This window comes from Argiope bruennichi, chromosome 8, assembly GCF_947563725.1.
Source record: "Argiope bruennichi chromosome 8, qqArgBrue1.1, whole genome shotgun sequence".
Classification (NCBI taxonomy): Eukaryota; Metazoa; Arthropoda; class Arachnida; order Araneae; family Araneidae; genus Argiope; species Argiope bruennichi.
This window is the reverse complement of record NC_079158.1, coordinates 12,090,012-12,336,821: the sequence shown is the minus strand read 5'-3', so window position 1 is coordinate 12,336,821 and position 246,810 is coordinate 12,090,012. Positions and strand designations below refer to the sequence as shown.

Genomic DNA, 246,810 nt, shown 5'->3' with positions numbered 1-246,810 from the left:
TTCTTGAACTTTTTTAGAGCTACGTTAATTCAATGTTTCACTAATTAATGGAACAGTGAAATATTATTAGAAAAGTTCTGAAGAAGGTTTACCAAACATTATATTCACACAGAAAGACAAAGATGCAAAAAATAATAAAAAAGAAATAAGACGTAAAGCAAAGCTTAATCGGGCGCGAGAAAGGCTTACCCATTCCCAAATGAGTAATCGGTATGATTTACGTATGATAATGGATGACCGTATCTTCCAAAACTATTATCTCACAAAACGAATATTTTGCATTATGTAAGAATTCAAAACATTAATTTTTAAATGATATCAATTTCCTTTCTGTACAATGTTTTTTTTATTTATTTTTAATAATTTTTTAATATAATACACTATTTACAACATGGTTTTTTTAACATTATGAAACTCTAACTCGTAAGCAGTCAATCGCGTGCTTCTGCCAGTGTTAAAATTGAGATTTAAGAAATGCTTTCTTCGGACAATAATTCCCAAGTAGGATTTTCAATTCCGCTTTTATTTCGTAGTTTATGGATTTTTATAATTTGCTCGCGTTATAATTTGTTTTGACTTATTCAATTAAATTTCATATCAAGCAATTTCATATTCAATCGCCAAATTAGCCTAACCATCAAGATTCATTTTGCGTAATAGTCAAACGTGAAAATCTCTATATTTTACCTTAGAGAAACGCCTTTCGCCACTTGCTACACTTATTGATACAATAAGCAATATTCTTAAAGCAATACTGAAAATTGGAATAGAATTTAATAGATAAAACAGATTTTGGTTGCATAATAATCCTTCAAAATGCTTAAGTAATACACATTTACATAGAAGGTTCTTGTATATATACTTCTCCTGTAAAGATAGTTTTTCCCATATATCACAGAAGCATATATAGACTACAGTAATAAATGTTTTTACAAAAAAAAAAAATCCCTACAATCTTCCGTATACTTGGAATTTTTAAATATTGTGATACCACAATTACACAAAATTAATGCTGGAATTTTCAGTTCTCCTGTGGAACGTATATAACTGAACATGAATACATCATTTTTGGTTATTTAATGAAGCATGTCACTCTTTTATGGGTGTTTTCATTAGAATTTCATTCATTCTCTCTATAAATAGCAATTCTATATTTGGATTATCCATCTTAATTACAAAATTCGCCGTTCTCAATTCAGACACTAATACTTAAAATTAATTAATTAAACATTTTACCTCTTAAACTCTTCATCGACTTCAGCTTCCAGACAGCATAATCCGTTGTCGAAATGTTCTGCAAAAGCTTGAATATTTCTCAGAAACCAAAATTATTCTCGCTGCATTCAACAAATGCATAACCATGATTTTTTGAGTCGTCACACGCTTTAAGTAAAACACAAAACATAATCCGACCTTTCAAGCGCATTCTACAATAACCGGACGGTACAATCCAGTTCTGAAACAGACGATTTCTTTTCCCGATTAGGCGCGAATCAGCGAATGACTGAAATTCGAGTTGACATCTGCCTCCGTTTCATAGACCAAACATAGAAATGAAAGCTGTGAATAAATTAACAAAAGAAATTATTTGACGCATGTATTATCAAAGCCACTTCGCAATCTTACCAAACATATAGCTTAATGATGCGTTTTGATTCCCCCTTCCCTTCATCAGGAGGAGTAAAAAATTGTATTTTGTGACGTATAAATCTCAATGGCTCCGCACTATTTTTATTATTCTTTTCTATGCAGAACCGTTAACAAATGTTTTAATGAAGGAAATGGAATTTTAGTTGAGTCTTCCTGTGCAGCTGAAAAACAAATTCTTTCCAAAACTCAATTGGTTCAGTTCACTTATATCTAAAACCAATGAGAATGGTCTCTCTAAAACTTTCTCGCTTATTCTTTAATAAAGGCAAATTTGGGCTTTAGACACGATTTTTTTCTCAATCGATTGAAAACCAAAATTTGACATGGAATTACAATTACAATCACTAAATCACATACCAAATTTGATATATTTAAATCAATGTATTTTTTAACTATAGCGTTTACATGCTTCTGAAAGTACAGACCGACAGGCTTACAATTCCTTGTTGGATTTGGCTCAAAATTTAACAAGTATTTACAAATCTGTGTATACTGAATTTTATCGATCTAGCTCTCTTCATTTTGTAGTTAGCCAAACACGATAGATAACGTTGTAAGTCTTAAACCATTAGACTTCTTCGAAATAGAGTTTGCTTACAATTCTACAGAAATCCACAAATTTGGTGTAAAGAACATATACCAAATTTCATTCGTCTAGCTCAAAATATTTAATTATCTTTCCCACAGCGAGGCAGACATTTTCGAGAGAAATATGTTTTTCGAACACAGAGAGGTCTAAAAAGACTAGAAAACTAGAGCTACTAAACTTACCACGTAAATACTTTGAAATGTGGGAATGTACTACTTAATTAAAGATCGAGCGAAATTTTTGCGTTTTTCGGCAACAGCTTTCGAAAATATAATAGCACCAAAATGATTTTAACGTCATTTTGAAATTTAAAAAGTTATCTTTTCAACGATACCTATTATTTTGTTGTATAATTTATTTTTGAATTAAATTTTATTGCATTCTTATTTTGATCAATTCTAAAACCTTATTTAAGTATATTTTTTATGTTAAGTGACAATATTAATATTTTCAATTTGAACTAGAAAATCTAATTTTCAATTAACCTTCCAGCTGCGTATCCCGCGATTTCCGCGGCTTGGCAATCAGTCCATTTTCTGTCGCATCCTGTGTTTTTCGCAGTTTAGAGTGTTTATTTTTACGATTACAGACTTTTATTATATTATATTATTATCGTGTAACATACAGTATCAGTTCACTTTCTTTGAAAAATATTCGAACTTATTTGCAAACATCGCATCTAAATAGTGATTTTAAAGAATTACGCTGCCAGAAGGTTAACATGACAGCTTTTGGTTTCAAAAAATTTCGTTCAACTAAGTGCAGCACCTATTTATTTGTAAATCAAATAAAGGCAAATAATCTTTATCATAAGTAAGCTGACAGTATTTACTGACACACGATAAATTTCTCTTCTCATCTTTAAAAAAAATCGAAATATTTATGAAAAACAATAATTTTTCAATAACTTATTAATGCACTTTAAAATTATCAGTCTGGAAATAATTGACAAAATAAAAGCCTAACCATCAATTGATATCATGATATCTATTTTTTATCAAAACATTTTTTTAAAACAGACTTTTATTTTGTTCACATTAAATGTTAAGTGTAAGATATGCAATTCATGCGTTTATATGTATGCAAATAAATCAAACACAAACTTCTTTCTTCTCACTTTATTACAATCTTTCTCACTTCATAATTGCCATACAGAAAAGGATAAAAAATTCAATATCAAAACAACTTGCCCTTAAGCACCACGTCAAAACTGAGCAACAATCAGATCTGTCTTAAATAACATTAAAATTCAAACATAAAAATTCAATAAAACGAATTTTTAAAAAAGAATGTACAGTTTACATGTAAGCTTATAACAAACAATAATCCAAGGATGTCATGCAGAAAAGATAAAATCTTTAAATATTTTCTTTGCCAAATAACAAAACTCATTTTGTTAAACATGAATTCTTTTAAAACTGAATTTAAATAGAAAAACTTTAAATACTTCAATGCAGTTAATGTAAGCAATAATAGTGTAACAACTATACAGTTTAAACAAACAGATAAATCATATACCAATAAGTACAACTTAAAAGAATGGAATTAAAAATTATTTCTAAAAAAAATGAATCTTATGAATGAATGAATCCTGTGCAGTCAACATAGAGAAAATGTTAGATAAAAATTTTGATCTAAATTTAAAAACCTTAACTTGAACTAATTTAGATTTGTTGCATGGCTCTTTTATCACAATTTATAAAAGATTGATAGGCTTCAATGCACCATCATTTCAAATTATTACAGAGTCTTCAAATAATATATAGCTTTATCCTGATTTTCGCTTTACAATGAGTTTTTCTAAATTCATTAGAGGAGACTCAAATGTTAAGGAAAATAAAAAGGCGATTCCATATGACATAATCAAGAAACCCATAAAATTCGTTACCTATAAAAAGATAAGAAATTAAAATAAATAAAGTAATTAAACTTTAAATCAAACTTTTAATGCAAGAAAGTTTATTAAACAATATTCTGTATAAATATAATTTCACAAAAAAATTTCTTAATTAGAAAATATTTATTAAAAAATTATGTAAATATATAAAATATATATTTACTAAAAAAATAGCTGATCATTCATATCATTCAATTTTGGATACAATTTCAATAAAAAAATAAATGTCAAAGTCGTTAATGAATTTAAAAAATTGTTCACAAAAATTATGGAATACAATATGTATATTAAGTATACACATAAAAAAAATCTGAAAAAGTAATTCTGAGCATATGTTGAAGAAATGAGAAATATTTATCTTAAACAGATATAAAGAAACATAACTGAAAGATATTCAGAAAAGTAGGAAATTAATATTAACAGTATAACTCTAGATCTTTTTTCAAGATAAATTGCATAGCAACAGACAAAGGATTGGTTACATTAATTATGAAGTCTCATATCAAAAATTAGAAACTTTTGCAAAATTTAATTCATATACAACTAAACAAACACATCAAATATATATTTCATTAATCTCTTCATTTAAAGAGACTAGCAATTTCAAATGAACCCTACTGAATCAGATCTACAAATGTAATATTAATTGTTATATATATTAAATATCAAAAGTAGTAAAAATTGTAGTTAATTTATAAGAAATATACTTAATTTATAGCATCCTGCACTATAAAATCAAGCACAAAATTTCGTAACATCTAGAAGCAATAGAATAATATCAAACAAAGATTTTAAAAGATATCAAAAACCTGTGTGACAGCAACACTGCAGAACAAAATTAACTTCTTTCCAAGAAAGTAAAATTTCACTATGAAAGTTATGTCAGTTTAAAATGGTACTCAACATGTAACCTAAAAAATTCCCAAGAGTTCAGAGATATAATTTAATTTTAAAAACTGTGCCTCATTGGCTTTTGTTTTTGTCTACCCCAAAATTAAATTTTTAATCAAGATTAATAATTTCAAGACAATAAATGAAATAAAAAATGAAAAAGAAATAGCTTGAATGTTATAGAATTTGTATCTTGATTATTTAACTTAGTGAAAGTAAAAATATGTGAAATAGAAACCACAGTCAAAGATAACGTAATAAAAAAAAAAGATTTACGGCGACTCACAATCTGATATTTGAGACAAAGAAGTTATGAAATTTCACCTATTCTTTTAAACATAATAGCTATACAAGAACAGCAGTTAATCTATTATATACGATAATAATATATAGATTAAAACTAGGTACTGAACAATGAGAGATTTAATTTTTTTTTTAAATACAAAGAATAGGTATTTAATAATTTCTTTTTATTCTTAAAACGAATTTTTGTAATTTATAATTCATTTTTATTATTATCATTATTTATCTGATTTTAAAATATTTAAATTTTAAACACTGATACTTTAACTGTGAAAATAAATTGGAATAATTTTTTTTCAAATCAATTACAATTATTACATAAATCACGATCTACCATAAATTTTAAATATTAATACTTTCAACTTAATATTCCCAAGCTGCATTTTATAAGTTCCTTTTTTTTTTCATTCAATTTGATGTAATACTATGTGAATTTATAATCGTAAAACTATTAAACAAGAAAATTTATAAAATATGATGCTTTTATTATTTATTAAATTTAAAAATATGGGGATACATTAAAATGTTAAAATCCATAAAAATTACATAATTTCCACAACAATTAAAAAAATATTTCACAACCAAATATAGACCTTTCTAAAATAATTGAATCGATTATAGATGGCTTTAACTTCTTTCAAAGAGCAGTAGGAAGTAAAGATCTGAACATCAGACAGAAGGAACTTAAAAATTTTGTATGTATATGTAATAATTGTTAATTGTTTGGGGTCACTTTCCTTGGCCACACAGGCAATGAACATGCAATAATCTATTTTACTATCGTGTGAAGCATTCAATAAGAGTAATTTCAGTTTCGTTTAAGATACCTGCACAGGAACTGATGTGAAATGGATAATCATAGCATTACGAATCTGTAATGTTGCTTCCCTGCATAACTAGTTTCCTTGTAAGGAAACTAATAATGCAGGGAAGCAATATTGTGTTTTACAGATAGCTAGCTTTAACAAATGCTGAATGACTTGATATAAAAAATGAAGAATTCGAATAATTTAAGAATCTTGGCAGTATCTCCATTAGGACTCAAGTTCCAGCATTTGTTCTATACTATCTGAAGCTCGGCCAAGAGATTTATAAAAACAGAATCGCATAAACGAAGTTTGTTAATCAAAGTCAGTGAAGTGTCTCTTCGAAATGTTGATCCCCGGTGTGTTCTCTCTCAGCACTTTGTACTGTTATGATTATTTAATAATAATTTGTTGCTTATGTGTTGATAATTTCTGATTTTGAGCTTTCTTGCCAATTAAAGCATTATTATCTAATTACAGAGTTTGTTAAATTTTAAATTAGATAAATTTTTCATGACAACATGGATCACACTTCCTTCAGTATAATGTTCAGTTCTTTTTCATTCTATCACTTTTTAAAAGACACACAGACATTTACAATTACTTTTAATAATCCTGCATATTGCTAGTAATTGATTAAGTACATAAGATTATTAATGTTGGAAAAAATAAAAATAAATAAATTACTCACCATCAAGAGTTCAGTAAAATACAATGCTGTAGGATATGCTTGATAATAAGCATGAATTAGAATTGGGTGGACAAGATAGGCACAATAAGTAAGGCGGCTCAATGGAATGAAAAGTTTCCATGACAGAAATTTAGTAATAAAACCTACGAGTAAAAGTAATCAAATAAAATCCTTTGTTTAGGAATTAAGATGAAAATTTTAAACAGCTTTAACTCAAAATGTTAATTTTCAAATATTTAAAACAGAACAATAAAAAAAGACAGAAAATCGATTTTTTAATTATATATATATATCATAATTTTTATTATACAAACTTAAAAACTGGAATATTATAATTCTTCTTGATGCTACCTTTTTAATCATCCTCAGATGAAATTTAAAACTTATTCAAATTCATCAAAAAGTAAAATACAAGTCGGATATAGTTATGTTCTTAGTGTAGTTTTGATGAAGACAAAAAAAAATCTAGAGGCACTTTCAATTCATCTTTTAACAAATTTATGGATAAAGTCACAGATAATATGACTAATTAAAATTTTATAAACAATAAGGAAAAGATGCTTTTAAAAATTAATCAATAATAAAAATTGGTGTATTATTTTAGCATGCCTAACAATTAATTCAAGTAATCAAATAAAAGTAGAAAAAATATTTATAGTTTTTAAAATCAATGTCTTAAGATGATCAGTTGATGAAAAATTCCTTCTTTCAGTCAGTTTCAATTTCAAAATGAATTTCTAATATTTTAACAAATTTTTAATAAATGCAGTTATTCACTTAATAACAATAAAAAGATTTATATCTTTGTGAGTTTTTTTTTTTTCAAAATAATAATCTGCAATGTACACATTATTTATCATCATTTCATAAATTTAAGGTTATAATGAATACAAAAATTCAGAGTAAATAATAGTTATTTTTACATTGGTTTTCTTAGAGAATAAAAAATTTATAAAATGTAATGAAAGATATTCTATGCAGAAGAAAATAGAATTTATTTTCAATTTTTATAGTGGTAAATGTTTTGACTGTTTATTCATATAATGAAGTTTATAACTGTTTGTTCATAAGTTTGAAAGATATATATATATATATATATATATATATATATATATATATATATATACACACAATTGAAGCAGAAGCAGTTTGGACAGAAAAAAAATTTGCGAGAGTAATATTTTTACAAAATTAAATCAAAGAAAAAATAATTTTCAGACAATAGTTAAAAGTAACAAACTTTTATAAACTTTTAAAATATTATATATTATATTTGCATGAGGAAATTATAAACAGTTTTTTTATAAACTTGCAAATAGAATGAGATTCCTTCTTAATCTGTATATAATGAGCTTTATTCATGAATATCTGAAAAAATTATTCATTACATTACACAAAAAAAAGGTCTTTTTTTAATTTTAAAATACATATTAACAGTTTTAGATAGAATGTGTAAAAACTATAGATAGTTAAAAAAAATCATTAATAAACAATACTTAGGGATTGTAACTGATGGCAAGAATTAAAAGCAATAATTCATAAAATATCAATAAAAGCAAATTCATCATAACAGTATTAACAAACATGTTAAGTTTTAAAACATACCTCCATGACCTGTTTCACAAACAAATATAACCCATGCCAATCCAATAGTGAAGGAAGAACGGCACAATGCATTGTAGAATAATGAAGTTGTCCTACTCATTTCCACATGATATAAACCAAAAACGACACTTAGAGAGCAAAATGCAGCTAATGCCCATCCTAATGCTTGTTGCCACTAAAATAATACATATTTTATATTTTAGAACTTCATCAAAATGCATAATAATCATTAGATTAATATTATTTTGATAATTAATTACTTAATTATTGTTATATTAATTTGGAAATGATTTATCAAAATGTTGAAATAAGAGAAATTAAAGAAGAAATGTAAACATAACAATATTGAAAAATATAAAGGTAATGATGAACATAAAGGGAAAAAATTCAGTAAACATGTAAAAAAAAACCCATATGTAAATGTAAGATAAAATACAAAGGATACGGATCTGTAGAGTTATATACTATAATATGATGAGGAAATAAATGCAAAAAAATACTACACATGTGATACATTTAAGTATGCAAAAAGTGTTGGTACACGAAATAATGTAAAAAAGGCAAATGAAAAAGCATGCAAATATTAAATAAGAAAATACCAAAAGCAGTTAAAGAAAAAATTACACTTACCAAACATAGAAGAATTATATACAAAAAAAATGCAAAATTTTTATTACTTTCTTCTTAAATGATTAAAGAAAAGAAAATGTTAAATATGCATTCATGTACATAATGAGCTCAACATAACATCAAAAACTCCACACCAAATAAAGAAAAAAAGATGTAAAAAGAAATCATGAAATATGGCTTCAGTAAAATTTAAGATTTTTTGGCAGTTGTTGTCAAATTGTGGCAAATACGCCAAATATTAACTAAAAAATACAATTAGTTACCAGATTTAGCAATTTATCACCTATAAAAAATAATTTAATTGAGTGCGAAAATAGACTTAACAGTTGTTATATCGCTATGGTTTACAAATGGAAGTTGATGATCATATCTTCAAAAACTATTTATCTCAAAAAATGATTTTTGTATTACCTTAAAACTCAAAAACTAACTTTTTAATGATGTTGATTTCATTGCTGTACAATTTTTTTATTTTAATATTTTTTTTTAAATTTTAATACACATTCTATCACAATATTTTTAATTTCATAATGAATTTCACAATCATCTATCAAATAATTTAAACTTGTACTTAAGTCAGTAATAAAATTAAGATTTAAAGAAAAAATTGTTTTCTTTGAACATTAATTCAGAAATAGGATTTCACTTTCGCTTTTACATACATTTTTTACATACATTTTTACATACATGCATTTTTTTAAATTACATTCACAGTTATTTATAGCAGATTTTTTCAATATAAATTCGTTTTTTAGTTGTATCCAATTACAAGTAGAATTTTTTTTTAATGTATTCCGTATTAATCCTATAACTGGTTAAAAATCAATAAAAATGATATTATTTTTGTCTCGTAATATGTCTGAATTCAGGAATTTATTATTTATTCCACAATTTTAATGTATTTATAAGAAACGAGGAGCATAAATAACAAAAACACATTTTTGTATAATTTGATAACTTCAATGATATTTGCAACAAAATAATTTAGTAGTTTCATCACTGATTTTTACAAACAGATTTTTTTTTTTTAAGACAGCAGAATAAAGGTAAACATATTTTACTGATAGAAATAAAGAGAATAATATAATAGAAAAAGATATATCCTTACCCAATTCATGAAATTTTTCTTATCACTTAATTTATACAGCATGAAACCCAAAATCACTCCAATTATATAAGGAGCAATTCGGCAGTAGGGCTTATCATAGATAAGATCAAAGGAGTCCCACATTCTGTTTGAAGAAAAAAAAGGTACACAAAATAAATCAGCTTGTTTTATTTATTTTTATAATTGGCTTAAAAAAGAATATTAACAGATTTCATAATATTCAGAAGTACTGAAATATTTTTGCATTCAATTTATTCATTTTTTTTTCATAGTTTTCATTTATAAATATTGAAATGCCTGCAAAGATGCTAGCAACATTTCTTTGAGATCCTGTTTAAGGTCATTAAGAAGATGTTACAACTTGGAGTAAAAAACAAAAGGAATTTCAAGGAACACAAATTATTATCAAATACAGAATTAGAAGAAATAAGAATATGAAATACAATTCTAGTGACACATTTTATGAACTCAGAATAAATGTGAAAAGTTTGAATCCATGCAATTTCTTAAGAAAAGTCAATAAATACATTCACATTGGAAAGTGCCATATCGCACATACACCACATTTATACCATAAATTAATCCTTTTTCTTTCTAGAAACTGTAGTATACAAAGAAGAAGCAATGTGGTTATCTAAACAAAAAGATTAGGGGGGGGGAGGTTTAAAAAATTTTATAAACCTTCAAATTTTAGAATTTTTGGAATACCAACCCCCCCCCCCCTCCTTCTAAAAAAAGTTATTGGAAATATATCAGTTTAATCATATATTTATATGAACATAATAATGCACTAACCAAACTAGCCAAACCGAATGAAATTAAGAATGACATTTCAACATCAAAATTGCAAATTTATTTCAAATCCTGGATGAAATACAAGTGATAGAAGATATATTGCATCTGAAATCCATCAAATGGATCTATTTCTATCTGCCCAACAGTGTACAACACAATACTCTTTATTAATTAAAAACTTTATCCCTACATATTTAATGATTTCATTTTACAACTTCCAATGGATTCTTTTTTTCAATTAAATCATAATTGTCGAAGTATAAATAAAATATGCAATCTAGATAGATTGTTGAAATTTATTAAAAAAATTCTTTATTAGTATGAATAAAAAATTTGTGATTTCTTTATTAAAATTTATGTATTAAAAATTCTCTTCACCAAATCAAAAATCTCATAGGAATAGTTTATTAATTAATTATAAAGCTATTTGAAATTAAATAAAAGAGCTTAATTTGTAAAGAGATTATCATGTAGAAATTAAGTTATGGCTTTCCCAAGGTGGGATTGTATCTACCATCATTCCTAGGTGCAATTATAAATATGATAGTAAAGGAAAAAATGAATTGAAATTCTTATTTCTATGTACATTTTTTTTAAAACTTAAAATGGATCATGTTTCTCCACATACAAAAGTGTGTGTGTATATTGAAAATAAATTTATAATGAATTGGATGGTGAATATCAATATAAAAATTGCTCATCTAATTTCTTTTTAACTTGTGGAACAAGTTTCATGTTATAATTCTTTGAAATAAATTACTTTTTAAGTTATAAACTAAAACATGCCAATGGATACTCCTTTCAAAACCGAATATATATCTAGCAATTTCAAATCTGGTATAATTTAAAAGCAATATGAGTACGAGTTTATAAGCAATGCAAACTGCATATTGAAAGAAATAATCGTTTTAGATAGAATCATATTAGAACAAATCTCAGCAAAATGAATAAAAGATCATCTCATATGATGTTATGTTACATTAAATGAAACAATCTAATGGTCATCTTGCATTTATTCCAGAAACCCACTGCCACCAAAATGAAGTGTTCAGTATATTGCATCTGATAGGACTAACTTATCATTATAACCAGTTTAACAATATATATTTCACACACTTCAATGTGAATTCAGACAAACATTTATATTAGAAATATATATAAAAAAAATGAAAATCAAATACATAAAATAATTCAATAAAATGGGTTAAAAGTTACCTTTTCCCATAAGCATCCAAATCTTTTGCATTAACTGCTCCAACAAACATAGGAATAAGATCATATTTATAGCTCAAAACTCCAGTGGTAATCCATGTCCCAAGAAGAATTGGTGCAAGTATTCCAAACCCAATACGAGGCCATCTGCAGAGTGAGAATTTTGTACAAATATTATTTTATGAAGCAATAAATCAATATTGATGGGATAGTTAGAAAAATTGGTGAATAATAATTCCTCAATTATTTAATGTTATTATTAAGTATACAGAATTATATACAAATGTATATTGAAAGACATGAATTTTCCAAAAAGTAATAGATAATTATTCAGCAATAAGTTTTATAAATCGAAAAATCTTACCTCCACAAAGGATATAAAAAGAGAGGACTTATGAAATAAAACTGCATATCATTAGCAAGATACCATGACCATCCAATACACTGCAAATATGTTTGCAAGTTAATTAAATCAATAGATTCAAACAATATATATAAAAGCAAATATGTGATTAAATAAATATTACAAATATATTTATTGATAAAGTAGTAGCAAAAACAAAAATAATTTAAAAAATGGAAAAACAGATATAAGTATTATTAAATATTTTGGATTCAAGTCACCTTTGGTTTACAGCTGGTTTTGTAGATACATTGGTAGTAGATATATTCTTTCCAATTTCAATTAAATTTCTTATGCATAATGTTCACTATCCTCTCAACAAAATCTTTTTAAGTATCAAATTTTGATAAACATTAAAACTATACAATTTTAATAGAATAAGTTATTTATTTTCAACATGACCTTTCTATTAAATGAATCAAGTCTCATGTGACACCATACGTCCTTAAAGTCATAAAATGCCCGAGTAATTTACTTCATATTGCATGATTTCTTATGCATTAATATTATTTTAGTTTCAAATTACCCTTTACTCCAAAATATTTATTTTTTATCATTTTTATTAGTCTGCAAGACTTTTGTAATGTTTATTAAAATTTTGGAAACAATCAAATACAATGCTATGAAATATGAAATAAAATGTAAAATACTTTGATAATCGTATGTTTCAAAAACTTTATTATTTATAAAAATTCAGTCCCATAATAAGTTAATATTTATTAACTAATTTCGCAATTTAATAAAAAAAATATATGAGATAAAATGGAACATACTTATCTAACATCAAATACTTTAGCTTAGATATTAAATATATTACTTTCATAAATAGCATAGGGTATACATTTAAGTAAATTTGCTCTATTAATTACTTATAAAGCAAAATTAATTTATTAAGTACCGTCAAATTACTCTTTAAAAAAATTAGATAGAAAATATTTTCCTAGTTTTCTACATAATCAGAAATATGCCTTATAAACTTCAAATTTTTATTTACCATTTGATGGATAGGAATAAAATTATTGATGTACAGTAAGTATTTCCACCAAGAGCCATGATATGCATCACAATGATCATCTTCCCAAAATGGCCCAGAGCCCATATACTTAAAAACGAATATATAGAAAAAAACAACAACCATATATGCTGGAGTTAATCTGCAAAAAGAAAGATTGTTAGTAATATTAGCGCACCTTATTACAAATTCTAAAATTATTTAAAAAGAAAATTTTAAATCGAAACATATTTAAATTAGGTTAAGCTTAAAACGATTAATTCAAATAAATAATTTAAATAAACGAATTATTCAAAAACTTTTAATGGTATTATTCCTTTTAATTTGGTTTATATAGAAAGAAACTGATTATAAAGGAAAGAAACGTAAAAAACTAAATTCTCTCAGCAAAGTGGAAAGAGAGATCTTTCACTTTATCTTTAAATGTAGCTATTCTGCTCGTTCCATAAAATCGTGTCCCAAACCGTGGCCCTCGGGAGTTTTCTCCCGTAGGTCACGCCCAAACCAGCAATCTTTCTATTGTCGAAGCCGTGACTCTATCATAAGGTGGATGAACAATAGCAAAACGTAAAGATATATTGTAATGATTTTTTCTTAAATACACGAATAGAGTTACCTCCTCATAACTTTTAAGAGACAGCAGATGTCAAAAAAAAACTCTTTGTTACGAGCGCCTTTGGCTAAAAAACTAATTTTAACTTTAATCATACTAGAGTTATAACTTGCTTTTACAACTCTAAAATCAGAATTAACTGCGCGCGAAACCAATGTATGTTTTTGTATATGGCAACTAAAAAAGCAAGCATTTTAAAATTATATATAGCATGTAAATAGAATTGTATATAGATAGAGAGATAATAAAATGAAGTCAGATTAATAATGAGTGGATTATTTCACATTACGATCCCACATCTTTGAATCTTATTAGCGGAGAAACGACTGAATGAAATGAAATTCAGGTAGAGTCTCAACATTGTGGTGAACCCGGACGTGATTGCTAAAAATACGGTACGTCTGTTTTTATTTGCAATAAGAATTAAGTAGTGAAATAAAAATGGAGATGTCCGTTAAGAAGCGATCACCTATTAGATCTAACTTTACGAAAACGTATAATGTTTTAATTGAAAGATTAAAGGTCGATGAACCTAAGGAAAAAGAAATTAAATCACTTTTCGGCAATTTGGAACGAATTTATTCGGATTTGGCCAAATTAGATAATGAAATATGTAGTTTTCTTCTGGAAAATTCGGATACCGAAAAGTATGAAGATGAGTATATGAAAATCGAAGAATACAGCACAAAAATGATTGATGCGAAAGTAAATGTGGACATATATTTGACTAAACTCTCTTACGCTGAAAAGGAAAGCGTTGGTTCTGTTTCTCCTAGAATTAAACGAAAACTTAAGTTACCTAAAATAGAACTCGTTAAATTTAACGGTGAAATTAAGAATTGGCTGGCTTTCTGGAGTCAATTTAAGCGTATTCATGATGATGATGATAAATTAGAAAATGAAGACAAATTTCAATATTTGATCCAATGTGTAAGTGAAGGAACTAGAGCTCGGGAAATTATAGACAGTTATCCTCCAACAAATACGAATTATTGCAAGGCAATAGAAAGTTTAAAATCGCGTTTCGGAAAGGATGAGTTGCTTATTGAATACTACGTTCGTGAGCTACTAAAATTAGTTATAATAAATGCTTCAGAAGCTAAAAGAAAATTAAGCACGTCGCAAATTTATGATAAATTAGAAACTTACTTAAGAGCTCTAGAATCAATTGGTTTAACATCAGACAAGTATTCAGCAATGCTTTTCCCCCTGGTGGAATCCTGCATACCTGAAGATATTTTCAGGGTATGGCTGCGTAATCCAATGATAATAGCAAATCATGACCCGGAAAGCAATGCTTATTCAGAAAAACTGAAAAACTTATTACTCTTTCTGAAAACAGAAATAGAAGGTGAGGAAAGAATTCGCTTAGCGAAATCAGGATTTGCACCTAAGGTGTGTAATAGGAGGAATTCTGATTCTGTGGCTACTGCTACAGATTTGTTTTCAGGAGGTAGAGAAAAAAGAAAACATAATACCATATGCGTTTTTTGTGAAAAACCTCACGAAAGCAAAGAATGTTACTATGCCAAAAAATTTGATTTTGAAAAGAAACAAAAGATTTTGGAAAATAAAAAATGCTGCTTCACTTGTTTAAAGCCTGGCCATAGGTCAAGAATTTGCAAGTCAAATGTACAGTGCCTGCTTTGTAATAAGAGGCATTGGACTTTGATGTGTCCAGATTTGCCAACAAACAAACCAAAAGTCAAAACACATGAGGTGGAAGAGAATCTAAATGTCAATTTATCCAATCAGTGTGCTGCTGAAGAAGTTCTCCTTCAAACATTGCAAGTTAATATTAAAGCAGAAGGAAAAACACGCAGAGTACGAGCTCTTATTGACAGTGGTTCGCAGCGATCATACTTATTAGAGAAAACAATTAAAGAAATGAATCTGAGGCCCATTGAAGTTAAAAATATCATACATTCGGTATTTGGTGGATCTACGTTAGAAAAACAAGATCATGGACTATATGAAATAACCGTTCAGAATTTGAATACGGGATTCACTTACGATATGCAAGTCCTCGATCAACCAATTATATGCGGAAAAATACCTCGGATCCACAAAGGAAATTGGCAAAAGGAGTTGAAGAAAAAGAATATAATACTCTCTGATCAAGGCAATGATTGTCCTGACATTGAATTGCTGATAGGGGCTGACTTTTGCGGACAGTTATTCTCAGGAAATATATATGCTCTGAAATGTGGATTAGTAGCATATGAAACAAAATTAGGCTGGCTGATCATGGGTAAAGTTTTTGGAGGAAAAGAGGAAAATACTTCCGCTCAACTGGTGACTTCAATGCTAATACAAAATAGCTCTATCGCTGATCTTTGGAAATTAGAAACTTTAGGTATTATGGATCCAGTTGAAACTAAATCTAAAGAAGAAATGAAAAGAAACGCAATGGATCATTTTATGAAAACAGTGGATAGAGATGAAAAGGGCAGATACATAGTTAAGCTACCTTGGATAGAAGCAAAAGAAATTCGACAATAGATCCACAGCTGAACAACGTTGTATCCATACTTCACAAAAGTTAAAAGGTGAAAAGAAATATGCAGAATATGAAGCTGTTTTTGAAGAATGGCTTGAGGAAAATATAATAGAGAAAGTGCCCAAAATGGAGGAAGGAAATCCAAGTTATTATTTGCCGCACCGAGGTGTTTTTAAGGAAAACTCATCAACCAAAGTACGTCCAGTGTTTGACGCTTCTTGTCGAGTTAAGAAAGTTCCGTCCTTAAATGACTGTCTGGAAAAGGGACCAAATTTAATAGAGCAAATTCCACCCATTTTAAGAAAATTCAGACAAAATAACATTGGGGTAATTTCTGATATTAAAAAAAGCCTTTCTTCAAATCTCAATTGCAAAAGAGGATCAAGATGTTTTGCGATTTCTTTGGTGGAAAGATTACGAAACAAGAAAATTTGAGATACTTCGTCACCGCCGTCTTGTTTTTGGCCTCACTTGTAGTCCTTTCCTCTTGGCAGCGGTTTTGATGAATCATCTAGAGGAAAGTAAAGAGTGCTTTCCTGAAACCTCCGAAATATTGAAGAATTCCTTTTATGTAGATAACTGTGTGACATCCGTGCGCAATGAAGATGATCTTACCCGATTCATTCAAGAAGCAAAGCTGTTGCTTTCCAAGGCTTGTTTTGATCTTCGAGGTTGGGAATATACAAGGGACCTAAGTCGGGACGAGCCAACCGCTCCAACCTCAGTACTTGGACTGTTATGGAATACAAATGAAGATTTCCTTTTCTGTGATTTACAAAATACAGAATTTAATTTTGATGTTTGCAGTAAAAGAAATATTCTGTCAACGTCTCAAAAGATATTTGATCCACTTGGATTTTTATGTCCTGTGACAATATGTTTAAAACTCTTAGTGCAAAATATTTGGAAAAGAAACTTAGGGTGGGATGAAATTCTACCAGATGACATTCAGAAAAAATTCAAAACTTTGATTGTTGATTTGAAATTGCTGTCTGAAGTTAAGATCCCTAGATGTGTAAAGATCAATGGCTGCACCGAAGGATTAAGTCTTCATACCTTTTGTGATGCCAGCAAAGTTGCATACAGTTCTGTCGTATTTTTGAGAAATACCTTGGGAGAGGAAGTCAAAATATATTTTATAGAAGCAAAAAGTAGAGTAGCACCTTTAAAGGTTATTACAATACCTCGTCTAGAATTATTGGCATGCTGCATTGGAGCTAGGTTAACTTCAGACATTAAAAATTCTATGTCTTTGAGAGACGTACCTACTTTTTATTGGACAGATTCTTCTGTTGCTCTTTATTGGATTCAAAAAGAAGATCATTGGGGTACGTTCGTGAATAACAGAGTAGAAGAAATAAGAAGTCTTTCTTCAAAGGATGCTTGGAAGCATCTCCCAGGCACTTGCAATCCTGCTGATCTCCCTTCCCGTGGTTGCTCAATCCAAGGATTTTTGAAATCGAGATGGTGGGAGGGTCCACAGTGGTTGAAACTTCCAGAAGAATGGCCAGCGACAGACTCTGAATACAATTTTGAAGAGGTTTTCCGGGAAAGGAAAAAGAGGGTCGTAACTGTGGTCAACTCTACAGATCTGAATAAATCCTGGTACAAGTTCTCAAGATATTCCAAAATTGTGCGAATGATAGCATGAATGCTACGATTTGTACAAAATTGCCGAAATCCAATTAACAAGATGAAAGATCTTTTAACTGTTGCAGAACTAGATGCCGCCGAAAGAAAGGTGATACAAATCGTGCAACAAGAAACCTTTAATAACGAAGATGCAAGATCAAAACTGAAATCACTCTGTGTGTTAATGATTCTGATGGACTAATTAGATTGAAAACTAAAATTACTAGACGAGATGATGAAGAAAATTTTAGATACCCTCTAGTATTGCCTTGTAAGCACCCATTAGTGGAGAGATTGATTTTCGAACATCATTTGATCTCTTCCCATACTGGAGTTCAAGTTGTCCTAACAGATATCCGTCAAAAATTTTGGATTCTGCAGGGCCGAAAAACTGTCCAGAAAGTGCTCTCAAGGTGTATAAGATGCAAAAGATATACGAGCAAGAAAATTGAATCAATTCCTGCGCCACTACCGGAAGATCGTGTACGGGAAGCCTTGATATTCGAAGTCACTGGAGTGGATTTAGCAGGGCCGCTTCATTTAAAGGATGGGAAAAAGGCCTGGATCTTGCTTTTTACTTGCGCTGTATATAGGGCCATTCATTTGGAATTAATACAGAGTCTTTCAACTAATGGATTCCTTCTAGGTTTTAGAAGATTCGTCGCAAGACGAGGGCGACCTAGGACTATATACAGCGATAATGGAACAAATTTTACTGGAACAAATAATTTGATGGGTTCTCTTGATTGGTGTTGAAAATGTATTAATATTTTATTTTATTTATTTGTTTATTTTAGAATGGCAACGTTATTTAAGAAATATTTTTTGCTGTCTCATTTTGTAGATGGCAACTTGTAGATCAATCCCAAGATGGAATAAACAAAGTTTGAATTTTTTACCGGTGGGATATCGTTTTTCTATTTTAATATAAAAAGCGAAAGAAAACGGTGTTTTTTCTTAGGCAGCTTTAACATTTTTTGGCGTCCGCGACAGGACTTTCTCGAAACAAAATAAATCAAGATGTTTCAAGCAATAAAAGGTTTTAAAAAAGAAGATCTGAAATACGTTGCGTCTGAAATTGGAGAAGACGTATCAGAAAATATTACGATAGTTGGATTAAAAAATCTTATTTTAAAAAGTTGTGAATATAAGAATGATCCAGAATTCGTTCAAGAACTTTTAAGTAATGTTATTTCGGAAAGGAAATTAAAAGAAGAAACCGAAAAAGAAGATAAAAGATTGCAGCTTGAAGCTGAAAAGGAAGATAGAAGATTGCAGCTTGAAGCTGAAAAGGAAGATAGAAGATTGCAGCTTGAAGCTGAAAAGGAAGATAGAAGATTGCAGCTTGAAGCTGAAAAGGAAGATAGAAGATTGCAGCTTGAAGCTGAAAAGGAAGATAGAAGATTGCAGCTTGAAGCTGAAAAGGAAGATAGAAGATTGCAGCTTGAAGCTGAAAAGGAAGATAGAAGATTGCAGCTTGAAATTGAAAAAGAAATAGAATTGGCAAGAATACAATCTCAAAATAGAGGTCAGTCATTTTCTGCTAATTCTACTGCTGATTTAAATAATTATAAGAGAAAGTTTACACTGCCTAGATTAGAATTTAGACAATTTGGCGACGATATTAAAGATTGGCTCCCATTTTGGAGTCAATTTGAGCAAATACATAAAGATGAGGATATCGCACCAGAAGACAAATTTCAGTACCTAGTTCAAGCAACAATTTCTGGTTCTCGTGCTAGAGAGGTTGTTGAAAGTTTTCCGCCAACTGGCGCCAACTATCAAAAGGCTATTGATGGTTTAAAATCGCGTTTTGGTAGAGAAGATATTTTAGTGGAAGTATATGTGAGAGAATTATTAAAATTAATTATTTCTGTGCAAACAAAAGAAACATTTTCATTAACTTCTTTGTATGATAAGCTTGAATCATATTTACGAGCATTAGAAACATTAGGTGTAACCACAGATAAATGTGCATCCATTTTGTATCCTATGGTTGAATCGTGTTTCCCAGCTGAATTTTTAAAGGCTTGGAATCGTAGTAATATTTCCAGTATTAACTCTGACGCGAAAGGAAAATTGGATAATTTGATGCAATTTTTGAAAACGGAAGTTGAAGGAGAAGAAAGAATATGTTTGGCTGTAGCCGGTTTCGGTTTAGGAAAGGGCCAAGAATACAGACCTTTGAAAAAGAAACAATATAGCTCGGAGAATTTGAGAAATAAAGTACCTACAGCTATAGGTTTGTTAACGACTGCTGCAGATAAAGATGTAAAGAAATCTTGAGTTTTTTGCGGTGGTAAACATTCAAGTTCAGATTGCTTTACGGCTCAAAAAATGACTCTATCGGAAAGACAAAAAATAGTCAAGGAAAAACGATGCTGCTTTGCATGTTTATCGCCATTTCACGCAGTTAAAAGATGCCGAGCAGTTTTAAAATGCCTGATATGTTCTAAAAAACATTTTCCTATAATGTGTGATGTGCTTGATTCGCAAAAGATGTCTGTAGAGGGAAAAGAAGATAAACCCGCACTAGATGTTAATATGGCTAATTTTAATAAACACAGCCCTAAGATATTTCTTCAAACTCTCAAAGCTAAAGTGGTATCGGATAATAAACAGAAAATTGTGAGGTTACTTTTTGATTCTGCATCACACAAATCTTACATTTTGAAAAGTGTAGCTGAAGAAATGAATTATACACCCGTTCGATGTGAAAAATTGGTACATTCTCTTTTTGGTGGCGTTATCACTAATGAATTTAAACATAATTGTTATAAAGTAAAATTGAGAAATTTGATTGGAGATTTCGGCTGTAATTTTGAAGTTCTGGATCAATCTATCATTTGTGACAATATTAGACCGGTTTTTAAAGGTCCCTGGATAAAAGAATTAGAGGAAAATCAGATTAATCTAACTGATATTAGCGATACTTGTGAAGGCATTGATATTCTAATTGGAGCTGACGTTATGGGGAAAATGTTAACTGGCAAAAGAAAAGTCTTATCTTCAGGTCTTGTCGCTGTAGAAACTTTCTTAGGATGGACCGTAATGGGTAAGGTACCACAGGAAGAATCTTCGGAAGAAAACCTGGCTTTAACAGTGCTGTCCTTATTTGTAAATGAAGCTGAAATCACAAATTTATGGAAATTAGATTCAATCGGAATCAATGATCCTGTTGAGAAAAAATCTAAGAACGAGATTGATCTTCGGACCAAGGAGCATTTTCTAGAAACGGTAACAATTAATAAAGATGGTCGATATGAGGTTTGTTTACCATGGTCTGATGATAAGTCACCTTTGCCCGACAACTTGGATTTGGCGAGGAAAAGGCTCGACTACACTACCTCAAAACTTATAGCTATGAATATGTATGAGAAATATGAAAATATTCTTCTAAATTGGTTAGATGAAGACATAATCGAGGAAGTTCCTACCAACGAAATGAACTCTTATGGTAATTATTTACCTCACCGTGCAGTGATAAAACTAAGCAGCAGCACTACTCCAATTCGTCCGGTGTTTGACGCTTCAGCGAGATTAGCAAATTATCCATCTTTGAATCAGTGCTTGGAATGTGGTCCTAATCTCATTGAGCTTATTCCAAATATTCTTCTTCGATTCAGAGAGGGACAGCTTGGCGTTATAGCTGACATCAGGAAAGCTTTTCTGCAAATTAGTATTCGTAAAGAGGATAGAGACTTCCTTCGGTTTTTGTGGTGGGAAAATAGAGAAGAAAAGAAATTGAGAGTTTTTCGTCACACAAGAGTTGTTTTTGGGGTAAAATGTAGCCCTTTTCTTTTAGCTTCAGTAATTGAGTACCATATTCAAAAATGTGAAGGATTTGAAAAATCTTTGAAGAAAAGACTTTTGGAGAGTTTCTACATTGATAATGTCGTTACTAGTGTCGACAGTAAAGACCAATTAGATCGATTCATTGACAATTCTAAAACCTTGATGGCAAAAGGTGGTTTTGATCTTAGAGAATGGGAATGGTCTGGCGACTGTGAAACTAATTCAAAGGAAGAAACTCAGGTATTAGGTCTTATTTGGAATAAGAAATTAGACACTTTGAAAATTAACATGAAATGGCTGGATGGCATTAATGTGGAAAAAGTAACTAAAAGGAGTATGTTATCTACAGTACATAAAGTATTTGATCCTTTTGGATTCACTGCACCAGTGATGCTCTGTCCAAAAATAATGCTACAAAAGGCATGGACATTAGGTACAAGTTGGGATGAAGAAGTAACTGGTGAGCTTCGTAAAGAATTTCTACAGTGGTTTCAAGAACTTAAGCATTTGTCTGACATACAGATTCCTAGGTGTGTTCAAGCATCTTCAAAAGATATAAGCAACTGCACTATTCATACGTTTGTTGATGGGAGCAAAGATGCATATGCTGCTGTTACATTCCTTAGAATAGAAAATAATGGTCGAATCGAGCTATTTCTACTTGCAGCGAAATCTCGAGTGGCTCCTTTAAGAGGCACAACTATCCCAAGAATGGAACTTCTTGCGGCGGTGATTGGAGCGAGGCTAGCGAATTCAGTTGTTGAAGCTCTTGGTTGGAAAAATGTTACGATATATTACTGGAGTGATTCTACAACAGTGCTTGCATGGATATTACGAGAAGAAAATTGGTCTGTCTTCGTTAGGAACAGAGTCCAAGAGATAAGGAAGTTGAGTAATCCTACATCATGGAGACACATACCTGGTGATAAGAATCCGGCAGATTTACCTTCCAGGGGCTGCAAGGCAAAACATCTAGTCTCCCTAAGATGGTGGGAGGGTCCACAATGGATGAAAAATGCTTTTGAATTTCAAAACATTATGGGTTCCACCAACCATGATTGGAATGAAGAAGAGATTAGAAAGGAAAAGTCTAAGACGACTTTTATATTATCAAATAATGAAGCCCGTGGTGTTGCAAACTGGTACTACAGATATTTTTCGAACTATGATAGAATAGTTCGTCTTGTTGCATGGATCCTCCGCTTCATGAACAACTGCAAAAATATAACTGAGAAGAAGCATGGTGAATTAACCGCTACAGAATTTCAGGAAGCAGAAATGAAGGTTTTATTTATGATACAGAATGAGTCTTTTCTCCCAGAAGAAGAAAAGAGATTAAAAACCCTACAAGTATTTAAAGACGATCTTGGCATCATCCGTTTGAAAACTAAAATTATTTATCGCAAGGACAGTGAAGATTTTCTTAAACCTATTGTTCTTCCTCCGAAGCATGAAGTGGTAAAGCGGTTAATCTATAATGCTCACGTTAAGAACTGTCATGCTGGAGTCCAGATACTATTGAATGCACTTAGAGAAAAGTACTGGATCCTAAATGGAAGAAAAGCGGTGAAACATGTGGTGGCTAATTGCATTACGTGTAAAAGATATAGCTCAAAGAACATAGAAGTTATAAGTCCCCCCCTTCCAGAAAATAGAGTAAAGGATGCTGCGGTGTTTCAGATAACTGGCGTTGATATGGCTGGACCTTTATTCCTTAAAGACAAGAAGAGCTGGGTTCTAATTTTTACTTGTGCAGTGTACAGAGCAGTTCATTTCGAGCTTGTTACTGCTGCATCGACTGATGTTTTTTTAATGGCCTTTAGGAGATTTGTTTCTCGCAGGGGAAGATGCACAACAATATACTGCGATAATGGCTCCAATTTTGTTGGAGCAGCCAACTATTTAAAACAACTGGATTGGAACCGCATCCAAAAATATGGAGCAATAAACTCTATTGACTGGAAGTTTAATCCTCCAACTGCTGCCTGGTGGGGCGGATGGTGGGAGAGATTAATTAGAATTTTAAAAGATCTTTTGAAGAAAGTGTTAGGACATGCACGTCTCAATTATGAGGAGATGATAACGGTTTTGGCAGACTGCGAGCGTGTAATCAACTCAAGATCTCTAACTTACATTTGCGAAGAGGAAGCTATAAAACCAATTTCTCCATCGATGTTCATACAAGATGTGCATGAATGCAATCTTCCTGATATAGATGCTGTAGAGCAAAATTCTGTGAGCAATAGATTCAAATACAGACAAGCAGTGCTTAAAGACTTAAGAAATCGTTTCAGATCTGAGTATTTGGGTGCTCTCATACAGCGGAGAAATAAAAAATCAAGAAAATGTACAGTTACTGTTGGTGACATTGTTATGGTGGGAGCAGATAATAAAAAGAGACTTGTCTGGCCTTTAGGTCGTATCACAGAAATCATACCAGGTAAAGATGGACATGTACGACTTGTTCGAGTGCAAACTTCACAGCAGAATTTCCTGCGACCAATTCAAAGAATATATCCATTAGAGTTAACATCCTCTGATGACTTCTCCACTTCGATGACACCAGATGATTTGAATAAGTCAAATGACATCACCAAAACTTCTGACAGTACTTCTGGCAACGAGATGAAATTTAGTAGAGCCGCAAGAAGAATTAAATTGCCAGAGAGACTGAACTTGTGATTTATTTTGTTTTTTGATTGGACATTTTCACATTAATTTTCATTTTTATATTTAAATATTAATTGAAAATTTGTAAAACGTTGCCATTTATTGAATCTCTTAACTGTGTTTAACTAATAGTATTATATTTTGATTATTATTTATAATCAAAAGGTGGGAGGATGTTGAAAATGTATTAATATTTTATTTTATTTATTTGTTTATTTTAGAATGGCAACGTTATTTAAGAAATATTTTTTGCTGTCTCATTTTGTAGATGGCAACTTGTAGATCAATCCCAAGATGGAATAAACAAAGTTTGAATTTTTTACCGGTGGGATATCGTTTTTCTATTTTAATATAAAAAGCGAAAGAAAACGGTGTTTTTTCTTAGGCAGCTTTAACAATTGGGACAAGATTGTCAATGACGCCTCCGTCTTAAGAATTCAGTGGAAATTTAACCCCCCAACAGCTGCTTGGTGGGGCGGAGTTTTTGAGAGCATGATTAAGATGGTGAAGAAGCTTTTAAGAAGAGTTTTAGGAAAGGCATCGCTTCATTACGAAGAAATGTTCACTATTCTTTGTGACGTAGAAGCCAACATCAATTCTAGACCTCTGAATTATCTATCGGAAGATCCGAATGATTTAATTCCACTGACTCCCTCAATGTTCATTCAAGAGACTACAAAGGTAGGAGTTCCCGATTTGGATACTTTGGATAAAGTAAATATCTCCAAACGATATCAGTATCAACAAAAATTACGAGAGGACTTGAGGAAAAGATTTCGAAAAGAATATCTAAGCTTGTTAATCCAGAAGAAGCCAAAAGGAAAGAAATCTAGACAAGTGCAAGTTGGAGATATTGTTATAATTGAAAGTGATATCAAAAAGCGACTAGACTGGCCTTTGGGATTGGTAATCGAAGTGTTTCCTGGGAAAGATGGCTGCATCCGAGTAGTGAAGCTGAAAACAGCGAGTGGAGAACTTGTGCGTCCAGTGCAACGTTTATACCCCTTGGAATTAGACGATGACGATCCTGTGGTTGCGAGAAAAAACGAACCGGTTGCTTCGTATGAAGAAATCAAAATCCCGAGCTCGGAAAATAACGACTATGAAACAAAAACTAGAAGTGGAAGAAGAGTGGTTAAACCTTCACGTTTTAACTAACTTTTAAACTTTATTATGTACTTTTCAAATATGTGCATTTCATGTTTTGATTTCTAAATATTTTGAATGCAATATTTTGTTAATTTTGATTTTGTAACCTCCTAATTTAAAAATCAAAAGGTGGGAGGATGTTACGAGCGCCTTTGGCTAAAAAACTAATTTTAACTTTAATCATACTACAGTTATAACTTGCTTTTACAACTCTAAAATCAGAATTAACTGCGCGCGAAACCAATGTATGTTTTTGTATATGGCAACTAAAAAAGCAAGCATTTTAAAATTATATATAGCATGTAAATAGAATTGTATATAGATAGAGAGATAATAAAATGGAGTCAGATTAATAATGAGTGGATTATTTCACATTACGATCCCACATCTTTGAATCTTATTAGCGGAGAAACGACTGAATGAAATGAAATTCAGGTAGAGTCTCAACACTCTTAATACAAAATATTTTCATTCTAATCAGGCAATCATTCACCTAACTTGAATGATCCATCTAGTTAGGTATGATATATCAATTAAAATTCTACTTCCCTATACAAGGTTTTTGTTCTCCTTTGAGCTAGATGGCTCATCTATAAATGCCTGCTAAACAACATATCCCTTGCTAGTTCAAACACATATAATCAAAATAACATCATTTAATATTTCACAAGATAACATGGCAGAAATTTTCCCAACGTTGTGTCAAAAGTGCTTTTACAATAGGTAGATCTAATAGGATTCTACCGAAAACTTCACTTGAGCATTCATTAATACCAAATACTATTTTATGAAAATTTTATTTCAAAAATTTCTAAAAGTATAAAGATTGTAGTTCAGTTTTAGAAACATTCTATTTTGAAGCAGACCAAGGGTTACTCTGTGATGGACTACATAATTTTGAATCATAGTCGGATGACATCGCCTTTCTCCCACAACAACAGTAGAAAATTTGATGGATTTAATGTGCTCTGGCACTTCGAACACAACAAACCTTCAGAAAAACTGACCCTAAAGCTTAAATGTCGCTTCAGGCCCCCAATAAGAACGAGGAATTATAAGATTACAAAAAGGTGTTCAACAACAACAACAACAACAAGCAACAACAAATATTTAAATGTTTATATAAAAAAAATTAATTCGCTTTTTTCTTAATCACTAAGACTCTTCTACAATTCATTTTTATGTCTTAAGTTAAAGAGAAAGTTTAATATATCAGCAAAATGTACAAATTTTGCATATTTTAAAAAAATTGCTTAAATTACCCTTCCATCACTTCCTTTATGATGTCGGCTCATTTCATAAATAAAATAAAAGGTTTTTCTCTGAATAAAAATGAATTATCTATAAATGTTTCTAATCATCTAACAGCAAACAGTATATTTTAGAGTCTAAAATTTTACCTCCAAAATCTGTGGACATAAAAGTACAGCCAACTTATTTTTCCATTCTTCCGATCAGCTTCTTTCAAAAACAAATATGCCAACAGGAAACCACTGTTAAAAAGTCAAATCATGTAATCAATAAAACCTAAGAATTACCAATATGCTAAAAAAAAAACCTTTAGAATATTCTAAACAGACTTTAACCAAAAACAATGCAATATGTTTATCGAAAAACTATGCAATAAATTTATAAGTATAAAACAGAAAAGCAGAGAAATCCCTCAATAGCAAACACCCACCCTAACAAAATCAGTTGTCCAGAGATGGCCTAACTGAAAGGTTACATTTTTTGGAAAACAAACTGCCAATTAAAACAAACTGTAATTCATTATTTCTGACACAGTAAATTTACAAACTATTAAAGAAAAGGGTATTTTAACCGAAGATATCCACATTTTATTAAAAAGAGATATAATTTGCGTTTGCTTTCATCTTTAAAACTTTTGATATATCATAATTTTCAGATGCGTGACCGAAAGGAAGGCAAATTTGGAATAAATTATTTATTTTATCGCGTGAGAACATAATTTGTACACAGGGAAGAGTGATTAAGATGGTGCCTCTGTCTACACCGTGACACGTGGAAAGTGTGAAACTTTTCCTTAAGCTTTTACAAATAGAATCTGATAAGGATTTCTTTGACATATGTTGATTCAAGAAAAAGAATATTAGGTATCTTTAAAAAAATCTTAAGGATCTTTATCCTTAAATACAAGCCATAATAGTGGCGTGGGAAACAAGCTACAATACTCAGAAATTTTTTAGACCGCATGTTGGAAGTAATTAAATGAAAAAGTAGGATTTGGAAAAGGAAATAAGATAAAATTTTAGAATGAAATAATATGGGCAAATTTAAAATAAAAATTAGGAAATTAATTAAAATTTAAATTAAATGAAGAGATATCATCGCTTTTCCAATGAAGAGATATCAAAAAGCTTTTTTAATTAGTTTCTTTGTTGAATAAAATAAATCCTTCATCGATTCATCAGTAGCTGTAAAAAACGGGCAATTATATCATGAGTTTCTCTACATCGTTTGGAAGGTTGCTCATTAATGCCCCCCCTCCCCCCCCCCCGCCTCCGCACTGGTTCCCCATGTTTGAAGCAATCGGTTATTTTTCCTGCCGTTTCTCTGTTATCATACTGTTACAAATTTTCTGTTCACCTGCGGAAATTCAGAAAAATACAATTGAATAAATCAAAAGGCTTGCTTGAGACAAAAATGGCTTCTTGCTTTGTGTTAAGCAAACACGACCGTTTAAATCTCTCAACACAGAAGAATTCTAAATTCACTTCTCTCCACACATTGGGAAATGCAAGATTAAACTTCGATTTAATTTCAGGCATTGTTTCGGGTTATATATAATTTTTACACTTTCTTCTCTTAATAAAAGGTCTAAGACTTAGTCTATTGCAATTAAGTAAAATAAGAAAAAAAGATAAAGTTTTTAAATGTTGGACCTCCTGAAAATGAAAAACCAAAAAAATCCTCTCCTTTGAGAAAAAAAAATTTCCTTTCTCATTCTCAGAATTTGCGGTTGAGAGAGGATGAGAAGCTGTGTTTCACTTATTAAGCAAGATATAACCATATAATTATGCCTTTTTTAAATATAAGTAATTAAATTTTCTATAAATTATTAAATGTACTTAAAATTTGTATCTAACATAGCTTTCTGTAAAAACATATATTTTATCTATAAAAAATCGAAATGTCGGCAAAATATTTAATTTTTTTCAGGGAATTTTTATTTATAAACAACAAATACATGCTTTATTAAATTACTGGAGTTAACTGAACGAAAATCAAATTTAATATGCATGCTGTTTTATATTTTGATATAAATAATGCTAATTTAAAAGTCTATATGTTTTTATTGTAGCATCTATGTTTTAATTATCATCATTTCATCATTTTGGAACAAAAAATCTAACATTTTCTAAACACCAATCAAAACATAATCTTTCCTAAGTCAAAAATTAAAAGTCAATTCGCTAAAGTCAAAAATAACGAATAAAACAAAATTGTTAGTGCGAAAAATAATATTAAGCAACAAATCATCTTGTTCTACAAAATTTATGCTTATTAAAATAATTTTTGGTAATTCTCGTTCTATCTCTCTATTAACTCTTTCCTTTAGCTGACTGCTTTGGTATTAGTACAATTTTAGTTTCGAAAATTCTTGCAAAGAATAGTAAAATGCAAATTAGTTCTCACACAATCAATACTGTTTCTTTAAGAAATTAGAGATCTTAATTAGCGCCCATAAGTATTAATGACTTGTTCTGTAAATTACATTACCAGCTAGTAGTAATGACTACTTATGAATACACACACATTTGACAGAGACTATCGTTCATAACGTATTATGATCAGATCAATGGATCTTGATGATGTTTATCTACGGCACATTTTGCACCCCGAAATCTAAGACACATACAAAAGCAAACGACTGATATACTGAAAGTAATATAAAAATCAATGTTATAGAATGTCATATAAGTTTTGATGAAATATATATTTTATTGGGTGAAAAATAAATGTGTCACACTGAATTACATAAACAAATTTTAGCCAATCTTGCCAATAAGGAAATGTTTTGCAATTTAATGCTCACCTAGAGAGCTGCAGATGTATACAGCAAAGAATTTGCAAATAAGCATACTGCATTTATGAATTAAGATATGAGAATAATAAGGAACACGTTGTAGTACTTGATCAAGATATTGATCTTCTTGCTTTACTTACAGTCTTAAAATGATATTCTGATTTCGAAAGAGGATAAAGGTAACATTAAAAATAGATTACAGCTTTGAAGGTCTATGAGCTTCTAAATTGGGGCTGGTTGTGTAAAAAACTTTTTTGCAAGTGGTTGGTGCCTGTGATACAAGTTTTAGGTAATGAGCACAGAAAAGACGTATGATTGGTACCCTGTAGATAATTCAAGTGTTCATGAGTCATGCACATGCAATCAAAACATGCATGATACCCTAATTATACTTTTGATGATATCGAAACTGCAAGTGCAACAATATACAGTAAACAATTTGAAGGAGATGATGTGTGATTGTTTTAATAAACTAATAGATAAAATGAGACAAATGAGGTCTTCAACAAGTGACCTCTTACCATAGAAACTATGTCCCACATTAAAAAAAAAAAAATACATTATCCTGGTTATTTGAAAAACAAGGAATGAACTGAAGAAGAATTAAATTGTATCAGTCAACTACAAAATACGGAAGCTACAAATTAAAAAAAAAAGTATGTATTATGAAAAAAAAGAAGGGGCAAAAGTTTTATTTCCGAATTAATGATAAAAGTACGCAATTGACTCTTCTGATGGAAGAATAAGAATTTCGTTGTAAAAACATGTTTACAGTTTGCAATTCTTCTCTGACAAGCCATTAACAATCTTGAGGCAACGGAGTTTAAGATTTATTTGCCTTTGCAAAATAACTTTGACAAAACATACACTTGAATATAATTTCATTAATAAAACTAGGTTCCACAGATATCAAATATTCTTTATTCAACACTATTTAAATGTAATTAAAAAACAACCTAAGTATCTTATATTGAATGAAGAACTTTTAAATAAAATTTAACAGCATATTCAATTTAGAGGCAGGGTGCATATCTAATATAGATAAATATTTTATATTTTATGCATCTTTAGCACCATTGCTCGTTGATAAGTTGGGTAAACAAGGTAGGAACTGTTTCTGCCACATACTCCAATTTTTTTTCACTATTTATTTCATAATTTGAACATGATAGCAGACATCAAGAATTATTTGATAAAATATTCTTCATTTTTTTTTTCATTTTGAAAATGAAATTAGTTTATAGGATAATTATATAGATTTCTAAAATGTCTTCAAACAATTTTAAACTAAGAAAGCATTGAATCTCGATCACTACTTAAGCTCATGCCCTGAAAATATTAATTATTAATTTCAAACTGAATTACTCTAATATAAGTGGTGAAGTTTTCCGATTAGGCTACAATTAAAAATCTGAAGTTAAAAAGAATGTTTTCCCCTTAAATATTAATTTTATTAAATTAAAATCTTCAAATTTTTTATATCAAAAGCTACTGACCTCAACAAAAAGAATGAATCAACAGAAAAAGGTGCTTGCAAAAGTACTTGGAAAGGAACAGTATCAAGATCTTTTAATACATCAATTCTATTTCCTAAAATAAAAAATAAAATAAACCTTAGAGTAAATTAGAATCAAGCATTTAATAACAATTTACGCTATCCTAAATCAAGATAAAATGATTTATCAACTTTAAAGAAAATTTATTGATACTATTTAGACACTATACAGTATGAAAAATCATTTCTTCAAAGTTGATTACATTTAACGGAGAAAAGAAGAAAAAAACTATAATCAAAACCTTTTTAGATTTATTCAGACAAATAAACAGATATTTTAACATTTCGATTCATAATTATGGATTGCTGTCAGGCATAAATTTTAAACTGAGTCATCCAAAAACACAGCTTCTATTGACAATTTGTAAATTGCACATGTATGCACAACGCTTTTAAGAATTAAGAATTTTATTCATTACTGGTTTTATTTGAAAATCTGGAACACAAACACTGAACAGCATTTCCTAGCACAATTTAAAATTAAAATTATACTTTTATATTACTTTAAAATGGAATTACAGTTTAATGTAAAGGTTAAACAATTCAATGCTTCAATTTTTTTTAATATAAAATAACAGCCTTTAAAGAATTTATTCATATCAGTTTAATTGTGTAATAATTTAACTGTAGTCGTTCCTCGCAATTGAAACTTTGGAAATAGAACAGCAAACTCTGCATTCTCTTTTATTTACTTTTTTTTTAATCATGGAACATCTTCCGTCTATTACTCTCTTTTTATAAAATATCTGTTTAACTATTAACTCGTGTTTTCTTTTTGTAATTTGTGTTTAAAAAAAGTGTCAAATTTTGTGGCATAAAATGCAAATTCAAATGCTAAATATTTTACAAAAAACTGAAAAAAATCAGCATTACTTTTGGTTGGTACCATTTAAAATAATCAAATGATTCAGATTCAATATTGCTTTGTTACAAATCATTTGAGAGTAAAATGAATAAACGTTCTTTTATTCTTTCTTCCGAAATGATAAATTTTCAAAATACCAAAACTAATATTAAAATTCTTACCAATCATATTCATTGAAGAAATATACGTATGTCCAAGTATAACCCACGTCAAACTCAGAAATCGAATTCCATGAACACTTAGGAGTTGACCCTCTGAAATATTTGTGCTTAGAATTTTTTCACCATTTTCAACAGCAGAAAAACAAAGTAAGATCCTTTTTGCAATAGATTGATCTAAAAAATAATTTAATAAAATAATCTGAAATATTATTATTATTGGTTGTGATTAAATTTTTAATGTGCATAACTAAAACACAGGGTAAAAACAAACTCGTAGTTAAAAAATTCTATTATAGTTTAATAATTCCGACAGTGACAAATAATACGTTTAATCACAACATATAAATTAACTAGCTTGATAAAATGTTTAAAAAAATGGAAAAAGAAGTGTTATTCCCAGTACACCGTAGGAAAAGAATTGGCTTTTAATTGACAGATATCTTAATATAATCTTAATATAATTTTTTAAAAATTTATTGTGAACAAATACAAACCGTTAAAGGAATTGACAGAGAGTTTATTATTGCGTAGATTCAATTGAAAATCTGATATAAATCAAACATTTTAATATTAACATCATTCGCCAAATTTCACCCATTTAGCTGCTTGAGTTTTTGAATTTTTCAGATTCACACATGCATGGATATATAGAAAGACTCTTCTCCCATTGACAAATTTCATCCAAACTTTATGACAAATCTACATTTTTAGATCAAAAACCAAATCCCAAATTTCATTTATTTAGCTTACACAGCATTTTTTCAACTATCGTATTCAAATGTACATAAATAGACATACAGATATAATCCCAAAAATGGATTTCTTGGAATTAGGAAGATTTAAAACATGAAGATGAATCAACATTTTGAGATAGAATATGCTTTGACAATTATAGTTTCTCTTGTAGTGATCGTAGCGCCATCTTTTATTCATGTCATTCTAAAGCGCTACCTATCTACTTTCCCTAATACAATCTATGTTAATACTTCTCCCGGGGGAATCCCCGTTCTGTGTATACGTGCGCTAAGTAGTGATGTTCCGATAGTTGTTAGTGTAATAAAGAGTCTATTTTTCTAATAGCAATGAAATGCTTTATACAACACTCTACATGAACATCACCACACTCTTTATATATATTTGGCGCATTAAAAATAAAGAGAGAAATTTAAACTCAAGTTAACAATTATCTCTATTCTCTTACATAAGTAACTATGTAAGAGAATAACTAAGTAACTATAAGTAACTTCTTTCATATTAACACTTATACAATATTAAAAAAAGCACATCTACATTTTTAATTTAATATTCCAATAGTTTATTTCTCTGGATATATCCATTCTAGCGCAAACAAATGCAAAACTCTAATCCTACCAGTATTCTTTTGAGTTCCAGATGATGTCACTCCCACTTCTGGATTTTGTACCAATAAAGCACCGTAAACCTCGTAGGTTTTAGGCGTGCAATTAATTGCTGCTGCTTCAGACACTTCAGAATCCTGGACATTTTTTTGTTCTGAATAAGATATGCTGCGAAACTGCCGTCTTCTCCAATTATTCTTTATTGTCACAGCGCTTCCTAACAAAACCAAAAGTACGAAACAAGACACAAAAACCCTGCAAATAGTATAATTAGGTAAATAAAAAAGACTTGACATTTAAAATTCAATTAAAATAAATTAAAAGGAACTTCGAAAAACTTTTAATAAGCATTTCAAACTTTCAGAAAATAACAAATAATTACAATACTCGAATGCGCACAAATGACATTAACTACACACACCTAGGTAACTGTGGTATTGGCTTATTTTCGTTACAAAGGACGTTAATCTAACTAAATTATGGCTAGATTAACCTCCTGCGACGTAACAAAATAAAAACTTTAGCTACAAAGGAGTAGCGCTGAATTTCAAAATTCCGCCAGAAATATTTTAGATGAAATTAGTGATTCTGGACTATAGTCAGTTCAAGTACTCCCTCGCTGTTTTACACTTTATCAATTCCAAACCAGTATGTATGGACGATGTTCCATGAAGTCAATTTCGAAGACAAGATCCTCCGATTTCGAAATTTAAATTCTTGAACATTCGAAATGGAATGATAACAGTCTATAAATGGCAGTTAGTATTCTTGTAAAAAGCAGAAGTAATGCCAAAGCGCATGAATTGGCTGTATAGCTCATTCCCCATATTCTGAATGGGATTGTATTTTGAGAACAGCAGTAAAAACATGAAATTTACAGACGCTTTGCAAATGAATATGATGTTAGATGAGAACAAAAGTGTAGGAGAATCATATTAGAATATGTGATAATTCTTTTAAATGATTGAAACAAGAATATTAATGAAGTGGAAATTCGTTTTAAAAACATAGAAAGTAGCTTTTTCAGCACAGCGTTTAAAAATAACCGCTCCTATTTTTTATCATAATAATACTCCTGGGAGAATTAATACTTATAAGAAAATACAAGTTCTGATATATTAACTATGAAATAAGAAAATTTGCTAACAATCGAACAAAGAATACTCTTTGAGCAAAACGATTCATGCTCATGAAAAATAATAAAAATTCCTTTATCAAAAAATAATTTACTTACACATATATTGTGCTCCCAATATCAAAATGTTTCTCTTTCAATTTACAAGTGACATCTTTTAAGGTTAAAACTGAGGTATGATTTTTCAACATCGGTAGGCGCTCTAAAAAAACATTTAGGCAATTGCATTAAAACAAACAAAATCTTAATCAAAATACCAAATCAAATATAAAGTGGTGATGCATTTTTTTTTTTATAAAATAAAATTGTTAACATACCCAAAAGACGGATGACATTTTTACCGGCGTGTTTGAGTCCAGCTTCTGAACAGGAATCAGGAACACAGATTCCAACTTGTAATGGCAGTTTGGAATACTAAAAAGAATAATGCACTAATACATAGAAAATTCCAAAAATCCGTAACAAAATATTTTAATTAAATGAATATTTATGCTGTCAAAAGCTAAATTTCTTTTAATGAAGAAAATCCAATCACAAATTTTCTATCACTTTCAAAGCATATGCAGTGCATAAAGCGTTTAACGAAAAAAAAAAAAAAAACTGAATGTTTTTTAAAAAGTTTTCACAGTTTTTAAATGTTTTTTTTATGTAAAATCACATATTATTAACAAATTTTCATCTTATGTGATTTTCTGAGAAATAGATTACATGGTAAAAAAAAAAAAAAGCAAAATTAGCAATATTTATTCCCTTAAATTTTATGCCTGCGCTTCATACGTGTATAAGTTAACAATATTTTTAGGTTTATAAGCTAAAATAAAGTCATTCATGGACATTATAATTCGACAAAATTATTGACAATCTACAAAAGGAGGAAAATGAATTAAAACTTCACTGATGTTGTGTGACATGTTTTCCCTGGCATGATTGCATATGATTTAAAAATTTAAAATTACTGACCAAAATGAAAGCAAAAATTTCAGCAATGGTAGAATTTCGATTATCTAATATCGTATTCACTCAAAACAAGAGAAATAATTATACAGAACTGAAATGTCAAATGAATGAGAAAAAATTGAAGAAGTCCATTAAGAGGGAAAGAAACTTCACAGATTATACGCAGATCAAATGATATACATACATTAGAGCAATTCATTATAGGTATATTTTCTTGAAAGTCAAAAAGATATGCCTATAATAAATTGCCCTAATTTTTCATAACAGAAATGTGAAAAAATACCAACCTTTCCACCTAAATTCAAGGTCCAAGTAGTAACACAATATTTCCCATGAAATCCACCATGTCCTTCATCGTCTTCAGGAGCAAATACAGAGTTACATTCATCAAAATGACCAGGCCATATCAGTCCACCACGCATAATACCACTGTCAGGCTTTCCATCTGAATCCAGCACTGTCAATAAATAATATTCGAAGATTTTTTTTAATGCAATTGTATTACAATTTTCAAAAACAAAATGAAATTCTTGCATATAAATTTTTGTGCCAAAATAGTCAAAGCCGAACAAACAATTAGTACTCTACTTGTAATGCATTTTAATACGATTGTACTCCGGTTAAGAATTTTTGAAGATCCTTCTATTATTAAATCACGCAGTACATCCAAATTATAGTGTAGTGATAGATAGGCAAGGAGAGAGTACAGTTGCCTTGTGCCATCTAGGTGGTTGTAAAAAAGTTAATGCATTTATACCATTTTTAAACGCCAAATATGAAAGGACGAAAAAATAATGCCATGCCTCGGCCACTCATTAAGTAACTGATGATAATTACGGACGAAAAAAGACATTATATTCCGGGTGCCGTTTATCTTCGTTACATCCACAAAGCATTTTATGTTAATATCCGTTTCGAGTTTAGAAACATAATGCGATTAGTGTTTCGGGGAGAGGGGATGGAAAATGTGCTGAGTATCTTAGCTAATAATTTATAAAGAATGAACTAGAGACCGAGAAACCAGAATTCAATGAAGTAATCTGAGAGGCAACTATTTCTCATGCAAAGATGGCGGAAACGAGCGGAAGTGGTCTCTCCGAAACTTTCTTGTATAATTCTCTAATAAATGAACTTGTATATTATCAGCAATGTGCCACTGACGAACTATATTGCAGAAAGAGCCAGTAAGCGTGCGATCTTTCATATTTAATTGCTGAGATGCGGTTTATGCGCATGCCCAGAACACCGGATGTGTATTTTGCAACCGATTGAAACCAAAATTTGGCATACAAAAACAATTGTAATATGTTCTAAATAAATCGAAATTCATATATTTAAGTTAGAGTGTTTTTGAATCAGCGTGTTTACGTGTTTCTGAAAGCACAAACCGTCAGATAGTCAATCCCTTGATGAATTTGGATCTAAATTTGATCGCTTTAGATCATAAATCTGTGTATAAAATTTTATCGTGCAGCTCCCTTCTTTCTGTAGTTACTGCACTAACATATATTCGGAAAACCGGACAGACAGACGTCCTTTGAATGAATTTCCTTCAAAATGTGATAGAAAGCTACAAATTTGGTTTAGTAAGATTATGTATGATATTTCATCCGTCTAGCTCAAAACGTTTTTGAGCTATTACGTTCACGGATAGTTATAAATCCAAAAATGAGTTTTTCAGGTCCAAGGAGATCTGAAACGAGGAGATTTGTCAAAATCTCTAATTCAAATTCTTTGATGAAATTTTCCGAATTCAAATTGTGACAATACTTTTTCTTTGTATAGTTCGTACATAAGAAAGTAAAATGCTCCACTGGACAATTGTCTTTGATGCAACAATTGTACAGAGGAGAGTCATCTAACCATCATTATCCAGAGAGTTATTGCTTTAAGTTAATTATTTTCATAATTACTAATACTGGATACTTTTTTAAATCAGTGCTACGGTTTGTCAATTAAGATTATGGAACTTTTACTGCAAAACAATAGTTATTGCACTATTGTTTTTAATTTCGCAATGCATAAAGCAAACTAAGAGATAACTTAATTACTCCGTATCAATAATATCGATAAGAATATGTCATTTCACAATAGCTTTATTTTTTTGTCGGAAATTAGATATAATCACTTTTTTCCCCCTTAGAAAAAGTAATAAGCGAGTCCATCAATAAAATTCAATGAATAAAAATTTAAATAAAGGGAAAAAACGAACTTTATGCAACGAAAGGAAAAATAATAGATTCTATACTTTCAAGAAAATAAGACATACATTTCTCATAATACAATTTCTTCAAAGAATTTTGAGAAATATTGAGAAGTATAATAGTGAGCATTAAGAAGAGTTTGCATTTTAGAATAACTAAAATTCTTATCTTTTTATTTATCATTATTAGTGTTTTCAGTTTTTCTTTTATTAACATTTTTAATAATATATTTTTACAAATATATATATATATATTAGAGTATATATATATATATATACTCTAAAACAGATAACGTATCTTAACAAAAATGGGGATTTTTATTTAAAATAATAATTATCTTGATAATATACCAATTTAATTAATGTAAATACACTACGGATATTAAAAACAATAATACATAAATGCGTTGGTACAGTATTCATACATAAGCATTACTTCTTATTTCTAATTTGTTAAAATTGTTAATTTTGCTTTAATAGAAATTAAGTATGGAATAAGATAAAATACAGAACTTTGAGAAAACCAAATTTATCTTGTAAAAAAAAAAGTATGTCTTAGTAAGTAATAACGCAGATAAATAACTAAAACACAAAAAAGCAAATGTGACATTCAAAAAAAAAGTTTTTAACTTACTCTGAAGAGCCCATGCAGAATCCAAATGATATAAAATTTGAACTAAATCATCACTGCATCTTTTATTGTTTTCATCTGAAGTAGTGGCGCTACCATATTCACTTTTCGTCAACAAATCAGAAATGGTCACATTTGTGGATAAACCGTTTGTATAGTAACTGTATGGTGGATATCTCAACAATGCAGCTGTCTCTGGCACAAAATTTGCTAGTAACCATTTTTCATTTAGTTCACTTAATTTTTCAAACACTTTTAATTGGTTATCATCTGCCGTACACAGACAGAGAAGAGTTACAAATAAAATATATGTAAACATAGTTTGCATGAGTTACTTTTTAAATTATTTCGAATAAAAATCATGGCATGTAACTCTGTCAAATGTAAAAAAGGAACGGAAACGCTTCGAGCTACTATTTATAAGAACAATGTTATCTGTTACAGGAAATTGATAAAATAATAAAAATTTTACCCCGATTGCTGGTTTTGTAATCATATTTTATCGGAAATCAATTCCCTCTAGACAAAAGCATGTCTTCGAATCATTTTCCGTCACAGAAAAAAAGATCTTTAGCCTCCAGATAACAATATAAAAAATTTCACACAATTCATAGGTGATTGTATTCTTTTCTTTTTTTTACACCTGACATTGAATTTTTTTTTTCTTTTTTCTCGGATGCTGATTTCTTGATCTTTATGTTTATAACCCACGTCATAATGTTCATTTTAGCGTTTAGAAGAATCGTATAGTTTGTTACCTTCTAGTTTTAGAAACAATACTTTAATATGCTACATAAAAAATAAGATTACTCAAATAATATTAATGATAATAATAACATAAACTTCAGTAAAAACTCAGTGCCGAACATAATTTCAATATGAAAAGATTTGAGAAGTAAAATTTGAGATGCCTTTCAAACTTATAAAGAAAAAATATGTATCCAGTGATTTTTTGAAATGTATATCATCATGTTTGAAAGTTTTTCCTGAATGAAACAGAATTTTATCGAAACAAGACATTGTAATTTTAATTTTTAAAACCAAAATTAAAAAATTTTTTGAAAAGAATATTTTATTTTGATTTAGTTTTAGAAACATTTAAATCTATATAAATATTTTAAAAATACAATTCAACTTAATGAACTCACAAAAAAGGATTATATATATATATATATTGTTACTTTGACATCTAATGCCTAATAACCTAAAATAAGCTAATCTAAAATTTGTAAACAAAAAAAAAATCGAAGTAATAACTAAGATTTTTTTCTATTATTCGTAAACGTATCTTGCTGCCATTTATAGGGGAAACAAAAATATTTTTATAATTTGAAAATTTTAATAAATAATTTTAAAATGCAATAAAATTTTGAAATTCTTACATGTTGTGTAAAAGATGGATAAATATTCAAAAGAATTATACTGAACATATAAAGGCAAGTCCAATACAATAAATTTTATAAACATGTCATAGATACTGGCTTATATTCATACAAGATTTTTAAAAAGATGTTTATTAGAGTATAGAATGCCTGAACTTTTATTACATTTGTTCAAGCAACTATTCTTCCACGAATAGGAAGATAATAAATAAATAAAAAAAAATCATATGATTCATGTATGGCAATTCTGGGAGGGATAAAAACCTTTTTCGTTGCTTATTTTTTACAAGCAGATAAAATAGTCTGAAAAGAAGATAGCAGATAAAAATCTTAACTCTGAATCCCATAATCTTTAGCAGATGATGAAGAATGCTTCAAATAAATAGATAGCACCTTTTAGCAACTAAAGACATTTAACTACCAACTTTCATGAAAATTAGTTGCATAATATCAACAAATATCAAATTTCTGAAGTTAGAATTTTAAGCTCAAATTGCAGAGATCTCCTTTTATTACAGTTTTTCCACACCATAATCTACATAAAAGTTCCCTATAAGAGAAAAAAATATCCCAACATGTATTCGCTATAAAAATGGATTATAATTTCTAAATATTTATATTAGAACAAATATCGCGTTTTCAAAACTTAAAAAATATAACATTATGCACTACATTAATCCCTACACTTTTAAAACCGAGTTTCTTCTTCAAAATAAAAAAATCAATACAAGAAAACTGCTTTTGAAAGAAGACGAAAGAAATTATTTTAAAATACTTCATATATATCATAATGTTATTTACTAGAAAACATTTAAAACAATTTGTAAGTGAAATAAGATAAAATGTTAAATTTTAAAAACAGAAGTACCCAGATATTTTTGTACTTACTCATTTTTGTAGAATTTCTACGAAGAGGCTGGACTACCTGTCCTTGAACTTCCATTATATAAAGAGTACTCTTCAATGTCCGTTTTTCAGTGAAGATTCAATCATAAGGGCAGTTAGGGGATCGACAGAAAAATTGTTTGGGCTCATTCTATTTTTAAAAAAAAATTGAAACTGCAAAATTTTGATTAGTTTGCAACTTTCAACAAAATAGCATGCATATTCGGGAATATATTAATTGTTTTAAATCCTAATTCATTTAATTTAATCCTATTTATTATTAGGATTATTAAATTAATCCTAGTTTATTTTTATCTTAAATTAGACCATATTACTTTATTCTAAAATTCTATCCTTCTCCTGATCCAAATTCTATATTTTCATTTAATTATTTCTAACACGAGCTCTAAAAAATTGCAAATTCTGGAATACTCAAGCTACAAACGAATTCTTAACACCTACAGCATAGTTTCCAAGATACCTAAAATTCCCTTTCCTGAACAGGCACGTGTCAAAGAATTTCCTATAAAAGTCTCTTAGTACCAGCGGTAAGGGAAAAATTTCTCACACTTTTATTTTGTGGTCCGATGAAATCTGATGCGCTTCATCGGTTCCTCCGCATGCACAAATCAGGCCTTCCCATGGTAAAATAAATTGAACTCGCTATTTAGCTTCTTTTTCTGGCACTCATCTATATATATATATATATATATATATATATATATATATATATATATCTATATATATATATATATATCTATATATATATATATCTATATATATATCTATATATATATATATATATATATATATCTATATATATATCTATATATATATCTATATATATATCTATATATATATATATCTATATATATATCTATATATATATCTATATATATATCTATATATATATATATCTATATATATATCTATATATATATCTATATATATATATATATATATATATATATATATATATAAATTTGCAACCAAATTTTATGAAACTTGAACACTTGGAATTCATAGATTTCTTCAAACATCGAATTTGAACTAAACCAGACCACCCCACTTCAATAACAGGATGTTCGATCTTCTTTTACAAGAATGATGAGTAATTCCTGTAGAAACACGGAAAAAAATTAGTGAATAGCCTTTCTTGGAATAGAAATCATCATTGCAACAAAATCATCATCCCATCTCATATGAGTAACTGATACATCTGCAGGATAAGCAAAGCATAAAGGTATCGGCATATTTTCAATCAGGCAATATGCTTCAAGTTAAATAATATTACAATTTCAATATGATATAAATAATATAGTAATTTTTACTGTTATTTAAAATCTATAATTTACTGCTATTCAAATGATTTACTTAATTTATAAACATGCAGGAATATTTGGCATATTTTGATTTAAAATTCAATTCAATATAACTATCCACCGATTCAAGTTCAAAAATTTCTAACAGGGAAAATCTCACATTTAGGGCCTCTTAGAAGGCAAATGAAAATAATCTCGCTGCAATATCGATATATTTCGAAATTTTAGTGGTGTTCGGTTGGAATTGTTATTTAAGTTGCACTATAAATTTGGCTTTAAAATCAGGAGAGAAGAAATATGCGATATTTCGGATATGCACAATCAAAAATTATTTCAAATATTCATTTTTTTTCGAATATTCAAAGTATTGAATCCAAAATTTAATAAAATGCTACGTTGGTATATTGCCATACATTCTGTAAACGTTGAATAATTTGGTTCAAAACTCTGCATTTTTTTTTTTTTTTTAAAGCGAGTATAAAATTGATATTTTTTAAATAATATTTTCGCGAAAATGTATGCTACTTTTACGAAAACTTATTCAAGTATTGCACTCAGCAGATAAAATAGCCGAACTCAGCTTATTATTTAATTTCCTAATCAGAATAAAAATCAAATACCAGTAAGCAACTTTTTGTGCAGAAAATTATCATTCACTATATTGAACAGTCAAGTTCTTTTCAAATTAACGAATTAATCTGGAAAGAATTCTACTTTAATTTATTATTTTATTTTAATTTAAAATTGATTAATATTCGTTTAGTTTTAATATTTCACAAATCTAATCGCCAGCAAAATAAAAAGAGTTTCATATGCACTTACTTTCATTTTATTCATTGAATTATATGTTAAAATTGATATATATAATTTAAGAAAGATACAACAAAATTTCATTTGCAGAATTTCTTTTAACTGCAAGATTATGTCGTTTTTAGCACACATGTACATATAAAAACATCTGCAGGTTTCATACTATGAAAATTATTTTCAGATTTATTAATTTACCAGAAAAACACAAGTTATTAATTTGATATCAAAATGTGACATAACAATGGGACGTGGAATCCATAAATAAGCATTCAATAGACTCTCATTTCAGTCAAAACATGGTATTTCCAAACAGAAGCTGCCATCTATTAAACACAAGTGTAAACTCCATGAAGTGAAGAAAACTGAAGGTTAAATATTCAATATGAATTATTACTTACATTTTTTATTTAAAATTTATCATTTGATGCATTGCATTTCATATTTAACTGAGCAATAAAGTAATAAAAAAAATCAGAAAATAGCTTCAACTTCTTTGTTAAACAACACTAATTATATGGTTAATAAACAATCATTAAATAAAAAAAATTAAAACATGCCTATATATGGAATAAAAATAGATAAACAATTAGTTTAATTTAAGGAAAATTATAATTTCAAAATTCCTTTATAACCTTTTTTTTTATAAAATTTCAAGCTACAAAATTAATATGTTTTTGCAAATTCAATAAAAAAATGAATTTTACATAGAATGACAAATCAAACAACTGCAAAGATTGTACTATCATAATATATTATTGTAAAAATTATATATATTATTGATATATAGACAGATAGACACATACATTCATTGTTATCATAAAAGGGACTAGAGTTAAACAAGAGTTATAAACAAAAAAATTACCTGAATAATAAAAACTGATTTGATATATTTGACCAATGAATTAAAACCACCAAATCAAGAAAATATTTAATGTTTTAAATTTATTTTATTATGAAATTGAAATAAGAACTACATAATTTGTCTGTTCTTTTAAAAAATCATCAAAATCTTCAATTTTTTAAATGAAATCTGAACATATACATTAAAAAGGACATTTTTTCTAATGGCATGTTTATTTCATTTAAAGTATCATAAGAAAAATTTCAAAAAGTTTGTAAAATGATATGAAAAGGAAAGGGCATTCAATTCTGTCTCCAGTATTAAAAAATGTTGAATACTAACAGCTATATAATCTAGATACAATTCTTAGAGTTGAATCAGAAATACATTTCAAAAGTTCATTCTTTTGTCCTCAATGTCAAAAAATTCTCCTGAATTATTTCACTATTAACAGCAAATTGCTCACCACTGCTTCAATGTCTGCAAAAATATTTTTCTCTTCATGAATTGAATACAAGTCAAGAAAGAAATACAGAAGACAGAATCTTTTATTTAGCAATGCTTCACACTCATCTTTTCCACAACTGGAAAAGGTAAATGTGTCTAGATCTTTGCAATACATTCGAGAAAGATCATATTGATATAAAATTAACTCAGAAAATTAACTTTGTTTAAAAGTAGAATTCAAAATCTTAAGATATATATTAGGAAAGTTTTGCAATCACTCACTTTTTTACACTCATCATTAGAAGTTACAGTGCACTGATATTTTTAATAGTTGATTTTAATGAATGAAACAAAGCAGTATTACAAAGTGATAAACTAGGGTTAAGCTAGATTTAAAATATTTGTACTGTACAGTTTTAATACACGAAAAATAACAATATCTTCATTAGCTTTAAAATTACTCCTTAGACGTTTTTATATGCTTAATTACTTCAAATTATTGCTTACATAACAATATGATAAATTAATTTAGTTCCGATGTTTACACTGTAACAAGAAATAAAAAATATCATACTTTAAATTTCTTTCAAACAATAAAAATAATGGCAGTTTTATCAGTAATATAAGATGTTTATTTATAAAAGAAATTATTTTTTTAATATATAAAAAAACATCCTCTTAATACAAATAAAAGCTGTTGTAACTAATTATGTATACATTTCGCATGTCTTCCTCTATAAATGGTTTGAATTTATTTATATGCATATTTATTGTTTAAGAGAAAGAATACTGACAATGCTTCAAAATGTAATTGTAAATAAATATTCAATTACTTAAAATTGGAGATAAATTTGGATGATTTTTGGTATTAACTGCAAAGTAAATTATCCACAAGAAATGTTTTCATACCTTCTTGAAAAAATCAAAACTTTACTTTTTCATTTATTTCATTCATATTTTTTGCAATTTTTACTGTTCCTTCAAAATTAAACATATAATTGAACAAATGTATATGATTTTGAAATAAATAAATTAGGCACTTTATTGCTAGACAAAAATGAAACTTTGGTCCACTTTATCTTCACTTTTTGATATCTCTAATTTTTTTAATTATTGTTACACTTTTGTTTGTTGTTGTTTCTGTATAATTTATTTCCCTTCTTTTAATAAATTTTTAATTGATTTTATATACAATTTTAACATTATTATTATTAATTTTTAACTGAAGAAAACAAGAATACATAGATGAATTGTTTTCAGGACACATTAGCAGAATTCACTAAGAAAATTTGAAAGACAGATGATTAATAATTTATGTTAGGAACAACTATCAGTATGATTTATTTTTATACCTTTCAGTAATGAAAATTTAACTATTTAATTAACTGTCTTATAATATTCATTAAATTTATTTATACATCAGTATTTGTTCATAAAATTATGCTTATTCCAATGCTTAAATAACAAATAATAATAATTCATAAAATTAACTAATAGAATTTTTAAAAATTATTTGGATCAATTGATTCTCATTTCAACTAAAAAGCACTTATGATGATAAAAGAATTTTTTTTGTACTATAACATTTTATACAAAAGTAGATTTTACATTTAAAATATTTTGATTCTGAGAAACAGGATCCAGTTTGTTATAAAGACAATATTTTGCAGCTAAATATAGGTATTGATATTCTTTTGAAAAGGAACTTAATATCCTTTGGCAATATCTGTCTAAGCGTATTACTTAAAAATTTAAAAAAAGCAATTAAAGTCGTTTGAAGAACATTTAGTTATCCATAATTTTTTTTATTGTTTGGGGAATATTAAAGCGCTGTGAATTTGGAGTTGAAAAGAGCATCAGGATAATTTCAGAACTTCAAAACAAGAGATATCCTCATTTCAGAATGCATTGGATAAGAAATCAGAAATTTTGATGAAATCAAAATTTTTGATGAGGTTACAAACTTCATAGAAAGAGGTAACTTACTGAAGTAATAAAAGTTACTTATAATAATTATATTTTTAAATGTAAGGTTGGGAAAAAAATAAATTATGTAAAATATCGAGTTAGAAATCATAAAACTGTTTCAGTTTTTTAAAATTTATATGAATGTATTATGTTTATGACTAAAAGTATCTTTCGACATTAAAAGTATGATACAGTTTAAAAAAAGAACAAAGATAAGTAATGAGTTCATATTACACTATGAATGAGATTTAAAAGAGAGAAAAAAAAAGAATAGAAATGCTTTGTCACACAAAAATCTTTATTTGAAAGTAAGGTAAGAGAGTTACAATTTTCCAAGCTGAAAAAATTATATATATAACATTTTAATTTAAAATACAGGACAAATCTATCAAAGAATAGAAAAAAATTAAATATAATAGATAAGAAAAGATTGGAAATATGGATTAAACTCTTGTGTTTAATCTTAAAATAATTAATCAAACACATAAAAATACATGCAGAATCTAAAATGCCATTTATTTAAGTAAATTTTAATGAAATTATAGTTAAAGATAAAACCATAGTAACAAAAATTTTAGAGTTATTTTTTAAATTCAACACACAGGTGGTAAAAATATTTTAAAATCCAATGAGATGATTTAAAAACAATATAAAGAAGTCCAGAAAGGCAATTTTCAATTTAAAATATTTTCAGAACATTGAAGAATATTAAAATAAAATTTCACAATCTCAATTTAATCTTTATGTCACACCTATATTAATCCACATTCTTAAAATAAAATAACTGGTTAACTTAAAACACAAAGACAACATAAAATACAAAAAGATACTTTTGTAATGCTAAAATAAAATAAAAATTTTATTGGTTTCTTTCTTCTTCATATTATTTGAGAGTTATGTAGCATTGTATAAAGATAACCTTCTTAAACCTCCATATTAGTAATTCTGCAAAAATTAAAATAAAGTAATAAATATAGAAATTGTTATCCTGAAATCAATTAAACGCCTTAAAATATAATCATGAAAAAGTATACACATAATAATATTGATACAGTATATTTTTTCCCTTCAGTTCAATATATATCTATGATATATAAAAATAAAAGATATGACTATTATCTTAATCTCTAAAAGATATATATACTATATAAATAGCTTTTTTTAAAAGCCTTTCTTTTGTAATTGCCTTCAATGGAACCTTCATAAAGGCAGAAAAACTAATATCATGAACATAAAATAAATTTCTCGATTTGTCTCATGTCATTTACAATCTCATCTGAAGAAACAAATTTTAACTCATCATCATTTATGCTTGTCTTGGTAAATAATAATGAATTCCATCCTGCATCTTTAGCTGCTAAATAGTCTAATTTCACATTATCTCCAATATGCAAAGCTTGTGTTGCAGTGCAGTTACTTTGAAATAATGCAAGGTCAAATATCTTTTTGCTAGGTTTTGCTGCTTGAACAACATATGATGCCAAAACAAAATCAAAATATGACTTTAAACCATTGGATTTCAAAACACAATCTAACCGCTCATCAAAATTTGAAATAACTCCCAGAATTATCTGCTTTTCCTTCAAATTTTTCAAAAGATTTTCTGCACCAGATTCTACTTTCCAACATTCATCACTTTTATACAAATCATACAAATGACTAGAAATGGAATCTAATTGAACTGATGAAAGTTCAGTTGTACCATTAAAAAATGTTTTTCGAACAAGTTCTTTCCACCATTCTTTAGAAGACAACCCAGTATTTTTACCATAATTTGGATGGTTTAAATTCATTACCTTCCAAAGATGACGAAAAGATTTTGATATTTGCTCAGGATCTCTATCCACATCATACATTTTTCCAATCTTTGCATACTGCTCTCCAACAGAGGCTTGAAACCTCAGAAGAGTGTTTGTGACATCAAATGTGCAAAGTTTAAAGCGAGGATTAATTATCGACATCTTTATATATCATAGAATCCTGAAATGAAAACAAGTATTCTCCTATCATACATTCAAATTTCACTTCATAAAACAACTAAAATCATTTCAATATTATTTAAGATTAATTAATTCAAAAATAAGAAAAATATCCAGAAAAATAGTCTTAAAAAAACTCAATAATTCTCAAAACTATTTTTTAATTAGCTTAGTAACAAAAAGTTCAGCAAGATTCAATTCAAGTAACAGTAAATAAATCAGAATATATAAAGATCGTACATGGATTAGCAGCAAAATAGAACAGTAATGAAAGAAAAAATTAGAGAATTATAATTTGATAGAACTTGATAGTAAGTAGAAAATAAAAGTGAATAAATCTTAATTGAATGTCCTAGTATACATTTAAAAATATATAACAGTTACAAAAAAAATTCCATTAAATTAAGTACCTTTCATTTTATATACAAATCATAATATCAATAAAAAGTATTGAAAATAAAGTATGTAAAAATATGTTAGCCTTTTTTAGCAAAATAAAATCAGATCCAGAGCTACTTATTTAACTAGACATAATGATGTGCATTTGCCATTATGCCCACGAAAGTTGACACAGATTATATACTTACATATACAAAGACTGTAAAGCATGTAAAATACAATATTTTCCTAATTACAAATACATTTTTCAATAATATAACTTCGGAACTTTTTGCTTTGATTTTACTTAATTTTTACTGTAATTATTTTTAAGTATAGAAAGATAATTACCATTAATTTGAAATTCATACATTCAGTTCTGCAATAGTTTAATTTCTAACGACCATGTTCAAAAAAAGAATTGAAGAATGAATCTAAATATTTCATAACTATTTGATTTAACTATCAAATATTGGTGCAAATATTTAAGATTAGCATATAGAATATTTCTACATAACTATAATTTCATGATTAAAAGAATTACTTCAATGAGGATTATTATTCAGAAAGTGCTTTACTTAATCAAGCAATCATTTAACAAGGTTTCACCATTTCTAAATACAGTTCAGCTATTAATCAGTTCATGTACGAAAAATAATTTAACGATTTATAACTGTAATTCAGCATTGCAAATTAAAAGATAATCCTAAAACGTCACCCTCTACGAAAAATATTTAATTACCTCTCTAAAATTTAAAATAATCCTCAAGCAATAATTTAATCCACAATAATAATAAATTAATCCACAAGCAAATTAAGTTATGTCCAAGAAACTAAGCGATGCTGCAATTTATCTTTTTTTTTTTTTTTTACAGATGATAAAATAATCACGCTACCATCTGTACATGTTGCAAAAAATTAAGTTTCCCAGCAAAATAAATAAACAAAAATCTTGATGTTTATAGGTCGAAACGAAAACCGAAATATTACTCAATTCCTTTCTTTTCCTTTTTGTCTCTGTTTGCAATATTTCTTATTGTGGCTGAAAAAGTAGTTTCAATCCACTGATCTCCGAGACTTTTAATTAAAAAATTCAGAGTTAATGGTGTAATTCCTAAGTAAATTTATATTTAAAAATGTAAATATTTGTAAAGAAGTTTCTTTTTATCAGAGGTAAAATGAACATCTACATTTAATTTTGAATAAGCACTTTTATCTATTAATTATTATTAATTCGAGTGAAAATTGATCTTGAAATTAAAATGTGGAGCGAATTGCTGTCATAGTTCAGATGACACATCTAAGCATTTTATTGATATATTAATATAAAAACTATATCTTAAATTATAAAACTTTAAAAGAATATTTTTTTCTGTATGCATAATTTTTTTTTTAGATTTAGTTATGAATAATAAATTTGAATTTATCAAGTAATAAAATAAAGTGTTCGGTGAAGCACGGGTAGATTTTATTATTTTGCTTAGACAGATGCAATTTTGAGAATTAACATGCCCAAAATCTCCTCATTTGGGTTAATATTATATCATGTTCAGACGAACTGAAAATTTTCAACACATTGCAAGGATATTTTTTTCAGAAATTTATTTTTAACTGAAGATAGCAGGTAGCATCCGCAGGTGACAGTGTGTAGTGTAAATACACACTTTCGGAACGATGATTGAACTCAAGGTAGGAATTACTGCAATCAAAAATCAGTCTCAAACGCAATCACAAGCCGCAGATGCAATGAGGTGCAAGTACAAGATAGGAAGTGCAGTAATAATCCGTAGACTGTGTTCAGACTAAAGATAAGAAATAATGCAATCACTAGCCACTAGAGATGCATAATCTACGATTTTTTGAATAACAAATAATTTTGCTATTGTTATTTTTAAATATTGGTTCCAAATATCTGTCATTTCAATCATATTAATTAAAAATTGATTAGTATTAAAAAAAATTTTATAAATTGTAATTAATAGTTGATTTACTAATTTCAGTAACGTGTGATTGAATTAATTCATCTATTTCAGCTTACTTCTTAAATTTGCTATTTCCAAAACTATTTAATTTCTTTATTGGAGTAAACCCTTTTCTGAAAAATTTGAATTAAATATATATGTCATTTCTTTAAAATGTTTACTTTAGTTCTATATTCTACCAATAGATGGCGCTAGTAGCAAACAGAATATATGCAATCACAGTAGCAATTAAAAATGATCTTTATGGAATAGTGCATCGTGAAATGCGAATATCGGAAAGTCAAGGTCACTCCCATGAAGTGGAGCGGTAACTTCGCATTTTGCAGTGAAACCTCACACTTTCCAGTGAAGTCACCGCTCCGATATGTTTCAGTGATATGCAATTCAATGATACGATAATTCCAAGAATAACCGGTCCGTTCACTTCAGTGGGTAACGGACTTTCCCTATGCATGATTGAACTCTTGTTCGAGGGCTTCCATTGGACAGATCGTATCTATGTTACTTTCTATCGTGATCCAAGAATGTAATCTGAATATCGCCAGCAAGATCGTATCACGGATTTGAATCACAGCCCTCTCACTGGTATTTGACTTTTTGATATTGGTTACGTAAAAACCGCTCGTAAAATATTCATCCCTAAATTCAACTGAACTCGGCACTAGCTCTGATCTAATCACCAAACGCAGACATAACTCAGTCTCCCCTCAATAACATCTACTTCAGTGATGACTTAGCTTCCTGGATGCCATACCAGTGCAAGAGAAAAATTTTTATTTTTCTATTCAAATTAAAGCTATTTCCTAATCGAGACTCGCAAAAAATCTTTAAAAAGTTGCAAAAAGTGTGTTTTTATGAAAATTTAACGTCCTTGTGGCGCCACAAGATGTTCTCTAATGTCTTTTGGTATAAATAAGATAAATAAAAATCATCTTTTCCACGCTATTACAAATTAAAAATCAAAAGTTCGTTTTTTCGTTCCACCCTACAGTACAGTAGCAAGTACGTACTTGTCGAGAACAAGATCTTGTTTATACGCTGAAAGAACAGACAATAGCAATCTAATTTCTGCTGATGTGCGACTTACTGATATTTATGATTGGCCGAGTTTAATCCACCTTTATTTAAACGTTAATAAAGCCATTGACTTAAAATGTCATTCAACTAATTAGTTCCTTCATAAAGCAAAATTTTACTTAGAAGTGTTAGAATCGAATTTCAATCACAATAAAAATTTCATGATATAAAATTAGCTTGGGAGGGATAAACCACTGGCTGATTCTGAAAAATTTTGAGGTAATGAAGTCCCGAAATTTTTAAAAATATATTAATTGGAATTTGGAAACTAGTTTTAATCCAATGATCAGTCAGATTCAAGTTTAGTTAATTCTTTGGAATCCAAGTGAAATTAAAATTAATGCATTTATTTTGCTTTTAGCACTCGGATTTATTTAATATATCGCTCATAGTGGATTGCTTAAAACTACCCGAAAAGATCCAAAATTGATTATATCTCAAAATACGAATTTTGGAATGAAATTTGATTCACATAAAAAAACACTGGATCGAATGATCAAAATACCGGATTTTCGGAATGAAAAAATTCCGAAATTCTAATTCTGTGAAAGAATTTTTCTATCTAAATAAACTTATAGCAGATTGGCAGCAATAAAATTGAAGAATCGTTGTATTTTTATTTTAAGACATTTGTATTGTTAAGTGTGTAGTTTATGCTTAAACATAACTGATTAATATAGAACGTTTTACTTCTCCAGCTTCGCTTGCATTTTTCTTACGGACCGTGTTTTTCGACAATTGATTTAGAAATAGTTTGTTACAGTTAAGACGATGAGAAACTCAATTAAAATATGCTTTCTAAAACAAGTTAATTGCTTGTAATGAATTGGACATTTTTTAAGAAGCTAATGCCTACATTGAATACGGAGATCATAAAAACCGAAACTCCATAAACTTGTCTTGAGTAATTTCCATCGATATCAATTTTCAGTCGATGCAATAGCAACGAATTTACAAGGATTTTTTGCAATTATAATTTGATAATTTTTTTGAGAAATGTACACACATTAAATTTAACACTTGAGTAATTGGGGATTTCCGAGATTTATAGAGTACCTAGAATGTGATTATACTTATCAGCATTGTTAAATTCTCAGAAGTATCTTTAAATTTGACAATTTCAAAACTTGATACTCTTGCTGGTTAGAGATATTCATGACCGAATAAAAAGTCTTCCTAAAATATATTGTAAAGATTATTTCTTGCTCAGATTAGTAGAGGGTATTACATTCGTTCGAAATACTTATGTACAAAACATTTTTAGTTTAAGAATAGGTCTTCAAAACCTAAATATTTTTAAAATATAATAAATAAATTTACACGCGAAATTTGGTTCACAAGCTAATTTCAGATTTGGATGCAATTAAAATATATTGTCAGCACGTTAAAATCTTTAGTTCGAACTTTGTTTCCGTAATGACTTTATACTTAGCCGGCAAAGAATAGCGATCTTACCATTAATATAAATTAACAAAAGACAAATTTCATTAAACAAAATTTTATTACACACAGTCGAAAGCATTTACAGTCGGTCTTCTGTACTTTAGAATTATCTTAGAAAAATTACGTAGTATACAAGTATAAAGGATAATTAGAAATTGCATACAACCAATTGTAATCATAAAACTGAGATTACACACACATTTACAGATATATGCGCAAGAAAATATTTAGGAACGAAAATACACAAATAAAGCCTAAATTTCAATTTCATAAGATTTGATACATCTCATTTTAAATGGCGCCATTTACAACACTGTACGCGCACAAGAACTGGAGACACACTGTACGCGCACAAGAACTGGAGACACACTGTACGCGCACAAGAACTGGAGACACACTGTACGCGCACAAGAACTGGAGACACACTGTACGCGCACAAGAACTGGAGACACTTTACACACACATGAAACATATGCCATAAGAATAAATACAAAGGCTAAGTGAGAGAGTTCCCGATATTTTTTTTTACTTTTATAGCTGATTAGGGCATTTCCTAATTGAATAGATTATTTGATTCGTTTTTTTTTCTTTAGATATTTATATACAATTCAGTTACAATATTACACTTACTATATGAAAAGCTAGTAAGTTTGAAATTTGAAGCAATCTAAACAAAATAGAATTGTGATGGTTTAAATTTCAATATATCATCTATGACGAATTAGACTAAAGTAGTAGATAGAAGAGTTTAAAGTAATCACGTAATTGCTTTCATGCATGAATGCAAAGAGAAATTGAAGCGTTTTACGAAAAGAGAAAACTAGATAAGCCCCAAATAGATATTAAGATAAAAACATGGTATATAGAACTGAAGTTAGTAAACCATTGCTGCAATTGGAGACTGGCTAGAATTTCAGATTCTCGACCACTGGAGTCCTACAATGTTTTTTTGCAATCTAGTCAGCACAAGCGTATGCAGAGAAAACTGTGCGAAAAAATTTAGTCTTTAGGATTCCACTGATAATGTTACGAGGACATTGAATCTCGTGCATGCTTTAGGCTTAAATACAATTTATTCAAATATAGAAAGACTTGCTGAGATCAACTAATATTGGTTGTTAATTAGTTGGGTTGCCTTTTACGGAACTTCTTACTTGTTAAGACAGAAAGGAATTACAAGTCATTTAAAATAGTATTCAGATGGCAAAGAATCAAGTTTAAAACTGGCTTATAAAATTGCTTATGAACAAATCTAATCCGATATACAAATCTGTATAAAGAGCCTTAGAAATGGCATCTAATTCACCGAGAGATTTATGGACGAGAGCAAATGGAGACTGAGAAAGCCAGTTTCTTCACCTGTGGTCTTATGAAAGAAGAATCAAAGATCGGATTCTCTGTTTAAATATTTAGAAGGATTTGCCAAACCTCAAATATACAATAATTATCTCCATTACGAAACGGAATAAATCAGATTTCTAAGAGAGACTGTTCGAGTCTATCCAATGAGACAATTCTGGAGACGGATCACTTTCGACTTGGATTTCAGGCAGTTTTTGGATCAAAATGGCATTTGAGTTTTTTTTTTTATTTAGATGCTAAATACGATCATTAATAACCCAAAAAGGCACCTTGGCTGAATCAGTTAAGAGATTTCGCTAGAAAATATTTTTCTAACAGAAAGTAAAGCATTGTTTTAGCTGGGATTTATCAGTCTCGAGATAAATTTCTGAAGATCAAAATTAAGTAGCTTACCAGAAGGCAGTAAAAGTTTTCTACGAAGTCTCTTTTCACTCAGTCAAATTGAATTCCTAAATATTTAAGACAGAATAGGTTCAAAGAATTGATCAATATATGCCCATAATCATGGCTCTTATTGCTGAAGTCAAACAAGCCATTAACTTCTAGAATTTTCATTTGATATTTAAGTATAGTATACTTTTAAAGTTGAAATATTAAACTAGAAACTCAAAAGCAAGTACTGAAAGAATATATATTTTTAAAAAAGATGCAATTCCCTCCCACTTTCCCACAACAAATGACAATATGGTATCCAACATTAAAAAAATTGCGATAATACAGACAATTGGAAAGTAGCTGCCTTGGATATTGAAAAAAAAAAAATCACAGATGCAAGCCAATTGGAATACTTTTCATGCTAACCTTTTATTTTAACCTTCGCACTGCCTAGTAGTTAATCGGATGCACATTAAAATTGGCATGCAATCACATTGGTGACCAGAGACGTTATAGGACGTCAGAAAACCGAATATTGAATGCCTATTACAGAGTTGTTAGGCAGAATGCGAGTTGTCAGTTTGTGAATTGATGTCAAATGCACATTCTGTTTGCATATTCCAAGTAAGTTATATTCCACATATTTTAGGAATACTGGATGACATGGATTCAACATAAATCCTCAAGTACATATAAACAATTCTGAAGCCATTTTAAATTACTGGTTACTTACCGATTCCATACTCAATCGGAGAAGCTTTATCCAGACAGAATTAACCATCGAATAGGGAAGTGGAATAGATTTTCCTTTTTAGGGATTGCTGTCCAAGTCTCCAAAGATAAGTTTAAGTGCCATGAATCGTATTATGTTATTTGTTTCGTGAATTGCATTGTTGATAAAAAAAATTAAATTGCAATCTCAATTTTTTTTAAAAAGAAAGTTCTCACAAAATTTTGCTATAATTTATCTGAATGACCTCGTAATATCCATTAGTGATTCAAAAGTTCATAGTTTTAATAATAGAATTCCGATTCAGACGGCATGGTTATACAAAAATGAATTAAACGAAGAATCCCTTAACATTTCTTTCCGTTTTCATCCAAAAATAACCAACTTCATATGCCATATTTTCAACACAAGGAAAGAGTCGGCCAATATCTCAAAGCATCATAATATAATGATTAAGTCATGGTTATTGGAGTCAAGATCACAATACAAACTTATGTAAACGACTCGGCAAGACCAAACCCGTCTTGAAATGGAAAATCCAATAGTCGTCCAATCCATTAACTATATTACTGAAAATTAGTAAACAGTTTCTACCTAAAATCCTCTAGTAAACTCGATTTTATCAGTCACAGAATGTGTTTACAAGTAGCAGGATGTAAGCAACCAATCACCCGAGTGTCCATATAGATGGAAAAGATTCAATTGAGACATTATCTATACCACCAACGAATCAGTCATTTTTACATGATTATCAAGTGGGTCATCTCCATAAGGCAGGCGAAATTAATAAAACCGGATGGTTTCCCATGGCTTACAGGTATAATATTGAACCTAGCAGAGAGAAATGGCAGAAAATTCAGCAATTCAAGCGCTTGTAGGGCAACATCCGCGATTAGATTATAGACAGCACCATTTCATTTATAGGTTGACTAATCTCAAGACATGGAAAATAGACTGTTGACATAGTCTACATAATAAAAAGCTGCAAATTGGACAGAAAACTCCTTAAGATACCTCGGCCAAGAACAAACCTCACTTGGAGACTGGCATTCTGCAGTTTTACATTGACATGTACACAGAGATGACTCCAAGACCAAACTTGCAGTTTGTGCTATGTATTGCATCCGAGAGCAGATATTTCCCATATCAAATTGGGTTTTTGACGCAAAATTGGCAACTTTTAGACTTACAACGCACAAAAACAGTTTAATAGAAAAAGTATAACAGCATTGCTTCTGAAGCATTCCAGCATAAAGGTAATACGGACAAAAGCATATATCGAATAAAGAGTGAACAAAATAGCCGACAAGCTTTTTAATAAGCAACAAAGAAAGAGTGACACTATTAAAGTATAGGACTATAGCTGCACAAAAAGAATCTTTGGAACCTAATGATGGAAGCCTGACAAGTACAGGAGAACCATTTCATAGACAAAGAATCAAATTACGAACCATGATTGAGAATGAGAGTAATTTTCATGCATTTGTCCATTTAGAGCCCTTTTGTATTTGCAGGCAATTGAAAATCAACTGCAGCTGTGAGTTCAAAAAAGCATTTTGTTATTAATTATGTATTGACAGTCATATCTATGACAAAGTTAGAAATGAATATGGAGGCATTGTGTTAAGCATACAACTGACAACCTACTTTTCAGAAAAGTCGTTATCCAAGATTCCCAATCGAGAAATGCTTTTTGCTCTCATTTCAGTCAATGTTGAAATACTATAATTCAAATTTTCCTATATGCAGTTTTCTATAAGCTGAAGGGAATGTCCAATTTTTTTCTCTGAAGAATGCACGCATCCAACTAGCACGGATTATTTATTTTTAAGTTTTGCAGTAATTAGAATTTACTTTATTGGATTAAATAAGAAAAACTTATATAAGAATTCTTACTCTTAGTACAACAGAAAATTTTACTTCAAATATTTGTTGCATTTTCGAACTAGTATATACGAGAATTTTCCTTCGACGAAAACTCGCTTTTGAAGACTGATGCTTAAAATTAAGGTGTGTAAGAATAAGAAGCCGTTAGGAAAACAATGATTTCGAATTAATGGAAAAAAGCGCAAAAATCAATGTATTATATATCGCAACGAAAAATTAACATATCATGCAGTCGCATCTTTTATTTCTAATGGGGAATTTTGGATTAATACATTAGCTGGAAATTGGTTATATTAGCCGTTTGACGTCTAGTTTGATCTAAAAAAAACTAAATATATTTGAAAGTTCTTTTTATTTTATATCTGATCTATAATCTACATCCACATTTTGCAAATTACATTTTCTATTATACATTTAATTTTCAGAATTGTTTAGGATTTTTAACTAGACTGACAACAATTATAAACATTTCTAAAATACAGGCTAGAAATTTCTTTTAGAAGTAACCCGAAACAAACTTGATTCATATTCATTTCTGTTAATCGATTCCAACAATCTTAATTGATTAATATAGCTTTTCCAATCACAACGCTACTATGTAGATGACTTATTAAAACTCTGCATTCCATATCAAGACCCGGAAGAAATGGCAACATAAAATGAAGACGATACTTTTCGGTTTAATGTAACTTTCCTTTCTCTGCAAGATGCTTAATTCTCCATTCGTTCATAAATCCCTAAAACGAACCCATGAACCGCCCTCGAACTTCTGCTCTCTTCCATAACGGGTCTTCCTGTAGAAAGGTACAATAAAATCTCACAATATTAATACGTCTGAAATTAGAAAGCTCTTATCGGGGGGGGGGCAAAGACACAGACACACTCGGGGTGGCTAAGACACACTCGGGGTGGCTAAGACACACTCGGGGTGGCTAAGACACACTCGGGGTGGCTAAGACACACTCGGGGTGGCTAAGACACACTCGGGGTGGCTAAGACACACTCGGGGTGGCTAAGACACACTCGGGGTGGCTAAGACACACTCGGGGTGGCTAAGACACACTCGGGGTGGCTAAGACACACTCGGGGTGGCTAAGACACACTCGGGGTGGCTAAGACACACTCGGGGTGGCTAAGACACACTCGGGGTGGCTAAGACACACTCGGGGTGGCTAAGACACACTCGGGGTGGCTAAGACACACTCGGGGTGGCTAAGACACACTCGGGGTGGCTAAGACACAGACACACTCGGGGTGGCTAAGACACAGACACACTCGGGGTGGCTAAGACACAGACACACTCGGGGTGGCTAAGACACAGACACACTCGGGGTGGCTAAGACACAGACACACTCGGGGTGGCTAAGACACAGACACACTCGGGGTGGCTAAGACACAGACACACTCGGGGTGGCTAAGACACAGACACACTCGGGGTGGCTAAGACACAGACACACTCGGGGTGGCTAAGACACAGACACACTCGGGGTGGCTAAGACTTAGAATTTTACTTTGAATAAAAAGGTTATTCACAGTTAGAGAAAGATTTAAACGAGTTCTCAAATTAGGAATCGTTAACACCACAAAGTAATACGCTTAAGTTATTTTAACAGAAGGAATCTCCTCCCCAAGGGATCTTTGATAATATGGCTAATTCCCGGATGAATTGTGTTGAACAAATGCATATAAGCATTTTGTAGAGAAAGGAGAATTGCGTTAAGCAAAGAAGCATCGCTATTTCCTTTGTTAGCTATTCCTTGCCTTGACGTGGAATATAGAATTTGTATAAGATAGCCTAGATGGTAACGTTGCAATAGGAAATGTTATGCTAATGAGTTTGATTGTATTGACAACGAATAAAACTAACAGAAGTAAATACAATTCAGTTTTATTTCTGGTTGTCATGAAAAATGCAATTTCTAGCCCATATTTGAGAAATTGTTTACAAAAGTTGCCAAACTGTTCATGATCTTCCTACAATCACGTTTAAAAAATGACATTAGAATTTAGAAGAGATGCCTTGCGCTGTCACTTCTGGAGTACTTTCATAAAATATACATTTTCCGATGCAGAGAACCTTGTTCAAATTCGTGGATGCACTGTATTGCTGCAAGAAGCACTATAGGGAATAATCGCGCATGTTGATTATTGGTGACGATGATGACAGCCACTCGGGTAGTGCATGGTTATAGATTTCTCTCGCTTGAAGTGAGCAGACTGGTGGAGCACCAGTGCATCATCCATGACAGCCTGACTTGCGTAAAAGTTCTTCAGTTTCGGAGGATGGCCTCAAATTCTCTCAAGATCTATATCAGATTTAACTGCATCCCTACAAAGTTCGCTTTGATTGGCATTGCTGCTAAACATAGCTTTCCTTATAAAAGCTATCAGTATCTCCATACGATTTTCAACTCTACCGATGTACACTTTGGATTTTGAAGGTATTGACATGAAAACATGTAGACAAAATATCTTGACCACAGATATTGATCTCCCGGAATCAGAAATTTAATAATCGTAGTTGTTTTACCATATCCTATTTTTTCAAAAATAATTTTCACGACATCAGAATGTCACAGAAGTGAAAATTAATGTAATCTTTCATTTTTTTTTGCAACCTTCAGAAACTCCTAAACATAAAAAGGCAAGTAGAGGAATCGCACAGAACCGAAGTTAAACATTGAATTTATCCTAGATCTTTCTGGGATCGGTAAAATTAGTCTCATTTTCATGTTGCGAGAGGGGATATTGAAAGAAGTACCTAGTAATCTTTCATCCATGCCAGATGACGACAAATCCTCTTAAGTCAGCCCTTTCCCGACAATCTTATACCTTACTATGCATTACGTTTTCGATTCTTTAGCACTATAATTTTTGACGATTGAAAGGGGGAGAAACATGGCACCAAGTTATTTCTACCTATTGCGTTCTACAATACAAATTCCTCACTAGATTAAGATCTTTCGTCCTTATTCTTAAATCTAAAGAAATTTAAAGGGCTGGACAAATATTTTTAATTTATTAAAGTTTACTTAACTGAAGTAAAGAATGGATTATAAAAAATTAGTAATGTATTTCGGTATAATTTTCGAAGATCCTGAAGTAATTCGATTGTTTTACCAACGGAACAATATTTATTTCAGAGACTACCCTTGAATTTTCTGTTATAGAAATCTATTGAAAGAATCGACTCGCGTTTTAATAAACTGAAACTATTCTAACTTGTATATAACCAAGAAGCTATTTTTAAATTTAACCGATGGGCAATTTTAAAATGGACCATTTTGAATAGCGGAATGCTTTGTATGAATGAAAAAACGGGGATAGGTCAACTTAGAGAATTAAAATTTTCAAGAACGGAGATCCAAAAAGTGTTCCCTTGGTAATTGCAAGCTTTGTAAGAAAATTTATACAAAACTCTATGTTACGTCATGGCATGCAAGAGCGCCACCTACAAGAAATGTGATCTTGGACATTCGAATGCTGTAACCCGTTGAAAGCGGTTGCACAAAATAAAGCCTGAATAACTACATAACGTCATCCGTATTTTCTTCTAATACATCCATTTTTAATCGACGATAACATTGGTCCGTCGAGCCGGAGCAAATACCATGGATAAAAAAGTTGAAAAAAGCGATGACCGAGAAGCGGTTTCAGAAAAGAAACTAAATAAACTGAAAGGCTCGATAAAAACTACTTTGAAAAGAATCGAAAGTTTTAATGCCGAAAAGTCAGCTTCCAAGGACATTAACGCAATGGAATTAGAAGTGAAATTAAGGAAACTTGGACAATTGCAAGCACAGTTGGACAAGATATCCGAACAATATTGCGGTATTGAAACGTCGGAAGATATAGAAACCATCCTAGAAGATATTGATCAAATAAATACAAGGATTGAAGAAACAGAGGTAGGTCTGAAATTGCTATTAAATTCAATTAAAGATGAATTTAAAATTAACCCTGTTTCAAAGGATAATGCAGTAACTAAAATCCGACTACAGGAAATTCCATTACCAGAATTTTCTGGAAAAATAGCTGATTTTGCAAATTTTAAAAATTTATTTGTTAATTTAATTAGCAACAATGAGCAATTAAATGATTCTCAAAAGCTGTATTATCTCCGTGCATGCTTAAGAGGAGAAGCTAAATTATTAGAATCGTCTAGTGATAACTTTCAATCACTCTTTAAAGCATTATCAGATCGTTATGAAAATCAACGTCAATTGATAGAATCTCATATATTAGAAATAATAAATTTTGAGTAAATTCGTAGCGAATCTGCTGAAGAACTGTGTGCCTTAATAGACTGCGTTAATAAAAACATCAGAGCGTTAAAGGTTCTTACATTCGAACAAAATAAGCTATCTGATTTAATGCTTGTAAACATCATTCTACAGAAAGTAGATAAAGAGACAAGGAAGCAATTCGAGCTTTCTCTAAATACGGCAAAAATTCCTACATTTGAAAATTTGATGAAATTTCTAGAAAAGCGAAGTTCTTTGTTAGAAAGTATTAACCGTATTCCAAGTAAATACGAACGTCCACAAAATACGAGCATATTTAAAAGAGCGAAAACACTTATAGTTAATAATAAAAATTCCAATGCTAAAGCTTGTATTTTATGCAAAAACTATCACGCACTATTTAGATGCGTTACTTTTCAAAATATGTCTATCGATGACAGAAAGAACTTTGTTAGGAATAACAAATTATGCATTAACTGTCTTAAACCTCACCCGGGGATCTGCAAATCAAAATATTCTTGCAACATTCCAAGTTGCGGTAAAAGGCATAACTCGCTCATACATGATGAGTCAGCTGAAAATCGCGCTACCACTTCAGATTCAAGGGCACGGGCGAGCGAAAGCCAAACAGATGCAGAAACGAAACCGAAACTAAACGTACTAACCGAAGTATCTGCTTTGACGTTGAATCCGAGAGAGACTAAACAGGCGATAGAAGGGAATAAATCAGTTATATTAAACACTCTTCTTATTTATGTGAAAACTGCAGATGGTCGGAGAGTTCAATTAAGAGGGCTCTTAGACAATGCTTCGACTTTATGTATTCTTCGAGAAGATGTAGCTAGAAAATTGGGAATCAAACTAAAATCAATAAAACAAGGTATAACTGGTATAAATGGAATTACGCAGTTTATTAAACACGCTGCTAACATTGAAGTATCAAATCGAGATTATTCATTTTCACACATGGTGAAATGTTCTATTCTTCCTAAAATAACCGATGAGATTCCTGTATCGAAATTAAATATATCTGCATTAAATATTCCCTGTTCAATTGAACTAGCTGATTTCAATTTCCACACACCAGGTCAAATTGATATACTATTAGGAAGTGAGCTATTTTTTGAGATTTTAAAACCTGAGCAACTTCGTCTGCAAAATGGAGATGTAATATTACAAAATACTAAGTTTGGTTATTTAGTTACAGGCATTCTTCCCCAGTTACCTCAAAAAGCCAATTGTTATCTCGTAAGTGAACCAAATTTAAATGAGGCAGTTAAACAATTTTTTGAATTGGAATCATTGCCGGGTAATGTTAAAGAAATAACAAAGAGTGAAGAAGAAATTTATTGTGAGGACCATTTTGTTAAAACCTATAAAAGAGATAAAACGGGAAGATTTATAGTTCAGTTACCCATAAAGGAAAATGCCGAATCATTACTAGGAAATTTCAAAGAAAATGCAATCAAGCGCCTAAATGGTATCTGGAATAAATTAAACAAAAATAATACTATGGAAATCTTATATAAGGAATTTATGCGAGAATATGAGAGTTTAGAACACATGGAGGAGATTAAAATTGAAGCTGATAGCAATGTGAACTATTACATTCCCCACCATGCGATATATAAACCTGAGAAAACGTCAACTCCCTTAAGAGTGGTTTTTGATGCAAGTGCAAAAACAACAAGTGGATATTCTCTGAATTCCATTTTACTAAATGGAGGTATTATTCAGCAAGATCTTTTTTCCATAGTAAGTAGATTCAGAAAGCACAGATATGCATTTAGTGCAGATATTAAAAAATGTACAGACAAATACTGATCGATCCCTCTCAAAGAGACTTACAGCGTATTGTCTGGAAATCAAGTGCTGATGGTCCAGTGAAGATTTACAAACTGTCTACAGTAACCTATGGAACAGTTTCTGCGCCATTTTTGGCTACCAGGACCTTAAGAGCTTTAGCAGATGAGGGAAAAAAAGGACTTTCCTAAGGCTGCAGATGTGATTTGTTCTGATTTCTACATGGATGACATTCTGTCAGGTGATGCAACCCTAGAAGATACTAAAAATCTTCAAACCCAGATTTCTGAACTCCTCGGAAGAGCTGGATTTGAGCTTCACAAATGGGTCGCTAATAACTCTAATTTATTACAAAACCTGTCTACCACATCCTATTCATTTTCGAAAGAACAAGGTGTTAGTTCTGTAAAAACATTAGGTATGTTTTGGGATCCAAAAGAAGATTGCTTTACATATAAGGTAAAGATCAAGCCTAAGGACTCTTTTTCAAAAAGGGAAGTGCTGTCAGAAATAGCGAGTCTTTATGATCCACTTGGACTTTTAGGCCCTCTCATTACAAAGGCAAAAATATTTATCCAAGGACTTGAGTTGGCGGTAGACTTAAAAATTCTGACTTGCCATTTGAATCTAAACATCAAATAATTTTACCCAGTAAGCATACATTCACTAAGTTACTTTTTGAGCATGTACATAAAAAATGTCTACATATTGGTGCACAAGGTTTGTTGCATCAAATTAGACTACAATACTGGCCCTTAAATGGTAAAGGTATTGCAAGAAAAATTGTCCATGATTGTATTAGATGTTTTAGGCAAAGGCCTAGGGTGTTAGACCAGTTAATGGGAAATTTGCCTTCAGAAAGAGTAACTCCTAGTTCTCCATTTTTAAATTCTGGGGTAGATTTTTGTGGTCCTTTTCAAATAAAGTTTAAAAACCAAAGAAAGGGAATATATTCAAAAGTTTATGTAGCGATTTTTGTATGTTTGTCAACTAAAGCTATTCACCTAGAAACGGTAACAGATTTGACGACTGAAGCTTTCATTGCATCTTTAAAGAGACTCTGCGCCCGTAGAGGCCGCATTGCAACATTGATGTCGGATAATGCATCTAATTTCAAGGGTGCAGCTTCAGAATTAAATCGCTTAAAAAAACTAGTTTGTCAGACTAATGAGACTTTAGCCAATTACCTATCCACAGAATCAATCCAATGGAAATTTATACCCCCTTCTCCCAATTTCGAAGGCTTATGGGAAGCAGGAGTAAAATCATTCAAACACCATCTTTATAGAACTTTAGCTAACAGTAAAACAACTATTGAAGAATTTGAAACAATAGTAATTCAGATTGAAGGTATACTTAACTCACGTCCCTTAATTCCATTATCAGATAATATTAATGAATATGAAGTTTTAACTCCTGGACACTTTATCATTGGACGCCCAATAACTTCAATACCTGAACCGGAAATTGTAGACATTTCTGACAATAGGTTGTCGCGCTGGCAATATACTACCAAATGTGTACAAACAATTTGGAAACGCTGGAAAATTGACTATTTGAACCACTTACAGCAAAGAAATAAGTGGCAATTAAAAAAAAATAATGTTAAGATCGGATGTTTAGTATTGTTAAAGGAAAATGATTTGCCTCCTTGCAAATGGGCAATGGCTAGAATTTTAGAGATAATTTATGGAAATGAAGGCAGAGTAAGAGTTGTTAAATTAAAAACTAACACGGGTATTTTTACACGCCCTATTTCAAAAATTTGTCTCTTACCAATAAGGGATAACTTTGAAAATTAAAATAGTTAAGATAGTTGTATATATTGTATGTACATAATAATTGTATTTATATCATGTTTAATATATAAGTTTAATTAATATAAATTTAATATATATTTTGCAATTTTGATGTTCACTTGTAAATATTTCATCTGAATAGTTTATTTGGTTTTAGAAAATGTAAGCTAATTGTATAATTAAATGTGTTTTGAAATCTTGCATATTTCAACGCCGGGCGGAATGTTACGTCATGGCATGCAAGAGCGCCACCTACAAGAAATGTGATCTTGGACATTCGAATGCTGTAACCCGTTGAAAGCGGTTGCACAAAATAAAGCCTGAATAACTACATAACGTCATCCGTATTTTCTTCTAATACATCCATTTTTAATCGACGATAACACTCTAGAAGCTAATTTTAAAGTTAAACTCAGAGCGCGCTCTTCAGTTTTACTCCGAACATTGTTGTGTTCTTGACAGAGCGAGATGCCTTCTACTAATGCGTTAGTATCTACAAGTATCATTTATACTTTCAACTCGGCTATGTTAGCTGTATTCAGAGTTCCCCTGAAATATTCATAGAATAAAGTATCTTCTATTTCTCAGCATACTAAACTTATACTACATATCCACTGGTCTATTTCTGCAATAGAATTAAATATGAAATTCACCTAAAAGTGAACGGTTAAACATGCCAAAACCTCCCAAATCAGTCGCATCACTACCGATAAAGTAGACAATATAGGTTTCCCACACTGAGACTACAGAATGGCGACAATACATAGGATACTGCATTACAACAGCGAAATAGTAACAAAATTAGAGATAAAAGTTCCAAACTGAAAGTTGCCTCCATGATTTGGACAAAAGAACGAGACAAGCATGAGAAGCACTAAATCTTCACACAACTGAATAACCGCAATGATTTTCCCAATACTGTAACGAAATTTTAAGTTGGGAATTATTTAAATATTCGAATTTCCAGAAAACCTTTCATGAAATAAAAAAGAACTCACTGAATTTTAAAACCCAGACTCCAATCCAAAATAAAACACAAGGCAGCTACTATAATTAAACTAGATGGGCATACATTGTTAGGATTTCAGGTTGCATCAGGTTACATAATTATTGAAAAAATGACGAGACTCGCAGTTATTTTAAGCTTGAATATTCATGTTGCACTTCAATAACATTTAAAGTATTGTTAGAAACTCGATTAAAAGATAAAGTAAGAATTCCATTTCTAAAGATTCTTTGAATTTTGGATATCCAATTTCTACAAAGATTGCAGTTTTGTAAATAAGACCCAGGATTAGACAAACTACCTTATTTTCCTGACCTGGAATGAAGTTAAGTTAATTTCAACTTTGCATTACGCTTATAAAACCAGCAGGAGTGGTCTTTTCTAAACTTCCACATACTCTAATAAACTTGGGTCAGAAAAGGCCTTGCATGACATAATGCACAATAGTAAAGAAAAATTAACTTTTGGCTTGAGTTTGGCATCTACTGTATCGATCGTGTCATCCTTAGCGAGTTATTTGGCAATGAATCGTTGAAATGCGTTAATAGTCTCCAAAAAATTAGTTTAGCGCTTTAGACACTTCTCAACCGATTGAATGAAAACTGTTTGTAATCCTAAAATCAAAATCCTAAAATTTATTTGATATACTTACATCATTGTTTTTGAATTGTAGCAATTACATGCTTCTGAAAGTACAGACAGACATCCCTTTGTTGGATTTGGCTCGAAATTCCGCAATCTATATTAGAGATGTTAAATTTTTACCGAGTTTTATCTATCTAGCTCTTTTTTGTAAATGTCTTAACTTAAACAGAAAGGCAGACGGACTTGAAAGAATTTTCCTCATGAATAGATAGAAGACTGCAAATTTGGTGTGAAGACTTTATACAAATTCCAACAGCCTCACCCTAACTCATTGAGCCTCACCCTAACTCATTGAGCCTCACCCTAACTCATTGAGCCTCACCCTAACTCATTGAGCCTCACCCTAACTCATTGAGCCTCACCCTAACTCATTGAGCCTCACCCTAACTCATTGAGCCTCACCCTAACTCATTGAGCCTCACCCTAACTCATTGAGCCTCACCCTAACTCATTGAGCCTCACCCTAACTCATTGAGCCTCACCCTAACTCAATGAGCCTCACCCTAACTCAATGAGCCTCACCCTAACTCAATGAGCCTCACCCTAACTCAATGAGCCTCACCCTAACTCAATGAGCCTCACCCTAACTCAATGAGCCTCACCCTAACTCAATGAGCCTCACCCTAACTCAATGAGCCTCACCCTAACTCAATGAGCCTCACCCTAACTCAATGAGCCTCACCCTAACTCAATGAGCCTCACCCTAACTCAATGAGCCTCACCCTAACTCAATGAGCCTCACCCTAACTCAATGAGCCTCACCCTAACTCAATGAGCCTCACCCTAACTCAATGAGCCTCACCCTAACTCAATGAGCCTCACCCTAACTCAATGAGCCTCACCCTAACTCAATGAGCCTCACCCTAACTCAATGAGCCTCACCCTAACTCAATGAGCCTCACCCTAACTCAATGAGCCTCACCCTAACTCAATGAGCCTCACCCTAACTCAATGAGCCTCACCCTAACTCAATGAGCCTCACCCTAACTCAATGAGCCTCACCCTAACTCAATGAGCCTCACCCTAACTCAATGAGCCTCACCCTAACTCAATGAGCCTCACCCTAACTCAATGAGCCTCACCCTAACTCAATGAGCCTCACCCTAACTCAATGAGCCTCACCCTAACTCAATGAGCCTCACCCTAACTCAATGAGCCTCACCCTAACTCAATGAGCCTCACCCTAACTCAATGAGCCTCACCCTAACTCAATGAGCCTCACCCTAACTCAATGAGCCTCACCCTAACTCAATGAGCCTCACCCTAACTCAATGAGCCTCACCCTAACTCAATGAGCCTCACCCTAACTCAATGAGCCTCACCCTAACTCAATGAGCCTCACCCTAACTCAATGAGCCTCACCCTAACTCAATGAGCCTCACCCTAACTCAATGAGCCTCACCCTAACTCAATGAGCCTCACCCTAACTCAATGAGCCTCACCCTAACTCAATGAGCCTCACCCTAACTCAATGAGCCTCACCCTAACTCAATGAGCCTCACCCTAACTCAATGAGCCTCACCCTAACTCAATGAGCCTCACCCTAACTCAATGAGCCTCACCCTAACTCAATGAGCCTCACCCTAACTCAATGAGCCTCACCCTAACTCAATGAGCCTCACCCTAACTCAATGAGCCTCACCCTAACTCAATGAGCCTCACCCTAACTCAATGAGCCTCACCCTAACTCAATGAGCCTCACCCTAACTCAATGAGCCTCACCCTAACTCAATGAGCCTCACCCTAACTCAATGAGCCTCACCCTAACTCAATGAGCCTCACCCTAACTCAATGAGCCTCACCCTAACTCAATGAGCCTCACCCTAACTCAATGAGCCTCACCCTAACTCAATGAGCCTCACCCTAACTCAATGAGCCTCACCCTAACTCAATGAGCCTCACCCTAACTCAATGAGCCTCACCCTAACTCAATGAGCCTCACCCTAACTCAATGAGCCTCACCCTAACTCAATGAGCCTCACCCTAACTCAATGAGCCTCACCCTAACTCAATGAGCCTCACCCTAACTCAATGAGCCTCACCCTAACTCAATGAGCCTCACCCTAACTCAATGAGCCTCACCCTAACTCAATGAGCCTCACCCTAACTCAATGAGCCTCACCCTAACTCAATGAGCCTCACCCTAACTCGTGAAAGTGACTATTGAAATCCTATGTTTACTACATAAAAAAATAACGTGCATTGCCGTACTTCTGGTTTGCTTTTATAGCTAAGCATCAGAAAGATTGACATTATCGTTCGATATCTTTTTGTGGGAAATTTCAATTTTTTTCCACCACACTACCAAAACTGAAAGTATAAATTAGGCTTCTTTTGGTGGTAAAGGGAGAAATTGAATTTATAGTTATGAATATTTTCCCACCCTCTCACCAGCTGGCTGGTAGCTAGCCCGCCCTATTTTTAAGAAAAAGGGGGAGGGGAGGGTGCTATCCTAACCTTTTACCCCCAATTAATGTTAAATATATTAAGCCTTTCTATTAAATACCTAACCTTAATAGTGCGCGCGCACTTTCCCGTTATTTTTATCCGAATCTTTCTAAAATAAGAAGCCCATCTTTATACTTCAGAGTTGGAGCGAGGGAAAGAAATGAAATTTCTCCTTAACTTTCTGCAACTGAAATGGTGTCCAAGTACCTGCTGAGAAGTTACCGAGTTTCGATTTCATGACGCAAGGCTCAGATCTATGCCAAGATGCCCCAGTGCAAATTTATGCTGACAAGTTATGGTTTCATTCAAGAGCCAAATATGGCCAAACTGCCAATCAGGATTTGGAGTTGTAAGTGTAATATTAATGAAAGGTCAATGTAGTATTAATTTTCGCATTCAACAAATTAAAATGAATATGAAATTCGCTATACTTAAACTTAAGATCGAGTTTAAGAAATTTTCGAAGTGGCCTCCTCAAAACATTCTCTCCTACTCTAATAAAGGGGATATCCCAGAGAACGCCTTGTATGACATTGGCGTACAATAGACACGAAATATTACCTTTGGCGTGAATTTAGCCTTTACTGAATTTATCGTGTTATCCTTGGCGAGTGATTTGTCCATTCATTCCTGGCCTGAGGTTAATAGTATTCGAAAGTCGAATTTGTGTTTAGACGCATTTTCCCAGCCGATTGAAAAGAAAATTTGACACAGAATTACACTTGTAGTCTCAAAACCATAAACTAAATGATATTTAAATCGTCGCGTTTGAGTTATGGCACTTACAAGCACAGATAGAAGGTCAAGCCATTGTTAAATTTCGCTCAAAATTTGGAAGGTTTCTACTTCATAGAGGTTAAATCTCTGTACTGAATTTTAACCATCTAGTTCTGTAGATTTTTTTAGTTTCCGTTTTAACATGCTCGAACAGACTTCCTTTAAATGGATTTCTCCCAAACTTCGATAGAAATCTATATATCCCATATAAGGACATACCAAATTTCAACCACCTAGCTCAAAGACATTGAGTTTTGTCACAGACAGATGGAAGTTTCCCAAAAAGGTTTTTCGAATTCATGCAAGTCTGAAACGGGGAGGGGAGTCAAACTCGAGTTCGAATTTTTATCGATTGTTATACTTTATGCTACATATGCGAGAGCGTAAGAATGATTGGCGATTAAAATCGAGACCTTCGGATAAAAAAATTGAGTGAATCGACGTGGGTTGATGAACACCGATTACTAAAAAGTTAGTGAAACGGGTTTGGTTAATACAAAATCGATTCATTTAATTATTAATTGGCATTTTTATCTGTAGTAGACTAATGCCATGCAAGGCGTTTTCCGAGCTCGATTAGGATTAGTTTGGTTCAATGGTACAAAGACCGATTTGTCGTGCGTTATTTTTCAGGTTATATTTAATAAACATTGTTAAAAGCAAGTCATTTTAATTCGAATTTCACCAAGTAAAGCACTGCCGGCTCCAAGGGTGTCAATTGACATAACGATATGTGCTTCAAAGTGGCTCGTCTAAGTAAAAAGTTTTTGCATATACATAACGCATGCTTAATGCTTAAAATACAATTACACATGTTACATTTGAGGTTCTCTGAAATAACACTTATTGGAGAACATGCGAGAAAACTTCGTGAAACTACTCCCACTAATTGCTAACTGATTAAAACAAAAATTTGTCAGATATAAATATAATCTGAAATTAATGGAATTTTGTATATGATCTTAAATTGCATTTATATGCATGTAAAAGGACAGATCGATAAAACCCAAATTTGCAGACAAATTTGATTCCAAATTTGAACCGAATCCACATTTAGATGCTAAACTTGTATATCAAACTATACGTTGGCTGCACTTAACTATGCTTTGGTTCTATAAATTTTGTATTTACTGTGTTCGTTTTACTCGAATAGCTTCGACTAACTTTCGCCGATTAGAATTTTTTTTTTTTCTTCAAAATTTGACAGAACTATCAATTTAATATTAAGTCTCACACCAAAGTCATCTGTTTAGCTCAAGGCGTTTGAATTTATTTTCACAGAAAAACGGGAATAAATGGCAAAAATGCGATTTGGATCTAAAGATATCAGATAAGATTCGTGAAAAATCCCCAATTGAGTTTTTTTGCAAATTGCAATACTTTGCATGAGAAAGTAAAGTGATGAAATCGGCCTAATGGTTGGGGATTGAAGATTATGGCTTTCGTCAGAAAATCATGGCCCTGTTTTATATTCTATTCATGCTAATTTAATATATCTGCGCTCTACATACAAAACCGTTCGACCTAGAACTAGTAAACTTATCAGAAAAGGGTGGGAATTTCACTTCGGGAAAAGGTGCAAATTTCAATCAGAATTTTCATTAACTGAAAATGAAGCGAAATATCGGCATCTTTCCTCTATGACTTCCGAAAATGTAGCACAAATAGTTTTTGCATCATTTTAAAGTTCAAAAAATCTTAAATTATACCAATGCTAATTTATAAATTTTCTACTTTTAATGAATTTTAAGAAAATATTTTAACTATTTTCAAACAACTTATTTTACAAAGAAATGAAATGCGTAAAAAAAAAAAAATAGTTCTAATTATGTTGCATTTACGTTTTCAAAAACTCCAGTTAAAAGACTGAGCTAACTCGTTCTGAAATTTTAACCTAAAAATGCGATTTTTAGCATTTTTAGGTATTGCTATCTGTATAAAATAGACTATGAAATGCGATATTTTCTAAAAAAAGCAATACGAGAAAAAGTTCTACGATGTTTTAAAAGGGCTATCAGCTCAATAATTCAATCTTATTTAAGGCAAATACAACTCGATGCATAGGATAGCCACACTCATCAGGGACCAGCAGCCGATTTCTACAACTTTATCAGATACATACGCGAATTCGTCTAAATGAGACATTTTATATAGTTTGAATCAAATATTCCTATAAATTACGTTTACAGATTTTTTATACATTAAAATTTTTTATACGGATCCTATATTCTATAAGTCATTCAATATCAATGCCTCAAGCCTATTTTATTAAAAATTCCCCTCTTTTGCAATCAATTTAGGCATTCAAATTTTCATAACTTTTCTATAAAAAAAACCTCGATGAAAATGCGCTACTCAGGGATCGGATTTTCCAAGGCCGATTGTCTCAAATAATGCAATTGTTGATAATCTTAAAATAATATTCAAAGCATTATAATTAGATTAGGCTTGATCTCGGAAGACAACCGTTAGACGCAAGATAATTTTACTGACCATGATTTACAGGATCGAAGAAATGTACTTCAGAAATTTATGAATTCTACGTTATACATTTATTGATTGAAATAACATTTGCCGCATTCAAATCTTTTTGAAGACAAAACTGAATTTGACGAATCGGAAGTTCACTGAATTCTTCCAAATACTGAATTATAAAATATTCTGCTATATATGTAAGCTCACAATACTGAAAGATTCGATTTTCTGTAATTAAAAATGACTGGTTTCAGTAAAAAAATGTTTATTGAAGTTCTCTTTCATTTCAAATTCAAATTTAAATCTTACGGCAAATTGGAGACGAGCAAATTAGATATTACAATGAACAAAATGTCGTAAGGCTTCTATAATGTGAGCTATGGAACTGTAAATTTGAAGCTTAATATTTTGATTAAGCTATTAAAAGACCAATGCACATAAATATTAAACTGAATTTTGGTTTTACACCTGGTGACCCAGCTGGTCAACAAAGACGAATAATATTAAATAAGCCGCATCCTTTTTTAAAACTCATAATTTACGTATAAAAGAGCACATCACTGCGTGCAATTGAAGTGGAGTGCATGAGCAGTTTCATCGGCATTTAACTTAGATGGCGTAAATTTACTCCTGGATTCAATCGGTTAAAAACATTCTAGATGGCAACAGATCCATTAACCATTTTGAGCACATTTCGGATTTTAATTAACAGTTCTGAAACATTTAACTTTCATTTTATGAACAAATTGAAAAATGCTGAAAGGACGATTTTAAGTAGAGTTTATGACTGAAACACCCTGTTGCTAATTGGCTAGACTGCTTTAGTTGAGTAAAATTATTAGGAATATCGATAAATTTAAATATCTTACTCCACAATTTACAACTTTTATTTCAACACTGAAGAATAAAATATATTCTTAACCATACAAATAAGAACCAGTTGAAGTGGTCACCAAAACTATCACATACTCTAAAATGACGTTATTCCAGAGAACATGTTTCATGGCATTGGTGTACAATTATGAAATATTCATTTCAATAAAGAATTTATCATGAGATCCTAAATTCATAAGAATTTTACGGAGTCCTCATGAATACCTGGCATGCGGTTAATAGTACCCGAAAAACTAAAGCGTTTTAGACGCGTTTATCCCAACCGAATGAAATCGGTTTGACCCAAAACCACATTTTATATCGTGTTTACATGCTTTTGAAATTACAGACTGACCGACCGACGTGAACCCCTTGATAAATTTGATACAAAATTTAATGGACATCTATACTATAGATATTAAGCCTGTACCAAGTTTAGTTTAGCTGTATTAATGTCCCGTTTTAAAGCAACACTTGTCTATTAAAATATGTACCAAGTTTCATCTGAACTCTCGTAGTTAGTGCTAATTTGTATTTAAACAGCGGGGCAGATTTCTTTAGGACGGATTTTGCTTATAATCTGGCAAAAATTTAAAAATCTGATTTAAAAACTGTAGTTCAAATTCACCCGTCTGTATCAAAGTATTTTTGAATTGTCTTTCACAGACGAACAAACTTGGTGTTATTCATAATCGGGGTGGTCAAAATCTCGAATTTGAATTTTTCGACGATTACAGTACTTCATATGTTAGAACGCAAGAATGGACATGGAGTCGCAATTAAAAAAAAAATCAACACTTCTACCAAGCACATGCAGCAAACTCATTTAGTAATATACTTAGTATGATTTTGTCAATAAATAGCATTAGCAATTGAATATATTGTAATTTTAGGAGACAATTTTATGTAAGCTGCTTAAAATATAACATTCAGCATCTATGCTTACAAGTTGAGAGGAAGTATAAATTGTAAATTAAGAAAAATAATATTTCAGTTTACTTACATTTGTAAAAGTCCCGTATAGGCGTAACGCATCTCGGATCCAGCGTTACCCTTGTTGCAAATGAATAGAACCAGCAGATAACTACGGAAGTCGGCCTTCATTGCGTTTTGGCATTAGTCGATTCTTGCATAGCAAGTTTTCTAAAATCCCTGCCTTTGTTTTTGGATTTTCTCGACTCACCAAGTATCCAGGCAATAGCAGATGAGATGGCAGATTCAATAATCTGAAAAGAACGGAAATACATCAGTGAAACGCGTTTAAACTGTTCACAATTTAAAGACATAGAAAATGACACGATCCTTAAAGTGATCTCGGTTTATAAAACCATTCACAGTGATTTATTTTGCTAATCAGATGATGCAACTTATTTGGGGCATTTTAATTTCTATGAAAAGGGCATTTGGGTAGTGAAGCGTTTAAGTGATTTGCCTTTTAAGTTTATATTTTTACTTAATTGCAGATTAAAAATTAAAAGTTCAGTAATTCATGCACGAGTTAATCATCGTTTGCGACACTTTTAATAAAGAATTAAAAGACAGCATACTGGTGTTGAGCTGATTCTAAATCAGTCAGCTTTTTTTTATGGGGAACGAATGCTTGACGAAACATGCCGAAGAGTCTTCAAGAAATTCCCCAATATAGGTGTTAACCTCTTGCCCTAGCATTAAAATTATGAACAATTGTTAAGGCCATGACCACGAATTTTTAATTGAGGTCCGCATATGACCGTTTTGTACTTCAATATTATAGTGAACCGAGAATTTAAGGATTTTTTGACGATCAAAATTAAAATTGCTAGAAACTTTTTGTACGAAAATGACATGCCAGATTTCATCTTACTAAAATGTTGAGTTTTTATCGCATGCATAGAGGCAGATATACTAACTGACAGTCAACTCATTGACTGATTAGTCTCAAGATTTGGCACATATAATTTAGATGTTAAAATTGTACCAAATATCAAGCGTCTACTTTTTTTATGCTTCAAAGCTATTGTGTTGCACTCTGACAGATGTTCTGTGAATGGTTTTGATCCAAAATTTAATCGAGATCTTAAAACCTTGAGCGACGTTTCATTGTTGTAGCTCAACGCGTTTCGATTATGGCCAAATACAGACATCTCTAAAGACAGTTTCGAAACTCGGAGGACTGAAACATGACAATTCATCAAAAGCTCGAGTTCGAATTTTAGCGATTATAATAAGCTATTTGAAATGGCATGATAAATTAAAACCCATCAAAATGCAAAGCATAACTAATTAGATGCGACATAATACAATCATTCGACTCCCCTAGATGAAATTTCATTAAAGAATGAAATTTTTCAGGAACAAATAGCAACAGATAATTGCAACGTGTAAAATTTTGAAATGTGAACTCCACAAAAAATTTCTACATAAATAATTGAGTAATCAACTAAGTCAGCAGTATTTCCCCCTTGTAACCATACGTTGCATTTTCGACATCAGAGTGGCTCGTTTTGGTCCGTTTATCTTCAAAGAATAACACTAGGCTTGAATATATAATCTTTGAATTCAACGCATTAGAAAAGCTACTAAACTCGCATTATAGTCTTAGGCGAATTTTTAAAGTAAAAACAATATCTGCAGCATTCCAGCTTCGGATGCCTAAAGGATCGCGACTTGCAATGCAATTCTCAATGACGAATACAGGCGCTTTCAGGTTGGAGAGTATTGCAGACTAACCACCAATTTATTTGCTGGGAATATTGCTTTCGTTTTATGTTGAACCTCGTAAATACAACTTAACGCTCATGATTCTCTCCTCAACTGAAACATGTTCTTAATGAAGCATAATTCCATGACATCGTTTAAATGTTTATTAAGTTTCTCAAAATTAAGTTTCCGAGTATTCTATATCAAATTTCAAGTTATATTTTAAGGTAATGTAATTACAGTTTGTTTCAGGATTAGCAGAAGCGTTTTTCCTGAAGCTTTCAGAAATGGAAGGAAGTCATGCGATTTCTATTTGATGAAACAATACAAAGGGTTTGAATATCATTAAAATAATGTAATGCAAGAAAAATTAATAGTCGTTTTAAAAATTATCAAAATTCAGAAAAATTGTATAGCAATAAGATTTCCTTAGACGATTTTTTTAAATTTTAAAAAGACGCAGAAAATAAATTTTTGCTTCAATGTTTCAGGAAATAATGACCCAAGAAAATTCAAGTTCCATTTAGTATGCAATTAAAGTTTCATAAAATAGCTTAGAGATAAACATTGTCATCTTATAAAGTATACCTGTGAAGAAATTGATAGTTTTAATGGCTGTCCTGTAAATTTACGGCACAAATATGTACACTTCCTTTTTAAGTACAGATTTCAAAGTTCAAGAGAAAATCAGCCGAAATAGAAAAAAAAGTAACAAATAAACAGTTAGAATTGAAATATATTTTGAGAGATTAGAAGTTATTAAAAAATTGGTCTGAATATGTTTGAATTCGATTTTTCAAATTCTCGTAATTCTATAGATTCAGAATTCATAGTGTAGGGATAAAATGCAGTTAGAAAGTTACTGTTTTGCATTTGCGAACTAAATATTGCACATACTGATCTAGTCATAAATGTTTTAAACTTGAAGGTTGTAACCCAAATGGACAAGCAAATTGTTTGTCGGGATATGTCGTTGAAACTTTTAATTGATAAATTTCTTATTCGAATCTCAATTAAAAATTCTTTAACAATTAAACAATTGTTATAAGCCAATAATTGGAGCTTAATCCACATATTTCGCTTAAATAAGAAGAGTAAATCCTCAAAAGACGTCCAAAAAGTGTCGAAAAGGAGATTAAATTAATTTTCAGAACAATGGTTCACAATTACCAATTTGGCATTCAATAAAATTGCGTAATGAAACGTTACAAACTCGGATACATATTATACGCTGACTGAGAATGCATATTCCATAGATAACTAACTACAGAAACATCAAAAACTAGCGTCAAACATTATTCACTTTCATTTGTACCAAAATACTTGCAGGGTTATGAAAAAATTGACCTCTCAGAAAAATTAGGTTGCAAAAACATGAAAATTTTCAGAATGGCGATAATCTATAATTATCAGTTTATAACCTAAAGCAAAGTATCAGAAAACATCCGCAACATACTAAATATTTACTGAATATAATAAACAACTTATACAGAAGCACGAGAAAAATTACCTTATTCAGATTAACAGGAGTCTGTCTCAATCCTCAGGCAGTCGAGGTTGCCCTTCTCCGACTCAGAATTCCGAGGAAGTGAGATATCACTATACCAAAAATCTTTGCAAATTATAATCTACTTCACTTCAAATCAATGGACTAGAGCATAACTCCTTAAGCTATGGGTCCAGGTTCTAATCGTGATTGTTTGAAAACGTTTTATGCAATTCAAATTTATTCAGCCTTTGCAATATGGATTTTTTTTATTTATTAAGTTACAATAAATAACTCCATTTAATTCTAAGAATTTCATTCCAGTTTTACAAATAAGCACAATAAACTATATTTCTTTTTAAAGTCTTTTACTGCAGATCAGTTATTTGTTTTTGTTTTCAATTTCCTTGATTATGAATACACTTGAGGACGCCAATAATATGAACTCAAATGAGGCTACATTTGTAAAAGGTATTTGAAGCCCTGGTAAAGAACTCCAGGATAGAATAATATTCTATTATTATGTTAATGACTTTTTAGAATTTAAGAAAGAATTTTGAAATCAACAACAACAACAAAAAGATGAGTTAAATACTAAATTGTAATAACAAATAAATACTAAATACTTAATAACACAAATCGCAATCCAGATGGCAATTTTAAACAACTGAACTTGAGATTATGCACTCTCTACCAAAAAATATTTGGACACCAATGTAAATGAGATTATCTGCGGTCATGACGACGTCACATCTTCTGTACTTAAATATCGTGTAGGATCCAGCAATGGCATTAGCCACGAAGTTCAGCTCTCTCTGACTTTGAGAAAGGAGTAATTTTTGGATATCGTTGAAATAGTAGATCCTTAAAAGGCATATATAGTAAGTTAAACATTTCAAAATCGTCATTAGTTTTTGTGGTTTGGAAGTGGAAGTGGAAGTGGACGGTGAGTGGTGGTTGTCCGAATGCGTTTCCTCTTAATTGAGTGTTCTGATGGGTTGTAGATTGTGCCAAATCGATGGCGTACAGACTCGAGGAGTTCCAAAAAGTATCTGGGACTATTTATTTTATAAACAACAAACGCGAGGAAACTCATTTGCTTGGTTTCCATGGCCTGTTGCCACCCATAAGCTTTCGAATACAAAACCAAACCAACTCTGCTGCAAGGCACGTCAGAATTGTATCCTAGTTTAGTGGAACTAGTTAATGCCATGGCTTGGTATGATGAGATGAACCGATTGGACTAGCCAGATCAGAGTTGAATCCTATAGAAATTCTCTCGGAAGAGTTGGATCGCTGAATTAAGGAGTGCAGAAACCGTCTAAAATTGGTGAATGGACGCGCATATCTCCTCCGATCCGAGTGAAAGAAAATGCCCCTGCTTACTATGCGAATATTTGTGGAAAGCATACCCAAAAGTGTTGACCTATAATTGCTTCAGGTGGAGGCTATACCAACAATTGAATAAGAATAAATTGTTTTTATCACAAGTGTCCAGTTACTTATTGGTAGTGTATCTTAACGGAGAATTAAACTCTAATATTCTTTTGCGTCTCTTGTACTTTCCTGCTGGGAAACTGAGATTCTCTCCCCCAGTCCCACTACCATGCCATTATGGCACCTAAACTATTTTTATGGATGCCTGGTAATAGCGGCACCAATACTTAAAAAAAATTAGTTATTAACCATAGGTTAGTGGTAAATTCTCAAGTTGGGAATTGGAGTGGGTTATTCCCATGACATACGGTATCTAAATTATCTTATGGATTCTTAACAAATGTGGTACCAATAAAAAGAAATTGCTTATGAGCTATAGGTTAGTGGCAAAAATCCTCAATTAGAATTGGAGTGGACTAGTTAACATCAAATTAAAACGTTGAAATAACCTTGTTTAATGAAATTTGACTATGTCAAATTTAGTAGCCCTAGAATAAACAATCCATGCAGAATTATTGCATGATTTTTAATTCTGCGAATCGCATTTCCTAGTTGCTACTAGCAGATAGTATGCCAGTCTATAAACATCATCCAGTGGGAATAGTTACCCAAAACTGTTTGGCATATTCTGAAGCAGAGAATGCCTTGAATGGCATTGGATTGGTAATAATTGCACTTTTGAATTGCATAATTGCATTTTACTGAATCTATTGTGTGATCCTTGGTGATGAATCCCTGGCTTGGAGTTAATAGTACCCGAAAAGGGAATTTGTGTTTGGCGTCTCTATCCTAACCGATTCAAATCAAAATTTGACTTAGAAATATAATTATAGTCGTAAATTAACGAAATTTAGTACGTGGTCTTAAGTTATTGTGTCATTGGTTTACATACTTCAGAAAGCAGATCGGCAGGTTCTTTTTCTATTCCTGAGTCAAATATTATCTGTCTAGCTCTCTTCGGTTTGCAGTTAGCGGTCACTTTATATTCGAACACCCAGACGGATAGACTTCTTCTGAATGTACTTAAAATTTTAGAGGAATTTATAAATTTGGTATAAAGTCAATATACCAAATTTCGTCCATCTAGCTCAACTTGTTTTGGTTCTTTTTTAACAGAAAGGTGTTTTCGAAAAATTTATTTTTCGAACTTAGTGGAATATTGAGATAAAAACGTGCAATTTTTCGAAATTTCGAATCTTGTTTGAATTTTTTGACAGTTACAGTATGTTCCCTATAGTTCGTATACGAGCAAGTAAGAATATATTCTGTGCTTTGTAATTATCTTGTAACAATATTCAACTTTTTAAATTTAAATTTCATTTAATTAAATTAATAATCAAGGTCTAAAAATATTATAATATGGGGAATATGCAAAGAGGCCAAATTTATAACTCTATAGTATAAGAAAAATGAATTAAAATTCATTACAAATACGAAAAAAAGTTAAAAAATTTTAAACAAATACAAATAAGAAATTGTGTTTTAGAAAGTACTAACGGTAAAAGAAATGGCTCTAAACACGTTTAAGCTTGATTTTATTTTCGTTGGAAGTAAGAAATTTCAATCATGAACATTATTAATAAATTTTTTCGCATTGCAATAAGTGTTTTTTAATCACAATTAAAAAATCTTATAAAGTGAAATAGTCATATTGCAGAGCAACGAGAAAATAAAAATTGTACTTTATACAAACTTAAGTGTTTAACACTAGGCTTACGGAAGAGCGTCATTTTGACAAGTTTCAAATATTATAGGAAAAATTTCAAAGTTCGCATTTCTATTTTATCTCTTGCAGTAACTTTTATCTGTTGAACGAGGTAAATATACGTTGGTATCTATTTTCTTCAAACGTGTTGAAATATTATAATTCTTTATGGGTATACCGATATTTACGAATGTGTGTCAATTTGACGCGATCGTAAACCTAGTGTTAAAAGACAATAACAAGGAAACCGGGAAACAATATATTATAATGAGACAAAGTTGGGAGTCGACATAGTATACCAAATAGCGCGCAAATATACCATCAAGGTAGCATCTTTTGGATGGTCTCTCAAGCTGGCTTTCAACTTTTGAGATTTAGTGGCAATAAATGCATAGATCTCATAAAAGTATACTACATCAAAACTATTCTAAAGGATTTTCTATTTCAGTTGTCCAATTAACTTGCAGACGGAAATAAAAAAATATGAAAGTATAGATTATAATCTTCCTAGTATTTCGCAAGAAAGCAAGGGTAATCAAATTGGCTTTTGTAAAAGAAACAGAAGCAATAACGCTTATAAGATATGTGAAAAGATTGTTTGCGGAAAGTGTACAAACACAATTGAGTATTTTTGTAAAAGATGCGCGAAATGAATGTATAATATTAAAATAATGTGTGCTTAAATTTTTAAATAAAAATTTTCTATAAATCTCATATTTTTTATTTTATTTTTTGCTTAAATAAAGTAAAATTATATTGCCTTCTAAGTGGTTTTTTTCCTTTAAATATATGTAGTCATACACACATTTAATTGACGCATGTTGTAGAGATAGGTATATAAGAAATGTCCGCAAACATAGTGTTAAGGAATATTTCATTGAATTTTTTTTTTATTTTACAAAATTTTAGAATTCTAGCACATCAGGAAAAAAAATCTATTTTTAAATTTCATCCTTGTAAATATAAAACAAATCAAACTAAATTTTAAAAAAAAGTCCCTGGCCGCAGTTTCCAATATAATAACTCGAGGCAGATATGGAAGAGTGGTTTCTCTCGTACTGTCATCTATGCTCGGTAACAAAGGTATGTCCGTATCCATCTCTCATATAAAATTATGAACCTTGGACGGGCCAAAAGTGCGTATATTTTTTTATTTTAGTGTTCCGTATAAGAGTTTTGTACTTTTTACTTTCTCACAAAATAAAGTTTTATAATTGTCGAAAAAAAATTCAAACTCGGAATTTTTTTTGAATTTCCATGTTTCTAACCCCCGAGTACGAAAAACACATTTTTTTGGCACAATGTCTGTCTATCCACAAACACGATGATTTAAAAGCGCTCTGAGCTAGACGGCTGAAATTTGATATATGGAATTATGACTATGATATATGGTATTGTGATGTGAAGATTTCTATCAAATTTTGAACGACATCCATCAAATGGAAAGTCTGTCTAGCTGTAAGAGAATCAAGTGAACTCAATATCTACAAAACGCAAAGAACTATGTAAATAAAATTTGATATACAGATTTAGAATCTAAAATGCAGACAGATACTTATTATATTTTGAATTCAAACTGTCAGACCGTTGACTGCCCGTCTGTCTGTATTTTCGCGTACATGTAAATGCCATAACTCGCAAAGTTCAATGACTTAAATCCATGAAATTGGATATATTATCTTGTGACTACAACTTTGGTTTTGTGTCACACTTTGGAATCAATCGGCTGCCAAAGAGACGGCCAAAATACATGGTAAAAATGGAAATAAAATGAAAACTACATGACTAAATGAAATGGTCATAAAATGAAAACTACATGACTAAATGAAATGGTCATAAAATGAAAACTACATGACTAAATGAAATGGTCATAAAATGAAAACTACATGACTAAATGAAATGGTCATAAAATGAAAACTACATGACCAAATGTTATCAAACTTGGTAATACACTGCTCAAAACAATTAAAGGATATTGTAAGCCGTGTATAAAATAATGGTATAAGCAATTTTTTTAATAAAATGGAAGAAGAGAGTCACAAATGCAATTTTTTATTTTCAAACTTCGCAGTATGCAAATATTGAGTCTGACGTCGAAGACGACACTTTAGCGGCAGCGAATTTGATTTGGCTTTCAACTTAATGTAAGACAAAGCGGAAAAGAATGATCGACATTCGGTAAGCGCGTTGTTTCGATGAGTGCGATGTCTCAACGAAGCCATTTAACCGAATCAGAAGCTTAGAGAGTTGTTGGCCGGTTAGAGGGGGGGGGGAGGCAAACACAAGCCGAAGTAACAAAAGCCACTGGAGTTTCACGAAGTGTGATTTCCATGATCTGGAACCGCTTTTTGGAGACTGGAAATGCAGACCGAAGATCAGGACAAGAGCGTAGACGTTCAACAATGCCCAGAGAAGACCTTTATTTAATGCTAACGGCTCGGAGATACCGAAATATGAATGCCACCCTTGAACAACACCTTCGTTCGGCAACTGGTATCTCAGTTTTGGCACAAACTGTCCGAAACCGCCTTCACTCTGTAGATATGTATGCTCGCCGACCAATGGTGTGTGTCACGTTAACAGCAAGGCACCGTTGTGTCCGTAGGGAGTGGGCAACAGAGCATATGAGCTGAAGGAGAAATGAATGGCGCAATATTCTTTTCTCTGACGAGTCCTGTCGTTTTGTTTATCCTGATAATAGGCGTATTTTCATCTGGTGAGAACGTGGCATTAGAAACAATCCTGCGTTCGTGCACGATTTCTGAAACAAATAGTTTTAAAGGATGTTTTACTTTTCAAGCAAACAGCATGTTTTATACTCGGATTTTACATACCAATAAAATTTTGTTTGGTTTGACAGTATAATAAAATAGCTGCTGGAAGGTCAAAAAAGCGATACTCGCTTCTTTTACCTTTCAAGAACTGTTTTATTATACTCTCGAACCAAACGATGCTTAAAACGCCTTGTGACAGCAGCACATTAGTGTTTATATTTACATAAAATGATATCTTGCTATTATAACTTTGTATCTTCTTTTTTATAAAGATGGCGGATAAGATATAGTTTTCAACCCTAAAACATCCTATCATAATCAAAGTAGAATATTTTTGTGAAACATGCCATCGAGTTGCAAATATGACACAAATTAAACAAGGTAACAAATGATCAATGGTTTCAATATTTTACAGAAATATTCAAAAGTATTTCTCCCGTTCCGAAATTATGCAGATTGAAAAAAATAGAAAGATCAATGTCGGTGACATTTACTATTACGATTTGTTGATTCAATTACTCTAAAGAAATACACTAATCCTCTAAAACATAATCATTTAGAATACGTGTACTTCCATTCACATAAGATGATCTCTTCCAGGGAAAAGTGCAATTTGACTGAACTATTTAAACTGCAAATATTTATGAAGAATTTAATTCTTAAGTTTTAAAATACACTTTTAATTATTTTTAAGTAATCATACTTAATGCTAATAATGCTATTAATAATTCTTATTATATTATTATTTAAATAATTTCCATTTTTTTGAATTACATGTTTTAGGTTTTCACTGTGAAAAGATTATTCTTATACAAACAATTTTTATAAATATAGTTGTGTTTGATATCTTAAACAATCTAAATCTTATATATCTTAAATAGATAACTTAAATAATTTTGATTTCCTCAGTATATTTTATATAAAATTGAACCTGCAATAAAATCCTAAAATTTAATCACATTTTATTCACATTGCTTGGGATTTTTTTTTTTTTTTTTTTTTTTTTGTGTGGATTCCTAAATTTAATATTTTCAGAAGCGTTGCTTTCCTTTCGAAATCTTAACCAAACTTTAACCTTCTGGCTTCCAATTAGTCTCAAACGGCTCGCCATTCAAATATCAACATAGCGGCCGAAATGCCATTAGTGAATTTCCTTCCTCTTTCTAAAAAAGGGTCTTATCTTTTTGACAACTGTTACCTAGAGATGCATAATCCACGATTTTTTGAATAACAAATAATTTTGCTATTGCTGTTTTTAAATATTTGTTCCAAATATCTGTTATTTCAATCATATTATTAATTAAAAATTACTACTTAATATTAAATATAAAATTTATTAATTGTAATTAATACTTAATTTACTAATTTAAGTAACGTGTGATTGAATTAATTTATCTATTTCAGATTACTTCTTAAATTTAATATTTTTTCAAAACTATATAGTTAATTTCTTTATTGGAGTAAACCATTTTATGAAAAATTTGAATTAAATATATATGTCATTTCTTTAAATTGTTTACTTTAGTTCTATATTCTACCAATAGATGGCGCCAGCAGTAAACGGAATGTATGCAAAGTCAAGTCACGAGCAATTAAAAAGGATTTGTATGGAATAGTGCATCATCAAATGCAAATATTGGAAAGTCAAGGTTACTCTCATGAGGTAGAGCGGCGACTTCACACTCTCTAGTGAAGTCACCGCTCCGATAAATTTCAGTGATACGATAATTCCAATAACCGACCCGTTCATTTTTCAATCCATTCACAGATTTCTCCTTTTCTTTTTTGTTCGAGAGCTTCCAATGGACAGATCTCATCGATTGTTACTTTCCAGTGAAGTCACCGCTCTGATAAATTTCAGTGATAGATTGTTACTTTCTATCGTGATCCAAAACCTATAATCGAAATATCAACAGTAAGATCGTATCAAGGATTGGAATCACACCCCTCTTTGAAAAGTATTGATCACTGGTATTTGTGACTTTATGATATTGGTTACGTAATAACAGCTAGTAAAATATTCGTCATCCCTACTGTTACCTCCCAATCCTGTCACTGTTGATTGATTCTTTTAGAAATGTTCGAGGGCTAATGCTTAATTTACATTGCATAAGCAATCGAATGCTGGATTCTTGCTAACTATTAAAATCTTTTACTAAAATACATGGATATTAGAAAGTTTCAATTCAAGAAATAATTAATGCTTGTTGATACTGATGAATCCGATTTGGATTTTATAAATGGAGATAGTAGATGTGACACATCGAATTATTTTCCAGATGAAAATCCTTCTACTTTGCTAGAAAGAGATTCTGATATGGATGAAGATATTAAAATTTGCAGAAACAATGATAATTGAATGTAAATCAAATATGATAGAAAATCAAAACACATCTATTCCAAAATTTGATCAGTTCTCAGTCTCATTCCATAATTTCTCAATAGGTTCGTCAGCTCTCCGATGTTTAAAACTGTATTTGATTGAAAAATCTATGAATACAAGCGACTGAAAATGAGCAATTATGCAGAATAATGTGCGATGTTTCAAGGATCTAAAGATGTCTTGGAAATAAATACCGTGGATAAAAAGAATCCCAATCCTAGGATTTTATGATATAGAAAATACATATTTTGTTAACATTAAATATTTTGAAAGCATACCAAGAGCTGCCGCTTAAAAATATTTTTTTGGAGAAACTGTCAAGATAAACTTACATAAAATATTTAATAGCCAATTTTAGCAACTGTTAGTTTCGGTGAGCCAGCTGGTCGCCATAGGCGGCTAATATAAAAATATAATTGGCCCGAAAACCCTCGAGATACAATGCTTCATCGCAAACGAAAAGTTATTCATTGAAAATCAAACTAATTTTTTTCTGCTGATTCGATTGAATAACTGCTTATCTTAAAGATTGTTTTTCTGAATTAGTGATTAAAAATAAATCCATGAAGAAGTATTATGCTTCCTAAATTATCTCTCAGAAATTAATGCGCTGCAATTAATTTCGAAAAATTTATTATTAGTTCTTTGATGTTCAAATTTCTTTTCCCAGATGACGCTGTCATCACCAAAGATTTTACTCTTGTTCTCATTTGCAAAGGAACTGAAATGAAATAAATTAAACAACGTTGTGCGCATAAACGTTGCTCGGTTCTCGTGCGAGCAGCGCATTTTGTTGTGGCGGAAACTCGAAACAGACGCGCCGGCTTTGATCGCAAGTATGGCCGAAAACGGAGACATAGAAAATGATGTTGAGAAACAGAATGATAATTGGATTGAAATGGAACGGAAACCTTCCATTACAGATCCCAAACATTCTCGTTTTCAAGTAGCAAAAGTTGATTTTGCTTCTGATACTCCGAAATATAAATATGCGAATAATTCTGATGAGGCTGAAAGACAGCCTTTGACAGATATGTCAAATAATGTTGATTGTGATCGTTCATATGATACTCACAATGTTCGAAGTTTGAGACATTATACAAGAGAAGCTCTTCCTCGAGCTGACCATTACAGAAATGTCATGTCAGTTCACGGCCAACTTAATCGTCCAACCTTAGATGAACTTTTAGATCCGTCCGTCACCATGTCGCCTGATCACAAGGTAAGTTTTCGAATAATTTTTATTAAAATTGAAGAAAGTAAGCAAATTATACTCTAAGTATAATCGTAATGTTTTATTTACAGAACTAAATTTCTTAATTTTCGATTGAAAAGAACGCATGTAAAAGGAAAAACTTCAGAAAAGTTTTAAAACATAGTTAGAATAGTTTTTTTTAAAAATTAAAATTGACATGAGAGTCGTATGCAGCCCAAAACAATCTGATTTATTGAAACTTTTTTTTTTTAAAGAACTGTTAAAATTTTTGTGCTTTGTTTCTAAGATACTGGATTAAAAGAATTTTCTTTTTATTAAATGTTGAGTAAATGGTGTAATCATCCATGAGTACAAATTTACAAATGTAATGTGTTGATTTTTAATACAAAAATTAAAACAAAAAGCTTTAAAAGAAATTATAGCAATGATCATAAATGTAATTCTAGTAGATTAAAATAACAGATATTGCATTTTTTTTTGTTTATTATTTTAACAACATTGTTATTAAGAAGGATTTTCATATTAATGTAACATTAGTAATTATTAACAGTTACAAATAGAGAACTTTGAAAAATAAGTTGCTTCATTAAATTGAAAATTAAGGAAGCAGTGTTAAACTAAATATTAAAAATAATAGGCTTCATGATATGTAAGTAAGAGAAAGTTTTTTCAGGTAAATATTTAAAAGTTTATTAGTTGTTTACCATTACATTTTTTATTCAATTATTTTATATCATTTTACATATTTTTAATTCTTTCAAAGCGTATTTAAAAAAAATATTCTTATATTTTTGAATTTGTCAAATTATTGTGATGTTTAAATTTTGAATTGAAGACAAGATTTTTTTTATTTGAATGATTAAAAACTGAAGATATAATTATTACTTAAAGGTATTTAATAATTTCTATAAATAATCTTTGTTTTCTTATTGCTGTCCTTGTTACTATACATTGCAATATAAAAACAAATGTTCAGTTGTCTTGTAAGAAATAAAATAGTTTCTTGAACTAAATGCTAAATAGTTGAGTAAGCAAAATAAACTAAATATCAATAATGATAATATCTTTTCCAAGTTAAAAGTATTTATGCCATTACTGAGTACATTAATTTTAAAAAAATTTATTTTAAATTACCTAAACATATAAACATAATGATAATTGACAACATTTTTATTTGTATGCTGCCAGTTTTTGTTCAAATGTACAGATTAATAAATAATATGGCATTTTGAAGATTATGAGGTTTCACTTGAGAGATTTCAAATTATATACTAGTTAAGGATGTATTTATATAAAAAAAAAAGAAGTTACATTGTTATAAGTATTAAAATATCCTCCCCCTTGCAACTGTCATTGATATTAAAAATGACAATTTTTTATGACAATAACCACTTTATATTTTAATTTAATTGTTTTTAGAATGTTGTTACTTGCAATGAATTCTACTTAAGTTTTCATTCTATGAATTTACGTTCAAGCACAAATGAATAATATACAATTGCATCAAGACAATGAGCAGCTTTTGATAATAAGTTATAAGTTTTGTTTGGTAAAGTACAATTTAAGATTTTTGAAGGATTTTTTCCCATAATGCAGATAGTATTAATTTTTTTTTTTTTTTTTTTGATAAAGTGATGCAAAATTTTAGAATATCTCTTATTATTTTTCATTCATATTCAGTGGTAAGCTATTCAGAGGCAATAAACAAAAGAAGGTATTATCATCGATCTGATTAGAAACCTTATATAATTAAGCTTAATTTTTATCCAAAACCTTAATTTTATATCCACTTTATGTTAAAAAAATGAAGCTTTGCATTTTTATTGATTCAGTTCTTATTTACATTTTTTAGTTTTCTTAGTACTGCAAGTCATTTATAACAAAATCTATATTACTTCATTTTACTGTTCCAATAATAGCATACCATGTTGGAAATTTCGAATTGCATTTTTTAAATGTAAAATCCTTTTTTCTGAATTTGATATTGTAGTTATTGTTAGTAATAGAGACTAGACATCGACATGTTAATTTTTAAATTTCTATTAGATTTATATATTTAAAAATAAAAAATATTACCAAAAATCACTGATGAAATATAATATAAAATAATATTTCCTTAAGTATAAAACTGATTTAAGCATAATTTTAGAATGTCCAGAAGTAAGTATTTTATTGGATTTCTTTTCCTTCTGTCGAATGTTTTACAGTGTAACATAAAATGTGCATGATACTTTTATGTTGCTCTTATGTTACATAATTTGAGAAAAGAATATGTGTTTTGTAATACATAGATTCTGTCTTTAGTGGTATATTCCCATTATTGACAGAAAATAGTAAAAAGAAAAGAAGAAGAAGAAGAAAGATTGTCCATAAGAATAAAGTCAATTCAACTTTTTAAAACTTTTTTTTTTTTTTTTTTTTTTTGCTTACTGCACAAATGCAATATTTTCTTTGCATGCTGTATACTTAGTAGCAAATACTTTTCCTTTGATGAGTGATTAGAACAAGAGTGTACTTGTATCAAATTGTTTGAATTTCACTCCCTTTGCAGAACAATTTGTTTGATCTTTAACAGATTTATTATACTGTTCTGTATTTTTCCCTTTACTATTCTATACCCAATATAATAAATTTGTTATTAGTGAGGATAGAATTGTAACTACGTGGGTGGTGGAAAGGACATACTGCTGGTTACTATCACCTATATGGCAAGACACCTAATTTTAGAATGACTTAAGAGGAGGGGAGTGCTCTTAATTATATCTTATTCAAAATACTTCGTGTAGAGATGTTTGAGATTTATCAAGTCTTGTGATATAAAATTTAAACCTTTTACACACAAAAAAGAAAGTTATATCTTTCAGAATGTCTGCATTCTGATTCTTGAAATCTGTGTAGTGACTTATCTGCGGGTGTTTCATATTCACTACATGGATAATTTGCAATGATATAAAAGAATATATATATCATGACCAGATGGATGAGATACACTACGAAATTTATTTTATTTTGTATATTTTCTTCTTATTTCTAATATTCGATACTTTTTTTTATAAATATGTCTGAATACTTATTTTTAAAGCAAAGATAACATTTCCAAAATTAGTATTTAATATTACTTCAATTTCTTATAATGATAATTTCAATGACAATAAAAGAATGCAAATTATAGCTCTTGTAATATCAAATCATCAGTATGTTGTTGGATGCATCACTTAAATTTGATTATTTTTGAGTATTAATTTTAAAGGCATGTTTAAAATGCAGAAGTGTTTTGTATTCTGGTTAGTGAAACTTTATTATGGAAATTAAAGATAATTGTTATTATAGCAAATTGCAAAAAATAGATGTAATCATGTGAATAAAATAACAAAAGAATTTTAGACTTTCAAATCTTTAAAGTATTAAACAATTTTTTATATAAATTTTGTAAGTAACTATGAGTACCTTGAAGAAATATAATATAGTATTTTTATAAAAGTGGTGCTATTAGAATTTTTTCACCTTCCAAGAAATTTGTAAATTTGTTTAAAAAATTTTTCTGGACCCAGAATCTTCTCTCGCATGTTGTTGGAAATGGTATAATACATTGGAAAATAGTTTGCTCATTCATTTTAATTGTATCTCTGTTACCATAAGAATGGAAACTTGCTTTCTGATTATCAATTTCAGTGTGTGGACAAGGTCCCAATCAAATCTGAATAAAACTTGAATACATTTATTCGTAAAAAAAGTGTGTAAATGGCATATATTTGTTTGTGGAAAATCTCACCTTTTTTTAAATTATAAAAAAAAGTAGCATAAATGAAATTATTGTCTACTGAGACTGTTTTATATAACTTTAACTGATAATTGATTTATAAGTATTTTGCCACTTTTGATACAGTAAAGATTGTTTTCTGAATACAGATCAATATGAGGACAATAACAAAAGCAGTTAAAAAATTAAAATTTTAACCCCATGAAAATATTTAAAAAATTAAATGAAAATATTTAAAAAAAATTAAATAAATATAAGGGCTGAATAATTTATTAATTGTTGAAATTAATTATTGTACAAAATGATTTTGAATATTTGATTTTTCATTTATAGTTGAGAGCATTTAAGTCCCCTATTCAACAAATGCTTATTTTTCATCTAAATAGCAGATGAAAAATAAGCATTACACACATGCAGGGTGTACCAAAAAAAGTTGGACAAGTGTTTTTCCCCCTTAACATTTGTGATAACATGTGTGATATTTCCAATTGCAAAGTTACATCTAATAAGGTGGCCAAATATGAGAAAATATTTTACTTTTTGCAGAGGAGAATAATAAAAAGTTAGAAAAAGGAAATTTTTATACGGATACCATAGCGAAAAAATATCAATAAAAAAATGTTTGTATTCTCATTTCTAAGTGTAGAAAGCTTTATGCTCTTGTCTGTAAATTTTCCTACGATATTAGGAGACAAATTTATTGATTTAAACCATTTTTCTTTGCTTTTGATCAGACTTGAGCAAGTCTTTCATTGCTGTTCTTAGTAATAATATTCATAACATAAAAAAATTATTAAAACAAAATTAGAAAATGATAACACATTTATTAATGGTTAGATGATTCATTAGTTGAAATGCTTTTAAAGACTTGTTCAAAATGAACACCTTCGACACCTATACAAAGTTGCAGTCTTCTATACTTATGTAAAGCTCAATGTGTGTGTTGGCACTCTGCAGGCCAGACCGTTGGACCTACAGCTACCAAATTTGGCACAAGCATACCTTGGAGGTCGGGAATGTGCACCTGGATTCCCTTTTTTTAATTTTTAATTAGAATTTTAATTATTAATTAAAAACTAACTTTCCCGCCAAAAATTTTTCATTTTTCCCTACCGCCAAATGAGTAAGGCTTCAATTTTTTTCCCCACGCTAAAGAGGATAGGCTTAAGAAATTTTCGGCAGATTATTTCAAACGATTCTGTTTATTTTCTTAAGGTTTGATGCATTTAAAGTTAAACATTATTAATTAATTCATCTTTCAGATTCATTCTGAAATACTTATGAATTAAAATGAAACAGAATAAAAAAAATTAAAAATTTCTAATCTGCATAGCGTTACCCCAACTGGCGTAGAAAATTCATCCATTTGCGTTACCAAAATTGGCGTTGAAAATTCACGCATGCGCATTGTGTTCTGATTGTTGACAACGGATACGGACTTGGTTTTGAAGGCTTAATATGTTTTCGACAGATTATTTCAAACGATTCTGTTTATTTATTTAGTGTTTGATGCATTTAAAACTAAACATTGTTAATGAATCGATCTGTTCATGATGAATCTGAGAAAATTGTGTTGAAAACTCATATTTAAAAAAAAAATGCTTCGTTTCAGTTAAAAAAAATATTATTATATTTATTGCAGTTTAATCATTTCCACTTTAATTTAAAGCATAAATTCTACTGCAGCTAATAGAAAATTAAAGAGATACGTATTACGTTATGGCTGAAGGCCTTTATAATATTATGAGCGAATTATATTACTATTAGAATTCGAAGTTTTAAAATATTTTAATGAAGAAGCAATTAAAATGGGAGTTTTATAAAATATTTAATTATTAAAATTTTAACGTGCATTAAGATTAGCGAACCGACTGGTCGCCAAAGGCGACTAGTTTAACAATAATGCGTTTGCGATCGAGTGCATCACTTGTGACGTACGCTTTTTGAATTCATTGGAAAACTTCTACAGAGTGTGTCCTGCCAAAGGCAATTCATTTCTTCATCATATTGAAGTAGGTTTATTATGATGAACTCGGCTGGAATTTTCAGCTGCGTCTTAGGGGAAAAGCAGGACTTGTGATGACTATCAATTCCATGGAATGGGCTAGAAAACTTTAATGCATACGTTAATTTAGACACAATGCCAAGAAAAAACTCATTTGTCCAAATTTTGATTTTCAGAAAAGATGTTTTAATGTAACTGTAACTCTTGGAACAGTTTATGAACTCCCTGAATGTTGTGTGGATTCAAATTTCTTGCTTTGCATTATTCGCTACACAGTTGATTTTCGAATGTTGGGTACTGAACTGGTTATTCTTTGATGATTGGATGAAGCGCGACTAAAAAAATATTTACACACGACAATATTTCAATTTTGAATAAATTTGCATTTATGAAATGTATGTTTTTCATCTAAATTGGTCGTTATTCCTTCTAAATTTAAAAATAAACATATGTTTGCAAATTTTTTACGATAAAAACGCAAAACTTTGTGCATGAATAGATAAATGTAAGAGAAAAATGAGTTTTTCAATGAAAATTTAATTTTTAAACTTTTTACAGGAGCCCAAAGCGTTTTCACGCAGTTGTTCACCTGTTTTAATGAAACTTCGTAATTGTCTAGATGCAGTATCTAAACTAAGAATGGGATATTTATAAAAATAAAATATTGTTCCACTTTTTTTCCCCTGACAACCTGTTTATTTATATAATATATATTTCTTAATTTAAAAAGTCTGAAAAATCAGATATAAAATGTTTAGCTTTCTTTTCCTGTTTATTCGGTTTATTTTCTGAATTTATTCGGTAAGATTATATTATTCTTTTTTTCTTCCGTCAGTATTAAAAATTGAACTAATATTCCTTCTGATTGTTTTGTTATTCATCGAAATTTTTCATATCAGTATCGCATTTTACTGCCTTCTTTTACGGTATTTTCTGATAGTTTTACTCATTTAATTAAAGCAGTTAAGTAAAGATATGCTGCTTAAAAAAATAAAATTCTAGGCAGTCTTTTCTGGAACATGAATGTAGTCTTTTTATTGAATCGGAATTACCTTTTTTTTTTTTTCCAATAAAATTTCGGATACTGGACAAATAATAGTCTATGCGAATTTTTCTTTGTCTGTGTTATAATTTACATTGAAATTGGCATTTTCGTGTGATTTTTTCCGAGTTATGGTAATTACTAGTGACGCAAGCGTGCTTTTATTTTGCCGTTAAACTAATCATTTCGCCTTTTTTATCGCTTCTTTGTCTTCTGCCCTTCTTGATATGCCCTCATTTTTGCAATATTTTTTTTATTATCTGAATATGACGAGGAAACAATGCGGGCTGCCGTTAAAATTTCTCCCTTCCATGAAATTGATATCTTCGACACGTGACTTCTGATCGGAATGCTTTGTATGCGAATTTTTTATGACTTTCTTGAATTTTTCAGGAGTCATTCTTTCGCATATTGTAACATTTATGTTATGGTAACTGTCATAAACTGGTGATTTTGTATAATTACCACTCAATGGTAAATGTGATAATTTATCAAACTTGCCGCTTATTTTATATAATCTCCTATTCATAATGGAGAATTGGATGAAAGTCAGTAACCAAAAAAATTCATTTGATATGCTCGATATAGTAATTGCATTTTTCAATACTCTTTACAACATATAGTATGTATCTGCTGTAAGATATCCAGTAGAAATAAAGTACAAAGTCTCCACTTTTATTTAATTTTTAAAATTGAAATATTGTGTAACATTATTTTAATGAATTTTTTTATATTTAAACATTATCATTATTAATTGAAATATTATTTTATATAAGTTTTAATAACCATCATGACGTTCTTTTAATCCTTAAAAACAAAATTATGAGTGTTTGAAAATATTCTTTTTTTTTTTTTTTTTTTTTTTTTTTTTTGAATTAAGACCTCATTACTCTTTAAAATGATCTGAATTTATTACATTTCCCATTACGAGTTGGAGATTTTATAAACGAATCGGTAAATTTGATAAATAATCAATCATTTGTCACGTTTATCTAGTGATGATTATGTATAATCTCGGGATGAATCACATTCACCGTAACATATACATTTAATGCTTTTTTATATGAGTTGTATTTAATGATCGTCGCACTCAATATTTCGTTGTGTAGACAAGGAAATAATAAGCTAGATATTGTAAAATCTTTATCTAGAGTTTGAGTCTAGTTGTTCTAATAGTTGCTCTTGTATTGTACATAGTGCGGCCCTTTGTATAGCAAATGGATGGGTGAAAGAAATTTCTTTCATGCAGATAAGGCGCATTTTTACAAGGTGAAAGTTTTATAGTAGAAAGGCAAAAAGAGAGAAACAAGGAACAAAAAATTCAGCATTTGCCTGCCCAATTTTGTTTTTGTTGTTTTGTTTGTTTTTTATCCAAGGGCCATACTATTTTTACAGGGAATGAAAGATAACACTATTAGAAAGTATGCGAGGAAAACAACAAAAACAAGAGATCATAATTCTTAGAGAAAAATAAAAAAATAAAAAATTTCTTCCCTTATGGAGAGATCATCCCTTCTGGTTTGGATTCCCGATTTCAGAGGCATTTCGGATAATCCTTGGTCCTATTTACCGGAATATTGCATTAAAAGTAATTATAGTTGAGAGTCAGCGAGACTGTTCTGCAGTATGCCATTTTCTTCGTTCTCTTCCTACCATCCGAATAAGGGAAGGAAAAAAAAAAAGAAATTTTTATTTTTCTCTAAAAATTAGATTTCATAACAAAACGAAAAATTAATTTAAACTATTTGCGATTGAACTACAAAATGAATAAAAATACTGAAAAAGGTAGTTTCTATACAATTGGAGTTACTGAGAAAGAGCGAGAATAAAGTGAGGTAAAAAAAAATCACTTTTTTCAAAGCTTGAAAATGATTTAAAATCTCGATTTTTTAAATAAATTTTTATGGGAATAGAAATTTTTTTTAATTATATCTTTTATGTTTATATATATAATATCATCACGTAGATGAAGTGAATGTAGTAAGTCCAATAGAGATGAACACACTCAAGATCAACTGAAGAGTTTAATACCAATCTAACCGATTGGGAAACTACTTATATACAGTTCAAGAACCTTCTAGAATTTGAAGGTCCACAGAAATGAAGTCCCGCAGAAAATTAGGAATTTACATAAATAACATATTAGAATAATTAACATAAATTTGCATATTTAACATAAGTCTGACATAAAGCAAACTGAAATTAAAAATCAATTTATAACTGTTCGCCTTGCTTGTATTTGAACCCGCAACCTTCCGCTCCGCTATGATATGCGTCGTTCAGCTGACTGAGCCATCGGCGCTTGGTCGGAAGGAGCAATTTTCGCTACAATATAATATACGCGGTAATTGAAAAACGCGGGAGACTAGACAAATAAAATTTAATATAGTGTTCTTAATTAAAAGTGTTAAATAGCACAATTTGTAGATATGTGTCAAGCTTTAGGCCCAATTCGAAAACAAGAATTGAAAATTTTCTTTTTGGTGTCTATGTACATCTCCGTTTAAATCAATTTTTCAGACTTTTTCAACATCGTTCAATGTAAGCACAGAAAATGGAAATGGTGTGTATAAATATTCGAGGATGTGTATGGGTATTAGGGAAGGAAAGCGCCCGCCTCCCGTCCTTTTTCTCTCTTGTACATGCTAAATCTATCGTGCTATGCTAGTATGTATATGTAAAGATAATTTTCTGTTACAATAGAATCTGATGAAGTCTCATTCTTTTTATTTAGAGGTGCTGTTTTTTTAAATAGTTTTTTATTACTCATTTGCTCATGAGTTCTAGTGGTGTTCAAAACATGGTATTCAAAAAGGATTCGGTATTATTTTCTGTTAGAAGCAATAAAAGTATCCACCGAAATAACGATGCGAACCGTCCTCGTTCACACGCCATTTATTGAGTTCGCTGACTGATGGCCAATAAACGGTATAATAAATTTCCTTTCAAAATTCTTTCTCGTATAGCTGAGCAAACAAAAGTGTTACCTGCAAATAATGTTCTTGCGTGTTATTGCAAATCAAACGATGACTCGCTTCACACCCCTCCCCTGTTTTTGTTTCATTGTATCCATTATTTATTTTATCTTTTATTTTATTTTATATATTTCTCAAACTTTCACATTTTTTTTTAAGTTTCAAAAACGTTTGTACCCATTTAAATATTATTTTTTTACTTAGTGTTTACTTTTTATTGAATCTAACTAATGGGATAAAAATGTAATATAATGTAACATTTGTTTTTTTATGGTGTTATTTTTTTAAAAATATACAGATTTCAGAAATTTTATAATAGTAATTTGTGGAATTGAATATTTTTTTTAATGGAATTTCGCCTTTAAATGATATTATCATATTTATTTTCGTTTTCAAATGAAATACATGAAATATGTAAAAATTGTGACATAAAGGAATGAGGCAACATTGTCTTTCCTAAAATAATTCATTTGGAATTGAATAAGTAAATGCAGAATAATATTTATTAAAAAGTAATTATTAAATATAAAGAGGAATGTTTGGGTCACTTATAAAAAAATGTTATTTAATACAAAAATAAATAAATGAGAAAAGACCATATGACGCATTTAATAATATAATAAAATCCGCCATTGTTTTTTTAGCAACTGGTAAAAACTGCAGATCGATTTAAATTTTGTTAGTTTACCATTTTCAGCATACTTAGTCGTCTAACTGAATTTGAATTATTGGACCTCTACTTGTAGTCCGAGAATTCTGAAGTAAACAACTCGGTTGGAAAAGGTTTTTATTAGGACCGTAAATGTGAGTATTAAGTTGATTTGGTTTTATGACAGAAAAGTCATTCATATGGGAGCAAGTAAATGACCAATATTCAGAAATGTAGACGTGCCCTTAACGGAATGAATCTTAGACTCATTGATCAAGTATTGTTAATAGTGTCAAGGAGTGCCGTGTGATGACGGTTTAGTAAAAGCGTTATGAAAATGAATCCGATATGCCATATCTGTATGCATATATATAAAACTGTAATGTATGTGCCAAAGAAATCGCTCTTAATACTGATTGCTAAATGGTTTAGATTAATTATATTGACGTCCCGTTTTAAAGTAGTCTTGGTGCTATCTCGGACGGACCTCGTTATTTTGAACCGTAGTCAGATGACGAGGACGATACCTGAGCGACATCTCCTCTCCAAACCTCCACACCACACCAGCAAGAGGACTTTTGACCCCGACGAATTTAACGTGCACCAGACCTGCTCACACGACGATTCTCTGGTGGAATCCGGTCTCGAACCTGAAAGCCCTCCGATTCAGAAGCTGAGACTTTACCATCAGACCATCGCAGCTACTGTTTGAATGACAACGCTTGAATATAACAAATCTTTAAACGAAACATTTCAGACTGCTTAATTAAATGTTTTGTATTACTGCGGTTGGTTTTCAGTTTCGCTAATAAATGGGGCTCCAAAATATTGCTATGGAGAGAGCTGGTAGTCAGAGCAAACGGGAATTAAAGATTCGAGCGTCAAACCGGAAATTTAACAAGTTTTCCGTCGCCAGATGGGAAATCGCTTTGACTTAACTATTCCGTATTAATCGTTTAAAAGCCAATGATTTAGGAGACCCATTAACTCGAAATAAATCTTGTTTCGCCATTATTTATTTTCCAGTGTTTATGAATAGTAATGCTTATCAGTATTATAAAGGCCTGCTTGTTTTGTTTGTAAGGCAGTAAGTCGATGAATATAATATATTATTGTATTCTGTGCTTTGTATCAGACCATTTGTTCGTGTAGTTTCTAGAAAAGTAGGAATGTTTGTGGAAAGATGCAGTTTTCAGATCTGCAGGGACATTATGTTTGAAAATAACGTTTTCTTTCGTTAGTTTGTAAGATCACATCGGTGGCCATTTCGACCAGCGTTTTTTTCTTGACTAGCTTGAAATATTGCCAGAAAACTAAATTTTGAGCGAAGCAGATTAAAAAAATAATTAGGGTAAAGTTTCTACTAGCTTAAAACTATTTTCTAGATTGCATTACATCATTGAAACAAAGAAAAATAAAGTGACGAAGAATAATTATGTAGATAAAAAAATGGACGTATATAATCACATTCAGTTTTAACTATTTTAAATTCAAGTTTTCATGTTTGACTTTTCGATTTCCTAAAATTTAAAGGAAACCTGATTGTCTACAATCTACTTTGTTTTCAAGGTGTATTGTCTTGAGATTTAATTTTTAAGAATACAAATAGAAATATATATTCATTATGTTCGAAGTAGTAAAGTGTGCGTGATGATCGATTGGCAAAAAATGAATAATACAATGTATAAAAAAATAGGTATATATATATAATCTTCATGTTAAAAAATTATAGTTAGTATTTACGGTATTTTAGATATAGTAATAATTAGATTCGTTTGAACTTTTATTATTGAGTTTTATCTTTAAAAAAAAAACCCTTTTAATCAAGGTTTTGATTTGTTCTTAAGTAAGAGAAGAAAAATTATTCAGCTTTAAAAATTAATTCTGTGAAAAGAAATTGATAAAAAAAAAAAGTACAGATTAATATAATTTGATTTAAATAAGCAGAAGACAACTGTCTGATATCGCTTGTATTTTTGATTTTTAAATGAACTTCAAAAGAAAAACAACAACATCTAGTGTCTCTTTTTCTGTTTCTAAAAATCAGAAATGATTCTGAATCTTTTCCAGTTTATGTTTATACGCTTCTCACTTCATCCAAGCAAGATTAACTATTGATTCAATTCTGATGAGTTTGATTTTGTATAACTAAAATAAAGCCGTATGTACACCATATAAATTCACTTATTGTTATATAAAATTATTCATAAGTTCTATTAAATAGCATCTTTAATAATTTTTCTTTATTCCTGTATAAACTATAATATTATTCCTTTATGATCTGTGGTTTAATTTAAAGGACATTAAAAGAAATCTCTTTGATGTTTAAAATGGAATTCTAGAGCTCAAACTTTCCTAACCTCTGAGCATTGCTAGTGCTGATCAATTAAGAAGATCGCAGTTGGAATCTGAAGATCGGGATAATGCCAGATCAGAATTATGTTCGAAACTTATAAAATATATTTTTTTAAGTTTTTTTTTTCTTTTTCTTTTTAACTTTACTTACATAATCATAGACATGCTTTATTGCGCAGGAATTTAAATCTTGCTTTTTTCACAAAACTGCATTGGACTTTGATTCTACTTTATGAAAACTATTAGAATTCTTTGAATTCATTTCGCAAATACTTTTGCAGTTCTTTGTTATTTTGCATTCGTACATCGTCGTCATTCAAAAGGCATATCTTGAAATAATCGCTTTTTCCTTTGGAAACTGAATTTCATATTCGCTTTCGCTGTACTGTTTATCATCAGTGATGCTGAATGACATTAAATCTGTCATGTGCTTGTGTACAACAGATGTTTTTCCGATTCCATTCGCAGGTGTTACTCGAATTCCCATTATGTTAGTTGTTGTGTCATCACTTTTATCTTTACTGGCTTTATTAATTTTCTGATACAACAGATTTCCGAACAATATTAAAATATAAAATGAATAAGCAGAATCATCACTTTAAAATTGATTTATGAAAAATGATGTTTTATTTATCGGCAAACACTAAAATACCGTTTTTCCTTGTTATGAAAAACAATTCATACGAACAATTTTTTCGTGTTGTTTTCGGTAAAATGTCCCACCTAAAAGAATTTTTTTAATTGAAAATATATTTTATATCCTATTCTGTGTAATGTTCAATTCTTAATTCCTTATGATAATTTTTCAGGTAAATGCGCATGTAATAAATCAATAAGCTGACACTGCATTATCATATATGTCTTGTCTACATTGGTTGATCAAATATCTGTTAAAAACAAACATTTCATCTACATTTTGGGATTTCTTTTGTTATGAAAGCTGCACTGATCAAATGAATCTCCAAGTTAATTTTCATTCCTTTGATTTTTTTTTTCTACATACTTTTATATGCGTTTCTTAAATAGTAGAATTATAAATTATTATCTTTATTTTTATTGCTTATAATAAAGCTGAATGTGTGCATCTGTGGTGGCGCTCTGCAGGCTAGGCCGCTAGACTTAGAGCTGCCAAGCTTGGTGCATATAAATGATAAAGATGGTGTAAATCTCATCTGAGAAGGATTTCCTAAATTTTAATTAATTAAAAATGAAGTGAAATGTGGAAGTTTTTCAACGATAACTTTCGAAAATATTACAGCAGAAAAATTTTATTAAATCATTTTAAAATTCAAAAAATTATTTTTAAATGGTACCTTTTTTATGTCGTATATTTTTTTAAATTTCAAATCGAGCCAGATGAAATATAAATCAATCTAATTTTAAACATACTTTCCAACGGTATATTTCGCATAAAATAAAATTAAGATTCAACCTACTCATTATACTTGCGCGAAGAAAATTAGCTTTTTTCAGCGTGTTGTCATCACACTAACCAAAACAAGCTCAAATAAAAAGCGAAATTGATTTTTACTGCAAACTGAACACGAACCTTATGAAATGAAATGAAATGAATATGAAACATTGTATTTTCTAGAAAAATAAATATTAGAAAGGAAAGATTTTTGTGACTTTTAAAATGTCTATATTATTTATTAAATAATTTTGTGTTATTTAAAATAAACATCATTTTATATATACAGGGTATCCACTCTCATCGAGGACCAACAACTCATTTCTGACCGGTATACACATCTAATAAGAAACATTGTCTAAATGAAATAAAATATTTTATGTCATTTGAACCAGTAAATATTTTAATGAATTTCGAATTTTATATTTTTATGCAGACCCTTTGTACTAAGACCTATAATTAATAATTTTTTCATGTTGTAATGAACTTATGTAGAATAGTAGATTCTTTCATTGAATAATCCTCCGAAATCTTACAGAAATTAGGAAATATATATATATATATATTCTGTACAAGACTCCAGTGCTGAACGATTGCATCTTCTGTACTATTTTAAAAAAAAACATTACTAATTTTTTTTGTACTAGTTGAAGTTTTCGTTGAATCACTTCCATTTCGAATTAAAATTCGTATTTAAAGGAAGACAAAAGACAGTTAGGGAAATGCATAGTACAATGAACAGAACGGCATTTAAATTCTAAAATAGTGCGAGTTATGTGGCTATTAAAATTTGAAATTTAAAAATATTTTGCTGGGGAAGCATCAAAACCCAAGCTATATAAAATAATGAGTTGAAAATGGAAGCGATCATTCATCCCTGCGAAGCAGCTTATCGCCAACAGTTGTTCATTTGGAATAGAAAATAAATATTTATAAAAGTTTTTAAGAACTTGAAATTAATTAATTTATTCATCATATCGTACTTTAAATTTAAGAATTGATTTGAAAATTCTATTTTTTGATGTTGGATTTTAAGAATGAAAATGATCCAACAAATCCGGTGGATGATTTATTTTTATCTTTTATTATTATTATTTTTTTTTTTATTTTTTTTTGATTCGTTGCCAAGTTACGCAAGCAGCTGCAATGTCTATCTTTCACCCTTTCTTGAAAAGGGCATTTTTATAATATTTCCTATTCTTTTCCGTGTTTGTTTTATGTCTGTTAAGCATTTGTTAAATCTTGCACCTTTTTACTTGTTCAGAAATACATTCGTATGTGTTCCATTCTAGGTGCATGAGCCATCCCCCCCCCTTTTTTTATTTTTTTGTGTTTTGCGAAAAAGTACTCTCATAAATGAAGACTGTTGACTGACAGCTGCCAAAACAAACTTGAAGAAATTCTAGCAAACTTTTTTTTCGGTCGTTAAAAAAAGTAAAATGATTTTTTTTTAAATTTGATAGAAAGTTTTTTAAAAATTCTGCGGAAGAAAAGTGTGAATAGCCTATTTGCGTATTTCCTATTAGAAATATTTATCTCACTGTGAAACTGATAAATGATCATTTTTACTGTTCGTACTCTTTTTTCATACAGCAGTTTTGATCACAGAATCCTCTTCTTGATGTCACAATGGTGTTGTCATATTTATAAAATGAGTTGTCATTTCTTGCAACTGAAAATGTGGTTTGTGAGAGAGAAAAAAAAAAAAAAAAATAGTCCTTCACCCTTTGGCGGAGGGGGAAAAAAAAAAAAAAAAAAAAAAAAAAACCTGGATATTTTTAATTATTTACTTATTTTTTGTTATTATATTTTAGACATAATTTAATCGTGAATTAGTATAATGCATTAGTAACTTTTCAATTCCCTTTCATGTCTTTAATCCTTTATTACTTTTAAATATAATTATATTAATTGTATCATAAAAAATGATCCAGTTTTTAACTGTTATTTGTTTCGAACTGCGGGCTGTTTTGATGCGACACATCACGCATGTTGTGGCATTGGGGAAAATATGTTTTTCATGAAGTGCGAGAAAACGGCTGCAACTAAAACAATAAACATAACACGCTTTTAATTTTCTCCCAAAGGCTGCATTCTGAAAGAAAGTAAATATCTGCCTTTTCGAAATGGACGTTTCTCTTATAAAAAGTTTTGTTGCATTTGGGAATTTTCTCGTTCATAAAAGATCCATGTGGAATTATAAAAGCGGAAACTAACAGGATATTTGTTGTTTAGTTTGTTCCCGTTATTCTGATATGGGAGATACAAAATGCAGAGTTTTAGTGCGAAATGTTAGCAACAAATATTTAAAAAAACATTTAAAGAATTTATTTAGTTAATAAAAATTGAAACATTGTACTAATGTATGAGAAAGAAAGGGTCGTTTTTAAAAATGAATGAATGTTTATTGATTTATCAACTATCCAAAAGTTTTTCATGTTATTTTGTTTAAGTTATTTTCTTTACATTATAAATTTAATGAATATATGATATTATTGATGATGGGATATAAATCGATTAGAATTTATTGTTCTGAGAAGTTTTAGGGTGATTTAATATAAAATTGGTGACACGCTCATAAGTAGTAGTATTTTGGATCCACATATCACTCATATGGCGTTCCTGTCTTAATATAAAAAGCATAATCGTAAATGATTTTGTTGTTTCAAAGTAATATTAATCTACGCTTCTTGCAAAATCATTTTTTTATCATTAATAGGATTCGGACTATCTCTCCTATTGAGGCGCCTTTTTTTTATAATTTTTTAAAATGTTTATTTTCATATGTTAGGTACTTAGTATTTAAATCTATATATGCAAGTTTGTTTCTTTAGTTTAAAATTTAGATAGAAAAATAAATCAAAAGTTATCCCAAACGTCATTTTCAAATTTTAGTTCAATGCATCATTAAAAAATATTTATGATAAAAAATTATAGCTCCTGAAATTTACTGCTAACTCATTTCAAAACGTTATGTTTTCGCTGGCGAATTAATAATGTGTTATCGTTAACTTTAAATATGCTAAAGAGCTAAAGGCTATTTTAAAGGTATTTTTAGTGGAAAGAGCCGGAGCGGAGGAAGGTGTCGAGTGGCGGTAGTTTAAGATAAAACATAGAAGAATTGTATCTGCAGTTTTACATTCCAGACATATTTTAAAATAAAAAAGTGCAATAGAAAAACTTACAATTATTATACCATACTGGGAGTCCTTGAACTTTCATCCATCTCTGCTATTTTTTTCTGATTAAAATCATAATTTAACATAATCCCAGTGAATCAGAATCTAAATTTCTATATCAGTTAATAGATTTTTCCAAACCTAAATATATGAGCTCACGTGCCGAGATGTAGAAGTTGATAAATAAATAGTTGTTTCGATAGAAAGGATAACAAATTTCATTCATTCGCTGCGAATAATTTTCTTGCTTTAACGCGGAATAAAAAATACGAATCGCTCGAAAGGTTAAGAATTCACCTATAAAAATCGAAATTCAATTTTTCAAAAAACAAAAAACATATTTGCTTATTTTTTTTTACGGAAGGAAGCGGAAGGCAGTCTTACCTTACAGTGTGCTGCATCTTACTACGGCCATATTTTATTTCTTAAAATTTTGAGATAGGATAAAGGCCACACAATTGTATAGTACTATATTTTTCATTTTGTCATTCACAAAATGTCGAAATTTCACCAATGCTTCGCGTGACAGCGGATCAAATGGTTTTGCCTTCTGTGATAAGGTCAATGTTACTGTTCACGCTTTCTTGGAAGCACGAGGCACCTCACGACAGCTAGTGGTGAGTTGAGTTGAGTAGTTGTAGGTCTAACAATCGAGGAACAAAGACACGCCCTCTTGGAGTAAAGGTGCTTTTCACATTTAACGAGGAGCAAATGTTTTTTTCCCCATCTCCTACTTTTTATTTTGTTCAAACTGATTCTTAGAAGTGAGGGGGGGGGAATGGAAAACCCCAAATTCATCGAATGAAAGTATCAGATTGAAAAGAATCTTTCTTAGAACTTATTGTGATTTTCTCGTTATCATGTTCAAATCCTTTTTAGTTTCTGTGGTTAAGCAATGGAAATGTTGCGTAAGCTTTATAAAAGTAAACGGGGAAAAAAGTTCTGCTTTCCGTTTTGGTTAGTATTGTTGAGACTTTACAGAACACTGTTTATATAAGCTTTGAGACATGATTTTTATTTTCTTTCATATTGCTATATTTGCTTTCTTATATACGAAGTATAAAAAAAGTATTATAATCGTAAAAAAAAAAAATCTCGAGGTTTTGATGAGTTTGAACATCTTAGACATCCTTTCGAAAAACACATTTTTGGAAAATGTCAGTCCGTCTCCGACAAAGATAACTCAAAAACGCTTTGAGCTAGACAGATGAAATTTGTTATACGCTTTTGTCGCCAATTTTATCAAATTTTGTGCAAAATCCATTGAAAGGAAGCCTGTCTGTCCAGTTGACCAAATATAAGTTAACACAATAACTACGAAACGAACAGAGAGCTTGAAAGACAAATACCGTACGCAGTTGGTATCAACAGTATAGACACTAACTTTTGAACGTCGGTCTGTACTTTCAGAAACACGTAAATGCAATGGCACAAAAACGCGATGACTTAAATATATCAGATTTAATATATGATTTTGGGACTACAGTTGTAGGGCTTTTTTATTTATTTTATTTTTCAATCGATTGGGGAAAATGCGTGAAAAAAAAGGATTCGATTTTTGGATATTACTTACCGCATACCAGGGATTAATCGCCGAAACATTCGCCAAGGATCACACGATTGATTCAGTAAAAATGCTGAATTCCCGCCAAAGGTTAACATTTCTAAGTGTTGCCATGCAAGTCGTTCTCTGGGACAACACCTTTATTAGAGAATTTGTGAAAAAGTTGTGCGGAGACCACCCCCGCATGTTTTGTTTAAGGAAAATATTTTTGTATTTCTTACTTCACAGTACTAGATGCTTTCATTCAAGTATGGTTGCGGTAGCCCCCATGTAACGGTAAATACTTGGACAAACGAATCCCTTTACCTCCAATTCATATGTGCTTTCAAGTGTATATGTGCAATATTTCTCTTCGTTCCTTTAATCAAAGTTCATTCATAAAATGTTAATAAATGTATCCTTTGGGGTCATTGAAATATCGAAAGTATTGTTAATGTATATTTTCTGTAAATAGTTGAAATATTGATTTCATCCAATTCTTTCATATGATTGAGGCTTGCGGATTTGAATCCCGTAAATGATGCTATTTCAATTGTAAGTGGATTGACTGGATATTCAGATCGGGTTGCGTACGTGGAAGTGTTTCTGGTTTTCTTCTCGTGTGACACAAATGAGGAGCATTTTCCCTTAGAAAGCCTTAGAATGGATGATATACATATTTGATGATATTAGCTGAGCTATTTCCCCTAGCAGTACAAGAAATCCTTTGTGTGCCTTTGCTTGCTGAACTCTATTGTGTCAGAGTCTTAACAAACGTCAATGACACTTCGCCGATTCAGAGGGGGGCAGATTTTTCTGCATGATTTAGCATAAATGTCTCTAGAACTTGTGATGCTATCTGCAGAATTTGCAAAATGCGAATTCCGGTAAATAATCAAATTCTTATCGTTTTTCAAATCAATCATGTCCGTAATTATGCATTTTATTTTAAAATATGCGTCTGAGTTAATAAATTGTTTATATTTTAATTGTGATAACTCTCATGAATCCTTTGTTTCTCTTTCTTCTTATCATGTCATTTATTTCAATCTCGTCTTTAATCAGTTGATTTTAAAAAGTCAATTTAATTAATACCATTATTCAGTGGCATAAGGGACAAGAAGAGATGGTACAGACACCACCTGCACTCGTGTTAAAGGCTTCAGCATTAGTCCATCCATCATGTAAACAAAGTGCGTATAAATACTATACTTCTGGAATTTTACATTTGCAAACCCATGGGTGATGATTAGGTGCGAAAAAATCGTATGCCCTGGTGCTGTTTGCTTTCGCTTCGCCACTGGCTACCGACATTTGAAAATCAGTTGTTAATTGCATTTCTGTATTAAATTATACAAATCGTTGTATTATTTTCTTAATGTATTGATAGTCACATGTGTTATTCCATTTGTTGTTACTGACGGATACCTGAGTCTAAATAACATTTAAAACATGTAAGCATTTGAAAGAAAAATACAAATATGATTGAATGATCAAATTTACTATAAAGCCGGAATATAACAATAAGAGAATTTTTTTGAAAATAGTCTTTTTTAATTATCTATAAATATCCAGCATTATGATTTCAAGGAAATTGCATTTCCAAAAGCTATGGACGAAACATTTTTTTCTTCCATTTACGCCAGTTTTTTGTTTGTTTGTTTGTTTAATTTAATAGTTTTAAGCAATATTTTTTAAAAATTTCTTTATTCGCGCAGTTCTCTTTTATAGAAAAAAAATCGTGCGTATTTTCTGCTCAAATGTCACTTATAATCTATGATCCAAAATTATTATACCTTTATTTAAGCACATTCCTTGTTCTCAGCGGCAAACATAAAAGTTATCTGAAAACGTGTTTAGATTATCTTTCCAAAAATGGAATTACATTTTTGTGTTTTGATTTCGCAATTCTTTTTCCCTCCGATAATTTCGGTGGGGGGGGGCATGTATTTGTAACATTTTAAATTTCATATATATATATTATGATGTCAGTGTTATTTTTTCTTTTTCTTCTCCTTTTAACTTTCAGTATTTAAAAAAAAAAAAAAAAAAAAAAACCCTTAATTTTTAATTTTAACCATTGCAACCTACAACTTACTCAGAAAAAAACGTGTTTGTTTTCATTAGCCGAAGTAGGAATTCAGTTGTAAATGAATGCCAAAACTAAATATGTATATATTTTTTTATTTAGCGTCAATAACAATGCATTCTTTAATAAAAAGTCATTTATGAAAAAGGTGAAATACCTCTTTTTAAAATATATATATATATATATATATATATAATATAATATATGATTTGACAGGATAGTAAGGAAAAGGGTGTATACATTTTGTGAAAATATTATCTTCCTTTTGGGAGATTTCCCGCGATTTTGATGCAGATTTACCATTTAAGTGCGAAGACCGAAAGCCAAATATCATCCATATAGTTTGTTGGATTTTTCAGTGATCATATTCAAAAACACATGTATCGACAGACACCTCTGCCGGCGAAAATATTTCCAATCTATTAAGAGGAAGGGCAGCTTAAAACTGAGCATCCTGCTATATTGGGCGAGTCTTTTTTTTTTTATTATTATTTAAAAAATGCATTAACACTATAATTGTCCTTCATTTCCTACTTTTCCTCTCCCTTTCTCTTGAGAATTTTTAGGTAATATAAAATACACTGAAATCTTACTACATTCTGGAAGATGTGGTGACTGAAAGGCGACCCCTGTATCAAAGATTACAATATCGTTGAATGTGTTGTACTTCCTGTTGATTACAATACATTTTTGTATATTTCGGCAAAAACAAGGTAAAAATTGAGAATTAAAGATTCGAGCTGAACGGAATTTTGATTGTTGGAACTGTCGTGTTATCGTGCTTAGAAAAGAACTAATAAGCTGTTCATAAAGATCGTATCGTCTCTACCCCGAGACAATCGCCTGTTTTTCTCAGGAAATATTCCGTAATTATCTGTTCTTCTTCGAATTAAGTGACATTTAATAAAATGAACTAACACGTCGGGCCATTTTGACGTACCAGACGCTGTGTTGGATTTAGTTGAATCTAATTATCTTTCAAACTTCATTTCCATCGTATGGAACCAGGTCGACGTTGTCTGGTGTAAAGTTTCTGACTCACGTGCGGCTTTATTTCGTGCTTCAGGGTTCACTGTATGCCTCGAAAGTGAAATTGCTGTTCAAGTTCAGAATAAATAAGCACTAACCACGATGATAAATCAACAAGACTGCCTTTTGCGTCATATTCGTGACCTTATTTTTATGTGTAACGATGCCACTGCTGATGGTTGAAATAGTGTTGCGTCAAGATTCGTATGCAAATTTATTATTAAGTGTTGATTAATTAAGATTTGATGATTACTTTTTACTGTTTATTTTGAAACAATGAAAATGTTTGGAAAATGACATGTGCTAAAAAATTGCCATTATTGTTTCAAGTAGTTTTAGATAGCGTGCGTGAATATTGCGTGCTTTAAGCGCTGTTTTATTCGCAATTTTGTATTTTGAAATGTAGGCGAGGCTTTTGAAGAGGAAATTGTTTCAATAAATTGGTGTTTGATATTAAGCAAGAAGAAGTAATTAAACCGTTTCCCCTCCCTTTTCTGACTTTCATTTCTGATGTTCATCGTTATATTGATATAATAAGGGCACAGAAATGATTAATGAAAAAATTTGCATGAGAGTGGTTTGTTAGATTTTAAGATATCGCCGATATCTATTTGGTTCAATTATGAATTCCGTGGCAATTAGTTTTAAATAGAATTCATTAAAATAGCGTGTCATTTTTTAATGGAAACTTGTAGTGGTTTATGCTGTGGTTTATAAAATTAATATTCCATATTAATTTTTTTTATTTACTCTTTAGGAAAATTACTGACCGAAAATAATGCATTCATTGGTATCATACCTTTTAAAATAAATTTATTCAGAATCTAGTGAAAAAAAAAACTTGAATGACAAAAATATTTGTTGTAATATTATTTTTTTTAAAGCCTCTTTATCGTATTTTGCGGTTTTGCGTAAGTAATTTGCATTAAAAATTTCTAAATCAGGTGGCTAGTCCATTGAGAATAGTTCAAGGAATTTCGGGAGATCGGATTGAAGTAATATATCTTTTTCAATACGAAAGCGCAGAACGCTCCGAAAGGAGACATGAATTCTTCTTGAATTCCCTTTTGGATGAATATTTATATAAAAGAGTTTATAGATTCTGGAATTGTGACTATAGATCTACAGATTCCGAATGGAAAACAATATTTATCCATCTTAAATTTATAATTTTTGCTTCGCTAGAAAACGAAATTGAACCATTGTATAATGTCTGTACTCTGTTCTCCATAATGCAAATTTAAGATTGTTCAACGCATCCTGCACCAAATATATAGCGTATGTCCAGCAATATAGGGAACGACAAAAAAAGTTTAAAGAATTCGGATGTTTGATTTTTTTTAAACACAGAACCTTATTCTAAAACGTATGGTTTAAAATGTGTTGTATTTTTTTTTAAATTAATAAGTTAAGAATATTTCCAAAATTCGTTGAAATAGTTTTCGATATATTGGTAGCATCTTGAGTGGTTTCTTCATAACTTTTTTGCATATTCCCTAATAAAGATATCCCAGAGAACGCCTTACATAGTATTGGCGTGCAGTAGTTACGAAATATTAACCTTTGGCGTAATTTAGCTTTTTTACTAAAGCTATCATTTGATTCTTGGCGATCAGTCCCTGGTATGTGGCTAACAGCATCCGAAGATCGAATTTGGGTTTTAGACGTGTTTTTCTTAATAGATCGAAACAAAAATGTGACACAGAACTACACTTGTAGTCACAAAAGCGCATACCAAATTTGATATATTTAAGTCCTTGCGTTTGAGTTATCACTTTTACATATTTCTGAAAGTGCAAATCGACAGACAGCTTGATTTGGCGCAAAAATTGAAAGGTGTCTCTATAGAGGTTAAATCTGTGCACCGAATATGATGCTTCTAGTTCTCTTCGTTGGTAATTATAGTGTTAACTTATATTTAACAGGCGTACAGACAGACTTCCCCTGAACGGATTTTGCTCAAATGTTGATAGAAATCTACGAATTTGGCGGAAAGATAATATACCAAATTTCATTCGTCTAGTTGTAGTTTTGAGTTATATTTGTTACTGATAGACAAGCGGACAGAAAGACATAACAAATTTGTTTTCTAATTCAGATAGATCTCAAAACACGGAGATTCATTAAAATCTCGATCTTTTTTTGACGATTACAATACTTTCTCTATACTTTGTATTGTATATAAAAAGTAAAAAGGGTAAAAAGTTAAAACAATGTTTCATCAACCCTTTCTTTATAACAGATACATTTTCTGAATCCATGTGTTTTTAGTTTTTAAAAAAAGAAATTATGAAGCTGGAGTACATTCGGAAGAATGACGTCAATCCATTTACAATTTTATCAATTGGACAAAAGTGGTTGTCATGACATCTAAACTGAAGACCAATGAAGACGATATTATTATCCAATTGAGGATCATTTGTTTTATAGTTTGAAACTCTCGATAGCTTGGAAATTCTTTTAAGTGAGTGAACCAGTTTGAAACGGCATCAGTTAACCCTAGTTATGCCTTCGGGAACCAACTCCAAAATATATATTTAGTGTTAGAGCTGTTTCCACAAAACCTTGAAGAAAAATTATAACGTTAGATTTTCCCAGAGAGTTTAATCTCTTATTTAAGATCAGTTTTGCATAACAGACCACAGGGAGGTGTGGTTTACAACAGTGATCTCGAATTCCTTAAAATATCTGTTTGGTACTCAAATGCATAACTGCATATAGTTGTCATTTTCCTTTTATGAGAAACTTTCCCTTGAGTTCAAAGACCTTTTTTCTTTCTTCTTTGCCTGTGAATACGATAACTCAAAAACTATTTGAGCTGCATGGATGAAATTTGGTGTGGGATCTTTTCATCAAATTTTGAATGAAATGAAATTTTTTAAACTTGTATTCAAGTAACCGGACAAGAAACAATGCTGCCCGGTTGCTTGAGTACAAGTTTAAGCGATTTCTGCGAAATGAAGAGGGCTAAGTAGATGATATTTAGTACACCTTAATCTGCATCCAGAGTGTAGATAACTGTAGAGCGTTGAGCCAAATCTGTCTAGGGGTTGATTGTCTCGCATGCATATGAGCGCGATGACTCAAAAGCGCAATGACTTGACTGAATCAAATTTGGTATGTGATTCTGTGACTGCAACTGTAGTTCTGCTTCAAATTTTGATTTCAATCGCTTGGGAAAAATCGCATCCAAAATGCAAATTCACTTTTATTAGAGAGTATGCGAGAAAATTTGGGGAAGACCATTCCCGCTAGTTCATTTCTATTAAATTTAGGAAGAAACTTTTTTTTCAATCACAGTTTAAAAAACAGAATCTCGCAATAATGTAGGAACTTTTCATAACTGATAAAAGTAATTGCCTGTTAGATACATGTCACATTTTGAACCGAATTCATCAACGAGTTGACAGTTGGGTGTTTTGTACTTTTTCGTGCATATAAACTCAACAGCTCAAAAATACAGCGGATTCGATAAATGAAATTTGGTATGTGGCCTCGTGGCTGTCATTGTGGTGCTATGTCAAATTTTAGATTCAATCGGTCGAAGAAAAAAAAAAGCGTCCAAAATACATTTTCGATTGTGAACACAATCTACGTATTAATCATAAGTCAACGATTCATTTTGATTTTTACTGTTTTATTTAGTCATTAATATTTGATTTTTCTGATTAAGTAAAACTTCGTCTTCCAGACTTGTCACTCATTTTTTTTTTTAATAAATATAGAATGCTTTATTGAATATTTATTTTTTTCTTTTCTTTTGCGGAAATACATTCGTATTCCTCTCTGATTTGTGTAAGCCAGTGTTCTTGAGAAGATACGAGTAGTGAAAACTGTACAACCTCACTTATATCCCTGCCAAGTGGAGCCCAGCATCCGGCTCAAGGCACTTTTGTGACACCTCAGATCCGGTCAGTGAATGTATTTACATTCCGCTTCTCGATAAAGAAGACGCATCAACTTTAGTTTTCTATGTTTATTGAAAAAAGGGAAACATATTAAATTTTCTTAAAATATTTTGACTTTAAATATTATTATTATCGCGCCTGTGTTGTGTGCTTGCTGAATTGTTTAATCTCTCCAAACAGTGGCCACCTGACAGACCTTCAGTATCTGGGTGAATGATAAATGAGACAAAAGGGAATGAGAAATAAGAAAGCCCTCTCTGTGTGGCTTTTATTTCAGTATCAATTCACCCAGCAAAGGCAACAAAGCCAGTTCTCAGCCTTTGTATTGTTAAGGCTCGGATATACTACGCCTACTCTGCTAAATTTTCCCATAAAAAAAGAAACAGAACAGTGAAATTGTGAAAGACCTGTTTGATTGCCATCACGTATATCTGGGAATATTTCTTCTTTGATTTCAAAATATGACAATAATCATCTCGTGTTACCTGAAAAATACAAGTATAATTTGAAACAGACGTTTCGAAATTTCAGTAGAAGGAAATCGATTGTGTAAAAAAAATGTTTATTAACAAAAATTAAATTGTTTTCATTTCGTGTTTGAAAAATTTTCATATATTCTGAGTGTTACGAATGAAATCCCCTTAACTTACGAATTTACTTAACTTCCTAATTAGATGACGCATCCTATTTGGGAAAAATTATTATTTAAACTCCTATATAAGGGCATTTGAGATAATGATCCGTTTGTAAATGAATTTTAAATTACTTAAAACTATCGCTTAATTGCAAATTTAAAATTAAATAAAATGTTCAGTAATTCGATGCGCGAGTCAGGCGCGTCATTGTATGTGAAGGGATAATCTCATATCAAAAAATGTAAGTATAAAAAAATAAAAATCGTTGAAAACGCTGTACAGAACAGCGGCTTAGAAACTAGATTTAATAATTTTCATGCTGTTTTATTTCCTGTGAAAGGATTTTATCCAAATCTTAATTGCATTTTTAGTAAAAAAATGAATCAAAATGATAATTTTTTTTGTAATAACTTCGGTTCATATTATTGCATAAAGGGCATTTTTATACTACTCGAAAATACAAAATTTTCGCTTTTCAATAATACGAATTAATTTTATTCTGGTATAATTTTAATAAATTTTTAAAAATATTCTTAAGTATATTTTACAGCAGTTTTTTTCATTTAACTAATTACGGAATTTATATTCATTCGCTTTGTGACGATATTAAATATATTTTGTGTACACCTTATCACAATTATATAATTAAAAGCAAATATTAAAATTAGTGACTAAATCAATTTTAAAGCGCTGTCTTGCTAAGCTGTTTCGGACCAGAGAGTTGAATCCTTTTTGAAATACGAATACTATGTATTGGGATGTTCTGTCAGATATTTTACTCTTATATCATGGGGTTATTCGTTATTTTCTACCTTTCGTTATATAATGACGAGTCTGATTCACACATATAATGACTGAATTTTTATTTTAAATCTACAGTAAAGTGAAAGTATTAAGTACTTTAAAATGTAAAAATCACTTAAAGATGCATCATTATCTCGAATGCACTTATATTATCATAGTAATTAAAATAATGATAATTGTCCCAGATAGGATTTGTTATCTAATTAAGAAGTTTAGTAACTTCGTCTGTTAAGAGGTTAAGAATGCTGTTATTTATTAGACTGTGCTTCCTCTGCTAGATTATTACGTCCTCTGTATTATTTTGGTGAGTTTTTCTTTGCAGAAATGATCAATTGATGATTAGGATCGATTTAATCCCTGGCACCCCGAAAAATAATACGATGCATAATTAAACATATGCGAGTGCAAGCCTTTCTTTAATTCATCGGGAAGCTTTAAAGATATTGTTATATGTTTGTTATTATTCCTCAAGAGTTAATATTCCTCTATTATGTGAGAGTCTTGCTATTATACGGTTTCTGTGATAATCATTATCTAACAAAAGTGTGAAAACGGTGCGTTCTTCATCTGAGACTCAGCGTAGGAGAGCAAAGGGTTAAAATGTGATTGAATTGTTATTTGATTCTCAGTAGAAAGTGGTAACTCAATTTTATAAATCCATGATCGTGATTTGCTGATTAATTTAACTGTTTGTTTTTTTATTTCTGTAACACATATTAACAGACCATTTGTGGTTAAAAAAAATTCATTCGTATCACATTTTTGACCCTGAAATAATAAATTAAAGATACTCTCTGTTGCTTACGAATTCGATCAAAACAATGCACGGAATTGCTTTCTCTAATTCGATTTCTTGTTGTATTCTTTACGTCGGCACCTTAAAGAATAAAGTTATGTGCTATTGTTTCGCCTGCAATTTGTGATATGCGCTTGTTTACGTTGGATTCGACGACGGTCTTCACTTAAAATGTATCTTAGCTTAAGGTAATTATTTTTTTACACATTCTCCTGATCGATACTTGTTTTTCCGCGCTTGTATTAAGAGATAGAAATTTATTATTATTTTCCGTGGTCCAGCCTCTGAATCGTCTTCATTGAGTGGTTGAGAATGTTTAAGAAGTTGTCAAGATTTGCTGGTTAAAATTGATAATATTTTTCCGAAGTAATGATTTGAGTTCATTCAGGTGAGTACAGACTAGGAAAACTTTTCGGATATTTCTGCGAGTTGGCTACAGAAATCCCGGGAACATCATTCGTGCAAGGTGACTGGCTATAGCAAATCGGATTTTGTGCTTAAACTCTGCATCGTTTGATTGAAACCCCACGGTTGAAAAAAGGGAGTTTGTCTCGAAATTATATGCTCCCTCTTGGTTTATTATAAAAAAAATGTTTTTACAATACAAAACTTTTTTTTATTGCAGTTCAGTGTTTCAAATAAGCTTTAAAAAAAAACTTATTTAAAAAAGGAAGGGGGAAAAAATTGTCTTCATGCAACTATAAGTTAATTTTGAGACAGGCCACTATTTCGATCTTACTAGCTGGCAGACTGCAACAGTAACAAATCCATCTCTCTTACCTGCCTAAAGTACGCAAGCAGCGGAGAAAATTGTAAAACAGATTGCAAAATCTTTTTGATAGTTTAATTTTACATGGGATAGGTATAACTTTTTTATTTTTACTATTAATTACCATTTTAAACTTTATATTTTTATTGCTGAAAACAAAACAAAAAATCTATTTGCTTATTTAAATTAAAAAATTCAAAATTTAGGCCCATTCTAGGAGATTAAAATTTTTTTTAATTTAAGCAGGGTTGTTTTTTTTTGCAAGGGGGGGGAGGAGAGGGAAGTGAAACTTTAGTGATTTGTGATTGCAACATTGCGAATCGAATTATGCTCATCGATTATCCCCCCCCCTCCAGTGTTTTAACAAAGTTGTTCGAATATTCTACCCTCCCTCCGTTCTTTATTTAGAAATAGAAAAGAGGAAAAAAGGATGTTAGTGTCTTCTTTTTCCTGGAAAATTTCTCCTTTAAATAAGAACGGGAAAATAATGACTGAGGCAGATAAATGAAGAAAATTGCGTTTTTTTTTTTTTTTTTTTTTTTTTTTTTGTCTAATAAACGAAGTTATTTGCCATTACAATGGTAACGAATGACTCGGAACGTAATGAAGTGTGGATATAAACGTTATTGTATGTGACATTCAATAAAATAAAATTGAGAAGGGAAATTGCTCTGAAGTTTTCTGTTTTATGGAGTTGCTTTCACTCATTCGCTTAAACTCATCACTATTGTAAAGGAGGGGGGGGGGGGAACCGTAGCTTTTCATTAAACTGTTAGCGGAGGGGGAAAATAAAAGATATCCGATGACTGGCTGCATCAAACTTTGTTGAATGATGAATTGGTATTCTAGACTTTTCATTGCAAAAAATTTCTCGAGCTTAGATTGTATTACTATTATCCAATTGTCTAGTGCATAGGTTCCCAAAGTGGTCCAGGTGGACCCCCAGGGGTCCATAGGAGACCACATGGGGGTCCACGTAGACGTGAAAAGAAAACAGGGGTTCACAAGTTGTGAGTAGGGGTCCACGAAAAATTTTCTGGTTTTCATAATAAAGAACAAAAATTTTGGCTTGGATTTACCTATCAACGTAGACAGGTAGCATCATTCACTAGGTAGGTACTCAAAAATATTCGAGACTTAGTTCAAACACAGAATTGAATAGAACAATAGATAATAGTACAAGTGTACACCACATGTCGAGACTTTTTTTATTGTTGATTTACATTTCAGAGTTCATTGTTGATTTTTTGTCAACTGTTGTTTGTTTGTAATAATAAATGCTTATAATTTTGTTTAACCACAAGTATTATTTTAATAAATAGGACACAAGAAAATCTGCTACTTTTCTTTTCTTCTTAACACCTCCAATTTAGGGTGATATTTTTTAGGAGTTTTGGGAATACAGTAGAAATGTAGCAGTAGGGGGTCTACCGAAAGTAGTAAAACTTTAAAAGTGGTCCACGAGAAAAAAAAGTTTGGGAATCTCTGTCTAGTGCCTTTTTTTTTTAATTATAAAAAAATAATATGATCCGCTTAATCGCCTATAAATTCATGTGGCACATATTTAACGATATTTCCATCTCATTTTAAAGGAACAAATTAGAATCGTGTGATACTTACTGGAACGAACAATACAGAAGACTCAACAACACAGATTAAGTGCTCGTGTTAGCTATTTTTCTTTTTACGGTTACATTATCGTCTTGCTAAATGTGTTTTCTTCCTGCCTAAGTTCTTTGTTCTTTTCAATCTCGTTGAAATGTGTGGTTATTTGTCGCAACTCCACAAAGCTACCGCAAGCACTTTCAACACATTCATTCTAAAAAAATTAATCCCTCATTTTGAAGTTGCTACCGATTGACTCGAAGTTTGGCGAGTGAGGATAATTTCTCCTCATTTATTCCCGCCTACATTAAATGACAAGCGCCGTGCATGCATCCGCCGTTTTACTCCTCTTTCAGAAATACCGCGACTCGTTAATCCCCGAATGACAAGCGCGTGAATAAAAGCCGAATGTGGTCGCGACCTCTTTCTCACTGGAGACTGGGTGGATAGCGAGTATATCCTGCATTGAGTCGTCTTCCTTACATCAACCTTCCGCTTGTTTTTGATATCGCATTTTACTGCGTAATCTTTCATTTCCTTTCGCTTTCGTGTAGTGCTGCGCTGGTTGACGGTTCACTTGGGTTAGTAGAAAGGAAACCGTGGATGCGTTATTCTGTCTATATTAACCAGTCGTTTCGGTTCCCAGAAGAAATCGTTTAAGTTTCAGTATTGTTTATTTTTGCCGTCGTCTTTTCTCGAGTATGCAAGCTGTGCGTTTGTGGAATTACAAATGTGGTTTTCATCAATCGGTTATTCAATATAAAAGAGAATAATAAAGAGGTTTGCAGGCTACCATGTAGAAACTAGTAGTGGGAATTTCAAGAAGCACATAACAAGCGGTTTTATTTTTTTAAACCTTGAATGCCTCGCTCATTTCTCATTATGCGTTGAATTTAACTCGTTGAATATTAATTACAACGGACAAGTTAATTTGTGCAATCGTTCGTAAAGCATTTATTTTATTGAGACCTCCGGTAACCACCCCATGGCATTGAAATGCAGTTTTTTGTATGGTCTATATTTCCTTAATTTCTCCGCGCCATTTTAGTAATGATAAAATTGTAAAATTTACTAGAATTATTAGTAATCTTGGCTTCACCGGCCACCGTTGACCCCCATGACGCTATGAAAAAAGCATCAAGCAGTCAAGCATTTAAATGTGAAATCCCCCCCCCCCAGTCTTTGTTAAAAATTTATTATTTGCTGGAAATAACTTTTAATCTGTCAGTGAATGAACTTCACCCAATTTATTTCAATAATTTCCGCTCTTTTCTCATTTGAAATTTCCATTTCCACTCATTGTTTTCGGCTTGGCTTAAAATGTAAGCTTCTGATTTAGAATTCGTTCCTTCAGATCAATTTCTGAATAATTATTTATTGGTGTATTCGGATGTGTAGGACATGATATGAAACTCCCTCGTGCGTATGTATTATGGAAGTTGGAGAACGATGCAACAGTTCATGTGCAATTGTGGTTATTTGAACCCGCTCCATTGTAGCCCAAAATGCAATATTAATGAACCGCGCCTGCAATTTCTAGAACAATAATTTTTATTGTCTAACATTTTTTGAAAGTGTTAATGCACTGTGAAATTGTTAAAATTAAATCATAAATTATGAAAAAATTACTTCATAACCGAAAGAAAGATTTGACGTTACATTAAGATTAACTATTAATAATTTCATTTAATCATTAAATTTTTTGCGAAATTTTTAATTTTATTTAAAAAGAAGTTTTAATGACGAAAAAAGAAGTTGTGCATGCATTTGCTTATAATATTTGTTAAGGAAAGGTTTTTGAAATATCCATTCTACGCTAACCATGTTGATGTGAGGTAATTTTGAAGGAACACGCTTTATTTTTTTTAAATGTTAAATTTATGGCAGTAGCGTAACTAGGATGGAGCATGCAAGACAAGTGCCATGGGCTCTATTACCAGGGGGGTGCAAATCCGTAAATAGTTGCATTAAAAAAATGTTTTTCTTCAACTCTTCATTCCCAGAATTAAAATTAAACTTCTGGAGAACAAGAATGAAGATTCCTTTCAATTTGATATTTTGAGTTATTTTGAGTTGAGTTAATATTTGATATATCTCGGAAATTCTCAAATTCAAATCACTGTTTCAGTTGCGCTCTCAAATGAATGTTTGAAAAATTGCTTTCTTTGGACATTCATTCCGAAGTAAAATTCTGACTTCTGCTTTTATTTCGTAGCGTGCACACTTTTTAATGAGCACGCACAGTAATTTATAGTACACTGATTCAATTAAAGTCATGCCATTCAGCAATATTAAATAACAAGATGAAATTTTAAAAAGTTGCATTCCATATTAATCGTTTAGCAACCTGAAAAAGTCGGTAATCTGAAGAAACGGGCTGGTCGCTGAAGGCAGCTAATAGTTATAAAGCTGGTTGTACAATCTGAAAATTCAATCTGCATTATTAAATGAATTACTCCGTGTGACTCATTAAATGTAAAGAGGACGCCACATTTGTCATATAAATTTTGAAAACAAATATCTAGAATGCAAGAATCAAGTATTTCCAATAATAGGCCAAATTAATCATTAGACAGTACACAGATTGTTTTAAACAGCGTCGCAGCCTTTTGCGTGCCTTAATTAAACCGCGTTAACAAAAATTAATTGGCTGTAAAATATTCTGACTGCTCTTTGTCATATCAATTAAACTTAATGACCTCAACTTACAAAATTTTGCATTTCTCTTATTTTGAATTCAAAACGGCCTTCCTTATTAAGTTTAATTGCATGGCAGATGCATTCTTGTTTTCTTTGCTATATTACGCAATTTTCGTTAAAAATTGTTTGTCGGCTTCTTCTCTTTTATTCTCGCCATTTGTTACACACACACACAAATGGCAATTATAATTTCGAGCATATGAAAATTTGTGCCTTTTTAAAAAATAATTTAGATTACTTTTTTTATTACTTTATTATTTTTATTTACTTTTATTATTATAATTATTTATTATCATTTTATTTAATTTATTATTATTAATTAATAAATAACAATTATTAATAATTATTAATTATTATTTTAATTATTTATTAATTTTATTTTATTATGTATTTACTTTTATTATTTTTAATTACTTTTTTTCCCCATTAAGTATTAAATTTTAGTCTTATAAAAAAATTTTAATGAGAATTCTGAGAATAATTTTATTTACACTTTAGTAAACAAAGACCTTTATTTATTTATAGAATATAATTTTATCAGATATTCGCACATTTTTATGATTATTTTCTTTAAAAATAAAAATTTGTTAATTAACTATGAAATTAAAATTTTCACTTTTGCTTTTTATTAGCTTAGGTAAGTAATGGATGGAACATTTTAGCTTGCTTAAAATGTTTTATGAAATATCATAGCAGTTATTTCATAAAATAACAGCTATGTTCAAAGTTTTACATAGAAACTAACTTCGATGCAAAATTTAATACTTTACAACAAAATTGTTAAGAAAATGGCCGGTTTCACTACTTTTTTTTTTAATCAGATATTCCCTATATTTATCGAAATACACAAAACGGAATAAAGATTTGATGAACAAAAGTCTCGTCATTATTTTTAGATATATGAATTCAACTTTTAAAAATGATTGTTGGAAGGCAAAAAATAGCTATGGAATACCAGAAATAAACCATAATTTATAATTCAGATGTCAGATAGTGAATTTATTTCTCTTTAATGTGTTTTTTAATTTGTATTTATTAAATAAAATAATACATTTTTGTTATTAATTTTCTTATAAATCAATAACTAAGCCTAAAACGGAAGGGTTTTTAAAAATTATATTTTGGCTCTCACTTTATCTGTGTATGTGCATCATAGTTTATATAAAATCAAATATTAATTTTTTAATATTCAGTAGATTATTTATGTATTAAATGTATAATTGTGTTAAATATTTTATAATAGACGTAACTTGAAGAGCTATAATCAAATTGCAGATTTAGTTTTTGAACGACTGTTAAACGACTCATTAGACTCAGATGCCTCGCAACGAATCTAAGGCGATTGTATGACTAACTGCCGTCCTACGTCACGATAGACAGCAGCCGTGTGTGACCACCGCCCATTCTGGTTTTCCATATGATTGATTATTCACCTTTCTCAAATGCACGCTCTGAACTACTGCGGTGAATCATCTGTCAGGGAAGGAAGTTTTTCAACCACGCTACAGGTGAAAAGACGTCAACCTGTGCAGATAGGAAGAAAAATTCGATGTTCCGTCGTTCTTCGAACGGAATATGACGATTACTGCCGATACGAGAAATTTTTCCATTCTTCTTTTGTAAGCTGCAATCAACGATGGAGCAATTACATGCCATAAGGGCATAAGCAAATAAGTGGCACGTTTTTAATAGTTTTTGCATAGTTTGGAATGCGGGATATCCGTCATGGATGTGTAAAAATTCTGCGGTTTTTTTTTTTTTTTTTTTTTTTTTTTTAAGAATGAAAGATTTCCGATGTAATTGCCGAGTCTCCATTCAACCCGTTTTGAAGTAAGCGAGGATTTACCCATCAACGAACTGCGAGGGCTGATTAAACCCGAAAGTACTTTGTTTCGGGTACTTTTTTTTTTCTGCGCCATCTAATGATAGCATACTTGATGTTATCAGTAATAATACCTTTTAGGAACATCGAGTACACTGATGGTTGTTTCCACTATTTTAATAAACAAAATAATTATAATATGAACTAGGAAAAAAGAAGTTGAAATTTCATTTCAAATCTAATATATAAAATTCTCGTGTCACAGTTTTCGTTGCCATACTCCTCCGAAACGGCTTGACCGATTTTGATGAAATTTTTTGTGCATATCCGGTATCTATGAGAATCGGCCAACATCTATTTTTCATCCCCCTAAATGTTAGGGGTAGTCAATTATTAATTAAAAACTAACTTTCCCGCCAAAAAAATCTTCCATTTTTCCCAACGCCAACTTTTCCGCCAAAAAAATCTTCCATTTTCCCCATCGCCAAATAAGTAAGGCATCAGTTGTTTTTTTCTCCCAACAGTAATTAGGCTAGGGTTAACATTTTTCGACGGATTATTTCAAACGATTCTGTTTATTTTCTTAATGTTTCATGCATTTAAAATTAAACATTGTTAATTAATCCATGTTTCACATTCATTCTGAAGTACTTTTGAATTAAAATAACACAGAATAAAGGAAATTAAAAATGTCTAATCTGCATAGCGTCACCCCAACTGGCGTAGAAAAATTTACGCATTTGCGTTGACGTAACTGGCGAAGAAAATCCACGCATGCGCATTGTTCTGATTGTTGGCATGACAACCAACGGACGATTTAAATTATTTTTAGGTTAGTTGCATGCTTTTGTAAGTAAAATGTATTTATGTTAGTTATATATTTTTTGTATATGCTTATAGTTTTAAGTACATCGTTTTTTAAGTAGATTTTTTAAAACCTGTTTTCGACCGATTATTTTAAAAGATTCATTTTATTTTCTTAGTGTTTGATGCATTTAAAATTAAACATTGTTAATGAATCGATCTGTTCATGATGAATCTGAGAAATTTTTGTTGACAAATTCTTGAGATATTACATAAATTAAGAAAGATATTCTTTAGTGACCATAAAGTTTAAACGCTCAGTGACTCTATTAACAGTAATCATATTATTAAAAAAAAATGCTTTGTTTCAGTAAAAAATATTATATTAATTGCAGATTAATCATTAACACTGTAATTTAAAGCATAATTTCTACGAGGGGTAACAGAAAATTAGAGAGATATATATCACGCTATAACTGAAGGCCTTTATAATATTATGAGTGAATTATATGACTATCAAAATTTGAAGTTTTAAAATATTTTGCTGAAGAATCTATTAAAGTTGGAATTGCGTAAAATGTTTAATGGTACGACCGGAGTTTTATCCCCTGCTTGGCGAAATTTTTAAAAATCGCAAACAACGGCCTTGCGAAATGTTCAAAAGCAAAGAAGCAGATGTTCAATTATAGTGCATAATAAAGATTGCCAGCTTTGGTGCGTTATCGCAACTTGGCGAAGAAGGGGGTTAAACTCCGGTTAAACCTATTTAATTATTAAAATTTAAACGAACATTAAGATTGGCGAACCGGCTGGTCGCCAAAGGCGGCTAGTCTTTGTATAAAATTTTCAGAAAAGAAAGAAATGCGATATGGAGATAAATCTTATTTTCTGAACCCTGGGTCTGAAAATTTTTCCATCGCAAACGCTTTTGCATTGTAGTTAGTTAAAAAAAAAAAAAAAAAAAAAAAAAAAAAAAAAAAAAAAAAACTGTTTCGTGGTGCTGCAGCATGTAGATAGAAAACTGGCCTTGAATATGAAATTTTCTTCTACGGAATCCATTATTCCTCATCTTTTTGGTATCAATTCCAAGAAAGGAATGTCGTAGGTTTGATCAGACCTTGGATAAAGTGGGTGTTTCCGAATCACTGACAATGTAAACAATGCGACTCTTGTCTGTTTCTTCAGAGTTTTGTTTCCCAAGTGTGTTTCTTCGTTCTGTTTATTTATTCGTGTGCGCTTGCGTGTCCAGCGTGCATCAACCGATTATGGAAGAGGGGAAATCTTTCGGTAAATGGCATTGTCGGAATCTTATTAGTTGGATGGCATTTACATAGTTATGTGTACACAGCGGCTTCTCTGCGCAGGTGATCTCTGAATTGAATTTTTGTTTTTTTATTTGTTTGGACAAATAGTTTTCTGTGATGATATCTTGAGTAGGAGAAAATAAATTGTGCTCACATGTTTGTTTGGATTTAGAACGCTGCGTTGTACACTTCATTTTTTATTTCGTACACATTTCCGCACTAAAATAAAAGGACGGAGTTATGATGTGTTAAGAGCATATTAAAAATGTCTTTGATGCTAAATTAAGTAATAACACTGTATGTCGTAGAAAAAAAAATATTTTAAAATAATTTTTTAGAGAAAACTAATATGCATTAGCTAATGTAATATTTATTTTGCTTTTAAATGCAAGTATTTTTTATTGGATGTAGATTTACTGATATTTTTGCCTGTTTTATATTATCATTAAGTTCAAATAAATATAACATATTTCACCGTAAATGAGCATTAAACTGAAATATTTATTGTAGCAGTAAACAACAGTTCTCTTTGATTTTTAATGTAATTTCATTTAGTTTCAAACTAGTGGATTTATTTACGAATCTCTCTCTTTTTTCAGTCATTATTTTTTCATGTGTCCTACTAAAATAAAATTCCGCATCATATACATAGCACATTATTCTGTAACACCTGAACATTTAAACATCGATTCCTGCTTTTGTGTCCCTTTAGATTAGTATGCCTTAGGAAAAGCTATTATTTCGTATAAAATCGAGTGAGCAAATTTTACTGAAAAATATTGAAACCATTTCAACTGTGTTTGCTTCAATTAAGAAAAGAAAAGAAAATGTACTAGAAGAAATATGTTTAGTTAAATTTTTTTTAAATCTGAAATCTTTACTTTTTTTTTTTTTTTCTATTTAGCTTTATCTTAAAGGGGAACTTATCTTGGAACATGAAAACGCTCAACCAAAGAGCTGATATTTGACTGAATTTTCAATTTCGCTGTAGACTCGGGAATCTAAAATAACGATGTAGATTTGTCATTTATTATCACACGCCTTGTGTGATTTTATTTATAATGTCTCGTCTCGACAGGTCATTAAAGAATATTCTATATCCTTCTTTATTTTTGTGTTTGGTTGTTTTTTCCTCAAGGTTACTTACAATGCTCAGAAAAAGGATTTACAGAGTTTTTAATTTTCATTTTGTAGCTTGCTAAGCTTTCATATGCGAATTATGAATATTAAATAAACTTGCATTTTATATTTGAGCATTCTGTATTTTATTTCGAAGTATGGCATATTAATGCTTTTGTTTTTGTATAAACTTATTTATAGATTCCCATATAATGCGGTTGAAAAGCCGCGCGTTGTATGCACACGCATTACAGAAAATAGCGCAGCACAGCAAAATTTATTTGCAATAAACTGCTGCGTATAAAAATTTCTCGTCACTCAAAATTTTCTCTAATGCTTATTCATTATATGTACAATTTTTTTTAACTACTTCATGTGGGAGTCTACTTTGTTTCACAAATACAGTTTGAGGCGGGAAATTTAGTTCGGATGAGAATTGATATATCTGTTAGGATATTCATGCATTAAAATATTAACTTGTAATACCCATTTTTAAGAAAATAACATTTAAATTAAGCAAATAACATTAAAAAAAATTATACACTAGTTAGTAGGCTCATTTGGTTACTGGTGAAGCTGCGTGGATTGTAACCATGGGCCCTGCATGGTATGATCATTTTTTGAAATTAATACTTTCAAATAAAGTTAACTATTTACAAATATTTAATAAAAATACTTATTATTCTTATTCAAGAAATAATTTGTCATGTAATAAATGAATTGTAGCTAAAATTTAAGCAGCTAAGTAATTATAAAAATATTTTAGTTGTAAAAAATAATAACTGGAATTACTAATGCCATTCAAACTTTCAAATTATTGGATTAAATGAGTTACAACATTTTCTTCTAAGTTTGTGAACTGGTTCGAACCGCACATGATGCGGAGAAGAGTTATTAATCTATATCTATACTTATAATAAAGCTCAATGTGTGTGTGTTGGCGCTCTACAGGCAAGGTCATTTGACATACAGCTATCAAATTTGGTACATGTATTCCTTAGAGGTCGGGAATGTGCACCTGGGGTCCCTTTTTTGAAATTTTAATTAGAATTTTAATTATTAATTAAAAACTAACTTTCCCGCCAAAAATATCTTCCATTTTCTCCACCGCCAACTTTTCCGCCAAAAAAATCTTCCATTTTCCCCACCGCCAAATGAGTAAGGCTTCCGGGTTTTTTTTTTGTTTTTTTTTTTGTTTTTTTTTCTCCCAACAGAAATGAGGCTAGGGTTAACCTTTTTCGGCGGATTATTTCAAACGATTCTGTTTATTTTCTTAATGTTTTATGCATTTAAAATAAAGCATTGTTAATTAATCCATGTTTCAGATTCATTCTGAAGTATTTTTGAATTAAAATAACACAGAATAAAGGAAATTAAAAATGTATAATCTGCATAGCGTTACCCCAACTGGCGTAGAAAAATTCACGCATTTCCGTTACCGTAATTGGCGAAGAAAATTCACGCATGCGCATTCTGTTCCGATTGTTGCCATGACAACGATTATCAACGGACGATTTAAATTATTTTTAGGTTAGTTGCATGCTTTTGTAAGTAAATTGTATTTATGTTAGTTATATATTTTTTGTATATGCTTATAGTTTTAAGTACATCGTTTTTTAAGTAGTTTTTTTAAACCTGTTTTAGACCGATTATTTTAAACGATTCATTTTATTTTCTTAGTGTTTGATGCATTTAAAATGAAACATTGTTAATGAATCGATCTGTTCATGATGAATCTGAGAAAATTTTGTTGACAAATTCTTGAGATAATACATAAATTAAGAAAGATATCTTTAGTGCCCATAAAGTTTAAAGCTCAGTGACTTTATTATCAGTAATCATATTATTAAAAAAATGCTTTGTTTCAGTAAAAAATATTATTATATTAATTGCAGATTAATCATTTATACTTTAATTTAATGTGAAGCATAAATTCTACGGGAGCTAACAGAAAATTAGAGAGATACAGATTATGTTATGACTAAAGGTCTTTATAATATTATGAGTGAATTGAAATTTGAAATTTTGAAATATTTTAATGAAGAAGCTATTAAAGTAGGAACTACATAAAATATTTAACTATTAAAATTTTAACGAGCATTAAGATTGGAGACCGGCTGGTTGCCAAAGGCGGCTAGTACTGATAATAAAGCTCAGTGTGTGTGTGTGTGTGTGTGTGTGTGTGTGTGTGTTGGCGCTCTACAGGCCAGGTCATTTGACATACAGCTATCAAATTTGGTACATGTATACCTTAGAGGTCGGGAATGTGCACCTGGGGTCCCTTTTTTTGAAATTTTAATTAGAATTTTAATTATTAATTAAAAACTAACTTTCCCGCCAAAAAAATCTTCCATTTTCCCCACCGCCAACTTTTCCGCCAAAATAATCTTCCATTTCCCCCACCGCCAAATGAGTAAGGCTTCAGTTATTTTTTCTCCCAACAGTAATGAGGCTAGGGTTAATATTTTTCGGCGAATTATTTCAAACGATTCTGTTTATTTTCTTAATGTTTGATGCATTTAAAATTAAGCATTGTTAATTAATCCATGTTTCAGATTCATTCTGAAGTACTTTTGAATTAAAATAACACAGAATAAAGGAAATAAAAAATGTATAATCTGCATAGCGTTACCCCAACTGGCGTAGAAAAATGCACGCTTTTGCGTTACCTAACTGGCGAAGAAAATTCACGCATGCGCATTATTCTGATTGTTGTCATGACAACCATTATCAACGGATGATTTAAATTATTTTTAGGTTAGTTGCATGCTTTTGTAATTAAATTGTATTTATGTTAGTTATATATTTTTCGTATATGCTTAGTTTTAAGTAAGTCGTTTTTTAAGTAGTTTTTTTTAACCTGTTTTCAATGATTTAAATTATTTTTAGGTTAGTTGCATGCTTTTGTAATTAAATTGTATTTATGTTAGTTATATATTTTTTTGTATATGCTTATATTTTTAAGTAGTTTTTTTAAACCTGTTTTAGACCGATTATTTTAAACGATTCATTTTATTTTCTTAGTGTTTGATGCATTTAAAACTAAACATTGTTAATGAATCGATCTGTTCTTGATGAATCTGAGAAAATTTTGTTGACAAATTCTTGAGATATTACATAAATTAAGAAAGATATTCTTTAGTGCCCATAAAGTTTAAACGCTCAGTGACTCTATTATCAGTAATCATATTATTAAAAAAAATGCTTTGTTTCAGTAAAAAATATTATTATATTAATTGCAGATTAATCATTTATACTTTAATTTAAAGCATAAATTCTACGAGGGGTAACAGAAAATTAGAGAGATACATATCACGTTATGACTGAAGGCCTTTATAATATTATGAGTAAATTATATGACTATCAAAGTTTGAAGTTTTAAAATATTTTGCTGAAGAATCTATTAAAGTTGGAATTGCATAAAATATTTAATTATTAAAATTTTAACGAACTTTAAGATTGGCGAACCGGCTGGTCGCCAAAGGCGGCTAGTATAATATATTCATAGACAGGATGTCTAAAATTTAACCAAGAATCCAGTAGATCTCCTAAAGAGCCATTATACAAATTTATAGATTTCTGTCAAAATTTTGGGAGAAATTCATTCATAAGAAATCTGTTTCTCCTGCTATTCGAGTACAAGTGAATTCGATAGCTAGATTGATAAAATTTGGCACACAGATTAGTACCAAACATGCTTCTTCTTTATCATAACTTCTCTAACATGCAATTCTTATCAAATTTTGAACCAAATTTGTTAAAGGTGAATCGTTTGTCGGTCTCTATTTCTGCAAGCAGGTAAACGCAGTGACTTATTCGCACTATTGATTCAGTAACTCTTAGATGAATGCCAAAGATCTATATTTTGCAACTATTTGGCGCTAATGCCAGTCAAGGCATTCGGGGCCTTATTGAGGATCAACAATTTTATGCGTGAAAGGATTTTTAAGCTCAGCTTTAAGCTAATATTTAAATCAAATTCATCTTTTACTGTAATATGATTAAATTATTATCTTCACTCGACGAATTAGCAGGACAAAGAAATAAACTTAAATGTCAATTTTTCTTAATACACAATTTTTTCTCGTGTTTCTACAATCATTAAAAATTAATTTTTAACTAAGAACACGAAAAACAGCCAAAAATAAAATGCTAAATATCTTTTTAATTGTACTTAATAATACGTAAAGAGATAAACGATTAAAAAAGGTAAAGTTTCCGTCACTGTGCTTGCTAGTTGAAACATTTATGTAGATAGCTTTTACCATTGATGGATTTGAACCAAAATTTACAATTTTAGTCTAAGGATCTAAAGCCACAAAAATAATTTTCTTTAAAGTGTTATAATGCATGCATTGAAAAGAAAACGGAAATCACTGCTGAGGGCTTCTGTTTGGGCCGGAGCTCATCATGGCTCTCTCCAGCATAAAATATACTATTGGTTAATATTGCAATAATGGTGTGCAAGTAAAAGTTTGAAATTCTGAAGAATATAATAATTCAAAGAAGAATGGAAAATAATAATTTCCGTTTCAGCTATTTATTCAAACTTATTATTTTTTACCTTTCTCCTCTATTTTGTCTTCAACAACAAGTAAAATAAGTAGAATTGAAAAAAACATGTAAATTGTTCATTCGATCGAATTGCGACACCGTACTCATTGACTTACTCCCAAAAGATGTATTCAGGAAATGCTTTAATGCTTGTTTTGATGACAACATTCCTAGTAATATATTACCGAAATGCAATATGCCAGCCGAATTCCAGCTGCAACAGAACACCTGTTAAAATTCTTCTTCCATTTTTGCTCAAAATTCGGAGTAACGCTGCGAAGAAACTGAAGCTTTACAGGAAGAAACAATGAAAATGAAACTGTCTGTGATAATTTGTTATTCGATCAGGCGGCTTTTTTTTCTGGATACCCGATCGAGTTGTCAAGATGATTTGACGTGAAAATGAACCAAACGGCTGCATTGCAAATATCCTTGAAACATTCTTTGAAAATGGTTGTTGAAATTCTTTTTTTAATCATGTCGCTCTGTTTAAAGAATTCAACGAATGCTCCTTACTGTTATTACTGTGCCTGATTTTTATATATTTCCGAAAATTCATTAGTAAAATTTTTTACTCGAACTGTGTTTCAAGTGCTTAGTTTCAGATATTTTGTTAAAGAGGACACGTTTAAATTTTCAAAATTTGGCATTCATTCAAGCTAATAATATAAATTTAACTATGATTTTTAAACTGTATTTCAGTCATGTCTCTTTTCCTTGTATTTCTCTTTAATGTTCTTTAGAATATTAAAGAGAAATCATTTTTTCTAATATTTTAAAGTTAGTTAGATCAATTTTAATCATTTCTTTCCCCCTCCTTCCCCTTTTTTCCAAAAATGTTTGCATTTTTTATTGAGGGCGACTATTTTTGAGGGGGGATTAAAATTTAATATATTTGACGTGAATCTATTTAATTTGGCCTACTATAAATTTATAAATGATGTTCCATTTCCTACTGAAATGTGCGAGCTTTTACCTTATCATTTATGCAAAAGATCACCGTGCTACTCTCAATCCGGTGCCTTCCTTGGAGCATATTTAGTAGGCGTTAATTCCTTTCTATTTATTCAATGAATCGTATTTGCTGTAGATCTTATCTATCCTATATATATATATATCCTTTTTATTTACTTATACATTATCTCAAAGTCTAATTATTGGAACGATCCATTACGCAAAATATATAAAATCTGACGAATTTTTTAGCTACAAATATTTCCAGATTTGAAGATCAGATTTTTATTCCTAAGCTTCACCGGCATCGTTTTTTGCATTTGTCGTGAAAGTCTCGGCAGAGAGGTTGTGATGCAACTTCTTACAGCTCAGAAGATTACCTTTTCAGTCAACCTCCGAGAAATTTCCATCACGTTTTTTTTCTTTTTCTCCGCTGATATTAGCTACTAAAGCTTATTTTTATTATTATTAAAAATGCTCTCTATTGTTTTAATGATGTGAAATTATTATTTTTGCGCCAACACAAAGGAAATTTTCATTTGTTCTTTTAGAGAGATGAGTTACAATAGTATGCTCATTTTGGTTTTTTTACTTTCTCCTACAATACTGAGAAAATATTGTAATCATTTAAAAAAAAAAAAAAAAACTTGTGATTTGGACGAAAGGCCACGTTATGGGCACTCCTGAATTCGAAAAATACATTTTTGGAAAATGTCTATCAATGACAAAGATAACTCAAAAAAGTTTTGAGCTCGGTTGGATCAAATGTGGCATACGGTCTTTTTTCCAAATTTGAAGATGGAGGCCGCGGTGGCCTGGTGGTAAGCTCTCGGCTTCGGAACCGGAGGGTTTTAGGTTCGTGACCCGATTCCACCGAAGAACCGTCGTGTAAGGGGGTCTGTTGCACGTTAAATCCGTCATGACCAAACGTCCTCCCGCTGGTGTGGTGTAGTGTGGAGAGGGGGGTGCCAGCTCAGGTGTCGTCCTCGTCATCTGACCGTGGTTCAAAATGACGAGGTCCGTCCCAAAATAGCCCTAGTGTTGCTTCAAACGGGACCTTAATATAACCAAACCAAACCAAATTTGAAGATTTCTGTCGAATTTTGAACAAAATTCATCTATCTAGTCTGGCTATTCTGATATAAGCTAACACAATAATGATAAAACAAAGATTTAAAATGGGATAAAATTCTGCACACAGATTTAATATTTATAGTGTAGATGACTATCGACCGTCTGGTGATTGACCGTCTGATGGTCTGCACTTTCCGAAGCATGCAAACGTGATAACTCAAAAACGCAGTGACTTGAATATAATAAATTTGGTACTTGATTCTGTGGTTACAATTGTAGGCTTTAATTGGTCAGAAAAACGCGTCTACATCACCTATTCGATTTTCGCTTACTATTAATCGCATGCTTGAAACTAATCACTAAAAAAACTCACTAAGAACTAACTACCCGATTGATTCAGACAAAATGATAAATTCACGCCGAAGATTAATATTTCTTAACTGTTGTACGTTAATGCTATGCTAGGCATTCTCTGCGTTATCCGCAACTTTTTGAAGGGTCTGAAGAATAACACTTTTGTGTGAGATTAGAGAGTATGTGCGAAGGTTTTGGGAAAACCATTCCCACCGTTTTTTTTTTATTTTTTATTATTATTTATTTATTTTACTTACAGGAAAACTTATATGCAATTTTGACTATCATTGAGAGAAATAAAGCTATTTTCATTACTTTCAAAATTGCAATTTTATTTCTGCACATTCATTAATTGCATAAGCAGTAGTATTAAATTCTGTTAATATAATCCTATCTTAAGATAAAGAACCACCATGGAAGCATATAAAAAAACCAAAAAAAAAACCACCAGAAATTTTCTTTAAATGTGAATGAACTACACTATTTGTTTAACGGAAATTTGTGCGAATTCCAAACCAGGAAGACACACTCGCTGACGCGCAAGTTTTTGAAATATGTATTCTCTGAAATGAATAAAGAGCTGAAAAAATGCACTCGCTGTATCTTTTCAACCGCAATTAGCAGAGTCTTAAGTGCGATTTCTTTTTTATCACAGTTGAATGTCATTTGAGGAATGCAAATATCGATGTCGAAAATTTTGACAGTTTTGGAATTTACAGAAGAGTTATGGCTTGGCTTCCTGTCACAAATCTAAGTCTAATCATAAATGATGCTTGACATTAAAATAACGATATTCAGTGCGAGATAGTATTCGAGAAACGTTTAGATTCCGTGAAACAGAACAAAATAAGTATACAAGATTTAAATATAGAAATAACAGCACGACACATTTCCGCAGAAACGCATGTTTCAACTTTTTCTAAATCGAATTTATTTATTATTGAGGTTGGTTATTTTTTTTCTATTCAAGAATTCTACAATATTGTTAATAGCTCAATAACTTTTTATATACATTTATTCATTTCGTTTTTGAATGAAACATATTTTACTTCTGGATGTTTATATTTGGCGCAATTCATTGTTTTAAGAACTTAATTTTCATTATTTTAAGTCTGTGTCACGTCCGAAAGATTGAATGTCATATATTCACCAGTGATGTGTTGGAGATTGGGGGGGGGGGGTTAACTTGAGACGATTTTACTGGATTTTTTTTTCATTCAAAAATATTTGTGGATATTAGCTATGTGTTTTTCATGTACTAATGCAAATAAACAATAAAATGGTTGGTTAATTTTGTCTAAAGTAATATTATATGTAATTTAGCTGTTATCATAAAATTGTGGAACTGGATTTCAGTCTTAACTTACTATGTAAATAATTTTTTCGATTTTTTTTTATTTAAAAGAATAGCCTTTAATTTTAAAAAAAAATTTAATTTGTCTTTTACAAACTGATACCAGTATTGATTAAGTCTTATGCCTTCATTGAACGCCGCCTCTAACATTTTTGCTAAGCGGACAAAAATAATGAGCCAAGATTAATAAACTCCTTTTGGGAACAATTACTTTTGCGACAACATTTCTTGCATTCGAATATCGCGTAGATTTTCGGCCGAAGAACATGGCGGGTTGAGTTGAGTTTCCTGTTTCAAGTAATTAGGGATTCTAATTGCACTCTGGTAAAACAGGAGTTATAATTTATTTTCTTCGAATAAAATCTGCAGCTCAGTACCCAGTATGTTTGGTTATTGTTTACATATTTAATTTTGAAATAATAATTGTAGTGTTCCAAACATTGCAAAATATATATGCTTCTGCAAATGCTGTCTTTTGTGTTCACTATTGCATATGTTTTTGTATGCAGTTATGAATTCACAGATTTTTTTTAAACTTTTGTGTATTTCACTCGCATAGACTATATGCATTATTTACTGGAAAGAAGGATAACTGTTAGTTTGTTCTGCCATATAAAAAGTGATGATATATAATATTTCTCCATCATGGTCTAAAATATTATAAGCAAGCATTTTTATTTAACAATAGGAATGAAATAAAAGCTAAAGAGGCAGTTTGTGAAATGTTTATCTTCTTAAATCATTCAGGTAGTTAAAATCATAACATTGCTTTATTGTTCAGTAAACCCGCATTTTACCTCGCTGTATGCAAGTGAAAAAGAAAGCTTAAATATGCTCATCTAAGAAAGGAGAGAAGAAGGGGGAGAAAAAAAAATGTGTCGTAAAAACTCGTAGCGGCGTTATGCCTTTCGGACAGACAAGTTTTCCCGTCTCCTCGTCTTTTTACAGCAACTCTTCAGTCTAGCCACTCAGCCACACCTGTCCCTATTTATTCTATTTGTTACCCCCCCCCCTCTATTCGATTATCTGCTGAATCAATATTCTTTTTTTAGATAATATTCGAATCGCAGTGATACGCTTCACTTAATTAAACATTTTGTAAACACTTGGCGCCTATTTGGGGAACCTAGATCTTGTTCTTAATATTATGCCGTCCGACGACATCGCGTTGGTGCGCCTCGAATTTTTATTTGTTAATTTAACTAATTATTTATTATTAATTGATTAATTAATTATTTTATGAAAAAAGAAAATGTATGATCTCCGAAAAATCTCGAAAAAGCGCTGACGACAGCATTCCTACCAACACCAAACAAAAGAATTTCGATCAGACGTGCGGATGGCGTAGTATTAAGACTAAACTTAAAAAAAAAAAAAAAAAAACTAAGAATATCCGCTTTCCGAGTTGTATTAACGCAAGATTTGAATGTTAATTGTGCATATTGACTCCTAATGGATATTCTAAATAGCTAATAAAATCGAAGTGTGTTTCTTGGTAACTATATTTCATTTTTTCTCCTGGTTCAATTTAAAATTCCTGAACTGACTGCAGTTATTATAACATATGCTCATCAAAACCGTAATCCCCAATCTACCTATGTATTTTTGAGAAACCGTTTTAACTAGTTAATTGCATTCAACGTGTATACATGTCAATCCAAATCTTCGATTTGGTAATATTTACGTGTAATTTTTTTTATCTAATAAAAAAATGAAATCTTCTCCGCTTTATAACGCTTTTTTTCGCAGAATTTGTTATGTAGCCATTTGAATTTCGTTCATTCACATCATCGCTTTATTTTCAATCCACACAGCGTGAGGGACTGAATTAGTTCCGCAGTTAACTGGTTAAACTTTTCTCTTGTATATGTATATTCTTGTGTGATAAAATCCCTGTTATTCAAATCACTTCCCAACGATCTTGTTTCTGATGGTTAAATTTATGGAATAATCGAATTTTTTTATAAAAATTTTGCAAGTAGAAAAATGTAATCGAAAAATGTATTACCTATATATAAAAAAGAATTTGTCAATGTTGAAAGCGCAATCATAATTCATTTCCCCATGAAAAAGCTTATATTTTAATAAACAATACATCCAGAATACAAATTTTGAAATCATATTTTGAAAAACAAATTTTAACTTCGCAATTGTTTTAATTATTGAGTTGCTAAAATTCTACATATCCTAACAAGAATGACTGCAAAGTTGGCAATAATTCTTGAGAGCGATTATCCTTCGATATGCGTTAAACTAATGATTCACATAAAATTTTTCAATTATTATTTGAAATTGCAAAATGTTCATGCATTATTCTCTCTTTTTAGTTACTTTAATATTGGCTTTTAAATTCACTGTTTGATAGGTGGCTCTATAACTATCTAATTTACTGCTGTATATGTAACGATGGACTGTTGTTTATAACCTATTTAAGAGGTTTACCTAAAACTAGTTTATGAAAATTGTTTACAAGTTATTGAAAAACGTGGAGTTTTTTCCCTTCTGTTTCAAAGGCTATTAGGATTGATGCGAATGTATTTTATGAAATATTATCTAGACTTAATAAAAACTATTTGGGGCAATTAATTATAAACAGAAATGATCTCGAATGCTCTTTTCTAAAATACGATCTGTTTATCAACTATTAGATAATGTATGAAAGTTTGCTAAAATAATTTTTTTTAGAAGGCTTAATGGGGAAGAATGCGTCAGCTTGCTATATTTAAAAGGTAGTGAATTATCTCAGGGCTTTAGAAACCACTTGAGTTACCCACATCAGCAGTAAAAATCTCGGTGAGGGCAGATAAAATTGGAGGACATTGACCGGAAGTTTAGGAAAAGGAAATTAATATATTTTTTTAATCTTATCTTTTCTTTATTATATTGGAAGGATGTTTTTGAAAACTCTCAGGATAGATGGAAGCTGTCATGTTTTCCTATTTAGAATTGTAAAAATTTGGTGTTTATTCTTTTAAAAGAATAATTAAGAATTAATCAGACTAAATTAAACTGTCTTTGACCCATTTTCAAAGTTTGAAATTCATTCTATAATGGTAAAGGAGTTACCCATTATTATTTTTCTGAATTGCAGTAAGATTGCTTTAATGTAACTCGGGACATGTATACTGTTTTTAGTGAAATTTAAATAATTTTTTATTATATCTGACGTATTTATTATTTATTATATATCTTTTATTTATTATATAACGACCGACTCGATATCGTTTAGATATTTATAATAAGATAAGATATTTATTATAGTTTCAACCGAGCAAAAAAAAAAAAAAAAAAAAACGCACACATTGTAGACAGTGTTTTTTTTCTTTCTAGTTTTCTTAATTCCTGTATATAGAAATTGTAATTTTTACCCCTGATTAGAATTGGACCGCGGTGGCCTGGTGGTAAGGTCTCGGCTTCGGAACCGGAGGGTTTCAGTTTTGAGACCCGATTCCATCGAAGAACCGTCGTGTAAGGGGGTCTGTTGCACGTTAAATCCGTCCTGACCAAACGTCTTCCCGCTGGTGTGGTGTGGAGAGAGGGGTGCCAGCTCAGGTGCCGTCCTCGTCGTCTGACCGTGGTTCAAAATGACGAGGTCCGTCCCAAAATAGCCCTAGTGTTGCTTCAAACGGGACGTTAATATAACCAAACTAAACTAACCCTGATTAGAATTCGGGTAGAAGATTAACACACATCTATTTCTATGTTAGGTTGTCATAAAATTCGAGTAACCTTTGAAGACGTCTTTTTCTTTAAAAATATTTTCGAATGTGATAGTTATTCTATTCCTATTTCTCAACCTTAATAATTTTATGAAATTCTTATTCAGTTTTATTAATAAATGATCGTTTTATGTGATGCATAATACTCAAATTCTATATGCAACGGAAGCGACTTAATATCTCTATTTAATTTAGTTATATTTACAACTGGGCTATTTTGGGACGGATCTCGTCATTTTGAACTTGAGTCAGATGACGAAATGCTTGCCCGCAATTTTTTCAACGTCAGTCAATACTGAATCATTATACTTTTTTAAAATAAATTCTACCAATTGATATTAAGATGTTTGTATATTATTTTATTTATATTATTCTTATTATTTATTATTAAGTATTTTGACTTAGTTAGTTAGAATTATTTTCGAATTCCAGCCTTTATATTTATTATCAATTCAGAGTATTTCTTTTTTTGAGCATAAAATCTGGCCACCTATTCCAGTTTAGCAATAATGGCCCACAGTGGCCCGATGGCTTTGTCTTTACTTTGAGAAGGGAAAGTGAGTCAGTTGAGACTTGCTTTCGCCTATATATAAAGACATTGTACACGTGAAATACCTCGGGATTTCACGCATAGCTGATATATAATGTAAAAGTTTGAGGAAGGGGGCTGTCATCTCAAGTGCAATTCACCGAGGGTGGATAGAAGGTGCGAAAAAAAAGTAATTTTATCTGAAATAATCTGCTCAAAAGCATTTTTGTCTATATTGAAAGGCTCTAAATCAAATATTTTGCAAATTTTATATGTTAGTCAATTTTATTTTCATCTATTTAACAAACAAAAAATATATTCAGGCAATTGCCAGCGTAGGCAAATGTATTGAAACAAGTTTTTGCTGGATTCTTAGCCTGATTTCCCTTCGTCTGTTTGAAATGACCAATTTTTCTGATTTCATATTTGTAAACTGAATCGACATGTTGTGTTTTGAATAACTGCTCCATTTGTAGATTGTTCAGTTCTTTTCGCTAGGCAATGCGATAACATATCCAAATAAATGTAAAATCTAAATGTCGATTATGTGGTTTAGTACAGACACATTGCATTATATTAACTGCGACCGTCTCAAATGTTCTGTGTCTTCTGAACCAGAACAACAAATTCAAAATTAAATTCCAAAGAACTTTTGATTATAGACATTTGCAAAATTATAGACATTTATTTCTATATTACTAAATATTTTATTGTCAACTAAGCAATGCCTTGTCAAAGTAAGGTGCTTAAATTTAAAACGGGAACATGCGAAAATCCAAGCATGTTTACCTCGAATAATGTAAAAATAAACCAAACGCTTTCTAATGGGAGGAAAATAAAATTAAGCTATTCTCAGTTTAATACTGCAACGTCATAAATTAACTTATTTGAAACATCATTAATGGATGCTTCATCGAAAACTGTATGGAAGAGATTAATTCTTTTCATCTTTTTTAGTGAAGAATAAGCTCTGACAGTGAGACGATAGCTCCATTTCATTTTTTGAGAAAGCCGAATGAAATATCTACAAATCACTGTGCGTGAATTAATGAGATTTGATTGAGTCGATTCATTTAGATTCTGTCTTGGATCACTTCGCTGTTTCATTTCTTGTGACAAATTTATATTGTTGTTAATTGCGAGTTTCCGGACTATTGATTGGGCCGTCGCCCAATGTCATGGGCTTGATAACCGAATTGAATGAGCGATGTCATTTCTCTTCATTATTTCTCATCGCTGGCTAGACTACTAATTAATTCTACGCAGGCATCGAATGCTGTGTTCTTTTAAATGAACACAGGTAAATAAAGAAAACTTGAACTATCTGCTTTGTCAAGAGTGGAAAAGAGTTTACTATGCCTCTTTTCTTGCAGATTCCAGTTTATATTTTGCTTCTTACGTAGATATAATAACGATGGTTTTTATTTTTGCCTGTAGGTTTTTCTTTGTCTCGCTAATTCCGCATTTTTCATGCATATGTTAATGTTCGATTATCGTAAACTTTTCCGTACCCGTCATTGAATATTATATGCCTTATCGAATACTGTTTCGGCGAAGGCTGATTCCTCTAGGAGAGAAAGACTTCAGTGACCGCTTTAGATGAAACGACGCAATCCCGGTTTCCGTTCGGCATCCTCGAAACGAAAAAATAACCGCATTATCGTAGGGAATAAATTAAACCTAACCTTGTCACATTTTCAGAAATAAGCTTGTCTTCTCTATTATAATTTTTCTTGTCTGTTTTCAGTTAGCATTATAGCAGTATCTAGAAATATAATGTCATTGTAATATTTTATCTTTGATTATGTGCACAAGAAATTAAATAAATAAAAACTTTGAAAATTTCACATGACTAAAATCTTGTCTTTTATAACTGTATCAAATAATTGTGGGCGTTCTGTTGAGCAAAAATATTTACCTTGAAGTGATTATTATGAAAGCCACTAGTTCATTTTTCATGAGTATTCACTAAGCCCCATACAGGCATACCCCTTCTGTCTACGTGTTTCGAAAATACATGGCTCCATTCACTAAAAATAAAATGAACCTAATGCGTGTTGAATCCGATCAGATTTAGAAGTTTGGAGAATTCAGCATTGGTTCAGTTGTGCGCCTCGTCATCTTTTAACGCTCTGCATTATGACAGTCGACCCTAATAGCTTTGATTAGCTTCGAAATCGGATATCGGTTTGATTTTTTGGGTTATCAAATCAGATGTGGCCCACCGGTTCCAGATGGGAAATGTCAGATTCTGTCGTATGCCCGTACATTCGTAGGCTGTTTCGATAGCACTGCTCATTCACTCTAGACTGAAAGCCACTTTTGTATAGAAGCACAGCGTCATCTTTTAATAATAGTCTTCTCTTTCATGACTCTCCAAGTTGTCATTCGTTGTTACGCAAAGACTCTTCACTTTTTTATTTTATTTTTCTGGAAAAATAAATGCTGCATGTCGTTACTTTCTGATCCTTAACACTGCCTTGAATCAGCAAATTTGATCTTTGAAATGAACAAAAAATGCTGTGCGTAATATGTTCGTTAAATAATTTTCTTGGCATGATAATATTTGCAATCAGTAAATTGCATCATGCATAAAGGGGGGGGGGTCGCTTAAAACTTACACAGAACAAATCGTTAAAATTAGAACTACTGAATTTGACAAGGAGTTATTTTTTCGGTTATAAATGGTTATTAGAAAAAAAACTGTCAAAATTTTGATTAGATTTTTAATTAAAAAGTTGAACGTGGTTTATCTGTCATTTTGGAGCATATTATTACACATAGTTTATTGTACGGTAATGCTTTTCATTCTTTTAGTTGTTGAATTTATTCACTCGTGCATGACGACGTATTAAAGACAGTTTTTATAAAGACATTATCGCATTATATAATTAAGAAAAAAACTTTAAAATAAATCAAAACAAATCAACATTATTATGTTGCGTTATTTCAAACTAATTTCTCCTTTATAATTTTCTATGTACGAAGAATATTAAGTATTGTAAAGGTTATGCATGTAAAATCTGAAACGCAATAAACGAGATAGGTGAAATTTGTCATATGGTTTAATTATTTGAACAGTAGAATTAAATTTGTACATTGTCCGTCTACGAATTAACTGTCTGTGAGTGATGCATGTACGCTATGACTTAAAAATGCAACAAACTAAATGGATGAATTTTAATGTGACATATACATTAGTTTTGTACTTGGATTCATCAACTGATAGACTGTCTGCATATATGGAAGTGACTATCATATTTCAAAAACAGAATGAGCTAAGGAAATGAAAATTGGTATGTGATTTTAAATTCACAATTTTAGATATTTACCACATTTTGAATCCATTTTTCAAAGAGAAAAGATCAATTTCATTTTTTTTTTTTCAATGCTACGAAGTTAAACTCAAAACCGCAATATTCTGAAAGCATCGAGGAAAGAACAATTCTGCTGGTTTTCCTTCTAAATTTTGCAGACATCATAAGATCTTGGATATGTCATGTCCAGTCAACTGATAACACTGTAGACATTTTGGGAATGCAACCTAGGCCTAAATTCTTGTCCCTCTCTTCAAAAGGTCAACCGTGTTTTTTTCGTCGAGTCACAACCTGTTCATTGTGTGTGAGAAGAACATCAAACGTGAATAGTAAATGAGCCATAAAACGAAGTGAGTAAATAAATAAATAAATTTTTCAGCGTCGGATAATAAAAGATTTGCATGCGAGTGCATATTTTGATCACTTCGTACTGTGGGTAATCACGTTTAAATGCTGTAATTTGCTACGCCAGGTTTCACGAAGTAGCTGTGTAGATACATTCCGCGCGATATAAAAAAGGCGGTTGGGCACGTTTTATGGGTTATTTAGTGTATGCATTCAATTGTTATTTGTGATGAGGCATTCTTGATTGTAAAAATGTTACATCCAACTGTCTACTAAGAGTTTTATGGCTCCGATATATGAACGTAGAAAATTTTTGCCGCTCTTAGAAAAGCAACGGTTTGGTCAATTGGAAACATGCCTAACGATGTATTTCATCTCAGCTTAACTGCTAATTGTATACTGGTACCCGTTTGTCAGTTTCAAACCCAATTTTCATTTGGGTCAATTGTCTTCTTTGTAATTTGTTGCGGAAAATGTTGTTTCTTATATGAAATTCGTTATTTTTGAATACTTTTTTATGTCATATCGGCTCTCCACTCCAATGAACTATAAGCTAATAAGTTTAATACCATCTCAAATATTATCATTATTAGAAGAAGGGAAAATACCTTTTCAAGCAAGTTTTTAAAAAATGTTTGCGATATTGCCTTTTCGACTGAATTTGAAATATCATTGATCGCTTTGTGTCAATTATTTAATGGTGCAATTTAATATCCTTTCGAAAACTACAAGACAACATCCCCTCTCCCCCCCCCCCCTTTTTTTTTTTTTTTTTTTTTTTTGAGGGAGGTGGCAAATTTAATTTTATGAAATGTATGGGAAACACCTCTTCTTTTATGTCATATCATTTATCCGTCATTTTTAGAATGTATATGAATCAGTAAATAAGTGGGGTTCTTTTTCCATTAACAAATCATCTATTAGTCTCCCAATTTTAATTTGCTTGTTGGCAAGGTTTTGAATCGAAAGTTCGTGAGTTTGAGATCTAACCACCGGAGATCCACGAGGAGCTGGTGCTCGTTAAGTCTTTTGTCTTGATTGGAACTTCCTCCTGTTGGCATGGCATGAAATTCGGAATGTGACATACAGGTTCGCATGCGATCCTGATCATCGGACGAAGGTTTAAAATGACGAATTTCCGTTGCAAAACATCTCAGATATAAATTTAAAACGGAGCTCTACTTACCTTCTATTCATTTGCCATTCTGAGCATTGTACTGAACTGTTTAGAAGCAAAGCCCATAATGTCCCTCCTTTGTCACCTTCATTATTCCAGTGAATGCTTTTTCATTCTTGCACTTAAATTTCTAATACAACGTTCATTCAAGTACTATTTATTAAATACTTGAATTGTCTATTGTATTTGTACAACTTTCTCCAAATAATAGCAGTGTCCAGAAGTTAAGAACATGCAGTTCAAACACTTCGTGAATCCTGCCATATATTGGCATTTTTACTTTATACGAAATGCAGAGAACGTAGTGGAGACGTCAAAAATTTAGAATCCGAGATTTTGATGAATGACTCTCTCTGAGTTCGAAAAACACATTGTTGGCATTATGTTTGTCTATAACAAAGATAACTGGAAAAACTCTTTCAGCTAGACGGGTGAAAAATTTTTTATATAATATTTACGCCACATTTGTAGATTTCTATCAAATGTTTAGCAAAATTCAGTCAAACAAAGTCTGTCTCTCCGCTTTTCGAATTTAAGTTAACAACAAAACGAAGAGAGTTAGATGGATATAATTCAGTTCAAGGGTTTATCATTTATATTGTAGACACATGTCAAATATTTAGCCAAATCTAACGAAGGGGTTTGTACTTTCAAAGGCGTGTTAATGGGATAAGTCATGAAATTTTATATGTGGTTTTGTGACTGCGATCGCAGTTCCGAGTCCAATTTTGAGTTTAATCAGTTGCAGAAAAAAGGCGTCTAAAGAATAAATAAACCTTTATTAGAGAGTTTGGGGGGGGGATGTGGGGGAGAGGTTGCAGTGCTGTTCATCGCACATACAGGGATAAGGGAAAGAATGAACACTTGCTTACAAATATTTAATTTAAATATTTATAATTTATAGTGTGTGTATATATATATATATATATATATATATATATATATATATATATATATATATATATATATATATATATATATATATATATATATATATATAGATAGATAGATAGATAGAAAGAATATACATTTCTTATTTCAAGATTTTTTTTCTGTCTGATTGAATACTTATCCGTTTAGAAATTCTTCATTCACAGACATGTATGTGTGTGTTTGCATACAAAGTTTGTTTACAGTTTTTCTCTTGGCATCATTTAGTCTGCTTGGTCCGAAAATAAATCATGCGTTGCCGCAATTACGGGTAACTTAACTAGCTAGCATAAATTCTACGTTTTATTTCGATGAGTATAAGATATATAGTAATGAATCGCAACGTGAATCAGGGAAAAGCTCATAATATTACGTTTTACTCTAACTTCCTTATTGGTTCATTCGGTAGGCAAATCCCAGTTGTCATTTCGGAACAAACATTTTAATAACTTGTGATCTTCATTACTGTATTTCCTTGAGCAACGGCTCGGCAGAGTGGGGGAAAAATGGCGATTTCATCCTTGTCAATTCATATGAAAATCAGTACTGAGAATAACAAGTTTATCCTGTCAAAGAGCATAAATGCTTTTGGTCGTTTTATTTTTGATGACAGAAATTTAATACGACAGATTTGTTGGAATGGCTACATTAGAACTATGTTTTTTCACTGGCGATGTTTTACAAATGGATCAGTTATTTTAAAATGATCTGCGTTGATTGGACTCTAATGATTTTGTTATCGTGATGTCATTTATTTGAAATTCCAAAAATAATTGTTGTTGAAGTTGAAAGCAAAAATAACTTTTTTGAAAACTATTGGAAACGTTTAAAAAAAAAAATGTCTATAACTCTATTTATTTATAAAAATAATGTTTTAATTTTATTTACTAATTTGATATTTAAAGTAGTAAAATTATACATAGCATGAAAATGTAAAGGTGTGTCACTGATCTTCCGGACCAATCCATACAAATGCATATTAACTTTGAATAAGAGAGGAAAAAAGGTTTTTTTAACAACTCCTCTCATCTCTATTATAAAATCTCAGATCCCTATTTAAATTTTAAGATAAAATTAGTTGCCTCATTTCCAATAATGGGACAAATTTGCTAAAAAAAAAAAAAAAAAAAAAAAGATACTCATATGATAGAAGTCTTTTGGTTATGGCTATATTTTACTATCCTAACATACATTCGCGCAACTCTTTCAATTTTTTTAATACTTATCGTAATTTCAAAAGCTTAAAAAGTCCAAATATGCGTTTATCTGAAAAGCATCTATAAATTTTGCATCAGTAATTCGAAGTAATTAAAATCATTAATTAATTTGTCTAGTTTAAACCAGATATTCTTTTCAAATACTAACTCAGTATTATTTATTTATTTATTTACAGTTTATTTAGTTTTTTATATTTAGTTTTCTCTATAAAGTGCACTAACTGCTAATCTTAATAGAAGTTTTTAAATATGTTTTTATTTTGTAATATTTATATTTTAAAAATACTGCCCGGCTGGCTGGTGAGTGCAGACTTGCGGTAATCTGTTGAAATATTAGTATTTTGCAATTTAATGGAAGTCCGTGTTTTGAGATCATATCATTAACAGGGATAATTTCTGAATTTGGGTTAAATGTATGAAACTTGTGCACGCTCATCAAATACTTTGATCTCATAAAATTATTTTTCAAAGAGCTTGTCTTGTGGCCATTTTTAATTTCTTTCAATATATATATATATATATATATATATAATATTAAAAAAAATTATGTATATATTATTTCATACCAACATGCGTGATCGAAACGAAGACAAATTTGGAATTAAATTAAATTAATTTTTCCATAAGAGTACACTGTAAGAGTTTAAAGGCGGTTCGCTTCTGTTCTCACTGAACACAAGAGAAAAGTATGAGAAATTTTTCTCTTAGTGCTTTTACTAAGAGCTTCTCTTAGAGATATCGTTGACACGTATCCATTCAGAAAAGGGAATCTTTGGAAGATATGTTGTATATGTTAAGGATTTTTATTCCTTCGCTCAGAGCGTGAGAATGGCAGTGGTCCACTTTTTTAGAGTGCGTCTTGGAAATAATTAAATAAAAGATGGGATTTGGATCTGGAAATAAAAAAAAAATTAAATGATTTAATATGCACTAATTTAAAATAAAAAAAGGGCATTATTTAGGATTTATATAAATACAATATTTTAAAGTGTGTTGTTATAATAACAATTATTATTATTATTATTTTATCGTTTTCAATTTTGATTCAATGGGTATATTGTAGTTAGAATCCAAGCGTCGTTGTTTCAGTAATGCTTCAATTTGTTTATTTTTTTTTATATGACAGGTGAAAAAATTAATTTAGTCCTACATATCCAAGTCATTAAAATTTCTAGCTCTGCCATTTCTAAAAGAAACTGATAAATGAAGGAAATGAATCTTTCATTTTTATAATTTCTGCAGTAGGTGTTTCTTCTCTTTTTAATGTTTCTTTTTGCAAAGTTTTGAAAAAAATTAAAATTTATTACCTGGTAGATGAATTTAATGCTCTATGTGCCCTATTCTTTTTCAATTAATTTTATATTTTGATATTTTTCAACATCCAAACGCTTTCAGAAACATTTATGCTAGGTCCATACAACCTGCAAAGTTCTGTAATGCGTGATCGACGTCATTTGATGAGAAGTAAATCTATAAATTGATCGAGTGAAATAAATGCCATCGTTTTGACTCTCGTCAAGATTTTTGATTTCCTCTTACGAAATGGAAAGTTCTGTGCGCATAAATATTCTCTCATGGACAAATAAATAGTAGAGATGATAAAGAGATACATTTTATGCCTTTGAAAATATTATTTTAAATTTTCTTTTATTCTATGACCAGATATTTACTATTTAGATGAATTAGGCCAATTTTGGAATTTTATCTGATTGATAACATTAGCAGTTTAATTGAATGGAGCTTACAATTAGAATTCTGCATGAATCTGGTTTTCGAACTCAGCTTGAATTCCACATACATTTTTAGTCGTTTCCAGGTTTCGTAAATGGCTTATTTAGATTCCAATTTAATCAAAAAAAATCTTAGTATTGTTTGAAATATTCAGAAATGATCCTATTATTGATGATTGCAGAGACAATTTTTCGTTGTTTCTTATTACAACCCAAACAACAACATAGTTCTTATTCTGGCAGAGCCATTTATTTCAGTTCATATAGACACATGTTAAAAATTGCATTTTTCACGATTTCATTTGCAATAAGAATTAAATTTTCTTTCATACACACAAAATGTACTGTGAAAGCTAAATTTATCTTTATTTTATTTGAAGTATATTGTTGGAAAAATTTGCTTCAAATATTTTTTTATAACTTGATTGAAGATCGAAACAAAAATTATATGACAAAATATTAGACACCTTTGCAAAGATAATTTTTTTAATATAATTTAATTTTTTTATTAAATTTATACAAGCATACATACACATTCATTTTTATTATTGGTAGCGTACAAATTCAGTATTTGCAAGTTAACCAGGAAATGATACTACATAGGAACTTCTGCTTAAACTGTTATCACTGATCTTCCCTTATATATATTTTAATTGCGGATTTTTGACATCGTATTTCGTAGTTCGCGCAAAATAGCACTAAACCATATTTTATTTCTGTTGCATATAGTAGATAAAAGAATGTTTCAGGAATGAGTAGTGACAGAACTGTTCCAGATTTTGCGTCAATAATTCAAATGAGTAGAAAATCGACGCATCTCAGCTCCTTTTAGGACTGTCATATTTTAATGCCGGTTTTGTTCTTTCTTCTCGTGCATTATTGTTATGGCAGCTTTCTCCAGACAAATGCTAACAAGCGTAGAAAAATTAATGAGGACCCCAGCTTCTCGTTATTCGCGGTGCCGACTGTTTGTCTTGAAACACACGCCGTAAATTACTTATCCTTGCTGTCTGTTATTTTTTTCTCTCCTAATGATCAGAGTACTTTGAAGCACTAATGCACTTTTTCTGTTTTTTCTTTTAAATACTGGTTATCTGTATTGATACCGATGCCGACAGATGTCTTTGGAAATCTGTCATTGGTTGAAAAATCATTACTGATTTTGGATTGTTGATTTTTCCGTTGTGTGTGTGTGGCCTCGATCAAGAGAGGATTGTCAGTTCTAATCAACGATCTTCTTTTTATCTCGACTTCAACTAATTTTATGTACGGTTCGCTTATCTTCTTTTAGTTTTTTTTTTTTTTTTTTTTTTTTAATGCGTAGGTCGACTAGGTTGCATCCTAAAATGCAATGTTTGACCGTTTTAGTAGATATGAAATCCTTAGTTAGTGCGACTTAGTTGAAAAGACAAACGTCTCATATGAATGAGGGAAAGTAAAGTTTAAAATGAAATATTTTCTTATCTTAATATTTAAAGTTTATTTAATCCTTCGCACACAAGTTGCTTTGTGAAACATACCACACTTATTGATACACTCTAAGCGCAATCCTATTTTTTTTTCAAGCTCTTTGCTTATTTAACTAAACGCAATTTTTTTAATAAATAATAGATAAATAGATGATGGATAAATAGAAATAGTGATAATAGATAAATAGATAAATGGTATGCACGTGATGAGAGTGATGGTTTTTACTTGCTCGTATACGGAATATAGAGGAAATATTATAATCGTCAAAAAATTGGAACTCGACATTTTGACGAGCTCCACGTTTATAGATCTCTTTGGATTGGCAAAACACATTTTTGGAAAATGTCTGCCTGCCTGTGGCAGAAATAACTCAAAAACGTTTTCAACTAGATGGAAGAAATATGGTATATACACCAAATTTGTTGATTTTTTTATCAAATTTTGAGCAATATTTATTCAGAAGTATGTCTGATTGGCTATTCGAATATAAGTTCATACAATAAATAGAAAATGAAAGAAGCTAGATAGATAAAATTCATTGAACAGATTGAACATCTGTAGTGTAAACATCTGTCAAATTATGAGAAATATCCAAGGACTTGAACATCTGTTGGCTTGTCTTTCAGAACTTAATGAACAAAAACGCAATGATTTGAATGTATCAAATTTGGTATTTGATTTTGTAATTACAGTTGTAGTTCCGTGTCAAATTTCGAATCCAGTTGGTTGAAGTAAGACGCATCTAAAACACGCGTTTACCTTTATTTAGAGAAGAGATTGAGAGAGACGACTCCCGGTGGTAAAATTGTATAAGACATTTAAAACTCGAAAATAAGGGGTTATATTTATTTAAGCTGGAATTTTTGGAAATTCGTGGAATACAATAACCATATCTTCCAGATAAGTCGTCTGTGGTCTGAAGAGAAATTCTTTGCCCTCAAATGGTTTCATAATGAACCATAATTGTTCAAATGGTCTTGGATAATTATGGTTCCAATATTCACAAGAAATAAGATATAAGGCCTGCATGTATACTTTACATTAAGGCCTTGGGAAACCTACTGCGATTTGATCTGCTGCATCAATTCTATTTTATTTCTGTTTTAGTTCATGTTAATGTCGAGTTTGAGTCTATGCATCGATTTGGTTGTCTTCCTGACTTAAGCTCATGAGTTTTGCTGTTCGTTTGAGGATTCCATGATTAGTTTTCTTTTGATGATTGTACTTCGCCAAGAGTAGTACGCAGAAAGATGAACGGCCACGTCTCCATATTTTACGAATAAAATGCGTTCACCTATTGATAAATGTAGATATATTTTTTCATCTTTCCCCTTACTTATTATTTTCGTCAAAAAAAAAAAATCCTGACGCATGCGTAAAAGCCCGGAAGGTTTTCTAATCTAAGAATAAACAGTGCACCCTTATTTTCATAAATCATGCAAAAATTAATCCGAATAAGTTTTTAATAGATCACTTTTATTAAATTCATTTCAACCCAAAAAATATTTAATGAACCTCTACAAAAAAATGCCTCTTTAAAGAATTAATTCTTCCAAAACAATGGCATATTGCTCTGGAGAAATAATTCAAAGATTCCCTTGCTCGAGCAGATCGAACTAAGCGTTTGAAAATCAATGAGAACTATTGGAGAAAATAAGGGACATGTTATTTAGAGGTTAGAGCGATAGTGGATTTTCCACCTTCGTCGGTGTTTATTTGGCTGAACAATATATATCCACTTGCTCTCTGTATACGCCAACTCGTGCACAAAAGGTTAACGTACTAGCATCCTCATCATAACCAATGAAAAATGTAGGATCTCGAGTGAAAGGGGTTGCACAATAATAAATAAGTATTGAATTTTTTCAAAGGTACTTATTACTTTCTTATAATATGAAGAGAAACTATCGTAATCGTCAAAAAATTCTCATATTAAACTTCTGAGTATAAAAAAAAAAAACCAATTTTGAAATTATATTTGTTTGTGTGCACAAAATATCAAATAATCGAGATGTATTGATACATATTATTTATTATTTTTTATTATTATTAGATTTGCGTCCAATTTTGGACAAAATCTCTCTAAGAGAAATATGTTTTGTTCGTATGAACACCATAACTCAAAAGCAACAAGCTACAACTACAGTAATATTTGGCACATGATTTTATTGCCATATTTATCAATTTGAATCTGCCGTCTGTCTCTGTGTGTTTATAAACATGATCCCTTAAATATAACATAGTTATGTAAATGGAATTTGATGTGTGATCTTCACAACAAATTTTGAGACCTATGTCGAATGCGGTGTCCTTAAAGTTAAAGAGAATAAGTTCTACCGTATACTCGATTGTCTTATAAAATGCTGCATTGTATAATGTACCAGAAGGAGGATCGAGAGCTCTGCCAAAAGATATATATTTTCATTTAGAATTATTTGAAGCACTCTTTCAACATACAAGCTTAGTGATCACTTTTTGACGTTTCTAAATTTATTTCTCTTATAAGTATACCATTAATCGTCTAATAAAGGTCAACAATAAAATCTATATATATATATAAATCCGTGGCACAGAAATCACTCTAATTACTTATTGCTGAATGGCAACATTGAAATTTAAACAAACCACTATACAAATGTTCCAGATTACATCGTTGAATCCTTTTACAGTTACGCTTGATTCAATGTTTCGCTAATTAACCGAGCTAAAAATGTTATAAGAAATGCTTCGGAAAGAGCTGGTATTCCATTAAATCAGAAGAACCAAGTTGTAAAGTTAACAGGTATCAAACGGAAAGTTTAACAAGCGTTAAAACAGGCTTAACCATCTCCTGATGGATAATCGTCACGACTTCACTTCGTCATATTAATCGTTTAAAAAGTCAATTATCTGGGCTACCAATTTGGCCGCCAAAGACGATTTTGTAGACATCTTATTTGTAGTTATATATATACTATCACGGAACCTATTCTGACATTTAATATGAATGACATTATGATATTATTATATCTCTCGCCTGAATTTGAAATGTTTCTATCAATCCTGTTTATTGGCATCGAATTCAGTAGTATTTTCTCCGTTTTTAAGTCTTCCGATTGCTTATATAGATTGGTAAAATGTTTGATTGGTTACCAAATCAAACGTTTAAAAAATAAATTATTCGATTACTTGTTTTATTCGATTCGATTACTTGTTTTATAAACCTATTTATTGTATATCCAGTTTTTTTATAATCATATTTAAGATATAAATTTATGGCCTTGATATTTAGGCAATTTTTGCGGAATCGCGTTTGTTCGTATTTCAATTAAACTATTCCATCATCGTGATTAGTTAAGACGAAGATCGTTGAAGGACTTACAGGATTACATATAATTAATCGCTTCTTTTTTTCACACACATTTAGTGTAAATAAATAATTCATCAAACTCTGATATACATTTTAATCGTTTTCTTTCTATTTTTTGTAAAAAATTATCTAACTGGGATTTCAAGTTAAACACTTTCATTAAACGTAGGTCAAAATAAATCGTTTGTTAATTCATCATTCGAAAATTAGCACCTTACTATAGAGATAAAAATAAAAAGCTATTCAGTTATAATTATAAAGGCGATAACAACTCAATATTATATCACTTATTTAATTTTTATTTTGAATAGAGAAAGGCTTATAATTAAATATATTTTTAAGATACTTAAATATGAATGAAAAATATCATTATTTGTCCTTTACCAAGTCCTTTGATTAATTATTCAGTTTTTATTTAGGAATCTCGGTAATTTCATTTAAATGCTATTTAAATAGGATTGCACATGTAAATCTATCTATTGAGGGGAGGGGAGGAAAAAACAAGTTTTAATTCGAGCTACATTATTACGTACGTCCCCCCCCTGAAATTTATGAACAATTTTTTCCTTGAATAATATTATTTTTTTTTTTTCTTTAATTCTAGTCCCGATGCAATTAATCATGAAAATGTTCATCATGGCGTGATTTTTATACCTAGATGGAAAAGATAACATTGGGTTAGGTGTTTAAGATTACAGTGTTTTGATTGAACTTTCATCTTTTGTTGTATTATTGTATTTAATGATAGTGTTCAGTAAGTTCAAAAGATCATCAAAATATATGTATAAAAAATCTTGTCTATTGCTATGAATTTTAGCTGTCGTTACTAGTTGAAAGATTGCGAATTAACTCTCATTTAATTGTAAAGAATGTAAAGTGCACTATTTTGTAATTGGATACAAAAATATCGAATTATCTGTTTTCAATATTTGAAATTTGATTCATTCTATAATATGCTATGCGATGAATAATATGTAATGAAATATTTTTTACGAAAAGTATACGAACATTATCTATTACTGTATGATATTACTTTTATATTCGCAGTTTTCGTTTTTAGAGTATAACTTTTTGATACAAATAATTTACAATTCTTCAGAGTATTTCAGGATGAGCTAATATATTTTTTTCGATAAAATATCTAAAATTAATTATTCATATATTCCAAAAAAAAAAAAAAAATGAAGGATTTTTGTATGCCCCCCCCCCCCCCTGCAAATCTCCTTTTCTACTTGTAAGTGCGCATATTTCGATCGGAAAAACTGCGAAATCGAGCGTTTTCACCGTCTTTGTCATAATGTTATTCAAAGTGTGGAAAGCGCGTGAATGGGTGTATGCAGTCTTTCCATATTTGCTTCATGACTTACACATTGGTATGCATTCGAGTTACGAAACTGATAGTAATGTAATGTGTTTGTTTTCACTACGCGGATTTTCCTTGCATCATTTCATCGATTCTTGCAGTGTCTATTCAAATTTGTAATGGTCATATTGTTCCGATTTGTAAGTAAATGTGTTTGACTTAAAGTGTCATTTGGATTTTGGTTCTTTTAACTTGATACGATGATGCAGAATGCAAATATGAATGCTTAATGATGACTACATATTTCAACTATTTTTCGAAAATTCTTTGTTGTTCTTACTTAGGAATTTATTTTATTTATCGAATATGACCCTGATTTGTTTTACTAGATAAAAAAAAAAAATTATTTTTGGTCATTAAACCTGAGTACTAAAATGTTTAATTTCTTAAAGTGATTAAATTTTTCTCTTCGATTTCAGTATCTGTAGTCTTGTCTATTCGAATTGAGAATTTTATATTTCAAAATTTCCCTACACTTTAGGGAACTAGAAAATGTACCCAAGTAGAAGGACTGCTATACTGATACTATCTTGGGTATGATTATCACAGATTAACCAATGAAAGTGGTGGTAGAAAATCTTATTAGCAGAGTACTTAAGAAATGAAAGAAATATATTATTTGTGATACACTTTAGATCTTTATAATATTGTATTCTAACTGTAAAAAATTTGCTTCCTTTTCCTGCATCCATATTGTGTAGAAAATAGAAACTAACCACTAAAAACGATTTGAAATAAACAGTGACCCACTAATTGAAAAAAAAATTTAATGCCGAAAATACAAAATAAAGATAATGTTGAATATAAAATAATAAAAATATCAGACGTCAGCTCATTAACCTTTGCTACAATCTAGCACTAAAAATTGAAAATAAAATGTGAAGTTTACTATCTCATAACTGATTTTTATTCATACTTAGATTTATTCGCTCACCTATAAATCCACTTATATAAATATTTAAAAAATCTGTCTGATTGCTATGCGCCAAACAAAAAGTTGAGATTTCGCTTCTGATGATGACGTAGACCAAAAGAACGGGGATTATTTTAATTCTGTGCAGCGTTACAGCCGGCTTTGAATGATTATATATATTGATACTTGAGCAGGTTCCTCAAGTACTAATTTTGAATAATTTCGTCCATTTCTTGCTTACTAATAATCAGTTACTAAATTTTCTGCTTATGTGTGGGGAAAAGAATTGTTATATATATTTTATTTAGTTTCCCTTTCATTTCTGAGTATGGTAAAATTATACATTGGATAAATTTTATAAATCAATTGCATTCTGTAAATTTATTCTTGATGTAAATGCGAAATGAATAAAAGAAAATTATAATCCAAGTTCTGTACGGTTATCAAAATTTTTGTATCGGATTAAACAATTTAATCGGCAGTTTAAATAGCAGAAGAAAAAGCTTACCCTGTTTTCATTATGGATTATCTAAGTAGTATTTTGTGTTTTTTTAATTAAAAAAATCGGATTTTTCATTAATATTTTAAAAGTTAGATTTTGTTTTTTTAAACTTTATTCATTTTGTTTTCTTATGAAATTTTAAAATTAATTTATTTGTCTATTACAAGAAATAATGCAGTATTTTAAATACCGTATAAAAACTTGTTTAAAAAGGACGGAATATGTCTTTTTTCGTAGCTGACCAGCTGATGTTGACATTACTGAGAAAGCTACTTGCTATATTATTACATCCTAGTCAGTAATCCTAATTATAATTTTAAAACATATAGAAGCGGTTGATTTATTTAAATACAATTTTGTTTAAAACAACAGCTGTTGACATTTTTTGTGCGGTAAAATTCTGTTTGAACAGTTTTCTTTATAAAACCGTTTGAATTTTGTTTCAGGACTTTGAAATTTGCATTGATTTTTATATTTGCATTTATTTAATGCTATCTAAATGCTGTTTTCTCAAATTCTAATCTCTATCAGAATTTTCTTACAAACACCTCATAAACTAAAATCTAATGAATATTTTTTGTTCAAATTTGGTTACGAATTTCAATACGTTCTGCATTTCCTTCAGAAATATTTTATGTCATTTATTAGACGAAATCTAACATCTAAAAAATTGGTATGTATGCAGTTTATTTATTAGTTACAGCGCTGGGTAATATATTTCTTAAATTATCTGCAAAATTTCTAGCACACCATTTAATAAAACTCAAAACTAAATTTTTTTCCCCCTTCATATTTTTTCGGGGGGGGCCAATTTTTTTCCCTTCAATGTTTTAAAAGTTTTGTCATTCAGCTGGTATATCTTGGCTTCATAGAGGTTTTTTAATCTTTTTTGTGTAAAAATGAAAATATATATGTAATGATATTTTAAACTCCTAATTTCAATTTAATTAATTTCCAAGGTTTTATCTTAATTTAGCCCATAGTATTCTTTATTCTAAAAATATTCTCTTATTTCTTGATCCAATTCCACTGTCTCTACTTAATTAATTCAATAGAAGCTATTTAAAATCGCGGAATCGGCTAAGCCTAACTTTCCCACACTCCGCGTGAAGAGACAAAATACCGCTCATGAGACAAATTCTTTTTTAAAATCTCCCTGTGTTTTCCCTTACCTCGTCGACGTGTGTAACGAAAATCCCTATCGAAATCTCATTATATTTTAGCACTATGAATAAATATTTTTCCTATCAAAATCTTAAGTTATATAAGACCAGGGATAAAATGTCCGATAGCTTTTTCCTCATTCCTTTTCTGTGTCGTTCTGTGTGCTCATCGCTTGCACATATGCCTGCTTCTTCAAAATGAAATAAAACGACGTCACGAAATCAAAAGTATCTTCACTGTCTTCAAACTGCATCATGCTTCACATAAAATAATGCTCACATATATATAATTATTTTAAAACAATTTTTAAAAAATTCATTCCGAATGTCGTATATTTTCAAACGAAAAATGTTTAATTTCTGGAGTGTTTTTTTACTGCATTCAAGCTTGCATTTTATTTCATTAATAATTATTTAATGCTTAAAGCAATCTCTCACGCCTTTTTATATAGAATCAACATTGACTGTTTGTCATTTTCAATGCTTCCAAGGGACTCAGATTTTCTCTGCCTAGACTAGAAAGCTCTGTATTTTAATTTTAAGTTGATTAAGCAATGGCGATTTAAAATCCCTCCTCCTTTAGAAAGTCTCTTTTTCGCTGTGTCGGGGGATTTGCTTTGTATATTCCTACCTTTTGCACCATCTTACAAGGCTTCGATGTCCTTTATGGTTCGCAACAGCGTGCCACTTAACCATGTGATAGTGGAGGAAAAATATCTTTTGTCTTTAAATTTGCATGAACTAATTCCACTTATCATTATGGAAGGAAGCAAATATAGCAATTACTTCAAGACTTTTACTTTCTCATATATGAAAAGTAGAGAAAGTATTGCAGACGCCAAAATCTTTGAACTCGAGATTTTAATAATGAATTTCTCATTCTTGGCTTTATGCCTTTCCGCCTAACCGTCCGTCCGCCTGAGATAAAGATAACTCAAAAACGCTTTGAGCCAGGCATATGGAATTTGGTATACAATCTTTACACCATGTTTTTGGATTTATCAAATTTTGAGTCAAATACATTCAGAGAAAGTCTGTTTGTCTGGCAGTTCAAATATAAGTTAGCACAATTACTACAAAACGAAGAGAACTGAGTGAAAATTCGGTACGCAGGTTTAACATCTACGGTGTAAATACCAGTCCAACTTTGAGCCAAACTCAACATGGACTGACCGTCCGTCGTCTTGCTCTTTCAAAAGCATGTAAACGCGATAGCTCAAAAACACAATGGTATAAATCTATCAAAGTGGGTATAAGGGTTTGTGACTACAATTGTCGTTCTGTGTCAATTTTTTTTTCTTCAATCGGTTGGGGGGAAAACGCGTCTAAAACACAGATTGTCATTACTGCTAAACGCCTGTCGGGTTAATCATTAAAAAATTTTTTTTTAATTACGCGATAAATTCTGTAAAAGTGCTAAATTTGCGCCAAAAAATATTTCATGATTATTGTACACCATTGCCATGCAAGGTATTCTCTGGGGTAACACCTTTATTAGAAAAAAGGTGAGAAAGTTTGGGAGAGACCACTCACGCTGGTTCTAATTTAATTGCGTAAAATTATCATATTATCACATGCGTTTGTGTAAAATAGATGTTTCTTTTGCATATAGATATTTCTATGCGTCTTTGCACAATTCGTACTAAAAGAATGATTATTTCCCCTTTGATAGATATGCAAAACAAGACCATTTATCTCTTTTTAAATGTAAATATTTTTTTATCAGAAAATTTTGTTGGCATTTTTTCTTTATACAACAAATACAGTTCAGCTTCAACAAGCGGCACATTTTTAATTAACTCTTGAAATCTGAAGAAACCATTCAACTTTTTTCAATTGTAGATTTATTGCTTTTCAAAAAGTCTGTTAAGCGAGGCATGGCGCGTATATAATAAATCAGACGCTCAATATATCCATCAAACAAAAAAAAGTTTCCCCGTAGATTTTTTTTCAGAAAAATCTTTTTTAGACTAAAAATTAGTTTCTGTAAGCAGCCAAGCATCAACCAATCTGTTCTATTGTTGAGACGTCTTACAGAATCTCGTAAACCCCTTATTTGACATACATTTTAGAGATGTGCATTTAACATTATTCGATTTTCTACTTCGTACTTTCTTTTTTTAATGTCCTTCTTCAAGGTTGTCTGCTTATAAAATTCCTATTATTGCGAGGAATGGATGCTCGTTTTACGTTATTTAGTTCTTCCTTTCACGTTTGACTAATGTTTAGTCTATACAGGGTGTCCCTAAAAAGTCGAACAAGCATTTATTTCCTCCATATACTTCCAGTTGTAAAATTTCATCAAATAAGATAATCTAATGCATGAAAGTACTTTTGTTTCTGTTGAAAAATAAAGTTTTATATGACTGCCATAGCGGGAAATTGCCAACTAGTAAAATATTTTGCCTATATCCATCTATGTAATACAAAGTTTCATGCTTCTATCTGTAAAAATTCCTAAGATATTAAAAGGCTAATTTTATTTATTTAGATCATTTTGCGTATCGCTAATTACTATTTGAGTGAAACGTTTGTTGCAGTTTTCAGGAATAATATATATATCTCGAAAGATTAATAAAAAGACAGAATCATTAATAATGCATTTATTAGAATTCATTAAATTAAAAAAAAAGGATCTGATACATAAGTCAGGAATACTTTATGCATTTTTAGAAAATTGCCATTGATGATGAACCCCTTGTACAAAGAATGGATTTTTAATATTCAAAAGTATGAATTTTAAAGGTCAATTCTATTTTCTCGATTATAGCGACATTCGTCTGTCCAAATTGCGTTAAAAAAAGGGATATGATTTTACCTGAAGTAGGGCCCACTGTAAAATTCTAGACGTTTTGCGTGCAGATGTCCCTGCAACAGCCCATGGACTTCACGAATGCTGTATGGATGCCAGTTATTAAGTTGAAAATATTTTCTTCACTGTCGTTTTTGGGATGTTAATTTCTGAACTGTTATTCCAGCTTGAAGGTAACTTGAAAAATAAGTCAAACATATCAATTTTTGCGTCACTTGTATAATGTATCATCTTCGCCGTTCCTCCCCTAAAGTTTGTTATCTTTGAACTATTCTGTAAATGCGCTTCGTAGAAGTATGCTGGAAATTCAGAAAACGACTTTTATATTCTTGTATTACTATGTGAGTTTTATGATTACACAAAGCATAAATCGTAAGCATATCCAAACGTTCCTTGTTACTGAAATATGCCATTCTTTTAGAAAGCATGCAAGTGCGAGCAAAAAGTTTTATTTACTTGCTCGTCATATCAGTATTTCTCCGAGGTATCTTAGATGTTCAATTTCTCAAATGACTCTTTCTTTTTCCATAAGGTCGATAGTGTAATTATCGACCCATCAAAGTGAGCTGCATTCTGCATGATTAGAAAATTTCTTTGAAGTCACGATAATTAATGTATTATTGGACAAGTATTTACATATGACAGTTTTTCTATACTGAATAAATTTGCATTTCTGAAATAAATTTTTCGTCTTAATTTATGATTAATCCCTTTAAATTTAAAAATAAGTACATTTGCACATTTGGTATATAGAAATGTGAAACTTTGTGTACCTAAATGAATATAAAAGCAACATTTCACTTATTGACACTTATATGCTGTGAGAGACACTTATAAAAATTTAATTTCTTTTAACTTTTTGCTGTCAATCTCTTCAGAAACTAAAGTACTATTATACAATTGCCTGTCTTATTTAATGAAACTTTGTAATTGGATGTATATATCTAAGCGCAATACTTAGAGGGAAAAAAACATGTCCCAATCCATGTCCCAATCCATGTCCCATGCTATTGGGACGCCCTTTCTATTCTAAGGGACTAGGATGTTGACTTTGTTTATACTATATTAACTATTTAAGAAAATAACATTACCTTAATGAAATATTTGATTGGTAGTGCCTTTTGTTTTCTGTGAATATATATTTTGGAAAGGAATGCTCATTTGCGGATTACTTAAACTAATTATTCTTTTCCAATCATTTTGCTACTCTACTTCTTCGTTAAGTCTTTCAAAATTATCTTTCAACTAGGAAATATAATTCCGGGCTTCCAATTTGTGATAGAAATGAAACTCTTTTAGTTTGATTGCAGGCAAAACAAATTTCAACTGGAATTAATCTTTAGATTAACAAGAAAAGGAAAGAAAAAAACATTGCGAGATACGAATTTGTGAAAATATAAGTGTTCACATTATTATATCCTAATTTTAACCGGAAACTTTAGATGTCTTATGGAAAATGTAAAAGAGTTAATGAGAAGAAATGATGGCATTCCATGTATTTGCCTCTCTTGTGAATGGCCACTGCTTAAGGATCTTAACAGTCAGTAATTATGAAAGATTGCCTTCTTTCAAAGCCATCGTGCTTTCGCAGTAATAATCCAGAAGGTTCACATTTGCCACTTTACTCATAAAAATATTGTAATTGGTAATGGACTATTGTTAGATCCCCCTTCGTTCATCATTCTGTCAGCCATCAGAGATTGGAATACGGTGTCCATAGAGGGTGCTGGTTTGTTATTCGATATTAAATCAATCACTTCAGTTTTTGAAAACAAGCCTTAAGCAACAAAGTTGTTTGAATGGAGAAAAAGTACTCACCATATCCTCTTTAGATAAAAATTAGCCGCCTTCGGCGACTAGCAGTTCGTGTAACATAGTAATAATATTGATTTAAGTCATACCAACTAACTTTGATGAATTATTCCATAAAAAAAAGAAAGTATTATTTGAAATTATATTTGCAAGTTAAGCATAGAACATTCTCTTAGGTTATCCATGCTTGCAAAGTGGTGAAATGAATTGTTAATATCGGTCCAATGGTTGAAGCTGGGGGGGGAGAGAGTCTACCAAAGTTTTACTTTGCTCTATATTTTGGAGATAGGAGATAATGAGAGTCATGGATGATACTTCTAGCGGTCATGATTTCCATAAGAATTGAACAAATCAGAACAGTTGCTATGGAATTCTGTTAATGTTCTTTTCTTCCATAGAAAATATACATTGAAGTGTTTCCTAGATTTCTATCGGAAATGATAAATGGAATACGGGATATAATGGAATATTGAGGAATCATGTATTTTTTATTTTTTTTCCGTGGTAGAGGATGAAAGACTGGTTTTGTTACTTATTTTAAATATTTATCTGTGACAAATTTTTGTTCCTCTTCAAATTATTCATTGCAATGCAGGGATTAAATGTTCATATCTGTCTTTATTGTTATTGCGATCACACTATCCAACCTCTTAGGAGCATTATTTTTTCGCTGTTTCTGCACGTTCCCTTGCCTTCGAGACTTATGTTTGTTTTATAAAATGCGTTCGTTTATTAAAAATTAAATTTTTTTACAATTTGGCACGTATATTTTAAAGGGCATGTATTGATCTTGAAGTTTTGATTCCAATAAAACTTTTTTTCGCATTTAACGTTATTTAATTCTGAAAAGTTGTTTCAGAATTAAATAACGTTTTTAATTCTGAATGACGACAATTTTATATAACTTTTAAAAAAAATTCCTTAAAAAATGTTACAGTATCTCTCTGTTTAACTCTTTCAGTACTAACCAGGCCATGCAATTTCCAAACTATTGGGCGTTTGGGACCGATTTTTCTTTTTAAACGAGGAGTGCTGACTCTAAAGCGAGAGCGTGATGAATGATAACTTGCTTTGCATTCTGCATTATTCGTTTGAAACTGAAACCGGCATCAAAACGACTCACGACCTCGCTGTCGCTAGTAGTGAAAGGGTTAAACTTGAGCTCATAACATACGCTAATTTTCTATTATTAACGTGTGTAGCTTTTGGTGTTTAATATATCATTATTTGTCTGGCACTGGATAAAGAGTTATTGACTACATACCTAAATTTAATTTTAAGTTAAATGCTTGACATTTCTACCATGCAATTTTTTTACATTTTCATTTTAAAATATTATATTAAATATATTATAAACTTTTATAGTTATTTTTTTAATCCATGTAGTTATCACTTTGAAAATCTGCATAGACAATTGCCAGATAATTTTTGCTTCATAAGTAGATAATACTTGCTCTATTAGACCCAGATATTTTTTTCAGTATTCAAAAATAAATATGAATCATTGTGAACATATACCGTGATTGTGGAAATAAATATATTATCTTTCGTGCGTATAAATAATCGTCATTCAATGATCTATCAATCGAAAAAAAGGGGGAAAGTTCAGTGTCTTCTGTGAAAAAGCAAGGCCTTTTTAATGTGTTAAAATAAAGATATGTGCTGTTGTAAAATTTTTATTATTTCTTATTATTTTCCCATGAATACATAGCAGGAATTTTCTCCCCAAAACTTTATCACTTACTTTATTAAAAGTAAATTTGTTCTTTAGAGGCACTCCCCCCCCCAACCGATTGAAACCGAAATTTGATGCAGAAATACAATTGCAGTCTCAAAATCACATACCAAATTTGATATATTTAATTCAGTGCGTTTTTGAGTTATCGCATCGTTTCTGAAAGTACAGACCGGCAGAACGATTTTTTGTTGGATTTGGTTCAAAATGCGACAGATGTCCACACTACAGATGATAAATCTATGCATCCGTCTTTATATTTTCGTTTTGAAGTTATCGTGTTAAATTATTCGTGCAGCCGAATAGACTTCCTCTAAATAGATTTTGCTCAAAATGTGATGGCAATCAACAAATTTGATGTTTGTTTGTTTGTTTCTTATGGCACTTGCCACTGACAAGCCCACTGTTACGAAGACAGCGATTTAAGCCTGAGGGGGAACGTCTCTTATTTTTTATAGCAGCGCCAACTAGGGCCAAGAGTACGACTTTGCCACTCACGCATCACTCATTCGCTTGCACAACCCCTTTTTACAGGAGGGCACATTCACAGATAGAACAACCATGCCCAAACCGGGACTCGAACCCGGGACGCCCAGATCACGGGGAAGACGCGCTACCCCTATGCCAGGACGCCGGCACAAATTTGATGTAGAAACTTTATGCCAATTTTCATCCATCTAGCTGAAGGCAATTTTCAGTTATCTTTGTCATGACCTGCATTTTCCAAAAATATATTTTTCGGACTGTATGGAATCTAAAATGTGGAGATCCGTTAAAATCTCCAATTCGAATTTTTTCGGCGATTACAATACTTTCTCTGTACTTCGTGTACGAGAAAGTAAAAATATAGAAAAGGCATCTGTGACTTTATTTGTTCTTTGATTTAACATTAAATAAAGTAAATAAACAGCTCGATTTTTTAAAATTATGTTTTATGTTCATTAAAGCGCAGCTGTTTGTACTGATGAATAGCTGAACTCTATATACGGCAAAATTATTGAAATTACCCCCCCCCCGTAACAAGTAGTTGTTATACTTCATTATAGTCGTTTTAATTTGGGATGGAATCTCGATCGTACTTCTAAATGGCACACATTTATTTATTCTTTTTTCTTTACCAACGGCGCCACCTCTATTTTTGCTTTTATTGAAATACCTTATCTTATTCATAATGATGGTCTTTGGCCATGACCCAGGCATCATTTTTGCATCGGATGACGCCAGTGAAGTAATCCTTAATTATTTTTGTTCCCCAAGATCTTCAGCAATCAACAGATTTTCAAGGCCGAGGGAGACTTTTTTTGTTGTTGTTGTTATTAATAACAGAAATACGCAGATGGGTCTTAATCAAATTGTGTTTGCATTGGCTTAATTACATACATACATTAAAATGCAGTTTAACCTTTTTAAAGGGGGTATTAACTATTTTCAAATTTTTTTGTTTTGAGATTTCGGATGGTGATTACCACTCTATTCATTTTTTTTTTTTTTTTGAAAATTAAGAATAAAAAGATTATGATATGACTTTTAAGCGATAGTTTCAATGAATTCACGTAAAAATTATTAACTTTATGGTGTTCTTCAAATATAATTAATACTGGACACGATGGTATTTTATATGCCCATTATGTTGTTTATATCATTAACAAAAATATCGTCATTTTTTCAAGAGCTAATGAACATTGGCTAAAGAGCTTTCTGCTGAACAGTGGGACTAAAATCTCTCCTTGAGATTGTTGCAAGAACTTTAATGACTATTGGCTATAACCCCACTCCTTAAGACACAACTTTTTGACTATTTGTTAGTGCCGCTTATTTAATGTCAGCAATTTTCGTAATATTTTGAAATCGAAAATGTTAAATCAGCTTTCTTTTGCGAATAGTCAGATTTTAAGGAATTTTATATCAGAAATATGTTTCAAAAATTCTTTTTCAAAGATTTTACAGGTTTTTGCTATGTAAACTGATTATTCTTATATAAAAGAACTTTTTTGCCACTTTTCGTTCTTACGTTCGAGGCTGCATTCTTGATCCTCATTCATGTCTGACAATTTTTCGATATTTTTTTCTCGTATATGAAGTATAGAGAGATCATCTATTTTAGATTATCATCAATTAAAATTCGGACTGGATATTTTGACGAATCTCCATGTATTAGACCTCCTTGACTTCGAGAAACACATTTTTGGAAGATGTCTGCCCGTTTGTGACAAAAATAACTGGGAATCACTTTGAGTTGGATGGATGAAATGTGGTATACGGTCTTTGTACCAAATGTGCAGATTTCTTTCCATTTTTGAGCAAAAAATCCATTCAGAGGACGTGTGCCAGTTCGAATATATGATAACTACAAAACAAAGAGAGTAAACTTCCGTATACAAATTTAATGTTTGTGGTGAAGACATCAAATTGTGAATCAAATCCAAAGGAAGGGGTGAACGTCTGTCGGCCTGTACCTCCAGAAACAGGCAAGTTTAAATAAAAACGCTTTGACTTAATTATATCAAATGTGTCATATGATTTTGTGACCACATGCTTAGTTCTGTGCCAAATTTTTATTTCAATCGGTTGGGGAAAACGCATCTCGGGTTCGATTTTCGAATGTTATTAATCGCATGTCAGAAATGAATGGCCAAAAATCGCCAAAGATCATATGATAGATTCGGTAGAAGTCTCAACTCAAGCAGAAGTTAATACAGTACACTCCCGATTATCCGCGGAATTGGGTGGCGCGGCCGCCGCGGATAACAGAAATCGCGGATAATCCGAAAAAAACTAAAAACGGGTATAGCAAAAGAGAAAACAGCCATTCCAACTTTGAAAAATCGTTTTATGTACAATAAAACGTAAAATAAACAGCAGGAAATGTTTAACTAACGTTTAATATTTTAGTATATCACTCAAAACTAACCTAAAATGCATTTTGTTAATGAAAACAGAAAAGTGCTTTGTACTTACGAGAGGTGTCAAGGATACACAGAAAAATTAATACATATGTACTGTTTTAATACTGTAATGTATTATGTCATTACAAAAGCATAACTGTAAAACTACACCTTTTTGAAGAAATCAGTCATTTGTGTTTGCTTCTTGCTTTGGAAGCATTTTCCCTTTGCTTGGAAGCAAAAAAAAAAAAACTTAGTGCGGCAGGCGCGGATAATCGGGAGTCTACTGTATTTCGAAAATATTGCACGCCAGTGCCTTGGAAGGCGTTCTGTGCCTTACCCAAGGTCCACATTTTTTTGCGGCTGTGGCGGGAGGGGGTGTAACTCTTTTATTAGAGAGTACGGGAGAAAGTTTACCACTGGCTTGTTCCGATGATTAATTATGTTGAGAAAATTATCTATTTTGTTTATTTTTTCTTCTTTTCAAATAACCCATTTGAATTATCCTTATAAAGTATCAAAATATGGGGAATGAAGAAATCCCATGATAATAATTTTATTAGTTTAAGATGTTGCCTTGGCCATCCAAAACAGGTACAATAAAATTTTCTCTTGGATATTGGACTCAGTAAGTGTGTAAAGAGGAAAAGTTGTGATCTTGGTTTTCCTCGTTTAAGTAAAAGGCTATTAATCTGAGGGGAAAAAAATTAAATTGGAAAATTATATGTAGTTAAAAAAATAAAATGCTTATACAGTGGGCATTCGAACGTAGTAAATAAGCAGGTCATATTATTTATGTCATTCTTAGATTAACTAGAGCAAGAGTAAATTTTCAAAAAAAAAAAAAAAAAAAGTAAATTTGAAAAAATATTTCTAATTTTTTCTTTAATTTGAGCGAAATGTGTGTAATTCTACTTAAGTATGTATCAAACACTGAGATAAATAAATAAATAAAAATTATGCTTCGTTAAAATTTTAAATCAATATTATCCGCATTTATTTATTTCTGAAAAATTTAATGGTGGAAGAAAAACAATTCGTTGAAAAATGCCTATAAGTACTTTTTTATTTGTTCAAATTATTTGACAGTGAGGGAGAAAAAAAAAAAGTCCTGTTCTAAAAGTGTTGTTCTGTAGTTTTGAAAAAGGATGGTCAGTTTTAAAAAATAAAGAAAAGGTGTTTAAATCTAAAGTTGAGAAGAAAAAATTTTGTGACGACTGCTTTTCGAGAAACATTTAATCCTAACATTGTTAAATTCAACTGTCTTCGGAAAATGCGATCAGACATGTACGAAATCAGTCCAAATAATCGATACAAAATCTTTATTTTAGATTCAATTTACTAACCCCCCCCCCTGAAAATGAAACATTACAGTACTGCTGAAACTATAAAGCAACATTTTTAGAATGGAGTTATTTTCTCCAATAAAGGTGGATTCGGAAGGGGAAAAAAAATGCTGATGTCTGTCTAAAGCTTCTACCAGATATTCCCTTCTGTGTAACACATATTGAAGAGAGGTTGCAAAAATTTCGTTTCAAATTAATTAATAATTTGAAATGAAATAAAATTAATATAAATATATATTGTTCGTTTCAGTATTCTGAGACGACCACTTTTTGACGATTCTACCTCATTAAGCGGAGAGACGCGAAAGGATGAGTGCATTTCTGGAATTCTTCGTCATTCTTTGACCTTGATTTTTGTCCTATCAGATACTTTTTTTTTCCCACTTGTATGTGAATATCGGCCAACGATGTGCTTCGTGCACGGTGTTGGGGTGGAGTGCCGTAACGAATGTATGTGAATATCGTGTCGTTTCTGAGCGTATTATTTTAATTTAGTCTGCGAGTCATCCGAATTTTTTTTATTGTTAAATGTAAACATCCCCTCCTTTCATCTTTCCTCCCAGCCCTATTTTGACGAATTCAACCCATCCTAACGCATGCGCAAAAGCACGGAGGGTTTTACAATCCGTTGTCAAACATTATTATTCCAAATTTATGGGATATTTTTTATTTGCTTCTGCTCTAATTATGTTTTCTTTACGCTATATTTGTTTGTATTACGATTCATTCTATAGGTTTATAATATAATATTTTAATAATTATAATAACATCATTATAATAAAAACTGATGTTACGACTTCCCATCCCTTAACCGGGATACATCTAGGTGGTCTTTATTGGCAAGCAAAGCAATAGCATAAATAATAAAATTGCTGTTGTGTATTTTTTCGTATCAAAATACGATTTACTTAAACTATAACAAAAAATAAAAAATATCACGATTGGTAGTTGCCATCCTCGTACAATCTACTCACTTATACCATAGCATATTATACGACTTTGCAAATGTTGTGAATATCTATTAACTACTGGGAACATAAAGTTGGATAAAATTTTTCCAAAAAGATAATAAAGTTTAATCAACAAAGCTTATGTTATTTGAAAAAAAAAATATTGTGTCTGGTTTCTAGAAATTCTTCTTTAAATTCCCAACCATTATTAGTGATCTGTAGAGACCTTAACGTTTAAACCAAATCATCAAATTTTGATAACCATGTTTTAGGAAAATAAATGCTTGCACCTCTTTTCTGAGACTCTCTGCAGGCAAATCAGCTGCCTTAGTGCGATTTTTCGAATAGTTTTCCTTTACAAAACTTAATACTTAAACTTCTTTTAAGAATATTTGCATGAAATCAGGCATATATGTTATTTTCTTTTATGTTATTCTTTTGAGATTGAATTGAAATATCTGCGAAATATTCTGTTATTGGACTCTTGACTTTTGAGATTAAAAAACCAAATTTCCAAGGAAACTGAGATTTTGTTTTAAAACTGAAGTCATTCGAATTTGTTGTTATAAAGCTTTTAAATGACCAACTAAATAATGCTTATTTAATTATATAGAAAATACTATTCGAGGAAAATGTATAATCTATCAAATTTATTTGTGTGATTTATTCGATTTTTATTTTAACATTTAAAATTTTTTTAAAAAAAAATGCTTCTTATTCAATTTTAAAAGAAAAAAAGGTTTCAAAATGTTGGCAGATATTGTAATAGTTATTAATTTTGAAGTTTCATCATTGATTTGGGTCATTAATATCAAGATGTGATTCCAGATAACCTCTCCAAATTTTTATGTTAATATTCATATGCAAAAAGAATGGATGTGCAAGTCTTTTAATCTAATAATTCAACATATTATTGTTTACTAATTTGTGTGGTTTATATAGAATTATAAAGATACAATGAAACTCTGAGTGAATATTAGTCTTAAAAAAATTCTGCATAATAAAATATAATTTGAATTGTAAAAATAATTCCAGCTCAATAGATTCTTTATTGGAGTATATGTTAATTATTGTGTTTATTTTTAGGTATCAGAATTCTTTTTCAGAAACTATTTATGTTTGATGCATGCTTTTTATTTAAAATTTTTTCAAATATTTATTGGCTTCATCTTTTTATTTTTAGTATTCAAAACGTGCAAAACATGATGAAGTGCGGGTAAATGCTGCTGGTGTGGTTAAACTAGGATGGATTCAAGGTGTATTTGTAAGTAAATCTTTTATGTTTCACATTTGATATAGTTAAATGACTTACTTCTAATTGTGATACTCAAGCAAAACTTTGTTCATGTGTCTGACATAAATTGAATGAATAATTTTTTTTCAGGATTAACCGCTTACATAAATTATCTTCATTTCAGATGTGTATGTGGAAGATGCTCATTTACTCTTGTTTTGTTTATAGGTAAGATGTTTGTTGAATATATGGGGTGTGATGCTCTTCCTTCGCTTGTCCTGGGTGATTGGACAGGCTGGCATTGGTAAAGAATATTCCTCAGATTTTATAGAAGCAAAATAAATAATGGCTAAAGATGGTTAAACTCAATTCGTGTTTTTTCAGGTTTGGGCAGTTTAGTGATACTTTTAGCTACAACAGTTACAGTTTTGACTTCTTTGTCTATGTCTGCAATTTGTACAAATGGAGAAGTAAAAGGAGGTGAGTCATTGACTACTTTTCTTCGAAGAATTTCGTTACAATATTAAGTTAAATCATTTACTATTGTATCTGATGAGAATGAACTGGTAATTTTAGTAAAGATTAAAAAAAAAAGTCTTTTGGATTTGAGTGCTACTTTGTTGTATATTATTTATATCTTTTTGAAAATTTCAAAGAGCATCCAAATCAAGATTTTTTTAAATAAGATTATATTACCTACTTTTTTTATTGTTAAAATAGTCGTTACTCAAGTTGCTGGGAAGGGAAAATTTTGTTGTATATCATTCTGTTCAGTTAAATAATGCTATTGTAATATATTTTAAAGCAATTGATTTAAATATTTAGAATTTATTTTCTATATTATTAACTGATATTCTGTATTTTAAATCTCGTGTTCAAATATTTTTTTATTTTATGGTATACTCTCAATTGCATAAGGTATATTGGAATATATATTATTTTGATTCATTAGTGATATAACTATTTGCAATTTTTTATGTAGTCTTGATTTGAATTGTTTTTGATTATGACACTTGCATATAGCACTTGTAGTATTTTTAATCTTCAAGTAGCATATTTATAAAAATTCAGTAAGAGACTTCATGTTTGTTTGTTTTTAAATTGAATCTGTGTGCTTTTGAAAATTTTAACTTTCCTATTGATGTTGAAAAACTGATATGAATATTTGTTTTTTTTATCAGCCTTGTATATCTTTAATAAGTTATTTTACTTCATTATAGGTGGCACTTATTACATGATATCACGTAGCTTGGGTCCTGAATTCGGAGGTGCCATAGGTTTAATATTTTCCTTGGCAAATGCTGTTGCTGTTGCTATGTATGTTGTTGGATTTTCTGAAACTGTAGTTCAGTTAATGGAGGTATGTTTTTTTTTTTTTTTTTTTAGAAATATGTTATGCTGAAATAATTAATCACAATTTTTTAATTATTTCTGATGCTTCTTGTTGCAGGCTACAGGACACCATACAATTGTAGATGGTGGTATGCATGATGTACGAATAATTGGATGCATAACAGTTTTTATTCTTTTCTGCATTTGTCTGATTGGCACTTCTTGGGAATCCAAAGTAATTTTTTTTAATTCTTTTTTAAATATATGATCATTTACTATTTATTTCATTTCTTTCTCTTTTGAGAACAAAGTAAATGTACATTGTAGATTTAAAATTAATTCTTTTGATTTTATTTATAAATGTGCTAATATAAATTAATGGTATGTTAATTTTGTGGAGTTCATTTCTTTTTTAACAATTGTGTTTCTTATGTAAATAATTCTAGCTAGTAGTTATTTTTTATAAATTGCAGTTTTGAAGCTTAAATATTTAGATCGGATTAAAATAACGTACTAGTAGCAATTCTTTAGATTTGAATTTTATTGGGAAAATTAAGATATTATGATAATTTACTTTGAAATAAATGTGTGCTATTCTTTTTAGTAATGGAATATAAAATATGTATTTTTAATGCTTTTAATTATGTTTTTATATTGGTGCAATTATTTTCAATTCAATTATTGTTATAATCTCTTCTGTTTATTAGACTCAGATGGTACTACTTGCTATTCTACTGATATCTATGGCAGATTTTGTAATTGGCTCTTTTATCCCTCCATCTGACTTTCAAAAATCCAGAGGATTTGTAGGATGGGACTGTGAGTTATCCTTTGATTTATTAACATTCAGTGAAAAAAAAAATCAACCTGGTATTAATAAAAACCAATTTCATTTCTATAAATAACCTTCTATTCAAAAAGTATCTCTATTTTGTCTTATACTACTAAAGAATAAAAACATGAAACAAGAAATGAACCTATTTACAAGCAATTTTAACCAAATATATAAATCATTTTCAATTCAGAACATCATATTAAAAATTTGTTTAACAATAAAATTTCATTCTTTTTGATTTGATTAAATGATTATTTTTATTTGAAGCATAGCTTAATTTTTTGATTATAAAATTGTGCTTCAGGCAAAAATAAAGGTTGTATAAATTACAAAATGATCCAAAATTTCTAAAAACCTGTAGACATAAAATAGTTCACAATGCTAATTGCACATATACTATGGCAAATGCATTTCTTATTAATATTATTATAATTCATTAAATTTCCATTTGAGAGTTTAGCTAATTGTCACTATTCTTTGAAAAAAGGCATCCTTTTTGTCGTGAGTTTTCACTGAAAAGGAAAAAGAATCTCTCATCTTTCGGATCTGAAAATTCTTTTCTAGTGTAGAAATAAAAATCCCTTATAAAGGGTGAGAAGATTTTTAATGAAATTGCTACTTTTGAAATTTTGAAAGTATAATAAAATTATTCAAATAGATCTTTTAGTATTATATGGATCAGTTTAGTTCCAAAATTTAAGTGAAATAAAGAACTTTCAGTCAATTTATAGTTATTAATTAATGAAAAGCTGGGCTCTCATATAATACAGTTGGAATGATTTTGGTTTAAAATTATTGTTTATATAAAGCATTGATCATATTTATGTGCTACTTTTAAAAACTAATGCTCTCTGATTGGTATGGATTTTTTTAATATTTGAGGAAAGGTTATCCCTATATTTGTTGTAATGTGAGTCATAACCATTAGTTGGTTTTTAAAAAAATATTTTATCTTTGTATTATATTGCTTTTGTAGTAACAAATTTTAAATATATGATGTAAGCATTACATTGGAAAAGAATTCCATTTTAATTTTTTGTCTTATCCATATCATAAATACGGTTTCAATATTATGTACATAAACTGGTTACATATATGGACCTATTATGCTCATGTTTACAGCTTATGCACCTCTTTTCTTTCCAAATGATCATCTTAAATTCTCATATTTGTCTTGTTGCATTATAAAAGAGAAGCTTAAACAAGGCTCAATATTACTTTCTGTGGTTTTATTCCTATCCAACTTATTAAATTTATGCATGGTTACTCTTGTGCTCTAGAATTATAATTTCTTCACTCTTAGTAGCATTCGCTACTTTTGTGGATTTTTTTAAAAATTAATAGAGAAATTTGTGCTGTGCTGTTTTCATCCAAGAAAACTCATCTTCATGTATTGTTTATTATTATTATTATTGTATCTTATTTAGTGGATGCTGTTTTTTTTTTTTTTTTTTTTACAGTGGAATTGATGAAAGAAAATTTCGGTCCTGCTTTCAGAGATGGAGCGACTTTTATATCTGTTTTCTCTGTTTATTTTCCTGCTGCTACTGGAATTTTAGCTGGAGCTAATATTTCTGGAGACTTAGCTGTAAGTTATGTATAGTTTAATTTAGTTAATTTTTTGCTGTAAGCACTCTTCTTTTTACAAAATTGACTATTCTAGAATTGTTGAATGGGGTTGAGCACTTTTTTTTTTTCATAAAAAAATTCTTGGATGAAAACTGAGTGATTTGCTAATATGGAGGGGGTGAAAATTTGAACTAATTAATTACAATTCTATTATTCCTTTAGTTTTAATTGTGTATATACAGGATAATACAAATTTTTTACTATTGCTTAGCTTTACTCTTAAAGTTTCAACTATCAGCAAATGGACTGAATCAAAAATTTCCTGGCAGATCGATGAATTTGAAAAGACAGCCACACACCATGATCTTGTGAAAGCAATTTCTTCTTTAGGATTATACTAAGGAAATGAGTCTGTGATATCAAAATCCAGAATAATAGTGGATGGATCTATTTTTCATCATACAAGAATATTGAACAACATGTGACAAGAACTAAAAATCAGCTTTGACATTCTTCAATTCACAAAGATAGAGCAGTTTTTTTGCTAAAGATATCGGCTTTGCTATAAACTCCATAACAGCATTCACAATTTAAAAGCATATGTATTTACGTACAATACTTTTCACACAATAAACTTTTGAATTCAGGAAAAAGTTCTCACAGTGCATATTATACAATTAGTAATATATTTATAATCCCTCCCCCCCCCCATTTAAAAAACTTATATGTTTTATTGGAAATAAATTATATAGACAGTCATATGTTATTCATCATGGCCAATAGAAAACAAAACTGAAGCCATATAATCCGTATTATCCGCCATATATCCAATTGGTGATTAATTTGCTTTCTGACTTATTCTTTTATTTCCTTAATTTTTAATTACAATATTCTTTTTTATTGATAATTCAAAATAGCAACATTCCAAATAAACTGTATTTATATTTACTTGTTCCCAGTTTAGTATGAATACATTTTATTCTTGTAATATAATACAGAATCAAATAAATTTCCTTACAGAAACTTCTGATTTGATGAATAATATGCTAAAAGTTTCAATATTCTTTCTCCCTTCCAACTGCCAAGAATTGAAATTTTTCTTAATAAATTAAACTGTTTTCTTTGCTTAGGATCCTCAAGTCGCAATTCCCAAAGGAACATTTCTAGCCATTCTTGTTTCAACACTTAGTTATTTGTGGTTTGGATTCACAGCTGGATCTGTTGTTTTAAGAGATGCAGTTGGAAATATTACCATTGCTGCAAACTTTACTAACTTGCTTAGTGACTGTTCATCAGAACCTGGTGAAGTGTGCAAATATGGTTTAATGAATTATTATGAGGTAAGATTTTTTTTTAAGTATATTTGACATTTTATATATTTTATAAATATTTTTAACTGTGCTACAACAATTAATCTTCTATTTTGGAGTCAATTCTAGTTAGCTATTTTAAATTAAAATTCAGTCCTGTAATAATAGTGTTTGTCAACCTAATAATTCAGAAGATTTACTAAACATATTAAGCTAAATGTGGTATATGAAATATTTTGATTTTTTCCATTCTTTTACATAGGTTATGGAAACTGTATCTGCTTTTGGTCCAATTATTTATGCTGGAATTTTTGCTGCAACTCTGTCATCTGCTCTTGCAAGTCTTGTCAGTGCTCCTAAAGTTTTTCAGGTATGTACATGTGTAAATTTTTTCATGTGAAGAAAATCTATGCTTCAAATTATGCATGTTTATTTTATTTAAATGACATCTGAATAATGTAATTTCTTAACATTATTCAGCTTTTTTTATTTATTTGTTATTATATATATTGCATATATTTGGAAAAAATTTTAAAAAAACTTAGTTAAATTATGCTTGCAGTAAAATGTAAATTTCAGGTCACCAAATTAAATTTCTGATTTATCAAAATGCAGTTTTCATAAGTTGATTATGTTATTATTTACAAAATTTAATTGTTATTTTTTTATGAGGGATCTAAAAATGTTATTTTAAATTTAGGCTCTTTGTAAAGATCGACTGTTTCCTCACATTCACTTCTTTGCAAAAGGATTTGGTAGAAATAATGAGCCAATTAGAGGCTATTGCTTAGCTTTCGTTATTGCATTAGCCTGTGTTGCTATTGGTAAGTTTAATGCTATGCTGCAGATTTTGTACAATAACTTTTAAATTGTTATTCTAAATTTGCATATGCAGTTGAGGATTATGCTCTTCTGTCTCACTTGGTTGTACTTAATCTTGTATTAATTTTGTTATATATGTATATTTTTAATTGAAAAACACTACAATTTTAACTGCACAGTTACTTGCATCCACGATAACAATTACTAATTATAATGTAATAGTTTAAATTTTTAGCAAAGCGTGTTGCATACAAAGCAATTTAATAATGTAAAATAAATCCAACCATGTATACATTTTTTCTTCACGTTGACGTTTTATATATCATCATTTTTTATTTTGGATAGAAACTCTTAATATTAGATAATAATATTTGATTTTTTTGTAATATTTTATAGACATTTAGAATTGCATTTGTTTTCTTTTTATTCCGATTTACGTATTTATTCATTAAAAAATTAACAAATAAATTAAATTTTTTCAGGTGATCAAAAATTTTGCAATATTTGTATGAGTGAATGAATCTCTGAGATTTAAAATTAACTTCGACATTGAATATCTACATGCATAATCTCCCCTTCCTCAAAAAAAGTATTATTGATATGGAAGGGTTGGAAAGAATAATACCAATTAATTTTTTCATATATTCTTTTAATAGGTGACTTGAATGCTATTGCTCCTATTATATCAAACTTTTTTTTGGCTGCATATTGTTTAATTAATTTCTCCTGTTTTCATGCATCATTTGCTAGATCTCCAGGTATGTAAGATATTTTTTGTCTTATTATATTTTAAAATTTGTCATTAATATAATAAATAGCCTTTTTATTAAAAGTACTATCTTCTGATTTTTTTTAAAATTCAACTTAATTTAATTTTAAAATATTTTAATGATTCTGTTTACTGTGATCGTTTTCTATCATCTGTTTGATAATGTGTATTTGTTTCATAAAATAGGATTTCGTCCATCATTCAAGTATTACAATCTTTGGTTGAGTTTGCTAGGAGCCATTCTCTGTCTCTCTGTTATGTTTATAATGAACTGGTGGGCAGCTTTAGTCACTTTTGCATTAGTTTTGGGCTTATATATCTATATTTATTACAGAAAACCAGGTAAGTATTTTACTATTGAAAATGTTTATGATCCCCTATGTTTAAATATATAATTAGCATTTAAAAGTATATGGATAAGGGAGTAAGTTCTTTAAAATTTTATAAATTTATTTGTGATAACATTGTCTATTATTGTGGTAAAAATTCATAAAATTTACTTTCAAATAAATCATTGTGAAAAACATTTGTGCTTTTAAGAACTTTAAATTTTCTTTAATTATAATTTTCCTTTTATTGGTTTATATCATCATTATATATATAAAAAAATCACTTTATTGCATTTAAATTTAATCTTTCATACTAAATGTAACCTTTTTCATTTCAGATGTGAATTGGGGTTCCTCTACTCAAGCACAGACATATAAAACAGCTTTGAGTGCTGCATACAGACTAAATAATGTTCCTGATCATGTTAAAAATTTCAGGTAGATTATAATTTGGACATTGTTATTTCTATTTTATTGCAACATTTATAAATATATTTTTAAAGAATAATCAATGTAATCAAATTTAATGTCTTTGTGCATTGATTTGATTTCTTTCTTTCTACACATAAAATCAAAACACTTCCTTCCCCTTAAAGTGAAATATATCTATGAAAAAAATGTACTGAAAGTGAATATTGAATTTATATTTTGATATTTCATCTGTCATTATATAATGGAACATGACAAACCAAATTATGAAAGTTGCTTTAAGTGCTTGGCAGAATCGATTTAATCAATAATTAATTAATCAGCATATTAAATTCTTGAAATCATTATTAAAATTAAAAGAATTGTGAATACCATTAGTTTTAGAAAGTGCAGTTTACTAGTTCAATGATATGTACTTGTTATCTAAAGTTTTAAAAAAATCAACCATGTTTTGTTTTCTAGACCACAGATTCTAGTTTTAACTGGTACCCCTGGAAGCAGGTTACCTTTAGTGGATTTTGCAAACCATATTACAAAGAAAATTGGTCTTTTGGTGTGTGGCCATATAGTCAAGGTAAAAACCAGCTTTCAATCATTTTTTGTGCTTATTTTCCTCGTTTTTTTTTTTATTGTTTGAATACTTACAATTTTTTTTATTTGTATCCAAAAAAATCATTAAAAATTTAAATATATCATTAATAACTGACTACTTATGGCGACCAGCTTGGTCGCCTAGATTGTTGATTTTTTAGACTTTCAAAATTCATCTTGTTTTTTTGTTACATCTGAAAAACACGGATTTAATTAGATCAATTTACTGCAAATTAATTATATATATTACAGAATTAAATTATAAGTGAAAATCCCTATTACAGAGTTAAAAATGACTAAATATTTTACTGAATGAGTTTAAATTCCATTATAATATTTAAAAACATTATTACAGATAGTGTATCAAATTAAAGTTTAAAAATATTTTTAAAATTAAGAGGGAAATGATATGGAAATGGAATTGACATCAGTAAAAAGATAATTTTTTGCATCTGTTTTTGTGAAATAATTGTTTTAGAAGATATGAACATCAATTTTCATTGATATGTTCGGTATTATCCATCTAGTTACAGTTGAGCCTATTTTTATCCTCAAACAAATTTTTTGTTCGAAGCTGATTTCATGATTTCTTTTTATAATCTTATTTCATCTTTCCTCTGACCGAAAGGACTTTTTTGGTGACATGGCAAATCCTCTTCAGAACTTTTTAAATAATATTTTGAAGCTCTGTTAACTAGCTAAATAAAATTGCAACTCACTTCAACTTCAAAAACATTCAATAAAACATTCTAAAATTTGTGCAGTGGTTTGTTTATATTTGATTGTTGTCATTTGACCATAAGAAATAATAGTGATTTCTTTGTTATATATGTTAGCATTATATATATAGAGATTTTTTGGAGGAAAGTCAGATAATATTTTCGCTGTAGCCATACACTTACATTTTTATTTTGTATTTAAATGCTATATATAGTTCTGAAATTTTTTAATGTAAAATGAATTCAAAACTTTCTTAATGGACTACATTTATGTTCATTCTTAAAATTGAGATTATATTTTTAGGATTACAGTAGGTATATTGATGCATATTTAGTTATAGTTATAGCATATAAGTGACTAATCCAAGAAACTCTTTTTCATTTCTGCAAATATTTTAGAACAGCAAATTCTATTTTTTCCTTTAAAGGGATGTCATTTTAATTCATTGCATTGTTCAATAGACTTTAAGGTTACTTAAAATAATGGCTATTCTTGCATAGTCAAAAATCCAATACATAATTTTTGGATTTATGATTTCAAAAGTATTTCAGTTAACCTGAATTCAATTTTTCAGGATTTTACTGTAGTTTTAAATGTGAAAATAATTACAAGATACTCAAAACATAAAGCAATAATAAATTGTACTTATTAAATCATATTAATATGAATCAATTATAGATAATTCCAACTGAGTAGAATGAAACAGTAATTAAGGTTGTGTTTTTTGTGGTGTGTTTATTGAACAATTCCTTATTGAAAGATATGCAAACATTTCATATCCATTGCATCTATGCTAGATATTCATGTAATTTTATTGGTATTTTATAAAAAAGGTTACATTGTTTTATGTTAAACTTTAAATGGGGGTAATACTGCATTATGCAATGTCATTCGTTAAAAAGATTTGTTATTATTATTATTATTACTAGGAAAGTCTGACTCAAAGAGTAAGATACTCTTACTTAAGACGGGCTGAGATCTTTTTACAAAAACGAAAAATCAAGGCATTTTATACTTTGCTGGAGAATGAATCATTTTCTGAGGGTGCAAGATGCCTAATGCAGGTAAAATTCTTCAAAAGAATTTCTAATTTTTTTTTAAATATATTTCCTTATTTGAAAATGAGACAATTTTAACCTAGGCAACTGCATTTAATTATGTTTTAATCTTTTTCAGTGTGTTGGAGTTGGAAAATTGCGTCCAAATATTGTATTCATGGGTTACAAATCTAATTGGCAAGAAAGTACCATTGAAGAAATCCAAGAATACTTCAATGTTATTCTGTAATTATTATTTTGTAATTAATGATATTATAATCCAGAAATTGCTGTGACATATTACATTTTCCATATTTCGTTGACTATTTTTCTTTTCAAATAAATTGTAATATTTATTATGCATTTGATAGAGGATATTGTTACTTTTTAAAAAGATACTAATTGTATTAGAAAATATAAATTTATGAAAGCATGTAAAATCGTGCTTTATCTTACTTTGATTTAGTCGAGAGCTAAAAAAATATGTTTTTAAAAATTGTTGCATTATTTTATGAACTGTTGTGTGAACAAATTAAAATTGTTTTTTATATTGATTATTAAGCATATACCTTTTTATTTTCTGTTAAGCATATTATTCAAAGATTATTGTAATAATTTAGTATGTTGTTTTTAGATTGTATTTGAGATAATGTTTATGGTTAAAGATTGTGCCAGTTGGCAAAATTAAAAATTAAAATTTCAGACAAAGAAAAAACTTGAAAATTGTATTTCAATTACAATTAAAAATCAGTATTATAATTACTGATTATTAATTATAATTGAAATTGTGAGGTAATTTATTAGATATCTGGCATCACAGGTCATTCAGTATATTTAAATGACTAGGAGGCTAGAACGATCGCTGTGGTTGTCATTGTGATGTGACCAACATGATCATACCAATGATGCTTCATCTTGCAAGGAAGAAAACTGGTTTACTCATTCAAAATCTGTATTTTTTTTATTTATTATTATTTTTTTTCCTAGCTTACAAACATTATTTTTTTTAATTCTCAGAAAATATTTTTTGTTGTTGCTTCTGATATGTATAGTATTATTAGAATGGGGAAGAGCTTTCAAAACATTTTATTTTATTCCATATCATATACTATCATAACTAAAGAAATTCTTATGAAATACAACATTTTATTAATGAAAATTATTAATACCAATTTTATAGCAAAAGATTACTCTCCAGCATTGTAAATCTTAAAAGGCAAAGCCAAATAATTTGTTAGTTACTTTAAAAAGTTAAGAAGAAAAAGAAAGAAGAATTTCTCTTTCTATCTCTCTTGTTTTATGTAAAATGAGTAAGAATATTTATTTTATAAAGCTGGTATTAATTTCTTATACTGTATGTATTATTTACCTTTTTATATCAAATATTTCTCCATATTAGTGAGGCCTTTGATAAACATTTGGCTCTGGGAATATTGAGACTTCAAGAAGGCCTGGATTATTCAGAATACAATGATATGGATGAGGTTCCTGAACCAATTTCAAATGGCAAAAGGTCTCGAGGGCCATCCCTTTTAAAACCAGATCAACAAAGTGATGGTATACCACGAAATCCTTCTAGTGCTCAGCTGTCCCAAGGTATTTTAATAGCAATTACATCACTTAATTTATATAATAAACATATTATGAGTATATAATAATTTTATTAATAATTGGAATTTTCTATTTGATGAATATCTGAAACTATGAATTCTACTGTTATTTTGTGTGTATGCATACACTACTGTTTTTAAGATTTCATAGAAATATATAATTCTCCTCTGAAATAACAATTTTTCTTAATATATGAATATAATGTTGCATATTCATAATTTTCTTTTATTTAGATAATAGTATATATAATAAAAACGTTTTGGAATGAAAGGAGAATTTAATTTAATTCATCAAAAAGATATAATAAATTTAAGTTTGTGCACATAACAACAAAAATTGTAACTTAGTTCTGTATTATTTTAATTTGGAATGGTTTATAAAGTAGCTAGTAATATCATTGATTCTTTCGGTCAATCAAATGAAATACTTTCTTATTTTTAACTTCAGCTGGCAGCTCTCGGGACTCATCTCCACCATCAACTCCTGCTGTCGAGAGAAAAGCATCCACTGATGAGAACAATCAACAAAGCAGCACTCAGGTGGTTAGAGGATTATCAAAAGCTATACCAAAAGATATTTTGACCAGTGTAAACAAATTCCAACGAAAGCAAAAGAAAGGAACAATTGATGTTTGGTGGCTCTATGATGATGGCGGTAAATTATTTTGTGTATTTATTAATTGAGTTTATAAAGAATTAATATTCATTATTTTGAGAATCATGATTTTATTTTTTGGTCTATACATAACAATAAACCAATTTTTATATTATTAGCAAGGGCTTTAATAAAATTCGACAGCTTATAATCTTCTGTAGGGTAAAATTCACAAATGATTGGATTTTTTTTTTTTCACATTATTGTGTTGTCTAATTTTTTTAAAAAAATTATTTAGTATATTGGGGTATTACTTTACATCGAAATTTATTGACAAATATTGATTCTTCTGAAACTTGTTAAAATATCTTTCCCCATAGGATTGACAATGCTTATACCTTACTTACTGACTACTCATTCTCAGTGGAGTCACTGCAGGCTTAGGGTATTTTCTTTGGCCAATAAGAAGGATGAACTTGAGAGAGAACAACGGAGGTAATTAAAAATCATATCATTTTATAGCAGTTGAAATTTAGGTTTATCTTTTTTGCTTTTGAATGATTTTCATTCATTAATGAGAAATGTTATAAAATTTGTTTGATATCATGAAATCTTATAACCATCGTTTTTCTAGTATGGCAGCTCTTCTAAACAAGTTCCGAATAGATTACTCGGATGTGAAAGTTATTCCTGACATAACAAAACCGCCACAAGAGTGCAGGTAAATTGTTTGTTTTTACTTTTCGATCATCATTTCTTTTGTTGATTTTTAGTTTTCTTTTTAAAAGAAAATGCTTACTTAAATTTTGAAGATTCTGTTTTAATATCAATTTAAATTACTTTGATAAATGATGCCAAATTTTTTTGTTTCATTCTTTAACATGTCTGTTAAAACTGCACAAAACAATTTATTTTAATTTTCCCATCATTCCCAATGAAAATATGAAATGCATATTTCACTTGAAATAGGGCATTTATGAGCATCTTTTAGTGTTTTATTGAAACTAATTTTCACAATATAGCAGATTAATTTTTTGTTACATCAAAATCTTTGAAGTATTTCCTTGGGACATAAAAATCTTTTGTGTATTATATTATGAAATGTAAATAGATTTATTGACATTTATTAATATTAGAATTCTTGATTGTAGTATGACTTTTTCAGTTAATTACTGTATAAAAAAAAAGTTTAAAAATTACTTTTTTTAAAAAAAAGTGCTAATCTGAACAACCTTTCTCAGACATTTTGTGACCATAGGAATTGATCAATCTTTGTGGATGCATCTATTATTCCTTTAGGAAAGCAGATAAAATACTCAGAAGATTTAATTGATGTTTATAAAATTCTGTATTATTATGTTTGTTGTTGTTATATTATTTTATCTTTTAAAAATCATCTAATGTTGTTAAATTTTAAGCATTTCAAAACTTATTTTTCTTTGTAATTTCCCTTTCAGATTTTTTTTTTTTTTTTTAATCCCTGCATTGTTGTAAATTTTCTTTATTGTATTTCAGTTCCTTCATTTCTGTATGCTTCCTAACCTTTTCTTTTTGAAATGTTTTCTCAAAATGTTAATTAATGCTCTAAAGCCAAAAGATATGAGGTATCTGTCAGGTTGTTGAATAAATGAACTCTAATTTGTTTTGTTTTGAAAGCTTTCCCATCTCCTTAAAAATCTCAGCAAAGAAATCAAAGATGGAATAATAGACAATAAACTGTGTTTTACCGTCCTTGAGTAAAAATGAATATTGGCTTAAAAATTATTTATATAGGTAATATGATATGTACGATTGTACTTTTTAAAATGATCCCATTAATTTTTTATTATTTTTTAAATAAAAATTAGACTATTTTATATGCCCTAATAAATTCTTAAATAATTTTTTAATGTGACTTTATTAGTTTTTATGTTTGGTAAAAAAATCTATAATGTTATGATCATGTGTTATAGATAGAATGCTTTATTTATTTACTTCACTTTACAGCAAGCAAGATTTTGAAAATATCATTGCTAAATGGAGGGAAGATGAGGATTCTGAAGTTGAAAATAGTAATTTGATCACCAAGACTGAGATGTTAGCTCTAAAAGATAAAGTGAGTTTTCGATTCTATCTCACGAATTGGAGTTTATTTTTAATTATTTATTTAAGAGTTAGTTGAAGAATTATTAAGAAGAATTGCATGCTATTCTGAAAAATTTGCAATTGAAAATGAGTAACATGTAGAAAATTGAATATTTGTGTTCAGTTAGAGTTTATGAAAATTTTAACTGCATGTTTCATACCTCTTCTTCATATTTTTAAATTTTTCTTAACGTTAACATTTATTTCAGAAAAATTTTTTTGGCATTGCTTTGATACAATATAAATAATTTGGAAAGATTTTGTGAGCTTAATGTTACTCATAATTTGTACTGACAAGAATTGAATGTGTTTTATGCTTTAATTAAGACTCTGCTTTTGGTGTTTTACTGGAATTCTTTTGAATAATTGGTATTCAGTTTGATAAAAAGCTCATTATTCAAATATTTCCCCCTCTGTCAGTTTTTGTATTTTTGGTCCCGAATGGACTGCATTTTAAAAGACATTTAATATTGAGCCTATTTTATAACATGTGAAAATATTTTAGTAATATTGTTTTAAATTTATAAGTTTGTGCTGCTTGTATCTGGTTATTATTTTTAACTGCTTTTTCTCAACAATTCTCTCTTTTTTTTTTTTTTTTTTTTCCCATCTCTCTCCTTTGTAGAATAACCGACATATTCGCTTGAGAGAGCTGCTGTTAGAGAATTCCCAAGATGCATCTTTGATTGTCATGTAAGTATACTTAATATATACATTAAAAAAACTAAATATTTTTGTTTACATTTGATTATTTTATGCAAATTTTTATAATTTAGAGAAGTGTTTCTCATAACTACTATTTTAAAAAAATAATTTTAATTCAAGCTATTTATTTTTATTTATAAAAACATTATTCAGTCAGGGAAAGAAATTTATAAACTTCATTTTGTAGAATAATCTATGGGTGATATCCTGAAAAGTGAGACAAGTCTTTATTTCCTTCAATATTGCATTTAGATGCATACTTCTGATTCAAATCTTTATTAAATGAGATGAAGAGTTGTGTGAAAAGATTAACTCAGAATTGAACAATCCAAAGACGATAATGCAGATCAAAATTTCAATCAGTTGGATCAATCAATCAAAGGAATTAAATCCTTCTTTCCTTACATATATAATTTAGGCCAACAAATAATGTCTTTGTAATCAATATAAAGGTATCAGTCATTTAAAAATCACTTTTGAAACAATTTAAAATCCATTCTTCATAAGAGAGGTATATCATTCTGCTAAGTCTCATTACCATCTTTCATTTTTAAAGTAGGTTTATTTATTTTTCAGGACTTTACCCATGCCACGTAAAGGCACATGCTCTGCACCTATGTATCTGGCTTGGCTTGAAACCTTAACTAGAGATATGCCACCATTTTTATTGATCCGAGGAAATCAAACTAGTGTTCTCACATTTTATTCTTGATTGTTTTGTAGATCAAATGTGTCTAAAGCCATTGTGCCTTTATATGCTCTTAGACATTTCTTTTTTAGATTATTTTTTGTACATCTTGCATTTATATTAACTGTTGATAATCACTGATATAGTGATTAGGCATTTATTTTTATTTTTTTGGTGTGAAACACAGCAGTATTATATAAAGCAAAAGTATTCCTTCCATGTAAAAAAAATCCACTGTTTGCTTTTTTTATGAAAACTTCCTAATTTATAAAACATTGTAATAATATGAAATAATGATTGTAATTTATTCAATTTTGCAAAGATTTTGGCCTTGAATACTGAAGAAATAATGCAGATTATTTTTCATTCTGTTATTTGTTTGTTTTAATGCTTAGAATTTTGTATGTAAGAACTATTCATTTGTGAAGTTAAATGGTTGTGAAGTAATTTTTATTAATTACTATGAAAAATTATTTTATATTTTTTGAGAATAGGAAGATGCTAAAATTCAAATGTTGCTAATCAGAAAAATTATAATCGAAGGTTCTTTTAATTACTTAACCTAGATATTTAAAATTAAAACATATCTCCTATAAAACACAATTCCAACTGAAATTATATAAACCACATGCATATACCATTATGTTATATGCTTAAATGCAAATATATATATATATATAAACATCTTATTACAATAAATTGTATAAAAAATTGATAAAGTCTAAGATTTATGTTTCAAAAAGTAAGTGAACCTTTGATAGGAAAATTGCAATCCATCAATATATAATGTATGTAAATTCATTGTGTTAAGTTTTTCTTGACAGAAAATTAAAATCTGTTCTTCCAAAATTTTTATAAATTTAAGTCTTTATGTGTGTCTTCTTCATTGTATATTTAAATTTAAAAAATGACATTTTAATGAAAAAGCAGATTAATTTTTAATATGTAATTTGTATGTAGTATTTATGTTGTAAAATAATGGCTTTGGGTTTATTTTTTATTTGTGTAACATTTTAATTTTCTTTCTATTAAATGATTTGGATAGATTTTGGAAGATTGATTTTTCAGGAAGAGTGTAAGTTGTAAATAAATGGCTGGTGATCATTTTAATTATACTAATTTTAAGTAGTATTATTAGCTATCTTATAGTATATTATTATAGCATTTTCTTAAGACATGTTTTATTTTAAAGCTACATCAGTTAAAAGTTGCTATAGATCTGATCTGAAGTGCATATTATTGTGATACATCCTGGTTTTGTTAATTTATAACTGTGATGAATGAAAGGTAATTAGAAGATTAAAAAAGGAAATTCATTTTTCGTGGGTATTTATTTATTTTTATCTGTATGTCTTTTAAAGAAAGAAGTTAGGAGATATAATGCAAAGATAGTATTTACTTTCAAAGTATGTTTGAAAATGAAGTAAATGAACTGTTTTCTTTAAAGAAAAGAAACAGAAAAGCTTATTTTTGATGAAAAGATCTCAAGAATTTATGTAAATTTTATAAAATGTACTCTTTATGATCTTTATGAAAAGAATATTCTTGCTACTGTTTGCCAATTTTGAATTGTAAATTTAAAAAAGATGTATGTTACTTCTTTGTATGGATCTCTTATTTTCAAATAAATGTAATTATTTTTAAAATGACTTATTTCTTTGAGTTGAATACCTCTCTGTGTTTAATGCAATTAATACCTTCACCTAAGAATTTTTTCTGGGGGGGGACATTTTAAATATATAGTACATTTTGTTATTTATTTATTTTTATATCAGTCTATATAAGTAGATAAAGAATATATGAGGCACCTAAACACATCCAAGTGATATTTGTTTTGTTTTTTTTAAGAATCTTTACTTCTATTATATATATAATTGAAATTAAAATCATTGTAAAATAAGAAGTTAAATGGAATCTCTCTTTGTGCATGGAGGTAATATTTTCAATTTATCCACTTTCTTAAAGAATTTTCTAATCATGTGAATTCACAAGTCTTTTTAACTTCTGAATTGCATAATTTTTGTTAAACATTTGTTAAAACAAACCAAAATGTTGTCTTGGCTAAATTCCTTTAAGAAATTATAAAATAATTAATATTATATTCCTATATATAGATGTGGGAAGCGCTGACAGATCCCGTATCCTGTATGGCGCAATGTTGGCCATGTTGCGTCACGTCATTAATCACGTAATGCTTTCCCGCCATTATTGGCAGACGAGAGTTGGGCAGTGAGACTGCAAGACGTGCAGCTCACGCTCATGTATCTTTTATGTTCTATGTAGTAATGTTTTATCTTTTCTCCTTTAATCTCAATAAATATACGAGTATTTCACATATTAATGCTGGCCGTTGCCTTTCCCCACATTTTTGGGGGCTCGGCCTTTCTCGTGAATACCCCTAGCAAATCCCACCAAATTGTTGAAAAAGCTGTGGACGTTAGTACAATTTAAGACGCTAAATTGATGCTAAAAGTTTTGATAAGAGTGGATTTTTGCCGTGGATGTTTTACTGGACTGGTGCATGTTTTTCATGGATATGATTCAAGTAAAAAAGTGAAAACTTTCAAGATTCAATTACTTTGTGTTCTTGTGCAACTATGATGATATACTGGCCGCTTTAAAAAAAGGGACATCATTCTGTTCGACATTTCTGAATTACAGAAGAAATTGAAGTATTTGGAAATGCGTGAATCATTTAAGAGTGAATAATTCGACTGCTCCCAACCAGGTAGGCGCAATTTTTTCCCCTCTAAATAAATGCGATTCTTGATAAGTTTGTAATTTATAGTACGTTTCTTTATTCCATTCTCCCTTTAAATTTTAATCCCGAGTGAATGTGCATTTGTTCTGTTTTAATTCATTACAATGTCTTTAAAACTAGGCGATATTCAATTAATCGCTAACTCCCTTAAATATGCAAAAACTAATTCATTAAAATTGCTTAACTCTGTGTTAGGTTACAGTAATTTTGACCATTCTTCTCGAAAAAGAATGAGAAATTTTGAAAATTTAGATGTAGAAAAACATAAACAAGAGTTGTTGAATAGTTTTTCTTTATCTGATTTTATCTCCGTTTCCGATTTATTACATTTAGAAGTAAACGAAAGTAACAAAGATAATTTGTGTGAAAATGTTTTTAAAGCCCTAACAAATTTAAATGAATTTCAGAACTCGCTAGATACTAGTTTTTTATCGGAAACAGAAGAAAAACCTTTGTCTCCTCAAAAGGATTCTCAAACCGAAACTTCATCTAGTAATAACAGCTCTATGAGTAATACGGGTAATAATTCTTCCTTTCCCATCCCCGTAACTTCAGACGAAACATTAATAAATAACAGTCAGGCATTAATTACTGGCGTCAAAAGGGAATCACTCGAAAATGATCCCTCGAATAACCAAACGATGAATGAAATAAACCTTCAGTTTTGTTTTTTATTACGCGATCTCTGTGGTAGTTGTAGAAACTTCACAGGCAATGATTCCTATTCGATTAAAAGTTTTTTTTATGATGTTGAAGAGAATTTTTCCTTCTTTAAGCGAACAACAAAAATTTATCTTTGTAAAGAGGTTAGTTTCCGGCGCAGCTAAATCTTTTTTATTCTCTCAAAGAAATCTAAATTCCTATCATGCTTTTAAAAGTGCATTAATTAAGGAATTTTCCGATAAAGTAACTTTTATTGAAATACATAAACAACTAGAAAAACGTAAAATGCGCTCGAATGAAACTTTTATGCAATATTTTATTGCCATGCGTGAAATTGCGAATCAGTCTGAAACCCTTATTGATGAATGTTCTGTTATTCAATACCCAATAAATGGGATACAGGGTTCCCCTTCTGATAAAATTATTCTTTACGGTGCAAAATGTTATTCTGAGTTTAAAGAAAAATTATGAATTTTCGAAACTATCGTAAGTGCAATGAACGCAAATAATTCAAAGATGTCGTATTCTAGATATGCTAATGACGGCCAAAGACGTGATACAATACAAAAAATCCCTGTCCAACAAAGAAAATCAAAATCGTATCTTAGTAATCCGACTAACAGTAAGACCCGTTGTTTTAACTGTAACGATTTTGGACATATCGCAAAGTCTTGCCCTAATCGTAATCGTGGTCCTAAATGTCTTTCTTGTAATCTTTTTGGACATATAAATCTTCCGATTGCCATCGTACTACTCGGAATGACAGTTCTACCCCACGTGATAATGTCAACACTTTGCATTTATTGCATTCTCCGTCGAATATGCATAAAGAGGTTGTTATTCTTAATAATACACTTTCCGGATTAGTCGATACTGGTAGTTTTTCGACACTTCTCAAACATTCTGCTTGGATTAAACTAGGATCGCCGCCGATGACGAATAACAAGATAACACTAACTGGATTCGGTTTTTCCCAAACTAAAATAATAGGTTCCTTTGAATCTGAAATTATTATTGACAAACAAAGTTTTCCTGTTTTTATTTCTGTGGTACCTAATAATTGTACTACTTATGACCTAATAATAGGTTGCAACGTAATAAATCAGGCAAATTTGACAATTAAACCTGACGGTGTTGTATTTTCCAAAATTTCTAAATCTGATGATCCTGTTGAAACTGACAGTTTTATAATGGCTATTTCTGCCGAAACTCCCACGTTTGATATAAGTCCGAATATTTCTAAACAAACTCGCAATGAGGTTGAACAGATTTTGTTAGCCTATAAACCTAACAAAACTAAAACCGCGAACATCGCACTTGATATAACGCTTACTGACGATTAGCCAATTTTCCACACTCCTCGACGTTTACCCTTTGCCGAACGTGATATAGTAAATGCGCAGATAGACGAGTGGTTAAAAAATGGAATTATACAACCATGTTCTTCACCCTATGCTAGTCAAGTTGTCGTAGTTCGTAAGAAAGATGGAAAACATAGAGTCTGTATAGATTATAGAAAATTAAATCGTAAATTAGTTAAAGACCATTATCCACTACCATTAATTGATGACATTTTAGATCGTCTTCAAAATGCTAAAATTTTCAGTACTCTCGATTTGTGTAACGGATTTTTTCATGTGCCGGTAAAAAAAAAAAAGTCGTTGTTACACCAGTTTCGTCACAAATACAGGTCAATTTCAATTCCGTTATATGCCATTCGGTTTAAGTTCATGTCCTCTTGTCTTTATGCGATACATAAATGCCGTTTTTCGTGATCTTATTGCAAAAGGCATTGTCCTCCCTTATATGGATTACATCGTCATTCCCGCAAATAATGAATCTGAGGCTCTCGAACGCCTTAACACTGTTCTAAAAGTAGCTCGCGATTATGGACTAGATATAAACTTTAAAAAATGTCAATTTTTGTACAGTCAGGTTGAATTTTTGGGTCACCTAGTAGAACACGGCAAATTGCTCCCTTCACCCTCCAAAACTAAAGCCGTTCTTAATTATCCTGAGTTAAAAAATGCAAAAGACGTACAACGTTTTCTAGGTCTTGCGGGATACTTTAGAAAATTTATCCCCTCATACTCTACTATAGCAAAACCACTTAGTGATCTTCTTCGTAAGGACAGTCCCTTTCTATTTCAAGCTCAGCAAAAAACTGCGTTTTTACGTTTAAAACAGTTACTTTCTGATAAACCCGTTTTAACTATTTTTAATCAAGGCAGTCCCATTGAAATTCATACAGACGCGTCAATTGATGGCTTGGGGGCAGTCCTACTACAAAAATCCAAAGATGATAACAGATTCCATCCAGTGTATTATATGTCCAAGAAAACGTCTGACAGCGAAAGAAAATACACCAGCTATGAACTGGAGGCACTCGCCATTGTGGAAGCTCTTAAAAAATTCCGAATTTATATCCTCGGATCACACTTTAAAATTATCACTGACTGTAATGCATTCGTCAAAACGTTAAATAAAAAAGAAATGAATTCCCGCATTTCTCGATGGGCATTATACCTTCAGGATTTTGACTACGAAATAGAGCATCGAACCGGTTCAAAGATGACTCATGTCGACGCTCTTAGCCGAAGCCCATGCTGCATGATCATTCAAGACTGTGTCAATCTTCAAATTTTCAAAGCTCAACAGACAGATAAGCATATTACAGCTATAAAAGCATTACTTCAAAATGCACCTTACGAGAACTACATAGTCAAGAACAACATTTTATATAAGAACTTAGACGGAATCGATTTATTTGTCGTACCTGATGATATGCAGGCCAACATTATTAAATCCTGTCATGAACGAGGCCATTTTGCAGTAAAACGCACGCAGGAAATGTTAAACAAAGAATTCTTTATTCCGAACTTGAAAGAGAAAATTGAACGATGTATACGCAACTGTGTAACATGCATTCTAAATAACAGAAAACGTGGCAAATTAGATGGCACTTTGCATCCACTTGACAAAGACGATACTCCCTTTCATACATACCATATTGATCATTTGGGTCCTCTTTCCAGCACTTCTAAGAAATATAAGCATATTCTGGCAATCATCGATTCCTTTACGAAGTTTGTGTGGCTTTACCCGACCAAGTCCACCGACACCGCTGAAGTTCTCAATAAGCTCGAATGCCAAAGATCAGTTTTCGGTAATCCTTCAAGGATTATTACGGACAGAGGTACCGCTTTCACATCTACGTCATTCAAAGAATATTGTGAGCATCAGCATATCACCCATATTGCTATTACAGCTGGACTTCCTAGATCAAACGGTCAGGTAGAAAGACTTAATTCTACTATCATATCTGTACTCTCCAAGCTATCCATAGAAAACCCTGAGAAATGGTATAGCCATGTTGCTTCCGTTCAGCAAATTATTAATTCTACATTTCAACGAAGTATCAATTCTACTCCATTCGAAATTCTGTTTGGAACTAAAATGAAATCTGAGCATGATATAAAAATCCTCGAAATCGTCAACGAAGAGATCCAGTCTGCATTTCTCCAACAGCGTGATGAACTCCGTAAAGATGCAAAACAACAAATCCTCAAAATCCAAGAAGAAAATCGCCGTACCTACAATCTGCGTAGGAAACATGCTCAAAAATTTCAATTGAATGATCTCGTCGCAATCAAGCGCACTCAATTTGGCCCTGGTCTGAAATTGAAACAAAAATTTCTCGGACCATATAAAGTGATCAAAATTAAAGCAAACGACACATACGATGTTGAAAAGTGTGATTTCTTCGATGGACCATCAAAAACTTCAACTTGTGCAGAATATATGAAACCATGGTCCAGCAATATAGAACATATCACTTGAATTGTGTTTCAAAAGAAAACACTGAACACTACTTAAAGAGAAAGAGAACTATTTTCCTTCTTTTTGTGTGTGTATATTTGGACGACATAGACTTTGATTTTTATTCTATTTATTTTGTGTTATTGTATTTTTATATGCTGAACACTAATATTATTTTTATTTTTAGTTAGTTATTCGATATTTCCAGTGCACGCTATTGTATTGCTATATACTTATGCTGTAACGGATGGTATGACTATTTTATTTGTTTTATCTTGTGAATATTTCAATTTTACATATTATTATTTTCCTGTATTTGCTGTTTGTTTTATATATTTACTTCATTGTACTGTATACCATAAGGCGAGGTCACCTATCCTGTCATGATGGCCGATGTGGGAAGCGCTGACAGATCCCGTATCCTGTATGGCGCAATGTTGGCCATGTTGCGTCACGTCATTAATCACGTAATGCTTCCCCGCCATTATTGGCAGACGAGAGTTGGACAGTGAGACTGCAAGACGTGCAGCTCACGCTCATGTATCTTTTATGTTCTATGTAGTAATGTTTTATCTTTTCTCCTTTAATCTCAATAAATATATTTCACATATTAATGCTGGTCGTTGCCTTTCCCCACATATATATATTTAAAAAAAATCTTTCTGATAAAATTATAAACAGGCAGTGACACTGACTGATTGGAGAGGGGGGGGGAGTAGGAAAAAAATTGTGAAAGTGTTCAGAACTTTTAAGTTTATAATTATAAACTTTATCCACCACCCCTTCCTATACAGTCAATGTCTCTGCCTGTTCATGGGTTTATCAAACAACTTCGTTTAAGAATCTAGAGATGGAGCATTTTCCGTAATAAATATGAAAGAATAAAAGAAAAAATCATTTCAATGAATTCACATCTCCTCCTTTACCTGAAAATGGCATTTTATACATGCATATGCATTGAATTTTTTTATTGGATTCTGAATTTTTTTTAATTTAAAAGAAAAAAATCATGTTTTAATTTTATATGTATACATATATTCAAAAATTAAATCTTTCAACATTTTCAACTGAAATTTTCTTCAAATTTATGTAAGATTAATAACATTATTTTTTAAAATTTCATTGGAAAAATTCATAAATTTTCAAACCATGAATTTGATATGTATATAAATTTATTGTTTTCCCAATTTGAATTTTTTTTAATTTATTTTTTATGTTTTTGCAGTGTATTTTTTAAAAGAAAAAACATTTAGATGATATATTGAGTCATTTAATAATGCATATTAGAAATGCTTATGTTCTATTTATAAGATCTTTTATACTATAGTTATAAAAATGAAATAATTTTTTCTCAAAATCATTAGTTTCTATGACCATTTAATAGTTTGCATACTAAAAATAAATAAATCATGTTTCTTTTTATCTAAAAGTTAAGATTTGATGATCTGCTAATTGTAAGATTGAATCATAAAATGTAGCAATATTTAAAAAATCTATTATGCATGGGGTTTTTTTCTTCCTACATAGAAATGAATTGCACTTACAATTGTTAGAATAATAACAGAACTAAAAATCGCAATATCGATTCATGCTGTGGATGATCCAAATTTTAAACACTCATTAAATTTGTATTGCCTCAAGTTTGTAGAAATGGAATTTTTTAAAATAATTTTTTAATTCTCTTCCTGGTATTCTAGATGTCCAAACATTTTCATTCGATACCTTTTTTTAACATTTTTAGAATTTAATTATCAATTAATCATAAATTGAATTGAATATTAATTTCATTCCAGTGGCACCATCAGGGAAGTTAAGTTGAGAAGTTGCTATGTTTGAAAAACAGTAACTTCTCAACTTTAAAAAACAGGAACTAATTAAAACAAAAACTTTCTGCTATTTAGTACATGAATAAAAATATTTTTAAACTATTTTGATTATGTATAATAATAATTTTAGAGTATTAAATATCGTTAAGGTTATAACAGAAAATGATGATGTTGAAAATTATAATTGAGAAATTAAAAAGTGCAAGGACTTTGACATCGTTTTAAAGTAATTAAAGGAAAAAAAAAAAAAAAAAAAGATGAACCAAGTAATGTACAATGATATTCGATTTCCATAACAATAAAATAATAAGTAGATTTATTTGAGATTTTTTTTAAATGAAATAAATTATTCATCTCAATCTCGAATCCTTTTTTATGACTATAATTATAAAGTATTTTGTATGACACAAAGCTTCAATTATACATAATTGTTAGTATTTCTAAAATTTGCAAAATTTTCTCAGTAATTGTTTTGTTATTTCTATTAAGAGGAGAATCATTTCTCGTCCTGTTACTTAACTGCTTTATGTGACTATGAATAAAAAGGAGAAGCAATTCCAAATTTCATTTAAAAACGCAATGAACGCTATTAAATAAGTTCGAATTCACTTCATTAATTCAATTAGTTGTATTAAGAACTCGCAGACAATCCGCACATCAGACGATGGTTAAAGAATTTAATTTATCCTTTATTTGCATACGCATAAATCGTATAATATTAAAAAAAAGTATGATTAGAGCTCTAAATATGCAGTAAATGCATGATTTTTCTCATTTTGCTATGAAGTATATACCAATATTTTCTTAAAGACAGAATTTTCTACTTACAACTGAATTTGCATCAGTGGCATTAAATTTATAATACGGATACTATGTATATGTTCAATGATGCTTCAGTCTATAAATAATGCTTTACTATACATACTACCAATTAGTGCCAAACTTGAATAGCATCAACAGGATCTCACAAATGGAGGACTGTAACGACACCTTCGATCCCGTAATATATCTTTCTGTTTAAATGATTTAAAATGCTTGTCGATGTCATTTTTCTAGCCCTCTATCATGTGTTTTTTGTGTATTGCATTAACTTATATTGTCCTTATGTGAGCAGTTGAGTCTACGTGACTGGGACAATGGTAAATAGTTGTACCGATGAGACAACTATTTGCCATAATGTAATTAAGTTATTTCCTGAGGTAGGCTATTGCGCCACAATAGTTGGTTGGCCCCATGTAAACGGTACTTTGTTACTATTATTTTTTTTATTGATCATTAATTTCTCTCTGTAGAAAAGGAGCATGAATATCGTGTGAATAAAAAAATATTTTTAGGTGGTATATTGAATTTTAAGTGTGTGTATGTATTAGTTGACTACGTACGAATCGCGTTGCGGTTTATCAAATAAGAAAGATAGACAGCTATTGAAAAGCCGGTGTATTATTCTTCCCTTGCGGTATTTCGAGTGGAATTTATTTTTTTGAGTGATTTGATTTCCAAAAACCGTGTTCTCAAACTTTTTTTTTATTAAATATATATATATATATATATATATATATATATATATGGATGAGTGTAGTCTAAATTTTTTTCCTTCAACCTTGACTGCCTGATTTTTGATACAAATTAAAAAACATTGCAAATTTTGTATTTAACATTTGTTTGAATGTTTGTAATTTTTTCTACACCATTTTGATTAAAATTACTTTTCTTTTTTTCCACGAGTGAACTGTAATGAAATGTTCTTTTTCGGTTTCTTATAATGTTTTTTTTATTAAAAACTACTAATTAATGAAAACTATCTGATTTAAGAAGTTGAGGAGAAAAATCTGAAGCCCTTGGCAGCTTTAGTGTAGTCCTGGGTGCTGCAATTATAAGAAATTGCCTACGTCTAATTCAGTGGCTATCAAATAAATATCCGCATTTCTACTTGCCTTGTTCGTTTCGTAACTGATTGGATTTTAAAAATCTTTCAAGAATAAGTTTTAAGAATTTGTCTTTTTATATTCTCAATGTAAATGCGTCGATAATTGCTAAATGTTATTAAAAAAAAAAAAAAAAAAACGTAATTTCTGAATTCTGTGTTCAAACTCAAATGTTTTACTAACTGGATTTGGCAATAACTAGTTAAAACATGGAATATTCATGTAGGCACGTTTTCCCTCAATGTGTGTTTTTTTTTTTTTTTCTTTCTTTCTTTCTTTCTTCTTCTTCTTTTTTATAAGAATTTTTCAATGACTGGAAAATCACTATAACTCCGAAATTATATATTGTATTATTCTCTTGCTGGAATTCTACAAACCGTAGTGTTTCGCAATCAAATAAGAGTGAATAGTGAGAACTGCGATAAAAACTACAGAATATTTCGCTTGTTCCTGGTAATTGTGATGACTGACGTTGAAAAGTATTTCTAGATCGAATCAAAACAATTGACAAAAAAATGTTCTGTTCTGAATACTATGAGGTAAGTGTGTTATTAAATTTAGACTCTACTGCCTCTAGTTATTAGATTTCGCTCTCTACTAATAATCTACTATAAAAGAGTTGCTGTGGTATATTACTATTAGCCATTGGGAATAAATATAAATTTCTTATCTTTATAAAGCCTCTAACTTCAGAAGAGTAATTATGGATTCTTTTCTTTCATAAAAAGGAAACTGTAAATAATTTGAGATGTTGAATGAATTAAGGAAAGAGTGATTTTGTTTTTCATTAAGTCAGCTTTAATTGTTTTTTTAATTTTTTTTTTATTATTATTATTCTTTATAAGTGGAAAAGGGAATAGTGGGGAAAATCATAGTACTACAATTTTACAACACAAGAATTTTTTTAAAAATATGGAATTGAAATTACTTCCTTTACGTGGCAAGTAAAGAATAAAATACTAGTTCCCGTTTTCATGAAATGTGAAATAAACTGCAGAGACTAATGTTGAATAATATATACATATATTTATATATTCCATTTTTTTTTTTTTTGTATTTAATTTTAAAGCAGGCATTCTGCTTCGGTTATAGTAAACAGAAAGAAATTTGCTCTAGTTTTCTTTATTGATATTCGTTCCATAAAATACACTAATCCACTCGCCCGAAAGTCTAGAGCATTTAATGGTCGATAAGCTACAGAAAATATAGATTATAATAGGGCTGTCCTAAGGATGGAAAGTAATGAGCATCTTGCAAAAGTGGTGGTATGAGGATATCCCCCCCTCTCCCCCATCGGCGAGAGATAAAGAGTTTCGTCGGCAAAAGTGTTCACCACTTCAGGGTAGTTGTAGAAGAGCTACGCATTATCGAATATGATTATTGTAAACGGTCGAAATATAAAAGTAACGGTTGAAGTGTTTTGATTATATTTGGCAAAATAATCGATAGGGTCTTAGATTTATAATATGCCGTATTTTGCGGACAATTTTAGACAGACCAACTAAGAACTGAATGCAATGGATGTCGAAGACGTTAAGTTCGCAGATTTTCAGACATCTCATTCAAATGTCGTTCATTCAGTTTATAATTTGTATTACTTTCGACAATATAACAGACAAGATAACAAGTGAATAAAATATCGACAAGGTGATAGGCTCATTTTGCTGACAATTTTTGATCTACCGACTATGAACTCACTGCGGTGAAAGTTGAAGAAGGTATGGTGAATAGCATATAAGCCAGTTAACAACTCTACTATCCGAACGATTGTTTTGGTATAATGGTTTAGTTACTGGACTGCTAACCACAACGTCCCAGGTTCTATCCACGCGCATCGCATACCGCTTCAAAGGTAAGTCTGAAGATTTTCAGACATTTGATTAAAATATCGTTCGTTTAACTTATAATTTGTACTAGTCTTGTCAATATATCCGACAAGGGAATAAGATATCGCATTTTGCCGACAATTTTTAGGCGGCCGATTGTGAACTGAAAGCGATGAATGTCGAAGACTATATTCACAGATTTTCAGACATTTGATTCAAATCTCGTTCAACAAGCTTTCAATTTTTACTACTTTTGGCAATATAACAGACAAGACGATATCTGAATAAGACATGTAGCATTTTGCCAAAAAAATTTTATCTGTCGACTAAGAATTCATTGCGATGGATGTCGACGACGTTAAGTCTAAATTCTCAGTCATCTCATTTAAATGTTATAATGTTCATTAATCATATAATTTATGTTATATTTAACCGAATATTTAGCAGTCACATTTTTCCCCGACTAATCTTCCGCTAAGATTTTATCATTGATTGTGTGAAAAAAATATTTTCATCGAGCACTTCGATTACCTGCCAGTGAAATTATTAGAGAAATTGAAGCTTTTATATTATTCATGAATAGGACGATAGATTTGTTTTTCATAATTCATCATTCAAATTCAAGTTCTAAAGTTTATCGTCGTCTTATTCATCTAATTGTTACTTCCTCGGTAACGAATTGGTAAATTTATTTTATTCATTTCATTATGAGAATTGTCTGACTAAAATTTAGTTAATAGTTAAACTAAATTTAATTAAACACTCTTTATTTTTTTACACTGTTGTGCATATGCATGCTAAAAAGAGTTATTTTGCTATGTAGATTCATTATAAATCACTAGAGTAAGTAATATATATTAGTAAATTAAGTTATTATTAAGTTAAGTTTATATCAGTAAAATATCTGTTTTCTTTTGCTATCTAATTTATCAAGCTACAATTATTACACTAAAGAAGTATTACTAACTGCAATTGATGATAAAAAATAAACTAATATTTGTGGTATGGTAGCTTTTTAGCTACACTAAAAGAGTTTAACCAAATATTCACTAAATTTGCTAAATAAATTACTACCTAAATTATTCAAACTCTGCATTTAATGTTATGACTATGTAATGGGGAACGTATCTTTTTTTTTTTTTTTTTCAATTAAGATTTGCGATAACACATCAACCCCTTGACATGCGAATTTACTTAATTTCGTAATTAGATGGCAGATCTTATTTGGGATAATTATTGTTATTTTAATCCCTAGAATAATATAAGGGCATTTGAGGTACGTTTTCAGGTGATTTTTGAATTTTAAATTATTTAATAATTTTTTTAACTGCAGATTTAAAGTTAAAAAATTAGTAATTCGATGCATGAATCAGATTCGTCATTGCATACGAAGGGGGTAAGAAAAACCAATGCATGAAACTGCGGGGATAAAACTCACTTTTTGGGAGGAATAACTAAGTTGGCAACTAAGTAATTGCGGATTTTTCTTAGAAAATCAAAGACAATTTTTTCATGGAACTAAATAACTTTATTCTGTAATGTATTGCCCATTTTGATCAATGACCTTTTGCCATCTTTCAAGCAGCATCATAATCCCACGTTCATAAAACTTCTGGTTTTTATTAGCAAAAAACTGAATCAGGTACGATTTGACATCACCATCATTATTGAAATTTTTACCATTCAAGGAGTTTTGTAAAGATCGAAACAAAAAGTAATCAGATGGTGCAAGGTCAGGACTATATGGTGGATGTGGCAAAACATTCCAACCAAGCTCCAATAATTTTTGCCGAGTGACAAAAGATGTGTGTGGCCTCGCATTGTCATGATGGAATACAACACCTTTTCGATTTGTCAATTCGGGCCACTTTTCTTCAACTGCATTGTTTAATTAATTGTTTAATTTTAATTTCGTTAGTTGTTCAATGTAGATATCAGAATTGATCGTTCGGTTGAGTGGTAAGAGTTCAAAGTAGACAATTCCTTTGTAATCCCACCAAACTGATAACAAAACCTTCTTTTGATGAATATCAGCTTTTGATGTTGTTTGATCATCGCCAGTTATCAGTCGTTTTAAAAATGGACCATTTTCATTACTTTTCTTTAGCAAATCGCAGCTGTTAATGCGTTGCGTTAAATGCGTTTCTTTCAGTTCGTGAGGAACCCATGTATCGAGTTTTTGAACATAGCCAAGTTGTTTTAAGTGATTTTCAATGCACTTCGAATCGATTATTGCTTTGATTAGGTCGTCATCAACTTCGACTGGAAGATCAGAGCGTTTTTCATCTTTGAGTGAAAAATCACCAGAACGAAATTTGGCAAACCAATTTTGACACTGCCATTCTTTTAAAGCTTCGTCACCATAAACAGCACATAACTTTTTATGAGCTTGTGATGCGTTTTTCCCTTTGCGGAAATAAAAAAGCAAAATATGACGAAAATCTTCCTTTTGATTTTCCATTTTTCAACGAACGCCAAACGAAAACTACGCAACCGATCAAAAAACTTTTTTTACTGATTGACAGCTGAATTGCCAACTATCAAATAACAAAATGTGTTTTACATTTGTACTACGTCTGCAAACCTAAAAATTCAACTGAAGCCATCTATGAGTGAAATCCGCAATTACTTAGTTGCCAACCCAATAGCTTGCAATAACTTCGAATTAAAAAAAGTACTTAACCATAAGAACGCATTTCTAAAAATGAGGATAGGGGAATTCATATTCAAGATCTTATTTTTTCTTGATAAAATGCATAGTTTTTTTAAGCCTATATATATATATATTGAAAAATAAATGCATTGGGGGATCTAATGTTTAAGCAGTCCACTTTCCAAAAGAATATTTTTCATATCTGACATAAAATAGTAAGTTTGTACATATAATAACAGTCTTTTAAGTCTTCTTAAGAGTCATCTTAAGAAACAGTCTTCTTAAGTATCATTGTATCTTTTTCGCAATCTATATTGATCGTGTCAGAACTATTGTAAATTTGTGTTGCATCAAATGTTTTTTTTGTGTGTGTATTTTTGTTACGCCTTTATTTTTCTCGGATTCGAAACACAACTGAATTCCTGTTTGTTGCTGCAATCCTGATTTAACAAATATTTTAGGTAGGAAACTACGTTGAAAAATCCATTTTTGGTGAAAATATCGAATATTTTTTATTTACTATTTTGTATTTCTAAAAAAAATTTCTTTTATAAAACCTTTTCTTCCAACTTTCATTTTAAATAGCTTCCACGATAAGAGCATGCATTTGTTCATTTAGAAGGACACGCCATTCTGGCGCAATCTGTGTTCCTATCAATGTACTACAACATAGAATAACATATAACCATATTTTTTCTAAAATTAGATGTCAGTGCAATTAAATCTCAAGAGTCTCATAAAAAATAGGCTCAATAGGCTTTAGCGATCTTTTGACGGTCTGTAAAAGAAGCTGAGAACAATATTTTTTTATAAATATCTTTGCAAATTTTTAAAAATGAAAGAAAGGGTCAGTATCTGAATAAAAAAAGAAGTTAAATAATACTTGATTTTCTTTAATTAACTGTAAAATTAATTATTATGAGTTATTTTGAGGCCAAATGAGAGATATTGTGGTTGCCAAATGAGAGATATTGTGTCGGATTTGTCTTGCCTCCCCGTGGGCAAATATCTGCAGCCGCCTCTGGAATCTTGGTGCAATTTTTTAAAAATTTTAAGTAGTATTTTAATTTATTAAAAATTAAGAGAAATTCTGACGTTTCTCTGCATTTTAAAAAGTGTCCCAGCACAAAAATAATTTTTACATCATCTTAAAATTTGAAAAGATAGCTTTTCAATTGTGCCAATATTTTGTTGTATAATTTATTTTTAATTAAAATTTTTAAAAATATTTAAAGTGTATATTGCAAAATTATATTTCATTGTTAAAGTAAAACGCAAGTCATCTTCATCATTGCTGCTAATATTTAAATTTTGCCCCCCCCCATTATCAATGATTAAAATATGAAGAATCGGACTCTTTTTTCATGTTTAAGGTTTCAAATTTAGGCAAGATTGTAATAACATTTTCGAAGTTCTACAATAAATTTCAAAATCAAAAAATTGTGATAATTTCTTAAAATGCGCCCATTTATAAAGAAAAACTGATGCTCTTTTATGTGTTATAACTGGATTTATAAAGATACATGTAGGAAATTAGGAACGTAAATATCAGAATGATATTTACGATCATTGGAATGATATTCGAATTTTAATAAATACATAATTTAAAAAATTTCGAATTTTGATAAATTATGCATTTATCAAAATTCGAAATTAAAAAATGTTCTGCCGAGGAAAGTATTAAGATCAAATTGCATAAAATATTTAATTGAAATTTTAGCTGCCATTGATATTGGGCAACCAGTCGGTTCTAAAGACGAATCATTAATAATAATAGGTCAATGTAATAAATCGATTTATCTTTACCGAATATAATTAATAGTAACCAATTAATTACATAAATCGTTATGCAGACACACATAAAGATAAAGGCCCGAAACCTCTATCCCCAATTAATCTCGATATCATTTGACAACGAGATTTCATACTAAAAAGCTTTGAAAACCCATTTTTTGCTTCTTTTTTTTTTTAAATATAAAAAATATAAATGTAATTTAAGTGTTTTATAGAGTGCTTTAGACATGACTGAAAAAAAAAATTAATAATAATTTGAGAATGTATGAGATTCAGAAAACGGTGCGAATAGTGCCATACATATTTTAAGAGGCTAATAATTTATTTTTGGATAAATTAAGTATTTTAAGGGGCTATTTTCAAAATTTATATTTGGATAAAAATTTATAAATTTAATTTTCTAAAAAAAAATTGCTTTTTTAATATCATTTCACAATTTCATACCGGAAAAAGTTTAATAACTGTTTTTTCCTTGTTTGTGAGGAAAAATAATTTTTAAATTATTCAAATTGTAAAAAATAGATAAATAAATAAAAATAAAAAATATGCCAAATATCATAGATATTTCATTTATATTATTATTTAATTTATTAGTTTAATTATTATGAATTTTAAATTTCTGTAAATGTGAAAATTTAATTAACATGATTTTTTCCCCTTTTAAATTTGTAATGAAACTTCTTGTATAGAAATTAAATTAAAATTAATAAAACTATATGGTTTGGAAGTTTTCAAGGGGAAATTGTGACTTCTATGCCTAATAAGAACCTCCAAAGGACTTTTTGGCCTTTTGTTACAATGCTAAGAAAATTTCTTTATTAAAGTAGGTGAATTATTTATTTTTTTCCCATAATATTGTTATTTGTGAGTTCCAGCCTTTCTTATGAAAGAGAATTGATTATAATAAAAAATATTCTTTTCACATTACATGAAAAATTTGGAATTAATATGAATATAAAAGGTTACAAAATCAATTGTGGAGTATTGTGAATATACAATAGTGAGTTTGAAAGTTACAAAGTAACTTTGCATTGAAAATGATTGAATCTAATAAATCGAAATCTTTGTTCTATTTTTTAAAATTTGAGAAAAATAAATTCATAAGGAAAATAATACATAAATATAATGAGAAGAAATTAAATTTTTTTCAAGCAAAATGTTGAAAATTAATAATTAAAAAGTTAAAATAAAAAAAAGGGCTTTTCCGGTTATCTAAATGAACTGAAGTCAGTTAAAGTTTACTTTTGAGCAGACGGTTTTCGTTTCAAATATGGATTGAAAATAGAGGTTGTTTGATTATTTAACTGAAGATGAATCATTTTGGTGTGTGAAGTTTATTGGTTCTGAAGTTTGTTTCCAAAGAAAATTTTAATAACTTGCATTAAGTGAATAGTTACTTTCTATATGTATATGTCTTGTCTTGTTTTTAGCTTCATCCTGTCCGAAACAGTCTGCTCCTCCCCTTTTCTAGATTGCTGCCTAATTACAAATCATTGATAAATTTATCGGCAAGTGAATTGTCAACATTGACCTTTAGTTGAGATAAATTTTGTGGCGTTATATTGTTTTCTAGATTTTAAGCATCGAAATTGGTAAATATTCAGACTATCCAAGAAATAAATGCAGGGGAAAAATAAGATTATCTTTGTTATATGTAAAATAGTTTACTCTACCAACAATTATTTACATTTACTCAAAAGAAACATTTTAAATTCGGAGCATTTAATTATTTCATGTAAGGTTTTTTATAATAATCACGTAATTTTGATTGCAGAAGTGAATAGGTAATATCATGTAGAATCGAATATTATTTACTAGTTAGTTTTGGGGGAAATATATTTGACCATTAAAACATGTGCACTCTCTTTAAAAAAAAAAAAAAAAAAAAAATCGTTTTTAATTTTGGCTATTATGCTATTTGTGATTTTTTTTTTTTTTCGTACATGTAGTAAAATTATTTAATTTTGCAATATCGATTTATTCAACTGTTATATCGCTTATCTGTTTTGTATATTATATTTGTTTTAATGGTTATTATTTTTATTAGTTTTCTTGCAAAGAAACTTGTAGTATTTAAAAAATATTTTCATTATTATATTTACAATAAAAGTTGCACATAATTATTATATGTTTTTGATATTAACTTCTGTATTTTTATATAATATAAATATTGTTACTAAATGCTAATAATGATTAACACTAACTATCAAAAGAATTAGTCTCCCTACCGATTCTACCCTGTCAAAAGAATTATTATACACAAGGCATTCATAAAGATGATTGCTGATTATTTTAAATTTAGATGGATCATGTTTGTAGAAATGTTTCTAGGTAATATATGTTATGAAGGTTTTGGAATTTTTCTAGTGCATTTAATACTTTTGTGACTTCAAAGAAAATAGAAAGACAATTAAATATTATACAAGATGTAAACTATTTTTAATAAATTTATTAATATATAAATCAATAAAGTATTTTTAAAAGTTATTTTCCTGAAATCGTATATTGGATTTATAAGGGGAAAAATCATTTTAAAAACTTTAAGATTAAGTTTGATTAAGAATGAAAGTGATAATATTTTACATTATAAATTATTAATAATTTTTTTACTTAAAGTTCTTTGCTTAGTTGTGAAGAAAACCAACTAATCATAGCACACTCTATGCTGTGATTTGATGATGCTTCAGAGTGTTGGTTTGAGGTTGTTTTAAATATATACTTATGTATCAAAAAGTCCAAATTTTGAATAAGCAATTTTTTCAAAATTTTAAACAAACATTTTTGTTTTAAATTGAGAAAATGTTGCCATAATATGTATAAAAAATATATATATTGGCAAAAGTATTTAAATTATTATTTTTTTGTGGATTTTACCTTTGCTTATTGATTTTTGTGAAATTTCTTTTGCTAATAACAATAGATAAAATCTGATTAATTCTTGTATTTTATAGACATGCAAAAATTATTTTTTTAAATTGATATCCAATACATCATTCTATATTGTTAGAGATAAAAACAAAACATCCAGAATTGGAATTACTTACAGTGAAATAAATTTATTCTCATTTTTTAATTAATTATTTATGTAAATGAAAATATCTGTATGGGAACTTCATTATAGACTTTTATTATGTCAAAACTGTACATTTAATAGCAAGTATTAGCGAATTATAAGTCAGTGGAGTAGACTTTACAAAACGTTACTAAACTATAGAAATTTTGCAATTCTTCATCAGAATTATATTTTATTTAAATGATTTTTTATGTTGCATGATTGAAGATAAAGTAAAATATAATTATGCAAGTACAACAAAATTTTATTCAAATCATACCTTATGCTTGAAACATATTGAATATTGAAAAATCTTTATATTTTGATCAACAATGAAAAAGGTTTGGACAAAATTTTTGCAACAACAATCAAAATTTGAATTTCCCTTCAATGATGAAATATATTGTTGTAAAATATATTTATATATCTTTGAAAAGATTTTTTTTAAAAAAATTTACAATAATGTAAAAATTATTTTTGTGCTGTTATATTTTCAGGTGTTACAAAAAAAATTATTTCCCTTAATTTTTCAATTAAAATTTTAAAAAATTGATAAAGAAAAATTCTAATGTGTATGTTCATGTTCTCCAATGTATATATATACCAGGTTCTGTTCTTAGTTAGTCAGCTGACTTGGGTTTTAGAGCACCAATATACACAGACACACATGCATTCATCTTCATTAGTTATAAAGATTAAAAAGAAGTAAAAAGAAATCAATGCATGGTTCTTTAATGTGAAAACTTTTATTACTGAATTTTATTAATAAAATTGTTAAAAAAAAGTTTGGGGAGTACAATAAATATTTTTATAAATAGATGAGATTATTAAATTAGCCATTTATTCAGTATAAATGGATATATGAAAACTAACTTCTCTTCCCTTCTCTTCTAGATGGTATAGAAATTTGAAATATACATTAAGTTTTTGACAAGAGTTTGAAATGACTACGCCATCAGTAACTTTAAGGTAATATATTTGTTGTTTGCAATTTATCATTTAATAGCTATATATACTTACATTGATACTATTTCATTGGTTTTATGACCCAAAAAAAGAAGAAAAAAAAAACTGTTAAACTTTAGTGTTAACATTTATATAGTGTTTATTCTAAAGAATGAGCAATTCTTTGTAGGTGCAACAGACACGTTTCCCAACATTATGTAGCAAAATAATTATTTATCACTATAGTAAGGATTTTACAATTTCAGTATTATTTAAAAATAATTTTTTTTTTTTTGCAAAGTACAAATTATTGATGCACAAATCTGAAAAATTGAATCACTTGGGGTGCTTGAGGAGGCGAATTGGGTTTGCTTGTAGTGGGTGTATGGTGTAGCACAATTAACAGGTCTCGATAGTAATTAACAATGTTTATTTACACAAAGGCACGGATACGAAACACAGCTGAGATGTACACAAGCAAAACACTACAGCACTTACAACAAACACCATCCCACAAGTAGTAGTAATCAATAGTAAACAACGGCCACACAAAGAAGCCAGACGGAACTGAGAAGGAAGAAAAAATCTATGTTGCTTTTATAATATACTTTAAGATTTGGTGCACAGTTCAATTCACCAATCGCTTGAGCTCCACTCGACACCTGCATTTTGATGGGCGGATTCAACTAATTTCCATTGACTTGCTATACAACTCTATACCAAATGCATCATCTTTGACTTGAACTGGTGGCCTTCTATGGTTTCTGGAGTAGGGTGAAGAAGGTTCTCGAACAATTAAGCATATCTCGGCTTCTATTGGTTCTATTGCTAAAATTCTTGAATTTATTAAGCACAGGAGTCGCTAATCCGACATCTAATCAGCATCCAATAGAACTGATCATAAAAAAGTCTTTTCTACAGTGGAACTAACTGTGCTGGGAAGCAACATTACAAATTTATGACAATATTTTTATTAATAAATCTTGAGTTAAATGATATTTTCTGAATGGTTCTTTTTTTTTCAAATTTCAATAATATACATGCAGAAATAAAATGTATGAACTAATTTTTATTATTTGAAAAAGGCTTAACAGGATATGTATTTTGATTTTTAAAATTTATTGATAGTTGCAAATATTTAGATCTTTAAAATGGAATGTCAAAACAGAGCATTTTTGATACTGTTTGCTCTTTGTATTAAATCTAAGTATTAAGATTCCTAAAGGTATTTGTGATTTTTATTGTATGTGTAGGAGGGCCTTAAAGTACTGTTCACCATTAGTTTTGGCTATAAAAAAAATAGTAATTGAATCAATTTACACATGCACACACACAAAAATCAAACAACTAAAGGAATTTTAAAGAATTGAAAAATGCTAATGTATTATTACTCTCCAATCTGATACTTTGAATTAAAATTAAAAATTCTTCTAAGAAAGAAATCCCATATTTCATGTAATTAAAATTCAATGTTTATATTTATTTAATTTTAATGAATAAATTTTTATTGACCTATACCTTTTTAAAGCCTGGGAATTAGGTTCTGTTAAGAACAAATAATTTAGGAAATTATAAAGGCATTTAAAATATAAAATTAATTTAAAAGTAAGTTTTAAAAATTTAAATGTTTTTAAATAGTAGTTATATTTTAATTTTTGTTATTATGAATGAATTTTTAAATTTCAGATCAATCAAAAATGAGGATACAGGCATCGACATTTCTGTTCCTCGTTTCAAAGAAGAAGAAGCTCCTCTTGGAGGAATTTCTGTCTTGTATGAAATTTTTGTTGTCACAAGATTAGAAATTTTTAAAACAAGATTGCATAAAAGTGGTGATGTTGTACATTTTACTGTAAGTACTGGAAGTTTTTAATGAAAAACATTATTATTCATAATTTTTAGTATTAATTATTTTCAAAGGTAATTGTAACTGCAATTCAAAAGTTTTGGAAGCTATTTAGGATTAAAAATCTAACATGATAACAGGAGAATAATAATAAAAAATGTTCGCATTTAAATAATGTAATAGCTAGGCAAAAAACATTTATTTTTATTTGTTAAGTTTATTTATTTATTTTTGGTTTCCCTGCATTTCCCCACATCTATGCTAGTTTTAAATAATTTTCAAAGAAATACTACATTCTAGTGTTCTAAATACTATATTTATATTTTTCGTTGTTAAAGCTTGTGGTTCAATAATATGATTAGCAAGGCATTTTGATATGGACTATAGCTTTTTCACTTTGTCTGTATATTTAAGATCTTGTCTTATCGATAGTTTAAAGCATAATTTCTATTATGTAAGAACATCATTATCTGTATGGTTACGGAGTAATTAGAATCATGAAAGCAAAATTTTATTGCTGCTCAAAGTATATATTGTAATTTCTTTTCCTGGTAAGTATGTCTATAATAGCAGCTATGCATCTTGATTATGAGTGTTTTATTACTATATACTGTTAATGATTCAAATTTCACATTTATCTACTAACAATAAAAGAGAATGTATGAATATTGGTACTCTACAGACAGATGGTCCTTTGATTTGGAACAACTAATTTGGCATTGATATATTTTAGTGGGTGGAAAAATTTACCTTGAAATGATTTCTTTTGCAGTTTTAATTCATTAAAAAATTAAACTAGATTTTTGACATTTTTCTTGGAAAACTATTGAAAATATAGTTGTATAAAATTAATTTTTATATCCTTATGGAGGGTTGTCCATAAGGATTTGTGCCACATATTCAAATCAGCAACAGCATAAAAAAACACATTTTTATTAAAAAATCAATAAGAAGAAAGATTTTGTTTGATAGTTGATGGAATATTTAGCAAACGTATGTGTAAATCTCATGACACAGAAAAAAATACACTTGGCTTGTACATCACATGATTAAGCCACTGGCATGAGCACACAGCCTTAAATTGCAATGTCATCTTATTGAAAGTACTTTCCCCTCTGGTAGTGCAGCAAGCACTGGAATTAGATGTAACGAGTATCTGGTAACATAAAATGGTGGAATAGAATTTGAAGGTAACCCAGGACTCAATGGAGAATTTTCGAAGAACACAGCCTTCATGTGGTGAATGCTGATTGTAGATTCTTTGCCATTCTTCTCAATTGTGAAGGTTTTATCAATACATCTGAGTCACAGTAAGGTCCATACAATGCCTGCATGAGTTTCTTAACTGCATCATGATGCACGAGTGCAAGACTCTAAAGCTGGGTGTATGAACACTTCTTTTATTATCATAAGATGTAGATGACATTGGTTTGAATCAAAAGTGAACATTGGCTTTATAAGGCAACTTTTAAGGTTCCATAGGACTCATGTTAAAGATTAAATGGGGCCAGAAAAAACTTTAAAAATGGTTATAATTCTTCCTATTTTTTAGAAGCAGCTTCTATCTTATTTTAATTTGATGCAGAGAGGTTTTGAGTGATAAAGTCTTGTTATTGCATTTTCCAGCTTTTTGGAGAGTGTTTCTTATTACAGTCTATGGGAATTTTGATGGATTTTTACTTGCTAATAACTTTTGAAACAAGCGACAGATTTTCAAAATCTTTTCACTGCCGTACACAAAAAAAAAATTCTTCCTTTATAACATATAATTTTGGAAGATGGAGAAGTTTTTACAGGATTTTGAAAGCCTTGAGTAAGAGCAATAGAAAGTGTTGCTTAATGTTAAACAGTCAGGTTTGTAATTTTGAAGAAATTTCTGTTGACTCCATTTAATTATACTTCAAAACAGGAAATTATGTACATTCGCTTCTATGGTCACCAATATGGATGTTGTCCACATATTCAATTCAACAATAACATAAAAAAATAGCATTTTTATTTTAAAAAATTATTAAAAAAGTTTTTGTTTGCTATTTAATGTAATATATAGCGAATATGTATATGTATAAACATAGTGAACACAGAAAAAAGATACTGTTGGTTGGTTCATATGATTAATGTGCTGGCACAAGCACACAGCTTAAGCTGCGACATCATCTTTATAAAAGCAGAATCACCACACCGTTTTAAAATAATAAAGGTTAGAGAAACATAATTTACATAAAAGCCTTTTATTTAATTCCTTTTATTTTTTCATTTGACTGTGTAAAATTTTATTAAAGTTTTATTTCCATTCAACATTTTTTTTTTTTTTTTTGCATTTTTATTAATCATTTTTTACTTGCTTTTGCAGATTTTTAAAGCCTATAGAGAAATAGAAGATTTATACAATAAATTGAATAAAAGATATCCAAAAGCTGGATTACCTCCTGTTCCTAAAGCAAGTTCTAAATACACTGATGATGAAAGAGTAGAAGCTCTTGATTTGTTTTTCAAGGCTATTGCCCAAAATATTGAGATATGTCATTCATCTACTTTTACACATTTTATAGGTATGCATTTATTTTACAAGGTTGATGAAATATGTCAGACAAATGTTTTAGTTTTCAATATTTTATTACATCATTATGAATTGTTCATTATGTTTGTATAGAATTTTCAACATTTTATTTGAGAATATGCTACTAAGTAAAAAATTGCAAAAGATTTACTTTAACAAAAATAATTTAGGTTAGTTTATATTTATTCCAAGATAAAAAATAATTTTTTTTTAAATATTTTAATTTATATTTTCCCATGAAAGCTAATTTTATAAAATTTGATAAACTTTATTATTTAAATATTGCTAATTAAAAAATCTACAGAAATAAAATTAATTATGTTATTTGACATATAGATACATAGTTATTTGACATATAGATTACAGTGGATATTCTAAAATAATTGATTTTGGAGCTATAAACAATTCATGTATATTCACAAAAAGCAATCTGTTTATAATTGTATGCGTATGTGGGATATCAATGATAGGATATCATCCTAGCAATAGACCCTGAAGTCATGACAGAAATGTGAATATGCTCAAATGCTGGAAGAGTTATTCTTCATCTAATAATCTAATATCTCTAAAATGTATGGCATAAAACATTCCTGTTGTAAGTTCAGTGAAGATTATCAATCACAATATTTTCAAAGAAGAAAAGTTCATTTTATACATATATTTGACACCATACTATCAATACTTGTAAATCATGCAGCATAGAATCAGAAATGTGATTTTTCATTTTATTTTTGTGTCGATAAAACTTCATTTCAAGTGTTAACTATAAAGTCATTTTCTTCTAATATTGCCACTGCTTAAAATTGCACATTTACAAGACAATGCTGATCGCATTTGGCACAAGGTTCATTGAGGGTAACGTAATCCGAAATCATCATTTAGCTTGGTGAATTCATCTAGTATTACAACAAATGAAAGATTACAAGTTAAAAAATTTAATTTAAACAAAGAAAAATAGCATGTGAACAAACACTTTATATAATTCTAGAAATAAGAATATTGACTTCCTTTGTTCTCAGACCTTTAAATGTAAAAATTTCTTTACCTCAGATTGTTACAGAAAACAATTGTGGATTAAACAAATAATTAAATACAATGAAATAATTTTTAAAAATATTTACAGAAAATAAATTCGTGAAAAATAATTTAATCAATTATTAGTGCATAATTTCAAACTAAAGTGTTTGCATTTTATTTATTTATTTTGGAAATAATGAAAACTTTTTTCTAATTTTAAAAAAATGAAATTATTTTTTCAAATTGTAAAAACTATTGCAAGAACTTTTTTCAAACTGAGAACTATTAGGAAAAGATTTACAAATACTTTCCGTTTCATGTGACCACATTTTTTTTGAAATGAGTACTCAAAGAACATATTCTAAAATAATCTCACTGTTATATGAGACTTACAGAAGGGGGAAATTGTAATAAATTTTAATTAATCTATACTCTAAAAATTATTTCCTTGTTACTCTTAACAATTTCACCATAATTTTAACTTCTGATTTGCACGGCTGTTATTTTTCCTATCAAAATGCTCTTTTCACATTTTTTTTAAAAACTATTAAGTTCAGAATTTTGTTTTGTGGTCTCTCTCTCTTTCCTTTTTCTGCCTTCCTGTTTGGTACATTACACTGTGGTATCATCATGGCTTGCACAATGTATCTGAATACTATATAAAGTTTGACTATCTTTTTGAAAATAAGAAAATCATTAAAGAACTTTTTACCATGTTTCAGAATCATTAATATCATGTACGAATTTCAAATCATGTTTTACATATTTAAAAAGACATTCTTGGAGATACCTGTATATTTTACATGATATGTTCAAATTGTGGCTCAGCAATAAATTGTAAAATCACCTATTTACTGTTTTCACAAGATTTAGAATTTAAACATGTATTATTTTTTTCTGTTTGCTTTATTTACCATGCTGTAAGTTATATTTTGCACTTTTCAATATTTATTTCATTTTATTTGTTATTTTAGGTATTAATTCTCATAGGTTGCCATCTTTTACTCTTCCTAAAACTGAAACAACAACAGATAACTGTGATAAACCAAATGATGTACAAAATGAAGAATTTGATAATTCTAAGAAAGAAACAGTCAATGAGGTTGAAGTCTTTCCTAAAATGAAAATTAATGCAGTTGAAAAAGTGCCATCTGTACAACAACCATTAAAAAATGTGGATCTTTTTGAAGAAGTGAAGCATACAAAGGAAACAACGATAAATACTAAATCTAAAGGGTTTGTAAAAATTATATTTTTTATTTTACTCCTTTATAAGGATACAGATATATTTTGAGTGTGATATTTCTCAGCTTGTATATTTGATTGGCTATTGCTAACATTAAGCACAATTCTCTATTGCAAACTGCATTTAAAATTATGACATGTTATAGCTCTGAATCTAAGAGAATTTAGATTTTTATCTCTTTCATCTAATAAAATTTGTGCAAATGAAAATGTTTTAAAATTTTATTTTGATACGAAATTTTGCATTTCAATACAAAGTTTTTAGGCATTGTTAATTCAATTCATATAAATATAATTTTGTCTGAATAATATCTTGTTTTATTAATTTATCTAAAAATTATATTTCATCAAATATAGGAATACTATATAACAACAACAAGGATATTCAAAATTTTGCTGTTATTTTGATAAGAAATGTGACAGCCTTTATAAGCATTAATACTTGTTATTAACTCTTGCTTAATATTTTGGAATTTTTTGAAAAAAAATTATGAATTGTTATTTATTTTTTATTGAAATTTATTCTGAAGATATTTTTGCTTCATTGAACTGCTCAAATTAGTCACTGTTTGATTTTAAATGCTACATAGATCTTATTTAAATAGAAATAATGGCCTTGGCTTGTTTTTTTTTTTTTTTTTTTTTTTTTTTTTTGACAAAATTGCTTCAAAACTCACACGATTCAATAAATTTTTAAAAAATGCCATCAATATGTTTTATCAGATGCAGAGTTTTAAGATTAACCTTCATCATTGGAATAACCCAATATTTTAGATATAATGTTGCAGCAAAAAGTGTTTCTCCTGTATTGATGTTTTTAAAATGATTGATTTTGTTAAAATAGTCTTGACTCTGCATTTTTTTAGCCTTTTTTAAAAAAATATTTAACTCATATTTTTCATTCCTTCATTCCTTAAGATGTCCCATTGTAAAGGTTTTTATTTTCATTTTTTATGTTATTAAAAAAGAAAAAAATATCTTAGTTCTATGCAATTGTACAATGCATTTTTATTATATTTAAAAATCTAATTATAGTGTGATTGTTAGTATCTTCTCTTGATTTATTAAGATTGTATTTTATGTATTGTAAACATAACTTTTTTTCATTAAATTTTTTTTTTTTTTTTTTTTTTTTTTTTTTTTTTTTTGATGTTTTCAGAAAATTTTCTCAAGGTTTATTTGATGACTTTGAAGAAGATGACAATTTATTTAGTTCAATACCTGGAGAAAAAGCACCAGTTCCATCACAAGAAGAAAAAGTGAAGGAAAGTAAAGAGGAAATAGAAGTAAAGAAACCAGAAGCTCCCAAACGAAAAGAAAAAGTATTACCTGCACCTACTGTTGATGATTCTGAAATAATTATCAAAGACAGAAAACCTGGTTAGTTTTTGCCATTAATTGTTGATGGAAATTATGTGTAAATCCTAATATTGTTATTTTCAAATACAAAATTTTAAAAACATTAGGAGATGCAAATTTACTTTTTGAAACTTCTTAAATTTCTGCTGATTTGTTAGTGCTTTAATATTAGTTTTATAAATATGATTTTTTATCAGTAGTTAATTATATTTAATTGTTTGAGTGAATCTTAATTTGTGATCTTCCGTTTTTAAAATGAATGCACTTTTTATTTTTCTTTCAAAAAAGTTTGTTTGGGAACATCCTTCACACTGTATTTATCATAAGTATATCTGCAGGTGATGTATCTTTATTCGAAGATCAAGATTTTGGAGATTATATTACTAAAGATGAGGAGGCCCTTTTCTTAGTTACATCTCCAACAACTACTCAAAATAAGAAAAACACTTTATTGTTTTTTGAACGAGAAGAATCCCCTGAAGATATCGATAAAAGGTAAATTAATACCATTCCTATTTTGCACAATGATTCATATTTACATCAGTTATGTTATATTTTCTTTCAGAATGACTTTTGAATAATTCCTTAGATATCTAATAAATTTTTGGCAAGTTTCATATATTTTATTTATTGGAATAATGAAATAAAAGTATATTAAATTACCAAAGTTTTTTTCCTGACCAAAGAAACAAACATAATTATAGATTTTTTTTGAAAAAAAAAATTATCTTTGTTATTTTAAGACAAATTAAATAAAAATCACATGCTTCAAAACCTAAAGGGAAAAACTGTTATGTGACAAATCACATGCAATGAGAAATAGTAATGCTTAAAAGTCTGTGTTTATATGCATACTATATCATCATCACAAACTAATAATATATAACTAATAAACTAAAGATTAATTACTACATTTTTTTTTTCTTGAATACGGACATTTCTTTTTATTAAAAGTCATTCATTGATTTAAATTTTACAAGATTTATTTAAAAATTGTAATATAAACTAATTTAGGATAGCGTGGTTACTTTGAATTTATTTTAAATGTGTGAAAAAAACTCTTTTTTTGCATTTTGTTTTGGCTGTAAATTGTGTGAATATTTATTTTAAATGAGTTTGAGAATGTTCTTGTTGTTGAGTTGTAGCTTACTTGTACATTATTTAATGAATGAAAACTGATTTTACTTATTCAGATATCACGAATAAATTCCATTTATTTCAGTAAGATGGATTAAATTTTATTGCCTTGATTTATTTATTTTAAGGAGTGAATGGAAAGCATAAATTTTTGCTTTAGATATATGGGTATAGTGCTAAACTTCAAATTAATAAAATGAAACAGTACACAGGAATAGCTTCAGATTATTATATATTTTTAATTTTACCAGTGCAAACAATGTTGGATTTAGATATTCTAAAATTCTGGTGGTTATGCACACTATTAAGTCTGTTCTTTGTTCTTTTAATAGCTGATCAGTTTGACCTTCCATTTCAGCAAATTTTTTATTTAATCAGTACGTTAATAGACATGTTATTAACAGAGTATTCTTAATATAAATGCACATTGTAGCAGTTTTTGCACAATTCATTTATTAGATACGAAGGCTAAGTTTGGCATTCTGTTTTCTGCATTCTGTTATATATAGATTTGTGATGGATTATTTTTAACATTAATTTTTTTCTTTGTCTTGTAATCAAATAATTGAGAATATCATATAATAAATTAATGCTATGTTTATTCATAAAAAATTGGCTAACTCAAAAGTAAAAGCTCAGCAAATTGGTAAAAACATTAGCTCGTTAAAGTTCTGTCATCTTTTTGTTAATAGAAATTGGTAAAGTTTTTTTTTTGATGCTAATTTTTATGGAGATTACAAGGCTTGGGTTAACAGTTTAATTAAGAATACTTTATTCTTAATTAAACTTCCATATATGTAAAGTAATAATTATTGAGCTACAGAGAAAGAAAATTTGATAACTTCTGAACCATTAGTGAGATTCAATTAAAACGTGATAGTTGAATGCAGGGCTTGTTGGAATTTTTTTTAACATTATTATTACACTGTTATTGTTATTTATTTGTTGCAAATAACAAAATATGGAATTTCTGAGCATATATTGATCATCAAGGCTTATTATCTGACTAATAATATTGAAAAGTGGAATGAAGTGATGGCTTACTACTACTGAAAAAATTACTATTTCAACATAAAAAAGAACAACTCAACTTGATGATATTTAGAAAAGGAAAACAAACAATATCTAATTAGACTTGTGTTGAAACAAAAGATTTTAAGTCATGAAGAACTTTTCAAAAACAATGGATAACAGCCCAATTGCAACTCAAAGGAATTTTAAAAAGTAAAAGCTGAAGAAACCAGTCTGTTATAACAATCAATAATGTAATTAAAAAGTTCCAGAGAACTTGTAGTGTTTGTAATGACAGGTCTTGGCAATATCAGTCATTGCTGAAGTGTGAAAGCGCCTGAAAATATCAAAAAAGCACGAATTATGTTTCAAAATAGCCCAAGAATATCAATCAGATGAGCTGCACAACAAGGCTGAATCAAGCAGGAGACTTTGCAACGTATTGTTGTTCTAGACTTGCTGCTGTTTCTTTACAAAATTCAACACGCTATTGAGTCCCATTGCTATTAATCAGGGATTATTTAACCAATATTTTTGTCAATATGATTAACAAACAAGATGGTTTGATTTGGTGGTTTGAAACAAGATTTAACCACGACGTCCACTTTCATTTGGATGAGTACTTAGTAAGTAGAAAGGACATATTTGGGGGATCAAAATTTCTCATTTCATGGGCAAGAAGTCTCCTTACTGAAATGGCTCACTGTTTGGTATGTAATATAAAGTCGCGGAATAATCATTGCGATATTTATTGAGGGTACAATGATTAATGAAAGATATATCAAAATTTTAAAAATATCTTGCCCCTTATTATTCAAAGTGACACAGATTTCAAAATTTGTGCTTTATATAGGGCAGAGCACGACCTTATCTGATTGATAGAGTAATTGAAGTCCTGGAAAAGAACTTTCGAGAATGCATTCTGGCTGTGAGGACCCAGAAGCCATTGGAATGGAAACTACTTGTTCGCTATATTCTTCTGATCTCATTCCTTGTGGCTCATTTTTCTGGAGTAGTATGAAAGACAAAGTCGATACTAAACCCTAAAATATCACTGAATTCAAAACGACCATTTAGGAGGTCATTGAAAGCTCCAATGACTTGACATTCCAGAAAGTTTTCAAAATTTTGCTCTTAGTTTGTATCATAAAGCCATAGATGTTAAGCATATTGAACATGTCTTAAATTCAATTCGAATATATGCAGTCATTTTTAAGATTTAAATACATTTTTTTAATTCAATAATTAAAAAAAAATATTTGTTATTGTGTATGACTCAATAATTTGCCAGGCCTATATTATATTAGCAATCTGTAAATCTCTAAAAATTATTCTGTAAAAACAATAGCTTTTCACACTAAAGAAATTTTTTTCATCCATCAGACTTTTTATTTAACTTTCTGTTGAATAAATGTGGTACATTTACATTATTTCATCTATCGTGATATTTTAAGAAAAAAAATATTAACATTTGACTGATAAATGCCTGATTGCATTATCCTTGGCATGACATTATCCGATATAGTAATAAAAAAAAATAGCTATGATATCATTTCAGAGACAGTTTCATTATTTTACCTGCAAAACTCAGTTACCTAAACAATATCATTATTTTCACAAATGTTTATTTTGATACATAAGTGAATTTGGCAAACATCTATAATCTCCTCTATGCTTATTGTTTTGATGTTTTGGATGAATTTTTTTTCCATATGAATAGCTTTAATTTATAACCGCCCTTAGAAATGCCATTTTGTAGATTATTAAATAGTGGAATGTCAAAGGACTCCTAATGTTTTTACAGAAATAAAAAATGTATTTTTATTTGCTATATCTGTTATTAAAATTCACAGTAAAAATAATTGTAATAAAAAAAAGAAATCATTATATATCTTTTGATATTGCTTCTTAAAAAATCATTATTGCAAAAGTTCAAAATTCATTTTTTGAACATGAAAAGGTTTAATTTAGTTCTTATTCTATGGTCCCATTCAAATTTCTTTTTTTCAGTTCTGCTATTACAACTCACAACAGGCAGTATCCTCTGTTGTGAGATGACTTTTCAATATTCTGATAAGAAATTTTTATGATCATTTATAGCATTATTTTGCTTACATAATATTTAAACTTCCTTTGTTGTAATTCTGATTCAAAGAAGTCGAATCAAATTTTGCATTTGGATTTAAATATTTAAAAATCTTGATCTCAATTTTTATTTTGGTACCTTTCCTATTTTGAAAATTACTTAAATGTAAATCTTATGTTTTGATTTTAAAATTAAGATAATATTTTGAGTTGTAAATTTTCAGTATTTATTTTTACAAAATGAATATATCAATAGATCTTTAAGAGATATCTCATATAATATGAGAATATGGTTCAAAGATTGGAAAAAAATACCCCTTCTAAAAGGCTTAAGAGACATCTACATTTTCTATTTTTTGAAAAAATATAAATATATGAAATAAAAATTTTATTCATAGTAAACTTTAGAAAATGTTCATTTTCACTGTATTCTGTTACTAAATTCAGTTCTTTAGTGATAAATTTTATTTATTTTTATTTTGTTAATGTTATTTTTCTATTTATTTATGTATTATCTGATGTGATTTTTTCTTGTAAAGAGAAGGGCTCTTTTTAATTGTGACTAATTCATTTCTTTCATACTTTATTTTTTCATTGATTTATAAAATTTTCTAGCTCTTTAATTATATGAAATAAAGTATATGCTAAAACAATAACACTTGTACAGTATTAGGAACTAATTATAATATGATAAATCTTAAAACAATCGGTACAATTTTTCCTGAACTCTGATTTTTTATTCAATTTATTTTAAAATTTGTCTTCATTTTTATGAATTTATTTTGGAGAATTTTCACCTTTTGAGCAATTTTATAAGGAACTGAGAAAATTTTAAAAAGCTTTCTTTGATCTTGCTATAAATATATTAAGCAAGCATAAAAAGATTCCCATTGTTTTTTTCGCTATATATTCAGACACAAATTTTGTTATGAAGTACAAGTTTTTTTTATATATGTTTATTTTGTCTTTAATGTATTTTTGGTAGAAAATCATTAAAAAAATATTTTAGATATGAGAAATAATTATTTTAATTACTACAGTTTAATGTTGTAATTAAACAGAAAGCAGTATTTCTTTCAAAAATAGCTTATAAATAGCAATATTTCAGTAATGCATGAAATCACATTTGAGCATTATTACTAAGACCTTTATAAATTTAAATAAAACCCTTTTTTCCCTTCTCTGTCGTAATTCTAAATGATTAAAACCTTAAAAATTCTAATTTTTTCTTATTCAGTATTGAAGTATTTGTTACTTCCTTTTTATTTATTCCATTTAATGGTAGACAGTTTTTCCCAAAATATATTTTTTTCATCTACATTTTCATGCATTTTGGGAGACAGTGTAAATAATGACATGTCATATTTCACATTTTTAAATTAAATTTTTGAAAATGTTTGCCCTGGTATTTAAAGCATGTATTCCCAAATATTTAAATATTAAATATAAATATATTTAAATAGATTTTAAATATACTTTCTTTAAAAATTTCTTAACTTCAACTTTTATCCATCATTTGCAGATTCAAAAATTGTTAATTTCTTTAGTTTTTGAAAGAAAAATGTTTGAAAGATGTAGAGTCAAAATTATTGAATGGTCACATGTTACAAATAAATTAAAATTAGATTAGACATGAGTAGAAGAATCCATTACATTTTCTCAAATTTTGGATGGAAACTGTACTGCTGGCATTAGTGTAATTCAATTTTAAATGAGTAGTAGTTAATCAAGAAGAGCTCATGCAAGAGAGGAGGCATATTTTTACATTGAGAAGCGGATTCTATTCATTTGATAGAATTTGTAAATTATGACTTTAGAGTTTTTTTTTTTTTTTTTTTGCTTCAATTTTTTTTAAGTAATCCTATTGCAAAAGACACTGAACTAGCTAAATAATAATTACAAGTTTTGATTGATTTCTTGAATCAAAATTTGTCTCAGATAAATAGCAGTTACATATTTTATCAGTTATAAAAGTTAAGGATTTCTGCCTACAATTTCAAATTTCTTTTTTTTCCTTTTTTTTTTTTAAATAATTTATCCTATTTTAGTATTTATTTTTTCTGTAATTCATACCTGGCATAAAGTTTTGACATATCTTCACAAAATTAATGGTGGGTAAAAATAAATTAATAAATAAAATAATGATGTTAGAAATAACTTCTGGTGAGAAAAAAAAAGTTACAAAACATCTATTGGTATTTCGCTTCAATAAGAAGTATATATTTTTTTTATATAGATTCTAATACTACTTGAATTGCCCATAAAAATTATTATCTACAGTACTGTGCTTTTATTTCAAATCCAAGATTAAAGAGAAAAAAGACCTGACGACATAATTTACCTTTTCCTCTTTATTCATCCAAGTTAATTCCGTTAGTCGTGGATCCTTCTTTAAAATTGTTTAATGACACAGTTTACTGTGTCAATGTGCAGTAATAATTTTTTTAAACTCGATTTTATTGATTATTTATGTACTTATCTACCAGAACCATTCGCGAATGGTATGGAATCTACGAAATTCATAGAAAGTTGTCATATATCATTTGCATTTAAAAAAAAAATTGTTTGTGAGTGATACAATTGAGCATTTTCTTGATTATTTTTACTAATAATAAAGATTTGCGTTGGCGCTCTACAAATTAGAGGGCATGACTTAGCCACCAAATTTGGCACATATATATCTTAAAAAGTGAGAATGTGCACCTCGGTGTGATTTTTTCGAAATTTTAAAAATTTAGCTGAATTTTAGTGTTTTTACGTGATAACGTCCGAGAGAGAGACCGGTCTTGTTTGCAAGATGAATAAAAAAAAAGTGTCTACAATACTGTGAAATTTATAATAAAAATGAACAACACATTTACACTTTAAAAATGCCACGATGTCATGGAATTTTTCTCCATCAAAAAATTTCATGTACATAATGAGCAGAGCGTAAGACAAAGAAAGTGGCGCATCTTGAATGTGAAGCAGTTTCATGCTGTCATGGATATGAAATTATATTTAAATGACTTAACCGGAGGATAACCCTGGCGTACTAGTTAGTCGCTAAAGGTTTGCAAAAATATCACGCAGGTTAATGGATGCAAAAATTAACCTACTTTAATTCCCTTCCCACGATTTGTGTGTGTGTGTGTGTGTGTGTGTGTGTGTGTGTGCGTGCGTGCGTGCGTGCGTGCGTGCGTGCGTGGGTGGGTGCTCTAATAGACGCTATGTAATTTCACAATTTTGTGAAGAGGAATGAATATGGATTTTGCACGTCTTTCTTTGCATCGATTAGATTCAAAATTGAATGAAAATCCGCAGTTACCACGCATCAAATTTTATCTGTCTAAATCTTTGCGTTTTTAAATTCGTATGCTCATGAATATACAGACTGGTAGTTGGACAATCCAATTAGGAAATGGGTCTGAAACCTGTTTCATATCTGCATTTCGTATGATAATTTTACATATCAGGTGTACAACTTTACTTCTGCCGTTTTTCGAAAGACGCTGCAGCTTTAAGTGCTGGTCGAAATAGGCAGACAAAACTGTCACACGGTAAGTTTGGACATCTGTGAACATAACAGCCTCATTAGTGAATTTGTGTTAGTATCATAAATTTATTCTCGATCAAAAATGTGAATTTGCCAGCCAAATTCTCGTCATTTGCGGAACTTTTTTAATTTTCTGCTTTTCACTTGAAGAAAATTTTGCGGTGAAGCGCATCGAATGCTCTGAAGTACTTACGGTGAATCTGCTGTTAGTGGAAGGACATAAGTTTCAACACTTCAGAAAAATGTGCTCAGTGCCAAGGTTATACTCAGCATTTGATGTGACCAGCTCGGTGTGATATAATATCAGCTGTTGAAACCAGCACAGGGGGTCGGGGGATTGGTATCGAATGCAATTGATGTTTTTAAAGTCGAGCATTGAAGTAGAAATGGCGACGGTACCAAAGGAGACATAACAAAATTATCTTCCCGTATGATAATGTTCGATCACATGTCCCAAGACACCGCCAAGTCATGCTTGGAAACGCTAAAATGGAAGATCTCGTCGAATCCACCGTACTCTCCAGACGTTGTTTCTTCTGATTACCATTTGTTTCGATCGATGGAACACGAACTGGCTTATCAGCAATTTCGCTTTTATGAAGAAATCCAAAAATGGATTTATTTGTGAAATCGCCTCAAAACATGCGTCGTTTTTCGAGACGTTGTCCAATTATTGCCAAAAAGATTGCGGGAAATAGTGGCTTGCGATGGATAGTCATTTGAATCATGAATAGGTTATCAGTTTTTAAGAATAAAGTCTCAAATTTTGGGGTAAAAAATGGCGAACGCGAAGTTCCACACTTCATATTTATTTCATTGACGTGAACAGACGAATGTATACTTTCCTTTGACCAAAATTTGATAAAAATGTGCAAATTTGGCGGAAAGATCTCATACCAAATTTCATATTTGTTGCGATTTTGAATTATCGGATTAACAGACCAAATGATAGACAAATTATAATCTTTGGAATTAGAGATATCTAAAACTTTGAAATTCATCAAGATCACATGTCGAATTTTTTGATGATTAAAATGTTTTCATTTATACACTTCGTGTGCAAGAAAATAAAGAAGTAAATGTTATTTTCATCCATTGTGGATAGCATTAATCATATTAAATATATGTATATTTGTAGATGGCACTTTTTGTAAACCTTCGAAAAAATTGAGTATGCGTTTAAAAAGATAGAAACGTTCGATTTAGCTTTAAGCTTATCATGCGGAATTTCATTCATCAAAGCTCGTCGCGTTTTTTAATTATGTTCACGCACATTTGAAAAAGCTGACACACAATAAGAACTTCAAAAATAGTCCTTTGTTTTCCGACTTAAAAAGCTTGAAATGGAAAGTTCCATCCAAATTTCGATTTATTTATTTTTTAACGAAAAGTATATCTGAATGAAAATTGATTACAACACTTCGTATACGAGGAGGTAAAAATGCGGAACATTTTATTCAGCTTATATTAATATAAGAGAAATATAATGTCTTCAGTAGCTGCCTCGTGATGAATCGATCATTGAGACAGCTACCGAAATCTTTTTGAGATCAGTTTGCCGCAGCATAAAAACGTGGTTGTGGATTTCCAGCATGGTTATTTTTCATTACCAGTAGACCCACATTTTCCCAAAATCAGTGCTCCCAACAGTCGATCCATCAAGTATTAGCGACCGTGTATTATTATTATTTTTTTATCTCTCGTCCGGCTCGCTATTCCTCATGTGTTGTCAGTTGAACATTGGACAGCACATCCCGACCGAAACTGCGTTCTATCAATTTAACCCAATCTTCCGATTCCGTTGGCAAGAGAGAAATGTAAGGGGTAGAGAGGGGGGGGGTGGACCGGCCGAGATAAAGCAGCATTAGGAACCATTTCTTTTCCTCGGAATCATGTTGATCATCATTTGGAGTGACAGCCCACGTGAGAGAGAAATGGCGGTGGGCCAGCCAGTTCCGCGATACTGGCGACGGGAGCGCTATACTTCAAAAGGCGGCCCTGACAGCGGCGATTCTGATTGAATTAAATGCAACAGGCAACTTCTTCTTCCTCCTCCTGTTGCGGTTTTTGAAGGAAGGGGCCAGAATGATGAAATCAAGGAAGTCATAATGTCTGGTCATTGGGGTGGACTTTGAAAGATGAGGGGATATGTAAAAAGTATGTTGCAGAAAGTTTATGTGCCAGTAAAGTAGAAACAACCTTCCAAGAAAAACACATAGTACTTTAATTATTCTTAACTTTTCAGTCGTTTACTTAGTTAAAAAAAAAAAAAAAAGATGTTTATCTGGAATCATTGTTAATGAAATAAAAATGTAACTTTATTTACCTATTTTCATTTATAAAACAGAAACAAAACTTTAACACTTTGCACCAAAGTATTGAAAAACCGTGAGTGTTCTTTCTAAAACTTTCGCGTTTGCTCTCTAATAAGAGTTATTTAATCTCTAATATTGAAATGAACCTCCCCTCGTGCATAAAATTATGAATACTGGGCAAACGTCACGAGTGTTTTTATTTTTATTTTTAGAGTTTGGACGTGAGAATTTTGTACTTCGTAGTATAGTAAAGAAAATCGAATTTTCGAGATTTTCACTTAATACAGCAGCTTAACAGTGTAAAGTTACAGAAATTAATTAATAAGAAGCGTGGGGAAGCTAGAGCCCACGCAATTCAAAAGTGATTTAAAAATAAATAATTTTATGGATCCAACGAAATTAAACTTTATTCCATGATTAATAATCATTTTATTGTTCTTGGTGAAGTTAAGCTGAAATTTTAATTCTGGAAGGGATTTTTAAGGTATGCTTTTAATGCATAATCATTAGCCAGTATGATATCTCCTTATCAAGAGACCCAACAACAGTTGTGAAACCACATAAAATTGTCAGGTATGTAGCTCTACTCATAGAATGACAGAATTCGCTGCATGATGCTATGTCGTATCAGAAAATGTCGGAGTCAGAGTGTTAAAGTAAAAATAATTAGATTTTGAGAAGAATGGGAAAAATCAAATGTTCCTTTTATGTAAAAATCAGTTTTTTAAAAAATATTTTTGAATTTAAGTGATAAGAAAAAATTAATTTTAAAAGCGTTGATAGAATTTATCTCATATAAAATGATACATAATGTTATACACTTCGTTCGAAGAGTTCTGATATTATTTTGTAAAGGGAAAAATTAGCACAGATAGAAACTATTTATTTGGTGTGTCCTTCATAATAATAAATCTGTACAACTAAAATTTTTGACAGCATTCATAAAACGATGCAGATCGCAAGTTATCTTTTGCTACCTTCCCTCAGTTTTTCATTGCACTTCGGAGAATTTTGAGAATCGTTACCTCTTATGCAGATTTTCGTTCGGGGAAAAACTCGAATGGTACCAGATCAGGGTTACAGGCTGAGTGTGGAAGAACCTGAATGTGTTATTTTGACATCAGGAGAATCTTGTGAACCAGGGCATTATAGTGATGGAGCCTCCACGGTATCATCTTCGAAAAATCTGATCGCTCGCATCTCACAGAATCATGCAGATGTTTAACGCAACGAGTTCTGAAATGCAGGTAACAATTTATCAACAGGCTTTTTTTTTTTTTTTTTTTTTTTTTACAGTTTCTCTATTTATCTGTTGTAGATTCTAATCACAGCGATGATTTCTCATATCTTCGACATCGTCAGCTTGTTTTGAACCATCGATGTCATTCTTCAACTTTAGTTAGATTCATTGAGGTTTAAGATGACTGAACCTACTTGAAATTTCACAACATAAGATTTTCATAACAAACTTTTAAAATCTATTATTTGAGCGTTGTTCAATGTTAGAATATCTTTCCTGGATGTGGTGTTTTAAATCCCTACAATCACAAGATACGCCCATGTTCTCCACTTATTTAACACTAAACGTATTTTGATACCTTTTCCAGAAACCGAAATTCCACATTGACTGATAATTGCAATTCAATATCATTTAATATACGGTGTGCTACAGGTCATTTCGGCTCGAAAATTCTTTGTTCTCATGCTGTGCCATCCGTGTCGAATAGTCGAGTTTCTGGACATGGTTTAAACAAAACTTTTAAAAGTGAACCTTTTGCTTAAGATGAAGCAGATGATTAAAGATGTGAATTAATGATAATTCCTCATATATATAATATGTAATGATATCTCTTAATCTAATTTAAATCTTAATTATTTCCCTTTTTTTAAAATCCTAGATTAGTCTAAACTACTTTATTTTAAAATGGTCCCTTATTTCCTGATTCAAAACCCTCAAAAGTTGCCACTCTGCAATTCTCGTTCGGCAAACGAAGGGATGAAAAAAAGATATAAGGACAAAGATTCCTGAATCGACACATGTCAGAGAAACCCTTTAAAAATCTCTTAGTGAAAACTTCTCGCTTTTTTCTTTTGAGTACCGATGTAAACGGACGCGTTTCATCAGTCATCCCCGTGTACAAATCAAGCCCTACCATGGAAAAGAAAAATTAAATTCCCAATTCGTCTTCTTTTTGGACTTTCATCTGCAAAGTTAACTTACATATATAATCAGTGTGATTACTCTTTATTAATGCTAACCAGAGTTATTATTAATAATATAGAATTAATGAAGATGGTGTGTAAAAACTTGTCAGAAAAGTTTCAGTACAGAAATTTTTATAACACTTTGATATACAGCACACTCCCGAGTATCCGATTGGCGGCTATCCGGCCTAGTTTTCTTTAATGATGGAGGCAAGGCTAAAAACTATAAGTTTTGACTCTTTTCTTAGGGTTACCTTTTTTATATCTGTTTAATCATTTATCAGTGAAAAATAAAATCAGTTTGAGTTAGTTTTCTTAATCAGTTTGAGTTAGTTAGTTTCTTCCTACGATTTACGCTAATATTTGTTTGTTTCTTCCATTTACGTTAGGCATTACAGAATTTATATTAAAAATGTGAACAATTTATATCCCTTAAGTTACTTTTTATTTAATAACTTCTTGAAACGTGCAATGCAGTATATAAACTACCAAAAAAAGCATTATATTTTAACTCGACACGTTACTGGTAATGATTCACTGGGCCGCGGCCGCATTCACATTCTACGTGGCTTGAGATAAATGAAGGGCTTAATACTCAATAAGAAGCAAGAAAATACATATTATAACAGTGAGTTGTGGTATAAAAACTTTGTCTTCTGGTATTGGTGGCAAAGAAATGAGTTCATAGAACTCCGGCCTATCCGGCATTTTTGTTATCCGGTCTGCTTTCCACCACATTATGCCGGAAACTTGGGAGTGTACTGTATGTGTTTTCTTATACAACTTTTACTTAGTTTTTCCAATGAGGCCAATCCATAACTCGTTACGTGGGGCTCCACTCTTTGACTTTAAACATTTAGGTGTTGAGTTTTAGATTCAAATTTCTTTATTGTAGTTCTAGATATTCTTCTTGATCTAATGAATCCAATTCGTGCAGTGTTTGCGTTTTAGAAGGTTTTTCCCAAAGGATTGAAACCCAAATCTGACGCAGAATTACAATTGCAATTTCAAAATCGCATACCAAAGTCTTGACATATGTACGTTTCGTCTTTATACGCTTCTGCAAGTGCAGATGGACAATGTTCACCCCCCTCTTTAGATTGGGTTCAGAATTTGACAATTACCTAAATGTATACCGAATTTGATTTATCTGGCTCTCTTCATTTTGTAGCTATCGTGTTAACTTCATATTCGAATAGCTGGATAGACATCCTCTGAACGGATTTTGCTCAAAATTCTGTGTAAAGATTATATATACCACATTTCATCCACCTAGCTCAAAATGTTTTTAAGTCATCTCTGTACCAAAGAGTCAGACGAAAAAATTCGATAGAAATCTACAAATTTGGTGTAAAAAGCGTATATCAAATTGGAAACGCATCAAAATCTCGAATTCCAATTTTTTGACGATTACAATACTTTCGATTTTAATGATTAATTATGAAGTAAAAATCTGATTCCCATACTTAATTGATGAATCAGTTGTAATAACAAACTATGTATACTACGATTACATATACTGATTGATAACAACTTTCAAGTTTTCAGGGGTTTCCTTAAAAATATATGTATATATGAAAACATTTTCTGCCCTTATTGCATGAAATGATTTTTTTTCCTCGAATCCTTGCGTGACAAGTTTAATGAAATATTGTTTGCAATTGTTAATAATTTCGCAGAGATATCGCGATATATGATTGATTTGTAGTAGGATTATTAAGATCAAAGTCAGTTAAAATATGTTTTTTTTTTTTAAATTTATTACAGGTATCATTAGGTAAATTCTTTTTCCTCTGTACTTTTTTTTTTTGTCTGAATATTGCAACAGATAACGTAATGGTGATCCGTTTATATGTAGCAAACAAATAATTGCAAAGGTCGCTTCATTGGAAGCTCAAATTATTTCATTTACATGTGCATAGTATTTCATTATGTAGATATCAAGGAGCATTGCAACCTGATATTTATATGTCTAGTCTGAATATATACAGACTAGCCAGTATATATTCAGTACATTTACAGTATATATTCAGTATATATATACAGTATATACTACAGTTTTATATTTATAATGCCTTAATATATTAGGGATTGATGGAATATTTCTAGGCTTAGTTGATTTGAAAGTAGTGCAAAATACCTAAGGTATTCTATATGAAAAATTCGTAGATGTAAGTAGAAATTAAGGAGAAAAAAATATAGGATATAAATATTTGAAATTTCATTAGAATAAATTTATTTAAATTAAATTAATAATAAAATATTTTTTTTACTTTAAGTGGCTATAATAAAAGTTGACTGAAATTTGGATTTGGAATGAAATCTGGGAAGAACAACTTTCAAGCCCAGCTGGACAAATTTTGTTTAACTTTTTGTCTGCTTTTAACTTAACTTTTAAGTACATATACTTTTTCTCGAATTTTTTTTAGCCATAAATGCTATTCTGCATAAATTACACGCTCAAATATTGGATTAAAAGTTAAAAATGGCTGTCCTTTAAAATAATGAGCATAACCAGCGTGTTTGTTCTATAATCATTTTTAATTCAAACGAAGTGCACTGCTATACTCTGAAAAAAAAAAAAACCTTTTGAATTTGTCTGGTTGAAGAATATTGGAATCAAAACCAGGAAATATCGATTTCCAATTGAAATCTGTTTCTTTATGCCTTGGGTTCAAAACGAAGTCCAACGGTGCTTTCCCCGCATCATTCTTTAGAAGTCTTTTACCAAAAGAATAAAAGTCCTAAAAATCTGAATGGCCCCGGTGTTTGAAAAATGGGTTGAAGCATCTGCCAGCCAGCCTTGTGATCGATGGTCCGGGGGATGTTGACGAAACAAATGCCAGGGACGTCGCACCGAGATGATGATTTCTACTCTTGGAGAAGTTGGGCTCTTAAAAGATTTTTGAGCAGTGTAACCGACGACCTTTCTTAGAACAAAAAGAAAATGAATGACAAAAGCATTTTTGTGGCTTATGCCTCAGCCATCGAAATACCTGGTCTTCTCTTTTTCATGGGGGAATAAGGCGGGATTTTTCTGTCCATGTATTTTGGAGGAGCACAGAAATGCAGATGTGACGTCAGAAGTTGTAGATCATGAGCTTTCGTGATGACTTTTTTGTATAAATATTCTATACGATGATCATGACTGCATTTGAAATATACTAAGCTCTAGTCTCTTTTTCAGCTGTTAAGTATTATGGTATGCATTTCTGATGTAGACGAAGTGTGATTTGGTGTAAATTGCTACCTCTAAGTTAGCGTTGTTATCCTGGAAGTTATCAATTTTATATTATTTATTTATAATAATATAAATAAATAATTATTATTAAAAGTTATTATTTAAAGATTTAATGCCAATTAATTATTTAAAGATTTTTAATGCCAATTAATTTTAAAATAGAGATAAAAGCGTTCCAATTTCTTTTTATTTCTTAGCATATATGAAATTTCGTTTAGTTGAAAAAAGTGGTATTAATCTGTTTGAGTTGTAATTTAATGTTTTTCTTTAGTTTTAGTCTAACCTAGGGAACACATCTAGACGTCGAAATTGTAAAATTAATTACGTTTGCTCTAATTCATTTGCTCATTTCATTACTCTGTATTGTTGCGGCATGTCTTCTTTACTCTTATAAGGCATCTAATGCTCACTAAAATTAATTTAATATGGCTTATTCGACATAGATATTCATAAACAGGAAATAATAGGTTTTATTTATTGATGCGGACGGATGTATTTATATTACCTCATTGTTTACAGTATTTGATGTGTGAATAGAATCATTTTGGATTTTTTTATTTAAGGGGATTGATACAAAAATATTATTAGACTTGGTGATTTTTAAAAAATTACATAAGTTACGTGGTTTATGTAGGTTAGCGTTGTAAAAATGGTGCGAGAGGCTTGTGGATTCATGATGTTTGTGAAGTTTTTAAAAATGAGTAGATATTAATGGTATGACGTAAGAAATTATGATATAAATAAATTAGAATGAGAATTTGACATCAGATTTTTATTTTTATTATGTAAAATCTAGTTTTAACACTAAGAGAAGCAGTGATTCTTCAGAGAATATTTATGCATAACATTTATTCTGTGGTAAACTTCTGCTAGATCTATCATTAGTTTTTTTTTTTTAAATAATTAATCCGAATGGATTAGCAATTTCTTAAGCGTTCTTAGATCTAAAATTTTGGATGGGTATTTTATTCTTTTGACCTCACTACCTCACCTCGAGTTACATCACTAAAATATGCTATTCCTAGTAGTTGTTACTATCAACTTAAAATGAAGCTTTGAGGACCAATCTCCACTTTTCGCTAAACTATGTTGTCGTCATATTTTATAAATATTGGAAGATCAGAACTGAACTATTTGATATGTGCTACTACCAATTTGGGCCATTAAAATTCTTTTGATTCGCTCTGGTTCCGAAGAAAACATACTTCCTATTTTAATGATGCCTCGCTCAGTTTATCTACTTTTGTGAATTAGCCTTGTCTGAATTTCGATGCCTCAGATGTGACAAAAGATAAGATGATATTAGAATCGTCGTATCTTTAAAGTGCGTTATGTTAGAATAAAGCTTTTGCCACAATATGTGAAATACCGCTGCTCTGATCGTTAACCTTGTGATAAGAGTTTTGGTTTTCAATAATGTTTTGAGGTGTGATTTCATCAAAAATTTACCATATATTTTGGATTGGTGCGGTGTAACTTATCGTGCATCAGTTGCATGGCAGCTTAGATAATAAGATGCTACCTTCTCGTCTTGCTCAAATTTAGTAGTCCATCTCAAAATAACTGTCGCGGTTGTTACTTGGGACATAAATATACTGACCCCATACATTAAAGGTGTTAAATTGTCCTTAAGTATCTAATTTTATCATAAATATATTGTTTCATTGTTACGAAGTGAAGAGTAAATAAATGTTATTAAAAAATATTTTTCAAATCACTAATGAGAATTTTTTTTTTTTTTTTTACATGGTTTTATATTCATTCAACACCCAGAGGAATTTGTTAAACCATTTAATTTAGAAAATAAATTGACTTTCTAGAAAAAGAACATTTCACCGGACAAAGAAATGGTGAAATTACTTCGAATTTTGTTGGGGAAGGTCGCAACAAATTTACTTAATTAATAGGATATAAATGTTGTTTATGGTATTCAATTCTAAATCTTTAAACATTGTTAATTAAAACATATGAGTTATTGAATTAAAAAAAAACGGTATGATTTGAAAAAAATAAAACGCCTACAGACACAAAGCATAAAGTATTAAGGACGAGGAGTCGTATTAAATTGAATAATATTACAGATTCACAATACAACTGAAACAGCAAATACAAAATGACAAATTTAGAAATAAGAAGAATCAAATACAAAATAAAAATCTCAATCCAAATATAAAATGCCAAAAATTAAAATAAATATTGAAAATAAGAATAATATAAAGAATAAATACAATACATGGAGATAATTGGCAGGCATTCGAAATTGCCCAAATGACTTAGAGAAAAGAATCATTATTAATCAATTACCATAGAATTTGAAAAAAAATTAAGTGTGATTTATAAAAAAATATAAAGAACTTAAAAACAAAAAGCAATTAAAAAACTCAACAAATGAAAACCAATTTCATTTCCTAATTTGTTAGATCTTCATTTGAGTTTCCCTGATAACTGTGAATTCTTTTTCAACAGAAAGAATGAAAATCTTGACGACCTGCTTGACCTGGCTCCTCTGCCGAATTCTCTATTAACGAGCAAGAAACTGGAGAAAGAACCCGAACAAAGTATAGAAAAAGAACTTTCGCCACTGCCAGCGAAACCCGTGCCTCTACCAAGAAAATTTTTTTTGGGGAAAGTGGAATTTGAGTCACAGCCGAAGCCAGAAGTAAGAATTTTATATGTGTGCTGTAGTTTTCTTTCGGTGAAAACAAGGATTGTATCACTGGTACATATCTTGATGTATAAAAAGTTCAGTAATTTTGATTTCTCGACTAGTTGTTAGTGTTGGGCCTATTCTTGAGAATTCAAGTTTTCGACCTTGCTGTGTGTGCGACGTTGCGAGACTTGGTGTCGAAAAGGAAAAAAAAAAAAAAGCATTTATTTATTTATTTATTCATAATATAAAGTTTTAATGGTTGATTTTGCAGAACGTATTTAACCTACTAATATAAACTAGAGTAAATTTGCTACAGTTAGAGGCGAAAAACAGCCTTGTAACTTTAAAAAAAAAAAAAAAAAAAAAAAAAAAAGCAGATTCTCAAAAGAATCAGTGAAGTTTTCTAAAGGTTTCGAAGATTGCAATTTTTCGTCGGTTTTTGCCGGATATTTCCTAAACTAAAATGTTCGGAACAAATCTCATATGGAGTGATTTTAAGCTGACTAAGGTAGCAAATATAACTAAAACACATTATTTCAAGAAGTAAAATTCTTCAAAGATAAAGCTTAAAAATTATCTTATCAATAGTCATACGTTATTATTTTTTTATTTAATTAACATGACACACATGAAGTGAACATGAACACATGAATTGAACATGAACACATGAATTCCTGACATGTAGTTAAATATATCCGAAACTCGAATTTTGATTTTATACGTGTTCTTCCCAACCGATTGAAACAAAATTTGACAAAAAAAATTCACTTGTAGTTACATAAAATCACATTAAAATTTTATATATTTAAGTCATTGCATTTTTGAAGTATCGCATTGACGTGCTTCTAAAAGGACAAATATTCAATACCTTGTTTTTAGCACAAAATCTTACAGCTGTCTGCAATATAGATGCTACATCTGTGTACCAAATTTTATCTAACTAGCCCTCTTTGTTTTGTAGTTATCATGTTTGCTTACATTCGAACAACCGGACTTACCCGGAACAGATTTTGCTACATTATTTATAGAAATCTACAAATTTGGTATGAAATTCATATACTAAATTCCATCCATCTAGTTCAAAGCATATTTGAGTTATCTTTGTCACAAACAGGCAGGCAAACATTTTCTAAAAATTTCTTTTCTGGACGCAGGGCTTTCTAAAACATGGAGAATCGTCATAATCTCGAGTTCGAATTTTCTGACGATTACAATACTTTCTCTATGTTTCGTATACGACAAATAGAAAAGAATCATATTTAAACATGGGGAAAAGCTATTTTGTTCCTCTCCGAAATCTAAATTTGTTTTAGTGAAATAGTTCATCATATTCTTCATAATATTATCAAAGTTTTCAGTGGAGCAGTCTAAATGGCTGTATTAGAAATGAACTTCTATACTCATATTACAAACAAGGTCTTTGAAGTTATTAAGCATGCTATTTTTGTCTTATGTTTGCCTAGAAATTTCTTGGAAATAAAGATGCATGAGATAGAGACTTTGAGCTTTGTCTCACTCATGGAATTCATGAAATGAGGAACCTTTATGAACTATCTGATTTGAGGTCTTATCGAAAATATCAAATTTCAGTTATTCTGCACTTTATCTCAGGCGTTTTCTTACAATTTGTAAAGCAAGGATATCGGCAAGAGTTTTCATGAACTCTTTCATTCAAATGTTCATTCCTAGTTTTTTATGTAACAGTGACAAAATGATACCGTTTCGTCTAACTAATGATTCATGAACTATATTGCAATAATTAAATTATATTGCAATAATGTAAAAGGGAAAATAGGTTCATTAAATTTGGGATAAACACATGTAAACCAAGTATTAGATATTAATTATCTTTAAATGTATTCTTACAAATAGGATTAAACAAAAGCGTGTCACTAGCGATTGAATGACAAAAATGTATTGCATTAAGCAATGCTTAATAAGTTTTGAAAAATTATTAAAAATAAAAAAAAATCTGCTCAGAATTAAAACTATTATCTCTGAAGATCTGATTTTAAAAATTAATCTAAAAATATATTTATGCTACATTATGTTTCGCAGTTATTTCTAAACACTTTAAAAATTGGTTAATTTTTATTAATTACTAATCTAGTAATAAAATTTTGAAAAATGCTTTCTTTTTGAGCACCTGCTACCCTGAAAATAACTACGTATCAAATTTGTAGCTTCAGGTTGCACCTTCCTGCATTGTAGAGCGTTTGACCTATTTTCAAATTGCACAATTGACAGACAGTGTTCAGCTAAAAGCATTATTTTAAGATTAATAGTTGCGGGCTCTAATTTCTCCGGAACTGATGTACGTGGAATTCTGACAGTCAGTCTGATTACAGGTTAAGCCGAGGAAAGTATTCTTGAACAAAGCCAATGAATCCACAGAGGAACAAAGACAAAAACCTGAGCTACCTGTTCGTCCACCAGTTCCTGCCAAACCTACAACAGTTCAAACCAAGCCAGCACCGCCGCCGAAACCGAAACCTCCACCAAAAAAACCGAAGCCAAATGTCCAAACCACGCGGAACACCACGAATGATTTGGACGCCGCAAATGCTAACGAACCTGGGAACCTGAACACTGCAACCGAGGATTTGAAAGAGCTTGACATTCTGAAATATATTGAACAAGAAGAAAAATCGCTGGATGCTCAATTAAATCTGTTTGATTGAAACGGAAAGCATACCTTTTATTGTTATTATGATTGATTGATTTGCCGTCTGAAATATTGGCCAAATTATATTGGACTCTTTAGATACGAAAAAAGAACATATACCGATTTGGGGTAGGGATTTTGCAAGGACAGAATTTAATAATCTACTTTAAAATGTTGTCGTTAAAATATTTCTTATGCATTACTCATTTATATCAGAAAAACTCTACCATAATTTGAAAATTGGAAAATAAAAAATTAAAAGATTAAAGCATTAATTAACTATAACTAAAGGAAAATGCAGCTTAAAAATAGGTAAATAAAGTTTGTTATAATTTTTAAAAACTAGATTATTTCCATAAATATTTCGTGTGTGAATATAGGAAAATCATAAGGAAAAAGGCAGTATAAAAGTGTTGACAATTCTAATATTTCCCAACTTGACATAACTTAGAATGTCAACCCGCAGTTTAAGAAGCCTTGCATTTTAGAATACATTTTATTCGAATTTCCTTGCTCTTTTGTTTACTGGTTTTCTAAACTGTCACACAGGAAATATTTTGTACTCCATATTTTTTATCCATTTTATTCAGCTGTCTGATTTATTAATGTAGGAGGACAGCAATAAATTGTTGAAACTCAAATTCTAGTTTACAAAAATTGGCTTTTAAAAATTAGCTTTTGTTTTAATTTGATGCCCTCATGAAAGGATAGAATGTCACACAGATAAAGAAGGAATAAAAAAACATCAACTATAAATACAAATCAACTTCTTTCGTATGAATTGGAAATAATGTTTAATTTATTACTGGAAAGTTTTAGACTTTTTAGAAACTTAATTGTGATTGAATTATAGTTTACTAGTATTTCTGTTTTACTCTGTATATTTTTTAGTGTCCAAATGAGTCTTTTTGATTATATTCAAATTTGTTCCTAATTTCTAATTTGATGCTAGCTATAGATATTAGCATACAATCTCTGATTCTGAGTATCTCTTCAAAGATTAAAATAAATTTACTACCATAAATATTGATTAAAAATATTTTTCACTGAAATGAAGTATATGTTCCCTTTTTTTTACTGGTGAGTCCAATAAGGGTAAATACTGTATTATTTCAATATATTAGAGCAGCTATGTAATCCTTTCTTTCCTGTCGTTTCAAAGTACTGGTTTGATCAAATGATGAATTTTGAGAAATGAAAATTTTCCCAAGATATCCAATGCAACACTCTTTTATAGCAGATTGTACCTTCTAATGTACTATGTATTATATGCTGGAATAATTTCTGTCATATGTCAATGAAATAAGTACTCTACTATCCATTGAAAGCAACTCTTATGACTTGATTTTCCTGTTGGTTGAATTAAAATATGTCATTGGTATCTTAATTGGTTTAGAATTCAATACAAAAAAAAATTAAGCATTTGTCATCATCATTAAACAATGCCATTTTTCTCTTTTAGTTAACTATGGGTCAACTATAATTCTGAAAAATATTTTTTTCTAAAATTTTTTAAAGATAAACTATTTTTAAGCTGTAAACTAGTACTCTTAAGTCCTTTTATAGCTCCTTTCATATCTGATTTGCCATGAGATTAACAGAGCAATTTCCATGATTTTTTTTAAATGTCACTTCAAATTAGGATATTAATCCAGTAATAAGTCAAATCAAATTAAATCTGGGGTTATTGTATAAGTTGAGTTGAAGCTTAAATAAATTTCAGTAAACATCAATTAATCATTTACTGAGAAAAACATTAAGAACTTGATACCAGCATATAGTCTAAAACATAACTGCAAAGACATGTTGCTATAACAATCAGTTAAAATTTTTGGGGAAGTTTTTGTGATTGACTTTTTTATTTGACCAAATCAAATATATTTATCCTCTATGTTTAGTTCATTGTTCTAATTTTAGCAGTGTTGTGTTAGGCTTTTAAAGTTTTTTTAGTGTATTAGTATAGTTTCCTCTAGTCAATGATGATTTTTATTTCTCTAGGTGTTTATTATTATTTCTGGAGGATGACATATATTGTTTCTAATGTTGTTGTGTGAAATATTGACATTTTTTTTTTCATTTGTAATACTGAGATCTGTTTATTATTAAAGTTAACATTCTTTGTAATCGATGTAACATTTTATTGTTTAATAGCAGAAGTCTGATAGAGCTTAACTTTTGTAGTATGAACTGCAATCTCCATAATAGAAATGTCTAGAAATTGCACAAGTTAATGTATTCGTAATGCTAACACATTCAGATATTTTAACTAGTAAATTTTGATGGTTGATTAATGTTTTTTAACATGATTCATTTCATTGATGGCTTTTTTTTTGTGGTCCCAATGGTTCCATATTATCAGGTTTATTTTTATTAATCATCCAGTCTTTCAGCGTTTATAATAAAATAATTGAATTTTGAACAAAACTTAGCATCTGAAGTTGTATGTCTATTCATGTGTGTGATGAGATTGATCTGATACTTTTCATATACTGTCAGAATAAATCTCATAGATTTACTGGTATTTGATTGGTTTTAAATGTAAGCGTAATATTTTGACTTTTATAATAGATTATTTACTAGGGAATATTTAAAAATATATATTTTGTTGCTCAATTTTGTATAAGCATTTTTTTCCTTGTATCACGATGTCCAATTTAATTTTGCTTATTGCTACATGTCTAAATATGTGATTTTATAAGTGTTTTTACAAGTCAATCGATTCCATGGTCATACTTGTAGCTGTTTTTCAAAGGATTCTAGTAAATTGAATTATCTGTGATAGAGTAAACATGCTTTTTAGATCTAGGTACTGTATAAAAAACACTTTTTCCTGAGTCATTAAATGAAATTTTTTCATTTATCGGAGTTGTAAGAGTTCCATTTCTAAGCAAGGTTTATCTGCATATTGAAATATTTGTATATGTTGCAAATTTTTAGTGATTATAAAAACATATCAAAACATAAAGAATTATTTATTATAATTTTTTTTTTTTTGAATTAGGCTCCTTAAAATAATATTTAGTAAAAAAGGCAGTCTTTGTATGTATAATTAATTGATTTTTATATGATTGATTAACTTTGTAAATTGTTCTGATGCAAGTTACTATTCCATATGAAATAAAATGGCCAATAAATAAAAAAGGTGTCTTGCTTATATTTTAATTCAAGACTACTAATATGCCAATTTTGCAAAAAGTATTTGACGTAATCTTCTTAAAATGTGACATTTTGTTGATTATTGATTAAAATGAATTCCATGCTAGTTTATGTGGCATTTCCTGTGTGTTCTTACACAACGTGATGTAATTTTACTATTAGACTGCAATCAACTGCAAATATGTCTATTAAGCTAAACTTCCAAAAGCTTACAAGTAACGAGTGCTAAAATTAAAACAAATAATTAATATTTTTAATATTATATTTGGTATATTATATTTTGTAGTAATTAAATCGAAAAATTAAGCATAAAGATACACTTATTTACTCAATTTTCAACATATAAGATCTGGCATAAATACGTCTTATATCTAAATTTTCACAACTGTGTAATAGACAGGTTATTCGGATTGAGTCTTCAAATATGTCTTCTTTTTCTCTACGCATCTGCAAAACTATATTACAAATATATATATAAACATACTGAAAAATAACTTTGGTATGCAAGAAATGTAGCGAGTAATTCTATGATCAAATAATTTTATAATGCTAATAGTGAATTTTTATATTTTGTTGAAATGTCGAATTTTCTAATGAGGTTCGCGAAAAACTTCTTCTACGATTCGATTTCTACGTGTATCCAATTCTTTGTAGAAGTGAAAACTGAAACCAGGGGCATTCTTTATAAAATTAAAATAAAAACGCGATCCGGCATAAACCTTTTTAAATGTACATTTTAAAAAATCCCCAATTTTTCGAGCAAAATAACCAACATGAATACTGGAAGACTCATGAGGTAGTCTTTAGCATTATTTTAGGCGAATAAAGTGAAACTGACAATATCATTTTTACACCAATTAACAACTTATTATGTGTTCTCGTTCGGGGAAAAAAAATTGTTTTAAGACCACCCTAGAGTGCATATTGTAAAATTAAACGGGATATAAAAATTCTGCCTTGCAGTTAATATCCTAAGTAAACAAAAATGTTATCGTAACTTTAAAAACGCTTCTAGAGAAAGATTTGACGAAAGAATAAAATTGGTTTGAATTTAATTCCTATAATTTAATTTTTAAAAATATTAAAATTAAAGAAAAATGCATAGTAAATAAATTTCTACCATTAAAAAAAACAACTAACATTAATAACTACTATTAATTGCAAAAGAACATCGAAATTTGATTCAATTTTCGTAATTCAATTAATTATTTGAAGAAATAATTATTTTTGAAAGATGTATATAATTATTTTGAAGCATAATTTCTAGGAATGATATTTAAAATGACTTGAGCAAATTTTATGCCCCTACTGCTCTGATTTTAGAGGAATTGTTGCGATAAGCAGGCAAGCATACACGTTTTCTGCTTCAATTTTTAAATTCGATGTCAAAATGAAATGGCCTTGAATTTTTGTTTGTAATTTTAGATAACTGAATACAAAATTATTATTAATGAATCTATAGAAGGCTTCATACATTATGTATTTAAGTAGGATTTCTAATATAAAAAAAAGTTAAAGGGTTTGCCCAAAAAGGCGGACTGAAAAAAATCGAATCTCGTTTTCTATTCGAGCTAAAGTTGCATATTTGCTTGTTAATAATTGAAAAATATTTACAAAAATTCTACATTGCATCATCAATAACACAAAGGACTTAAAGCTTTCAAAAAATTACCAAAAAAATGTATTTAGACTAAAATTATGCTAGTTACAGTCTTTGGTTTCTAATAGTATCTATGTTTTTCCTTTTTGATATGGAATAATAGAAAGAATCATTTTAAAAGACACATTTCATTTTGACTTTGAGTATATGGGCTAAAATTTCAAAATTGCATGAAAACTCCAGGTTTTGACTTGATACAAATGTATTTAATATTTTATTAAATAACGAGCTTTAAGATTATGGACTGGTTTATAGCAAGAGAGAGAGAGAGAGAAGATATCCTTTAATAGCTAAAAATGTAATACTATCTCTCAAGGATAAATCGGAGCTAAACTGTACCGAGGAAAAAAAAAAAAAAAAAGGATTCGTTAGTGTGGCGAATTGGTGAGTGATATGTCGATCACGTAACTTTTCAGAAATTTCTATGAATATTTGAGTGGAGAGGCGATAGAATGAGCGCCATTCTCTGGGAAATTTGACAATTGCCTGTGAATACCCGTGACAAATTCGAAGCAATTGAGTTAAATGAGGTCAAAAATAAAATTGATCTAAAATACTAACTCACCTGGATTCTGTCGTAGCAATCCGGTAGGGCAATGTTCTTCAGATTTGGCTTCAATATAATTAGCCGTTCCCAATAGCTGATATGCGCAATCTAAAGCCCTATTGCTATTGCCTTGTGGATATCGCCATAAATCTGCTGTCCTATTTGTTGTTCTCCGAAAATTGTCTGTAAAATGAAAGGAAATCAAAGTGCCGGTGTATCAGGCGATTAGTCTGATCGTGTATCCTTACCAAAAGCCTGGGTCATTCAAAATCGCTTTTCTGTTTTCACATTGTAGTTTTTTAAGAACTCTTATATTTTCATGAATTTTATTATGTAGTGGAATAATGAGATAATTATGGTGTTTTTGAATCTATAGGAAGGGAAACCTTAAATAAGATCAATTCTGATCATATTGTTACGAATCTGGGATGCTGCTTCCCAGCATCGTTGGTTCCATCATCAGAAAGACTGTTTTACAGTCATCTGTATTGGACGGGAGTCCGGGTGTCGCGTCGGAGGTCCCAGAGCTTGGCGACGAATTTGACGCCAAAATAGATTATACCCGAAACATCGAGAATTTTCCCGATCCGTCCATTGGGAACCGAGATACGCCTCGAAAGTTCCTGATTGGTTGAGAGGCTTCTAGCCCCGCCTGCTCAGACCTATAAAAGGAGGCAGTCTGCAGATGCCTGGGTGATAGTCAGAATCGACGGTAAACAACGAGTCTTCCAGAGATTAGCAGAGCAGCGACGGAGTCAAGCTAGTGCTGAACTAAGCTGTGCGCTACTGTCTGCAGTAGAGTCTTGTTGTGTGCTGCTGTGTGCACGTCTCAGCTGAAGATAATTGTCTTCTCTATGCTGTATATAGTTGTTGTCTTTGTGCTGTCCTGTGTGTCGTAGTGTCAATAAACGTGTTGTGTGTTCGTCTACTGAAAGGACTGATCATTGCGTTGTGTTATCTTCATACCATACACAACCACTAAATACACACAAGTAAACGAACCGACGGATCCCTCTATCCGAACCGACGGATTGATAGTGATAGAGGGAAATCCGTAACAATATGGAATCCACAACATCAATGCGATGAAGATAGGATCGAGGTTTATGTTGCTTCGAGACAAATTCAAAAAAGTTTTAAGTACTGAGTGCTCTTTGAAAGCATTACAGAATGTGTGTGTGTGTGTGTGTGTGTGTGTGTGTGTGTGTGTGTGTGTGTGTGTGTGTGTGTGTGTGTGTACACACTCATGGAAATTGGTGATAAAAGTCAGAAACGGTGCAAGACAAACGAGAAAGTGCACAAACCAGAATGATTTGCATAGAAAAAAATGATATCCTTGTTACATTCTATTTGCATACCAAGGGGAATTAAAATGTCTGAGCCTTTTAAATTTATGGCTTTTTCTTATTAACTTATACCAATTTTTTAAATATTTGAAATGACTCTTATTTAATAATGTATAAAGATGTGTATGGTTACTACTTCTCAAAGGCTTTAAACTTAAATAGAAATTTTTAAAAAAAATATTTATTATTTACATGAACTTTGGTTATAAATCAAGTTATTAAAATTTAAGAAAATTTAAAATTTGTGCTATAACTCATTTGGCATTATACATCAAGTGGCATTTTCCTTCACTATTAGTATAGACTTTTTAAGTACTTATTCAAATCTCTTGCAACAATATTAACATAAGTTAATATCTAAGAAAATAGGTTTTAATTTAAAATAAGAGTATATGTGCAAGAAAACACAAATATCTCATCTTTGATTTGTTTTTAAAAATAATGTTAAATTTTATAAAAATCAGTTACACAGTTTTTTTTTTTTTTTTCAAAATGTTGGTTTACATTTTTGTTAATAGTACTCATCTTGTCAAGGTAATTTGCCACTTTTTGCGAAATACTCAGCAAAGAATTACACTTCTCCGTTTCTCTGTTCAAGGATTTGCCACTTAGCATCCATAAACTGCTGCAACATAGGCTATTTCCTCATCACTGTCTTACTTATGCACTGCATCGTTTTTATTGAAAACGCCACCTTTGGCGACCAGCTGGTTCGCCAATCTCAATGCTTGTTAAAATTTTAATAATTAAATATTGTTTGTAACTCCCATTTTAATAGCTTCTTCATCAAAATATTTTATAGCTACAAATTTTGATAGTCATATAATTTATTCATATTATAAAGGCCTTCAGCCATAACGTAATATGCATCTCTCTAATTTTCTGTTAGTTCCCGTAGAATTTATGCTTTAAATTAAAGTGGAAAAATGGTTAAATTGCAATTAATATAAGAACATTTTTTTATTGAAACGAAGCATTTTTTTAAATATGAGTACTGAAAACAGAGTCGCTGAGAATTTAAACCTTATGGGCACTAAAGAATATCTTTCTTAATTTATGCAAGAAGTTTTCTACAAAATTTTCTCAGATTCATCATGAAAAAAATCAATTAATTAACAATGTTTAGTTTTAAATACATGAAATTCTAAGAAAATAAACATTACTGTTTGAAATAATCGGTCGGAAGCATGTTATGCCTTCAAAATCAAGTCAGTATTCGTTGAAAATAGAGTTGTCAACAATTAAAACACAATGCGTATGCGTGAATTTTCAACGCCAATTATGGTAACGCAAATGCGTGAATTTTCTACGCCAGTTTGGGTAACGCTACGCAGATTAGAAATTTTTAATTTTCTTTATTCTGTTTTATTTTAATTCAAAAGTACTTCAGACTGAATCTGAAAGATCGATTAATTAACAATGTTTAATTTTAAATGCATCAAACACTAAGAAAATAAACAGAATCCTTTAAAATAATGGGCGAAAATATGTTAAGCCTATCCTCATTAGCGTGGGGAAAAAAACTGAAGCATTACTCATTTGGCGGTGGAGAAATGAAAAGATTTTTTGGCTTGGAAAGTTAGTTTTTAATTAATAATTCTAATTTAAAATTTTAAAAAAGGGACCCCAGGTGCACATTCCCGTCCTCCAAGGTATGCATGTGCTAAATTTTGTCGCTGTAGGTCAAACGATCTGGCCTGTATAGCACACACACACACACATTGAGCTTTATATAAGTATAGATTAATTCAAAAATTGAGTAATTTTGATCTGAAGGACAGCGTCTGAGAATAGTGTATGACTAGAAGCGATTCACAACAGACTGTGTGCCATGGAAATGGCACCATGGCTCGGATTCCGAATAACTACAGATGTGGGGAAAGATGACAAGGGGCTTTTCAGGAAAGGGGCACTCGGGCAATTGGAACTTGTAATCTACATCTGGAATATTCCTGTCTGGTTCAACATTAGAAGATATCATAATGTGAAATATTCTCAATACACAGGGTGTCCCAAGATTATTTTGACAAACTTTAAGGGAGGTAGGGGGCATCACAAAGATTCAAATTTATACAGCAACCCATGGTCGAAAACGTCGTGGGAAAGTAGTATGGCAGGAACAAGAAACGAAGACACAAGATAGAGATGATCTTAAATATTTATTGGTCAAAGATATTACATGTGCTGATGATATATGAATGTCACAAAAGATGTTCGAAGTTTTCGTCATTGCTAACGATGCATGCGTTACACCGTCGAACCATGATTGGCGGATTCGATCAAATACACCTGGATTTAGTTGGATATTTGTAACAATACAGATAATTCTTGCAATCGGATCCAATTCGGAATCCACAGGTTTTGCGTTCATAGCACTTTTCAGTGCACCGGAAAGAAAGAAATCCATGCTGCTTAAAGCAGGAGAGCGTGATGGCCACGGAACCGATCCACCATGCCCAATCCATCGGTGACCAAATTCAAATGTTCACAAAGAAATCTGCCACAATGGGGAAGTGCCCCATCATGTTGAAATCACATATGGTGTCTGACATTTTGTAGCACAGGATCAAGTAAGCTTGGTAGCACCTTGTGCCAAAAGATGAAATAATCTGCAGATTTAGAGTTGCTGGCAACAAATAAGGTCCGACTAAGAAGTCACGAACCACACCAGCCCAAGCATGCACTGAAAAGCGATGTTGGGCAGCATGTGGTTGCATGCCATGGGAATTCTCGCCAGCTCATAAATGCGCATTGATGAACTCACCATCTCGCGTGAAATACGCCTCATCCGTAAATAAAACGTATGATGGGAAATGCACTTCTTAGCGACATTGATCAAGATACCACTGTGCAAAACGCAGATGCGCATGATGATCTGTGGGGAGCAGTGACGGTACTCTTTGAAGATGGTAAGGGTATAAGCTTTCACGTTGTTAAACACAACAGGGCTGTGCCGAGGCTGTTAAACACAACACAACAGAGTTGCTGATGCCGAGATCCTCCAACCGCAGCAGCAGTTACTGGTACGCTGACACTCGGGATCGCCGCGGTGACCTGGTGGTAAGGTTTCGGCTTCGAAACCGGAGGGTTTCAGGTTCGTGTTTCCGATTCCACCGAAGAACCGTCGTGTAAAGGGGTCTGTTGTACGTTAAATCCGTCATGACCAAATGTCCTCTCGCTGGTGTGGTGAGGGGAATGCCAGCTCAGGTGTCGTCCTCTTCATCTGAACGCTGTTCAAAATTACGAGGTCCGTCCCAAAATAGCTATAGCTTTAAACGGGACGTTAATATAACTAAACTAAACTAAATTAAACGCTGGCACACGGATCCCTTCGAACAGTATTCAACAGATTTTTTTTCCATGGTAGGAGTTCGAGTCACTTGTGTCCCGCTCTCACTATGCTTATTATATCGTAACGATCCATATTCATACAAATTGTGACTTAAATTAATAAACATCTGGCGCTCCGGTACATCTCTCTATGGGTATCTTTTGCGATATAATCTTTCTGCTGCTCGTGCATTTCCTTCTGCTAATCCGTAAATCAGGTGAATATCTGCCAGTTCGGTGTTCGTAAAACGTTCCATATTCTTCTGCGGGCGATGACAGCTCAAATGACTGTGGCAATGCAGGTCTGTTTTTTTCTAAAGCTCTTGTGGGCAACGAAACCTAGTGCCGAACAAAAACGTTTCTGACCGTGGGTCGCTATGCAAATCTAAATCCTTGTGATGCTTCCTATCTCCCCTTAAAGTTTGTCCCAATAATTCTTGAACACGCTGTATTTTGATTCTTCTAGTGTCTTTTTTGTTGAAAGATATTATGCATTGGCAACTAAATCTACAAAGAAATGTACGGATAAAAAATTGATATATTATATCTTTTCTGTTAAAGTTCTTAATGATTTGATAAAAATTCTGAATTTAAGACATCTATAACTATCGGCATAATTAATCGGCTAGGTGGTTGGAAAAAGTATGAGCGGAACTTAAATTACAGCCACTTCGAGATGAATTCACTAAAAACAAAAAGTTTGTGAAATAATATAATCTTATCAAAATGGAATTTCTCACGTTAAGGAATTATATAGAAAAATTCCCTTTTATGGTTTAAAATATCCCAATGCATCTATTTTAAAATTGAAAAAACCCAAATTTATCATCTAAATTCTAAAAATTTAAGCGATTTGCTCGAACTCAAAATGTAGATCATGGTTTTTAATATAAATTTTGTATCGTATTAATATTAAAATGAAGTACATGATTGATGATTTAATTTCTAAATTAAAAAATTTTTTGGTAACAAAATGATACGTATATAAATATTATTTACTTGCATATGTAAAAGCAAAAATATATATAATTCTATGATGTTTAAAAATCATAAAGAAATTTGCTTCTTTTCTCTATTTTAGCATTTCATTAAAATGGATCGACATGATAATAACAGTGATACAATCGCCGAAGATGGTAAATATTAATAGGATTCATTTAATCATATCAATGATGAATACATGATATAGCAAAAACTTGTGATATAATTTTAAATTAGACTTGAACAATAATGATAGATCATTCCGAGAGGCTAGCTATACTTCAAAAGTGATAAAATTAATTGGTGACGAAAATTTGAGCGCTCCTGTAGTTCAAAACCTTCGTTTTTTAAATTATTATTATTATTATTATTATTATTTTCATTCCGTCTGAGTTTTCTGAATGAATGATTCCTCAATACTTTCATTTGCTCTAACTTCTCGTTTTCGAGGATTTCGATTTTTAATCGATACTGCTCGACTTACATTCATTTTTTCGAACTATCCAATTAAAAAAAAAGGCATTATGTCAGATTTGTCCGCTTTAACAAGCATATATATGAAAACATAATTTTGCAGATAAGTAGTCGAAAAGAAGAAATTATTGAAACTAATCTTTTATTTTACATAGGAGTCATATTATGTACAGGAATAAAGGGATCAAACGACGTGTCAGTCTGCATCGCGACTCAAGAACAAAGGAGAAAGAAATATGTCCCTTCAGTGATTTTACTATGACGTTCCGAAAAAGAATTCTTTGAACATGTGTCGATTTAGGAAAGGGAATATTAGGTATCTTAGAATATATTAGGTGTAAGTATTAGGGATTTTTATACCTTCCTTCAGAAATGGCAATAGTCATCAATTCTCTAGAGCGCATATTAGAAATAATTAAATAAAAAGGCGAGAATCGGATCAGGAAATAAGAGAACAATTTAGAATGAAGTTAGCGTGGGTTAATTTAAGATAAAAATTAGGACATTAATTATATAAATATATTTTTTCCTTTATATTCTTTTCACTAGTAGATTCAAATAGATTTCACTAATAGATTCTTTTAGAGACTTTTTTGACACGCGACAATTTAGAAAAAGGAATTCTAAATATCTTTGAATTTATACCGCAGTGGTGATCCCATTCCACTTTTTCTATTTAATTAATATAACAAAAGCTCTGTGAAAATGATTTAGTCAGTGGTTCCCACACTTCGAGTGAAGGGATAAAATACTATCCAGCTAAACACATTCTTTTAAAAAATCCCTATGATACCCTTACTTGTGATTGACACATGTTAGAAATTCCTATTAAAATCTCATAGTATATATTCACAGGGATAAAATTTTCATCAGCTTTTCCTCATTTCGTGTTGTGTCGTTCTGTGTTGTGCTCGTCGCTTCTGCTTGTGCAAAAAATCATGGCTCCCGGGACGGAAATAAAATGAAGTTAAATCGAAAGTATTCTCTTACTATCTTCGAAACCTTCTTCTGCTTTAAAAATTATGCTTATATATATATATATATATATATATATATATATATATATATATATATATATATATACAGAGAGAGAGAGAGAGAGAGAAATATAAAATAATAGAGATCTTTTCCAATGTTTTCCCG

At 30.1% G+C, this 246,810-nt stretch overlaps 4 protein-coding genes across 12 annotated transcripts; 2 read left to right on the top strand and 2 right to left on the bottom strand.

The window, feature by feature from the left end:
• Positions 1–3,342: 3,342 nt before the first annotated feature.
• LOC129981644 (nose resistant to fluoxetine protein 6-like) lies at positions 3,343–39,269 on the bottom strand. The gene is made up of 15 exons (XM_056092570.1): positions 38,868–39,269; positions 36,318–36,487; positions 35,391–35,487; positions 35,173–35,275; positions 33,952–34,193; positions 32,581–32,754; positions 31,496–31,589; positions 27,352–27,444; positions 13,575–13,734; positions 12,542–12,621; positions 12,181–12,324; positions 10,171–10,294; positions 8,433–8,607; positions 6,828–6,970; positions 3,343–4,127 (listed from the first exon to the last, which is right to left on the bottom strand). The coding sequence occupies exons 1-15, from the start codon at positions 39,190–39,192 to the stop codon at positions 4,008–4,010; spliced, it is 2,244 nt and encodes a 747-aa protein (XP_055948545.1). The 5' UTR covers positions 39,193–39,269; the 3' UTR covers positions 3,343–4,007.
• A 1,670-nt stretch (positions 39,270–40,939) lies between these two features.
• Positions 40,940–78,109, bottom strand: LOC129981643 (rhythmically expressed gene 2 protein-like). Of its 5 annotated transcripts, none has more exons than XR_008785335.1 (3): positions 77,992–78,109; positions 74,806–75,028; positions 40,940–41,282 (listed from the first exon to the last, which is right to left on the bottom strand). XR_008785335.1 is itself a non-coding variant. In XM_056092567.1 (3 exons), the coding sequence occupies exon 3, from the start codon at positions 48,478–48,480 to the stop codon at positions 47,743–47,745; it is 738 nt and encodes a 245-aa protein (XP_055948542.1). In that variant the 5' UTR covers positions 48,481–48,499; positions 74,806–75,028; positions 77,992–78,109; the 3' UTR covers positions 47,494–47,742. The 5 variants fall into 5 exon arrangements, 3 of the variants coding, with proteins under 3 accessions (XP_055948544.1, XP_055948543.1, XP_055948542.1); XR_008785336.1 differs by lacking the exon at positions 40,940–41,282 and adding an exon at positions 47,038–47,464; XM_056092567.1 differs by lacking the exon at positions 40,940–41,282 and adding an exon at positions 47,494–48,499.
• An 8,916-nt stretch (positions 78,110–87,025) lies between these two features.
• LOC129981015 (solute carrier family 12 member 3-like) lies at positions 87,026–184,403 on the top strand. Its single transcript, XM_056091612.1, has 24 exons — positions 87,026–87,488; positions 168,523–168,603; positions 168,802–168,877; positions 168,958–169,053; positions 169,794–169,933; positions 170,024–170,140; positions 170,613–170,724; positions 172,201–172,328; positions 173,440–173,649; positions 173,882–173,989; positions 174,320–174,443; positions 175,098–175,199; positions 175,397–175,552; positions 175,878–175,977; positions 176,431–176,542; positions 178,209–178,343; positions 178,456–178,562; positions 179,716–179,912; positions 180,375–180,581; positions 180,902–181,016; positions 181,156–181,242; positions 182,508–182,616; positions 183,271–183,338; positions 183,927–184,403. The coding sequence occupies exons 1-24, from the start codon at positions 87,105–87,107 to the stop codon at positions 184,060–184,062; spliced, it is 3,207 nt and encodes a 1,068-aa protein (XP_055947587.1). The 5' UTR covers positions 87,026–87,104; the 3' UTR covers positions 184,063–184,403.
• Positions 184,404–202,531: 18,128 nt separating this feature from the next.
• On the top strand, positions 202,532–235,597 carry LOC129981309 (HCLS1-binding protein 3-like). 5 transcript variants are annotated; one of them, XM_056092086.1, is made up of 9 exons: positions 202,532–202,628; positions 205,252–205,326; positions 206,989–207,154; positions 209,502–209,700; positions 211,700–211,961; positions 213,130–213,350; positions 213,668–213,824; positions 231,325–231,517; positions 233,857–235,597. In XM_056092086.1, exons 2-9 carry the CDS (start codon positions 205,301–205,303, stop codon positions 234,187–234,189), a joined length of 1,557 nt encoding a protein of 518 aa, XP_055948061.1. In that variant the 5' UTR covers positions 202,532–202,628; positions 205,252–205,300; the 3' UTR covers positions 234,190–235,597. The 5 variants fall into 5 exon arrangements, with proteins under 5 accessions (XP_055948061.1, XP_055948066.1, XP_055948065.1 ...); XM_056092091.1 differs by lacking the exon at positions 202,532–202,628 and adding an exon at positions 202,633–202,653; XM_056092090.1 differs by lacking the exon at positions 202,532–202,628 and adding an exon at positions 202,666–202,690.
• The last annotated feature ends 11,213 nt before the right edge of the window (positions 235,598–246,810 follow it).

Coding starts and splice junctions, on each gene's coding strand:
- LOC129981643 (XM_056092567.1), bottom strand. CDS start 48,480: ATGTCGATAATTAATCCTCGCTTTAAACTTTGCACATTTGATGTCACA.
- LOC129981644 (XM_056092570.1), bottom strand. CDS start 39,192: ATGCAAACTATGTTTACATATATTTTATTTGTAACTCTTCTCTGTCTG. Junction 35,488..36,317: donor CCTTGAATTTAGGTGGAAAG/GTTGGTATTTTT, acceptor TATTCTTTTTAG/TATTCCAAACTGCCATTACA. Junction 13,735..27,351: donor TATGTCCACAGATTTTGGAG/GTAAAATTTTAG, acceptor TTCTTTTTGCAG/ATTAACTCCAGCATATATGG.
- LOC129981309 (XM_056092086.1), top strand. CDS start 205,301: ATGACTACGCCATCAGTAACTTTAAG. Junction 209,701..211,699: donor TACTTTTACACATTTTATAG/GTATGCATTTAT, acceptor TTGTTATTTTAG/GTATTAATTCTCATAGGTTG. Junction 213,351..213,667: donor TATCAAAGACAGAAAACCTG/GTTAGTTTTTGC, acceptor GTATATCTGCAG/GTGATGTATCTTTATTCGAA.
- LOC129981015 (XM_056091612.1), top strand. CDS start 87,105: ATGGCCGAAAACGGAGACATAGAAAATGATGTTGAGAAACAGAATGAT. Junction 169,934..170,023: donor CTGTAGTTCAGTTAATGGAG/GTATGTTTTTTT, acceptor TTCTTGTTGCAG/GCTACAGGACACCATACAAT. Junction 176,543..178,208: donor TGTGTGGCCATATAGTCAAG/GTAAAAACCAGC, acceptor TATTATTACTAG/GAAAGTCTGACTCAAAGAGT.